At 39.1% G+C, this 287376-nt stretch overlaps 20 protein-coding genes, 3 long non-coding RNA genes and 5 pseudogenes across 40 annotated transcripts in view; 17 read left to right on the forward strand and 11 right to left on the reverse strand.

Annotated features, from left to right (window-relative positions):
* Positions 1 to 3180: 3180 nt before the first annotated feature.
* On the forward strand, positions 3181 to 11435 carry LOC146474887 (uncharacterized). The gene is made up of 4 exons (XM_085116828.1): positions 3181 to 3252; positions 3914 to 3953; positions 5073 to 5135; positions 10594 to 11435. The coding sequence occupies exons 1-4, from the start codon at positions 3181 to 3183 to the stop codon at positions 11433 to 11435; spliced, it is 1017 nt and encodes a 338-aa protein (XP_084972954.1).
* A 536-nt stretch (positions 11436 to 11971) lies between these two features.
* LOC146474888 (uncharacterized) lies at positions 11972 to 13603 on the reverse strand. The gene has a single exon (XM_085116653.1). The coding sequence runs from the start codon at positions 13532 to 13534 to the stop codon at positions 11972 to 11974; it is 1563 nt and encodes a 520-aa protein (XP_084972779.1). The 5' UTR covers positions 13535 to 13603.
* Positions 13604 to 19140: 5537 nt separating this feature from the next.
* On the forward strand, positions 19141 to 21244 carry LOC146474889 (uncharacterized; annotated as a pseudogene).
* A 1135-nt stretch (positions 21245 to 22379) lies between these two features.
* Positions 22380 to 24612, forward strand: LOC146474890 (uncharacterized; annotated as a pseudogene).
* Positions 24613 to 29103: 4491 nt separating this feature from the next.
* On the reverse strand, positions 29104 to 78712 carry LOC146474891 (uncharacterized). 2 transcript variants are annotated; one of them, XR_014866093.1, is made up of 4 exons: positions 78589 to 78712; positions 77103 to 77180; positions 75293 to 75435; positions 29104 to 29202 (listed from the first exon to the last, which is right to left on the reverse strand). It is a non-coding gene; the product is annotated as an uncharacterized LOC146474891 (long non-coding RNA). The 2 variants fall into 2 exon arrangements; XR_014866092.1 differs by lacking the exon at positions 29104 to 29202 and adding an exon at positions 73864 to 73983.
* LOC146474892 (uncharacterized) lies at positions 45442 to 48158 on the forward strand (annotated as a pseudogene).
* LOC146474893 (uncharacterized) lies at positions 61992 to 63404 on the forward strand (annotated as a pseudogene).
* Positions 65023 to 65743, forward strand: LOC146474894 (uncharacterized). Its single transcript, XM_085116280.1, has one exon. The coding sequence runs from the start codon at positions 65150 to 65152 to the stop codon at positions 65741 to 65743; it is 594 nt and encodes a 197-aa protein (XP_084972406.1). The 5' UTR covers positions 65023 to 65149.
* A 1001-nt stretch (positions 78713 to 79713) lies between the features above and the next one.
* Positions 79714 to 82827, reverse strand: LOC146474895 (histamine H2 receptor-like). Its single transcript, XM_085116644.1, has 2 exons — positions 81821 to 82827; positions 79714 to 81484 (listed from the first exon to the last, which is right to left on the reverse strand). The coding sequence occupies exon 1, from the start codon at positions 82820 to 82822 to the stop codon at positions 81821 to 81823; it is 1002 nt and encodes a 333-aa protein (XP_084972770.1). The 5' UTR covers positions 82823 to 82827; the 3' UTR covers positions 79714 to 81484.
* Positions 82828 to 82920: 93 nt separating this feature from the next.
* Positions 82921 to 95174, reverse strand: LOC146474896 (histamine H2 receptor-like). Of its 5 annotated transcripts, none has more exons than XM_085116643.1 (3): positions 94818 to 95174; positions 90248 to 91367; positions 82921 to 83031 (listed from the first exon to the last, which is right to left on the reverse strand). In XM_085116643.1, the coding sequence occupies exon 2, from the start codon at positions 91324 to 91326 to the stop codon at positions 90274 to 90276; it is 1053 nt and encodes a 350-aa protein (XP_084972769.1). In that variant the 5' UTR covers positions 91327 to 91367; positions 94818 to 95174; the 3' UTR covers positions 82921 to 83031; positions 90248 to 90273. The 5 variants fall into 5 exon arrangements, 4 of the variants coding, with proteins under 4 accessions (XP_084972769.1, XP_084972767.1, XP_084972766.1 ...); XR_014866086.1 differs by lacking the exon at positions 82921 to 83031 and adding an exon at positions 87069 to 89629 and having other exon boundaries at positions 89699 to 91367; XM_085116641.1 differs by lacking the exon at positions 82921 to 83031 and having other exon boundaries at positions 87069 to 91364.
* A 1221-nt stretch (positions 95175 to 96395) lies between these two features.
* LOC146474897 (adenosine receptor A3-like) lies at positions 96396 to 101159 on the forward strand. Of its 3 annotated transcripts, none has more exons than XM_085116282.1 (2): positions 96396 to 96704; positions 99805 to 101159. In XM_085116282.1, the coding sequence occupies exon 2, from the start codon at positions 100040 to 100042 to the stop codon at positions 101096 to 101098; it is 1059 nt and encodes a 352-aa protein (XP_084972408.1). In that variant the 5' UTR covers positions 96396 to 96704; positions 99805 to 100039; the 3' UTR covers positions 101099 to 101159. The 3 variants fall into 3 exon arrangements, with proteins under 3 accessions (XP_084972408.1, XP_084972407.1, XP_084972409.1); XM_085116281.1 differs by having other exon boundaries at positions 96396 to 96669; XM_085116283.1 differs by lacking the exon at positions 96396 to 96704 and adding an exon at positions 97278 to 97501.
* Positions 101160 to 112133: 10974 nt separating this feature from the next.
* On the reverse strand, positions 112134 to 115840 carry LOC146474898 (transcription factor Sox-7-like; annotated as a pseudogene).
* Positions 115841 to 122380: 6540 nt separating this feature from the next.
* LOC146474899 (protein AMN1 homolog) lies at positions 122381 to 128932 on the reverse strand. Its single transcript, XM_085116284.1, has 5 exons — positions 128737 to 128932; positions 126774 to 126918; positions 125411 to 125628; positions 124753 to 124809; positions 122381 to 123992 (listed from the first exon to the last, which is right to left on the reverse strand). The coding sequence occupies exons 1-5, from the start codon at positions 128905 to 128907 to the stop codon at positions 123816 to 123818; spliced, it is 768 nt and encodes a 255-aa protein (XP_084972410.1). The 5' UTR covers positions 128908 to 128932; the 3' UTR covers positions 122381 to 123815.
* A 1007-nt stretch (positions 128933 to 129939) lies between these two features.
* LOC146474900 (cystinosin homolog) lies at positions 129940 to 137136 on the reverse strand. 2 transcript variants are annotated; one of them, XM_085116672.1, is made up of 3 exons: positions 137043 to 137136; positions 132824 to 133345; positions 129940 to 131697 (listed from the first exon to the last, which is right to left on the reverse strand). In XM_085116672.1, the coding sequence occupies exons 2-3, from the start codon at positions 133334 to 133336 to the stop codon at positions 131410 to 131412; spliced, it is 801 nt and encodes a 266-aa protein (XP_084972798.1). In that variant the 5' UTR covers positions 133337 to 133345; positions 137043 to 137136; the 3' UTR covers positions 129940 to 131409. The 2 variants fall into 2 exon arrangements, with proteins under 2 accessions (XP_084972798.1, XP_084972799.1); XM_085116673.1 differs by lacking the exon at positions 137043 to 137136 and adding an exon at positions 134623 to 134678.
* A 36-nt stretch (positions 137137 to 137172) lies between these two features.
* LOC146474901 (cystinosin homolog) lies at positions 137173 to 174438 on the reverse strand. Of its 2 annotated transcripts, XM_085116671.1 has the most exons (4): positions 174298 to 174438; positions 139585 to 139647; positions 139126 to 139311; positions 137173 to 138226 (listed from the first exon to the last, which is right to left on the reverse strand). In XM_085116671.1, exons 2-4 carry the CDS (start codon positions 139636 to 139638, stop codon positions 137939 to 137941), a joined length of 528 nt encoding a protein of 175 aa, XP_084972797.1. In that variant the 5' UTR covers positions 139639 to 139647; positions 174298 to 174438; the 3' UTR covers positions 137173 to 137938. The 2 variants fall into 2 exon arrangements, with proteins under 2 accessions (XP_084972797.1, XP_084972796.1); XM_085116670.1 differs by having other exon boundaries at positions 139126 to 139647; positions 174298 to 174423.
* On the forward strand, positions 150018 to 155808 carry LOC146474902 (myosin heavy chain kinase B-like). Its single transcript, XM_085116669.1, has 4 exons — positions 150018 to 150512; positions 154120 to 154276; positions 154838 to 155033; positions 155304 to 155808. The coding sequence occupies exons 1-4, from the start codon at positions 150112 to 150114 to the stop codon at positions 155411 to 155413; spliced, it is 864 nt and encodes a 287-aa protein (XP_084972795.1). The 5' UTR covers positions 150018 to 150111; the 3' UTR covers positions 155414 to 155808.
* LOC146474903 (uncharacterized) lies at positions 157908 to 169786 on the reverse strand. Of its 4 annotated transcripts, none has more exons than XM_085116678.1 (4): positions 169648 to 169786; positions 163493 to 163774; positions 161766 to 161845; positions 157908 to 159493 (listed from the first exon to the last, which is right to left on the reverse strand). In XM_085116678.1, exons 1-4 carry the CDS (start codon positions 169673 to 169675, stop codon positions 159326 to 159328), a joined length of 558 nt encoding a protein of 185 aa, XP_084972804.1. In that variant the 5' UTR covers positions 169676 to 169786; the 3' UTR covers positions 157908 to 159325. The 4 variants fall into 4 exon arrangements, with proteins under 4 accessions (XP_084972804.1, XP_084972803.1, XP_084972805.1 ...); XM_085116677.1 differs by lacking the exon at positions 169648 to 169786 and adding an exon at positions 167146 to 167228; XM_085116679.1 differs by lacking the exon at positions 169648 to 169786 and adding an exon at positions 166028 to 166540.
* Positions 174387 to 182600, forward strand: LOC146474904 (deoxyribose-phosphate aldolase-like). The gene is made up of 5 exons (XM_085116665.1): positions 174387 to 174820; positions 177267 to 177452; positions 180339 to 180493; positions 181232 to 181419; positions 181913 to 182600. The coding sequence occupies exons 1-5, from the start codon at positions 174418 to 174420 to the stop codon at positions 181944 to 181946; spliced, it is 966 nt and encodes a 321-aa protein (XP_084972791.1). The 5' UTR covers positions 174387 to 174417; the 3' UTR covers positions 181947 to 182600.
* A 5512-nt stretch (positions 182601 to 188112) lies between these two features.
* Positions 188113 to 189699, reverse strand: LOC146474905 (uncharacterized). The gene is made up of 3 exons (XR_014866014.1): positions 189569 to 189699; positions 189068 to 189229; positions 188113 to 188152 (listed from the first exon to the last, which is right to left on the reverse strand). It is a non-coding gene; the product is annotated as an uncharacterized LOC146474905 (long non-coding RNA).
* LOC146474906 (uncharacterized) lies at positions 189104 to 192032 on the forward strand. The gene is made up of 3 exons (XR_014866015.1): positions 189104 to 189222; positions 189561 to 190699; positions 191977 to 192032. It is a non-coding gene; the product is annotated as an uncharacterized LOC146474906 (long non-coding RNA).
* Positions 192033 to 197517: 5485 nt separating this feature from the next.
* On the forward strand, positions 197518 to 204086 carry LOC146474907 (cystinosin homolog). The gene is made up of 2 exons (XM_085116645.1): positions 197518 to 198282; positions 199695 to 204086. Exons 1-2 carry the CDS (start codon positions 197803 to 197805, stop codon positions 200121 to 200123), a joined length of 909 nt encoding a protein of 302 aa, XP_084972771.1. The 5' UTR covers positions 197518 to 197802; the 3' UTR covers positions 200124 to 204086.
* An 8785-nt stretch (positions 204087 to 212871) lies between these two features.
* Positions 212872 to 216396, forward strand: LOC146474908 (uncharacterized). The gene is made up of 2 exons (XM_085116285.1): positions 212872 to 213005; positions 214968 to 216396. The coding sequence occupies exons 1-2, from the start codon at positions 212920 to 212922 to the stop codon at positions 215860 to 215862; spliced, it is 981 nt and encodes a 326-aa protein (XP_084972411.1). The 5' UTR covers positions 212872 to 212919; the 3' UTR covers positions 215863 to 216396.
* Positions 216397 to 233309: 16913 nt separating this feature from the next.
* LOC146474909 (D(5)-like dopamine receptor) lies at positions 233310 to 246046 on the forward strand. 4 transcript variants are annotated; one of them, XM_085116286.1, is made up of 3 exons: positions 233310 to 233469; positions 241729 to 241805; positions 244272 to 246046. In XM_085116286.1, the coding sequence occupies exon 3, from the start codon at positions 244557 to 244559 to the stop codon at positions 245565 to 245567; it is 1011 nt and encodes a 336-aa protein (XP_084972412.1). In that variant the 5' UTR covers positions 233310 to 233469; positions 241729 to 241805; positions 244272 to 244556; the 3' UTR covers positions 245568 to 246046. The 4 variants fall into 4 exon arrangements, with proteins under 4 accessions (XP_084972412.1, XP_084972415.1, XP_084972413.1 ...); XM_085116287.1 differs by lacking the exon at positions 233310 to 233469 and adding an exon at positions 238186 to 238312; XM_085116288.1 differs by lacking the exon at positions 233310 to 233469 and adding an exon at positions 239970 to 240063.
* Positions 246047 to 251586: 5540 nt separating this feature from the next.
* LOC146474910 (uncharacterized) lies at positions 251587 to 272478 on the reverse strand. 3 transcript variants are annotated; one of them, XM_085116674.1, is made up of 5 exons: positions 272031 to 272478; positions 254639 to 254825; positions 254210 to 254366; positions 253050 to 253085; positions 251587 to 251919 (listed from the first exon to the last, which is right to left on the reverse strand). In XM_085116674.1, coding segments are annotated over exons 1-5 (636 nt in total). In that variant the 5' UTR covers positions 272033 to 272478; the 3' UTR covers positions 251587 to 251665. The 3 variants fall into 3 exon arrangements, with proteins under 3 accessions (XP_084972800.1, XP_084972802.1, XP_084972801.1); XM_085116676.1 differs by lacking the exon at positions 272031 to 272478 and adding an exon at positions 260079 to 260205; XM_085116675.1 differs by lacking the exon at positions 272031 to 272478 and adding an exon at positions 260079 to 260205 and having other exon boundaries at positions 251587 to 251917; positions 253042 to 253085.
* On the forward strand, positions 268340 to 271830 carry LOC146474911 (D(5)-like dopamine receptor). The gene has a single exon (XM_085116666.1). The coding sequence runs from the start codon at positions 270257 to 270259 to the stop codon at positions 271199 to 271201; it is 945 nt and encodes a 314-aa protein (XP_084972792.1). The 5' UTR covers positions 268340 to 270256; the 3' UTR covers positions 271202 to 271830.
* A 2617-nt stretch (positions 272479 to 275095) lies between the features above and the next one.
* Positions 275096 to 276638, forward strand: LOC146474912 (octopamine receptor beta-2R-like). The gene has a single exon (XM_085116290.1). The coding sequence runs from the start codon at positions 275295 to 275297 to the stop codon at positions 276291 to 276293; it is 999 nt and encodes a 332-aa protein (XP_084972416.1). The 5' UTR covers positions 275096 to 275294; the 3' UTR covers positions 276294 to 276638.
* Positions 276639 to 282446: 5808 nt separating this feature from the next.
* On the forward strand, positions 282447 to 285210 carry LOC146474913 (histamine H2 receptor-like). Its single transcript, XM_085116648.1, has one exon. It carries the CDS (start codon positions 283075 to 283077, stop codon positions 283987 to 283989), a length of 915 nt encoding a protein of 304 aa, XP_084972774.1. The 5' UTR covers positions 282447 to 283074; the 3' UTR covers positions 283990 to 285210.
* A 123-nt stretch (positions 285211 to 285333) lies between these two features.
* The window catches only part of LOC146474914 (neuropeptide FF receptor 2-like), a 3469-nt gene continuing 1426 nt past the window's right edge, over positions 285334 to 287376 (forward strand). The window contains exon 1 of the mRNA XM_085116646.1: positions 285334 to 287376. This exon is cut by the window's right edge and continues 1426 nt beyond it. The gene's annotated coding sequence lies outside the window, so the exon portion shown is untranslated.

The raw sequence follows: 287376 nt of genomic DNA on the forward strand, positions 1-287376 counted from the left end.
CATGCTTCGTAAAAGCCATCTCCTTGTTAAATCTCCTGGGTCCCTGGACTCCTCCCAGCAGCTTTTACGGTCAGATTTTCACACCTATTCCTGGGGCTCCCTGGTTACTATTCGCTGGAGCAAAACTATCCAGTTTCGTGAGCGGGTGGTACAACTTCCCCTTCCTGCTATCCCTGGGTCTCCCCTCTGCCCAGTGCTGGCCATTAAACGTGCATGGTATTTTACAGGCAATGCACCTCCCAACTCCCACGCTTTTGCATATTTAAATTCACCTGACCTGCAATTAAAGTTTTTTCCTACCCTTTGTTCCTCCGCAAACTACGTGCAATTCTTCAGTCCTTGAATCTCCCAGCCAAAGATTATGCCTGCCATTCATTCCGCAGGGGTGGGCTTCCTTTGCTTTTCAAGCGGGTGTGCCTATAGAGCTCATCAAGATGCTGGGTGACTGGCATTCGGATGCCGTGCTCCTATATCTTACTGTGCCACTCACCATTAGATTGCAATCAGTTAATGTTATTGCCAAGGCTATAATCAACAATAATTCCTCCACTCTACCACCTCCACAGTTTGGGTTTGGAGTGTAATTTAGTCAAGTTTAGATTTTATATGGAATGTTAATTATTAACTTAGTATCAATAAAGGCTGTCTTAGTCCCAAACTTGCGTGTTTTCATGGCTTGTGTTTTAGGGGTAGCATCAGCTCAGTTGATGCCCGTCTAAATCTCAAACATGGGGTATGGGACTCAGACAGTCTTAGTGCCACGCTATTACAGGTTTCATTGTTCCTTGTATTTTTACTGTCTCTAGCAAGTCACGTGAGATAGTAGGTACTAGACAAGTACAGCGTGCTAGTTAAAGTACTATTGCCTAATAATCTAGATTAGGAGCTGTGTTAGCTTTTTCCAGGTCACTTGCTTATTGCTATCGCTAGCGTGCATGCAGTACAACTTAGTAGTTGATTAGAAGTAGTTTTCCCTCCCCGCCCTCCCGGATATCTTGATTTTCCATATACTATTGTAGCTTATCTACCTGTTCTCCCGTATTATACATAGACAGCCGGGTGCATCGTGTTTTATTGTTAATTGTCTTTATTGATTTTATATTGTCTTAATTTGTTTTGCTGGAGTGTAATTTAGTCAAGTTTAGATTTTATATGGAATGTTAATTATTAACTTAGTATCAATAAAGGCTGTCTTAGTCCCAAACTTGCGTGTTTTCATGGCTTGTGGTTTAGGGCCATTCAAAGTAACATCGCCCCTTGACGTTTAAAGCAAACACGAATCTGTGCCCAGTTATTTGTTAGGTTCTAAGGAAAAGGAAATGAACTGGCCTTTAATTGAAGTGGCCAGTGCAAATGAACTAATTGTCGTTTTTTTCCCCGTACGCTATAGACCCTGATTTCTTTCACCGTGCGGCCTAAGCTCGTTTTCTTTGAACGCGGAATTGTTGACACAACGAATTGGTAAGTCAAATCTCTGAATCTGTCTTTGTTTAACCGGCCTTTAATTGATTTGACATAAATGCACTAATTGGTTTTGTTTTTTACCTTAATAGAGTATTTTCGACAGGCCTGGTTTTCGCTTGAATTTGATATGACAGTCTCTCTCCACTAAAGGAATTTTGGTACATCAAACCTTAAAATTAAAATTGAGGGTTGAATACAACCCCTATTGGGCAAACTAAATTTTAGAGTTACGGCCTATTATTGATTTGACATGTGCAAATTACCCATGCCAGCACAGATACACTAATTGTTTTCGATTTTTTAACCTTTCCAATAGAGAATTTTCGACAAGCCTGGTTTCCGTTTGAAGTTGATATGAACTTGACAGCGCCTCTCCACTGAAAGGAATTTTTGGTGAGTCAAATCTTAAAAAAATTTCCATATTGAAACGCATAAAGTCAGGGGGTTGTACCTCGCTGAACCGCGCTCGAGGGTTCAGTCTTTTAAACAAACTAAATGTCAGGGGTTGATTTTACGTAAACCTTAAGTTTAAAATTGAGGGTTGAACAATTAGAGTTAAGGTCAGGGTTATGCAACCCTGGGGTTCAGCCTATAAGCAAATTAAATTACTAGGATTTGCGGTCAAGGTTCAGGATTTAGGTCTAGAGGGTTAGAGTTAGGGTTAGGGTTAGGTTTAGGGTTAGGGATGTGCTCTTCCCGCACAACTACTCAATCCCCCCCCCCCCCCCGAGGCAAAAGCTGACAGGATATGTTCCAGCCAAAGCATCTTTTACCCCCAAGGAGACCTGGACGCACGACTTCTGTGTCTTGGCCAGACAAGATGAAAATGTTACCCCCTCAAGGGCCAGGCTTAATAAACTTTTAGATGCTGGTCTTGGAAAGGCACGACTTGCAGTTCAAGAGAATGCAAGCCACAAAGAACTAAGTACAGCTCTGGAAAATCATTTTCCAAAGCTAAATGAAGCCGGCGGGTTCAAATTTCTCGGTGCTGATGGAGGAGGAGGTGGACAGAGAGAATTGTCTCTAGTCTATCCTAGTGCCTTTGGGTATACAGTGCCACATTTGCGGGAGCGCTTTGGTCAGGCTGTGGCCTACATCCGCACGGATTTAGATGAGAGTCCATTGAAACAAGAAGTAATTAACACTCATGCAGTCCAGGCAAATGCTTAATATTTAGCTATTATTCTTAGTAGCACCACAGAAAAATGTGTTCTTGTTTCACCTTTTACTACGGGACCAGTGTAATTAACTTTTTTTTTTCTTGTTTGACCATAAAATGTACACAAAATGAAAATAAAATGAAACATCTATTTGTAGGTTGGACTTACCCCAAAGGTAGATTGTGTAAATTGTGGACTCTCTATTCTCATGGCAATGGTTAGAGACCACCAACAGCAATGCAGACGTGGATCCTCAAGGTAAACTAAACTCATATTGCATCCTGGGTATATTAATGTTAGTGTCAGATAATGACCAGAATGTGTGGATACACCTATACCTTGAACATATAATGTTATACATTTCTTTTATATGCTGTGGTGTTTATCACAGTGTTATTTTTTATTAACAGTTTGCTTTGAGTTATGTTGGTAAACATTTTTTCCCAAGTAGTTTAACATTTGACAGTTGGTGGTTAGCACATTACATGGTTTTTGCAATCAAGATTGAAAATAACAGTTACACAATGTTGTTGTAAGTTACATGTAACAAAACAAAATGAACAGAGTTCAAAAGTCAAAAGAGTTTTTGTTTTTCAGAGGTGTGGTTGACAGAGATGATGGACCACAAGTAAGTGCTTTTGCCAACTTTTTTGGGGTAATCTCTGAGACCTTTACAGTGAACCAAGCATTTTGAATGATTTATTAATATATTATTTTAATGCAGTTTATAGCCAAGAGGTTATCAAAATGCAATTGTAATTATTATGTTTTAAATTTCTAATAAATCAATTGTACTTGTAGGTTGAAGATTTTCAGGAATGCGAAGCCAAAGTGCAACAAGATGCACAAGGGTAAATGCTGTTAAGAAAACATAATTTGTGTAAGGTTCCCTTTCAGAATGGTTCTATAAAATTGCAGAAAAAAAACATCCTCTTCATTAATTGCAAACAAAAAATATTCATGTAAGTAAATTTGTCAAACTGCAAACCACTTGGTCCAGTGAATGTGTAGTGTCAATTGTCAAAACGAAAATCTCCAATGCAAGTGCATCGCCGCAAACCCAAATTCACCTTTATTTGATTTTCAAACAGCACTTAATTTTAATTTACAATGCCTACCAGGAGAAATGTGTAAAATATAAACATATAGCTGTTCTGCTTTGATAGGCAGCACTGACAATTTTTATTAGACACAAAATAAGAACTGCTTGCAGCAGTGCATAATAGCACTTGGGTACTCAAGATGTTTGTTTGACTACACTTTACATAGCATGTAACTTTTATTTTCAGCAAAGTCACTTCAACGGGTACATGTACCACCTCAAGAAAGGTAAGTCTGATTGTCATCACCGATAAACAACTATACCCCAAAATAGCCATAACACATTGTAACCATCATCATTATCATCATAACAATAATGAACAATAAATTTCAAGAACACATCCTGTTGATAGTCTGGGCACCCTTATTCAATCACCCTTTAGGCTTTCACTAAGTACTTTCTCTGGGTATGTCTTTTTCTGAACAGGCTTGCCAATAACAAATATTAATTTGTTGCCATGAAGCAAGCACATCATCTATTTCCTTCATGGATTTGGATTAATCTCTGTATTTATGTAGGAGCCATGGATGCTATTGAATGAAGTGTTTCCGGTACATGACTTAGTGCAGTGCAAACAAGCCTGGGAGTCCTCTGGAGGGGATGTGAGCAGGGCAGTGGCAAAGTTGGGTGGCTGGCTTGATGAAGCTATTAATAGCAATAAGCCCCAAGATTTCTTTCAAATTACGTGTAGATCTGCTAATAATTAACAAATTCTCAGAAAGTAAATTGATGAACATTAGGTAGACTCATCTGAATCAGTGTCTACAACATTCACAACTGAAACAGTTGTATACCTTGATAGTTTCAACCTTGAAACTCCAAACTTTGTGCTTTTTCATATGGCTTAACTTAAGAGGCTTTAGCTAGTTAATTACCAATGGGAATGAAACTCAGTATTGTGGTTGACTTGTAACACACTATAGGTTTTTTTACCTACTAGATAGGGACTAGACAGTGACTCAGACAGCTAGAAATAGTGTTTTTTGCCAAACTCTTTAGGGGAAAATGAAATTATGGGAAAGCTTTAAGCTGCCATTACACGTTGAAACTTTTAGCTGAAACTTGTGTGCAACCCCGCTGCGAAACAAGTTTCACAAAGTAGTGTTACACAGTGAAATTCTTGTTTTTTCACCACTACAACCGTTGCGAGCCATTGCGGAAGGAGAAAGCGGTTCTACTTTTCATGAAACTTGTCTCGCCAAAAAAAACCAAACTATGTTACACGGTGCAACGCCTGCTGAAACTTTATTGGCAGCGCTGTTGCACACAATTTTCAGCTAACAGTTTCAACGTGTAACAGCAGCTTTAGGAGTATTTCTCATATTTTCTCCTCTTTTCACTTTCAGATAGCCTAGAAGGTGACAAAGAGCTTCCAATCTTTACAGAGATTTTGGAGGAGAAGCAAAATGGTGATTATCAAATGTTTACTTTGATTTTTTTCCCAGTCTCTGACTCTAGAAATACATGTAGCAATGCCCTTTTCCGGTAGGGTCAAAAGAGATTCTCAGGGGAGGGATAACCAGGCACTTTTGATAGAAATTTTTTTTTGGGGGGGGGAGGGGGGATTGGTACCAAAAGAAACTCCATGGGTAGATCTTTTCTGCAACAACTCAATGGTTAAAAAACCATACGCCTTATTCCAAAATGGCGACCGCCCGAGACGATCTGGGGAGAGTAGCATGATAACGAGGCATCAAGGGCCGGTTCTCTGTTTACAAATGCTAATCACGCACACGTGAGAAATTCGGAGAAAATGCCTCAAAATTGCTGTGTTCCTGAATGCAAAAAGAAAGTTTATGTAAAAGATGGAGAAAAGATTTCTTACTTTAAGAGTGCCTGACTGTAACTTTCGAGAATCGCTGGCCAAGCTTGGAAAATCGAAACTCTTGATAATTTGTCTGAAGTTTACTTTTGGGGAACTATCTTCGAAAATATTATTTGAATGTTCTGGAAATTTCTAGTTTTCGAGAATTTTGAAGAAAACGAAATAACGGGTTTTGCCTCATTAGTTATGCACAAATGTCACTCAAAATTAGCCAAGTTCAATACGCTTGTGTTGAAACAGTACGCAACGCTAGAAAGCAAGATCGGTTTTGAATAAGAGCATAACTCACCTACTTTCTATCAATGGGACCTATGTAAACTTTTGTTCAACTTTGAAGGGTTTTATGGCTCTTTGAAAAATTGACATTTCGGGGACTTCGCGATGAGGCGAAAATTGAGTAAGTTTGAAGGTTTAAAATGCATCTTGGTATGTCAGGTATCGACTCGAGAGGAACATTGTGATGAAGCTTAGGTCTTCGTCTTTAATAATACGAAATAAAAAATCTGGGCAATCGATGCACGCGCTGACGAAAACCAGAGTTAGCGAGGCTTCGTTAACAAATTTGCATAATTCGCAACTTATGAGAAAATGCTATGTTGCGGCGACTAAGTGAAAACATTGACCCAGGCTATCTTCAAATGGTCATTTTACCTCATATTGCATTTGTCTGTTTCTCTTTCTTGTTTAATAACGTGGTAGAAAAGGTCTGGACAAAAAAGTGCGTAATCGGAAAAGAAAATATTTGCCAAATTCTGGTGGGAAATTTGCATTAATAAATCTTTCTGCACAGGAATCTGATTGGGAAGGTTTCGTTAAGAGACTATTTGACCGAAACACTCCATATTAAAGGAGTCAAAACAACGTTTAATAATTTGATTTCAACCAATTATTGTCGAATCTTAACCTTTAAAGTAATAGTGCCACACTGATACTTGCTGTTGCGTTACCTGCGTCACATCAGTAGCTGTCGATATGTCTTACAATATAATGCCCACAAACCAACTTGTGCTGCAAAATTGCCATTTACAACAACTAGAAAAAAGACTTTTATTTACTGGCATATGAGTGGTTTTGATAAAAATAAAACGTTCACATGACGCTTGAATCACGTTTAAAAGATACATGCTTGTCAAATGAGATGCGAAAGTTGAACATAGGGTCGGTCAAAGTGAATATTTTTAATTAAATCAAGTTTGATACTGGAATGCTTTTTCAAATAGCTAGTCCAACCTTCTTCAGTGGCCTTCCAAATAATGATCACCCAGAAGTGGGTCAGTCAAAGAAACTCTCTGTTCGTGTTGTTTGATACTGTACCTTCGCAAGCGACTGAAAAACAATGTCAGCCGGCACGCCATATTTTAACGTAATTTATACTGGTATGAAATATCGCACATACACGGATACATGCTTCAAAACCTGTACACCAATTTTCGTTTAACAAAATAATAACTTAGTTTCTACCTACAGTCCACATTGGCTGTAGGGTATGCATTTATCTTTGTCGAATGTCAACAACAGAAACACGTATCTCAGTGACACTGTAGACACGCAATGTCTACTCCATACATTACAGGTAGCCGAAGCTCTATGATCTTTGTTTCCCCGTTATTTTTTCATGTCACGATGAGTGTTACGCAATGGCGTAAATTGTAAGGGTTTGTATGGGAATTTACGAACGTGTTTTGGAGTCGAAAGTAAAGGGCATGAATTGAACAAAAATTGCTTACCTTGTCTCCTTGATATCTTGCCAGGGTTTGTGTGCCATATTTTGGCCATAATTCAGTACGATTCCAGTGGGTTTTCGGTTCGCTGAAAATTTTCCTCTCTCTATACGGTATCCTACTATAGCTATATATCCCCAAAATCGTGGTCACTTCGGTAGCAATAGTATTCTTTGAAATAAATTGCAACGTTAACAACGCGGTCATTATAAAACACAAGTCGCAGAGGAAGAACTGTGGACCACGGAAGAGGCATAAAGTTAGTACTGGGATGGGAGGACTATGGACTACGGACTATGGACTGACTGCACGCCCACAGTTTACATTAGCTGTAGGGCATGTATTTATCTTTGTCGAATATCAACAACAGAAACATGGTTATCTCAGTGATACGCAATGTCTACTGCATGCGTGTCTATGTATGACATCTACATGATTGTGCACGTGGGCTCATTGGCTGATCACGATCAATGATCATCAAACATCCTTTTGCGCATTTAATCACGCCAGTTTTCGCCATATCGAACCCTGAGGTGAATGCTAAAAACTAAAATGACGGCTCTCTTCAGCGCGTATTAAAAATCCAGCTGTTTCACTGAGATAAAGCAAGATTTTATGTTTGCACTGTCGATCCTCGCTATTTTATTCCCAGTCCTTGTCTGTTTCTAAAAAAAAAAAAAAAACAATAAAGAGCCAAAAACAACTACCGAAACTTGATTTGATACATCTTAAACTTACTGAGAATAAATACAAGAAAGATATGATTTTCAGACTTCAGTTCTCCTTTAAACCCAGTCTGTAGTCCGTAGTCCTCCACTTACCTTAGTTTCTCTTTTATACCCAGTCCGTGGTCCGCAGTCCTTTGTCTGCGACTCAGATTTTATAATGACCGCATTGTTGACGTTGCTACTGAAGTGATCAACCTTTTGGGGACATATATAGCAGGATATAGAGCAAGGAAAATGTTCAGCAAACCTTTAAAACCCCACTGGAATCGTACTGAAATGGCCAAAATGGCGCACAAACACTGGCAAGAGATCAAGGAGACAAGGTAAGCTATTTTTGTTCAATTTATGCCCTTTATTTTCGACTCCAAAACACATTCGTAAATTCCCATACAAACCCTAATAATTTACGCCATTGCGTAACACTCATCGTGACATGACAATACAAAGGTCAAACAAAGGTCATAGAGCTTCGGTTACCCATGATGTATGCAGTAGACAGGGTCACTGAGATACATACCCGTGTTTCTGTTGTTGACATTCGACAAAGATAAATGCATGCCCTACAGCATATGTGGACTGTAGATAGGTTATTATTTTGTTAAACAGATATTGGCACACAGGTTTTGAAGCGTGTATCCGTGTATGTGTGAAATTTCATACCAGTATTACGTTAAAATATGGCGTGCCGGCTTACATTGTTTTTCAGTCACTTGCGAAGGTACAGTATCAAACAACACGAACAGAGAGGGGTTTTGTTTAATGACCCGCTTCTGGGTGATCATTATTTGGAAGGCCACTGAAAAAGGTTGGACTAGCTATTTGAAAAAGCATTTCAGTAAACAAACTTTATTTAATTAATAATATTCACTTTGATGACCCTGATCTATGTCTAACTTTCCCACTTAATGACAAGCGTGTATTCCAGTGTCATGTGAACGTTTTATTTTTATCAAAACCGCTCAAATGCCAGTAGAGAAAGGTCTTTTTTCTAGTTGTTGTAAATGGCGATTTCCCAGCACAAGTTGGTTTGTGGGCATCTTTTAAAACATATCGACAGCTAATGACGTGACGTAGGTAACGCAATAGCGAGTATCAGTTTGACAATATAATTTAAAGGTTATAAAGATTCGACAATTATTTGTTGAAATGTTGAAATCAGATTCTTAAACGTTGTTTTGACGCCTTTTATATGGAGTGTTTCGGTCAAATAGTATCTTAACGAAACCTTCCCAATCAGATTCCTTTGGCTGCAGAAAGATTTATTGGGAGATTTGCATTATGCAAATTTCCCACCAGAATTTGGCAAATATTTTCTTTTCCGATTACGCACTTTTTTTGTCCAGACCTTTTCTACCACGTTATTAAACAAGAAAGAGAAACAGACAAATGCAATATGAGGTAAAATGACCATTTGAAGATAGCCTGGGTCAATGTTTTCACCGAGTCGCCACAACATAGCATTTTCTCATAAGTTGCGAATTATGCAAATTTGTTAACGAAGCCTCGCTAACTCTGGTTTTCGTCAGCGCGTGCATCGATTGCCCAGATTTTTTATTTCGTATTATTAAAGACGAAGACCTAAGCTTCATCACAATGTTCCTCTCGAGTCGATACCTGACATACCAAGATGCATTTTAAACCTTCAAACTTACTCAATTTTCGCCTCATCGCGAAGTCCTCAAAATGTCAATTTTTCAAAGAGCCATAAAACCCTTCAAAGTTGAACAAAAGTTTACATAGGTCCCATTGATAGAAAGTAGGTGAGTTATGCTCTTATTCAAAACCGATCTCGCTTTCTAGTGTTGCGTACTGTTTCAACACAAGCGTATTGAACTTGGCTAATTTTGAGTGACATTTGTGCATAACTAATGAGGCAAAACCCGTTATTTCGTTTTCTTCAAAATTCTCGAAAACTAAAAATTTCCAGAACATTCAAATAATATTTTCAAAGATAGTTCCCCAAAAGTAAACTTCAGGCAAATTATCAGGAGTTTCAATTTTTCAAGCTTGGCCAGCGATTCTCGAAAGTTACAGTCAGGCACTCTTAAGTTTCCTGACCAAGTTAAGGAAAGAGATATGTTCATGAAATGGATAGCCGCCATACGAAGAGATGTCGGCGAACATTTTAAAGTGACCGAGCACACGAAAGTTTGCTCGAGGCATTTTAAGCCAGGAGATATTGTCAAAGCAATTGCAGGTCGTAAGCGTACTTTACTAGCTACTGCAGTGCCGTCTCGATTTCCTTGGAAAAAGGGATCCACGGTAAAACATAAGGCACCGACGAGAAGAAGCCCAATTAAGAGAAAAAGCGCAGCAAAAACCACAACCACGAACGCTGAAGATGTTTCCACGTGCGATGTCAGCATTACAGCACAGAAATCTGAATGTCAGGTTCTTACATCAACCAGCACATATTCCAAGCCTTGTATAGACGACTAAGAATTACAAGATATAAGCCGCGACCTTAAAGTGGAAAACGAACGGCTGGTTCAAGAACTCTGTAAAGTAAAGGTTCGACAAGAAAATTTAGAATCAGAAGTTGAAGAATTGACACGCCGGAACAGTGTTTTATAGGCAAGGGTATTTCATGTAGACCTGTTTGATTCTGTTAAAGATGTGGCTTTCTATACAGGATTTCCAAACAGAAGTGTATATGAAAGTGTTTTTGCATTCCTGGACCCTGGAAGGAATGGGGAGAACATAATTTACTGGCATTCACAATCCGATGAGTCAGACACAGTGAATAACAGGTATGATGAGGATGCCCCCAAACAGGGCAGACCTAGACATTTAACTCCGAAGGATGAATATTTTTTAACCCTTTGCAGACTGAGGCAAGGATTTAAAGAAGATCATTTGGCCCATTTGTATGGAATTTCACAGACAACTGTCAGTAGAGTAACAATTTCATGGATAAATTTTATGTATTTAAAATTTAGCACAATTCCAGTGTGGCCATCAAGGGTTCAAATTGACAAACACATGCCAGCTGATTTTAAAGAGAGATATCCATCAACCAGAGTAATTATTGACTGCACTGAGATCCGCTGTCAGATGCCCAAGAGCATGCGCCTGAACAGTGAACTTTTTAGTTCATATAAAAACCACACAACACTTAAGAGTTTGGTTGGCATATCACCTGGAGGTGCTCTAACTTTTGTTAGCCAGCTCTACACTGGCCACCTCTCTGATAGAGAGATAGTAACAAGATCTGGATTTTTAAAGCTACCATTCAACCGAAGAGATGCTGTCATGGCAGATAAGGGATTTACAGTAGAGGATCTGTTGCCCCTTGGAGTTTCCCTGAATATACCACCCTTTCTAGGAAGTAAGGGGCAAATGAGCCCTGAGGAAGTGGTAGAGACACAATCAATTGCTGCCCTTCGCATTCATGTGGAAAGGGCAATAAACAAAATTAAAAATTTTCACATATAAGACAGTGTGGTTCCATTCACCAACTTTACGGTTGTAAATCAAATGTGGGCAGTGTGTGCTATGCTCTGTAATTTCCAAAACAGTATTATTAGTGAATAGTTTTTGTTATCCTTTAAAACCGAAAAAAACTGATTTGGAAATAGACTTCTGTCTCCAGTAAAACCTTAGTTTTATACTCCTCTTGCCAATTGTTGTTTTCATTGATTTACACTTTCAGAATATTTCAGGGTTATTATGTGCTAATTATTCTGTGATAGCCTCTCCCCTCACCCTTCTCTCACAAAGACACAACTGTAGTCAAGGCATCTCCATGAAGTAGCTAAACAGACAAAACAATTAAATTATATTCTCCTGCTACATGTACTTCATGCCTGTTGCTATAATGACATATGTATTATTGAAAACTAGTACAGAAATTCTGTGGAATCTAAATTAAAGTGTTGTCCATATAGTGATTGTAATAATAGTAAATGAGAATGCAACACCACAAACTCAGCCTTGAAAAACTCTTTCGCCTTGTAAAATGTTCTAGTTTTCTACAGAGCAGCTACAGGAAGGAAATATTCAAAGTAGTAATGACAGTGTTTCTCGCAGAGGGTATCCCAGTGATCTTCATCAAACTTGATCCTCTCCACACTAAGTCCTTTACTTGTATAAACAATAAAATCGCACCACTGGGCACCAGTTAGTCCCATAAGTCCTTGTACTTGGTCGTAATAGACATGTCCTTTTTTCAATGTGGGTTTTCCATCTTTCTTCTCCATGAAGAAGCCAGGGTCGTCACAAGCATCAAGGGGTGTAACATTAAATTTAGAAGAAGGACATTTCACTTTCCCAATTCCAAAGCTGTCTTTGCAGCTCAAGTCAATGACTTTAGCATCAGGTGAACAACCTAAAATTGGAACTTTAGGTGACACAAACAGACCACTTTTGAGTACCTTAACAGGCTTTCCCACTTTACGCAGATATTTCTCGTATTCTTTTAAGGCCACTGGTTCATATATTTTGCCATGTTCCAATGCCGCAGCAGAAATCGGTTTTTGCGCCAAAAGCTCTTCAACAAACTTCTTATAGTTCCTTTGCCTCCTTGAAATTTTCCCAAAGTTAGATGCGGTAAATCTGTTTTTGCGTTCTTGCATCCATTCCACACACTCCGCCTGCTCTCTTGTCTTTTCTTCTATTTTGTTGGCCTTGATAACATTTACATTAAGACTCCTTAGCAGTTCCTGCTCTTTCTCAGTTAGATTGTCTGGTGGAACTAAAGAGCCATTACATTCATCCAAAAGAAAAGAGGGGTAAGCGGGGAATTCAGTTGCTGTGCAGTGTGCAACCTCTTGAGATCCATCAAACGAGCTTATGTAAGAGAAATTAGACTCTGTGAAGGATAGCTGGTATGATCCATATGAACCAACTGGACATTTTCCAAAGCGAGTGTCCACAGTAGGCAAAGTATCAAGACTAGCAGTGTCGACAACTTGTGTAATACCAATTTTTAAGCTATGCTGCTCAAGAGATTCAATTAAATTTTTAAGTTTTCCATTAGTGTCACTTTCTCCTCTCCTTTCTTCGGTTAGTAGGCAAGTCACCCCAGTCTTCTTGTTTTTATCAGCACTGTTAACTGGATTGGAAATCACTACTTCCATAACAGGCTGGGCATGGATCCCGTCAAGTCTTGATCGGTGCCAGCTCTGCAAGGCAGAAGTACATGCTGTACTCGGGTTTTCATCTTCTTCATCTCTCAGGTCCCGAACATCCTTACAGTTAAACAATGAGTATTTACATACTTTCATCATGAAAGCCAGGACATGGTTGCAGAATCCTGACTTTCCAGCTGCACAACTCGGCCCACAATATGCATGCTCGACTTCTCCAGAAACAATACAAAGTGCAAGTTTCAAATTATGTGGCTCTTCACGAGTTTTGAAACTGTGAAAACACCTGGCGCGATAATAGAAATACCTTTCATCGTGATAGGTTTGTATCTCATGAAGGTATTCATCAGCAAGAAAACCCTTCGCTTTCCGCATTCCTGTGGGCAACGTGTGATTATCTGCGCTGTTATTGTGCTTTTTCCCTGATTTGGAAATATGACGATCCATTTCTGCACGGGTAAACAGTGGACTTTTTTCCAGAGACGTTCCCCATCCATTTGCAGGAAAAGCTACCTTCTTTGTGTTGTGAGGTGGCTCGTCGACCGGAGGTAAGATTGGATTAGTAGAATTATCCTGACCACCGAGAAGTCGTCTTTTACGCCTGGTATAAATAAATGACATTTTCGTCTGGATCAACAAGGAGGTGGGTAATGTTTGCCTCCAAGTACTCGTTTACCCTGTAAAGTAATGGAAATATTTGAGACTCTAGGCCATAGCAATGACGCTAAGCTTATTGTTTGGTCTCGAGGGAGAGCATGCGTGGATCCGACCTGGTCGGACACACATTTTGAGGCGGAGCAAAAATCCTCCCTTCAAAACAACATCGCTAATATTATGAACTGTTTTTCGTCCTCTACTGGTATGTATCCGTAGTTTTCCAAGCTGATGACTAGAAACGGTCGCAAAAATAAACGTGGTGCTCGAGGATCACTCGAAGACGAAGGCGTCTTGAACGAGGCGAGGCGAGTCAACATGGCGGCAAACAATGAAACAAAAACACCAAACAACGCAATTCCCGAGCCTAGTCTGGCTGAGTTAAAGGACATATTGGCCGATATACAAGTTAAAGTAACTGGAATACAGCACGAGAACCTAAACCTGAAGGAAGAAATCGCCCAATTTAAGGCGGCTTTTCAATCGCAGAAACGGGATTTGGAGAAGATGAAATCTACACTTGAAGCTTCCATGAATGCAAATCTAGCACTTAAAAAAGAACTTGATGCCACAAAGAAAAAGCTGAAAGATGAAATCGAAGAGTCGAAACGATTAAGCGAAGAACTGGATGACCTAGAACAATATACAAGAAAAAACTCGCTTGAAATTCATGGAGTTCCTGCGAATGCTTATACCAGCACCGAAGAGGTATTTTTAAAGCTAGGAGAAGTCTTACATGTCCCGATTAAAGCGGAGGACATCAAGATTTCACACAAGCTAAAGGCTCATAACTCTCCAATAATCACTAAATTTGTCAGCCACAAGGTGAAATCTAATTTATACAAAGAGCGTGTTAAGTTAAAGAATCTGAAAGTATCTGATCTCTTTCCAACAACGAGTTACGCCTCCTCAATCGGCGGAGAGAATAGTCTTTTTCTAAATGAAAATCTTACAGCATATCGTCGAAGTATTGTGAAGAGAGCTAATGATATGAGAAAGGAGGGACTATTACTTAGTGTGTGGACTATGGACAGAAAGGTATTTGTAAAAACGTCACCCTCAGGAGCACCGGTAAGAATTTACAGTGTAGAGGACTTAGATAATCTTTGAGTTTCATGGAGGGAAGATCTTGCTATAAGGACGCAGAGGGGCACTCCTAATTAGAATTGAGTATCTTTTTTTTTTTTTTTTTTCTATTTGTTTGTTTTCCTAAGGTCAGTGGTCGTAAATCGAAATTTTTTTTTTTTATTCATTGCTGCAGCTTTGGTATTTATGAATCCGATTGAGCACGAAAAAATGCAAATGTTTGTCGCTCAATGTTCGTGGTCTTAGGGACCCAACAAAGAGAAGGAGCATATTCTCTTATTTAAAAGAACAGGGAGCCTCTTTCAATTTTTTACAAGAAACCTATTCAGAGGTTAACAATGAATCTGTTTGGAAAAATGAATGGGGAGGGCAAATTGTTTTTTCTCATGGGAGCCGTCATAGCAAAGGAGTGTGCATTTTGATTAACCCATCAGTGAATACAAAAATAGAGTTTTCTTTTTCTGCCACCCATGGTAGAATAACCTTAATTACAGTGAGCTTCACATGTTTTAGGCTGTCATTGTGTAACATTTATGCCCCAAACAATCCAAACGAGCAATTGCAATTTATACAAGAGCTTAATAATTGTTTGATCGACAAATCAGAACTTACAACGCTAATTATAGGGTGAGACTGGAACTGTACCTTGACAAAAAAAGACAAAAAAGGTGGATTGGCATGGAAAGCTACGAACTTTAGAAATGCAATTTTAATAACAATGGATATGTTTGATCTCATTGATATTCAAAGGGAACAATACCCCAACACAAACAAATTTTCTTACACATCAAAAGCTTTGAATGTAAAATCAAGGATTGATTTCTTTTTAGTATCGAAAGAGCTGAAAAAGTATGTTAAAACAGAAGATATCCAGGCTTCAATCGCTCCAGATAACAAAACAGTCCACATGTCACTAGATCTGCCAAAAAACACCTCGAGGGGGCCGGGGTTTTGGAAATTTAATAACACACTGCTGGACGACAAGGAATATGTTGAAAACATACGGAAGATATACCCGAAGTTACGAGAGAAACTTAAAAACGTGGAAGACAAACGGTTATTCTGGGAACTGTTAAAAATGGAGATCAGATCGGTCACCATTGCGTTCACAAAAGGAAAGTGTAAATTAATAAATAAGCGAGAATCTGAAGTAACGAAACTATTAGAACGTCCGACTTCTTATTTCTTCAATCTGGAGAAAACAAATTAAAACAAGAAGGCAATCTCCGAGCTTGAATTGGAAAACGGAGAATTTATATACAACGACAAAGAGATTTTGTCCGCAATAGAAGGTTTCTACAGAGACCTTTACACATCAAAGATATCGGGAGCGCAGTCTGAGTCCGATCAGTTCACTCAAAATTTAACGACACCTCAATTACTGAATGATGAACAAGATGAACTGGAAGGAATCCTAACATTTGAAGAATGTAAAGATACATTAAAGTCCTTTAGCAACGGAAAATCGCCTGGTGAAGATGGATTTACAGTCGAATTTTACAGATGCTTTTTTGATATCCTAGGAAACGATCTGGTGGATTCTTTGAACACTGCTCATGAGAAAGGTAAATTATCCATTTCCCAGCGTAGAGGTGTGATAACCTTAATTTCAAAAGAGGAGGAATCCTTGGCAGATCTTAAAAATTGGAGACCAATCACCCTCTTAAATGTGGATTATAAAGTAGCAGCAAAGGCTATAGCTAAGAGAATTGAACCTTTATTACCTAAGTTGATACACTCGGACCAAACTGGGTTTGTTAAAGGTCGATACATCGGAGAGAATATAAGACTTATTAGTGATTTAATGGAACAAACAAAAAGGGATCAAACTACAGGGATTCTCCTTTCATTAGACTTTCGCAAAGCCTTTGATACTTTAGAATGGTCACTGATACAACATGCTCTCAGGATTTATAACTTTGGGACGAACTTAAGCAGGTGGGTAGAGGTCTTCTACAAAGACACTGGAAGCGCAATCCTAAACAATGGTTTCGCTACTAACTGGATTAAACCCTCTGTGGGTGTGAGGCAAGGCTGCCCTTTATCTCCTTTTCTCTTTATTCTGACGGCAGAACTAATGTCCAACAAAATTAGGCAGTCTGACAATGTGAAAGGCATCAACCTCTGTAATCACGAAGTTAAATTGAGCCAGTTTGCAGACGACACTAATCTTTTTTGTGCAGACGTGGGTTCGGTTGAGGAGGCATTGATTATTTTAGGAGAATTTGGGAAAATATCTGGCTTACGTTTAAACATTGAAAAAACAAAGGCTATGTGGTTAGGCAAGTGGGCTAATAATCGTAATAAACCATTAAGTCTTAAGTGGGTTCATTGCCCGACCAGATTCCTTGGAATATATTTATCGTATGATTCTAAAGGTAATGATGAACTAAATTTTAAAATTAAAATCCAAAAACTCCAAACGAATCTTGATATTTGGAGATCCAGAGACTTATCACTGTTTGGAAGGGTTCTAATAATTAAAGCACTAGGGATCTCGTCTCATGTTTACTCTATATCCAATATAGACGTTCCAAACGATGTCATAGATAATGTTAAAAGACGCCTTTTCTGGTTCTTATGGAAAAATAAGCGTGACAAAATTAGAAGAGCTGGACTTTACCAGGAATATGTCAAAGGTGGACTACGTATGGTTGATGTTGAGACAATGATAAAATCGTTACGTTTAGCTTGGATTCCTAGGCTTTTAAACTGTCAAAATCAGAATTGGAAGACGTTACCAGACTATTGTTTTAGAAAGAGAGGAGGTCTGAGATTCCTTCTTAACTGCAATTACAATGTCAAGTATTTACTCGATCTACCAAGGTTCTACAGAGAAATGCTCGAGTTTTTTAGGGAGCTAAGAACTCTTTATTCTACCAGGGACTTTCATGACACAATTTTGTTCAACAACAAGGATATCCTAATTGGTGGTGAACCCTTTTTTATCAAAGAGTGGTTCTTGAAAGGAGTACAAGAAATCAATGACCTACTGAGAAGCGATAGTAGTTTCTTATCTTTCAAAGACTTTCGAAGGAAATATGGCTTAACTAACACTTACTTTCTCCAATTCTATCAGGTCGTTAACGCTATACCAAAACACCTGGTCTCAAAATCAATATCAATGCAATATTCCGCCTTGGCTCATATCAATGATGTAACTTCTTTTCATCTTGGAGATGAGGTACGAATCAACCTTATGGAAGCGAAGGCAAAAGATTTCTATTGGCTCATAATTAATAAAACGTATAACGACAAGCATTCTGGTCCCCAACGTTGGGACACTACTCTCAATTTAGATGAAGAGTGACATTTTCAATTCCATTCGGGATATCAGCAAGGAAAATAAAATGAAAGAATTTCACTTCAAGTTTATACACAGAATTATCGTTACAAAGAAAGAACTTCACAAATTCGGAATTAAAACAGATAATGAATGTATTTACTGCGGGGATCAGGACTCTATTGACCGTACTTTCCTTGAAGGCCACTTCACTCAGCGCTTTACTAGAACTTGTTTGTCTTGGTTTAATGATAACAATAACACAAACTTTACTCCAAACAAAGAAGAACTCTTATTTGGAATCTTTAATAACTCCATACCATTATTAAAGAAATTTACACACTCTTATTCATCAAGCGACATATATACGCCAGGAAACTTAACGAAGAAGCATTGCTTCTCTCCGACTTTATAAAAAAAATTAAATTTAAATTTTCAGCTGTCGAAAAACGATATGCTCCTTCTTTTACCTACATTAGCTTCAGCTAATTTCTTAAGTAATAGCTGCCACGCTAACGCAACGGCTTATGCAGTTTGGTTTTGTGTGTACGTGTGTTTAGTATCTGCGTTTCAAATAAACTTCTGTCATATAGAATTGTATAGCCTGCGAGCAAGCCCCCCACCCCCAAGCTAGAGAGCTTGCTCGCAAGCTAAGAATTGTAATACGGTAATATATTATAACAACTTTGTAATAATAGTAGCATTGTAGTTGTTGTTGCTGTTGTTGTATTATTTTTTTTCTTTTCTTTAACTATTTGAAAAGTGTAATAAGTATTTATGTAGTGAAATAAAGTTCTTCTTCATTAAAAAAAAAAAAAAACTGTTTGGTCTCGAGACTTACCGCTTACAAAGTTGAGCTTTGGTTGACAATCCTTTACACGAATCGCCACGACACTTCAACCAAAACTTTAATTCGGAATTTTTCAATCGATTCGGATTTCTTCCATCCAATGAACTGCCAGGAATATCATCCTCAGTGAAAAACGAAGGACCGTAAACAATGTTGTTCTGAAAGGACGCCATAGTTGTTATGAGCTTGGCGGCCCTTGATGCCTCGTTATCATGCTACTCTCCCCAGATCGTCTCGGGCAGTCGCCATTTTGGAATAAGGCGTATAGAGTCGAACCAAGAGCTGCCCTTAACAGAATTTATGAGAAACTGTGAACAGGGCAGCCAATGGTTAAAACATCTTATTATATGGCAAGGTAGTCTTGAGGTAAATCTGCGCGTTCTGATTGGTTCTTTCTTGGTCAGGATTTTACCATACGGACCGTTTCCGTGGAAACGGTCCTAAGCAGTGTATTTTTGTTTAGGACAATTGCAAGCGGCAAATTTGAAACTTTGCAGCTAAAACTGCGAAAAGAAAATCTGAAAATACTTTCATTCTTTACAAAGAAACTACCCAAAAGACTGATTCCAACATGGACCAAAAAGAATATCATTTACAAAGCAAATTTTACTATCCCAAAGATCTAGAAACCTCTGAAACAGGCATCAGCGAAGGCCACGAAGCCATTGACGATTTCATAAACAAAGAGAGAAGTGAAAACACAAAAGGAAGACGTCTACTAATATGATCACGCTACTCCGTTTTATTGAAGCTAACGGCTTAAATAGTCAAACAATTGAAAGCCTACCTGCGTCCGAGCTTGACCACCTTTCGTCAATTGTTTTTATAAACGTACGCAGGAAAATGTGAATACGAGCCAGCAACATTTTCCAGTTTTCAGCGCAATATACAGCGATACTTATCTGAGAAGAAATATCCATTCAACATACTCAAGGACAATGAGTTTGAAAAATCGAGAAGAGTTCTAGCTGCAAATCACAAGTCACTAGTTCACAACTAAACACGACAGAAGAAACAAGCTGCAAGCAGCTCAGGCGATTGACGAAAACGAAGAAGATGCTCTCAGTTTTTGAGGCAGGGAAATTCGGCGACTCCAATACAGTTGCACTTCAAAGGACTGTGTGGTGGTTTTTATCCCTACACCTGGGTTTCCAAACCAGAGATGAGAGCGATGAGGACGATTGACTTAATGCTGCTTCTTTTAAAGTTGAATGTGATTTTCACAGCAACCTTTTCTTGATCCGTACTTTGTGATGGGCTAGTAAAGTTTCGACGAAACCAGTTTTGTGAGTTTCAAAAACAAACCGCAGCTGTTAAGATTTTCGTCAAATTCCGCTACAAATCGTTCTTGAAGTCTTTTCTATAATCAACATGATTACATGTAAACGTTTAGTAAATTTGCTTTTAAACTCGTGGTACCGAAGCTTGCTCTTTCTGGGTTGCTCGCGTCATCAAAAACACGTCACGCGGGAAACCCTTTGAATTCAAGTGACCGGAAGTGCGTTTTTATAAATAAACAAGTTTGCTCCGAGTGCCATATAATAAACTACTTACTAACCTAGCTTGCTCGAGCCGTACTGGGGAATATTGGCCCTCAGTCGTTTTTGTAAGGACCTCGCTGCACTCGGTCCGTACTGCCACGACCTCGGGCCAATATTCCCCAGTACGGCCCTCGCGCTCGGTTAGTAAGAGGTTAATATTTTTTATTGCTTGTTGAACAGGATGTGAACAGGAAACCATATGCAGCAAAGATTTGAGTGCAGCTGAGATCTTCAATTCTTATCGTAATGAAGTGGTTGCCCACCAATGTGGCACTCAGTTTATTTCAGTAAACAGGATGCAAATATCACTGGTTATGCAACTGATGTGCATTTATAAAGATCCAAGACTAGATCTGACTAAACCACTTAATGTGAACTTTGTTGGTGAACATGGAGCTGATGTTGGTGGACCAACAAAAGAGTATTTCCATGAGGCCATATCAATCTTAAGGTGGACACTCTTTACAATATTCAGCTGTTTGGTGGGCAAGAAGGCCATTTACTTCCCTTGTATGGGGTTGATACCATCTCTTCAGGTTGCTTCGAAATGGCTGGCAAGCTTATTGCCCATAATGTACTTCATGGAGGGCCTGGGATGGCAGGGTTGAGCCCAGTTGTGATAAAATACTTAGCCACAGGATCAATCGATGAGGCTAAGGAATATATAGACCATAATTATGACATTGTCAAGAGAATTTGCTGTGTGCCTTGCACATGTTATGTCTGTGTGTGCATGTGAATGTAAAAACTAAAAGAAATTGTACAGTTATATATGGTTGAAATTAAACAAAAAAGGAATTAAGACGTCTACTCAAAAAGGGCCATCAGTCAGAAATGGAAGAGCCCAATACATATATCTACTTTGATGGGGGGGGGGGGGGGGGTACTGCATTTTTGAAAGTGGCCTACAAGAGACTCAATGAAAGATCCACTTGCATGTAGTGCACGACATAAGCATTACCTTTAGGGTCAACTCTCCTCATTGCCTCCCTGATCCTTTCCTCTTGAACTTTATGACCCTTGCACAGAAGATGGCCCCGCATTGATTTGTAGCCACAGTTTGGGAAATTGTGGAGTATATCCAGAATGATAATGTCTAACTCCACTTCACTTATATCTGAGTAGCTCGCGCGAACCGGTAATTCAAATTCTTGTAGTCTCTTATAAACTGTTTTATTGCTGACACTGAGCATCCTCACTATGTCACTGCCCTTAAAACCTTTCTCTAGGAAATACTCAAGCTGATTTCGACTGATATATATATTTGGCCTCCCTTTATTGCCAGTTACTATCATCGGTCTGTTGTTGTGGACGTGTGCAGATTCCTCATTGCATCTAATCATAAGTGAAATGACATTATGGGCTTGACGTAACTTTGGAAGGAGAGCTGCTTCAAATGTTCCCCCAAGCCTCAAAACCAGCGAGCATAACCACTCCACCTTATACAAGCCATAATCAAGATCTGCATTGCAAGCCAGTTGATTCATAACATCAAGAAGTACCGTTTTTATGTTACTTTCTATAAGTTTTTGTGACGTTCGATGTTGACCCTGCAGGTGAGCCGCCATATTTGCTGTTATGTATCTGGAAAAGCACTCTAGGAAACAAACTTTTTTCAATAAGCCGCTGGCCCGATGGAATGACGTTTCTGATCCAATGACATGAAGTTCGATCTGGTGGCATGATGTATATAGTTCGAGTGAATGGTCTACGATCCAATAACAGGAATGTGGTTTTCTGGCAGAATGATGCATTGCAATGACATAAAGCCCCACATAAATATAAGATACGGTAGAATGACGTATGATCCAATAAAATGAAGTCCGATCCAATGACATGAAGCATATTGTCGGATAGAATGATGTATGATTCGGTGGCATGGCGTTAATGGTCCAATGGCATGAAACTCGATTCAATTACATTTTCGTCCCAATTCCCCCTCCACATGTTTGGAACATAATTTGTTTGTCCAATGAAACACACTTTTTAAGGACTGAAGTCAGTAGACAATCTACCTTTAGCTGCAGTCAAAGCAATTGAATAGACTGAGTTTGAAAAAAGAACGCAACTGGATATTGTATTGGATTGTGATCAGTCAGTGATCGGTATTGCCTATACTACCGGTTAGGCAACAGTATACTGAAAGGCATAAAAAAATTATGAAACTCTAGTCAAAATCTCTGCGTTTCTGAAACTATTGTTTTTGGTATTTTAAAAACCACAAAGCCACCAAAACTGTATAACATGATTAGCATTTTTCTAAAATTATGCAGAGTTTAACCAATGGTCTGTGTAGCAGGCTGAAAAAAGCCCTTATCCTTGTCTGAGATCGATTGTATTTTGATTGGCAATTTGCTTATGTTGATTCTTTGGCAAATTCCTTTCGTTTTGATTTTGCAAACAACCTGTAATTAGAATGACGTATTATTCTAGAAAGTGACACAGACATACTCGGGAAAAAATCCGAGGAACCCTATCAGGAGTCGAACCCAAGACAACTCCTGATAGGGGCACTCTAGAATAATACATCATTCTCATTCACTCACCAGGCTGAAAAAATACTATCACCTTTGTTTCGTAAACCTGTAACATGCTGTGATAGTTGCTGGCTAATACGGGGACATTTCAGTCAAAATTGCATTAAAAATTACATCACAGGTGCCCTTCTATATTATGGGCATTTGTCTATGAGAGGTGCACACAGAATTTGTAATGAAGATTTATGGAAAGGCACTGCTTAGTCAGCTGAGGGACATCTCAGCAGGGAGCTTTGGGCTCTGGCAAAGGAAGAAGGCTTAAAAGCTGCAATAAATTGGCAGGATGCTGATTCATCTTCTGCTAAAGGTCTTAGATACTCTTTTCCAAATGAACAGGAGTCAAAGATTAGGTTGTGTGGGGGCCATATAGGGAGGGCACATGAAATAAGGGGTAAATCCTCATTCACACCAGCATTTATTGCCCTGCACAAATCAGAATTTCGGTGAAATGCTGTTGTGCTGGCAAAAAACATACATTTGTTGCTACAAGAAACAAGCCTGCTTGTGGTTGCATTAGTCCTGCATTCATTCAAAATGCCAAGAGGAATCATTACTGTGCTTTGATTGAAGCTGACACCAGCCCTGAGAAGTACAAAGATACCACACTGACTCTAGGCAAATACCACAGCAGGGACATTCATGAGTGGGAGGGGGGCTCCTGTTCATTTCACCCACTAGTAAAATGTATGTGTAAGGAGTGTGTTGCGGATAACAATATGTTTTATCCAGACATGAAGTGCCAAGGACAGCCATATCGCTCTGCTCACCCGCTGAAATGTGAATTTCATGCGCTGACTTATGAGATAGAGTGTGCTAAAAGGGCAAACAAAGCAGGCCAAGTAATTAACCAGGATTTGGGGAAGGGGCATTCGAACTTACCAGAGGCCACCTTTAGTGTGTTGCCCAAATTTAGGGCCAAGGATACAAATCTGCACCAAAAGCACTATCAAGCCTCAACAAATTTGGGCTTGCTTCAAGCCAGCATGACCTGGTGCTACAGGCAAAAGGGACCGCAGTACCATTGGATTGTAGAATTGTATTCACAGATTGGACTGCCAGTTCTCAGTGGAGTTCAGGAAATGGTATGTATCAGAAATCTTTAGTTTGAACTAAAAGTATTCAGACAGGTTACAGGAAATGAAAATAGACCATTGAAGAGACAATACCGACTAAATCCAACCGTTTTTAAAACTTTTGATGAATAAAGTTTTATGGTTTACAGTTCTATTTCAGAATACTTTCATAGATTACACACTTTTCTATCCCGGAGTAATGCAATGTAATGTGTAGCACTACACTTTCTCTATAGTCATATTTGGCATAACAGTAATTGAATATTTCTATGTCGTTGTCATTCAAAAGACAAGAAAATATTCAATGCTAGTAATCCTTGAGCATATGGAGACAGGATCAGATAATGGAAATGTCCATAAGTTGGCGCAAATGTTATGTTTAATTATTTTTGCTAGTGCCAACAGGACAACGAAGACAGAATGAAGCAGTTAGAGCGCTACAAAACAGATGCTGAAAAAAAAAGGTGCAAAAAAAAAATCGTGCAGAGGAGCAAGAATTAAGGTAAATAAGGGTATTGGTGACTTTTGACTGTTTTTTTTTTCAGCTACAGTACGAACTCATGATGGGATGGAGACCCTTGGTCTAAGAACCGTCGGAATGAAAGCAAAATTCGTAGAAGAAACACAAAAACTTGCAGGTACATTGCAGCTTCTAGTTTATGCTGTCAGTTTTTCTACTTTGAAACGGAAAAATCGGGTCACTTATTTTGAAGGCTACTGAAATATCTTAGAAACTGTAGTAGGAAAATTGTCTTTGTAGTCCCAGCCACTCTTGTGTGAATATGTTTCAACATCAGTCCATATGGTTCCTTGCCCTTTGACATTATTTAGAACGAAGTAAGAACAGAAAAGTGATTCATGAGTTAAATGCAACTTTACAAATTCAACAACTATTTCAAATGTCAATTTAACTTGTAATTCGAGTTGATCCAAAGAGTAATAATTAGATTTGGCACATGTAAAATGCAATGTTTATCGTGGGCCCAATTGTAGTCTTTGCAATAGACAGAATACTGTGGAATAACTCCATTGTTAACTTAAATTACCCTCTATATTCCAGAAGGATGTGCTGACAGAAAGAAGGACAAACTTGGAGATGTATAACCCAGAAAATTTACAATGGTGGATCGAATCTTAAATAATGCTGAAAAAAACCTGTTGAAAAGCATGGATCGGTCTATCTATGATACAAAGTAAGTTGAGCCAATTTTAATTGAAGACATGGGCAGCTCATGACCACATGTACCTTAAAGAATCTGTCCAAGGGGGAATTTCATTACTGTTATTAATCATTTCATTTTCAGTAAATAACTCAAAATCATGTTATTCTACATGTAGATTTCTTGTGTTGTTATTGTGTCTCTGTGTAACTACCGGTAATCCTGTGCAAGTACCAAAGTCTAAAGCAGCAGTCATGATCCGAGCAATCTCCAGCACCCTTCTAGAAAGAGAGTTAGTCCAGGTAACCACTCCATTACACAATATCTCGAGAGAAAGTGTTGTGGTGAAGGTCTAAATTCTTGCTATTGTTTGGTGTATCTTGAGCTCAAGAAATGTAATGCTGATAGTGAAGGACTAATACCAGTGTTCTTGCTTAATTATCAATACTATTAGTCTACCTAGAAAACACAGTTAGTAAAGGTCACCGCTCCGTTAAACAGTATCTCAAGAAAAAGTGTTGTGGTGAAGGTCTAAATAAGTTCTTGCTATTATTTGATGTCTCTTGAGCTCAAGAAAAATGTTGATATTATTGATCGTGAAGGACTAAAGGTGCATTTCCCCTCCGTTAAACACTATCTCGAGAAAATGTGTTGTAGTGAAGGTCTGAATAAGTTCTTGCTATTATTTGATATCTCTTGAGCTCAAGAAATATGTTGATATTGCTGATAGTGAAGGACTAAAGATGCATTTACGCAACAGCAACAGTGTCTCGAGAAAAAGTGTTGTAGTGAAGGTCTGCATAAGTTCTTGCTACTATTTGATGTCTCTTTAGCTCAAGAAATATAATGTTCATATTGTTGATAGTGAAGGACTAAAAATGCATTTTCGCAACAGCAACAGTATCTCGAGAAAAAGTGTTGTGGTGAAGGTCTAAATAAGTTCTTGCTATTGTTTGGTTATCTTGAGCTCAAGAAATAAATTATAATGTTCATATTGTTGATAGTGAAGGTCTAAATATCAGTGTCCTCGCTGTTAGTTGCTGTGTTTTCATCTCAAGTAAAATATGTTGAAGCAATGTACCTTAAAGAAAACAAATGGCAATAAATTGATGTTCAAGTTGTTTGTTCAAAGTGTATTTTTCAAAGTATTTGCATTGGCCTAGATGTAAAACTCGAATCCCTGCTCTGTTTATGTAAAAATCAAGGTCTGATTTATCAGAATCATTCCTGTAAAACTTGAATCCGTAAACTGGATATATAACAATCCAGGTCTGGTTTGTTGGAATCCATTCTTGTAAAACTCAAATCCCTAGCCGGTTTATATAACAACCCAGGTCTGGTTTCTTGGAATCCATTCTATAAAAACGTGAATTCCCAGCCTGTTTATGTAACAATTCAGGTCTGGTTTGTTAGAATCCATTCTTGTAAAACGCAAACCCCAAGCTTGTGATCTTGCACAATTTAGGGCATTAAAGTTTGGATCACGCAAAATCCAAGTGAATGAGGAAAGTTCCTATTCCTGGATAACTCAATTTCCCAGTCTGGATTTTTCCAGTTTTCCATTTTTTTGGTATCTGCCAAATCCAGACAGAGAACCAAAATTGGATAAATTGCACTTTTTCCAAGTTTGGATTAGTAACGAAATCCAAGTAAAAACCAAGTTAAATCCAACTTGGAAATTTGAGAATTTTTTCCAGTGGACTGTACCTTAATTTTTCTTGTGATTTTCCTCTTTTTTTTAGCCATGACTGTGACAGGTACACATGATGCGTTTCGAGGTTTTATCGAAGGGCTGAAAATGGCACAAGTTGGGTATAATTGAAGGCACTGTGGCCCCAGTAGTTATAGAGTCGGCGGTACCAGCTCAGTTTTGAAAATTCTGAAATCTCAACTCTGAAATCCAACATAATTATTAGTCCTATAAATTGGAGAGGGGCTACCAGCTCAGTTTTCAAAATTCTGAAAATCCAAAACTGAGATCCAATTTCTGAAATCCAAAATCGAAATCCAAAATCTGAAATCCAAATCCAAAACTAGATCAAGATATTATTAAGTAAGAAATCAATCCAATCCAATCTCGAAATTCTTTCCATGAATACCACTGCTTACAATAAAATGTAATAAAAAATTAGTATCTGAACTAATCCAGAGTCAACACAATTATTCCATTGCATGACATTCTCGGTAAACAGGAAGTTGATGATCTCATTCTCTGGGACTTTCCCGCTTTCGTCTAAATTCAGTCTATTGTTTTCAAGGTCACGAGACAGTCATATGATTTTTTAACCCAAGGACGAATTGTCCGATGCATCAGACAGATTCTTTGTTGAAATCAATGAAGTTGAAGGGAAGGAGTATTTCAGTAAAAACATGAACAAGAAACGTTTCACGGAATTTGCAAGCTACCTTGAAGGTTTTACACAAAGGATTGTCATTCACTTTCCAAATACCAAGGATTTTGTCTACAACGAGAAGAAAAAAATGTTGGAGAAATTTCCAGAGCTTGCAACATCTTCTAATCCCTCATCAGGACAAAGCAAGTTTGATGTTGTGAAATATAAATTAGATTCTTCAGTGAACAATGAAAGACGCATGTGTTACCGCAATGTTGAGATCAAAACGAGCTCACCCGAAGAGTGTGTAGAAACTGTCAACACATTAGCAAGAGCTGTCGAAAATGCACACAGAGATATTTTATATTATTCTTCCATCCAAGGTCAAATACTTTCAAATTTGAAAGATTGTTGCGGTCAATCATTCACTGTGATTTTACGAAATAATATCAACATTTCAAAGTCACACGCTTACTTTTTCATGAAATTTCACAAACTTGCGTTGGAATACCCAAGACTTTTGAAATGTGAACTACCGCTTAGCTATTTTCAAAAAAACTTTGCAAACATTAAGTTGATTTGTGAAAATGAGAAAATAGTATGGAAGGCTTGAAGTAGTATATGTTCAGCAAAATTAACCCTTGTTAGTGACTTCCCTTGGAATTTCCTTCCTTCCCGCATACTAATTTTTGACTTCCTTCATACTAATTAAGTGCCTAGTCAGTGCCTTCCCGCATACTAATTTTTTTACTTCCTCCATACTAATAAGTGCCGAGGTTTACTTATGAGCGTCACTCTTGCAAAAAGGAAACAATTGACGTGCCCAGGCTTGTCCGCTCTATACCCACCCTGATTGGATATTGCAGAATCTATTATGTTTTCCAAATAAAAGTGCGCTTTTGTTGATCGCATCATTTCACCATTCGATCTCAAGCTATATTTGCTTCGTTCTTGTTCCGTTCATTTCAAACGTTCTCTCCAGATGGCTTACTCTGACCTGAATGCTATCAAAAATGCTATGGTTACTTCTTCATGGAACTGCCTTAAAAAAAGTGTCCTACGATGTAGAAAGCGTGTCTCAAGAAATTCCTACCTTGATTCTTTCTCCTGAACGTAATCTGGAAGCTGTTACTGAAGGTTTAAAGCGATGGAAGAAACACGCTGGACTTTTAAGCTGGAATCTAACCGTTCATTCATTATTACTGCACAACGATGCACACAGTAGCCGCATGTTGACCGCAGCTGTGTCTTGCGGGATGGCGGTCCAACTTCTGGTCGTTCAATTGGAGAAATTGTTATTTAATCAGAAAGAGAAAAGTGCGGAAGATGCACTGTGGTTGCAAATTCAAGGTTTGGTGAAGAAATTTGGAGTCCTTCTGCTTAATAGATTCACAAGAGAGCAATGTGGCGTAGATGATTTCTCGCTTGAGAGGCCTGGTATCGTCGATCCAAGCAAGACAGTGGGAAAGTCCACAAAAAGTCGCCAGTGCTCTAAAAGGCAAACCCCTTTCAAATACGCTCTCAGCAAATTCTTTGCCAAATGAAGAAACCCTCCAAAACTAGCCATCGAGATTCCCAAGGCAAGTTCACGACCAAAACTGCAAAGACAAAACAGGGTTATCGAGCAGTGATGAGGAAAACAGATGCGTTTTACTTGATTTGTGATACTCGTGCTGACAGTTTTCTTGAAAAACAATTTGATTGTATATCAGTGTTAAGTTCATTTTCTGAGTCCTAATAAACCGTTGATGTATAAACCTATCTGTCTTCTAATCTTTAAATTTCATTAAAGCACAATACTGCAGCTATGTTAACGAATTTTACTCTATCTCGTATTAAGCCAAGAAAGCGTATGTGCACTGAAGTGAATTATGTTAACTCAGTTGATCAAATTTGCATGAGAAATTAGAACCTTTTTGTTTAACTAAGTACCTTTATATTTGGGCTGCATGTAAAAGAAATGTTGAGACACATAACCGCTGTTAGTCAACACGGATTTGTTTTGGTTAGAACTTTATTATGTTTTTAACATAAAAGCGCCAACGTTCAAGCCTAGCCACAAGTCCTTGCATTTTTGCTGGAGTTAATAAACGTTTATCGTTCAATTTTCCGTTTTTTTCTCCAATTTCCATCATTTAAACTACCGAGTACTACTTAGAAGTTATTATTTCAATTTACCGCTTGAAAAAGGTTTTTTTTTTTCTGAAAACGGCACATCAGAGTCTTAACTTCATACATGTGGCCGCCATTGAATGAAAACAACCTTTCAAATGATGATTTGCTTTGACGTCACACAGGAAGGGATGAGTGGGTCCCCTCCCTTAAGATATACGCGCCGATAATGGATTTTGATTGGACGTTTTTCTCTCAGGGACCAACACGTGGTTTTAAAACTGACAGACAAACCTATTTCTTAACTGACTAAATCACCAACTGATTGACTAACCAACTCCTTGACTGACTAAATCACCAACTGACAGCCAGACCAATTTCTTAACTGACTAGATCACCTCTGCTGACTGACTAACCTTTTGACTGACTAGACTTATTTAAAATTGGTTTTCATAGTTCAACTGACTAATTAGGGCCAGCTAATCGAGCTAACTAATTTAGCTAATTAAGTTATGGAAACGGAATTGTATTTGCGGCAGAAATCAACGAGTGTGAGAGCAGCCGCTGTCTCAATAATGGAACGTGTGAGGATGAAATAAATGGCTTCAACTGCAGCTGTCCACCACGTTTTGTCAGAAACAGATGCGATAGGTGCGAGGCAATTTTGCATAATCGCACAAAACTGCAAATATCAAAGAATGTGAGGGTAACCCGTGTTTAAATAATGGCATTTGTGTTGCTGCAAGTAACAGCTTTAACTTCAACTTTACGCGTAGAAACCTGCAGTAGCTTAGTGTGGGTTATTTACAATAAAATCATGCAACGGAATTTTGCATGGTTTTTCACTGATCCGGTGCCAGGTCCTCAGCATTTAACGAAATGGCGAACATTAGCTTCAGGGGCAAGAATCACAAAATTCTACTTGGTTAAGATGCATCCTTATTGTTGTTGTTGTTGTTAAATCAGAAAAATACTCGTCTGGCCGCATACAATTTATCCAGGGAAAGTTCTGTAAGGTGATACAGAACAATCATGAATATGAAAAACAAAATGACTGAACACAGTGCTTATTTATTTACAATAAATTCATGACTTTTTTCAACAGAAATCAACTAGTGTGAGAGCAGCCCCTGTCTAAACAATGGAACCTGTAAGGATGAAATAAATGGCTTTAACTTCAGCTGTCCACCTGGCTTTGTCAGAAACAGATGTGAGACAGGTAAGAGAATTTTGTGCACTAAGTATTCTGTGTTTAAATAATGTAACCAGTGTCGCTATAAGAAACAGCTCTAGCATCAGCTTTTTATACAAGAAAAAAGCTAAAGTGTGTGTTATTTACAATTAAATTGTTGAAAGGAACCTTTTTTTTAACTTGATCCAGTGTAACGGCCCCAGCCTTAAAGTGCCCCTAACTCCTAAATTTGTTTTTGCATTATGACAAATGTAAATGACTTGGAGATGATTAAAACAAAAATTAAGAAAATTAATAAAATCCTCACATTGCTATGGATGTTTAAAGTCGCAATGTTCTTGTTCACTACTGCACTGTGAGAGGTCTGGGTCCTAAAAGATTGATGATGTCAGCCGGGGAACTGGGTTTTTCCTTTGTTGATGATCATTTTCCCACGGAAAACTCCACGTTTCTCTTTTTTAAAACTTATTATGAGTGAGAAATGTCACGAAGTAGTTCAAATTCTGAGTGTTCAATCGATTCAGAGGCCTTAGGTTATATTCCTGACTACGACATTGAGACCAAAGATAATTGCAAGTCGAGTTGCTTGAGAGATGTGTGAACGGCACTGAATGAGTGGATTCTTCTGGGTAGTTTGCACTCGTGTCAGACATCAAGCTCATATCAAGCTCATATCTTGAGCTTACATAATGATGGCTGAGTTCCTTTTCAATGGATCCCCTGATAAAAAGCATATTTCTTTAGTACGTGTATATCAGTTACAATTCATGACGTTCATTGGATGTCCACTCCTGTCTGTTAGCTAACGGATGAAGGGCTGTAGTGATTGAGCTATTTTGTATTTCTTATCTGTTTCTTTCCTTAAATTCTACTTGTATAGATCTCAGACAAGGCTTGCCAAGATGAATAGATCACTCCTTTTAAAGCTTCCTAAATATCAAGTACCTTACTTGTCGCTAATTTGTTTACATATCAAGTCTTGTGCTCGGGCTACTTGCGTCGATGCAGTAGAGCTACAATCAACTACTTTACGCAAAGTGCAATAGATGAGTCCTTTTAGGTATACAAGCAGAAGGCTTGCAGCTGTAAAATTAGTTATAATCTCAATCTCTGCTGCTCAACAAAGTTCCAGTTGGCTAGATCCCGCAAACCTAGGAGTTTTGACGAGCTCTGTCCTGCTAGTGATCTAGTTGCTCTGGAGTTAATTTCCCCCATCACAGTTGTTAAGCTGCCGAAAGTCTGTGAAGCCTAATTTGCACCCGTTGTGCACTCGCGTAAGAAAAATGGAACGTTACAGTAGGTGGAGAAGAGTAGGGCTGACTGGATTGTCAAGAACCAATACAAGACAACAAAGTGAAAATGTCAAGTACCAACCTGGAAGGTTCACAAGAGAAGTAACCCCTTGCACACTGAAAGGATTGTAAATGCTGTTCAAGTACCATGAGTAATAAAAATACCTTGTTAGCTGATGAAGTTAGTCTGGAAAGTTTTAGGAAAGACTCTGGATAGATTTAACTTGAGAAGTAATCCGATAGCTAATTTCTGTGCTACCACAAGTATGCCTAAAGTTCAAGTAAACAGCTCCATTCAAGTCGATTTAGCTCAAGAAGAGGACAATTGTAAACTCATTGTTTGCCGAGTTACCTTTTTGTACATCTCCTAGGGATGACGTGCCACAAGACAACACGACCAAGTGAATTGAACTTTAGAAATGTATCAAAACCCCAAACTTGTTCGGCACTCTCCACACTTGACCATGCAGACCTTACTACAAAAGAACCCACAGATATTAGGCTTGATCCAAGTAGTGATTCCTTTGTTTACCCAAGTTTACAAAAAGAAGTGAGCCCCTTGAATCTGCTCAATTCACCTGAAAGTGGTCAATTTCCCCCGCCATAGTTGTCAAGTCGCCGAAAATCCATGAAGCCTTATTTGTACCTGGGGTGAGCTTGAGAAGGAAAAAACCTGTCGTTCAATGAAGGAGTATATTATTAAGCTTATGGATGGTCTTATTCCTTTAACAGGGTCTTTTTGTTCTCTTGTATTGTTCAGGCCCTTTCTTGATTATTTTAGAAAATTAACCGATTTGCTTGCCATTTTGAAGACATTGAACAGCTTCTTGAAAGCAAAGTACAGACGGGGGCCAGCTGAAAACGGCCAGCTGACAGGTAACTTTGATTGAACTTTGAATATTGTTTGGTTTATCGAGCCACTAATACGACTTTCAATTTTGTACGATGATTCTGATATCCCTCTTAATAAAAAGTCAAGACAGGCATGTGAGACTTGTGGAAAAGTCAAAAACACCATCAGAAGAATCATTCAAAAGAGAAAAAACACCACTGTCCCAAATGTGAAAAACCTTTCATCACAAACCGGATTTACAACGCCATGAGAAAAAAGTTCAGGAAAAACGATTGGCTCAGCAAGTGCTCTACCTGCAGGGAAGTCTTTCACAACATGACCCCATTCCAAGCACACCACAAAACAGCTCACTACATACCATCTACAGCCACAAAACGATCATGCAAAGACTTAGGTAGGAAGTAGTAAGATAAACTTTTCAGTTTCCTTACAGTAAAATCACATTTGACAAAAGGATTATTTCGTACCTTTAATCCCTCTTTTGGACACAATCAATATTCTCTGTGTCTATTTCAGCGTGTATTTTGCAAACCATTAGCAATTCCACTCTTTTGTTTCTATTCTCAGGCCATCGTTGAACAATCATAATTGTCTTTGTTACATGGTTGTTTTCTTGTAATTCATTTATTTTGCTACTTAATTCTTTTTCTCTTTGTTTAATGATTCTATTTTGTGTTGTTAATTTTCTTTTCCTTTTGAGCATGTAAACAACTATCAATGTTACCCACCTCGAATAGCCCTTGCTAATTGTGGGTAACTAATATTGTAAAAAGTGTCTTCTCTTACAATAAATTGTTGTTGATGTGGTTTATTACTCTTTTGGATGTCTTCCTCTTTTTCCACATTCATTGTTTTAGGTCATTCTTTTATTCGTAGGTTCCACAATGGGCTTTTGCCATCAGGAGAATCATTCACAAGAGAAAAAACACCACTGTTCCAAATGTGAAAAGACTTTTCATCACAAAACGGATTAACAACACCATGAGAAACAAGTTATCGAAAAACAGCCACAAAACGATCATGCAAAGACTTAGGTAGGAAGCAGTAAGATAAACTTTTCAGTTTTCTTACAGTAAAATTACATTTGATGAAAGGATTATTTCGTGCCTTTAATCCCTCTTTCAAACACAATCAATTTCTCTGTGTCTATTTAAGGGTGTATTTTGTAAACCGTTAGCAATTCCACCGGGGTTTGTTTTTTCTATTCTTAGGCCATTGTTGCACAATCACTGTTGTCTTTGTTACATCCAGTTGTTTTATTGTGGTTTATTACTCTTTTGGATGTCTTACTCTTCTTCCACAGTCATTGTTTTAGGTCATTCTTTTATTCAAAGGCACCACAATGACCTTTCGCCAAAGTTCTATTCACAGGCTGATGAGACTTTTTGCCTCTTCATGATGCCATCATTCATTTACATGGCACTAGCGGTCTAACTGTTGCCAGATTGCATTGCTGCCTCCACATTGTTTCTTCATTCTCTCCCGAGGTCATACTTCAAATAGGAACAAATGACCTACTTTGCCTTCGTCGGCAGTTAACTGAATTCGAAATAGAGGAGTTGGTGTGCTCACTTTTGGAAACCTCTTGTCTGAGTCATTGGTGTGTGCAAGGTGATACCTTGTGTCAAAGCGCCATTCTTCAATGCTGCTGCATCAGTGCTAAACCATTACCATTGTGGAGTGTCAGATCCCATCCCTAATGTTCTTGTTGGCAGCATCAAGGTTTTAGCAAACCCTCTGTCCACCCATGTTTGTCTGATGGACTTCATGTGAACCCTTTAGGGCAATATTGTTTGTACTGCAGCTATCGGGCACCATTTTGAAAGCTATTCACATGCTTTTGCCTATTTCACCTCCCAAGTAAATTATTCGTTTGTTTTTGCTGTTTTTTTTTTTTTTTATCAGACCCTGTTCCACTTAGCTTCTTTAGTTTATTTTCTGTAAGATGTAATGTTTATGTTGCTTCTTTAATTTAGCATATTTGCTGTTTTGATTTCATGTTCTCATTTATTTACTGTGTAAGGTTATGTTCTTCTGTTGTTTTACTGTTTAGAGTAGGTCACTTTCTTCGCTTTACCTTTTTTTTAGGGCAGTTATGAGGCTCGTTGCTATGACAAAAAGTTAGCCAGGCTTGTCCTGGACCATCCATTGTATATAAGACCATGTTCCTCAGTTCATCCTTAATTTCAACCAATGAGAAATACCTACCGAATGAAGCAGGCAACATATAATACATAAATTAGCTTCAAGAGAGATAAAGTGGAAGTGTTTGATGTAGCATGCCCTCGAATTATTGAGAAGTTAAACATTGAAAATCTCAAAGCTGTACAATGGGAATCTTTGAAAACTTTAGTTACCAAGCAAGATGTATTTGTTATTTAACCAACTGGATCAGGAAAGTCTCTAATTTTCCAAGCTATGCCAATGGTTTTCAGTAGACACTAGAGAAATCCTTGATTATCGTGTTGTTTCCAAATCGTGTCAGAAATGTGCAATAAAGAGAGGGAAATGCGAAAATGATGAGGAATTTGAAGAGTGGTTATTAGAGCATGAATGTGACATAAACTTCACCAGGAGTTCACCTGCTATGGAATCGGAAAGATTTGTTGTGTTGTGGGAAAGGTCAGAGGAATGTCACAATCATGCATACAATCAGTGATAGGGACAGCAAGGCCTTCAATTCTGTTGAGAACATTTTATGGAGAGATCAAAGTAGAGAACTTAGACTGCGTTGGACATGTTCAGAAAAGAATGGGCAAGCACCTGTTAAACCAGAAAGCCAAAACAAAAGGAAAACTAGCAGATGGTTAGCCAATTGGTGGTCATGGCAATCTAAGTGAAACTAAAATCAAGTAATTTCAAAAGTATTATGGGCTAGCAATTAGGCAAAACTCCGTTAAAAAGTCAAATCCAACAACGAGAGATATAGATGTTGCAGTTTAAGCAATGAAGAAAAATCTCGTTGCAATTCTTAATCATAGTGTGACGTCTAAAGACTCTAGCAAGCAGCATCGCTTCTGTCCCCCAGGAGAGTCCTCTTGGTGTAATTGGCAACAAGACAAAGCAACAGGAACTTCACAAGAATGATGACTGTTTACCTGAGGTCTTTCTAGAAGTTCTCAAACCTACATTCGTGACTGTCAGTGATAACCAGCTTCTTGAGAGTTGTCTTCTTGGAACCACACAAAACCGCAATGAGTGTGTGAAATCCATGGTGTGGGTGTAGTGTCACAAGCACAAACGTCATGGTGGTAAAATTGTTTGCTGTGCGGTTGCATCAGCAGTGTGTCACCACCACAGTGGAGCTGCAAGTAGATTGAAAGTAATGGAGACTATCCAAACCAGGTAGAACATCCACAAGGAAGGCAACACGAGCAAAAGATGCAAAAAGGATCAAAAGGTCAGACTTGCAAAATTGATATAAATTTTCAAAGGGTTTTTATTAAAAATTGTTAGTTATTTTACTGCTATGCAGTAATGTTGCCGTTATTTTAAGCTTACCGAAGAGCCTTGAAAATAATGAATCAAGGAGCAAAACTTTTAATTAGCTCCATGTGCAGCTATTATCCTGGTAAACAAGACATTAGGGGACACTTAACTCTTATGGAAATTTTTCCCATTTTACTTTGCTTGAACAACATCAACGTCTTTGCTGCCAGTCGCTCATTAACATAATCCCTCCCTCCCTCCCTGTCTGTTCCATGTTGAGGGACGTTGGGAAGGAGTAAAATCATGTCTACATATCGGCCCAAGCAAGGCCTCTGTTCCAAACAATTTGGGAAGGATTGCATAATGACAATATGTCTGTATTGTGGGACATTTGAATCAGATTCTTGGCTGTTAATGACTTGATTTTAAGTACATGTACATGCAGTTGAAATAACTTCACATGAAATTATTTCCTAATTTCACTCGTCACCATTTGATTAATTACATATACAAATTCGCCTAGGATTATGGATTATTCAGACCTCCCCTAGTACAGCCTCTGTAATGCAGTTTGTAGCAAGAAAATTGTATAGATTTATTATGTGGCATTTTAAAGGGCCAGAAAGAATTCTGAGACCTCATTGATCTCATTTCTGTAAAAAAAAAAAAATCAGTCTTAAATTAACGTAGTTCAACTACCGGTCAGAAATATTAACTTTCATTGAAGTGTATTTACTGGTTTATAATCTTGTGTAAACACTGTGTATATTACTGAGCACTGACATTGGCCGTAAGTCAACACTAGTCTAGGAAGAGGTCATCTCAGCACTCAAGAGAGTTTGAAAAAACTGTAAAGTGTTTGCTAGAAAGCAAAAGCAAGAAGCAAAAGATGTGGCTGAGGAAAGAAAGAACAAAATACGGCAGCAAACACGGGAAAGGGTAAGAAAAAAGAAGGGAAAAAATGCACCGAGATTCAGATGAGGATACCGCCAGACCTTCAACTCCCACTTTCACAAACAGGATGGCTGAGACTCAAGCACTGAAGAAAACAGTTGACGCCCTGCCCAAAACGTCAGAGAAAAAGGCAGAACTTTTAGAAGCAATTTCATCTAGTCCACAGACCAGAAAAATTCTAGAAAACCAAGGAGATAAAAAAACTCTTGAGGAAATGAAGGAAACCGTGGCACTTTGAGCTACCACGGCAGATATTTCGGAAGGTGTTGGTCATGTCAAGGGTGGCTCAAATAACAGCAGAGCTGCATGTTCTGCATTTAAAATGCTAGCCTTTGGCCAAAATCTTGCTTTTTAAACTAGTAAATGTCAGACGTAAGGGCGTGCAAAAGGCGGTCAAAGAGAGGCAGAAAATACTATCGGGAGAGAAAAAGAGTTCAATTTATCTAGAGCGAAAAACAAGAGGTGATGCAGTCAGCCAGGAGGCTACGCAGCTTTCTTTTTTTTAATTTCTGGACGCACGAAGCCAGCAGACCAACCGGAGATAAAACGGACGTTATCAGATAAAGGGTAGGGAAAAAGCAACACATTGATCACGTCAAGCACGCCCTTGAAAAAACGCAAACAGAAGCGTTTCTGGAATTCCAGGCTGTTCACCCGGATGTGAAAATCAAGCATCGGAAATTTGAATCTTTGAAATCGTTTTTCATCCGTGCTGCAAAAGAAAAGGAGAGAAGGTCATGTCTCTGCAGGAAGCACATTGAAACATAGATTGTTTTTAAGGACTGTATGAGATTTCGCAAATCTGTGTGCAAGAAATGGAAGAAATGATGTACCAGTTCTCTCCACTTGAACAGAAGCAGTTAATCTAACTTTGTGTGAAAAATCAGATGAACAAAGCTATCACAATTTGAAATGCTTAAAAAGGGAATGTGACGAATGTGGGGTGGATAAATTTGTACTTCTTCCAGAAAAACTCTCTGAAGACACTTAGGAACAACTTATTTGAAAACGTTATGCTTATGTATTAACCGGGAAATTTTTGTCAAATGGGTAAGAAAAGAAAAAGATTGCCTTGACCACAAAGCAAACCTCGCCATAGGAATTATTACATATTTTCAGGGCCTTTTGAAAGAATATTCATACCACTCCTTTATGGCAAAATGGCAAAGAGACCAAATAGACAACCTCATTGAGTACCTTCCATTCAAAAAGGAGCTTTGTGTTCATGGTTACTCAGAGGGTTACAGCTGTAGGCAACAAGAGGAGCTGTAATCTGAGTACTTTGATGTGGCTCAAGTCTCCCTCCAAACCACCATCCTCTATCGTCATGTAGTGGAATCCATAGATGGCAAGACAAGTATAGTAAACGACTCCACAGATAATCAAGGAGCACCTGTTTGTGATCTCAGATGATGAAGTCCAGGACTATCACTCAGTACACAAGGAACAGCAACTGGTAAAAGGCTGCCTGGAAGAACAGCTTAAAATAAAGATCAACAAGCTGTATGAGTTCACAGATGGGTGTGCTGCCCAATACAAGTCAAGGCACTGTATCAGAGATCTTTCTTGCTCTCTTGCCGACTATGCATTCAATGTGCAGAGAAGCTACTTTGAGACTTCCCATGCCAAAGGAGAGCAGGACGCTGCAGGAGCCAATGTCAAACAGAACGTGAGCCAGGCCGTGCTGAGAAAAACAGCAGTGATCAGAAATGCCAAGAACATGAAAGATTTCCTAGCTGAAAACTTCACCACTCCAGCAGCCTCATCGTTTGTTTCCCGTAACCAAGCAATTGGGCTATCTTGCAGGGTTTTCTTATATGTCCCAACAGAAGGCGAAGAGGCTGTGGTGAGATGCAGACCAGGCAGAACCTTAACGACAAATCGTCAAATTTTAGGTATCACAGCACCTTTTTCATTGATGACCATAGGAAATCAATTTCCAGAGGAAAAAAATGATTGTGGTCATACAAGTAAAATAATTCGTGTGGGCATAGTCACTGCATTTAAACAGTGACTACGTTCACTGATGTTTACTTTTCTTTTCTTAGAGCTTGTAATGTATAATTCGATATCATCTGTGATGAAGAAAACTTACGAAAATATACAAGTTAATAGCATGAAGAGTGTAGGTTTTAATATTAAGGGTGTATTCTTTTGGTTATTCTGGTTATTCTTACTGCGGTTCACGAATAACAGAATAGACAGAATTTTATTTCTGCAAAGAATGCAATTATGCCTATTCCTGTCTATTGTGTGTATTCCTATTACAGATTAGTCCCAAAAGAATACTCCTGGAGTCATCTTGACACCAAGTGTAATCCAGTTATTATTCTTATGAGAATGCTGAGATGACAATTTCGATTTAGTTAGAGCCTTTCTATCTTAATGCTGCCCTTTTTTATAAAAATTGTCAGTTATTTTACTGCTATGCAGTAACGTTGTTGTTATTTTAAGCTCACCGAAGAGCCTTGAAAATAATGAATCAAGGAGCAGAACTTTTAATAAGCGGCTAATGTTTTCTTACCTGTTATATGGCAAAGGATGCTGGAATTTCTCATTTTTTTATGCAATTTTTTTTAAAGTTATCTCCTGATAATTAATGATTATATTTCTGGCAAACTATTTTCATGGCAACTGATAAATTGTTTTCCTTTCTAACTAAAGTAATTTCAAGTATTGTCAACATTATAATTGATTCTATTCTGCTTACAATTATTATGAGAATTGAGAAAGTATCCCACGACAAGAATGACAGCTTCATGTGCAACTATTATCCTGGTAAACAAGACATTAGGGGAAACCTGACTCTTTTGGAAATTTTCCCATTTTACTTTGCTTGAACAACATCAACATCTTTGCTGCCAGTCGCTCATTAACATAATCCCTCCCTCCTTCCCTGTTCAGTGTTGAGGATTTCTACTTGTTGATTCATCTTTGTTCATCGCTATTGTAACGGAGGGATGTTGGGGAGGAGTAAAATCATGTCTACATATGCGCCCAAGCGAGGCCCATGTTCCAAACAATTTGGCCAGGATTGCATAATGAAAATATGACTGCATTGTGGGACATTTGAATCAGATCTTTGGCTGTTAATGACTTAATTATTTAAAATTTTGAAAAATTGCACATAAAATTATTTCATAATTTCACTCGTCACCATTTGATTAATTACATGTACAAAATTGCCAAGGATTATGGATTATTCAGACCTCCTCTAGTATGGCCTCTGTGATGCAGTTTGTAGCAAGAAAGGTTAGATGTGTTTTAAATGTGGCATTTTTAAGGGCTGGAAAGAATTGCGAGACCTCATTGATCTCATTTCTGTTAAAACAGAAATCAGTCTTATAATTAATGTAGTTCAACTACCAGTCAGAAATATTAAATTTCATTGAAGTGTATTTACTGGTTTATAATCTTGTGTAATCACTGTGTATATTACTGAACACTGATATTGGCCTTAAAGTCAACACTAGTCAAGGAAGAGGTCATGTCAACACTCAAGAGAGTTTGGAAAAACTGTAGTGTTTGTTTGAATTGACATAAACATTCAAGTTCTCCCAAACCTACTGTGGTTAGATCGTGTAATTTAACAACTCACACAAAGTTGTTAATTGAAGAGTTTTCATTATTACAATAAAGTTTTACTGGAATATTTGTTTTGAAGTATTACAGGGTACGTTATTTTGCATAAAAATTCGCATTTTATTTCCCGGTTTTATATTCACATAAATTCGAGCTTTATTTTCCAGATTGAAATATTTTCTTTACTGCCAACTTCATAGACAAGAAATGACGCTTTTGTACAGTGTACATAGCATCAAGATCAAATATAACAAACAGAACACCTTCAACCTAGGTGTGATGAAAATGACAGAATTTAAAAAAAAAAGTGAACAAAGCCAGCGGGAGATAAGTCTCCTCCTTAGTAAGCTCAAGCTCATCCAAAGGGTGAAGGATGCTAAGCGGTTCAGCATCCTTGTGGATGAAGTGACGGACTGTGCTACTATCGAGCAACTTCCGATTTACCTCAGTTATGTAGATGAGGAAGGAAAGCCACACTGTCGATCTAACAAGTTCTAGAGACATCGGATGCATCTGATTGTACAACCATCACATGAATCATGAATGAATTTCTGCAGAGCTCAAAATCCTTTGGTTCAAATCTTTTTTTGGTTTTTGGTTTTGGCTCTGATGGTGCCAGTGTCATGACTTGTAATCCAGTTATTAATCTTTTGAGAATGCTAAGATGACAATTTTATTTTAGTTAGAACCTTTTATCTTAATGCTGCCTGTGTAGTAGGGCTTCAGCAAAATTAACCTTGTTAGTGTATAGGTATAGGTATAGGTATAGGTATAGGTATAGGTATAGGTATAGGTTAATCATGGATATGTATAGGGGTCGAGTCCATGACGTCACCCATTGTCATAACCTAGGAAAAGAATACGTTCCTCCATACTAATTAAGTGCCTAGTCAGTGTCTTCCTGCATTCTAATTTTTTGACTTCCGCCATACTAAGTGCACAGGTTTACTAATGAGCGTCGCTCTAGTACAATGGAAACAATAAACTTGCCTAGGCTTGCCTGCTAATAGTAAACACGGATTGGCTCATAAAAAATCTTTTATGTTTTCAAAATAAAAGCCCGCTCTCCGTTTAGCATTTTATTCTTGTCACAAACTCGAGTAAATTATATTTTTATTACAAGATAGCTCCAGACATGCAAGTCGAATCAAGTGCGACACCTCTGTTGCCGGTAGACGAAGTGGAACAAGTCCATCGACAAAGGGCAGTCAGTCTTATCGGCCATGTTTTTCAGCTAACGTATGCCGCCATACTAAACGCAAGGATTCAAGAAGAAAAAGTAACTCGCTGCCACGGTTGTGCTATTCAACATCCCAGTCAAAGACAGCACTCCTGCCTGATGATGGATAGTGAAGATGCTTGGTTCTATTTCCAAAATGATGCGGTAGAGAAAATGAAGCCTAATGATGTCCTAAAGATCGCTGCTCAAGTACCCTGGCGGCACGTACAATGTACCGAAGACTGTCTTTGAAGAACTTGAGGAAGAAGGAATTATCGTACCAGAAGAAGAGCGCTATTTTCCTTACCGCACCACATTCGATTTTGAGTGCTACTTCGATAAAAAAAAGCGAAAGACTTGAAGAAATCTGACAAGTTAACCTGGCAATCAGCGCATGTTCCCCTCGGTGTAAGTGTCTGCAGTAACGTAACCGGTTATGAAGACCCCAAGTGTTTTGTCTCTAACGGTGATCAAGGCCAGTTTATTTCAGAGTTTATCCAGTACCTTGTTTCTCTGAGTACGAAAAGTGCTCCTATTCTCCGCGAACAGTTTGCACCTGTGTTTGAAGCACTGCAGCAAGTACCTAACCACGATGAGTCAAAAGAAGATCAACTCACGCAAATACTCATTGATATCCAGCAGGGCAGTGACAATAACAATGAAGTTGAAAGTGAACAAGAGGAAAATAAAAAAGAAGAGAGCGAAGATGACAGCAGAGGGATTGATTTAATGGCCAGTGATGACGATGACGACAAGGAAGAAATCAAACATGAAAACAATGAAGATCGCGCGTTTCTCAATGATTAGACAGAAGAACAGGAAGATGCATCTTTTTACCGAAGATTAAACGTTGAGTTGGATACTGAAAGGAGACAAGAGAGAAGAAAACAGCAAGAAGAACTAGCAGAGCACAAAGCTAGCTGAAAAACTGAACGCATACTTACAAGAACTACTAGTCCTTGGCTTCAATTCTGGCAAGTACGATCTCGATGCTGTGAAAGAATTTCTCTTTCCCTACCTCGTTGAGACTCAACCCATCAAGTTCACCATCAAAACCGAATTCCCCAAGCTCCTGGATATTTCTAACTATCTCGCTCCTGGATTTAGCTATGACCAGTTCCTTAAAGCTTACGAGTGTGACTAGAACAAAGGTTTCTTCCACTATGAATGGATTGACAGGCTGGACAAATTAGAAGAAACATCGCTGCCTCCACATGAAACCTTCTACTCAAGTCCGAAGAATCAAAACATTACAGAAGAAGAGTACCAATACTGTCAGCAAGTCTGGGAGGAAAACGAAATGGTCACCTTTAAAGGTTTTCTGGTCTGGTACAATAATCTGGATGTGGTTCCTTTCCTCTTAATGGAGGGACAATGGAGAGGAGTAAAATCATGTCTACATATCGGCCCAAACGAGGCCTGCATTCCAAACAATTTGGCCAGGATTGCATAATGAATATATGACTGCATTGTGGGACAACTGAATCAGATCCTTGGCTGTTCATGAGTTGATGAAAGGGACAGCAAGGCCTTCAATTCTGTTGAGAACATTTTATGGAGAGATCAAAGTAGAGAACTTAGACTGCGTTGGACATGTTCAGAAAAGAATGGGCAAGCACCTGTTAAACCAGAAAGCCAAAACAAAAGGAAAACTAGCAGATGGTTAGCCAATTGGTGGTCGTGGCAATCTAAGTGAAACTAAAATCAAGTAATTTCAAAAGCATTATGGGCTAGCAATTAGGCAAAACTCCGTTAAAAAGTCACATCCAACAACGAGAGATATAGATGTTGCAGTTTAAGCAATGAAGAAAAATCTCGTTGCAATTCTTAATCATAGTGTGACGTCTAAAGACTCTAGCAAGCAGCATCGCTTCTGTCCCCCAGGAGAGTCCTCTTAGTGTAATTAGCAACAAGACAAAGCAACAGGAACTTCACTTACAAGAATGATGACTTGTTTACCTGAGGTCTTTCAAGAAGTTCTCAAACCTACATTCGTGACTCTCAGTGATAACCAGCTTCTTGAGAGGTGTCTTCTTGGAACCACACAAAACCGCAATGAGTGTGTGAAATCCATGGTCTGGGTGTAGTGTCACAAGCACAAACGTCATGGTGGTAAAATTGTTTGCTGTGCGGTTGCATCAGCAGTGTGTCACCACCACAGTGGAGCTGCAAGTAGATTGAAAGTAATGGAGACTATCCAAACCAGGTGGAACATCCACAAGGCAGGCAACACGAGCAAAAGATGCAAAAAGGATCAGAAGGTCAGACTTGCAAAATTGATATAAATGTTCAAATGGCTTTTATTAAAAATTGTTCGTTATTTTACTGCTATGCAGTAATGTCGCCGTTATTTTAAGCTTACCGAAGAGCCTTGAAAGTAATGAATCAAGGAGCAGAACTTTTAATTAGCTCCATGTGCAGCTATTATCCTGGTAAACAAGACATTAGGGGACACTTAACTCTTATGGAAATTTTTCCCATCTTACTTTGATTGCACAACATCAACGTCTTTGCTGCCAGTCGCTCATTAACATAATCCCTCCCTCCCTGTCTGTTCCATGTTGAGGGACGTTGGGAAGGAGTAAAATCATGTCTACATATCGGCCCAAGCAAGGCCTCTGTTCCAAACAATTTGGGAAGGATTGCATAATGACAATATGTCTGTATTGTGGGACATTTGAATCAGATTCTTGGCTGTTAATGACTTGATTTTAAGTACATGTACATGCAGTTAAAATAAAATTTAAACTATTAGAATTTTCACAATTTTCACATGAAATTATTTCCTAATTTCACTCGTCACCATTTGATTAATTACATATACAAATTCGCCTAGGATTATGGATTATTCAGACCTCCCCTAGTACAGCCTCTGTAATGCAGTTTGTAGCAAGAAAATTATAAAGATTTATTATGTGGCATTTTTAAGGGCCAGAAAGAATTGTGAGACCTCATTGATCTCATTTCTGTAAAAAAAGAAAAAAATCAGTCTTAAATTAATGTAGTTCAACTACCGGTCAGAAATATTAACTTTCATTGAAGTGTATTTACTGGTTTATAATCTTGTGTAATCACTGTGTATATTACTGAGCACTGACATTGGCCTTAAGACAACACTAGTCTAGGAAGAGGTCATGTCAACACTCAAGAGAGTTTGAGAAAACTGTAAAGTGTTTGCTAGAAAGCAAAAGCAAGAGGCAAAAGATGCGGCTGAGGAAAGAAAGAACAAAATACCGCAGCAAACACGGGAAAGGGTAAGAAAAAAGAAGGGAAGAAATGCGCCGAGATTCAGATGAGGATACCGCCAGACCTTCAACTCCCGCTTTCACAAACAGGATGGCTGAGACTCGAGCACTGAAGAAAACAGTTGACGCCCTGCCCAAAACGTCAGAGAAAAAGGCAGAACTTTGAGAAGCAATTTCATCTAGTCCACAGACCAGAAAAATTCTAGAAAACCAAGGAGATAAAAAAACTCCTGAGGAAATGAAGGAAACCGTGGCACTTTGAGCTACCAGGGCAGATATTTGGGAAGGTGTTGGTCATGTCAAGGGTGGCTCAAACGACAGCAGAGCTGCATGTTCTGCATTTAAAAAGCTAGCCTTTGGCCAAAATGTTGCTTTCTAAACTAGTAAATGTCAGACGTAAGGGCGTGCAAAAGGCGGTCAAAGAGAGGCAGAAAATACTATCGGGAGAGAAAAAGAGTTCAATTTATCTAGAGCCCTGCCCAAAACGTCAGAGAAAAAGGCAGAACTTTTAGAAGCAATTTCATCTAGTCCACAGACCAGAAAAATTCTAGAAAACCAAGGAGATAAAAAAACTCCCGAGGAAATGAAGGAAACCGTGGCACTTTGAGCTACCACGGCAGATATTTCGGCAGGTGTTGGTCATGTCAAGGGTGGCTCAAACGACAGCAGAGCTGCATGTTCTGCATTTAAAAAGCTAGCCTTTGGCCAAAATGTTGCTTTCTAAACTAGTAAATGTCAGACATAAGGGCGTGCAAAAGGCGGTCAAAGAGAGGCCGAAAATACTATCGAGAGAGAAAAAGAGTTCAATTTATCTAGAGCGAAAAACAAGAGGTGATGCAGTCAGCCAGGAGGTAAAGCAGCTTTTTTTTTTTTTGATTTCTGGACGCACGAAGCCAGCAGACCAACCGGAGATAAAACGGATGTTATCAGATAAAGGGTAAGGAAAAAGCAACACATTGATCACGTCAAGCACGCCCTTGAAAAAAATGCAAACAGAAGTGTTTCTGGAATTCCAGGCTGTTCACCCGGATGTGAAAATCAAGCATCGGAAATTTGAATCTTTGAAATCGTTTTTCATATGCCTGCAAAAGAAAAGGACAGAAGGTCATGTCTCTGCAGGAAGCACATTGAAGCATAGATTGTTTTTAAGGACTGTATGAGATTTCGCAAATCTGTGCAAAAGAAATGGAAGAAATGATGTACCAGTTCTCTCCACTTTAACAGAAGCAGTTAATCTAACTTTGTGTGAAAAATCAGATGAACAAAGCTATCACAATTTGAAATCCTTAAAAGGGGAATGTGACGAACGTGGGGTGGATAAATTTGTACTTCTTCCAGAAAAACTCTCTGAAGACACTTAGGAACAATTTATTTGAAAACGTTATGCTTATGTATTAACCGGGAAATTTTTGTCAAATGGGTAAGAAAAGAAAAAGATTGCTTTGATCACAAAGCAAACCCCGCCATAGGAATTATTTACATATTTTCAGGGCCTTTTGAAAGAATATTCATACCACTCCTTTATGGCAAAATGGCTAAGAGACCAAATGGACAACCTCATTGAGTACCTTCCATTCAAAAAGGTGCTTTGTGTTCATGGTTACTCAGAGGGTTACAGCTGTAGGCAACAAGAGGAGCTGTAATCTAAGTTCTTTGATGTGGCTGAAGTCTCCCTCCAAACCACCATCCTCCATCGTCATGTAGTGGAATCCATAGATGGCAAGACAAGCATAGTAAACGACTCCACAGATAATCAAGGAGCACCTGTTTGTGATCTCAGATGATGAAGTCCAGGACTATCACTCAGTACACAAGGAACAGCAACTGGTAAAAGGCTGCCTTGAAGAACAGCTTAAAATAAAGATCAGCAAGCTGCATGAGTTCACAGATGAGTGTGCTGCCCAATACAAGTCAAGGCACTGTATCAGAGATCTTTCTTGCTCTCTTGCCGACTATGCATTCAATGTGCAGAGAAGCTACTTTGAGACTTCCCATGCCAAAGGAGAGCAGGACGCTGCAGGAGCCAATGTCAAACAGAACGTGAGCCAGGCCGTGCTGAGAAAAACAGCAGTGATGAGAAATGCCAAGAACATGAAAGATTTCCTTGCTAAAAACTTCACCACTCCAGCAGCCTCCTCATTTGTTTCCCGTAACCAAGCAGTTGGGCTATCTTGCAGGGTTTTCTTTTATGTCCCAACAGAAGGCGAAGAGGCTGTGGTGAGATGCAGACCAGGCAGAACCTTAAAGGCAAATCGTCAAATTTTAGGTATCACAGCACCTTTTTCATTGATGACCATAGGAAATCAATTTCCAGAGGAAAAAATGATTGTGGTCATACAAGTAAAATAATTCGTGTGGGCATAGTCACTGCATTTAAACAGTGACTACGTTCACTGATGTTTACTTTTCTTTTCTTAGAGCTTGTAATGTATAATTCGATATCATCTGTGATGAAGAAAACTTACGAAAATATACAAGTTAATAGCATGAAGAGTGTAGGTTTGAATATTGAGGGTGTATTCTTTTGGTTATTCTGGTTATTCTTACTGCGGTTCACGAATAACAGAATAGACAGAATTTTATTTCTGCAAAGAATGCAATTATGCCTATTCCTGTCTATTGTGTGTATTCCTATTACAGATTAGTCCCAAAAGAATACTCCTGGAGTCATCTTGACACCAAGTGCAATCCAGTTATTATTCTTATGAGAATGCTGAGATGACAATTTCGATTTAGTTAGAGCCTTTCTATCTTAATGCTGCCCTTTTTTATAAAAATTGTCAGTTATTTTACTGCTATGCAGTAATGTTGCTGTTATTTTAAGCTCACCGAAGAGCCTTGAAAATAATGAATCAAGGAGCAGTACTTTTAATAAGCGGCTAATGTTTTCTTACCTGTTATATGGCAAAGGATGCTGGAATTTCTCATTTTTTTATGCAATTTTTTTTAAAGTTATCTCCTGATAATTAATGATTATATTTTTGGCAAACTATTTTCATGGCAACTGATAAATTGTTTTCCTCTCTAACTAAAGTAATTTCAAGTATTGTCAACATTATAATTGATTCTCATCTGCTTACAATTATTATGAGAATTGAGAAAGTATCCCACGACAAGAATGACAGCTTCATGTGCAACTATTATCCTGGTAAACAAGACATTAGGGGACACCTGACTCTTTTGGAAATTTTTCCCATTTTACTTTGCTTGAACAACATCAACATCTTTGCTGCCAGTCGCTCATTAACATAATCCCTCCCTCCTTCCCTGTTCAATGTTGAGGATTTCTACTTGTTGATTCATCTTTGTTCAACACTATTGTAACGGAGGGACGTTGGGGAGGAGTAAAATCATGTCTACATATCGGCCCAAGCGAGGCCCATGTTCTAAACAATTTGGCCAGGATTGCATAATGAAAATATGACTGCATTGTGGGACATTTGAATCAGATCTTTGGCTGTTAATGACTTCATTATTTGGAATTTTGAAAAATTGCACATGAAATTATTTCATAATTCCACTCGTCAACATTTGATTAATTACATGTACAAAATTGCCTAGGATTATGGATTATTCAGACCTTCCCTAGTATGGCCTCTTTAATGCAGTTTGTAGCAAGAAAAGTTAGATGTGTGTTAAATGTGGCATTTTTAAGGGCTTGAAAGAATTGTGAGACCTCATTGATCCCATATCTGTTAAAACAGAAATCAGTCTCAAATTAATGTAGTTCAACTACCAGTCAGAAATATTAAACTTTATTGAAGTGTATTTACTGGTTTATAATCTTGTGTAATCACTGTGTATATTACTGAACACTGATATTGGCCTTTAAGTCAACACTAGTCCAGGAAGAGGTCATGTCAACACTCAAGAGAGTTTGGAAAAACTGTAGTGTTTGTTTGAATTGACATAAACATTCAAGTTCTCCCAAACCTACTGTGGTTAGATCGTGTAATTTAACAACTCACACAAGTTTGTTAATTGAAGAGTTTTCGTTATTACAATAAAAGTTTTACTGGAATATTTGTTTTGAGGTCTTACAGGGTACGTTATTTTGCATAAAAATTCGCATTTTATTTCCCGGTTTTATATTCACATAAATTCGAGCTTTATTTTCCAGATTGAAATATTTTCTTTACTGCCAACCTCATAGACAAGAAATGACACTTTTGTACAGTGAACATAACATCCAGATCAAATATAACAAACAGAACACCTTCAACCTAGGTGTGATGAAAATGAGAAAATTTTAAAATACAAGTGAACAAAGCCAGCGGGAGATAAGTCTCCTCCTTAGTAAGCTCAAGCTCATCCAAAGGGTGAAGGATGCTAAGTGGTTCAGCTTCGTTGTGGATGAAGTAACGGACTGTGCTACTATCGAGCAGCTTCCGATTTACCTCAGTTATGTAGACGAGGAAGAGAAGCCACACTGTCGGTCTAACAAGTTCTAGAGACATCCGATGCATCTGATTCTACAACCATCACATGAATCACTCTGCAGAGCTCAAATCCTTTGGTTCAAATCTTTCTTTGGTTTTTGGTTTTGGCTCTGATGGTGCCAGTGTCATGACTTCCAAGAACAATTGTGTTGGTGCAAGGCTTCAAAGAGTTTGTGGTATCATAGTGCATAGTCACTCAACTTGAAATTTCAGAACAGATCAGATCAAGTCACAAAATGAAACAGTGACATTAACAGAGTTCGAAACGTCCATGCAGTTAACAAAGTAGAAAGATTTCTTGGATGCTTCAACTGTCAAAAAAAAAGATTCAATGAACTTCAGGTCACATCATGCACTGCAGACACACAATGATATATTAGTATATCACATAATTATAACACAGTCTAACCTGTGGACTGTTAGTCCCACGACAAATCATAGCCAAATGGATTTACCTTGTGAAGTCATTGTTGCTGACATGACTGTGGACTGCCTAAAATGGGAGGTCCAAAGAGAGTCCATGACGTCACCTATTGTTATAACCTAGGGAAAGAATGCGTTCCTCCATACTAATTAAGTGCCTAGTCTTGCTGCATTCTAATTTTTTGACTTCCGCCATACCAAGTGCGCAGGTTTACTAATGAGCATCGCTCTAGTACAATGGAAACAATAAGCCTAGGCTTGCCTGCTAATAGTAAACACGGATTGGCTCACAAAAAATCTATTATGTTTTCAAAATAAAAGCACGCTCTCTGTTTAGCATTTTATTCTTGTCACAAACTCGAGTAAATTATATTTTTATTACAAGATAGCTCCAGACATGCAAGTCGAATCAAGTACTACACCTCTGTTGATGGTAGACGAAGTGGAACAAGTCCATCGACAAAGGGCAGTCAGTCTTATCAGCCATGTTTTTCAGCTAACGTATGCCACCATACTAGACGCAAGGATTCAAGAAGAAAAAGTAACTCGCTGCCACAGTTGTGCTATTCAACATCCCAGTCAAAGACAGCACTCCTGCCTGATGATGGATAGTGAAGATGCTTGGTTTTATTTCCGAAATGATGCAGTAGAGAAAATGAACCGTAATGATGTTCTAAAGATCGCTGGTAGTGTGTGTAATACTCTTGGATTTAAGTTAGGCAAATCCTGGGAAGCCTACGTGAGCGATCTCGCAAAGATGCCTTGGACCAGTCTATATCTCACATCTCTGGAACTTGAAGGATTCTGTGAAGGTACTGAAGCGAAGCAGCTACAAGATTGAATTTTGCATGATGTTTATGATGGTCCCAATGGCCTCAAGTGGAAAAATTTCAGTGAAAGAGTCAATTTAGAGAACAATGACCTCAATGAAGTTGAATGTCCTGAAACTATTGTCAAAAAAGGCTGAGAACCAATGGACCTCGCCCTTGTAATGAAGGAAATTCAAAATAAGCTATTTCTGTAAAAGTAATAAAGCATGTACACGATTTGATCTTGATCCAGTGTGTGTTTATCTGTCTACACCTGAACATGGGTTTTACTGTTTCAGTTCTTAGGGTATGATTTTACTTTTATTGCCTTATGCGCAACCTGCGGAGAAACATTCCATAACTGCACCACTTACAACACACATGTCCGCACCTCTGATCAACAACAACAAACAACCGTAAATGCAGCGCTGCGACTTCAAATGATGCACCAGCTGCGAAAAAATCCAAGGGGACAGACCAAACAGCTGTGAGTACAGCGTCTGAACCATCAGCCACGCCTCATTCCGCTCCTCCAGCATCTGCAGCAACTGCAGGTTCCAGTTGGTAAGTGGATCCCATTCTTATCACTTCAAACCTTCTTTCAAGCTCTGACAAAAATATTGCTCAGACGTACCGACAACACTGGTCCCAGATCTGTACCCGATTTAGCTGCCACAACAGACTTCAAGACTGATACAATTTCCGCCAATTTCCGTCAACCCCCACAGCCTCCGCGAGCAACTAAGCCAGATCGTCGCTGATCAACCCACCGTCTTCAAAATCTACTTGTCGTTTGGTTTCATTCTGCGAAACACAGAGACTGGCGTCCTCCAGTACCACCACCTGTCTGCCAACAATAATTTGGTCTTAGAACAGTCTTTCCTGGTCTCGAATCACAAAGACTTAGAGCGCGCAATACAAGAAATCAGCAACATTGACTTTCTCGACTGGGTTCACCGGCAAAGGCTCAGCAGTAAATGGGTAGTGGATTTGATTACGAACCTCACCTGGTTTGTTTGGAAAATCCGCAATCATTGAATAGGCCGAGGCAAATACCTACCCAGGTATGTTGCCGAAAACCAAGGAATCAACGCGCTGGAAAGCAATGCACAGACAGGCAAACCCTATGAAGACAATCTCTGTTTTTTCGGCTCCCTGGCTCTCCATAATGGTTGCCATAAGAAGAACCTAGAGAGAGACACACAGTCCTATTACCAACAATACCAAGAAGCTGGGTTAGGAAAAAAGAAGTTCTATGGAGTCAAGTTGTCCGAACTAGACGAACTGGAAAAACTATATGCAGTCAACATACAAGTATACAGTCTCACGCCAGCACGAACCCACAGTGAAGACCAAGGCGATCAAGAAAATACTTCCAACATTGCCACGCTCTCACCACCATTACGCTGGCACTCTTTACTTGAACTTGTACGAAAATCATTTTTCATATATTAAAGATCTCGCCTGGTACTCAAAGTCCTTTTGTTGTTCCTGCTGCGGCAAGTACTGGAAATGCGCAAGTAATTCAAGGCAACATGAAGCAACTTGTGACGGGAAAGTCCACCTCAAGTAGCCTGTCGGCACGTACCATGTACTGAAGACTGTCTTTGAAGAACTTGAGGAAGGAATTATCGTACCAGAAGAAGCACGCTATTTTCCTCAATGCACCATGTTCGATTTTGAGTGCTTCTTCAATAAAGAAAAAGCGAAAGACTTGAAGAAAACTGACAAGTTAACCTGGCAATTGGCGCATGTTCCCCTCAGTGTAAGTGTCTGCAGTAACGTAACCAGTTATGAAGACCCCAAATGTTTTGTCTCTAATGGTGATCCAGGCCAGTTTATTTCAGAGTTTATCCAGTACCTTGTTTCTCTGAGTACGAAAAGTGCTTCTATTCTCCGCAAACAGTTTGCAACTGTGTTTGAAGTACTGCAGCAAGTACCTAACCACGATGAGTCAAAAGAAGATCAACTCACGCAAATACTCCTTGATATCCAGGAGGGCAGTGACAATAACAATGAAGTTGAAAGTGAACAAGAGGAAAATAATGAAGAAGAGAGCGAGGATGACAGCTGAGGGATCGATTTGATGGCCAGTGATGACGATGACGACGAGGAAGAAATGGAACCACAAAACAATGAAGATTGCGCGTTTCTCCATGATGAGACAGAAGAACAGGAAGATGCATCCTTTTACCGAAGATTAAACGTTGAGTTGGATACTGAAAGGAGACAAGAGAGAAAAAAACGGCGAGAAGAACTAGTAGAGCGCAAAGATGTGTTATTCAGAGAAATGAAAACCTCGAACAACAAAGTCTTAACAAAGCTAACTGAAAAACTGAACGCAAACTTACAAGACCTACTAGTCCTTGGCTTCAATTCTGGCAAGTACGACCTCAATGCTGTGAAAGAATTTCTCTTTCCCTACCTCGTTGAGACTCAACTCATCAAGTTCACCATCCAGACCGAATTCCCCAAGCTCCTGGATATTTCTAACTATCTCGCTCCTGGATTTCGCTATAACCAGTTCCTTAAAGCTTACGAGTGTGACCAGAACAAAGGTTTCTTCCCCTACAAATGGATTGATAGGCTGGACAAATTAGAAGAAACATCGCTGCCCCCACATGAAACCTTCTACTCAAGTCCAAAGAATCAAAACATTACAGAAGAAGAGTACAAATACTGTCAGCAAGTCTGGGAGGAAAACGAAATGGTCATCTTTAAAGGTTTTCTGGTCTGGTACAATAATCTGGATGCGGTTCCTTTCCTCTTAATGGAGGGACAATGGAGAGGAGTAAAATCATGTCTACATATCAGCCCAAGCGAGGCCTGCATTCCAAACAATTTGGCCAGGATTTTATAATAAAAATATGACTGCATTGTGGGACAACTGAATCAGATCCTTGGCTGTTAATGAGTTGATTTTATGTACATGTAAATGCAGTCAATATAAAATTAAAATTATTAGAATTTTGACAAACTGCACATGAAATTATTTCCTAATTTCACTCGTCACCATTTGATTAATTACATGTACAAATTTGCCTAGGATTATGGATTATTCAGACCTCCCCTAGTAGGGCCTCTGTAATGCAGTTTGTAGCAAGAAAATTATTTACAGTTGTATTAAATGTGGCATTTTTAAGAGCTGGAAAGAATTGTGAGACCTCATTGATCTCATTTCTGTTAAAACAGAAATCAGTCTTAACTTAATGTAGTTCAACTACTAGTCAGAAATATTAAATTTCATTGAAGTGTATTGTTATCCATGCAATATACATGTAGGAGAGAATGAATACTTATTCCATTGATGTAGTTTTATTGTAGAGTAACATCAAAATTAAATGTTCATTTAATTGTTGCTGCTGTCCCTTCAGGCTCACGGGATTTTGAGCCTAGTTTTAACTTTCAGTTTTCATGATTTTTCTGGTCCCCTCCGTGACAGCTTAAATAAAGGACCAAACCTTCCCACGAGTTGCAGGAATAATTTTGAAAAGAAGGATGTTAAAATGTACTGGTCCACCAAATTCTCATCCCTTTCACTGCCATATTTTCCATCAGTCATATCAAGAAACCTTTACCAGCTGATTTCAAAGTTCTTGCACTGTAATGACAATACAAGCGAAGAAGTGTGTCATGATTCTCCGAGGTACAGGTACAACCCATTGCACAAATATAGGTTGCTTTTGTATTTGCTAAATAGTTCTTGTAAACGCTATTACCTTTCAGAATGCCTACTTTCAATTGATGAAAACCTAATTGGATTGAAAAAATCGCACTGAACTGATTCAGTACATAGCCGACAAGCATCACCATTAGTGGGGTGTCAGGTTGTATACTGCTACCAAATCACAGATCACATACCCATTGCATACACAGTTTACTGTGGAAAAAAGCGTGCTCCTACAGCCTCTGAATTTGGCCATTCTTATGATGTGGTGTTTGATCTTCTTACCCAAGCAGGATTATTGAACAAGGGTTACCACTTATTTGTGCACAATTTTTACACCAGCCCAACCATAGAAGACCACCTGTTTTCCAAGGACACCCTTCTCACAGGAACTCTTTTCTCCAACAGGAAGGGTGTTCCAGCAGTCCTCAAGGCAGCATAGCCGAAGAAGAACGAGTATGTTTACTTTAGGAAAGGATTGATTCTTGCCTCTCCTGGCGGGAGAAGAAAACACAGAAAAACCCCTTCCTTCTCCTTAGCACAGGCATCCCAGCTGGTATGGTGCAGCACAGGAAACGCGATAGAACAGTCAAGGAACTACCTTATCCTGTGTCTACACACAACAAGCACATAGGTGGGGCAGATCTCCTTGACCAAATGGTTGACCGTGTCGCTGCAGAAGGACCTATCATAAATTTTGGAAGTGTTTTTTTGCAATCATAGATCGAATGGCATTTTGTGCATATCTCTTTTATGAGAAGAACACAGCAGCCGAGCAAAAGCTTTCACGGTTTGATTTTATGTGTACTCTGATGGAGGAACTGTGTGGTAAGAGTTTAAATGAAGAAGGAGAAACCCATCCAGTTCAGCCAAAAGGGCACAGGATTAAAAGAATTCCAGACGGCAAGGCAAGGGATTGTGCAGTACGTTCCGACAGGAGTGTTCCGGGTGGCCGCAAAAGGGCTAAGACCCAGTGTGTTGGTTGCCAGGTGGGAGTCCATTTGGACTGTTCTGGGTCTTTGGACCACAGGAACAAGAAGAGGAAGCTATGAACATTATATTTGAACGGAGACTGGAGTGTATATAACTTTCATTTTTTTTTTTTGTTCTACTGCGTCGCCTTAGAAAAAGGAGCTCTCAAAAAGAACTTTTATACTTGTTATTATAAGAGTGTTATGCTTGTAGAAGAAAATTGTGTTTGTTTTTGGTTCCTTTCTTGCATCATTTCTTTAAAAAAGGTAAAATCCAAACATTGCAAATTCTTTATAAAAGGTGGTTGTTTTGTTGCAGAAATGCTTAGCAGGAAAATATGTTTAAAAGAATCAATGAAAATTTTAGAAATCTGATACCAGAGGTGCCATGGAAACCAGAAATGAATGAAATATGAAAGCACATTTTATGAGGAATAAATTAGAGGTTGTTTCATTGAAATTTGACCTTTGCTTCCATAGTTAGAGCCATTTTTGTCAGCCCAGTCATTTTGCCCATTTTGGCTCTGGCACTGGGGCTGTCTGGAGACACCCCACAGCATTGGGGTAGACTCCAGAAGGACGTAGGGCGAGAGGGAGACCAAAGACCACTTGGAGAAGGACTGTTGAGAGGGGGAGAAACAAGGCAGGGTAAAGAGTTGGAATGTAGCCAAGGCGGTGGCACAAAACATACAGTGTTGGTCAGAGAATGTGTCTGCCTTATGCACCTATTGGCGTGCGGAGATTTGATGAGGATGACTGGGGTCGTCACCCACCCAGAATTGTGGCACTTTTAGGGTTTTAAATTAACATACTAATAAATGACCAAATGCGCATCACAATAAAACTATAACTACCAATACTAACTAAATATATATGAATATAATGAATAATACATACATGTATTTGTTTTTGTTTTGCAGAAAAAATAGGTAAACAACTGACTATTGAATACAGAGACATTGACACATTCAAATAATTGTGTGAGGAAGGGGATTAAAGATGAAAGTTGGAAGTTCTTAAAGAACCAGGGCTCTCTTCAGCATTTTTTGTGGTAACATTTCCTGGTAACATTACGAAAGGACTGCCTCAAGCCATTAAAACAAGGCTCTCATTTGAAACATCATTCAACCTTCCCTGTTATCAGGAGCCAGTTGTTGCAGCCTTACTGGCTAAAGCTGTTGCCTTCCGTGGCATTCCTCTTATCTCCATTAAAGACCTTAAAGCACTCTCAGCTGAGGAAGCATCTTATTCAGAGGACATGTGATACCAAACTTTATTATAGGTGCGTACCTGAATCTGCTGTCAGCTACTTTTAAAAATGTAACTGCTATAAAATGGGAGAGGTTTGAGAAAAGCAGTGATAAGAAACTTGGTGGTTTGTTGCTGAAGAAATGAAAGGTGTCTGACTACAATCTCATACTTGTCCCCTGCAACGAAGTTGGAAGCAACCACTGGTTTCTTCTCTGTGTTTACCCAAAGGTGCAGCATGTTGTGGTACTTGATAGTGCAGCTGGAGAATTCATTAAGCCTACACATCAAAGAGCTATCACGAAGATGTGGAGAGCATTGGTTATAGCGAGTGGTGAACCAAGCCCCTGTGACTGGTCTTGTTATGTGAACAGTGATGATGATGTGCTGCAACAAGAAACGGATTTTGATTGTGGTGTTTTGTTTGCGTGTTTTCAAGAGCACTTGCTCTTGCAGATCCCCTCATCCTTAATGCAGACATCATGGATGTTAGAAAATCCATCATTCATGATCTGTATTTTCAAAGCCTCAGCCCAATGCCATCTGTAAGGGTTCAGGTAGGGATGAACTATGCAGTTGACTATGTGACCACTTTCTATTTTGGAAGAGTTACATCTGTAGAAGGCAGCTTTGTTGGACTTAAATTCTTGCACAGCAAAACCTCCACCACCTACGACTGGCCAAGAATGGATGATGTTGACAGAGTACACTGCAGTTGCACTTTTTATGGTCCTGTGTTGCTGGACGGCAATCGCCCTTCTACTATTTCAACTCAACATGAAGTTGAGAACGTGCACTTTTTCATTAAAAAGCCGCACAAACTGTAAGCAGTACACCTAAAAAACTCTAAATACAGATAACATCAAACTGTCTGAAAAATGTGCTGGACGTAGATGTAATAATTATTATTACATATTAAGCATTTGCTAATAACTGTACTTGAAATACAACAGTCATTACATTTATGACCAACATCAATTGAATTTCTGCAGAGGTCCAATTTTACATTTAGATTGTAGTTGGTATAAGCTTAGTAAAGTGTTGGCTGAAAGTTGTTTTTAAGGAGCATTGTACATAATACACGACTGTATAATTCATAAGTTGTTCTTGCCTCTTTTCATACATGGCATTTCTGTTCAATGAGCAATGTACATTTAGAAAACATTTTAATTGTAGTTATGTGGATGCATGCATAAATGAAGTTAATAGTCCTATAAAAAAGCCTTTTTCTATAGTACTCGACAATTCTGTGTTCAGTCAGTTGAAAGAGAAAAATTGACCATTAAATATCTGAGTTGTTTGGGTTCTCAGATAACCCTACAAGACTTAGAAGTTAAAGTTTTGAAAAGGTCATGCATTTGATAGGACAAGGTCTTAATGAGCCTTTTAGAGTGTTGCCTTTTTCTCATGTCTAGCATTTTACATGAACCAAACTTAATTTTTCTCCATAAAATTAAAAAAAATTTAAACTGAAAGTGATGCTGTTTGAGAAAGAATGCCATATTAAACTATGAATGTGCAACAACTTTACTGGCATACAGTGTAATACTCATCAGGAAGGTTTTAGTTTATAGCCCTGTATCATTTTACTTTAAACACTTGGCTACCCAAGGGACAAAAGGTACCCTCCATGACACTCCCCTCTGTGACAATAGCCACATCACTCATTGTTATCCATGCAGTATATGAGAGAATGAATACCTATTCCATTGATGTAGTTTTATTGCAGAGTAACACCAAAATTAAATGTGCATTTAATTGTTGCTGCTGTCCCTTTAGGCTCACAGGATTTTGAGCCTAAGTTTTAACTTTCAGTTTTCATGATTTTTCTGGTCCCCTCCGCGACAGCTTAAATAAAGGACCAAATCTTCCCACAAGTTGCAGGAATAATTTTGAAAAATATTGATAAGAAAGAGTCATAAGTAGTTTATCCTTTGAAAGTCCAGGGTGTGCAAAACTAAATTAGGTAAGGGAGTTATCTATGGCATTGTCTTTTAAGCTGTCCCCTCCACAACATGCTAAAAAACATGGAATTACCCTATAATAATACTAATAATATGGTGCCACAGGTCACTGTGAAGTGCCAGGGCCACTCTGAATGACCCTTAGAAATAACAACAATTATGATTGGGTAGAATTTGAAAATAATCTCTCTTGGTCCTACTATACAACAGATAACCAATGCCTAAATTGGAGAAGTTTGGATGTTATTTGGAAGACACGACGAGTAAATCCGAAAGTACGTGTCCTCATGATCTTAGGGCATGAACAAAATGGGGTCAAATGTTCACTCAGATCTTGAGGATAATTCCTGCAAAAAATTTTGACGCAGTTAGCAGTGATATTTATTCAGAAGAAGAAGAATCAAGTCCAGAGGAAGGTGAAGAAGATTTCAGCAGAAAAGAAGATGTCAGCAATTCTGAACAACCAGAAAACAGAAGTCTTTGGATTTGTGTTTATCTGCTGGAGGATTCGCATCCTGAAGATGATGTTACTTTTTCTGTTCAAAACCCTGGAGTTCGAAACATGCCGCCTTCCACTTCAACCTCTCTGATATATTTTCTCTTATTTCTCACACAAGAAATTCTGGCCAAGATTGTGCGAGAAACCAAATGCTATGCCAAAACCTTTTTCCACACGAACAGGGACAATTTGTCACCTTAAAGCTGTGCGAGACGACGGGCAAGAGCCACTTTTGATGTTGCAAAACAAAAGAAATATCTTGGACTGACTTTATTGATGGGGCTTATAAAGAAGAAGGATGCTAAAATGTACTGGTCCACCAAATTCTCATGCCTTTCAATGCCATATTTTCCCTCAGTCATGTCAAGAAACCTTTACCAGCTGATTTCAAAGTTCTCGCACTGTAATAACAATACAAGCAAAGAAGTGCGGCGTGATTCTCTGAGGTATGACCCATTGCACAGTTTAGGTTGCTTTTGTATTTGCTAAATAGTTCTTGTAAATGCTATTACGTTCCAGAACGCCTACTTTCAATTGACAAAAGCCTAATTGGATTGAAAAATCGGACTGAACTGATTCAGTACATACACAACAAGCATCACCACAAGTGGGGTGTCAAGTTGTATGCTGTTACCAAATCACAGACCGGATACCAATTGCATACCACTGTTTACTGTGGAAAAAGGCATGCACCTGCAGCCTCTGAATTTGGCCATTCTAATGATGTGGTGTTTGATCTTCTTACCCAAGCAGGATTATTGAACAAGGGTTACTGCTTATTTGTGCACAATTTAAACACCAGCCCAACCATAGCAGACCATCTGCTTTCCAAGGAACTCTTTGCTCCAACAGGAAGGGTGTTCCAGCAGTCTTCACGGCAGCATAGCCAAAGAAGAAAGAGTGTTTTTACTTTAGGAAAGGATTGATTCTTGCCTCTCCTGGAGGGAGAAGAAAACACAGAAAAACCCCTGCCTTCTCCTTAGTACAGGCATCCCAGCTGGAATGGTGCAGCACAGGAAACGGTGTAGAACAGTCAAGGAACTACCTCATCCGGTGTCTACACACAACAAGCACATGTCACTGCAGAAAGGGCCTATCATAAATTTTGGAAGAAGTGTTTTTTTGCAATCATCAACCGAATGGCTTTCTGTGCATATCTCCTTTACGAGAAGAACACAGCGTGCGCACCCAGAATTGTGGCACTTTTAGGGTTTTAAATAAACATACTAATAAATGATCAAGTGCACATCAAAATAAAACTATAACTACCAATACTAACTAAACACACAACGAGCCGCAAGCCCTAAAATTTCTGTCCCGAAGTTAATTGAATTATACTTTTACCATTGACAGGTCGGTCAGAGGATTAAAGCGTCCGCTGGGGTGATCATTTACACCTTCAGAATGAAAGAATGTCAAAAAGAAATTGACACCTCAAAGGATAATTGATAATTGCTTACGATAACAATGACACTTTACATGGTACGCATCTGGTGTCAAAGGGATACATGACGTTTTCATTCTTGCTGTATGCATTTATAAATTCAGTGTATGATGACTTTTCAACCAGGCTCGAACATTTCTTTTTGTTTTTAACAAGCCTGCGAGGGAAGCGTTTTAACAATTTTGAAACCTTCTACAATAAAATATATTCAACTCTATTCTTCGCGTGCCGGTGCGACACAATTCAGGACCATTCACACAGGAAGCAGAGGAGTCCTATTTGACCGACTGGCTGAAGATTTGCTTGTATATGTGTGGAACTACGCATTTAAACAGGACAGATTTTCCAGACGATTTGAAACCAAACAGACCAGCAGTGAAAGCACTTTGTCATGGGGATCAATTTTTAGGCAGAAAGGGAACATTGTGACAATTGTCTGGAAAGACAAGAAGGCTGCATCTTTCATTAGCACGCAGTGTGATGTTAGAGGCGATGAAACAGTTCGCGAAAGCAGAAGGATGGAACGTACATCGAAGTTCCAACGATCCCTGCCGTTACCCTTTACAACAAGTACATGGGGGAGTCGATCACAGGGACCAAATGTGCCAGTATTACGAGACCTCAAGGCAAGCAAAGAAGTGGTGGCGCTAACTGTTTTGCTTCTGCTTATAGGTGAATACTGTCAATGCCAATATTCTCATGCAGATCACCCAAAATCATCCAAATTTGACATAACTACAGTTCCGTATCGAACTGGTCAATGGGCTGACTGGAGAGTTCTCTTCGCGTCGACATACCATTCAACACGCGACTGTTCAGTCGGGGCACTGGCCAGTGAAAATAACAAAAAGGGCAGACGCAAACAGTGCCTTAATGTTATCTGTGGAATTGTGCAAGATCCAGAAATGGGGCAGAAAATTGCATTTAATATGTGGCTAAATGTAATTTAGGCAAAGTTAAAATCGAGACAACTGCTGGTCAGCGGTGCCCGCATGGCTGGGACATGCAGGGCGGCCACCCTACTTTGCAGGGGCCCCTAGGTTCTTACAGCTCACACGTTTGTGCCAATTCATTTCGCATCTGTTCACTTGCCGGAGCTTGTGCTGTTTAAGTTTGTTGCTTCTTTTTCGTCCAGTTTTTCTCGTTTTACGTCTTTGTTATGTCCCGAAACACTCACAATAGTTTACAGGCTCGGCTTTTCGCTGGCGACACGTCATCTACGGCGGATGGTTCGTCGAGTATTCAATGTGAAAGTTCGCCTGCTGTTGAGACGTCTCTGCCTTCCACGTCAGCTAGTTTGACTTTGGCGGCTTCAGCGGCGCCCACTTTACCGCCCGAGATGATTTCACTGATTACGCAAACGGTTCGAGCGGCCATGGCGGCCGAAAAACCTCCTGCATCCGAACAAGTGCAAGCGGTTCCGAGTGCTGTACCGCCCGCGAGTGCTGGGGGCGTTCCTGCCTCAAATTCCTTAGATGCTTCGGCTGCGAGTTTCATGGCATCGGGCAGTGCAATTCCTCTTGGACAGCTGTTACAAGGTAGGCCATCTTCTTGTGTTGTTGTCCCTTCATTTGTGCAAACGTTCGCTGCGCCCGTCATGTCGCTTACACCTTCGTTTACTCCGCCAAGCAATGTAATTCAACAGGCTCCAGCGCTCACCACTCAACCCGCTTCGCTCCTGGATCAATCGTTCGTGGTCGGGCCGGGTTTTTCTCCCGTTCCAGCGAAGCTAGTGGCTCAGATCGTGGGCGGCAAATACGTGGATTTAAGTGATCTCCTGGCCCCCAACCTGCAACAGTGAGAGCCCGAACCGCAACTTATGTTTGATGGCCGACTCGTTTTGACCTCGCAACCAAAACGGCAGCGCCGTCGCATCGAGGACATTGCCAGCTGGATGGAAGCGTTTTCCATCTTTTCACTCGTACTATCTTCCCACTTTCCCCACCGTTGGAAAGATTTAACTCAATACCAGCTCCTCATTTTGCGCACACATCGCCATTTTAGCGGTAAGGTGTGGCTGAACTATGACCGAGCGTTCCGTGAACATGCGGCCGCGACAAAGTTGACCGATTGGTCTTGCATAAATGTGCAGCTGTTTAACTTCCACGCAGCTGGCTCTTCGTCCCGCGGATCGTCATATGCCCAACCAGCTGAGGCTTCTGAGCCATCCGGTTCCGCCTTTTCAAGTACGCTGTGCAAGTCATGGAACAGGGGGCGGTGCACGGCTCCAGTCAACCCCTGTCGCTACGCGCATCGCTGCAGTCTGTGCTCAGGTTCTCACCGGGCTAACACGTGCCATGATAGCGCCGAGAAAGCTGATCGAGGGGATGCCAAGCGTCGCGGCAGCTCGCCCACCCCTAGCCATGCCTCAAGCAAGGCCTGGCGTGCCTAATGTACTGTTGTAGCTTTGCAATTTTTTCTTGCCCCAGTTTTTTTTTTTCACGCCGCTCTGCTTTATTAATTTCATCTCTCCAGTGGCAGGGGCCTTTTTGTTTGCCACCATGGCAGTTCACTTCGATTTTAGGTTACTTGCTTCGTATTGCTTGATTTTTCACCATCTCGTTAGCTACATGTGTCTCCTAATTGTATTTCGATAAAGCCAACATTCGCAACTGTGCATTTGGCCTTTAGGGCCTTTGTTGGGCATCTCTACTTCATTGTATAGGGTGATTGCCAATAAAAGTTTTTTATTTTTGGCTATTTTATCTGTATATACATATATTTTTCTCGTTGGGGCTACGTCTCCTAAGCATGTGCATTTTTTCCTTCCAGTGCCTTTGTGCTTCCCGCCTATCACGGTTATAAGTCCTTTGAATGCCTCAGAGTTTGCTCGGGAGTTGACAGCTCACCCCCAGCCACAGCAGGTGTCTAATGTCCTCAATGGCCTCCGGAACGGCTTTAGACTCCGGTTCCAGCCCCTTCGGAAGCTGTCCTCTGCCCGAAAGAACAAACTTTCAGCGTTCCAGCACCCAAAAATTATAGATGACTACTTGGCCAATGAGGTTGCCTTTCATAGGGTAGCGGGCCCCTTTTCACATCCCCCCTTCCCTAATTTGCATATAAGCAGTTTTGGAGTTATCCCCAAGAAGGGCCAACCTGGGAAATGGCGCTTAATTGTGGACCTATCGTCTCCGAGCGGCAGTAGTGTTAACGATGGCACTGACCCGGAGGAATTTGCTATGCATCACGTTAAAGTGGATCAAATAATTCAAATGGCGGCTAAGTATGGCCCGGGAGCCACGATGGCGAAATTTGACGTCGAGGCCGCTTATCGCAACATTGCTATCCACCCGGCTGATCGTTATTCCATCTAGATCTCCTTTGGTGGCACGAATTCCTTTCTGCTTGGCATGGAGTCAGCTTTTGGCTTTTCCCTGGGCTTTCAGCCGCTACGGACGTGGAAGTCACCTCGGACGCTGCTGGATCCCTCGGTTATGGGGCTTACCTTGGGGATGAGTGGTTCAGTGGCGCTTGGGGCCCATCCCAGGTCCCAGAGCCCATTGCGTACAAAGAGCTGTTTCCTGTAGTTGTCTCATCGTGCGTCTGGGGCCACCAATGGTTCAGGAAACACGTTCTGTTTCGGTCCGACAATGAGGCAGTGGTTTTCATCCTCCAGTCCAGGACCTCTAAGATCCCCGCGCTAATGCGGCTTTTGCGTAAGCTGCTGTCATCAGCGGCCCGTTTCAATTTTACCTTTACCTCGCAACATGTTCCCGGCATTCATAACCACATTGCTGACGCCCTTTCTCGCTATCGTTGGCAGGAGTTCAGACGATTAGCTCCACAGGCCTCGCCGTCTCCAGTTCCAATTCCGCAAAGCCTACTGGACGAATTGACCCTTCCAGCCTAGAAGACCAGTGCCGTGAGTTCCTGATTAAGGGCCTGGCTTCATCTACCCGAAACTCCTACGCTTCAGGACAGAGAAAGTTTTACGACTTCTGCCATCAGTTGGGCAAGATTCACTCATCTGGCTCTCCATGCCCAGCTGATGAGTGGACCCTGTGCTTGTTTGCCACGTTCCTGGCCAGGTCAGTACAGCACACCACCATTAAGGTTTACCTATCTGCAGTGCGGTCCTTGCACATCCAACAAGGCTTTGCAGATCGTCTCCTCAACTGCCTGCGACTCCAACGGGTTTTGCGGGGAATCAAACGATCCCAAGGTGGCCCCTCCACTTCTCGGTTACCGATCACAGATCACATCATGCTGGTCATCTTTAAGTCGTTGGACCTGAGCATTTCAGACCACTGCATGTTTTGGGCCGCTTGCAATTTGGCCTGTTTTGGCTTTCTCCATTCTGCAGAGTTCACAGTTCCGAACCTTTCCAGTTTTTCTCTCGACACCCATCTGGGGGTGCCCGATATCGCGTTTGACTCGGTGGTTGCTCCCACCTGCCTGAGGGTTAGGATAAAAGCGTCCAAGACCGACCCATTCCGCAAGGGGTGCTTTCTACACATTGGTCGAGGCTCCTATCCTTTGCGTGCCATCCAAGCATTGGTGGCGTACCTAGCTATCCGGGGAAGTGCACAGGGCCCCCTATTTTTACTTTGCGATGGTCGTCCCTTGTCATGGGTCCTTTTGACCGACTGGCCTTGCCGCATATTGTCATCCTCGGGAGTCCGAGGCAACTTTTCCAGCCACAGTTTCCGCATCGGTGCAGCCACGGTCGCAGCACGAAATGGGGTCCCGGATCATCTCGTTCAGGCTCTGGGCCGCTGGTCAAGCAATGCCTATCAATTGTACATCAGAACTCCAACAGAGTCGTTAGCTACGCTATCTAAACAGCTCGCAAGTTAAGCGTCACCTGTGTTGTTCCCCTGGCCATCGGGTCATGTTCTTTACGCCCCACGCCCCCACCCCCCTTCTGCCAGCAAGGGCGTGTGGTGGGGGTTTGACGGGCCCGCTTGCGCTTACCCTTCGTTCCTTGTAGCTGCCGTCTCTGCACTCAGGAGCCCTCCTTTGGGGGGTCCGTGGCTCAGTGCTGCCATCAACTGGACCTGCGGCACATGGCCTATTGGCGACAGGTTGTCGTTTTCTGAAAATCCCTTTCCTCTACTGTTTGGTGCTTGTCATGGTTGTCCTGGCGGGTTCTGTCAGTAGTCAACAGTTGCGTTTCCGTTTTCCTGGAGTGGTATGTATGGCTTATTGTCTCTGCCTGTTACGCTTGTATGGCTTGGGGGGTCAGGTGCTTGGAAGAATTGGTGGGTTCAGGTCCCCCCTCTCCCTGTTCACGGGTCCTTCGCCCTCCAAGCGAGAGTGCAAGGTCTGGGTGGTTGCTGCTCACAGGGTTGCCATGGTTTCGCACCTCGCTTAGCTCACTTCACCTGTGGCACCACCGGTCTTTCAGGCACCAACCCCCAAGCTCATCCACTAACGATGAGTTTAAATGTGGCTAAATGTAATTTAGGCAAAGTTAAAATCGAGGCAAGTGCTGGTCAGCGGTGCCCGCATGGCTGGGACATGCGGGGCGGCCACCCTACTTTGCAGGGGTCCCTAGGTTCTTACAGCTCACACGTTTGTGCCAATTCATTTCGCATCTGTTCACTTGCCGGAGCTTGTGCTGTTTAAGTTTGTTGCTCCCAGTCCCTCCCACCCTTTGGTAAGTATGGTTTGTGGTGGGTGTGGTAAGTATTTTTATTTGTATACTTTCTGTTTTATCTCCACTGATCTTTCAGTGTGACAGTGCCGGGTGGTTGCCGCTCACAGGGTTGCCATGGTTTCGCACCTCGCTTAGCTCACTTCACCTGTGGCACCACCGGTCTTTCAGGCACCAACCCCCAAACTCATCCACTAACGATGAGTTTAATTTTAAGTTGCTTCATGCCACCGGGCCCTGAAAGGCAGTTTCTGGTTCAGGTCAAAATCTTTTGACCTTTCCATTTGGGTTTTCGCTGTGGTGCAGTTATCACGATCCTTACCTCTACTCCACTAGAGTGAGGAAAATTTACTCTCCTGTGACTGGTCCCCGGGGGATAATTATCATCTAGAACATACGGTACTAGAACCTTTGAGCCTGTGAAAACATTGGCAAACCATTCCCTGTCACTGGTCAAGGTTTGTTGTTGGGAAGACAAATAACCTGTACTGTGAACTGTACGAAAATATGGCAATTCAACCCCCCAAGGCATTCTTATTTTAATTGCGAGCATTGAGTGCCTCCACCTCCTCCCCCCTTTCACTCTCCTCAAAGTCTTAGAGTACCGGTGCCGAATTGTTGCATCAACTACTCTTTGGATTACCCCAGACAGGTTTTTTTTTCTTTTTTTTTACACACCGAAGTCCTAAATGCAAGTTTTGTTGTTGTTGTTGGTTTCGGAAAACAGAAATGTTGAAAAAAGTCAAATGGGTTTAGAAAATAATAATAAAATATTGATAATCAAATGATCCTAACACTTGTTGACCCGGACAAGTAGCAGTTAATATCGTTAGCTATAAACCGATATTAACCAAAAGTTGACAATTGCGCCAGTTTTGAAATTTGCGCTGCATTTCGATCCAGTCTTATTGTAGTCATGATTGAAATGCTGTAACAAGTATACAGCACGCGTCTAAATCCTGGGAAAGGCTGGTACGTCCTGAATGAGGATATTTGCAGGCCAGCTTTTCATAAATACCGCAAAAATTCTTTCTTCTGACTATTTCCAGACGAAGCACAGAAGGTGCCATACTGCAAACTTCGCAATGAGAGTGGAAATGCTCTCGAGCTCTTCAACTTTAGGCCTTTGTGGGGCACTTATTCGCCAACGCGAATTAAACGACCAGAGCTACTTAACAAGTGACTCATTTAAAAGAATTGCAGTAGCCATTAACAATCATTGTGCCATCACTGGCCTCCCACGAAATGGCGCAAGTTCTACACTGCATTACAACCCTTCAAAAGGAACTTGAGGAAGCCAAGGAAAAGGTCAAGGATCTTCAAAGTATTCTTGCTGACAAGTATCCAGCATCCAACCTTACCGACGAAAAATTGACTACATCGCCAAAACAAAAGAAGACAAGGCTTAGCAAAAAGGCGTGGGAAATTCTTCGTTCCCTGGAAGATATCTGTGGAAGGTACATTTGTGCACTCACGACCCCGCAAATCAGCCAAGTGAAGCTCGAGACATAATTTCTGAGATAGTCACCTCAGTCACCAAGAAAAAAAGGAGTGAAGTGAGGACTCCAAACCCTTGTCCCAGATGTTTCGCAACAATACGTGCATCAATTCCACGTCCCTGTCTAAGCTCTTCTTTACTTCAAACTTGAAGCCAAAATTCCCGATGAAGGATGGCAAACGATGATAAATCTGACGAAGCTGGGAAGAACAGGGGTAAGTTAAAGTGAATTGTTCATTTTGCTACTAAATCGATTATTTAATATTTAACGCAGAGGGGGGGGGGGGTTAGCTCAATATGCTAGGAATAAAAAGACATTATGGGGCTGTGTGCTAAAAATTCTCAAAAGGCTTCCAGTGAAAGAGTACAGAATTAGACAATTTCATAGGGGTGGGGGTGGGGTTTTGTCAAATAGGAGGGGTAAACATGATTGGTTGTGCCTTATCATATTATAATTTTATTAGTCCTAACAAAGGTAATATCACTTACTTTTATTTCATGGCTTTCAGTGAAAATTAACAATATTAAACTCGTTTATATTCTACTCTTCTCCCCCACCCCACCTCCCTAACTACTGCCTCTTGTCTTTTAAGAAACAGAAATTCTGCCTTTTTAAGGTTAGATTATAAGATAATGAAAAACAGTTTTACGTCAAATAACTAAATGTTATTCCTTTTATTAACAGAGAGATAGTGAAAAAAAAGATAGCAGAAAAACTAAAAGGGGACAACCTTGATTAAGGAAAGCAACTTTTTCACATCAAAGATTTGCTGCAAAAAAATTGCTCCAGTTGCCTGCATTCGCATCAATATATTGTCAACTTTTATATCCTCTGCAAATAGGTTATATCCCAATTTCTCGAAAAATATTCCAGCTTGTTTTGATCATAGTAAAAAGTTCATTTTTATGGAAAAATATAAATCGAAAATTCTACAACCTGAACATACATGGTAACGTTAACTTGCTACTTGTCGACAAACCGGAGATTTTAAAATTTGTGATGTACCTTTGTTTCCACCGGCTGGGCCTGTGAAAGGGGGCTTGAACAGTGAGAGTGTGAGATACTGTAATTATAAACGTTCATTTACTAGCGGTCCCTTTAATTTGAGCTCCATGCATTACTGATGTCATGAAAGTTCCCAAGTAAAAGATAGCATCCCCATTACTCAGACGCAGATCCAGTACCAAGAGCTGCAATGGAATCCAAGAAAGAACTAAAGTGAGGACGTCGTGAACAAGAGTCAGAGGCTGGCGAAGATGGAGAACAGGCGAAGAAAAGGCATAATACTTACCACAAAAACTTAAGAAAAGCTCAAAAGAAAAGGCGAAAGGAAAGAAAGAAGATTGAGGCTGCTGGAAATAAGGGAAGGAAAGAAGATAAAACCGTCGTAGTCGGACAAAACTGAAGCACACAAACCGCATAACGACAGTAGTGTTGACAACAGAGCGGAGTGTAGGGATGCCAGGCAACAAGATTTCTCAAGAGGAAAACAAATGGTTTCTGCTGCACTCATAAGAAAGACAGAAGAAGGAAGAGACAATAAGCGACTCAAAACAACAACGCAGGCAACTAAAGTATCAGGAAAGGGATACACAGCTCAGTCGAGTACCAGTGCCCTCAAAGACATCGACCCCGCTAATTTAAGGTGAGAGTTGGGAGCAAAGTTATCTTCGACACGTGCTTCCTTGCAAAGTACCAGGAAATTAAAGTGGTAGTTAAAGAGTACAAGAGTGCGGACAGTTCCACCAAAGGCAACAGCTTTGAAAGGCGTAGGAAAGAGGCTGCCCACGAGGCTCAGGTGATTCTGGAGCTGGGTGATCATCCAGGAATACCCCTTTTATTTGGGGCGAAATCTCAGCAACAGCCAGTCAGCATCATGCTGAAATTTCATGGGAACGGAAGCAAAAGCCTTACCCTCCTTAACGCAGCAAAGAAAAGAAAAATAGCAAAAGAGGATTGGAAGAAGATTTTTTGTGATGTTGCGGATGCCATGCAGCATATTCACCATTGTGGGTACATACAAAATGACCTGAAAAGCAATAATGTCGTCTTTGAGACAACTGAAAGTAGCCACCCGAAATCTGTAATCATCTACTTCAGAAAAAGTGTTTTGGCAGCAAAAGCGAAGAAGCCTAATGCAAAACCACTCTGTATGGGAGTGCAATACAAGAACAGCTACATTGCGCCAGAGTTAATCAACGGTACATGCAAACCATCTGTAACTGATATTTTTTCCCTTTGTTTCTTGATCAAGTCAGTGTATGGGCTTTTGAAGTTTAATCTCCTACCAATTGTGTGGAATGCGCAAACTCAGCCTTCAGAAAGTCGACCCTCAATTGAAGTGACAACGGACAATGGGAGACAATAAGCTGGAAACCAACTATTTTGAGCTGTGCCACGGATTTACAGAAAATTCCATCCAGAAAGTTTATCTTATGCCATTTGCAGTCACAAATGAAGTAAAAATAATAATGTTCCAGTATAAAGTTATTCATAACATGCTTCCAACCTGTGCTACACTTTATCGAGACGACATTTTAGAAAGCTCCATATGTAACTTATGCAACCCAGAAGAACAAATGTTGCACCACCTGCCAATAAATTGTACACTAACAATCGATTTCTGGATGCTGTTTCAAGACTGGTGGTACCAGAAAACAAATGAAACAATAGCATTATCCACAAGCCATATACTCTACACCTGGCATGATAGCGCAAAGCATTGGCAAGTCCTAAGTTATTGTTTACTAATAGCCAAATATTGCATTTTTTGCACAAGCCTTCGCGGAGGTGTTTTAGATTTTCAAACCTTTCTTTTGTCCATTTCCAGAAAACTTGAAATTCTTAAAGGTTTGAGGTTTTAAGGTTTAAGGTTTTTAGTTGCTAAAAAAGCACTCCCGAATTTTCATCGCACGTGGAATCTTTTACTTTAATTTTATATGCTGCTGATGTTTATGATCAGATCATCTGTAATAAATTTTGCAAATGCTACTAATCAACCCTAAGTCAAGTAGTGATTGTATTGTAATGTATGTATTCTTACTAGTGCATGTATAAATTGTTTATGTATATTAAGTAGTGTAAGTTACAATTTCCGCAAGCATCAATGTAAGTGTAATATATGTATTACTACTGTGTGTAGTGTAATGTAAAAGTTGTACCCTGTAAATAAAATTGCATTAAATAAAAACTATTTTGAGCTGACACAGAGTCAGAAAATTAATTCAGCCAATTACTAAGTTGTGCCGTCTGGTATTTGTTGGATGATGGACATTCTAACAGTTATAGTTACAGTTTTATCTAAACGAAGCAAAGAAGAACATAAATTTGTCATTATGCTATAGTTTTGTATTTCTTTCCAATTTTATTCAGGGTGATAGGCTCCTCACGTGGCTTTGTTATATGAAACCGATGTACGTCGGCATAAGATTCTGAAAATTGTGAGTTTCAGATGTATAAAGCCATCGGTATACAGTACCGTGTAACTGTAAGTTGACAGTCTCGACTCGAAACTCGATCCTCGATCCTCGAAGCTATCGAGAATTGAGTATCGAGGTTCGAGGCTCGAGTTTCGAGTATCGAGTATCGAGACGCTCGAAGAATTTTTCGAGGATCTCGATGGCAGCTTTCAAGGAAACGATTAATTTCTCGAACCTTAAACAATAAGAGAGAACAAAAGCGATTTTCCCATGGCTCTTGTATGTGGTCTTTTTTTTTTAGTTTGGTCGAAAGTTGAAGTAATTTAAATCAGCGGCAGTGAGTGTTCGATAAATCTGTTTCGGCGCGTTTCTTCCTTCCGCGTATTATTTAATTTAAAACACATCTGTTCGTCGTTGTTGTGAAATTAAAACATGCTTAAATTTTTTCATATGCTACACCAATTCTTTTTAATCAAACTTCAAACTCGACGAAGCGAGCTTAAAACTACAAGATTGCGGCTTTTTCGCGGAATGTAACACGATCGCTTCTGAAATATCTTCGCTGCGCAAGGATTATACTTGATTGTATTTGAATCCTTCGAGTGAAAGCTTCGAAAAAAGCATTTCCTTATGTAAAAACGCACAATATTTACGGTAGATTCGGCAAGGAATCGGGGAAACTTCAACGTGGCCGTTCGCTTGCCTTTGAGCAGACTTCGAAAGCCGCCGCGAATGTTTACATTTGCGGCGTAGCGTTACAAATTTGCATAAATATTATCGAGATCATCTCGAAAGGCAATGTCACGTTTTCTTCATTTTCTATCAACTGTTGATTGCTGGCGAGCGTTAGCGAGACAGCTCACTATTCTTGTCAATAGGGGAAAAAATTCAAAAATTTGTCGGATGTAAGACTCGAAGCTTGCGCAGTGGAGCATTATCCGGGATGGTTGAGACGACAATCATGCGCAAATCACATGGCTGACATATAATCCGGGATACACACCTCACGTTGCGAGAATCACACGCTGTCAGACGCTTTCGGTTACGAGGTGCAGTTGACGTTAGCTTTTGTAATCATTCATCAAGGTCACGAACGGAAAGATATCACTTTCCACGGGATTCATCATTGATCCGTTTCTTGACCTTGATGAATATTCACAAGCAAATGAAGACATCTAGCAAATAAAAAATTTTGAAATACTAACCTATTTGTTTTATGGCAAAGTCAACTGCGCCTCGAAACTGTCTGTGCCTAAGATCGTGGTAAAATTTTCCCATGGAAAGTGATCTCAATTCTCAAGCGGTGGATCTATTAAAGCAGCCAAACACAAATTGATCTCTTTCCGTTCGTGACCTTGATGAATGATTACAGAAGCAAATAAAGAGAGCAAATAGAAAAAATACCGTGGAGGCTAATAATGATTTAAGAATAAATACTATTCACAGCATGTATTACTAACCAAATGGTTCCAGTTCCTGTATAAAGTGGAATTAATTTACCCCCTTTGGGCAAGTAAGTGCTCAAAGGAATTCACTGCGCAACTTGCACCATCTATGTCATTCAGTTCACGTCAGTACACGATTATTGCTTGTGCAGGAGTTTTGGAATTGAAAGTAAGGTGAGAATAAAAAGTTATCACGGAAAACTGAACAGCGTACTGGAAAATGAATGATACAAATACATGTCCAAACAAATGTCACTCTCTCGCTGTACACGAGTCATTTCTGAAATGTTTACAAGGCGTCACTTAATTGACAAGTGCCACAAGTTCCACAAAAAACCTCAGTTGGAGATGTCCACAGTTTGCATAAGCAAAGACTTGACGCCACCACTGCACATGTGGCTGGAATTCGCCCGTATGGGGCCATTCTCCCTCTTCGCATTTCAAAGCACATCTTGGTGTAGGTTTTACGGATGATCCTTCCCCTCCCCAACAAGTGCCAGCACGTTTCCAGGCTAAGGCCATCTTATCCCTCACAGAAAGGTCACCAGCTGTAATTGGGGGATGTACCTCCTCATTGTTTCAAAAACACACTGTCCATTTTAGCGGCACTGGTGTTGTTGCAAAACATTGGTGAAGATAAAGACATCAAAAACCTTTTAAACAAGGATAATCGAAAATTCATGTTTTAAGGGTGGTGGATGGCGCGCTTCTCTTACCAAAAATGGCTTGGTTAGTCCCAAATCAAACAGTAGGTGCTGAAAATTTGCAATGAGTACCATGATGAGATCGATTCTGACCGATTTGCTCTTTACATTTGGCTTTACGCAGAAACTGATAAGCTCTGCAAGGCCATTTAAAAACTGTTTGTAGGCGCCTTCATAGGACTGTCGCACTTTTCCGGCAACAGGCAAACGCACAGGCTCGGTTTCGCCCTGTTTAAAAAATTCAACGTCTCTCTCCTGGAAATCATGTCCTGTCTTTTGAGCATGTTTCCTCAATGATCTTTGCGTTGTGAATTTCCGAAAACAGGTAGAGCACTTTGTTTTTAAAGATGGCATGTTTGCACAACAGGCTTGCCCTTAAAAATGGAAGATGTGGAATGACAATTCACGTTTGTTGAGAAGCAGCGCTGAGTTAAAAATTAAATTTTGTGTAAATTTCCCTGTCAAGAAAGCATCTTAGCGAGCGACCATTTGGCTTTTGAAGAGGGGGGGGGGGTGGGGGCAGGGGCAGGAGCGTGGATGATTTCAGAAAAAAATATCCTGCAAACAGGCTTGGAACAAATCGTCGATTGAGGGTGTGTAATGCCTAAGTGTTCACACAGTGATTAAAATCAGTCTCTTGTGTGGCACGAGACGATGCCAAAAACCTTTGAAAAGCTAAGTTTCAAAAAAAGAAACACAGCTCTGAGTCATATCTCTAGCTAACTTGTTAAAATGCGGATCTCAGTTATCTACATGTATATTTTCACTCAAAAGTGATTTCAGAAATAGGGATTTTCTTCTAATAAGTCTACGGACCGCGATTCTCCGGCTTTAAGCTTTCAAAGGCACTTTATATTGCTGACGTAGGCAACAGACTGAAAATGTAGTCAACCCAAAATCTGACACCTTCCCATTTATTTTATGTTGTGCTGTATCTTTTTAATTTAGCTTTGCCGTGTGGTACCTTTTCTCAAAACTGTGTGAGGAAGGGGATTAAAGATGAAAGTTGGAAGTTCTTAAAGAAAGAATGCTCTCTTCATCATTTTTTGTCCTGCCAACTAACACTGTAGAATTTAAGCTGGACTGTCATGTACATGTATTTTACACTCAGGTCAGGCCTTTTATTTCATGCCCAGCAAAGAACTTTCAAGAACACAATTATTGTCATTGAAGCTTCAAGGGCTTTTCAAAGTTGCTGGACATTATGTAACAGAAAATAGTTAAAATACAAAATAAGAAATAATAATTTAGGTTCATGTTTATGCTCCATATTCCATCCTTATAAAATTCTTTTGACCTGATATGCGCAGAAAATACAGCTCTTGCAAATACCAATATTGCTTACAAAAATTTTGATGTACATGTAAATAATACTTTTTTTTATTTTGGTCTCTGTTTCTTCTCCTCTCTAACTTTTTAAGAAGCAGTGTCCTTATTGAGTTACCTCCTTTCTGTTCATGTTGTCTGGTTTCTTAATAGAAGACATTGAATTGAAAGGTGCTGCCACCATTTCTCTGCATAATTTCATTGCAGTGCATCATTACTATTAGTATTGCTACTTTGTATCAAGTGTATTGTCTGTAGCATCTAGGATTGATACACCATCTTTTGTGTCTTTTTAATGCAATTAATCCCTAAGTTCCTCTTAACCTTTCAAAGCTCATTGTGTTTTGTGTACAGTACCTCTTTTTTGCCCTCTCTCAGTAGCTCATCTCTTCTATGCAGTGTTCTGCTCAGATGACATCTGCTGTCCTGACTGTCCCACTTTCTTGCCTTTTGTGGTAAAATCACTACTGCTACATCTGCATCAATGTGTTTTTTAACTCCTGAAAAAGGACCAACAAAGCCACTTAGTTATAGCTACATGTACTTCAAATGCTGTGTTTTCTTGGGAAGTGCTGATGCAAGTAAACAGTGTAGAATTGAATGCCTTTGAAGTGAATTGAAATGGCGTAAAGGCGCTGTTACACTAGGCAATTTTTCCTTGCAACTTGTCTCACAATTTCATTGCGCCGTTGCAACACAAGTTGCCCGAATCGTTGCCTAGTGTAACATGCCCTGAAATGAACATGGCTCGCAATGTTTTTGGTGCAGTTACCATTGCAAAAAGTAGAACCAACTTCTTCTTCTTGCAAAAATTGCGGCAAGTTCATTTCAGAGCATGTTACACTTGGCAACAATTTGTGCAACTTGTGTCGGAACAAAATTGCGAGACAAGTTGAAAGAAAAATTGCCTTGTGTAACATCGGCTTAAGTCAATAGATAATGTTTTCAATCTTGCTGGTATAACTGATACTGCTGTATTGCATGGTAAAACAGAACTCTGCATTTACACTGTACCCTGCCCTTGGGAAGAGAGGCTTATGATTATTACATACATACTGTACATGTAGATACTTAGTTCAAGATACACAAATAAAAATAAAATTTATAAAAGCATCTTGAAGTTTCAGTTTATCCCAAAGGAAAAAACTTACAATTAACAATTTAAAAATTAGAAGAGGGGGCATCTTTCAAAATCACAACAGCACTAATGGGTCATACATTACAAATACAATGCTATTTTTGCCTTAGCGAAAAAAAAAATCTGTATATTGAAGTCCTCCTAATACAAACGGACTGATTTCTTAACCATAGACCACCTGAGTACCGTTTTCTAACATGGGAAGGGGGCATTAATAGAGAGGGGGGGGGGGGGGGTATAAAGAAGTCTGACCTCCAAATGGGGCACTGATAATGTATTACAAAAGGGGATTAGAAGGGGGAAGAGGGTATCTTGTCAACACCTGACTCTGCATTGAATTAACACTGCATGTATGTAGAGACAACAGAGATCATTCGCCAGTTGAGGGATCTATCTGTCTATCCAGTATTTTACATGTATGTACTTCTTACAGGGTGTGTAGGGGGTAAAAAAAAAATTCCAGCCCTTTGGGCTTTGTATTCTGTGAACAAAAAGAGAGCCCTCTGTTAGATCTAGCAATGATAAATACGTGTAACTACATGTACTATTCAAAACTGACGTTCAATGGGTATAATTACATGATTGTATATTGTGGTTCACAATATTTGATTTTGGTTTGAAACTTTCAAACCGCCCTATTTTTGTTTTCCTTTTCAAGACTCAGATTCAAATTGTAATAACTTGAAGCAAAAGAAAATAAACATTGAACTGCATTGCAACAAACAAATTTATGCCAGAGAAAATACAGTTAGCTACATGTAAATGTAAGTCCTGGCCAGCCAAAGTAATTCAACATTAACTTTTAGTCAAGAGTAATAACATTCATCATCACAGGATTGGTAAAGATACCTTCATTTCCCTCAGCCCCCCCCCCCCCTCCCCCCATACAATGTCATTCAACAGAGTTGAATGTATGGTTATACATGTACAGGATTTTCAGATTTTCAAGTAATTCATTTGGTTGCTTCTTTACTTTACGAAAAAATAATATAATTATAGGTTTACAATTGACCAAAAGGTTTCATGTACCCTTGATCCACATTGTTCTTTCTGTTCTTGCTGGAGTGATGATGTACATCCAATATCAAAATAAATATCTGCAAAGCCCTGAAAAAGAAGCAGATTAATGTAGTTGCTACGTGTATTTGTAAGAAGAAGTATAATACACTGTAAATGAAGCCAAGGTTGTAGCCCTATTTTATTTGGGGGATAGGATAGTTGTTTAGACTGAAACCTTCCTTTGCTATGAAAATGCTGCACCCTCCAAAAATTCAGTTAGGAGACTGTACAATACAGGTGTAGTTGCTTGGAAAAAAATAGGAAGCTGCATGTAGAGGGGAGTGCATATAATTACGTTGTGTAAAATCATAACTTGAGAGTGGGGGAGAGGGGCAGTTGAATGTAAAGTGAATTCATAACAGTTGTGAAATATATAATAAGTACACGATGAAAGTTCTCGGGAAAAAAAATTCCAAGCCTTTAGTAGGAATCGAACCCACGACCTTTCAGTTACTAGTTTAGATGCTCTAGCCACTGTGCTATAGGTGACTCTTGTGGTGAGTATGTTGTAGGTTAAAATGAATCCAGGTTAAAATGATTTCAACCTGGGTTGATTTGTACTTTCCTTTGTTAAGGTTGGGTAATTTACATCTAAAACAAACGAAAATACAAATCAACCTAGGTTGAAATCATTTTAACCTGGGATTCATTTTAACCTTCAACAAGTATGTCACAGGCTTGGGGTCATAAGTCTCAGAACTTTGCATCTCATGAGTACATGAGTACACTGGACGCTAATCATACATGCACATGTAAAAGCACCACACTAATTAATTAACCACATCTCGCAAGCACTGAGACTTATAATCCCAAGCCTGTGACCTGTTGGTAACTTGTCAGTAATCTGTTGGTAACCTGTTGGTAACCTGTCAGTAATCTGTTGGCCAACAGTCGACTGACAGTCAGTGGACGTGAGCTGTTCTTCACAATTACCGAAACATGTATCATTTCCATATTTCATGTGGACGCCTCAAAGGAATGTACGTGAATGCATCAAAGAAGTTGGATTTATAGCTAAAACGTTGCTATTCATTCATTCATTTTCGACTGCATGAAGAGACTAATACTTCATTTAAATAATGTACGCTTTTCAGATAGCTAAGGTACAGTGATGTATTTATTTCAGATGCATTTTCGCACGTGTCGTGAACATGATAACCTTGATTTACTGCGTGGCAATACGGGACCACCCCTTGAAAACCTCTGGCGCTTACACATACGACACAGGTGAAATCTTGGCAAAAATGTCAATAAGCTTATACATTGGTGGATTCCGGGTACATTTATCCAGATTTATCTTGATTTGCATTTTCTTTATGAACGGAAAAATGCACGGAAACGTTTCAACGACTGACAACAACTCAACAAGCACGTGAGATATGCTTGCAGATCGAACAGACTTCGCTTATCACTTTTATATGCGAGTTTTAAAGACAAAAACGAGTAAAATACATACCTGTATATTGGTCACACTATAAAGCCACAGAGCCAGGTTGTTTAGGCCCCTTCTCAGCTGTTTTATGTTGAACCAGAGTTGAACGATGCAACGCTCCACAATGCGACGCCCGTGTGTGCATCGGTGTGAATCGCTGTTTATCGGGTCGTCTATCGGGGTTACAAAAAACTGGTCAGCGGTCGCCTAGATCGTCATGTAGCGGCCTTCCTTCAGTCCCAAGGAACCCCTGGATCGAGGGCAACGAGTCCAAGAATCTCCCTCCTCAGCTCCGCAGCGCACAGAGGTTCGATGGGGTGTTATGTGTAGCCGAAGAAACCCTTCTCTGGCGAGTTTACTGTTCAACAGTGTTGCCGACCGAAGGCCGGTACTAGAGAAAGGGAGGCACTGTTGAACAGTAAACGCGCCAGAGAAGGGTTTCTACGGCTCGGAATGGCAAAAAAACACCACGCGTGACTCAATCAGCATTTCCTTGAAACTTTATTTCAACATATAGGTGAAAGACGACTTTAAATATCTCTACTTAGTAAAAATTTCAACCGATCGTGTCGCGTGAATATAAAGTCTCAAGTTGCAAACAGTCATTACACCACACAAACAGAGGGTGGTCAGGCTGTGCCTTATCTAGGAAGATCGAAGGGATCTGCTCGCAGAGTATCATTGCTGATCCTGTTCTACACAAAGATTCGGCTTCACTTTGGTACTGTTCAGTACAAGTGGCCCTTGCATTATTGAAGTGAATTCAGTTGTCAGTTAGCTGTTCATGTAAGATACCGTTGAATGCAGCCGTAACCCTACAGGGCCACAAATTGTTGCAAAGCTAGATCGAGAGAGAGGGGGAAGCCCCCCTCCCTCCCCCTCCCCTCTCCCCGTATTTCCCACGGATAACGCTACTTGAGATTTTTGTGAGAACAACAGAGGTTCATCTCTTACCCATATCTAAGTTATGAACCCAGTATGTTTAATGAAGTTGGCTTTTTCGTGTTTTCCGTTGTTATTATGGTTTTTCGAGCGAGGCGAAGATCATGGAGATCTCTCCTTTGTTAGTAATGATGGATTTTGAAATGTAGTGGAGAAACAGTGCAGCAACCCATTTTTTTCTTTTTTTTTTTTTATGTCACTCTTTTTTACAATTACAAACACTACAGTTACAAACACTACAAATACTACAGATACTCTGCCTACACAACTGAAAATACAAATCTCACGCTACATTGTACTCAGCAACCCATAGTTGTCGTGGCAAGGTTTCATAGCAAGTACCTCAATTAGCTATGCAGATACCTTCAGGGTACCTTGTTCTCAAGCTGAAAGTTTGATGAAACGGCTTCTCTCCCTTGTCCTTCACAGCGATCATCGTTGTCGTAATACCGTTTAAACGACAACCACAAACTTCCCAAAAATTGAACGCGGTAAAAAAGACACGCATACAAAAGTCGTAACGATGCTTTATTTATGCTTTAAGTTTGGGGATGAGGCTTGAGGGGCTTGCTCTTATTTTTTTTATTTTTTATTTATTTTTTCATTTTTTTGCAATTTCAGCCTGAAAACGTTCTTAAGATCTTCCTAAGTTATCTGTTTCAGTACTTCCATAAGTCAACGCACATGAGACCAGAAACCTGTCAAAAAACGTTATTTGCTATTTAACAATTATTCCACGGGAGCTGGTTGGATATGAGATGATAGATAGCTAACGAGGCGCGATACGCCGAGTTGGCTATAATCATCTCATATCCAACAAGCGTGAGTTGAATAATTGTTTTATCAAAACAACCAAGAAATATTGCTAGATCTTGCTGATTTCGCTTTCCAAGAATAACCAGAAAACAATTTAATGGTCGCTATATCTTGAGCATGGTATATAATGACTCAAACAGCTGTTGCAATAACGTTGTCGGACCAAAGTATAAAACTACAAGGCAAGACCACAAGGTTATGTGAGATTTTTTATGAATAAATTCATCAAAATCAGTTATGCCTCGCCCGTTCAGTGAAGATCTACGATGGCGAGCCATTTGGATCAAAGAAATGTTAGAATATCTTGAAAGTGGATGAGTTGGCAGCTGCTTTGAGAAAGTCTTTAAGCTTGAAGCTTTGATCCCACAACGTTTATTGAAATAGCTGTATACTAAAGCCAATCAAATCCCTGGAATTGCGTTTTACAATGATCCATACAGTTTTTAATAAAATGTTGTATCAAGCTACCTGTGACATGCTTGCGCGACCTATTCTTGTGCTGCGTACAAGATATCGTACCAGTCAACTCTCAGCAGTTTTGGTTAATTGTACTGATCAGACTAAAGTTTCTTTTACCCGTATTCATAATGCTAATTTTAATAAGCGAAAGGTCAAAATAAAAACGTTCTTAACCGACTGACTTTCAGCCTGGGGTATGTTCTTAGTATGTTCCCTTGTTTTGGTTAATCTCAGCATCAACGTTCTTATAAAGATTCTTATATTAAAAAACACAGAAACAAAGAGTGCATGCAGGATGAATGTTACATGTGAAACTTAGCAGATGACGTCCAGCCCTGTCATGTGACACTCGTTACCATATCTCAAACTGACTTTTGTCTTTCTCTTAAAATTACATGAAGTAAACCTTATTTGAACTTAAGCGTAAAAGAAGGGGGGAAATCAGAAAAGTGTACGACCTGAGCGTGAGTCTTTTTTTTCTTTTCTTTTCCTCTTTTTTCTGCTATCAACGAGGACAAGCTGCTATGGATTTTAATTTGCACACGCTAATAATACATATATAATGAGGAATAAATAATTTAAAATGCTCATGTAAACGTAAGCGACAATAAAAAGTATTGCGGAAACACAGGTTCCCCAAGCCCACAAAATAAGAGGTCAATGGAATGATGAGCAATGAGGCAATGTTGCATGCGTGGGTGACCTGTGGAGGTAAAAGATGTAATATAACATCCAATGTCTTCTCGCGTTTTCACTGGACATCTTCGACTTTGCTAAATCTAACTTTTGTTACTGGTTGTGAGAGACAATTACTTAAATAGGTTAGACTTTTTATGGATTTAACATTTTGCTAAAACTTAAGGTGTATGAAAGACGCATAATTGTATGAATTTCAAGAAGACCCGAAATAAATGAGACAAAGAGAAAGTCAATAGTCAAATTGGTAGAATTTGCAGCTTCACCAAGCAAAACTTCCTGGATTATTCAAGTTCAACAATAACAACACTTATCAGAAGAGGAGTAACTCTTTTAGTTTTACCTATTCTCTATGTAAGGCGCAGTTTTCAAGCCCCACATTCGTCCCGCATTTGTCCATATCACTGAGTGCAGTGCTAACTGAAGGCACAATCGACACAGTGGACCTCCTCTTCCTTCCTTCCCAGCCCACGAACAATGGGTGAATCCTACCAAACGCTCTGCGGAAGCTACTCATGCGCCATGCGTACAAGAACTGATTACATGAGGAGTTGATGAGTACCAGCAAGTACTGAAGGTCCCTAAACCAGTGTATAACGTCACAACTGCACGTGCTGCACAAGTTTATGACGTAAATCATGACGCAAGATGGGAAACTGCATACAAAGAAGAAAATTAAAATCCGAAAGAAGCACTTTGTGGCCTTCCTTTCCACGCGAAGACCTCTTCGTTGGCTGTCCTGACCAAGAACAGCTTTCATGCGTTTTTCATGAGCGTTTAGACTACGAACAATTCTAACGAAATAGAAAGCTAACAAGATAAGGGTTAGAATTATTGCTGTATTGGCGTAAATGAAGGCGAAGCTGTAAAATCCAAATGCGAAATAAAGAAAAGGCAGACCTACGGAAATAAGCCAGATTGCGATAGAGGCGGCAATAGCTCTCGTGGAAGACAGCTTTCTTATAGTTGTTGAAGTCAAAGCTAAGTAGCGGTCCGTAGCCAGAGCGGCTATGCTTAGCACCGAAGCTGTAGAAGTCATAAAATATGACATATAAACCAACCAACGTAGTCCCAAGACTTCTTCGTGCATTGCCTCCGAAGTGTGGTACCACACGAACACTGGTTCAGTGACAATTCCAATGAAGGAATCAGCGATAGCCAGATTCAGAATCAAGTAGTTAAACGAAGATGTCAGTTCTCTGTTTGGATCTTTAATGATTGCCCAACAGATAAGCAAATTGCCGGGAACGGTGATAGTACACAAAATGGCCGAAACACAGGCTGTTGTCACAGATGTGGCGAACGGGGCCCAGACATCGTCGCATAGATTGGCCCCGAACTTCATCTCCTTTTTTGAAATACGAACTGAGTAGCAATATTCCGGCAATCTAATCCCGACTAGTTCGTAACGTCTGTCACCTGTTCTCGAGAATGTCACTTGCCGGAAACTTTTGATATCTCTCTTGCTGAATCTTATTTCCTTTATTTGTCGCTTTACACTCAAACTTTCTATTGCGTCATGGTGACGGCGCGCAATTATATCTTCCAGTCACCCTGAAAATGATGAAAGAATTGTTAGCCTGCAAAAGATGGCAATAATAAACTTGGATTTAAAACGAGAAGAATGAAGAGCGGCGAATGTTTGTTTTTGTTGCCGAAGAAACCAATTTCCTTTTTTGCTTTTGTTGACCATAGTAGATAAGATAAACAGGCTCAATGTAGGACCCACCGTTAAAATGATGTCTTCTTTCTAAATTTTACTTGAGGGTTTTTCTTTTAGGATTAGAGCCATTATTTAACGTGCGAAAACTCCAACTGCCTTGTCCAAATATCCAAAGACGGCTGTTCTTCTTCTGCAGTTGTAATATTATTCTTTAAGTGTTTTACAACCACAGAGTGACAAGTTAATTTCCTGTCGAGTTTAGATGAATTTTCGGAGAATCGGAGTTTGCATATATACTGATTAGCAATTATGATTACAGTGCAAAATTTCATATTTTTCTTAGGACTTAGGTTAAGCAAAAATTCATCCGTTAATGGCGTAAATAGGGATTATAAAAGATTCACACGTTACAACTCGTTCAACAAAATGAAATTAAGGAGTAAACGGGATCGAATAAAAATGCACGTCTTCTCTTTTGAACTCAAAAATGACCTCCGAGCTATTATTTTGCTTAAAAAAAATCTCGGAGAGTTTGAAAACGTTACAGAATGTTTATCAAAGAAACTGTTTATTTGAATGCAGCTTGATGCGGTAAACAATTCGAGAGCTTTCAATCATTTAGGTGTCGTAAACAACACTAGGTCTACAAGAAATGTCTAATCATGATTATCTTTTAAAAAGTAAAGGGTGATAGGATACTTTTTGTCGCTTTACAGGAAGTGAGCCGTACCTTCATCAGTTTACTACCACATTGAAATAAACACTGACAAAATTGGTTGCTGCTTATTTGTTATCTCCACTTTCACGTCTCTTGGCAGGTGTCATGAATGTAAAAAGTAATTTGTCGCTAAAAACATTTCAACTGAATTATAGGCTTTGAAATAAAGCAAAAGCCTCAGCCGAAATCAGATATAAATTAACAGTCCATGATCTTAAAACGCCAAACACCCTCTTTCGTTTTGTATGCAGGGTAAGTTTTCTTCGGTTTAGCTAGGGATGAAGCTGATACTTTGTTAGCATTAGCTGTTTACCAGTGCAGCTTCCTATAATTCATAAATGCAAATTTAAGAAAAACATATATAAACAAAAATCAAACTTTGTTTCAATCGCTACACATAATTTAAATGACAGAAAATCAATGAACTATCACAACGCAACTTTAGGAGTTGCGAAAAGAAAGTTTGGAAAAAAATTCAGGCTTGAACGGGATTCGAAGCCAAGACTTCCCGTTAAACCGATGTAAGTTCTACAACCTGAGTTATCAAGTAATTAGGGAGGATGTCAAGGGGAGGGGAGAGGGAACGTTCCTTCTCCCCTTCCCCCAATTCTCCCTTTCTTCCTTCTTCCCTCTCGCTCCCCTCCCTGATTACGCCTGCTTCACAGGAAAAACTGCAATAGCTAGTTCGTATTAACCGAGCGGGCGGTTTGTATCGGAGAATCTTGACCGAGCTCGCCAGTACAGATCTTGAATTTGATCGTTTCCAGTCCTTTTGAGACACGGCCCGTGGCCATATAATAAACTTTTTTAATAAATGCCTGCCTCATTCTAGAGTAAAAATTCTATTGAATTGAGGCAAGTAGGGCTAATAATGATAAAAATAAAAGAATAGTCTACCGGCCATCTTTCATTAGAAAGGTCTTTGCTAGAAACACGTGACTCGCAAAACCTCGCGAGGCCAGGACTAGGTGGATAGTTGATTTCTATCTTGGTTGTACTGCCTGTGAATATTCCAATCTGCGGTTCCTTATTATCAAAAAAATTAAAAAATACTTTATCGGCCACCTTTCATTAGAAAAGTCTTTATTAAAAACAGGTTCATTTGACAGCGCAGCTCCAGAGTTTTTTTTATTAGTTTAGCGGCCATGGTATATGAGCCATTAGTATAATTGCTCAGGTGATTATAGAGATCCTATTGATCTCATTGGTCGAAGAGTGCGCCATATCCTGCTATAATCACCTGGCGCGAGGTTAATATAGCAGGAGCACTAATTGTCAAAATGGCCGTTTAGCGAGTTGATGTTTCTGAGGGAGAAATAAATAAGATGAAAGAAAATGCTATTCCGAAAGGCACTAAAAATGCACTCAGGTCCGGGGTGGCACTTTTCGAAGGCAAGATATGAATGTTTTGCTAATTGTAATAAAAATCTTGTAAACTGCAGTGGGAATGTTGTCGATGTCGATACCAATATAAAATGAAAACAAAAAAAAAAATTAAATTCGCGCAAAATTTTCTTCTGATTTAACAGAATAGTTTCACCAACAAAACGAATTTTAGACAGAATTCGAAAGCATGGACGTAAAAGAGATGAAAAAAGGTCTCTCCAAGTTTACGTTTCAGTGAGGAGAAAAGATCAGTGGTAGTTTTTGAAAACTAGTTTGTTGTCGTTTCGAGCGGCTCTCAACCACCATCTAAAGTCACCGCCTCACAACAAAAAAATTTCATCTGGGATAAACGTGGACTTGTTTAGTGAATCCAATAAAGGACTTAATTCCTACCTGAAGCAGCTTATCTCCGAGGACAATTTAGAAAAGTCCAACCGGCGAAGCCATCATCAAGAAATTGTGCTTCAAAGTGCTAACACGAGTCATCCTCGAGTTGTACACCAAACAGCCTATCTATTTTGGTAAACGGGTCGGAGAAAGCTAACATTCATTTACTGAAGAAGTCAATGCTCTTTCTTATTGTAGCGGCAGACAATTAAGGACCTGCCTGAGGCATGTGCAGTTTATCGATTGACCAGGTGATTTCGATTGAGCATGTGATCGCCAGGCTGCGCGTCTCTGTTTATTAACGCATGACAATTGTTCCATTGCACATAAGCCACACATTGACTTTCAAGTCCTATGCAAGATGTTTGCCTCATGAACCTAGTTTAATGGCCTAAGCTTCCACAAGTCTCCTGTAGCTCAGTGGTAGAGCATCCGAACTAGTAAGGCGGAAGGTCTCAGGTTCGACTCCTGATAGGAGCACTCGTATTTCCTTTTTCCGCGTATGCCAGTGTCACGCACTGAATAATACATCATTCTCAAAATTGACATTTTTCGGGCGGTTCTTGTCTTTCTCTGGTAATCACCTGAGTAATTATACTAAAACAAGTATTTGCCGCAGGCTCAGTAAATATTGATTAAGGTGGCCGAACACAGGTGTCTAGTATACACGTGTTTGTGAACGTTATTTGCAAACTAAGTACTTCTGGGTGCCCGAGATCATGTAAGCCCTGGTCAAACGGCTCATGATAGTCGATGATAATTGATGAAAGTTTTGACTATAATCAGCCATTACAAACCATCAAGCGGGTGGTCAAACGACTCGGAGAAACTTGTGATAAGTGACAATAGATTACCTTGAGCCTCTAGTGTCAGGCATCTGCCGAGTATCAACATTGCAAACAAAACTTCGCAGAGAGGAATTTTTCGCAACGAAAGAAAGCAGCTGCCTTCTTCTTTTTCCTTCAGTTGTTGGAAGAACTAACTGAAACTTAATCTTGGGATCGCTGGTGGAGAAAACAGCTGACCGAAGAACTATCATCAACTATCATGCGCGTGGTCAAACGGGAAAAACTATCATCAACTATCATGAAGAATTAGAACACGCTCAAAGTGAATGATAGTTGATGATAGTCGATGATAGTGCATGATAGCTGGTGGTCAAACGAGCGCGCGGCCTTAACTGGTCTTAACTATCATCGACTATCATCAACTTGATATCATAGACTATCATGCGCCGTTTGACCAGGGCTTTAGCATGATGCAAGAGTAACTAAGAAGGAATGTATTTTTATCGTTACTGTTGAGCTAGGTATCGTTGCCATGGCAACTCAGGGAGCTATTAATCGTCCCCAAATAAAAGGTTTCTTTTATTTTTGGAAAATGCACTTGTTAGATTTGTTTCCGTTTTTTGGCTCCAGAAAAATGAAACTCACAAAATACTGACATAGTGACGCTGCTTTCATGCAATTTTGACAGAGAGATCTCCTATTAATATTGGTTTTGCACTTCAATGTTTTGTGAAGATACCCTCTGTCAGATTTGGATTTGTAAGGCGCGCGCAAACTGTCTTCAGACACCTTAACAAGTAGCCAACGCGCACTTGTGGAATAATTGTTAAATAGCTCAAAAAATGATCAGCTCGCAGTTGGCTTGATAGCTTATCTGTCGCCTTCCCTACGCTTCACAAGACGTAAGTGGAAATCTCTTCAAATCAGAAAATAGTGTAAACGACTCCCATGACACAAAAGTGAATCAGCGAATCAACTCTTCAGTGAACGTTCAAGGACTGAGGAGAATCCATGAATTCCCAACTGCGCGTTTGCTCTGGGATGGAAATGGAAAACCACAAGACTCACTTGTCAATTTAGTTGTCATGCTGTTACCGACGGCTTCAGCTATTACCCGCTCCAAGCGGGTGTTGATTGTTGATTGATTGACTGCAGCATGGATTCCTGCCAAACCGCTCTTGTATAACCCAACTCTTGTCAGTCTTACACACAATCGGACAGTCCTTAGATAAGACCATTCAGATATGATTTATCTGGACTTTGCTAAGGCCTTCGACACTGTCGATCACAGAGTTCTTCTAGCAAAGCTGAGGCTATACGGTGTAAAAGGTCAACTGTTCTGTTGGCTAAAGGACTACCTAACTGAGCGTACACAAAGGGTGGCTCTTGAGGGTGCGATCTCAATTCTTAGGCCCCCCCTGTTGTTCACTCTGTTTATAATGACCTGCCGGAAGAAGTTGCTGACGGCGTGAAGGCTGCACTCTACGCCGACAACACCAAGCTATATTGAAATGTCTCGTCTACACAACACTGTTACCTCATACAAGACACTCTCAAATATGCACGACTGGTCGCAGCGCAAGTATATTAGATTCAACACGTCTAAATGTAAAGCACTAACTGTGACTAGGAAAAAGACCCCGATTGGTTTTGACTACACCCTCTATGGCACAACCGTGACAGGCGTCTCAGAAGAAAAAGATCTTGGTGTCATTTTAACTGGTACGCTCTCTTGGGACTCACACATCCACACTATCACTGCGAAAGCAAACAAGCTTCTTGGTTTGCTCAAACGGACACGTCCCCTGCTCACTGACGTCTCTGTTAGGCGCTCCCTTTCTTTGGTCAAGTCACGGCTGTGTTACGCCACCCAAGTCTGGTCGCCCGCTTACGTTACTCTGAATGCTAAGGTGGAACAGGTGCAGAGACGTGCAGGCAGGTGGATTCTTCCCACGCGCAGAGGCGAAATGTCATACAAGGAGCGGCTGACTATGCTAAAAAAAGCTTATAAGGCGCAAATATCTATATAAATATATTCAAATGCTACACTTACTTCCACTCTCTCTAGATCGCGAACTCAAAAACTTGGCCTTTTTTATAAATGCCTTATTGTCAGTAGTACTGATTTAGATGTTCTGAACTACGTATCTTTTGTTTCCCACGGCGGTACAAGACAAAGTAACTCCTTAATCTATGTAATTCTCTTTGTAAAACATCTACTTTTCAGGCCTCGTACTTTAACAGAACAGTTAAACTTTGGAACAATGTTTGTAAGCTAGCACCCCCAACCAGTTTTTGCTCTCCTAATCCTTTTCAACTTTTTGTCCGCAAATTAATGAGCACTCATCTGTCAGGGGTATATAAACTCAATTACCACTGCACGCGGACGCTAGTCCAAACGTGCCCATGCCACTCTTATTTTTTTTTCTTAACGAATGCTTGAGTATTCATTTTGTTTTAATTCAGTTAGGTCTTAATCCAGGGGCGATGCCTCGCATGGGACGTTCGTCCCGTTGCACCTGCCCCTTTTGAGTCTTGCTTCTTTCTTTTTAATTTATATTATACAGTCATTTCAACTAACGTTGTCGGTTCAAAGCATGAAGCTAAAAGACAAGACCGAAAGTTTACGTGGGATTTTTATGAATAAATTCATCAAAATCAGTCCTGCCGGAAGAAAACAATAGGTTATAATTAGCAGTACAATGACCTGCACGTGCAGGGATGATTTTGATGAAATTATTCATAAAAAATAATCCCACAAAACATTGCGGTCTTGTCTTTTACCTTGATTTTAATCCGACGACGTTAATTGAAATAGCTGTATATTGTAAGAGGAGCAGCCAATAAAGCTGTTAAATTGAATATTAAATTACATTAAATTAAATTAAAGAGAAAGTAAGAAAAGAAAAATGCAATTTGGGGTTGTTGCTGCTGTTGTTGTTGTTGTTGTTGTTTGGAACGCGGGCTTTCTGAATAAGGCTGTCAAGGGTAAGCGTGTATTACGTCGTCGACTTGCATGGGAAGCAATAGGACATTTTCACCATGGCGTCATTTTACTACAACTACCAGAATCCTTCTGGTTTTCCTTTTCTCATGCTAATTAGAGCTATTGTTCTTTGCTGTCCACTGGGATTACAAAATTTACATTTGAAAAGGAAAACGAAATGAATTCTGGTAGTTGTAGTAAAATGACGCCATCATGAAAATGGCCTATTAGTCTCCTTCACAGCCGTCGTTTGGGCTCGTCATGCAATACGCTCCCTCCCCCACCAAGGGAACGCGTTGCGTGACGAGCCAAACGACGGCAGCGAATGACACTAGGGAAGCAATCGGATTGCTGGAAAGTGCATAAAGCACTAATATTCTCACGACGAGGCAAGGCAATCGGCTAGCCCCTCAAGTCCCTCCTAAAAGTTCCTCCTAAGTAACAAAAATAGCATTTAAATTACGCAAAATACTAAAATGAAATTCTGCTTAAATAACCGTTAAGCGGCCAGTCTAACTATTACAGTTATTTTGTAATCCTATCCCCAGGATCTTCTCACTATTCTTACCATTAATATTGAAAATGCCGGCGAAAGCAAACCCTGCAAAATAGCAGGTCAGATGTATCTTCGTTATATCGGAGATGTTCTCCGTCATTTAAAAGTTGATAACAGCCTGGGGACGACATTGGGTAATCTTGTACCCAGATCCCAGGAAGGTTTGGGTACGAGATTGATTTAACTCTACTGAATTTAGGTTACTTGAAGGAAGGGTTAACTTTAAGAGTGAAAGAAATAATAATTAATTTGCTAAATTGCTTCAATTTCAATGAAAATGTCAAACTTTTCTCCGTTGAGGTTATTCAGTCTTCAATAACTAAAAATTTTTCTAGCGTCTTCATTTACCTCGCCTAACCCGTCTGTGACCTTTGTAAGAAGTTTACCAGGATCCAAAGGGATCAGCTCCAATTCATCTGAACGCGTAGCGCTGATAGAAACAATTCCATTAGGACTAAGAGTTGGCACGTTAACTTGAACTTCATACGAAACTGTTTTGCAGAGCACCGCAGAAATTGCTCTCCGAAAGTTGCGACTCTTCCAGGCGTATAAAAACTGGTTTAACGAGCAGTTAACCAGAGGCAGTAAAAACTGCAGGTCTCTCAGCCAGTGAATAAACTTACATTGACACGTGTCACAGAAACTGATGACGTATATCATTACCAGCGATGGGAGCAGACAAAGCACGAAGATTGCTAAAATGGTGTAAAAAGCTCGGTTGAGTTTCCTTTCCATCGACATAGCGTCTAGCTTTACTTGAGTCTGATGAAGCCAGTTCCAGCGAGATATTTGAGCTTTGAGTCTTTGATGAACACGGAGATAAGAGAAGGTTAATATGCTGATGATCACGATGAGCGCAGCGTTTGTAAACACAAACGCGAACAAATAAAAGCCAGTCATGAAGTAAAAACATGGTAGTGTTATAGATATCACCCATATCAGTACTGATATCAGAATCACTGTGTTGTTAGATAAGATTCTCTTGTAGTACGACATCACCGTGAGATATCTGTCCAACATTAAAGCTGCGAGACTTAATATCGATGCTGTGTAAGGTATAAAGAACGACAGGTGGATAATCCAAATATAGTGTATTACCGGGTACCCCATAGCCTCTCTGATGTGGAACATGATGAACAACGGCTCTGTCAACGCACCAACTAGAAGGTCACTTAGAGCCAACTGGAGCACGAAGCAGTTGAACGAATTTTTCAGTTCCTTGTAAGGATCCTTAAGTATCGCAATGCAGAGTAACAAGTTTCCAGGCAGAGTGATCAAACACAGTACTACAGACATAAGCACTGTAAAAACGGAAAGAGAAAATGGCGGCCAAGTTTCATCGCATAAATTCTTGGTAAATGGCATCCTGGCGTGCGGTTCAGTCCATAAGCAACTTCACTGATCTGCTGAAAAAGAGGTTTAGCCAGATGTTCAAAAATATAGTTTCTGGTGCCAAGTTGCTGGTATATATTCTCGTATTATAGCCTGCGTCGCAGGCGCGTGAAAAATATATAGGGCGCTAAAAAAATCGTGGAGCGCGAGGGAGGGAGACACACGAGGGTGAAACTCGCGTGTCTGTCTCTCTCCCGCGCGTGGCTCGTGCGCCCTACATTTTCCATGTGTCTGCTACGCAGGCTAATTGTCATATGAAACAAAGACAGGAGGGAATACAGTGAACACCTCTCTATTACGGATAGTTCACTTGGTCCCTAAAAGACCGAAACCCATATAAAGCCTACTTCTCTAAAACGGACACCTTTATAACATGAACACTTATTCCTGTCCCCTTGGTGTCCGTAATAAAGAGGTACGTTATAGCTTGCTTTTACACGTTAACTCATATTGTCTTACCTCGAGTAACACAATAGTTCCGTTTTCCATATGCGCTTTTATGGAGAGCACATCGCTAAATGCTGATCAAAAGAGGAGAATCGTTGACAATAACGTACCTGCTCTACCCTTTTTTCTAGAAATAGGCAGAAAAGGCGAGGCACACGGTATGGTATTGGGAGAAACATTGCGTCCTCAAAAATTTCTGTCAACTGCTTTTGCCAGAATTAAAACCTTAAGCGAGGACTCGAAAAAGGTAGTAGTAGTAGTAGTAGTAGTAACAGTAGCAACAGCAGCAGCAGCAACAGCAGCAGCGGCAGTAGTAGCAGCAGCAGTAGCAGTAGTGGCAGTAGTAGTAGTCGCAGTAGTAGTAGCAGCAGCAGCAGTAGTAGTAGTAGTAGCAGCAGCAGTAGTAGTAGTAGTAGTAAGTAGTAGTAGTAGTAGTAGCAGCAGCAGCAGTAGTAGAAGTAGTAGCAGTAGTAGCAGTAGTAGTAGCAGTAGCAGCAGCAGCAGCAGTAGTAGTAGCCGCAGCAGTAGTAGTAGCAGTAGTAGCAGCAGTAGTAGTAGCAGTAGTAGCAGCAACAGCAGCAGCAGGAGTAGTAGTAGTAGTAGTAGTAGTAGTAGTAGTAGTAGTAGTAGTAGTAGTAGTAGTAGTAGCAGTATTTAGATAAAAGGTAAATATGATAAAACGGGAGATTGAAAAAAGTTTCTATACAAGAAAGAAAATCAATTAAAGCAAACTGATGACACACTCGGACACCAAGTTATAAAATTTTGACGGCATTTAGTTCGCCGACTTAAAACCATAGCCCCGGTAGAATGGCGGCCTTGGCTTGACCGTTTAGATGCAAAAAAGATAGCCTTACAGACAGGGTGGTCTGGTTGGTTGGGGTTTTGTAAAGAAATGTACGAAACGTTGGTTTTCCCAGGGTAGAGGTATTTGGGTCGCCCGTCCTTACATAATTTCATGTTGGCAGTCAAAGCTTTTATTTATTAACTTGAACCTCAGTTCGAGATAAGTAAAATTCTAGAATGCATGGGAAAAACGGCATATTGAAAAAGTAAAAAAAGACCAACTAAAATGATGAACGCGACGCTCAGCCTGGATTAAGCTAAACCCGAGAATATGTGACGGTATTTTCATTAATTTCTAACTAGCAAAACCTCTGACATTTTCATACATGCAATGCAATGCAATCCGTCACAGAATATAACTTTACTCGTAAGCTCAAAAGGATTTTTCCGAAATTCCGTTTGTTTTCCTTTTACGTTATCTTTACTTAGGAGATATCTTTTTTTCCAAAACTAAGGTTTTTTAAAGCCACATAAATAAATTTAAAAAAAAGAACGAAACCAGGGGCAAACGTTATGTATACGGGTAGAACTTGTTCATAGAGGCAAATTTGACCCTAACTGAATGTCTTCTAACGCACCTCAACCCCAGAGTCAAATCGCGTGTGTTTGGATGAAATTGCGAACGCCGTGTGACTATGTGAAAGAATTTAAGCTTCTGATCTGTAGTTTCCTCTGGTACTGTTTTGCTTGCACTATTTTGTCTTGCGAAACGTGTTTTTTAACCAGTTTAATTTGGACAAACTTGGAAGTGAGCGGGCCGGGAAGCACGTCCCCAGTGTCTGGCTATCAACACGACGTCTGTTTTGAAAACTAGGAGCTTTTTATAGACACCGTTACGCAATATTTATATGATAAAACCATGTTTGCATTAAAAAATAACCAAAACCAAACGGTCATTCGGTCGTTGCGTGAAGCCATGAGTACTGTTTTGCTTACCACTGTTTTCAGACTGTCTAAAGTTGAGTTTACCACGTTTAAATTTTAAACAAACTTAAAAGTGAAAGGGGAGGCACGTACCCCAACCAGCCCAATTCACAAAATGCTTTAATATTAAAATGCTGCCTAGTCCTGTGTTCCCAGCTCGTTTAGTGATCTGTTTGCATGCTTTAGCGGAAAATTTAACTTGCAGAAAGTTTTTAGAATACGGAATCTTATTCCCCGAAAAATTTATTTACAAATTGTTGTTGGTTTTACGCATTTTTAACGACATATTTGCTCCTTCGAAAACGAAAAGAATTCAGTAGTTTTCGGCCAGTGTTAGGAAATTTTGAACAGACATTTTGACGAAGAAAACTTCAGTTTCTCCTTAAAACTACTGTAGCTATAAAATCCATCTTTTCTTAGGCGATAAAGGCTTCCCGAACAGATATCCAAACGGCAAAGAACCGTTGGGTGGCCCCTGGAGAGCTTTTTATAGACGACGTTGTGCAATGTTTCATGTGATATACTAATACCATGTTTGTCTGAAAATAACCCAAAACAAACAAAGCACTCATTCGGTCGTTGCGTGAATCATATTGAATCTGCCATCGAAAAACCGGCTGCCCTAAGTCGCTCTCTTTCCTTGCCATTATACCTAACTCACAGTTTTAATCACCGGCAAAAGCCAAAATAAAGAGGCAGATGTCTGGCGTGAGCTGAAATTTCGGAAAATCAAACCCTTGAAAGGCTAAAGGATCCCGGGGAGCATAGGATGGGTGATGAAATTCGCTGAATGATAGATTGCTAAATCACTGCACACAGTAGCAAAAACGTTATTTTGTCTAAACATTTGAAACACTAATTTCAACATCATTTACTGCGAAGCAATAACAAGGGTTTTTATGATCTATTCAATCAAATAAGATTTTGTTCCCCGGGATCATTAGAGAGATTAACTAAACGAGAAGAACTCAGTCGTAAGTTTCAAATTTGCTTATTCCTCGCCAACTTCACGCTATTCAATTCGCTCGTATGCCTGGTCTCTTGTTTTGCCGCTGTAAACCAAAACTATATAATACGCGCTCTGTGTATTTACATACACAGAAAGTAAGATTTGTCATTTCGGCCTCCATAGTAATGAGATTCGTACTGTTTTATCGTAGGAAATTCACGTAATTCGGCTATGACCTTGTAATTATAAACCGACATAAGCTTACATTTTGTTAATTGTTTGTGATCATAAGGCTTACCTGCAGATACACGGCTACTTGATGATATGCTCCAGTTTGTTCGTATCATGACAAATTCCCATCTTTCTTGCCGTTCAAGAGTCGATTTCTCACGGTCTCAAGATGTCGATTTAAATCCGGCAACAGTCAGTGGGATATAGTGTGTCGCAAACAATCTGGAATATGTTGAACTAATATTGACACGTCCAGGTTAAGTGTGTCCTGAAGCTAAGTACGCGCATTGGCGCGTTTTTATATCATGCTCGGAAACGTATAAACGAACCTTATTTAAGACAGGAGCTAGATATGGTACCAACTAAGAACGTAAACGAAAGGGATAGTACAAACATTTAGAAAGTAAACGTACGCGTAAAATGTGCTGAATATTCCCGGGTGAATAATATAATCTAAATCACAGACGGCTGCTGTCGTCACGAAAACATTCTTCCCTAATCCCCCCTCCCCCCCCCCCCCTCTAGCCCGAAATTGTGTCAACAGGACGTGGTCGCTAAGCCAGAAGTGTGGCTGCTTTACCTAATTACGCGGGATGCCCTGAGGGGGCATACCGTGTCTAAAAACGGGACGATTTCTTTTTCTTCGTCGTAGCTACAATTCGGTACATTAATTTATTCATTAAACTCACCCCTCCCCTACTCGGGATGTATTGTTCTGATTGTCTTCAACAGAAGCAGGCCAATCAAAATCCATTCTTGTCGCTTACATCGCGAGGGAGGGGACCCACTCACCCCTACCTGTGTGACGTCAACGCATCATTTGATCTATTTATTATAAAGAGATTAAATTTGGCACCATATTGTTAACATGTTCTGGACTCAAGTGTGCCGTTTTCAAACGGAAATTTCACCATTTTGAAGCGGTGAATCGAAAGAAACAACTTCTAAGAAGCACTCGACACCTAAAACGGTGGAAATTGGAGAGTTCCTGGCGAAGGAATCGTGCTTTCTTTGACAGTCTTAGACCACAACGCGAGACTGAGAAGAGGTCATTGAGAAGCTTACGTTATCGCAATGGAATTCCCGCAATTTCCCTTGAAACTTAGTAGCGTTACACAAGGGAAACAACGTAACGCGATCGTCGTGACTCAAACTATTCCATTAGCAAGGAAAGATTTATCAATCGGCGAAGCATACAGTTGGAATAAATGAATCAGCCCCAGCATCACGCGTAATGCCAGTGTAGCAGGCACCTTGTTTTATTTTCATTATTTTAACCTGAAGATTTGAACCGTTGCGGTTCAATTATCGATCAGGCTACGAGAAATTCGAAAATGTTTCATGTTCTTGATGAAAAGTTTCTCCCCAATTTCTTAACGATTGGCAACAACCTCCTTTGCAAATGGAATGACTCCAAACAGGAGCCCATTTCCAAATAATTAATAATTTGAACTTCCATACTTCCATAACAAACTCTAATATATATATTTTTCACAGTATGATGATACATGCATAGCATGGAACCGGCTAATGAGCTGTATGGGTTAACCTATTCAGTATTGAGTATAGCAGGCCATAACTAAACTTGAGCAGTGATCTCATCGTGCGCTTGGGTAACCTGTGCTGAAAACAAGCTCAGTAGTCCTGTGGGAGAAAGACATAACAGACATACTCAATTCAACGTGACACAACAATCTCCGCTCGTCTCTGCTCTGTACTTGGTAACGGTTGAAAGACTGTTAAGCCGACGGAATGTACTAGAGCCCGACTGAAAAATTATTCCGACAAACGTACACAGAACTGATGAATACCCTAAAGGGGATCCTGGTTGAGAGCAACATTGTTTACTGTCTGGTGAGATTTGAAACGTGACTTCAAGGAATCCTAGCTAGCTGATTACCAGTTTCTACGATTTGCAGGTAAACCATGTCTGACAGGGTAGATAAATAATTCAGTAAGTATTGTAATTCGATTTCTCGTAATTGTTTATGTTTAAATTCTCGATGGTTATCGGATAAAGTTTGTGGTGAGAAATTCTCAAGAAGAGACTGAAACCTTTCAAACTTTATGTAATAAATTTTGGTGCACAAGTTTCTAATCTGCACTGGTTACCGAATACGTGAATGCCCTCTTCTTGTTTATAGTAATCTTAAGCGAGCTTAGCGCCAAGCCGTTCGAACTCGCATGCTTGACACTATACGAAATTTCCAGCCTCAATCGAAAAACTAATAGGCTAATAGCATCGAAGAAAATAACTGCGCAATAGCTTATTCTTCGTGGTTTATTAGGATTTCATTGATCCGAAGAAAGATCAAAATTAAAAAAAAAGCAGGGCACAAAACGTACTGAATTGAAATTTCACTCAGGAATGGAACGAACCTTTTCGTCTGTTGGTTTCGAACTTCACGTGTGTTTGGCACCTGTCCAGGTGTACATCAACTTTTCTTTATTCAGTACCACAGATGAAAAGCGACTGCGAGAAACGGAACTGTCAGTTGGTGGTTCTTTTTATGCATATTTAGTCGTTCAGTGAAGCATGATATAATCTCAAGAGTAATTATCAGTACATTGTCTGCTAGGATGCAATATCGCCCATAAAATTAAACGATTGTTTTAGAAATGATCCGTTCATCAACATGTTGACGCAAAGACGTTTTGGACTGATAGTGCTACAAGTTGAGCCATGCTGGTTTGGGCGCTTGTAACTCTCAAAAAGCCTGGAAACGAAAGAACCAATTTATAGAGGAATCAGTAAGTAGAGACTTGTCGATTGTAACGTTATCAAGAAAGGCATAATCAGCAGAGACAAGTACAACAAATGACCGAAAACGTTAAATTATTTTGATCGGTGGAGATCAGTAGAACTACTTCGGTTAAGCGGAAGTTGAGGATTGCGACCATGTTAAGCTGAATTAATAGAAAATCAAGGAATACTTTCCTGCGATGTCGAAATATTCTTGGCTCATGGAATTTACCATTTTTTTTTTCTAATTTCGAAATCGGAGCTCAAAAAGGGTTTAAAATAGGCGACATGTCAAGTGGGTACCATAGATATGCACACCTTATTGAGAGCACGTTTTTGCAACTGCTGTCTTCGACTTTGATTTATTTGACTTTGCTGCTGTGTTTTTGTTGTGGATGTTGATGATCGTAATCATGCTGGTTTACCATTCTCACCGCCAAAACAACCACTCACTATCTTAGCGGATCGATCGACTTTTTAAGCCACGGGAGGCAAAATTTAGCCTAGGCAGGAAGTCGTAAGACAGTAAGGAAAACAAAGTAAAACGTCGCCGAAGGGGGGGAGGGTGGGTAAAAATATACTGCTAGCCGAGCCAGAGGGCGTAACTTGGCAAAAGACGCAAAAAGAACCAGAATAATTTACTTAAATAGGCAACCGGGATCCCTAGAGGGTCGCACGGTAATGAACTATTCACAGAGGGTGTTTTAAACAGGTAAAAAATACCGCACGGCTGATTTAGTGATTATTTTTACAGTGAGAATAGGCCTTATCACGGTTTTCGACGAATAGGGAACTTAAGCACCAGACGTTTTCTACGGGGCGACGGCAACCGGAACTCAAATTTACTTCCGATTCACGTTTCCCGCCGACATGGTCAGCCGTCGCGACTCGGCGCCGACTTTGTTTTGCTTATTTTGACGTCGCTTGTAAAACGTGAGTTTCGCCTTTATGATTTTCGTTCCTTTATATCATTTTGCCCTCAATTTTTTGTACTTATCGATGCTTAAAATATTATTCTATCGTTTTGGCGCTTGTACGGGCGCTTATCAAGTATTTGCAGTCATTTTTTGAACTTTTAAGCCTCTAGCGTGGAGATGGCTATCAAAAAACAACCTGTAATGGAATCATATGACCACGACATTCTCCTGTTGCGTGAAATGATTGCTAGCGAATTGTTTCAGTTCAAGAAAGGCAGTCCAGACCGTGACAAATTCTGGGAGTCAACCCAGAGAAGATTGAACAGGCTCGATAAGACTCTGAACTCTGCCAAAAATTCGGTTTCGTTGATGTCTTCAAGATCAAATCTTGCGTGCGAACTGTGCGGAAAATCTGGGTTCTTAGAACGGCAGCTCTTCCACAAGACCAAGAATTCTTCATCAGAAATTATTTTACCATCATATGCTAGTAACAGCATCTCTCTTGGTTCACGAAAAGACATTTTTCACAGAGGTTTTCGCAAGCTTTCAAGGCAGTTTTCGAAAGGGTTGCCGTCGCAAAAACACCTCTTTGCTTAAGGTTGAATTTTGGCGGGAACGACGGCGCCCTCTTACCCAGACTGGCTCGTTTGTAGACGTCGCCGTCGCCGTCGCCCCGAAAACGTCCGGTGCTTAAGTTCCCTTTTGACGAGTAGGCAAACACGCTTGAAATAACAGTGTTTGTATGGAAATCCGATATCAAATAATTTTCATAAAACATCGCTTCTTTAAAAAATTCATGAATTGGAAACTTTTGGCACTAGGAAAAGGATTTTAAGAAAAAAATTGGAGGGATGTAGCTGTGCCAGAAAGCGTCCAGTCGTGTTTTGAACTTTCCATACATTTGTCTGTATTTTTTTCCCGCGAACTATTTTTAGTAGCAGTTCACGGCTGGTTCGCTTACAGACAAATGTATGGAAAGTTCAAAACTCGACTGGACGCTTTCTGGCACAGCTACATCCCTCTAATTTTTTTTCTTAAAATCCTTTTCCTAGTGCCAAAACTTTCCAATTCATGAATTTTTCAGAAGCGCTGTTTTTTGAAAATTATTTGACATCGGATTTCCATACAAACACTGTTATTTCAAGCGTGTTTGCCTACTCGTCAAAATGGCGTCGAAAATCGTGATAAGGCCTATACTGCTGCTGTTGTCGTTATTGTTCAGTAAATGCATATTATGAGGACATTATCAGGCGTCGGTTCTACTTTGGTTCTCTTGGGTACTTTTCAGAAATGATCATTCGGTAATGTTTGTAAAACACAAATGTGTCCATCCATGTGTTAATTGCTATTTAATTTGTTAGAAAAAAAACTAACATAAGTTATTCTGCTTATAGACACCGATGAAAACTCTGTAGAATTCAAAGATTTACCAAGCCAACAACAACGAATTAGGTAAAAGAAACGATCTTCCAAGAACCATTAAACGTTAACACGACTCAAGGGAGGTCTCTTGTACGACTCTATAAATCTGAAAAGATATATTTCAGTGGATCGTTTGTGAGCTATACACGCTTGCTATATCTCTAAAAGGCGCACAATATCAAGTTACGGGATGATACCACTAAGAAGATGATTTTCGTGAAAGATTTATGCGAAGGTGTGCATGCGCCATTTTCCGTCTCAGTGACAACGTCAGTTGTTTCCATGGTGTTGTGCCTCGTTACTGTGCCTGGTAACATTCTGATCTGCATTGCCATCATAAAGGATCCTTTCCACGAGTTATCAACTTCATTCAACTACTTCATTCTCCAACTGGCTTTGAGCGACGCTATCGTTGGAATCTTAACCGAACCTGCCTTTGTCGTTTGGCACATCCGCGAGGCTCTCGACTATGGCGTCATGGAAACAATATGGGTTGTTCATCTGTCATATTTTATCTCGTGTACAGCCTCGCTTCTCAGTCTTTCAGCTCTAACTCTGGACAGATATCTCACTGTAGTATCCATCAGAAGAAAGCTTTCCCCTCGATCCGTGGTTTATATCTCCGGGGTGATATGGCTTTTATCGCTGTCACTACCATGCATCTACTTTATCACTGGATTTTACCTACTGGCGTTCATATTTGCCAACACTGCTGTTATCGCCACGTTCGTGATAGTGACATTTTCGTATTGTCGCATCTATCACAAACTCAGAGCGCAAATCTCCCGATGGAGTTCATTTCAGCAAGGTCACTTCGCTACAAAAGCAATTAACATGGAAAAGAAACTTACAAAGGCTTTTCAGTTAATCATAACGTTTTTCGTTTTATGTTTAATACCATCGTGCGTTATGATTTATATTGTGAATTTCTGCAGCAAAGAGTGCAACTGCACCCTTGTCCACTGGTTACGTGATCTTCAGTTTCTGCTGACTTTGGTGAACTGCGCAGTGAACCAGTTTTTGTATGCTTGGAGAATGCCCACCTTCCGTAAAGCGATAGTTGCCATCTTCTCTAAATCGTCAGCTGTAGAACGCTGTGAAATGCAGCGATCACCTAACAGATTAACTGTATCTGGAAATCACAGGAGAAGGGTAGAAAGAGTCAACTTTTCAACCATAAGAACGTATAGATGTACTTCTGATTGTGGTGCTGGTATGAGTAGGTTTGAAGATCAATTGCCACAAAGCTATATAACGAGTGTCTAGCCTCATTTTCCTTGGGCATACTTACTGCTTACTTACTTAACTCATCGCTTCTAGGGAAGAAGACAGCCACTTTCCTTTTTCATGCTTAGACTGATTAGCTGAATGTCAATCAATCAATCAATCAATCAATCAATCAATCAATCAATCAACCTTTATAGAAGATAAGAAGCTTAAAGTCTGTGGAATCGTCGAAGATTGAAGAACAAGGTAAAGCATACTAGGTAGATTGTATCTACAACGGGAATATAAAATATTTGCCATGGCAACAAAGGGTAAGTGTAACTCGGCTTTCGAGTCGTTGAGGTGCCCGATGGCTATACCATGCTGATGAGGCATAATATGGCCGAAACAGTTGTCCATGGCTGCCACTGCCTGGATGATATGGCTGTGCGCATGCGTGTGGTACTGGTGACACTATAGAGCTCCGCGGTATGATCATTCCTTTTAGATGCTTTAGTAATAAAAACAAGTTGTCTTCTTTCTTCTTTAACTAGTGCTTTCAGTTCTTTTTGGGATCGCGCAGGAAACCCTTCCTCATGATTACCAACAGTGTGGCGTCTGCGTATGTGACTAAAAACGAGTGTTTCGTGTTATAAGAAAGTTGACAAAACAGAAAGTCGACATGATCTTTTGTAGAAATTTATCGTAAACTTCAAACACTGAAACATTTTCTGACCTGGCCTTTTCGAATCAATACCCAATCCCTGACCAACTCAGAACTGGTATCCGCTGGAACACGTAATACATAAAACACTTTATCCGAGACTAGAAACTGCTTACCTGCACAGGAAAGGAACGAAATTGTTGCAAATTTTGAAAACATTTGAAAAGCGCACCGGAGGGTTGCTTAACCCTTCCATTTATTAGTAAGTGCCAGATAGTGCTCAAATTGCCATGGTAGTCCGTCCGGGTAAAGGGGAAAAGCTAACTTTGGTTATATCTTAAAGGAATTTCAATTTGTAGAGTTCGTGTGACAACGGGGCTATCATTTATATGAGAAGTGCATCGATTGTGCAAAAGTGCAGTGTGGTTCAAGAATGTACCGTCGTTTGTCCTGCGGGCTAATTTTTCTTAAATTCATTCTTTGAGAGTCATGCGTGGAGCTCGTGTGGAGCGGACGTGAATTTTGAGTAGCGTCTTCCCTCCTCTCTTTCGGTGAAAAATCTTTGGTAAATGGGCATATGACTCGCAAGAAAAACAAACGTGGAGACCGCGGTTCGACAGAGGAAGAGACGAACGTCGCTAAACGGCCAAATAACAAACCAAACGCTCACGAAGAAGATATCAATAACATGGCGGACCGTAAAGAATTTGATCATGCAGCTTCGGAGGAAGAACCAACGCTTTATGAAATACGTGACATGTTAGCGGACCTTCAAAAGTCTGTCACAAGCATCTTAAAAGAAAACTCTACTTTGAGAGAGGACCAAAAACAGTTAAAATTGTCCCTTCAGTCAAAAGAAAGAAAAGTCAGCGTCTTAAAAACATCTTTGGAAAAGATTTTAAAAAACTAATGAAACTCTGAAGACCGAACTTCAACAAGCTAAAGATAAACTCCAGAAGCAAGTGGAAGAGACGGACAATCTGTACACGGCGCTCGATGATTTGGAGCAGTATACCAGGAAAAATAGCCTAGAAATTCATGGGAACCAGAAGATTGCTATTCAACGACGGAAGAGGTAGTATTAAAATTGGCAACCTCGTTGAATGTTAATGTTAATCCGAGTGACATTGAGATAACACACAAACTCAAACGACGTGGCAATAATTCGAGTCCAGTTATTGTCAAATTTATTAGCCACAAGGTTAAAACGAGTTTATATAAGGAAAGAGTTAAGTTAAGGAATGTTCAAGTGTCGGATGTGTTTCCCGGTTATTCCATCGAGTGAGGGGGGAAAAACCTCGAATCTTTCTCGACGAAAACCTGACGAATTATAGACGAGGACTTGTATCGAGGGCAAGCAAAATGAAAAAAGATGGGCTTTTGACGAGTTTTTGGACAATCGATGGAAAATCTTTGTTAAAACATCACCGAGTGGCGATCCTGTTCGAATCTTCAGTTACTATGATTTAGACCACCTGTGAGCGAACTTGTTGTTTTACTCGACAAAACAATGTTTGAATTGACGGAGGAAAATTTACCGTTACTGTAATCCTAACAAATAATCTTATTAGCTTGTTGATTAACTCAGAGAGGAGGGAAATATGGGTGGGAACATTTACGAAGGTTCGGACTTTTAAGTGTTCTGTGTTCTAAATTTTCGGTATATTAATGTTAAAAAAAATTGTCGGAAAAGCATAATTTCTTGGTGATGTTTCTTGTACGGATTTGTTTGTTAATGTTTCCTCAAAAGCCTAAATTTTTCAATCGGGTCACAGGCTCACGGCAGTGATGTTTTTCTACCACTTCTTACCGTTTGAATAAGCTATTACCTTGCACCGGAAGTTTTCCTATAAAATACTGACGGAAGACTGATCCCAACGGCGGAGGTGACAAGCTTGATAGAATAAACAGCAAAGGCTAGAATAACTGAAATATATTTGTTTGAAAAAAAACAAATCAAACTCATCGGTTTGTCGCTGTGGAATTGCAGATTTTATTGTATTTTTCCTATAAATCCAATGATCAATTCTGAACCATTCCGACAAGATCATGACTTTTTGGATGCATACAGATTCGACGAAATTCACCACAGCATTCACTATCCTTTGGATAAACTTATCTCTCCCGCTAATTCAAACACGGTTTATTCTATGCTTGTGCCCATCTCGCAAGTGCTAACAAGGTTTTTTCCGAAAATGCTTCAGTAAGCTTGCATAGCACGTGGGTCTGCAGGGTGGGGAGGGGGAGGGGGCTGGATTCTCAGCTATCAGTTAATAACTGCATGAATTCCTGACCTTAGTTAACTTTTACCTCTCACATGTTTTTTTCAGTCTGTATCAGTATCATTAGCCGAACAGTGTCGAGTATCATCCGAAGATTTCCGAAGAACTTCGGCGAGTGATTCCAGTCTCTTTCGAGGCTTTACGGCGGACACTTCTTTCATCGACTGACGACCTTGCTACTACTTTTGATGAGCCCCAAGCCATCTTCATTAGCAACTTATTCTCCATTCAAAAAAATCTGAAATCTGAACTCTGAAATCTGAAATCTTAACAAGTTATTTGCAAGTAAAATTTGCACTATACTCAGCCAAAGTTTAGCCATCTCAACTAACAGACTTCTCAACGTTTCTCAGCTATCAGTTATAAAAACTGCCTTTTTTCTGCTGACAGTTTAAAATTTTGGCCAACTCTCAGCTATCAGTTAACGCCATGCAGACCCTTTCGTACGTGTACGCCAGAGTCTTACCGGGCCGGGGCAATTTAATGTTCTCTCCTTAATTCTTATCGTTTAAAGATAGGAAATTGTTATAAATCTTTCGAGAGACGAATCAACTAAACGGCGCCTTTGATGCCAACCAGGCAAACGTTTCACCATTTCAACCCATACTTGAGGTGGCTGTATGTACGAGACGCTCTGAAACGCAAATTTCCTAGGCGTTGTCGAACATGGTTCACGTGACCCAATTTGTCCAATCGCACGTCACGTCACGTCACGTCACGTACATCATGATTCGATAATCGTAGGAATCTCAGGAGTGCTTCTGTCCTGTGAAGTGTGACCATCGATCTGATGAAAACTCTTCAGCAGTAATTTATTGTGGTGCTGTTTATTATACTTTGTTGTAAAAATTGTTGTATTATAATAGCCCCTTTTAGTATAAATCTACTAGTGTTCTATCACGAATGCCGTTCTCTGATTGGCTACGCTACTCGCTATCTATTCTGTGATAGATAGCGAGTAGCGATTTTCAACAAAATGGCGCCCGCTTCTTCGCGTTTTCGAAGTGTCTGCGATGAGGAAATAGATTATTTACTTGTTTAGTTTTGAACGACTAGTAGATTTATACTAAAACAATTAGATTATTCGCTCTCGATTTCTATGCGTGATAGTTGATTCGGGCTTCGCCCTCATCAACTATCACGCGATAGAAATCTCGAGCTCATAATCTAATTGTTAATTATAGTTGTGTGCTTAGTGGCTGGGGAGTGACCCAGCCTCGCTTCCAATCCAAGGCCAGGTCACTAAGTACACAACTGTAAAATGGCCTATTCAAATACTCAAGCTCTTAAGCATTTCTTCCATGTGGTCTTGCTTTTTTCAGTTCAATTATTTTGCAAAATGAGAAAACAAGGTACTTCGTTAATTTTTTTATGGAAATTAACGCTTGTACAATTAAGGTATTTGAAATTAAGACCACCTCAATCAACGCGAATTTACTGAGAAATTTGGTTTGAGACAAAGGCAATAAACTCAACGAAAAGGCTTAATTTCCAAAGGAAGGAAATTAATGCAAACGCGGAGGTATTGTATTCCACTTTATGGTAAGAATGTTTACGTTGATGATTCCAAAGCGACCATTTCCGCTGCATTTCGTCCCATATCTAGGAAGATCGAAGGGCTCGCAGGGTATTCGTCCCATGACACTAAAAAGAACCATTATCGGCTGAAAAAGACAATTCTAATAAGTAGAGTAAGGATTAAGTATCCTAAACGATGCGTTCAGTCGTTAACATACGCTAAACGAAGAACACTGCTATTTAAATTTTAAGTTTTTCTTACAAAAGAATTCATGGTATAAATATTAGAAATAACCGGAAATGAACGTTTAAAAGAAAATAACTCGACCGCTTTGAAATTCCTGTTAATTTCCAATACACGTATCTAGGTATTTTGGGCATTTGGGGGATAAAGAACATTGGCAAAAAACAAAGGGGTAAAGAGTGCGACCCGGGCAAACTTAGCCGGATGTTTGTAATTAAAAAATGCTTAAGTTGCAAAATTTATCTTGGGTGGGAAATTGCCAACAGCGAACAACGATCTAGAAGAAAGTTATCATGTTACTAATGAACTCACTTTATCAAGCTTGCCGAAGGTTGAGTCATTGGAAATACATGTAAGGACGTGGAAACAATTTACCGTAATGGTGTAGTGATCAGCATCAAACGTCTCCTAACAACATGACTACTAGATCAAACATACAAGAAATGATCAGCAAGACAAAACGTCTTGATGTTTACACAAATTCTCCCAACCCAAACGAAATATATCGAGAGCAGTGGAGGAATATGCAAGTCGATACTGGTTCCAGGCTCGATTTTCTCGGGAGTGAGAGCGGGTTCATTTCCCGATCAGCGGTTGGTAATCGAGCCTTCTCTGACTAGTGCCGGGAACTGATTGGCTGGCTGCCGGTTAAAGAAAACTAGTTATAACAAGACAGTGTTTGAAGAGGACCTACCTTTCGAGAGATGAATCAACTAAACGGCGCCTTTGATGTCAACCAGGCAAACGTTTCACCATTTCAACCCATACTTGAGGTGGCTGTATGTACGAGACGCTCTGAAACGCAAATTTCCCAGGCGTTGTCGAACATGGTTCACGTGACCCAATTCGTCCAATTGCACGTCACGTCACGTACATCATGATTCGATAATCGTAGGAATCTCAGGAGTGCTTCTGTTCTGTGAAGTGTGACCATCGATCTGATGAAAACTCTTCAGCAGTAATTTATTGTGGTGCTGTTTATTATACTATGCTGTAAAAATTGTTGTATTATAATAGCCCATTTTATAGTTGTGTGCTAAGTGGCTGGGGAGTGACCCAGCCTCGCTTCCAATCCAAGGCCAGGTCACTAAGTACACAACTGTAAAATGGCCTATTCAAATACTCAAGCTCCTAAGCATTTCTTCCATGTGGTCTTGCTTTTTTCAGTTCAATTATTTTGCAAAATGAGAAAACAAGGTACCTCGTTAATTTTTTTATGGAAATTAACGCTTGTACAATTAAGGTATTTGAAATTAAGACCACCTCAATCAACGCGAATTTACTGAGAAATTTGGTTTGAGACAAAGGCAATAAACTCAACGAAAAGGCTTAATTTCCAAAGGAAGGAAATTAATGCAAACGCGGAGGTATTGTATTCCACTTTATGGTAAGAATGTTTACGTTGATGATTCCAAAGGGACCATTTCCGCTGCATTTCGTCCCATATCTAGGAAGATCGAAGGGCTCGCAGGGTATTCGTCCCATGACACTAAAAAGAACCATTATCGGCTGAAAAAGGCAATTCTAATAAGTAGAGTAAGAATTAAGTATCATAAACGATGCATTCAGTCGTTAACATACGCTAAACGAAGAACACTGCTATTTAAATTTTAAGTTTCTCTTACAAAAGAATTCATGGTATAAATATTAGAAATAACCGGAAATGAACGTTTAAAAGAAAATAACTCGACCGCTTTGAAATTCCTGTTAATTTCCAATACACGTATCTAGGTATTTTGGGCATTTGGGGGATAAAGAACATTGGCGAAAAACAAAGGGGTAAAGAGTACGACCCGGGCAAACTTAGCCGGATGTTTGTAATTAAAAAAATGCTTAAGTTGCAAAATTAATCTTGGGTGGGAAATTGCCAACAGCGAACAACGATCTAGAAGAAAGTTATCATGTTACTAATGAACTCACTTTATCAAGCTTGCCGAAGGTTGAGTCATTGGAAATACATGTAAGGACGTGGAAACAATTTACCGTAATGGTGTAGTGATCAACATCAAACGTCTCCCAACAACAAGACTACTAGATCAAACATACAAAAAATGATCAGCAAGACAAAACGTCTTGATGTTTACACAAATTCTCCCAACCCAAACGAAATATATCGAGAGCAGTGGAGGAATATGCAAGTCGATACTGGTTCCAGGCTCGATTTTCTCGGGAGTGAGAGCGGGTTCATTTCCCGATCAGCAGCTGGTAATCGAGCCTTCACTGAACAGTGCAACTGATTGGCTGGCTGCCGGTTAAGGGAAACTGGTTATAACAAGACAGTGTTTGAAGAGGACCTACCTTGTCTGGGGTAAGGGGGTTATCGAAGACACCACCTGTCTCATGAACATTACCGACATTTTATTAGTTTTAAAATTTGAGTTGACAGAGAAATATTAACTGAGCAAGAGTCAGTCAGTTGCTAGATAAACAAGAAAAAAAGTGAAGTTTGAATCTCATTGCCGCATCTTACTGCCGGATAGAAGGGTGGCTATGCGATAAAGACACCAGCTTTTGAGGTTGAGAAAGGGGGGTGGGGGTAAGGGTGTAGGCAGAAACCACCATCTGTTTTGTGGTTTGGTGGGCCCTGTTCCAGTATGAGTAGGTATAGTAGTTTTGACCACTTCCCTAGTAGTTTCGCGATATTCATCGGTACCCTTACAATAACAGGGACAAGAACTAAATGTCCAGTACAAAAGCTATTCATTCATTGCCAAACATTTCCCAGATATGACCAAAAAAAGATTATTTTTGAGGAAATGCGATGTACATAGGTTACCACCCTACAATATTGTAGAGGATACAATAGTGACCTCAATCTTCTTCTGTGCAGTTTCTGTGGGTTATTCAGGGTTTTTTTCGCGATTCATTTACAGTGAGCGAAAATAGGAAAATTTAGTGAAACTTCAGAAAAAACAAAACAAAATGCCATTCCATATTGGCCTTCCTCATTTTTTCTCCGGCGTCATTTTGGCTGGAAATTGATATCAGTCCGTCGCATGGAGAGCTTAATTTATTTGTTTATCTTGTTGCGGTGCAAGCAACTTACGAAGACGCGTATTAATAACCAGGAAAAATCTAGAACGAGCTGAAAAGGTCTAAATGAATAGTCCAAAGGCAAATTTAAGACTTTAATTTGGGTGTCGTTCACCCAAAATGTTTTGTTATGATCACTTCCACATGTAGGTGCGTAAAAAAACTGAAAAATATATGTAGTTAATCTTCAGAGAGCAAAGACTGAATCAAACAAAGCAGAAACAAAGTACACCGTGTTTCAGCATGGTGTTAATTGGAGAGCTATGATCAAAGACAAAGGAGCGCTGTTTTAATATTACTTTCCAAATACTTGTACAAATGGTTTTATCATTTAAAATATATCGCCTTTGGTCAAGAACTCGGGTGATGGTTTAATCCAGACTGACATTTCCTGTGGTAAAAAGTGAAATATTTGCTCCCGGAATTTTGCCTGGGGGAGGATGGATAAATCAGTCAATACTGACTCAATACTGAAGTGAAATCAAACGGATATACACATTACACTTCAAGAAAAATGAATGAAGTGGTACTGTACTTAACACCGGGACACTTAATATAGTGGAGAGTGATAAAGGTCTTGAAATTGATCGCTTATAATCGTAAATAATCCCTCTATTTAGCGGACATGACGCACCACAAAACAGGTATTTTCTACTCATTACAAGCAACGTGGGGTAAAAGGACTAAAAGTGGCTCATTGGACCCCGAAGCATCGTTTAACCAACAGCATTTTTACGAAAGGTTGACATCAGGGGATTCCACGAAAGAGATGTCTTTTTGAGTTACACCTTTCACGGAAATCCGAGACTGCGAGATTGTGAACTGAGCCCTTGTTTTAAAATCCGAGACCAGGACTTCATTGTTTCCATAATTTTCGTGCTCTAGACTTCACCTAAAATAAATGCGAGCCCAAGAAGACTCTAAGAGCTTCTGAGTGCTGGATAATTTTCAAGTCGATAGCACCAAGAAAGAAGGTGGTCATTTTTCATGCATGCGTTCGTTGTTCATCACTGCTGACAAAAATAGACTAGAACCTTTCTTTTCTTGCTCGACAGTTTGCAAGATTTCGAGACTCAAATATTCAAAATTCGAGACTTCAGTATGGTTCAAACTCTAGTCGTGCTATTAACAGATGCTAACTTTAAAATGCGAGAATTCGAGACTCGATTAATTTTTTTCGAACCTCGTCCGAGCTTCGATGGACCATTCGTATACCCCTACCTTTCAAGGTTTACATAAAAAAAATCAAAGCAAGAAACAAGTCAGTGTACATAGCTATGACTGGGAAGAACTCGATGAATCTTGGATGAAGTGTGAAAAACACACAAATGTTTGAGTTTGATACCTTCTCTTGAACAGGTAAAAAAAAAATTCTAACTTAGCAACTTAATGTACCATCTCCGACATCTCACTCAGTTTTAGAGGCAACAGTAGAATATCAAGAGCCATTCGGGCCCTTTCAAGAGAGCACAAATGGCAAAATGCCCATCAGAACTGGTATTTTGTAAGAAATTTATACTAAATGGGCTCCTTGACCATGTTACTGGCAATTTTCCGAAACCGTTCAATTCTGCCCTCCAAACATTCGAGCAGTGCTCGTAATTCGTAAGCCTTAAGTGTATTGAGAAATACTAAGAAGTTTTGAAAAAAGAGGGAATTAGAATAAAAAACAGGAGAGCAAATCCACAAAATGTTGTGTCAATACAATCTTTTTTTTTCGAGCTGTTTTTCTGTGTAGCAAAAATTCAGATTCGAGTAAACATCTGAAATAAGGTTCGTATGTGTGTTTGTGCGATAATGAACAATTGGCTACACAACAAATGATAAGATTTGTGTGCCTTTTAAAGCACAACTTGACTCAAACTTTCTGCTTCTGTCGAGTCGACACGAGAGTAACACAAACAAATTTTTGTATTCTCTAGTTTTCTGACAACCCAAGCTAACCCATCTAGCATTTTTCATCCTTTTCGGTCATTTCAAAGGACAATTTAATTATAAAGATCATTCCATTTCAAGACCAGTTTTCGTTTGACATAATCGCCTAAAATAGTATGACTTCTAGCATCTGCACGAATTTTCCCCGGACTTTTCCCTGCAAGTCTCATTGTTATCTGAACTAGTAACATGTGATCACGAGGATATAAAGAAAATTTTATGATACTGGATGAAACAAAGAAATTTATCACCGTCAACTGATTTTCAGGTTCTGTGCAGTCGCATAAATTGCTCTCATAACTGCGAAGATAATTTTCTTATTTTCCGGTCAAAATATCCGCGGTAATTTGGCGTATTTACCTCAAAAACATTTCGTCACGGCCTCCTACGCAGTAATTTGATTGGATTCCCACAAATATTTCTTGGCGGGTGACCCCGCTTTTTGCTCGAAAGAAATAAGAAAATTGATACGAGGCAAACAAAGAACAAAATGGGCCATTTACCTCGGTCATGAATGATCCAAACGCTGGTGACTGAATTTAGTAACGGTTGAAAAAAAATCCATGGCCTTTATTGCGGGTCAGTCAGCGTGTTGAATAAATTCTGACTGATGGGAATATTCATGAGCCAATGCATCGAGTCCAGAGCAAGCTGTCAGGTTTAATATCATTTACACTATAAGTACTTTACAAAACAATCAGAAGATGCAATTAAAAAACACTGTGCACGAAAACGATGTGTTTTGCCTTTGTTTTTGTTGCTTCATTATAACCATTTACACAATACACCCTTGCTATAAGAAAGCTATTAGCTGCAAGAGATAAACAAAAGCTTTTTTCGACGCCTTATTATTAAACTTCAACACAAAACCGATTCGTGCACTTTTCGTCACATCATAAACGACATTTTTAATATGCAAAGAAATTTACGGATAATAACCCTTCATCGACGGTCTGCGATAGCGTTGTTCACAAATTTTCAAGCTGCTCCGCGCGTGATCATAATAGCATTCTATGCACCCTACTAATATTTTGTCTTCAACAAAAAGTGTTTCAGAGGGGCATGACGAAAACTCATTTTAAACTCGTTAACCGACCTGGCTTTCTACCAAAAAATTTAATCCGGCCATAAAACAGAGTGAAACTAATACTCTCCCTATTTTACAAGCTTAAAATTTTGTATCGTTTCCTAGCATCTAACAAGTTCGATCCCGGTAATACTGAATATCGTTTAGACAACTGACCTTCTCTGTGCTAGATTCAATCTTGGTTCCGTCATTTTATGTGGTCTTTAAACTTACAAGGGTCACGATGAAACCCAAATGTCTCACTATGATTTACTATTTAAGCTTACATAACTTCGAGAAAGAGCTATTGGAACACTGTATTGGAAAATATAATGCAAAATTCATGGTTGTTGAATTTTAAATAAGGGAATTCTTAGACGATTCAATATGCCTAAGCGAGGTACATACTCAGTTCGTCCAAATCATCGCATAGCAGTTCGGTGAAGTTTTCAAACATGTTCCCTGAACTTCCCCTTATTCGTTCAGAACAATCTTCGCTTTCTACGCCGTCATTTTCTGCAGCTTGCGGCTGTGCAAATCTACAAGAGCTCAGTCTAGTTCTGCTGACAATCTTGCGCGGATGTCGTTCGTCGTTCAAGGCAGATTCATCATTTCCTGTGGGATGAACACTCTTGACAATTGACGACCGAGGTACATTACGATAATAATCAGCTTCAGATGATTTCCCTTGTCCGTATTGATAAGAGCAAGGTGAAAGAACCACATCTTTTCGTCCATTTTCTGGCAAAAACACATGCTCTGTGCTGGGGCCAGATCTGCTATCTATGTGATCCGTAAGACTATTGTTCCGATCTGATGGAAAGCATTGGCCACCTTTGAATTGTAAACTATCGGGCACAGCTGGTCCAACAAAGTGAGATCTGCTGTACTCCTTTTCCAGTCTTGTCGGAGGGTAAGTGTTATAATCGTGTTGATTGCTAAACGTTTCTCTAAACCTGTTGAAGTTCCAGTTCTCATTTCCTGTAGAATAACATTGCCCACCGTGATCCATGTACTGGGATGGGGAGAATTGTCTCTCCTTAGGGCTACTCGGATCTGGGGTAGCAGGCAATCCAAATACCTGACTACTCATCACAACATTGGAAATGCTGCTGATGAACGTCGGGTTGATGTAAGTTGAGTTGGTTCGCTGCCCGGGTCGTCTCTCCTGTGAGCGTCTCTTAGGTGTGTAACGATAATTCGGATGTTCTTTCATGTGGCGAATCCGTAGCCTTTCAGCTTTCTCGACGAACGGACGTTTCTCCTTAGTCGTGAGTTCATTCCAAGCCTTGCCCAAGAGCTTGCTTATTTCCGCATTGTGAAGTTTCGGGTTCTCCTCAGCAAACTTTCTTCTCATAATCTTCGCCCATATCATAAACGAATTCATCGGCCTTTTGACGTGTGAGTCATCATCGTCTTCGATGTAGCTTTCATGAAGTATCTGTGGCTGAACCATTCCAGGCCAATTTGGTGCAAAGTCGCTGTTCCACATTTTTACTCCTCAACTGAAACCGCGATGAACTTTCAACGTGTCTCTGCAGCTGCGAACATAGAGCTTGCTCTAAATTCGACTAGTATGCTCGGTGTAAGAAGACCGTCCATATATATAGGGTAGGGTACGGTTTCGTGGCGCGGCGTTTAGTAGGGGGTAAGACAGGCACGAGATGTTGAAGAGGTCTTACTGTTACTTTGACATTTTACCATTATCTCCCATAGCGGGAATTTAGGGTTTTTGTTCTGAGGCGATGTTCAACGTGTTTGGCAAAATTGGACAATTAGTCAATTGCCCCTCCAAAGCATGCCCAATCGCTCAACCTATTGAAAATCAATAAACGCAAACAACTGAGGGATTTTGATTATTTATAATTATCGCGCACTTCGATCCACCATGTGTTTCTTATTGCCGAATTTTTTTTCGCGTGACCCTTAAATAGGAAACCGAGGATTACATCTTTTTCCTGTCTACCACTGTCAACAGGAAATGTAATTTCAACATTGCCTTCTCCTTGTCGCACGGAAGTTGTTTGGGTAAATTTTCGAGTGCTAAATCCCTTCTTTCGTTTGACTTAAAATCTTGACCCTTTTAAAAGCCAAAGTGGGTGTAAAGTGGATTTTAGTGTAACTCTTGAAAAACGTTCAGCAGAACTTTCTGACGAGTTCGGCTAAGCGGCTGCAGTCAGCTGGAATGCCAGCCTGGTTCGGGTTAGTTGGGCTAGACACGCAATCGTTATCTAAGGGAATATATGTAGCCAACTTCTTGTCTGCTGGACAAACAAACTCTCCAATCTTAACATCAGCTTTAAACGTGATGAAACATCACTGGATTGCCCTTTTTTGCCCATTTTTTGGACAGCAGTGTGACTGAAAGAAAGTGTCCTCTTAGATATCATGGCGATATATTTCGATATCCACTTGACCGATGTGACCCTGACTGGTGCAAGGTATCTGTTGGTTTTGTCTCGCTGCATTGGCCGTCCTTTCTGATAGTCACATCTAATAAATTATGTGGGAAACCCGATAAAATAACTCATGGAGCAACGGCAATGGCTTGTCTTAAAGCGTTCTTTTGAACGTCTTTTTTCAAGGATTTCTCAGAGAGACAATTTCGGGCCAAAGGTTTCGTAGTTGGTACCATAACAACATTTACGATGATAAAATCTTATTTTTTCCATTTTGGTTATCTGTTTGTCGAGAAAATCTGCTGCACTTGGGTTATCAGTGATTTGATACAAAATACTTTGCGACAACAGGGGCACATATCAGTGAGGATTCTATAATCTTGAAAAACAAGAAGTCTATCAAAGGGACGAAATAAACGTATGAAGCCCAAGGGTACACACGACCCCTCAAGCATGCAATGCTTTTATTCTCATTGTGGTTAAATAAAGGATCTTGCTTACTTACTTACCAGTGCCAGTTTATAAGCTCCTAAACAGAAGAGTAATCTGCCATCAAAGAATTAACCGCTTTCAACACAGCTGACAGATTTGTAGGAGTGAACGCAAAGTGAATATCACCTTCTCATCGAAAACGAATTCAATGCCTCTTGAAAGTGCGTTGTCGCCCTTTACGAAGTGGATCAAAATTGGTGTAAAGAAAGCGAAAAGACTACTAAATGTAAACGATTATCGATAAACGGGCGAACTGGATAAGAGATTAAGGAAAAGAGATCCTTGCACGGTGAAGCCTGTCAACACTTCACCATCTGCCGGCGATCCAGTCTATCACTAGTTATTGCAAGGCATAAAACTTTTTTTAATGTTATCGGTGACCGACACGACCACAAGGTATCTTCTTAACTCGCTTCGCTCGGACACCTTATCTGTTAGAAGATGCAGGTTCCCCCAAATTCATCTCCGTAATATGGTTACTTCAAGAATTACTTCTTGTGTTCCTCGCGACGCTACGCAAAAATTGGTTCTACCAAAGCCAAGAACAGACTACTCAAACCGTAGCTTTTGTTATAACGGAGAAATTCACTTAGGAATAATCTGCCCAACGCACTTGGAACGGTGAATTCCTTGGGCCTTCTTCATCACAACGCTCTAACAGCCTTATGAGCACCAGACAGGTGCAATGTCCATCTCAAATGAGTTGAGGGTGACTCCTGAACGTATGTGCAGCTACACAGAATATTGTTGTTTTTATTCTGTTTTGGTCTACAGTTAAGGCTCGATCAGATTTTGGTAGAGTGTGCTGTGTTTACTAAACAATTTTTGCCGTTTTTTAGTTTAGCCTTAAAAGCGGAAACAGCAAGGGGACAGGGCGCCGCTTCTCAAAAGTCCCTGTAACTTAATTATTGGAACCGAAAACTATGCCGAAATGTTCCTCGATCAACGGAGATTTAACCTTTATATAGACGGCTAACTGTAAAAGTATTTATAATCTTATAGAGCGCATTAGATAAGTATGCAGAAAACGTAACCATCAAGAAGAGAAAATGCTTTCTATCAATCAAAATGGAAATGGACAAAAAAATGGAAACCTTTAGTTCATATCCGGGACTTTCGAGAATCGACCCCTAGTCTGAAATACGTTATGAAAAATCATACCCTTTTTGTTTGTTTTTTTAAGCTTTTAGTTTTCTTAGGTTTACAGACAGACTGATTTCCTTTTGGAAAGTTTTTTGTTCAGTCAGGATAAACGGAAGCTCGTTTGTTTTCTGAAAGGTTTTTCGGTTAACTCAGATTATAAAGAATTACATTCTTTTAGGAGAAGGTTTAGTTTACTCGAAAAAGAATTACTTTCATTTGGAAATTGCCAAAAATTGGGAGTGCTATTGCTCAAGTGGAACAACAATGGCCAGGCTAGCCTGAAGAGAATGCACCTTTCAATTTGATATAGGATCCGAGTGGGTTTAATAACTAAGGAAACTAAATGAAGAGGGTTAGTCCTATGTAAACAAGGAAACTGCCTAATTCCTCCTATTTAGCTCCTGTCTTGTGTGGCTTTAATTACTGGCGTCGGTATTCATTTTTTAATCGTCACTCCAGTCACTAGCGGGTGGTACATGAGTTCCCGGGATCCTTATTTACTGCTATAATATTGTAGCTGATTCATCTCAATGCCATGAGAGCTCTTCAATCTTCGTTATTAATTGTTAGGCGCGTTGTGGGACTGCTCGGAATTTTGGGTGGCCGATGTACGGCCCAAAACTCGAAACCCAAACTTTATTTTAGAAAACAGAAAACGATAAATAAACAATCTGTGGTTTCCCAATAAACAGTATTCTATTCATTCCGTTTTTTTTTTTGTTATCGGAAGTTAATGAACCATAATTAATAAAGGAGAGACCATGTTTTTCACATATTTCACTTACGTAATACACCATAATAATATTAATTAAGCTGGCTCGGAAAATTGAACATTCGGTCATAAATGCTTGTGACCAGGAGCGTACACCTCATTCGCTCTTTATGTGGTCCAAAAACGGCGTTTGTTCAGTCAAGAGCCTCAACATATTGAAACAAATTTTAGGTGTTGCCGGTGAAATTATCCGGCTTACAGACACAGGCTCAGACAGTACATGTGTCCTATTAGCGATAAACACAGTTTTTATGCTCCTGGGTCGGTAACACTGCAGCAACTTAAGCATCACATTTCTGTCCCGTCGATTCCAACTTAGAATTTCTAATCGAATGTGTACCCTGTTACTGGGGGGAGGGGAGGGGGCAGGTCTCCTCGGACTTTTTGTAGGGTTGTGCCGGTGGGCCTTCCAAACCCTGACCCTATTGCAGACCAAAAGATGTAATTTTTTCAATACTCGTTTTCAGAGTGAGTTGCTAAAGTCCGTGCCCCTTCTCAGACCTAGCCCCGGTCGTTCAAAGAACTGATAACTCAGTCCCAACTCAATCCAGTGGATAAAATGTATTATTAAAAACTGAATCATGATATAATGCAATTCGAGGGATTTGATTTGCTTAGCGGCCATGGTATATGAGTCATTATACCATGGCCGAGAAATGGCGACCATTAAATTGTTTGCTGGTTGTTCTATCACAGCGAAATCAGTAAGATCTGGCAATATTTCTTGATTGTTTTTAATAAAATAGTTATTCCACTTGCGCTTGTTGGATATGAGATGATTCGTTGGCTATGTATCATCTCATATCCAACGCGCGCTCGTGGAATAATTGTTAAACTCCACTGAACCAATACATTTTATCCACTGGATAAATTTATCCACTCTTTGAACACCTGGCCCCAGTTATTCAAAGAGCGGATAATTTTATCCACTGGATAGTTTGCTATCCGGCAGATAAAATGTGTGCAAGATTTCCCGACAGTCCTATAATTTGTGAATAGAGTAGAAGCATATGTCAAATTTAAGAATGGGATTGTGTGGAAAACTTGCCAAAAGCATTGATTGGAGTACATTTGCTTCGCTGGATAGAGACTTATCGCGTGAAAAAAGTTATCCGCTTATGAACAACTGGGGGCCTGGGGCCCGTTTCTCGAAAGTCCCGGTAACTTACCGGGCCGGTAAGTGTCTTTGGTGATAAATGTTTCTTACAGAAGTCAATTTTTGTTAGCTTTGAATACTGGATTTTTAAATCTAATAATTCTATAAAACCATTGGCCAAGAACCATGTCTGTAATCACTGTGTAATCGGCAAAAAAAAAACCATTAAAATATGCTTATCGGGCCCGGTAAGTTACCGGGACTTTCGAGAAACGGGCCCCAGGTCTGTAAAATCAATACCGGTTTTCGGACCAAAATGTATAGTTCAAATCTTATCCCATTTTCAAACCAAAACGGCTCAAAATTCATCGTCCCCGCTTATGACGGCACATATAACTTATATAAGGATGCCTCCCCCTCCCCGAACACCGTCGGATTTTTAGGCGAGCTACCACTGAAAGTAAAGTGTATTGATTGTTGTCTCTGTAGTTATCTGTAGATTTTACTGCAATCTTTGCCAGTTTTTCCAAGGCTTCAATTACATTCCAAGTGACTAAAATGTGTGAAGAAATTGAGTCTTGCGGTTAGGGTTACTGCCAAGAATACCCTCACACCCTTAAATTAAAAATGTACCATCTTTAGCTATCAATGCAAGCAGTGTTTGAGTTATTTTTATAATCATTTACTTAACCAATAAACAATTTTGCCTCCGGCCAACTAAAAACTCGACGGACTGTAAAAATTGCAATCATGACAATTCATCAAGTCATCACAAAAAATGACTGAGATCAGAAGTATTTCTGCCTGACAGAAAAATAACCAAGTGAGTGTACGCCTGAGGGAATTAGCTACGGAAGAACGTACTGTTTATTTCGCAAAAATTTTAAAGATTAACAATACATTTCTTGAATCGAGAAAGCATTAACCTTTTTCCTCCAGTGGTCAAAGGTCTGTACGTGAATGGAATCCTTCCGTTTATACACTCTAAACTCTTTCTCATTCCTTCCTTTCTTGAGCAATCCGCTTCCTTAAACTATTGCATGTAGATTCTTTTAGTTGTGAGTTCTAAAAGAACCATTGATGTAATAGATCAAACACGGGTGCGAGTGTTTCATCAATGTTTCATCAGGGGTTTGAAACACTGAGAACAGATGAAAGAACGACGCCGAAGGCGGAGCCCTTTCCTTGTTTCGAGGTGTTTGGAACCCTTGATGAAACACAAGTTTTTGATATGGCTTCACAAACTTGAATGCAATGTGATTATCTTTTGTTGTATTTCGTGGTATTACAAAGAGTGGAAATTTGGTAGAACTATTTAATAACAAGAGTGCGTCAAAAGGCGTGGATAATGTGAGATCGTTTGTCTGTTATTTGGTAATTAGTTAATGAAATGAGTAATTCATATGTTGGTGAGTTTTAAGGGTAGAATGCTTTAGAAAAATTACGTAACGCCACGCATGATAGAACTCGTGTCCAGATTAGCACGATTTTGCGTTCCCAAATCCTCTTCCCAATAAAACGATTTGGTGAATGAGGCCGTTCTAGCTTCGACTTAATATAAAAATAAGTGGGCTGTGATGTGAGCATTTTTGCCGAATGGCAGAAATTAAGAGAGGTTAAATTCCGGTTTTAGATTGCGGTGGCCTTTTCAAGGACTACGAGTTGTACAAGGCTGAAGATGTGAGAGCAGATATTATTGAGATGTATGCTCTGTCGCTGGACTATTGGTTGTCTAAATTCGTGATGTTGGTAGCTAAAAAGTCCGGGGAAAGATATCCTCCCAAGACTGTTTATGGCATCATATTACTGAATCGTATGTTGCTGTCTTAAACGAGTTAGGCGGGAATTGGTATGTTGTTCATTTGCAATAACGTTGACTAAAATTTAAGGCCCGGTTGTTCGAAAGCCGATTTTGTAAAACAAGATTAAAAGTTCATCTGGGTTTTCATCTCGCTCATTTAAAATGGTTTAGAAGGCTAATTTCAAGCTAAAGGTTTAGGAAAGTCTACGTCAAAACTGAGGGACAAAAATCTTTTGGAAAAACCTTTATTGATTAGTAATTAAATTAAAATCAAAGTTCACATTAATTCAGGATTAGCTTAATCGGGCTTTGAACAACTGGGCCCAAGTGTCTTGATCAGTTTTTAAACTAATCGGACGCGCCTTGATCAGTAGTTCATTGGGTAGCAAGATACGTGCACCTGACCAAATTGAATAATTAATGACTCTGAGAATTAGCAAAATTTAACGTGTACAAGGCTCTGTACGAGATGGTGCTAATTTAAAGTCTGTGTATCCGATTTTAACATTCTAATTGCCACGTTTTCAACGCCCATAAATCATCCTGCTCTAAAAGTCTAAAGCAAGACTAACAAAAGAGTGCCTTCATACTTCAACGTTCAGGCCACTGGGTTGGTATTTTTGTTCACTAAAAATGAAAGCTGGATTGTGTGCTGCGCTGTAGTGATTTGCAATTCAATGATTTTGGATGAAACAATGCTCTGAAGTTGTGAGCTAAGAGAAAAGACACGCATCATACCCACTTAAGAATTCTGCGAATTTACGGTGCATGAGTAGGCTCGTGTTGGTACAGAAGGGTAGCACTAATCTGCGGAACTGCAGACCGCGGAACCGCGGAACCTGCGAACCTGTGGAACCTAGAGAAATAACTAGTTTTTTTTCTCTTGCAACTTACATACTAGGTATAAGGTTACAGCTGATTTCATTGCTGTGTATAAACCCGGATTTTATTTATTTTTTAAGATGATTCGGCCAAGAAAAAATGAGATTTTCTCCTGATTTGACGGTCATGATTCGATCGAGAGGTTACCAATCTCATCGATGAACTCGCAAAATCACGAAGGTTCTGCACGAGGACTTGAGGTGGCGGGTGATTTATCACCAATATTTGTCCGGGGGCTCGATAAAGGAAACAGCGAATGTTCTTTTTACGAGTACGTACGAGTACCGCATTTGTTTCAAAAATCCGTAGATTGTATCGGCAACGTGGTGAGGTGAACCGAAAGAGAAGAAAAGGAGGGCAAAGAATCTTGTCTTGTAAGCTCGTGTTTGTTTTGTTTATGTTTGGTTTCTTGAACAATATCTTGAATAATATATGCTAGCATAAACGTTTCTTTGCCTGGTATTGGAGCAGATAGAGAAAACAAAGTTTTAGAGGCGATGATAAGGAGCAAGCCGGAACTCTATATAGATGAATTCCAAGACTGGTTTCACGCCGTTACAGGGACCCGGCTTAGCATTGCAACAATGTGTCGATCGATTCTGCGCCTTGGTTTTACGTACAAAACTCATTATTTTTCCTTTGTTTGAAGTCGAACAAAGTTTGCAGTTACACAAGAGTATACATAAATTATCCCTCAAAATTCCATCTCTTCTAGTATATGCTGGTATATGAAATGGCTGGTTGCCAAACGTCCCAAGCTTATTGTTTTGCTTTTCTGAACTTCAGCTGAGGGTGATTGCCAAACAGAGAAATGAATTCTTGAGGGCAACATACTGTCGTTTTATGGCTGATATACCACGCAAGTGTTATTGCCGTCCTTTTCTTCTCTTTCGGTTCACCTCGCCACGTTGCCAATACAATGTATGGATTTTTGAAACAAATGCGGTACTCGTAAAAAGGACATTCATTTGGCTGTTTTATTTATCGAACTCCCGTACAAATATTGGTGATAAATCACCCACCACCTCAAGTCTTCGCGAATTGCGAGTTCATCGATAAGCTTGGTAACCTCTCTATCGAATCATGACCGTCGAATCAGGAGAAAATCTCATTTTCTCTTGGTCGAATCATGTTAAAAAACAAATAAAATCCGGGTTTATACACAGCAATGAAATCAGCTGTAACCTTATACCTGGCATGAAAGTTGAAAAAGAAAAAAAACTAGTTATTTCTCTAGGTTCCGCAGGTTCCGCGGTCTGCAGTTCCGCAGATTAGTGCTACCCGGTACAGAACAGCCTTAGCTTAAAACATTTCACGCCTAACAATCTTCAGTTTTATTTTGCCAAATATTGGAAAACAGACAACGAACTGTTTTAGTGAGAACACTTCCGAATGATAACCACGGGCAAAATAGTTTCGACCAGTATTCACATGGCCAGACAAGTCCTACATGACCGAACGTAAACATGCATGTACCGGCAAGTGAAAGGCTTTGGTAACGGTGACCACCGGGCTACACAAGTTTAGTCTTATTGACCTGCCTTTTCCAACAAGGCATGACTGGGATTTTATTTGGACGAAAAAGAAGTGGTGGGGTTTTCATTTAAAAGTTCAAGTGCAAATTTGAGTGCTTAAGTGAGCAGTATTGTCCATTACTGCAACGTGAATACCCAAATTCCCACGTTCCACACGACAGTGATCTGATCATAGCCCGGGGGTATTTCAAAGGTAGTACTGCTCACTTTAGCACTCTAACGTATACGTACCTTATTTCCTCTATTAAGCCCCCCGGCCCCTTTGGGAACCTTGAATAAATAAGCCCCTGGGGAGGCGACGCAGGAAATGGGGGGGGGGGGGGTGTGGCTTATTAGAGGAAATACCTAGATGTAAATATTTTACCTGGGTATTTGAATGCAAAGACATTTAGGCCGAAACCAAAACCCGGTCCTTCAGAACACAACTATTCTGGAAAAATAACGCACCCTGAAATAAAGATGGTAAATTTGAGTCGTGTAAATGCTACATGAGAATTATAGGCTTTTTTTTTTTTGGCATATTCAAGACAGCACAAGAGAGCCAGTGACTGCTCATGTAAGTTTGAAATTTACACGTTACAAAAGGAAGGCAAAGCTGGCGAGTTCGTGAGCAACTTCTTAGAAAAAAGGCAAAACAAAAACGCTACATCAGCGCACACTACTTTTAAGTAACTGTGAACGCACGGAACTTTACAATAAATGACATTAAATGAACCTTTAAAACTAGCAAACGTAACACTCAAAAGTCAAAAGTAAAGACAACAATCGAATGAAACTTCGAATAACTTAAATCATCTTAGATTCCAGTACACTGGAGTTTAAAGAGAAAAAGTACGTATGCATGCATCCTCACTATTTACAGTTGTTTTATCAACTATTTATTTCGGAGCAATATAAAAATGAACTCGTTTCAAATGTTGGAATAGGCATTCTAGAAAAGTCCTCAATAAAATACCATTGCACTTCATGAAAGATTTCGAAGTTACATTTTACGATGGTATTCAGCCGGCTGTCGAAAGTTATCACGTGTTGCAGGTACACAGACGACAGCACGTTTTGCCGCGCTTTGGTACCTGTTGCATTACGCTTCAAGCTCTGATTGGTTCGTTACGCGATTTGTGTATGCTGTGATTGACCAGTCCTGATAAGGCTGTTTTGTATCACAGTCAGTAAAAAGCCATTTCATTTTGTCGAGCTCAAGTGACCGCGTTAGGAACAAGAATGAAGGGAATAGCCTCAATATTTTTCATTTTAGGTAAATTTGGGAAATCTGCAAACTTTTGTTCACACATGCTGTTCAAGAAAAAATTTGTATTCCGGTATCTGCCAAGCACGTCTTGTGAGCTCAGTTGATAACGTAATTTGGCCACCGCAACGAGTGATGTTTCGAGCGTTAGACCTTTGTCATGCAGAGCGAAAAGTGATTCATGATTCGTTCTGACGAAGGGCTACCGCTCGAAACGTCAGCTCTGGAATCTCTTTACGGCTTCCATATCACCTTATCAACTCAGTTGATAGAAACAAACATTTCGTTTCCCCTCCTCCACCGACGTAGCACCACAGTTTCTTTAGAAACTAAACCCTCATCTATACGTCTTATGACGGATTTTAGTAATCATTTTATATACTCTTATTTCCGAATACGACCAATCAAAGGTACCTTTACCCTTTAAGCCCTCACAGTGATCAATCAGAATCAAATTTCTCCTTGTAACATCAACGCTAATTCAATCCCTGAGGTCATGAGAATTGAGGATATGATCACCCAAGGTGAATTTTCTTGATATTTTAATTATTTCACCCTGGTACTTTTATAAGAAAAGTATGGGGAAAAGATAAGAGAATTTGTTCTTTGATATTAGGGGTTAAAGGGTTAAAGTGCTTGGAGACTATCCTATTCAGTGACTACTAACAGTCAATACACTGTCCAGGATAACTGTTTTAAATGTCCAGCTTCTTCAATAGCTTGACGGGATCTGTCTGTGACAAGTGGACAGCCATCAAAGATAAGAATGTTTATTCTTGGGCAGCGAGCAAGCAGGGCCTCAATACTGGCATCTGTTATGTGAACACAGTGTGAAACTTGAACTTCCTGAAAAGCAAAAATGAATCAAGTGTTTCTTTATAAATATAGTTATAAATTTATGTAGAACTGGAGCATTTGTTCAGCTATGAAAAGTGGGTTTGAGGGTGCTATTCAAACACAACCTGCTGGACTTATTTTAAGGTTTTGGACTTGACTAAAGGCTTGACAATATGAGATCATCTGAATTTGACATCACGCCTACGCGTGTTTAAATGGTTGGGATAATTTCAGCTTTCAGAGCCTAATTCTCAGACAATCTGTGGGTATGTGCTAGGTACATATAGGAGAGAAACAGGACAAGTATGGACCGATTGAGACTCAAGGTATTTTAAGGACGGTGCCTACTTTTGTTACTGCACATTCGTTCTGCGCATCTTGAGATACTTGGGTTTCCTATGGGTGGTGCCTACTAATACAGGGATATTTTTGCGCGGTTAAAACTATGCAGAGAAAGCAGAACTTAGCGAGTGCTATTGGTATCCTAAAAGAAAATTTGGGTAACCATGTATTTTTCAGAGATAAAAAAGCTTCAATTTGGAAAAAAAAACTCCATACATTGCTTTGTATTTTACTGTTTTTTAGAATAACTGCTGCTTCATTATCTCTAAAAAAAGCATGGTTACCCCCAAATTTCTTTTTCGTTTCAATAGCCCTTGCTAAGATCTGCTTTCTCCGCATAGTCATAAACCACACAAGAATACTTCTTTATTAGTAGGCACCATCCTTAAACTGGGTTTACAGAGATTAAATTCAAGACAGAACTTACTTTTATAGAGTGCTGACATTTTCCCGAGGTTAGGTGCATTATGCCATCATCAGATACCTGGACAAGATACAAGGGAATCAATAATGATGATAATGATGATGATAATGATGACAATAATGATTTATAACCTCCGACGTTTCCTTTATGTTTTTTTACGTAATGAAATCTTGTCGTTATTGTTGATTGCAAATGTAAAAGGTCTGCCGGTGGGGATGGGCGCTGTAGGATTAAAAAAAGTAGACTTAGGATGCTGCAGAAATCTGCACTCCTCCGAAAAGCTACAACTTTGTGAAATAATAACGATGATGATGATGATGGTGGGGGTGGTTTACTTGAAAGATCACACACTGCAGTTAAATCTTTGGGGACGTTTGCATTTCAAGAAGTAACCTTTTTACTGTGTAAATTCATTTTATCTGGATGAATTTCCTGAACCACTGTTGGATAAGGGTTGAGTCCTGATAGGCAAAACATTTTTGACAGCCTACAGCTGTACATTATAGCCTACAAATTTTGAACACTGCAATTACATTGGCTGTAAGAAACTAGGGGCATTTTTCATGAGATTCCACCCTAAAAAGTCCTACTTCAGCTCACACAACTTTCTGGATAACACCTTGTTTATCAAACTCCAGCACAACTGTACCATTCAAATGACCTTTGTCTTGGAGATGTTAAGACTTTGAAGAAATCTACAGTTGCGAGCAATCAGCTGAAGTGATGCATCTGTGATATTAATGCATCCACACAGATTGAGATGTTGCAGACAACTGCAGTGTTGAGTCAAAGCAGCAATGGCATCATCTGTTACATTAATACAGCGACGCAGATACACTGTTTGAAGGTGGCAACAGGAAGAAAATACTTTGATGACACCTGTGTGATAAATCAAATAGAAATAGCATTTGGGTTTTTGTTTTTCTGGGGTTAGGCAGGTGTGTGTGTGTGTGTGTGTGGGGGGGGGGGGGGAGGGGGATGAATTTATCTACTATGAGTTTTTCAATCTTAAGAATGTTAAATATAATTTGTGCGGGATTGGCACAAGGTTAGAACTTCCCCCATTCAATTTGGAGTGTATGCATTGATCTTTAACCTTTTTGGTCAGTAAACTGTGGAATGCACTGCCTCCAATCATAGTTAATTGAGGGACTGGTTATGAAACTTTGCCATGAAAACAATGGTCCTGCAGTTTAAGTTGGAAGGGCAGCGACCGTGCACAATCCTTTGTTTTAATGTTCACACCACAGTTGAATATCTTAACAGGAACGTTTCAATTGGTCAGCTGCTCCAGCACATTTCAAAATCTATTGTAGTTTGTGCACGGTCAAGGCCAAAAATTCTAACAAAAACATATAACAAAAAAGTTTGTCAGGCTTCATGACCATCGCCTTTTATTAACTATGCTCCAATGGTTAGAGAAACTAAACGCATTGGATCTTTTAAGCGGGCTATTAAAGTTCATATGACTTGAAGTGTGGAGAATTGGAAATTTTTGAAATTTGTAAATTTTGTATATAGATTAATAATAGTAATTATAACTAGTTAGTATTTCGGTAGTGTTTATTAATTAACTGATTAACTTTATTATTTTACTTTTGTACACAGGTACACGTTTTAACAAGCACTTAGGAGCTCCTTAGTGTCACGTGTATAAATAAAGTATTATTATTATTATCATTATTATTATTATTATTATTATGAAAGCAACAGTCCATTTGGATGAAAGCAACAGCATTACAACAAATGGAAATAACATGGTAAATCAAATGAGTCAAAGCAAATTAATACACAGTATGTAAGTGGTGTAACACATAGGAAAATGTCAAGTCATGATTGGTTTTATTTCTCATTGGTTGAGAAAATGTAGTGAATTTTGCCATCCAAACACTGAGCATAGTAAAGCAATACCATAAAGCAAATGCAAATTTGATACTCAATTGAAAATTACTCTAAATTAAATAAATGCATAAGTCATACCATACAAGTCACATACATGTACATGGGCCATACAATGTACATACCTTCTGAAGTGATGTTATCCCTTAAATTCTTCGAAGCATTCAAGTCCAGTTTCCTCAAATTTTTACAAATACACACAAAGGCAAGTCCATCATCTGATATCATGCACTCACACAGCTCTAGTTCCCTTAAGGCAGGATGCAATACCTACAGTATGAAGACAGCATACATGTAAGAACTGTTTAGAGTATACCTAGACGATGTAGTTAGCATTATTCCCTACTAGGAACTCACATACAAAAGCGACAGGTACATTGCTTGCTAGAAGTTTTTAAAGGGGCCCCAATTAAGTTTTGTTTTTTACTGGGCATCGAGCCTATAGGGCTGGGTATTTAAACAGCTCATCTTAGATTTGTTTACGGTAAACTGAACTTTGTTTTGATAACTGCCCCTTATGTGTCAACCCAAGTGAATGAGAGAAATTAAAACAACTTTCCACTACTCTAATAGAAAACTCTTAGTAATGTCAAAAACCATAAAATGCCAAATTGCAGTGGTCACTTTGCAATTGTCAAGGTTCACTGCAAGCAGCTCACATTTAAGGCATCTATAATCACACACTTTAATGATATAGTCAACTCTCTCCTAAGCAACCACCCTTGGGTCACGACAAAGTGGTCGCTCATGAGAAAGATCAACAAGATAACCTTAATACTGGATTGATTAATTAATCACATAAAAATATTACTTTATCAGCTAAAATTACGCAAATAAAAACTAATTCATTTGATTTTTTTCAGATGCAACACGTTTGGAGAAAAGTACAGTACAGTGTACAGTAGTTGTCAATGTGTCTTATGTTATACTTGAACTCAGCAGTCTGGGGTAGTGTCATTAAAAATTGAACTTTTGTCACTTCTGAGTAATGATTTACTAATGATCAGACGTGATTATGTTGGGTGGTCGCTTACCGGAAAAAGAATATGTCAAATTTCTGGCCTAAAAAGTGGTCAAGGTCCCTTGAGAATATTGAGTGATGGTCGCTTACGAAAGAGCTCTTCAAACAGTATTTAACTGAGAAACAATACGCTTGTTTACTAAGTGGTCGCTTACGGGAGGTGGTCGCTTACGAGAAGTGGTCCCTAAGAGAGAGTTGACTGTATATTTCAATCCACGTTCAGTAAACTTAGATTTAGCTTTTATTAATATTCAAGCTTGCTGCAAAATTTTCTTCACTATTTAAAGAGCCTATGAACTAATCAATACAGCAACCAAAGAACTTCCACAAAATCATATCGTGATTGGCCCATTAACATGATTTTTGAAATTATTTTTTTAAATGTTCAAATTTGCAGTCAAATTTTCAAATTTGGCTCACCATTTTTCTTCTCAAAACATGTGACTTCTGACTACAAGTAAACAAGTTGGGTCTTTGAAAGATTTCTTTGAGTTCAGTAATTGTCTGGCAAAATAGACTCCATTTCCGCCGCTCCCTGGGGTCTAGCTTTCCTAGTGCAGGCTAATTTCCCAAACAGTGTCTGTTAATCGAGCCTACTGGCAAAAATGCTCTATTCTAATCTTCAAACATCATGGCAACGCGAGTTCCAGAGTCTAATCACGTTTTTTATTGGGTAACCACAAATATAAAGATTTTAAAAAAATTGTAAAAAAAAAAAAAAAAAAATTGGTTTCTGCAAATTACAAATTTCTTCCTTAGACGTACTTTGGGTGATGTTTAGATTCAAGTAAGGAGGTAAAAAAGAAAAAAAGAGGTCATGGGGTCACAATAATTATTGACCAGCCTTATCACTAGACACTAGTCAAGAGTAATATAATAATAAGCTTACTCCTTTAAAAGTGGCCCAGCATTCAGTACTAAGTTACAAGGAATCGACTACTTAATGATCAAACGTTTCCGAATACCTTAAGACTTAATGCGTACTGCGAACGAATTTTCTTGATTTTAAAATGATTGTTATATCTATAAAGCTCAAGCTTATGTGACAGTCCTCTCCATATACTCACTTTTGCAAGATTTGAGTCTGACAGAAGACCTCGCTTGGATAACAAATTAACCAACTTTGTCTTTATCTCCACTGGGAGAAGATCCAATGAAGTTTCGTGGTCTGGCAGCTGACATGCCACCGCTCTCAAACAGTGGCTTTGCAAGCTACTTACAACAGAAAAAACCGCCATTTTCTTTCCATCATTTTCGTCCACAAGTCAGCAGCCGCTGTACCCAAGCTACTGTACGCTGGCTCATCAGCGGATCCAATCCGGGAACGAGGTTGGAGCGGGTTCGCGCCAAAAATTGAGTGAGTGGCTCAATTTTGGGAACGACAGGTTAAAAGATAACCGTTCATCTCGGTATATCCCTTTTAAATCCCGGCTAATTAAACGATCAAAACATTTCCGTCTAACGTTTAGATGGTTGCAAAACGTGTTTTACACGGTCTGGCGCGCGATGCGAAAGAGCTGTTCGATTTTCAGGTTCAGAAAAAGGACGCGCTGAATTTGTGCGTCGCACATCCAGTCGCCAATCGCCATTTTGATATACCCTTCCTCCAGTCTTCCTGTAAGTGGAACGAATAACTTTTAGCAAGCCGATGTGGGTAACTGGAAGGAAACTAAATTCAGAGGTTTCAAGGTTTGGCTTTTATTTTTGCAGGGACACAAAATTCCTGGAATCAGACTAAATAGGCCTTATGATCAGTCACGGTTTTCGACGCCATTTTGACGAGTAGGCCAACTCGTCAAAATGGCGTCGAAAACCGTGATATAAAGGCCTATTGGCTGTAAAATGTCTGCGTGTAAAGTTTTTGTATTAATAAGTCTCATATATTTCATGATTTACATAATGAAAATTATAAAAGCACAAAGCCTTAAGTCTATTAAACGAAACTAAAGCAGTGAGTTAACAGGGTTCGTACTCTTTTGAGCTTTTGAAATTCCATGACTTTCCATGACCTTTTCCGTGACTTCTCCAAGTTTTCCATGACCTAAATTTTACCATTTTTCTTTCATTTTGGGTATGTTTTTACTATTTTCTTGGCAAAAAAAAAAAATTTATTTTGTACTTTTTAATAAAACATCATTTTCCATGACTTTCCATGACCCACACCTAAATTCCATGAGTTTTCAGGCCTGGAAAATGAACTTCTAAACTTCCATGACTTTCCGGGATTTCCATGACCTGTACGAATCCTGGTTAATAGGAGGAAGAAAGATAGGAGGAAAGAAGGAAGGGAGGGAGGAAAAAAGGAAGGAAGGGAAGAGGAAGGGAGGGAGGCAGGGCAAGGAGGAAGGTAGTTTGACTTGGAGGTAAGTCTAAGCAACTTTCTAAATAAAAATAAAATAAAAGACTGTTTATTAACCACATTGCGGTCAGCTATAACTGAATTAGAAGCATGATTACATACATGTTTCTAAGATTACCTTATGATAGCTACAATTATGTAAATATAATGCAAAATAAATAATTCTCCTAGACAACGACCTAATATACATTAAATTTCTAATATTTAAAATACTTAATCACATTTACAAAATTAGGATTCTAGGTAGTGGCGAAGAGCTTTTCCAATGGTGGTCGCTTGTGTGTAAATTTTATATATGTGTGTGCTTGGTTTAAAAGCTAACAAAAAAGAATGAGACCAATAATTATATCTTTTGCCTAAACAGTTCAAGCAAACTACTTGAATAATAAGTGTGAACACTACAATGATGAAAATTGATTACAGCATCCATTTTTATATTCTTTTTAGAAACGTTTTTTGCTAAAATTGTAGGGAATAAGATATCCAGAAAGATTCAAACTCATCCAAAACAACTTCTTGAATGACATTTCTTTGAAAACACGACCAAGTGAAATCCATTCATGAATGGTCTAGCTGCTGTCTATGGCAAAATTTGGACCACTGTGGGGACCAATCAGAATACTTCTTTTCGTCGTGGACTTGTTATGTCCACGTATGATATTAATGGTAACACCCTTTATAGCGTCAAGCTCAATAATTTTATTACAGATGTGCACCCTTCCTTTGTTTAATGTAAAATATATAGAGGATATTACACAGCAACAAAAAGATATGAATTTTATTTTCATGTGGTAAAAACCATATTTTACGAGCGAGCGCAGCAAGTTAAATGTTCTTTTAAACACAAGAAAATAAAAGCCACCGTGTAGTCAAGCCACCATGAATTTTTTTTTAATTAAATAGACAAATCTGTTGTTCGCCATTTTTCATCAACTGTTTGCATAAACAACGGTGAAAAAAGCAGGAAATGACGTGAGATGTCATCAATATCTTCACTAGTGAGGATATGGAAAATATGCCACTCGGGTCCTGTATTTTCCAGTAAAACACTTGTGTCTATTATAAAGACCCCTCTCTTTGTTATTCCCACCATGTAGCAACATATCTAACAGGTTTATAAATTATATAATATTAAACCGATGCACATGTACACCTGTATAAGAAATACATGTAGAAATAATTTACAAATAAAATTCAAGAGGCTCCATCAGAGCCTATTTAAAAATGCATGGTCTTCAGTTTCCATAAAATATCATCAAGCTATGTAAATTCAGTTTACATAACTTGTACCAGTCAGTGACCAGTTAAATCTAGACAAATTTTAATGTTCACATTTTTTATTTGTACAGTCAACTATCTTCCTTTTAAAATATCATCTACCTTAAGTTTGTTCGTTGACTAAGCACTCTTGCTCAACTTCCACAGAACGCCTTGAAGCAAAACAGATATAATGTTGGAAAATGAAAATGACATCAAATGTCAATGATAGTATAGACAGGAGCAACTTAGGAACATTGCCAGTCAGTTGTGCATTATCTTTGTCAATCACACAATACAGCACCATCTGGAGAATACTGAAAATGCCACCAGCAAAATCCAACCATACTCCATTTATACTGTAACCAACTGTTGACCTTCTGCTTGCATTGAGATAAACTTGAGGAACACTCTAAAACAAAGGAAATCATTTGTATTATTTTTTTAGTAAGTGTTAAGCAATGATGGTGAAAATAAACCATTTTAAAATTGGCTGTTCTCAAGTGTACAAGTTCAATGACCTCCTAGAAATTTGATCTAAATGTACTTTCCTCACCCATTCCCCCACCTAAATTTAACATACGTTCCCACCCAATACCTTCACTAGACTCAATGTACAGTCCCCACAACATCCCACCCAGAAATCCAATGTACAGTACCTCCCCATCCCCCAAAAAAATCAGCGCAACCCCAGTCCCATGCAAATATCCAATTGTTCCTTCCTCAAACATTTGTTGTTTTTTTTTTGTCTAATTTCCAACAACAACATTCACTCTCTTGAATCTAACTCAGCAACCAGAAGATGGATTCCACCCCAATATAATTTGCTCTTGCTCCATTTCTCTTTGTTTAGTATCTATACTGGTCCTACAGTATATTTACTCATTTTATTCTTGAAGTCCCTGTGCAAGTTTTGTTAAAAAAAAAAAAAAATCAGGCAATTTCATGGGTAAATACATGAGATATCCAACATTTTTGCTTCTTTCTTTTAAATTACTGCTGTGAGGATCATTCTCACCGCCTGTATTTGTGATAGTTAGCGCCCAGATCCCAAGCGGGTGTAAATCCCCTATAGGCCCTTGTGGTCAGAGAATAAAATGAGAATGCACATGGTCAACATGTTTTGTGTGTTGAGAGGTATATTTTGCTGTTTCTTGGAACAAAACCAGTCCTCCAAGACTCTGTCGAGGACGAGAGTTACATATTTAATTCTCAATTATATAAACTGATTGAGGTCTGCAAAGATCTGGTCCCTCCCAGGATAATTTTAGTCTTTAATTCTTCCTTTTCACCCAAATATCAAATGTATACCTCCCTGACAGTTTCCTCTTCTGCCCAGAAATCAAATATACTTACCAATCAGTAACTTCCATTCTCTCCGCACTCCACTCCAACAAAACAATCTAATATAGCAACTGTCAGTTCCCACCCCACCCCACCCCAAAAAATTAAATATGGTTTTTCCACAGGAAACTACTCAGACCCAGTGTTCCATTAATAGGCATGGAATTTAAAAAATACCAATTTTGAGGACTTACATTTATACCCGAGAGAAAACTTTTGGCATAACCAGCATATATCAACGCTAAGGCCAACCTTGAAAGTGAGTGGCTTTTATCTGCTGCGGCAATGATAACGAGAACAACAAACACTAAACTTGCCAGGCCACATAGACCTGCCGTTATTTTCGACAACCTCTGAGTTCCTCTTTCATAACAAAATATTTGTAGAACAGTGATACAAGCCATAACAAATCCATGTGAAGCAAAAACAACATCTGTTAACTTGACTGTGTTGTCTTGATCGTTGAAGTGTTGGTGTTCAAATGAATGGAAGTATTTCTGTAAAGCTGCATCACAGTAAAGTGTAATGGTATATAAGAAGTATTCCAAGGATCCAACAAACTCCATGCAAGTCATGTCAAATGAGAGACCCACAACACTCTTTCTCCTGAAGTTCAAATAAATCTGAGGGTAATATCCAATAGTCCAACACACAAAATATATCCATCCAACAATTTGGGCAGCATATTTGAGTTCCAGATCCTGCATTCTAGCTAGCTGTAAATAAAAATGGGGAAACAAGAAGCGTTTTAATGTGGCATGTAACCCTGTGACCCCTTGTGTGCTCGCATTCTCCGCAAAACCTAAAATTTGGTCATTTCAGGTTGTTGTTTTGCTGATGACAGCAAAGAAATGTACAAAAACATATAACGCATGTGCAGAGTGATCGTTTTTGCTCATTAAACCTATTGTTTTGTGGTGTTCTCATTGCCCTTGCCATCGCCGTTGCTTAAGTTCCCTAATCACCGTTCTACTGCTGCTTAACCACAAAGCAACCAGCAGAAAAAATCCCACTGCACACAGGCTAGCCTCCTAGGTCCTCCCACCTAGCTGTTTTTAAGGGTCAGTCCCAGGGTGTCATAGTACTCCCCTAAAGATGACTCTGTGGGAGGTGCTGTACATATGCAGAGACTATATCCAAGTACATTAGGGGTTAAATCCAAGACTCGCTGAGATGCCTAGACCCTCATTTAAAATCCAAGATTGAGACTTAATTATTTTATCAAATCTGAGCCCGAGATGCTGCAAATCAAAGAATATCTGAGCATGAGACGCCATGAAATCAGCCTTGCTCTTTTGTAGGCATAATATGGCAATTTATGAGTAGTATTTATCCAAGCCTACATGTTTCACAGCCCGCGCGATTGCGATGTTGAGCTGTTTTTCACTACCATTCTTTGTTTTATTGTTATATGACGGTTCATTTAGAATAAACAACCAATTGGCTTGCAAGACTCTGAGATTCAAATTTCAAAATACAAGATTTCGATTCCTGTTTTATTTTTTATGAGCTTGAGATTCCGGGACTCTAGTTTGAGACACCAAGATTTTGAGACTCACTGAAAATTTGCTGAGACCGATCATTATTTTTTCGAGGACCATTCTATACCCCTTACACTGTGACGACCAACATTGAAGCAAAAGAACATAAACAAAGTTAATGGGCAAACCAAAATCACAATTCTGAGGGTGAAGAAAATCTGGAACATGAGGGATTACAGTACTCTTTCACCCTGAAGCTATGAGATTAGAGGTCAATTAAGAGGCGATCCCGAGTCTGTGACGGGTCTGACAGAACAATTGTTGGTTGCGTGATATATTTTGCAAAATATTTTCCGCATACAATAAATAAGCCTGGTGAATAAATGAATGGAATGGACTATTGTCGGTGTACCGATACGGTATTTTTGAACGTTATAACGTCATGCTGGAGAGCCAATTAGTGAATACAAAGAAGACAGTAGAGCTCGTAGTTCGGCGTAAATGAGACTTACCTTGAATCAACCCTTACAATCTGTACAAAGTTATGCGAAATGTTTTGAAAATTTTATGCAAATCTCCTCTGACCGTCAGAGACATTAAAGGGGCTGGGCCCCATCCTAATACCCATTCTTCTCTCATCCCGAACGGAAACTGCATAAAATCCTCGGACGTTGGTAAAACCTCGTAGTATAGGCCTTATCACGGTTTTCGACGCCATTTTGACGTGTAGGCAAACAGGCTTGAAATAACAGTTTTGTATGGAAATCCGATGTCAAATAATTTTCGTAAAACATCGCTTCTGGAAAATTCATGGAAACTTTTGGCACTAGCAAGAGGATTTTAAGAAAATAAATTGGAAGGATGTAGCTGTGCCAGAAAGCTTCCAGTCGTGTTTTGAACTTTCCATACCTTTCCCTGTATTTTTTTTCCCGCGAACTATTTTTAATAGCAGTTCATGGCTGGTTCGCTATACAGACAAATCTATTGAAAGTTCAAGCCTGTTTGCCTACTCGTCAAAATGGCGTCGAAAACCGTGATAAGGCCTATTTAAGAGTGGGGAAGGAGCGGGTGGGGGTGATGCTGTAGCAAACGATAAAAAAAAAAAAAGCGCATTGTCCTCAAATAAAATTTGGTTTTCTTCTTTCCTCTCGACATTTCTCTTTTGCAAATTATTATCAAGAGATGACATGCAACGCCCGAATTCAATCAGGACTTGGAGAAAAATCTCTCTCCGAAATGAGCGATTTACTGCGATTGTAATACTCCAGCACCCCTTAGTGTGAATATGCTTTGTTGCTTCAACTCATAAAACAATGTTATTATTTAAGCGGCAGTTGGTCTTTAGAGTAACTGCAAGTAGAATATTTTTCTGGGAAAAGACTTCGCTCAGCATGCTACTGTAAACAGCACTTACAATCCTTTCTTTCTACAATGACCGGCTTCCTTCGCTTTCATCTCTGACCGCCTGAAACCGAGTTCTCAGTATATCAAGGAATAAAAACTTGAAGAGGACTTTAACCTTGCAAAAAAATCTATCACAAGACTGAAAGAGACAAGAAAAAATGATGCAAGCTAAAAAAGTCCCAAACCGCCAATGACTGTTCTTATGCAGTGCCTGAATTAAGGGCGCAGTTGTTATTGATTATCATTAAAAGCTGGATCATCATGCAATTCACAGAGATTTGATTGGCTTAGCGGCCATGGTATACGAGCCGTTATACTATGCCCGAGAAATAGCGACCTTTAAATTGTAGTCTGGTTTTTCTTGCAAGGCGAAATTAGCAAGATCTAGCAATATTTATAGATTGTTTTTAACGAAACAATAATTATTCCACTCGCACTTGTTGGATATTTAACAATTATTCCACGAGCGCGCGTTGGATATGAGATGATAGATAGCCAACGAGGCGCGTAGCGCCGAGTTGGCTATCTATCATCTCATATCCAGCAAGCGGGAGTGGAATAATTGTTTTATTAAAAACAATCGAGAAATGTTGCTAGATGTTACTGATTTCGCTGTGCAAGAACGACCAGGAGGCAATTTAATGGTCGCCATTTCTCGGCTATAGTATAATGGCTCATATACCATGGCCGCTAAGCCAATCAAATCCCTCGAATTGCATTATACAATGATGCAGTCTTTAATAAAAGATGATTATAGCCAACGAGGCGCGTATCTATCATCTCATTCCACCGCGCGCTCGTGGAATAATTGTTCAGTAGCACTAATTATTCAACACATTGTAAACACTGCTCAAATATGGACATGGTGCAGTGAATATTCGTCGTCCGTAGTCAAGAGATATCCTGCGATATACGTAATTTCATGTGTCGAAGAGAAAAATGGCAAAAGCCAGCATTTCTGCCAAAAAACTGTGCATTGTTATGTGTTGAATAATAGAACAATTATCCCGCTCAATCTTGCGAAACATCCCTGATTAAGCCAACTCAGTCGGCAGTCAAATATTCCGTAAAGGTGGTGATTTTAGCACTATAACATTACACGAAATAAGATCGATTGAAACGAGCAGAAAATGGTCTACCATAGCCGAATGTGTCGAATGCACTCCTATAATCTTTGTTTGCTGCTAGTGATTAAACGAAATAAGTCGGCCACTGAAACGAACTAGAAAGGGTCCATCATAGCTGAATTTCTACAATATAAGGTGTCGGACGCACTCATATGATAACTGATTGCATTCAGTTAATAATTGTTATTCTCGTTATCATTGCTAAGTATGCCTCTTTAGAGAATGTAGTGTGAAACATAGTCGTACTATGTTGGTGTATCCATCAAAATGAAATGTGCGTCATAAGCCCCTGAAAAAGGCTGGAACCTCAGTTGTACAGCAAAACACAGAGATATAAACCTTGTGGAATAGTACTGTATACGTTCATGACGAAGCCAACATTAGTTGTTTTTTACACTAACCTGTAAAGACGAATTTTCTTATCGTAACGTTAAATTACTGGATCAATACTGTATCCTCAGCATAATGTTATGTTCTATGTTTTAGCCAGGTACAAATTAAATATGTTAAAATTAATAGAATGGGAAGCTTTCTAAAGAGATGACAAATATTTAAATCAAGTTGTGTAATTAAATCATGCCTTTTGCTACTGTCAATCTCCTAGGAATTCTCAAGTTTAGGAAAAGGGAACAAGTTTATAAGGAAAATTTTTTAGTTCCATTTGATCTTATTCTTATAATTACGTGTAGTCAATTGACATGTTCAGAAATGTAACATCTATCTTCTAATGTATCGATCGTTGGTCCAAACCAATATACCTTGGCTGCTAATTAAAATTTATTGAAGTTGTTTTAGATGCACTCATATATAAATGTATCAGTTCTTATTGTGAATACGAATTGGTCGCTTTGACAAGCGGAAAAGGAAAAAGTGTGGCTCAATATCCATGCTTCGCTTTTTTCTTATCGACTATTAGGTAAGTCTTCTTTGATGTGACCTCTTATCTTTGAAATGGCGATTTTCCGCAAACTGGATTCCATTAGTTGGATTCCCGATTCCTAGTTCGGGTTTTCGGATTCCAAAGTGCCGGATTCCGGATTCAGAGGCAAAACGTTTCTGGATTCGCAAATGAGGTGTATTTTGGTCAAAATGATGTTGAAGAGTGTCTCTGTGCATTAATTAGCATCCCTCGCGGATGAATTGAAAATGAAAGGCAAAAAGTGTAAGCGCTATAGGGTGGTTAAGAAATTGGGACGGAGTTGGAAAATCGCCATCGAAAATTAATACAAAGCATAAATGCAGATGAAAAGAAAATACTTTCTTCTTAAAATATAACAATTTAATTATCAACCACCAGTTAACTTTCTTGGTTGATTAAACACTCTCGCTCAACTCTCACGTGACTTCTTGATGCATAACAGATATAATGTTGGAAAATAAAAATGACATCATACATTAATGATATTATAGAAAGAAGCAATTTAGGAACATTGCCAGTCAGTTGTGCATTGTCTTTGTCAATCACACAATACAGCAACATCTGCACCATACTGAAAATGCCGCCACCAAAATCCAACCACACTCCAGGGATACTGAAACCAACTGTTGACCTTCTGCTTGCATTGAGATAAACTTGAGGAACATTCTAAAACGAAGAAAATTCATTTGTACTTTCAATAAGTATCACAGGTATTGATGGTGAAAATAAACCATTAAAATTTGGTTGCGCCCATACGTACCAGTTCAATGGCCAAACCACGGAGATGCGTCGTGTGACCATTGTATTGAAAATGTTTTATGTAATGTTTAAAAACGGGCAAGAATATTTTATATGGTTTAAAACCATGAGGCGCAGCCGAGTGGTTTTAGACCCGATAAAACACATGCTGCGAGTTTTATGAACGGCTTCAAAAACATTCCTGGAAAAGCGTGTGTCAATAGAGTTCATAACAATTTTGCTTTTGTGAACGTTGGAAATTAGCATACGAGGAAAACACCGCATACCAATGAGGAGTGTTTTATCAGCTGATTAAACCCCGCATACTAATAAGGAGGAGGTTTATCCTTATAAAGTTACCAGACGTATGTATTATCAACCATTTGATAGGTCAATGGGCTTATCAATTATTAATGAGTTTTTAAGGCAGCTATCAATGTTATGCGGGGCAGTGGGGGAGGCCATGCAAAGGCAGGGCATTTGAACCTAGCTCAGATTTTCTGTTTAAATGTAAAACTGCAGAGCGTTTGAGAATGGTCAGAAGGGTCACTTAATGTTTCTAAAAATTCGGTGGAAAGTTCAAAGTTAAAAACAATGGAAGGAAACCATTATGGGCAGATCACCTGCCAATGCTCCTCCCCTGAAGAAGCATTAACTTTGATAGGTGCATAAAATGTTTTACTTGTTGATCGCTAACTTTTACGACGATTCTTGGAGCCAATCCATAGACGAAAATCAAACACAGGCTTTTCTTCAGTAAAATGATTGGACCCAGTCTTCCATAAAGTCATGCAAATAAACAAAATTAACAGTTTTTGAGTACTCACTCTTATAAATGAAATACCACTTTTGACATAACCAGCGTACATCAAGGCTAAGGCCAAACTTGAAAGTGAGTGGCTTTTTTCTGTGGCAGCAATGATAACGAGAACAACAAACACTAAACTTGTAAGGCTGCATAGGCCTGCTGTTATTTTCGACAACCGCTGAGTTCCTTTTTCATAACAAATTATCTGTAAAACAACGATACAAGCCATAACAAATCCATGTGAAGCAAAAACAACATCTGTTAACTTGACTGTGTTGTCTTGATCGTTGAAGTGTTGGTGTTCAAATGAATGGAAGTATTTCTGTAAAGCTGCATCACAGTAAAGCGTAATGGTATATAAAACGTATGCCAAGCATCCAAGGAAATCCATGCAAGTCATGTCAAATGACAGACCCACGACACTCTTTCTCCTGCAGTTCAAATAAATCTGAGGGTAATAGCCAACAGTCCAACACACCAAATATATCCATCCAACAATTTGGGCAGCATATTTGAGTTCCAGATCCTGCATTACGGTCACCTGCAAATAAAGAATGGAAAACAAGAAGCATTTAAAAGTTACACATGACTCAGCAAGTCCAAGGGGAAATCATTAAGAACATTTGAGTAATGGAAGAAATTCTTGAGAACTTCAGGTTGGGGAGTGTTTTTGCTGTTGCAACGGAAAAGGACATCATACTAATAGTTCCGATCAAAAATTTCGGGTATATTGTAAATTGAAGTTGGAAAAAAGAATAGACGATATCGATGAATAAATTTTACGAACTCTTTTAAAAGCTAGTTCTGGGTAGTAGAATGGCAACCGCAGCCCGGAACAGTAAACTACTGACATAGTGTTAGAAGATAAATTTACTAGCAATAAAAAAGTGTTTATGTAAATGTTTTAGAAACTGTTGTTTTGGTGTTGGGAATCATTAAAAAGTGTACCGCAATATTATAACATGTATCGGGATACTTGGAAAATAAGTGACCTCCCAGTTTCTGTTCAGACCTCCCCTAATTAAGATTATAGTTTGCTTCCTATTAGTTGTACCTTAACTGTTTTTAGCTATGATTAACGAATACCTTCTTCTGTCATCAATTCGAGTGAAAACAGGTGCATTATTTCCGCGGTAACTCGTCTTCACAATAAAGCGTGTATCCGTAAATAACAATGGTTGTTTGGCTTTAACAGGCTTCAGTTGTTCAAAGGCCGGATAACTTTATCCTATGGATAAGTCACTATCCGACAGTTTCAATCTGTGCAAAGATTTCAGTATTTCCTCTTGTACAAGTGAATATGCACACTTTAACCACAGTTAAGTTTGGAAGTGTACGAAAACCTTGGACAACGTATAACGTGAAGTATATTTTGGAGCATGAATAGTGCCCTATCCAGCGGATAAAGTTATCCGGCCTTTGAACAACTGGGGCGAAAAATAAACGAAACGCTAGAAGGTGTGTTGTCTGCTAAATCCTTCCATTTACCGAAACAATAAAGGGGCAATTTTCCTTTTAGGACGGATGTTTTTCAAAAGTTGGACTTCGATAGGCAGAACAGTCAACTGCTCGTTTCAGCAAATATATAATGCGAACTGAACATGCATGAAAACCTTTGAAGGAGCTTATCCTAAAATACCGAGGAAATGCCGTGTGAAAGAACAGGAAATTCCACATTGCGATAAATTTCATTCGGTTTCAAACGTAATCGATAAGACCCGGGATAAGATCAGGACGCAAACACTAATGTTAATACAGACAGCCGAACACAACACTTCACGCATTTCTATCTCGACTATCTCCGAGCGCAAAATGTAAACGTTCGATTAACGTTAAAGATCCAAGGCAATTCCGTGGGTGAAAGGCTAAGGGTAAAATAGAAAACTAAAACTTCGCAATAAATTTCATTCGGGGTCCAGTGTGAGCGATAAGATCGATTGATCGGAACAAACGTAAACACTGAAAATTTGCTTACGCACCGCAACGCTTGACGTATTTCTACATTTACGTTACGTTTACTTGGATAAAACCACAATAGCAACTTTAGCAACATTGAAAGCGCCTTCCGATGTTATAAAACGCTGGCAGGAGCCGTCGTTTGAACGTAGAAAGGAATTGCCATGCTGAAAATAAGGGCAAGATTTCGGTCACCTTCTAGGCAACCAAAATCATTCACATGTATCAAGTTTTAGTCGGCAACAACACGATGCGAGGAACAAAATTTACGGAGGTTATTGGAAGGAAAGGACTCTTTCGAGTTGTTGTCGATTGGCAACCACGTAAAACCACCAAAAGAATGTACACTTCCACCTTTGGGTTGCTTCGCGTATCAAAACTGAAAAGGAATCAGAGTACGTGTGTCTGATAACAATACACAATATTTTTAGTGACCTTCTGTAATGTGATACAACCAACCGGGAACGACAAATACCTTGTGTTAGTCTAATGCTGTGTTTACACTTGGGCATGTACCGAGGTAATCATTTACTGACTAAATCCTGGTACATTTGTACAGTGTATGACCGAGGTAAACCTGTCACCAATCACGATCACGATCAAATTCTTTTGCCGTGACTCGTAGGTAGATAAAAAACAAACGTGAAAATGAAGTTGCGAAAATGCAGACCTGCCAACCCCTGGTAAAGGAAAATCTGGAGACCCATGAAAAAAAATCTGGAGATTCTACACAAAATAGTGAGTGAGATTCTATTTTTTTCCCCGATCAAACCCCTGGCAACTAGACCAACCTCATTCCCAGGGCCTACTCCCCTTTCAAAATGGCGGACAAGCAAAAATCACAGCTCGGTACAAAAAATAGTAAGTACAGTGTTTCTCTTTATTAGTTTACCACTTTACGGCATTAGCATTCCTCGTAAATATTCCATTTTTATTCCACAACTTAATTTATCTCATTTCAGAAAGATTTTCCCAAAAAACCCGTGAGATTGGCCTTGTCGTGAGACCGTGAGAAATGACAAAAAATCGTGAGACTCACGGCAGAACCTACTAGCCTCCCACGCAGTCGTTATTAGGGAGGTAATTCGAGTCCCCTTAAAACGACTGCATGGGAGGCTGGGCAGAACCGTGAGAGTTGGCAGGTCTGAAAACGTGATCGAATGAGACTGACGCAATCTGGACACCACGGAATGTGAAATACTATGCGACCGCAAGCGGATATATCTGCCATCTCGACCTTGGTTTTAATGTTAGAGTACTAGTATACACGACATTCATGAAAAACAGGTTTTAGTTAGATTAGTTGCAGTCAGGTATTGAATTTTGTTTAGGATAGTTAGGTTATTTCTAATTTTAATACTCCTGGTGGATTTTACCGTGTTTAAATAAAGATTTATTGATTGATTATTGATTATCGGTTACCGACCTTAACCATGCCTGATCACAGGGCCAGAGCTAATCGAACTTTTACCTTGGTTAACTTTCTGTTGTCTCGGGCGGCGTTTACCATGGTATCAGTTGGCGTTTACATGCGCAGAATATTTACCTAGGTAAGTAAACTCCAATACCTCGGTATTAAAAACGCTCATGTGTAAATTAGAAACATTCTTTACTTTTCCAACTCATTTCTTCGCGTCCATGCACGATAAAACGCTCCAATTAACATTGTTCAGTTGATGTTAATGCGTTATTTCCGGTGCTATCGATGTTTGTTTTCTTTTTAATGATAACTTTTTTTATTTTGGTAGCCGAAATGCAAAATTGGAGCTATAAACACATCTATATCTGTCGATTTTATGCGTCGATCGCGGCGAATTTGATCGCCAGCGAAAATCGCTTGATGTGCTTAATAAAACTTGAAACTTGAAAAAAAAAAAAAAAAACCCTTGGCGATTTTTTCGCCAATCGCGGCGATGTGGCAGTTTTAACAAGTTATGTGATAAAATTGCCCAACCTGATGAATTGGCTTTACTGGCGATTCGTAGCATTACGTAGAAAATCGCGGGAACGGGCACACTTGGCGAATGCCAGGTATCGGCGATTTTATACTATCGGCGAAAATCGCAATCGCTGCACCGGACACACCTGGCGATTTTCCCCGATTGCCGCGATCGGCGTACAAAATTAGAAACTACGCGCGAGATGGTACGTGATGAGGGGAATTATCGGCGAAACGGTTTTTTCGAATATTATATCTCGTTATGCTGGAAGGAGAAGAAATTACGATGGAAACAGAGGTTCACAAATAAATATCGTATTTTGGGGAAAAACAGGGGTAAATAAACAAGATGCCTGCTATACTGGCATTACGCGTGATGCTGGGGCTGATTCATTTATTCCAACTGTATGCTTCGCCGATTGATAAAACTATCCTTGCTAATGGAATAGTTTGAGTCACGACGATCGCGTTACGTTGTTTTCCGTGTGTTACGCGACTCAGACTATCAGCGGAAATTTGTCAAATTCCATTACGATACCGTAAGCTTCTCAATGACCTCTTTTCTGTCTCGCGTCGTGGCCTAAGACTGTCAAACAAAGCACGATTCCTTTACTAAGAACTCACCAATTTCAACCGTTTTTCGTGTCGGGTGCTTCTTACAAGTTATTCTTTCGATTTATCGCTTCAAAATGGTGAAATTTCCCTTTGAAAACGGCACACTTGAGTCCAGAACATGTTAAAACAATATGGCGCGACTTAATCCGTCTTTAATAAATATATCAAATGATGCATTGACGTCACACAGGTAGGGGTGAGTGGGTCCCCTCCCTCGCGATATAAGCGACAAGAATGGATTTTGATTGGCCTGCTGTTGTTGAAGACAATCAGAACAATACATCCCGAGTAGGAGAGGGGAGAGTTTAATGAACAAGATGCCAGCTTTACTGGCATTACGCGTGATGCTGGGGCTGATTCATTTTTTCCAACTGTATGCTTCGCCGATTGATAAAACTATCCTTGCTAATGGAATAGTTTGAGTCACGACGATCGCGTTAGGTTGTTTTCCTTGTGTTACGCGACTCAGACTTTCACCGGAAATGTGTGGAATTCCATTACGATAACGTAAGCTTCTCAATGACCTCTTTTTAGTCTCGCGTCGTGGTCAAGGACTGTCAAACAAAGCACGATTCCTTCGCCATGAACTCACCAATTTCTACCGTTTTAAATGTCGAGTGCTTCTTAGAAGTTATTCTTTCGATTTGCCGCTTCAAAATGGTGAAATTTCCGTTTGAAAACGGCACACTTGAGTCCAGAACATGTTATAAACAATATCGCCCCAAATTTAATCCGTTTTTAATAAATAGATCAAATGATGCGTTGACGTCACACAGGTAGGGGTGAGTGGGTCCCCTCCCTCGCGATGTAAGCGACAAGAATGGATTTTGATTGGCCTGCTTTTGTTGAAGACAATCAGAACAATACACCCCGAGTAGGAGAGGGGTGAGTTTAATGAATATGCTATACTGGCATTACACGTGATGCCCGGACTGATTCATTTATTCCAACTGTATGCTTCGCCGATTGATAAAACTATCCTTGCTAATGGAATAGTTTGAGTCACGACGATCGCGTTACGTTGTTCCCCTTGTGTTACGTTACTCAGGTTTTCAAGGGAAATTGCGGGAATTCCATTGCGATAACGTAAGCTTCTCAATGACCTCTTCTCTGTCTGCAGTCGTGGACTAAGACTGTCAAAGAAAGCACGATTCCTTCGCCAGGAACTCTCCAATTTCCACCGTTTTAGATGTCGAGTGCTTCTTAGAAGTTATTCTTTCGATTTACTGCTTCAAAATGGTGAAATTTCCGTTTGAAAACGGCACACTTGAGTCCAGAACATGTTAACAATATGGCTCCACAATTTAATGCAGTTTTAATGAAGAAATCAAATGATGCGTTGACGTCACACAGGTAAGGGTGAGTGGGTCCCCTCCCTAGCGATAAGAATGGATTTTGATTGGCCTGCCTTTGTTAAAGACAATCAGAACAATACATCCCGAGTAGGAAATTCCAACTGTATGCTTCGCCGATTGATAAAACTATCCTTGCTAATGGAATAGTTTGAGTCACGACGATCGCGTTACGTTGTTTTCCGTGTGTTACGCGACTCAGACTATCAGCGGAAATTTGTCAAATTCCATTACGATAACGTAAGCTTCTCAATGACCTCTTTTCAGTCTCGCGTCGTGGTCTAAGACTGTCAAACAAAGCACGATTCCTTCACTAAGAACTCACCAATTTCCACCGTTTTACGTGTCGGGTGCTTCTTAGAAGTTATTCTTTCGATTTATCGCTTCAAAATGGTGAAATTTCCCTTTGAAAACGGCACACTTGAGTCCAGAACATGTTAAAACAATATGGCGCGAGTTAATCCGTCTTTAATAAATAGATCAAATGATGCATTGACGTCACACAGGTAAGGGTGAGTGGGTCTCCTCCCTCGCGATATAAGCGACAAGAATGGATTTTGATTGGCCTGCTTCTGTTGAAGACAATCAGAACAATACATCCCGAGTAGGAGAGGGGTGAGTTTAATGAATAAATTAATGTACCGATTTGTAGCTACGAGGAAGAAAAAAAAAAAAAAAGAAAAAAAAAAAACAAGACGCTTTTCAGAGCGTTAACGTGGGATGCGTTGACTATGTTTAGCACTAGTGGCCTCATTTATTGTACGCCTCACCGATTTTTTAACCTTCCCTCCCTTCGCGATTGAACTAACTGAACAGTTTTAGTCAGAAAGAATGCGTGATATTGAGTTGCGCTACTTGAAATTTTGCCGCCTTAAAATAGTTCCCGCCAGAAAATGTCTTCAGCTGAAAGGAGCACTCTTTTTATCTGAAAAGTTCACTGCTAATCAAAACTTTTTGCATACATGAAAACTTGACAACTTTCAGCATATTTTTGCTTCTCATACAAAAGTCTTTCGTTGTACCGGAGATTCTATTACAATAACTTGGCGTGACTCACGTTTTCTACTCTGGTTATGTAAATAAAAGTGTAAGATTACAATGTAAGATTACAAATTGTTTTCGTTTCATCAAAAAAACAGAAAGAAAACAGGCAAAAAGCTTTCCTAAATGAAAACTTTTAGTAAAAATTGACAATCAAACCTTTAATCTTTTTTTGAAGTGGATTTCCAGTTGCGTTTAAGCATCAAATCGACAAAGTCATGCGATGTGTGTTTTAGCGTATCAATGATCTTTCCCCCACGTATTCTGGATGGTTCTACAACTGTCAAACAGAAGCATGATTCCTTCGCTTTGAACTCTCCAATTTCCACCGTTTTCACTGTCGAGTGCTTCTTAGAAGTTATTCTTTCGATTTACTGCTTCAAAAGGGTTAGTTTTCTTTTTGAAAACGGCACATTGGAATCTAAAACATTAAAACAATATGGCCACGCCACTAAAGTCAAGCCTTTTCAGTTCCACCGAGAGATCACTAGGACCTGAATAATCACAATAGTAATTAACTCCCGTCCGATCCCTCCTGACATACACTAAAATATTGCATTCTGATTGGACCGTTTTTGTTAAAGACAATAAGGACAATACGAGACAAAAAGATCCCCTCTAGGAGAAAACTGAATTTGATACATCTAAAACGAGTTAATAATTGAAAGATGCGCATTTGTGGATACAAACGGCCCCCATTTTATAACGTGGGCTGCACAGGCATCCCACGTAAAAAAAGAAATCGACCCGTTTTTAGACACGGTATGCCCCTTCAGGGCATCCCGCGTAATAAATTAATGTACCGATTTGTGACTACGAGGAAGAAAAAAAAGAAATCGACCCGTTTTTAGACACGGTATGCCCCTTCAGGGCATCCCGCGTAAAAAAGACTTTTTAAGAATTTTTTAATTCATCGTTTTTTTTATTATCGTATTTTTTTCTTTCTCTCTATATTATCATCCAAATGTAAATAGTTTTCATTATTGTTATTATTATTTTTATTTTCATGTATGACAGAAAAACCCCCCAAGGGGAGCTATACAATAAAGTATGTATGTAATATACTATATGATGTCATGTATCCAAAAATAACTTCAAAAACCTGTCAAACCGGTAATACCGACAAACCGGTAATACCGACCATGACTGCCATAAGTTAAAAATAGAGCATGACATCATTGATCAATCTGTCAAACCAGTTCATAACCTGTTGGTAAGACTAAACTTAAATATGACGTCATCCTATAATGAGTGAGCAAGACAATAGGCGGTGACGTCATCGTCGTTAATTTATGCCACCGCGTATTAATGAGAAACCACCGCGAAAAAGAGGACTAACTGGTCCCCCCCTCACTACTAGAGATCTCACCACATTTTGATCAAAAAGGAAAAACCTCTTGGCCAGTGACCAGCGGAAGTTGTGTTTAGCCTGTCACCTTTTTAAAATAAACGTTTTTGTGGAGTTTTATTGTTGCTTTGGAACTGTTTATAGCATATTTATGTAAATTTCATTCCACTTTTTTATCTAAGAATTTTGCCCAACCTTCCCTTTTCCGTCAATTTTTTTCTGGGCAGCCCCCCTCAAAAGTCATATTTTTTTGCGTGGCCCACCCCCAAATGCCACCAGTCCCCTCTATCCCATAAAAAAAATGAACGGTCCCTTATTGGATTGCATGTACATGAGATTCCTGGAACTAGCGCCTGATTCGACCGTTTAGAACAAATTATATATATACAAAAAAAAAAGAAAAACTGATGCGAGCCTTTGAGCATAAAGTTTTATTAGTCCCAGACTGAGAATAAGTGTTAGTCTTAAGAAATCATGTCCACTGAAAAATAAACGGCAAAGTCCATTGAAATCATTATAGTACAAAATAACAGGTCATGGGCATTGTTTACGCTTATTTGAGGGGTCAAAAGCAAAGTGGGTTATTCGAAAACTAAAACCTTGAGAAAATGATAACTTTACTTAAAAAATTCAATAAAAATTTACCCCTTACCAAAAAAAATGGAAAATAATTTGTATTTCTTTAAATGTTCGTGTTGTTCAATGTTCTGAAGCACGCTGTCTTGAAAGCATTTGCTCGTTTGCCATGTGTAATTCACAGTGTTTTGGGTTGCCTCTCAAGCCTTCAGTTATTACGGCACATCACATTCCAAGACAAGTCTTTTCTCGTTTCACGTTAAACAAACATGGTCTTTCACAAGTAGCGATCATATCCTTTCAAACTCAGACTCCCAAAACTTTGTGGGCTTCGACGGTTTCAAGTGCATTGCCAGTCACAGCAAGATCTTGAGGAAAATGCTTAATATGGCGGCAAAAATGGACAGTCAGCTCCTTACATTTCTTAGGATTGAGTTTCGAGTTGTTTTTAACAGCCCAGGATTGAGTGCGTCAAGCTCAGATTGAAGCGTTGAGGTCGCGCACGCGTACAACTTCTGAGACAGTCAAGTCATTGACGTACTTCCAGTACGAACAGCGTGGAGATGCCAATTTTAGATCGTTTATCATGATGACGAACAAAATGGGGCCAATTTCAGTCCCTTGAGGGACCCCAGCGTTAACAGGGAGCCATTGAGAGGAACACTGACCGAGCTTGACGCATTGCCTCCGCTCTGTTAGAAAACTACATATCCATTGAATTATAGAGCGACGTACGCCCAACTCTATAAGCTTTGTGATCACTATAGTATGGTTAATCCTGTCAAAGGCCTTGCAGAAATCCAAGAAACAAGCCCTTAGATAGCAGCCAGGTTTCTCTAGCTCAGGGAGCCAATTGTGAATTAGGTCAAGTAGGCAATAGGTGGTGGAAGATCCTTTAAGGATACCGAATTGGCGAGCATCAATATACTCACCAACATCCTCGATCATCCAGGTAACCGCAAAGTCTTCCAGGACTTTGGATAGAATAGGTGTTAGGGAAATAGGTCGGATATCCCCTTCATTTTGAGGCTGCTTTTCCTTCGGGATGGGCGTTATGTTAGATTCCTTCCAAATATTCGGGACGACTCGAGCAGAGAGAGATGAATTAAAAATAGTTGTAACTGGTTCGGCTAATTCATTAGCGAACTCTTTATTAATTCGACGTGCTATGTTGTCAGGACCCATGGCCTTATTGGGCTGTACGCTCAGAAGCTTTTTTTCTCCCCGATATAAGCTGTCATGGACATTTGGAACATGTTAAACAGTAAACCACATTGTCCGTGATCCAGGAATAGTGTCCTGTGACATTAATCTGCCCTTTGGGTGCTGTCATTGTGAGAGATAGATTGACGTGGGGGCATGTACGGCAAACGATCCCGTTACAAGGGAAGGTTCCTGGTTGTGTTTATGTTTCCATGGTCGTTTATTGAAAATATTGGCGGTCGCACTGTCTTCATGAAGGATCCGGAAGTTCTTTGAAATGATTTTAACGACTACTAGGTTTCTTGGATGGAGAGTGGTGCCAAATGGAACTCTATCAATAGCGGTGTTGTTTGCGACAACACTCTTCAAAATTTCAATCCTCGATTTAGTCGATGCTCGTTCTCTTCCCTTTCTAATGACGTCATCCGGATAGCCGCGTGATGCAAAAGAAGTCTACATTCTTGCTGCCTCAATGTCAAAGTCAGCGTCATCACTACAAATCTTACGCAGTCTGAGAAATGAGACTATAATGTATGGATGACTTGCAACTGTAAGGATGGGATGAACTGAAGTTGAGGTAAGAGTGGCTATCCGTGACTTTGTAATGTATAGAAGCTATGCGATCAGCTCGAGGCTGTTCTTCACCCGACATATCATAATCGAATTGATCTGAACTTTTACTTCAGTCTTAATTATTACTTGTATTATTTGAAACGATAATAAATTCCTTGTACAGGTTGTGGAAAATTTATTTGCAAACGCATATTTTTTTCTGGAAGCATCGATGATTACCCATTAGCCTCGCTTTCATACAACTTTCTATAGCTAATATAGGCGTCCAATCAGGAGCCTGTAATTACGAAGGTTCCTCGAATAGCATTTTCTGGGAATAGCGGCCTACTTTCAAAGTCAAGTTTTTCAGTACTTCTTCAGATACAACGAAGTTAACGCTGAAAATTTCCTACAAATTGTAGAATGGGAGGTGTCAGTTCACACGAAACGTTTATGTCTTCAAACACTCACAAAGATGGCCATTGTTACTGGGCAAAGTTCGAGACAGAGCCTTTTGACGAAGGAGTCTCTCGCTATGCTTTCCGAGGTAAATATCAAGGAGCCGGCCCAATGAATAACATGGATTGTGTCACCAAGGTCTTCAAAAAGAATTATGCCAAGAATTTTGACATGTGGGTCCCTGACTTGGCTGCAAGCAAGAAAGCTCAGATGTTCGCACAGAAATTCAATACGAAAGAACTTTACAAGCTTAGCGTTGATCCTAAGAGGCAGCTAGATTTTGTCATCCCTCTCATTGCCAAAACAGATAAATTATCAAGTTTCCAATTACTTTGGTTTATTCCAGTCGGGTCAGAAGATAAAAGGTAAGAAGAAGAGCACTTTGCTGTATACCTGATGTAATAATAAATATAAATAACCGTTTTGATCGCGTTTATAGAGGACCCCAAACGGAAACTTTTCTCCTAATGTCTGGTTGCTACTTCCGCCTTTCGATTTTGTAACACGAGGAGAATATGCAAGAAACTTGTTTCTGTTTGTAAATACATAGGAGGCCATCACATGATACCGCTTCCGCTAAAGTTTCCACATATTTTTTTATTTGACCGACCTTTCCGTACCGCTTGATTAGCGTATTAGGTATCAAGCAACATAGCTAACCTTTCAGTTCATAATAAGCCCCTTGCAATCAAGACCGCTGTTGGTGAGAAGACTAGTTAGAGCGAATTACTCAAATCAGGACCCGCGAACGTTGATAAGCAACGATCTTTACGTTGAACTTAAGACATAATTTTACATAAGTTTTCGCGATTCTACAAGTGATTTAGTCTAAGTAGGGTTTTGATCGTTTTTAAGGCCTTTCTTTTACACGAGCACTGAGGCCTCAAGAATAGGAGTAAAGATTGAATCATATGCTATCGGCTTGGTGTTCAGTTGAGTTCGAGTGTGCGTAAAGCAACACGATTTGAGAGTTTCGATTCTAACTAAAATACAATCATTATATCACAGTCGACACAGAATGATAACAAAACAATAAAACAAAAAAGAAATAAAATATCAAAACGAAATAAAAGAACAAAAAAGTAACGACAGTTTAGTGATAACGCAGATAACGGCGTTCGCGGCTTTCATTTCTGGTTTGCCATTTTATACCAAGAAAATCAACAATATCATGCATTAGTGCTATGGAAGATTTTACCTTTTCCGTCTCGAAAAGTTAATTAAATTCATGAATCTGTCAAATTTAAGATATTTGTTTCGACAAAAATGAATCTAGCGGCTTCCGAGCTTTTCTCGTTGAAAATTATTTTCTACGCTAAGTTTGTGGCCAAGAAATCAACCGGCAAAACAAATTACAAAATATCTTGAAACGCTTGTTTGCTTTCGCTTTCAAGGCTTAAAAGTTATGGATCGTAGAAATAAAAAAAAGTAGTAACGAGTTTAGCTACTACCGTTCCAGGGGTAGTCAATCGATAAAAATCGGTTTCGATATATTAATCGATATAAAATCGATAAAATTCCGTAAACCTGATTTGATTAATATCGATTGTATCGATCAATCGGTAGAAATCGATGACACGCTCGTTTTGCTTATCGATTTCTCTTTTTTTTTTGACAATATCTATATTACCCTTACAATACGTACAATACGTACAATACGTACTTACAATACGTACTGACAATACACTAGGATACAACGAAAAAAAAAATACAATTACATTCACTACTATGGCTTGCTTATTTCCGTTATATCTTAAAAAGTACAAAGAAAAGTAATATACATCTCTAGGTTACAAACGTTTTGTCAATTAAAGGATTTATCTTGATTTTTACCGATTTCATCGATTTTCATCGGAAGATTTTAATATCGATTTTTCCTTTATTCCATTGGACAAAAATTCATCAAGTCAGAAAGTAAGTTAATGGCCAAATTTATACTAGAAACGAATTATCCGTCTAGACGGATAATTCGTCTCTAGTATAAATTCGGCCACCAAGAGCTACTACACTGTTTTTTTTTATAAGAACGTCCGTCTAATTTGCGATTTGAGGCTGAAAACGTTCTTTTAAAAGATGTACTTAAAAGTAAAATTACATGGTATACACTACATGTATTTCAGTAAATCAACGCGGACGCCTATCAAAGTGCATGCTTGCTGAGATATGGCATCAAGAACTGCTGATTATGACAAACCGAGATGTGTGTCACCAAACATGCCAACATTGGTTAATTTACATTAGTTACCTTGATTTTATATACAGATTAGCAAAATTAAAACGTCTTTAATCGACTCTCAGCCTGAGGAATGTTCTTAATACGTTCTTAAAATTCTGGTTAATCTCAGCCTCGACGTTCTTTATATAAAAAAATTCTTATGAAATAACAGAGTGTATCTCTAAGAACCTCATATTCAATTTTTATCTAAAAATAGATTTCGTTGATAACTCTTCCATCAACTTCTCTTGGCAAGCAGGTAACAAATGTAAAATACGAACGGAGAAATCTAACTTTCTTAAAATTTTGTGATTCAAACTCTTTGCACCCTTGGCCAAGTTAAAAGGAAAAAATTGCAAAAGTGACTCGTGCTCACAGGTTTTTCTACATATCAGTGGAAAGTTCTATCCATCGTCTATGAAAATCTGTTAAGAGATTTGGCCGCAAACCAGTTTCTGTTCCACAAGTGAGAGGTGAAAGTTGTGAGATTCGACTAACACGCCATATTTCCATCGACATGTCATCAACAAATGTTAGCAACAAACCAAGAAATGAGGTAACTACCACTTTGAAATTTCTCCACGGAGGAAAATTAAACATTTCTTACCAATTTGAAGCGAATTTGCTGTTCATCATTCTGTTTTTATTTTTTGAGCCAATAAACAAACTGGTCAGGACTTATCTCGTTACATGACAGCTTTGATGAAACTCTTCCAGCGTTTTTATTACAATCAGACTGACAATGTCAATCGATTCAACACACCAGATTAATTTATTGATTTTCACTGATTTCTCGTTATCAATCGGTAGATATCACTTGATGGATACCGAATTTTATCGATTGGCTACGCCCGGTAACGTTTTGGGGGATAACAAGTACGTTTGCTTTCTCACCAAATCATAAACTCCAAGGTCGAGCTACACTTTAGAACTTAGAAGCCGTATTGAACGCAGCGCCATGTGCATTGAACTCCTTGTCGTGAATGTCTACGATGGTTCAAGTGATAATCCATGCAAAGAAAGACACTTATTTATATCAGACCAGATATTCTATCGGAACAGAACCAAAAGAGATGAATAACGGCTTCAGTAAACTTTTGGCGGAAGAAACCGAGAGTTTTGGTAGGAAATATCCTCCTTTTGCAATAAAAACGTAACACGACGTTTCGACGACTTCACGTCATCATTGTCTTGTGCGGAGAAATTAACTGATACGTGGCATTCATATATACAGAAATGGAGTGAGAAAATGTTCATGTAAATTAAATTGAAAATTAAATAAAGAGTTTCGCGCGGATTGAGTCCGCTTGAATGTTGAGTGTCGGTTGTTACTCACCCATTTCTGTACCTTCATCCTCTCTTGATAAGCTTTGACAGATATAAATATCACTTATGTAAATTTCTCCGCACTTGAAAATGATGACAACAAGTCATCAAAACGTCGTGTTATGTTTTTATCAATAACTTTCCTTGTGAAAAGCTTTTCGAAATCGATCCTTATTAGAATATTTTTCTCACTTTGATTAAATGCCTTATCCCAAAGGCATTATATTAAAAACGTTCACGTTTTGTACCAACCACAGAGAGGGGTATAAAAGGTCTTGTTATCGATTCTTTTCACACGTCTTCTTTCACGTGAAATTCTTCCCTTGTCAGATTCTCTTTAAACCAACTGAACCTGAATTGTAATCATCCTTCAAGGGGAAGTGTTCAAGAAGGGCTTGACTTAATTTTTAATTTTTATTCCACTGTTCTAGGTACGTTTTGCCACAGGAGTATGTGGCTATAGAACCCTACATTTCTGGGCAATATGTCAAGTTTAACTCAAACGGTGGGAAAGAGTATCAGAACCTTAGTGCGCTACTACCGGCCTTCAGCCACTGGACTTGGGAAATAAGTGGACATAGATATATGGTAAGCAACCAAACTATCATGGGTGTGCAAATGTACCTTTTAGTTGTTGGGAGTTTGACTTGAACAGGACCTTTTATGGGGATTGACAATGTACAGGTAAAACAAGACACCTGAAGGCGTTCGAACGGGATGTTTTGGTCGATGCAAGCATTAACTTTAAATACATACCTACAAATAAATAAAAATGCAAATGTTAAACATTCAGTACAGTTTTAAACGGCGTTAGTTCAGAAGTGTCTCCATTTCCAGTTGTTACATCGCTGTCATGTATTTTCTAAACTAGTTATGGCTATGGCTAAGTGCCAACGAGAAAGGCCAAAAATATTTATTTGAATATAAATTCAAAAACTTCAGGCTTAAACAACATGACCAGCTCCCAGTTAGCTTGATGGCTCAGTTGGTAGAGTACTGCACCGGTGTCGCAGAGGTCATGGGTTCGAATCCCGTTCAAGCCTGAATTTTCTTCAGGCTTTCAATAGGTTGCGTAGTAACTGTGAATATGTTTGTTAAACATTTTTGCGACAGATATACGACTTGTAGAAATCAATGTTCACTCACCAGGTTTGTGACTTGCAAGGAGTGCAGTGCCATTCTGAATATAAGTTAACAGATCCTGTGGTACACTCAGTGGAAAGGTTGTTTGGCTCAACTGATTTGGGCGTGGTTGGCATGGAAATGGTCCTTGCTAATCACGAATGTAACTGGATTTGTCGACAGCTGAGGCTACAGAATCCACTGCGGCATGTCTTCATACCAGGTATCATCCCGGAGCAGATTCAACTAAATTAGCCATTTGGCAACTAACAGTTAACGTTCTAGATAGTTTACCTTATTCCCCAAAACCGTTGATCAATAGAAAAATAAACATTCTTTTAAATAGACATAAACATTTTAATTGACCTGGCACTTTCGTTTGGCACAATTTATGATATTTTAGCCTTTCAAACGTTTAACACCGGCCAAAATTAGTCTAAAATTGTCTTAAATTGAATTAAAACTAACTTCAAAGTGTCTTCATTTTTTTCAGCTAGACCAAGAAGCACCACTTATTCCTTCCAGTTAACGGAGGAGCAAAAGCTCAGGAATCAGAGAGGTGTAAGCCCCTACTTTCAAGCCTTGCCCGCCATTATGGAATAAGTCATTGCAGACCTGATCCATGTGTATGGCAAAAGTAGCTACATATTTTACTGGAGTTAGGTGTCACTCTCAGTGCACTAGAGTAGACTCAGCTTTATTTAAAGTGCAACTTAGTGATGGAGCAATTTAACAAATAACAGTGAAAATAGCGCAGCTGAGTAGCGGAATTTTTTTTTTTTTTGTTTGCTCACTGAAGAATTTCTCAAAATCCAACTCGTAAGCCTTTTACTAACAGTGAGTACCTCAGCCCATTTTAAATTAATTTTTCTTCTAAGTATTACTGCCCTGTTTCTCTAGTCCTTTTCTGTTATTTCGCGGAGCCAATTTTATTTATGCGACCTAAAAATGTAGCAAATGTTGATTAATAAAGTTGTTGTCCTGTAGTCTACATAGAAGTAGATCTTTTCAAAATTTATATAAAATTCATTCCGGCAATATTGATAACTCTGCCTGTTCCTTAGCCTCCTTCTGACCACCTTAAACTTTAGTCTATTTTTGCGATTTTTAGCAAACACTTAAAATACGAGGCTGAAAAAGATGCCCCTTTAGGACGGAGTCTCGCCATAAGCCCCCTTGAAATCAGCACTCAATTACTCCCAAGGGATTCTGATGAAAGAATTTGAAAACTTTATATTCAAGCCAAAGCTACTGTGGACATTTTCCTGATAGGAAACTCACACGAAATGTCCTATAACCTTCACCGTCTTTATCGTTTATGCACGGAAAGGTAATTGAAAAGTTCTATTGTGCATTCCGGCAATATTTATAATTCTGCCCGTTGCGGTTTCGTAAAAAAAAAAAAAAGAAGAAGAAAAAAGCAATTTAAAAAACCTTTTGCAAGTCCAGGAAATAATACGTATTGAAGAATTTATATATTTTATTTCTATTTTTATTCATTTGCCACTTGAGGCTTATCATCGACGTCTGAGTCTCTATCGTTTCACATGCTTTTTCGACGAACCGTCTGGATAATGTTGGCTTTTTTGACAAACTCAAATGCTTTTAAAGACTATTTCAAAATCCAACTAGAACAATTCGAGGTGAGTTCCTTCAACTTGAGTTCTCGCTTGCTAAAATATTTCAGTAGATCTATAGATTGAATCGAGCCAAGAACAAAGAAAGGCTCTGAAGAGATCGTGTCAGGTCTTTGAAGTTTCCGTCGTTTAAACTTTCGGCCCAGCCACTCCGGTTTTTTGTTGTCAAACTGGTTTTTATAGCGTACTCATAAATTTTTCAATTTAAGGCTGAGACTGTGTACACTGTAGCAAGGCAAAATCGATTCGAGAGATTGTTTACTGAAACAGACGTATCTGTGGAGTATTGTGCTTGACGATACTCGGTAAACACCTTTGTACGATTATCGAAAGCACTAAGGAATACTCAAAATCGGGTGAGAGGAAAATGCTGCAGGCTCCCCAGAAAATGTTCGAACTCTTCTCAGCATATAATTGATGGCAAACTGTTTTACTGAAATATTTTTTTAATTGACCGATTCGTTGTATTTGTAACAACTTTCACGACTGAAAGTTTTGGAAAAAGTATTGTATCCGGTTCTATTAATGCCCTTCCAAATGACTCGCACAGTAAGCGAAATGGCTTGCCTGTAGCTCTCCTTGAAACAAAAATTGAACCGTTCGGTTTTGAGACATAATCAAGGGCTTAATATCTGAACAATTAATTATTTTATTTAGAGAAAGCTGACCTTCGTTATTGTTGTTGTTGTTGTTGGTGTTGTTGTGGGAAAACTCTAATTTGAGGCTAAGCGACTCGCCCTGGGATGTAACTGTATGCAATAGCTTACGCATGCTCAATTGAAAAGTTGAGTATTGCTTTTCTCTTGGAAAGAAAGGCTCTGCTTGCAGGGTGGAATCCAGCCAACGAGCAGCTTAGCCAGCAGAATAGACGTTATATATATATTTTTTTTTTCTTTGCCTTTTTCAGGCGAGCGGATTCAAGCGCGAGGCGAGCGACTCACGCGCCACGGGAGGAACGCGTCATTTTTTTTCGCGGCCCTCCCGTCGCGCGTGATTCGCGCTCCGCGCTTGCCTCCGCTCGCCTGAAAAACGCAAAAATAACGCCTGTTCTGCAGGCTACAAGCAGCTGGGCACCAGATGAGCATATTGCAAAAGTAATCTGACGCCACAGGCAAATGGTGGTGTGTATTAGTCAATCAGAGAGCGTGCCTTATTGACTCTTAATCCCGTACTCAGATCTTCTTACGTTATAGAGAAATTTACATTTTAAAGAACATTTTGTATCGCTCGGATTGCTGTGTATATGTTTAACATGTGACCAAACCTTTTCGGTTCTGTACTGGAAAAGAAAAGGCTGTAACTTTCTCTAGATTGGAGATTTGGTGAAATTTGGTATTAGCATTCGTGAATGGCAGATCTTTTCTGATTGGTTTATTTTACCCGAACTTCATACCTCGATTTACCCACGAATGGCATCAACACCACGTTAGATAACAACCATTAGTAACAACTACAACAACTCCAATTTCCATCCCCTTTTAATGTTATCTACTTTATTGATTTTACAATACATTGTCCAGGTGGATAATAATTACAAAATGTTTTAAATTACGGTATTCAGGGGCGTAGCCAGCAGTTTCTTCCATTAAAGCCCAAGTTGTACAGCGTAAGTCATATATATCAAACTTTGCCAACGTTGAACGTAGGAACAGGTGGCCGTACTAGTTAACAATTTAATGCTTTAATTAATACAGATGTACAGCTGATTCCTTTTTCTTGTAGGATTTCGTTATATTAAAAGGAAAATTTAAAATTGATAAAGACTGCCTGGCATAATCATGTGCATGACTATTACGGACTAACCATCACTCAAATGCAAGCCTCCTTGGTTTGCTCGCACAGAAGTCGCTGATGATTCTCTCGGGGGTCAATTGGCATCTCTCTGTATGCGTGCATAAGAGCTAGCCGGATGATAGTCGCTCTGTCAGCATAGTGGGCCGCACGTATGTTTTCACTCTTCTCATGGTGCTAAATGCTCTCTCTGGTGTAGCAGTGGACACTGGCATGGTGTGGAGAATGGTAAGCCCAGGATGGTAAGCAAGGTGGCAACACTCGAATAGAGATCTTCACTTGTGCAGCTTAGTGTATCCTCCAGGTTGTTTGGTTTCTCCCCCTCGGCAAGCACCCATCTCGCAATAACTAATAATTGCTTGGACACCTCTGTGAATCCTAACCATGTTTGCCGCCCCATCATAGCCCTGTGCGCGCATCCGGTCAATATCCCTGCTGGCCGGGTCTGCTAAACCTCTCGGCTAGTGCTGTCCTGTGGTGCTCTCAGCTTGTACAAACCCAAGGAACTCCTCCCATACCTGCACCTTCTTGTTGTTCTCTCGAGTGCGCACAAAACGAACGCGAATAGGGATTTCCTCTAGGTATATGCGAAATAACACGCTTTACTTAGTTCTCCTGCTGATTCATCAATTGAAGTCATTGACAAGCATTTTGAGTGATCAGTTTATGTCCGTTGTACTTTCTTCCTAAAAATTACAGGCGCACAGCTGTCAAGGTCGCTGTAAGGCAGAAATCAATAGTCAACTAAATTTTCGTGCGCAAAACTATTTCAAAGTTCTATAGTAGCATTTCTATCCTTTGTTAACCTTTCAGCATTTTTTTAATATATAATATTAAATTATAAAAGCCATTATTTTATTTTTCAAAATAAAACGTTGATATAGGGAGTATTCGCTATTGAATAGTAAGCAAAAGAAAATACGGCCTTTCGGCTGTTAAAAAACTAATTACGAAAATTCTTATTAAGCCTGTTCTTAATGGCTTAAAGGCTAGCTACGCCCTTGGTATTTTCACAATCCATAAGAGAAAAAAGTTTCTTTTAGCATTAAATCATGTTTTTAAATTTGTTTTCGGCGCTTAATCAAACTTAAGTAAAAAACAAACAACGGAAAAGCATGTAAACTATATTTTGCCCGAAAGCTCGAGGTCCCAGGTCACGGGGATGCTCCTCGGCCTCACTGGCTCCCGACTCCTGGACCGGAGGTCGTGATGTTTCGACTTGTTCCCTGCGCTGTAAAGGCGGAGTGCAGGAATTCTGTTTTGAGTAGAAAAATAAAAAGGCAACATATAGTTGACAGATAAAACTGGATTCTTCACATATCCCTTATTTATGGACAGCTTTGGGCCATCAAGGAAGCCTAGGTTAGGTATCGTGAATTCCACAAGTGGCGAGCCCCGAAAGTTTTTATCTTCCTGAAGGGAACGACGACCGTAATGTACCGATAATAAAAGGCACTAATTCGCATTCTCGTCCTCAGATCCTCCTGTCTCTCCCAGCCGGCTGGGCCTTCGGACGAGTCCTCGTGCCCAGCCTCCGGCGGCTAACAGGGCCTTGCGGCTCTGGGGACGAGAATGACTAATTTTGAGAGTAACAAGGGTCTTTACTCGTAGTACTTTCATATCTTCGTGGTTTATGATCAGGGGAGTATTTTCAAAAATATTACTATTGGTATGACGCATCATATAGGAAACCGACACTTGTGCTAATTTAGAATCTCTTCCTCCCTCGAGAGAGGACTCTGGATACGGCTGGTCACGTGGCACCCAAAATCTGGGTGCTTGAAAAAAATCTGCCGTTAGGGAGGGGTAGTAAAGTATGCAGTTGTCCGTTTCTTAGAAAGGCCCAAAAAACCGGCTGCGAAGTTTGTGAAAAAACATGTGATTTTATAACCAAGCATTTCCACACCAACTCACACCTCAACGCAAGTTCGACCTGGAAAAGGTTCACGTTTATTCCACTCGGGTAACGCTGTTGCTAATCCATAAGAATTATGTTGAAAACTAGCTTAAACTGTCATTTCTCACAGGAAATCAGTGATTAAATCAGTATTGTGCTTCGCGAATTAAATAAACAGCTTATATTGACAAGAATATATTTGTGTTTTCGTGTGAGCGATGAATTAAAAGATCCTATAAAGCTGTTACTCCAAGAATTATGGATGAACTTAGGCCGATAAAATTTCATTCTATAGAGCAAACGAAATGCTTTATATTACAGCTAAACTTGAATAAGTGACACCTACAGTTATATTGTAGATAAATTACACCAATTCAAGTTTCCCGGGAAGCTGTAGAGTCAATTATCAACCTCTGCTTCTTTGACCGGTTGAAATTCACTAGGTTCTACTTAATATACGATTTCTGTAGGACGCGTGAAACTACACCAAATTCTCATTTCTCTTGCTTTCGTGCCTTCCTTGAAAATCTCTGTTCGGCTTTTGCGAACAAAATAACAGAGCGAGTGTACCCCGACTGGGGAGATGTTTGTTTTCATGCCGTCACGTGACCAGTCGTTATTAGTGTCTTTTTTCGAGGGAGGAAGAGAGAGGAGCCTTGGAACGAGGTTGCCCGGTCAGTTCAATTGGGTGACGGGTGAAGTCACATTAGATTGCGTGCCAAGGTCGACTGGGGAGGAGGCTGTGGAAACACATAATTACCTTCGATAGGCGGGAAAAACTGCATGGTATATGTAATCATTTTACTTTATCGGCGATTCAGTTCTTCCTGAAAAGTGCTGAAACTAATTATGTACCTGTGGTGACTATCTGACTGACACACTGGGAATTACAAGTGTACTGTCTTACCCATCAATCTTCCCATCTTGATCCATATTGCATACTGACTGGTGAAGGTAAAATGCTTCGGCTTGTTCGCGAAAACGGGAACAAGCCGAAACATTTACCCGCATCGTCAACCTTCCAAGACATCACAGGGCAAGTTATAAAATTTCACTGGCTGTCTCATTGAACCTCAAGCTAATCTTTACGGTCTAATCAATAAGATTGCAGGGGTTTTAATCTCAAGGTTAAAACTAGATATCAAGGAGAAAATACATCTCAACCAAAAATAATAATCTGAAAGCCTGCCGTATAAAATTAAAAGAAAGAATTCTTCCCTTTAAGATTATGGTTAAATTTTTTGTGAGCAAAAGTGTATTTTAAAATCACCTGAAAGGTTAGTTAAAATTGTTATTCAATTTTTCATTTTTAATTAATTAATAATTAATTTTAAAATTAATTATTGTAATTTTGAAATATATCTGTAAACCTTAATGGTATTCTATTCTTTCAAGAAAGGATGAGCCTCTCCTGATTTTATTAATCAACGGTGTTTTGTAAACAGATGGCAACATCAATTGTGAAGCTTTTTTCGCTACTCTCTTCTTTATTCTGTATAATGTTAATGTAAGATTTGTAATTGTAACTTAGTTTTGTCTTTTTAATAAAATAACAAGTGTTAAAAAGAGGGCGAAACTTGTAAATGTCAAGTAAACAAAGTATCATTTATAACTAAGGCATTAAGTGTACCTCTTCCGGCTGGCGAATAATGCATCGAGGAGGAGGCCGCCCGCCAAAGTCTCGTATGTCGACCCCATTCTTCTTTGCTCCTGGATAAATGTTTGAGAAAGAACAAGAATGTGAGCTACACGTTGTCGTGCATTTTAATAGAAGAGGATAAAGCTGATGGATACTTATTTTGTTCGCCAACACTGAGAGTAACAACAGGGGATTCATCCTTTTTCAATGTAGATAACAGAGACGCAGACAGCAAAAGCATCAGGCAGTGGAAATACAAGGAGATCGAGACTGTACAGATTTACCTGTTTACAGCGTCTCTTAATAATTCCTTTTATTTTTATTATTTCCTTGAAGAAGTCTGTGCACACAAGATATTCGCAAACAATGATCTGTGTCCAGAATATCCATGCCAAGAAGGTGACCTATTTGAAATTTCTTCTTCAAATAAAATAACTTTAAGTGTTAAACGCAAAAGACGTTGAAACATTCATTTAGCGCAAGTTAAAAGCTGAATAAATTATGAATTCAACTACAATTACCATGCCATTATTACCCAAGCTATAAACAACAATTTTCGGAAGTTTCACCGCAAATTGTCGTCATAATTCTCAAAAAGTAGTTTTGGACATAAAATTGAGGGTTTCGTTTGCAACATGCGAAACAAAATTCCTCGCTTTTTTTGCAAAAAGCGAGGAATTTTGTTTCGCATAAAAAGGTCTTTCAATAAAAAGCTGAATTTATTAAAAATAGGTTCAACAAAGAGTCGACCTAATTCCAGCGTGGTAGCAAACTTCGAACCTGCATCGATCATAATTCACAAGTTGCACTTCGTTAAAACACGGGAATAAGCATGTTTCCCTGTGATATTCACTCGATGCGCGGCTAGTTACTGCTAGGACTTGCTAACGAAATGCCGAAATACAGTGCTCGTCGGGCCTTTCTTCGGCATTTTAAATTGTGAAAAATAGAAAGAGAAGACTCAAAGACTGAGCATTTATTGCAAATAGGCAATTCGCATCTGAAGCATTTATATTTAGTGTTCATGAAACACGAAAAACACACTTCTATCACGCTGTGCGATGTCAGAAATGACTTTCGATAGCTCGCCGAACCACTGTCGCATTGTCCGACTTGGCAAGTGGAACTTATGCTGGAGTCGAACCATATAAAAAAATAACAAATCAATTTGAGTCTAACTTAATTGCGGCAAACGTCGCACCATTCATGCGCCTATTTCAAAATTAATAAGTTCGACTAAGATTCGATGTTTACCCCAGGCCTATTAAAGTCTGAAAAAAGTCAGGCTTGAATGGGATTCGAGCCCATGACCTGTGCGATTTCATTGCAGTGCTCTAGCAATTGAGCTATCAAGCCAACTGGGAGCTGTGAATTCGTAATATACCCAAGAGGTGATGAGATGATTACAGCTGCTTCGACAAAGTTTGTCCAAAAATGCCGAAAGTCAGTCTGGGAAATACCCAATAAATTTCAATAAAAGCTCAGAATACATTATGCCTCAACCTTACAATGAAAACTTGAGATGGGAGGCAATATGGATTCTGAGCTTTTATTGAAATTCATTGGTTATTTCCCAGACTACCTTTCAGCATTGTCGCGGGTGCTTTTACGCATTTTTGGACAACCTTTTGTCGAAACAGCTGCATTCACTTCATCCCATCACCTCTACGGGTCAGTAAATTACGAATTCACACAATGACCAGCTCCCAGTTGGTTACCTTTCTCGATGATAGAAAGTGCCTTTTTATTTCCAATTTCTTCCAAGGCGTACACAAGGTCTTGTAGAGTTACTTGTTGCGCCATAAGATAATATAGAAAAGCCCTCGCAGGGCGTTCTTCTTTTGCTGCAAAATCATTTGCATCATGTTCAGAAAAGGGCCTATCAAAGCCTCCTGTCATTAGCCCTCGCCAGCCCACGAGCGAAGGAGGCTTCTCCAGTTGGCTGCATAGATCGTCAATGGTTTCGATTGGCAGTTCGTCAATCAACATTTCCTCCATACCTAAAATAAAGGGTATTAACAAAATTATTGATCGCGCTGTTTTAATGTTTCACTGTTCATGGCTTGCGAGGAAGAAAAACAACTACAAAGATTAAACAAATGTGTCAGTTTTTCAGTCTTGTGGTAGAACCTGTTGGAAATGTCAGTTGACGTGAAATTGATTGGCGCTGTTCTTTCGTTTAGGACGTATGAAGCTAAAAAACGAAGTTGTAAGATGAAATATTCTTTGTTATTGATTATACTATACAATTGCACTAATATCAAAGGCTTCTGCGAGCCAACTCGTGAATGCAGATGACACATCAGTAATTGAAATTAAGACGGCTATGGACACTTCCTTGAGAGCTAAAAGAAATTATATCTTTGCCCGATTATGTAACGAGAAATAACCATTCTTGTAGTATAAAAATGATTGTTAACTTATTCCCTACTCATTGAATAGGGTTATTCTGATGCGCCGATTAAAAAAATTCCACTTTTTTTTTAGCTCAAAGTTCATTTAAGACACCGCACTTTGTGGAAAAACCAAAAAATATTACTTTGCTCGAGCTGATCTCACGAAGGGAAATCTGTTGAACAAAGCGTTGCATTACTTTTCATGCCCGGCATGAATGCGTGAAATTTTTCCTTTGGAGTTCAGTCCACGCAATCTTCAAGTAAAAATAATTTGAAATATGACCAACTCTTGCTAAATAAGAATTATTTCAATGAAAGCTAGTTGTCTGTATTTTGCTTCATTATTCAATGAACATACCAAAAAGGTTTTGATCCTGTACACATGCATTTCAATAAATTCAACACGGTATGTATCAAACAGTTGATGAAAATTCATCAACCGTGTCCTTTTGCTTTCCGATAAATAGGCCTTATCGATATCACAGTTTTCGACGCCATTTTGACAAGTAGGCAAACAGGCTTGAAATAACAGTGTTTTTATGGAAATCAGATGCCAAATTACTTTCATAAAACATCGCTTCTGAAAAATTCATGAATTGGAAACTTTTAGCACTAGGAAAAGGATTTTAGGAAAAAAATTTGGAGGGATGAAGCTGTGCCAGAAAGCATCCAGTCGTGTTTTGAACTTTCCATACATTTGTCTGGTCTGTATAGCGAACCAGCCGTGAACTGCTACTAAAAATAGTTTGTGGGGAAAAAATACAGGGAAATGTATGGAAAGTTCAAAACACGACTGGACACTTTCTCGCACAGCTAAACATCCCTCCAATTTTTTTCTTAAAATCCTTTTCCTAATGCCAAAAGTTTCCAATTCATGAATTTTTCAGAAGCGATGTTTTATGAAAATTATTTGACATCGGATTTCCATACAAACACTGTTATTTTAAGCCTGTTTGCCTACTCGTCAAAATGGCGTCGAAAACCGTGATAAGGCCTATTACCAGATGTAAAATGCGAAAATGGAACATTTTTTCCCTTTGAAACCTATGCATGAATGCTGAAGAGATCTAAAATTGTTCTTTTCACCTAGAAATTTGCATAATTTTGTTTACGACGTCACTGATGCGTGACATGGCACTTTCCGCTTTCGTGTGAAAACTGACAGCCAAACTAATGTTTTTTAGCAAACTAATCTACTTGATGTAATACTTTTGTATGAGAAGCAAAAATATGATGAAAGATGTCGAGTTTTCATGTAATGCAAAAAGTTATGATTAGCAGTGAACTTATCAGTTAGGAGTGCTTCTTTCAGCCAAAGACATTTTCTGGCGGGAAATATTTTTTGGCGGCAAACTTTCAAGTAGCGCAACGCAATATCACGCAATATTTCTGAGTAAAACTATTCAGTTAGTTCAATCGCTAAGGGAGGATAGGTTAAAAAATCGGTGAGGCCTACAACAAATAAGGCCACTAGTGCTAAACATACACTAACGCATGCCACTAAGTGCTCCATAAAAGAGCATCTTGTTTATTCAAAGATCTTGCCAACACTTCACTAATTGAATTTTTAAAATTAAATTATTTTTAAATTTAATTATTGTTAAATTAAATTTTTTTTAATGCTTAAAAGACACCGCACTTTGTGGAAAAAACGAAACAACCCATTACTTTGCTCAGATTCAACGAAAAATCTCCATTCTTAAACTAAAATGATTGTCAAATTATTCTCTACAGATTGAGTAAGACTATCCTGATGTGCCATGAACAGAAAATTTCACGTGTTTGTTTCCACTAATTGAATTTAAAACTCATTCACTGCGCATGCCCGAGAGTTAACGACAGAACCAACCAACCAACCAAGTGAAAAAGTCCACCATCGCTATAACTCGTTCATTGCGCATTGAGAAGGACATGCCCTCAAAGCGACAAGCGTTGGTAATGGTTGTGCTGAAAAGCATAATAAAAAGCCAAATAATGCTTTCACAGTGTAATCGTCGATGGTTTAAAATTCTGATTTAGTGGCAACCAAAGTTGCCAACTCCTTTAAGGGAATAAAGATGCAATAAATGTTTAAAACAAATATCAAAACAACTTGCATGTTTGTGAAATTTCAGTGTTGGAAGAGAAACTTGTTGCAGATGTGGTGATAAAGCAAGATTTAATTTTAATTCTTAAAATACAGGAGCACCCAACGGGAACATTTAAGTAAAATACTTTAAAAAATGTCGTCTCCCGTGTCCCAGCTCTGTGCCCCAGCTAGAACAGTTTGATCTGTCCCGGGACGCTCAACTGATACTGACGTTGCAAAAAGGGTTAAGGAAACAGAAACATATACCCAAATTTCCTATTATTGGTTTAACGAAAATACCACATGTAGGTTACATTTTTCGTATTTTAACGCCATATTTGCTTCTCCAAAGATGAAATATGAAAGAAATTTTAAACTGACTTGTAACTGAATTTCCCCACAATAAATCCGAATTTCTGAATTTCTGGGGCGGGTGATGCCTTCCGAACTCATATCCAATGAAATGACTAAACTGTTGAGCCCCTGAAAATGTTTGTAAGGTGAGCTAAATTTCAATTTTATCTTTCTCAAATTCAAATTTTAACCTGGAAACAGGTGAAGAACACACGCTACACTGTTAACGATTGTCAACTGTCTAAGTCATTCAGTGCACTAGATATAAATGCAAATGACAAGTTTGAATTGTTTTCTTTTCCAAAACAATTTGCCAAACAAATCATCGCCACGTTTATGAAAGCGCCAGCATGATATGTCAGTAGTTATCCTAAGAAGTGCAGGACGTGTTGAAGGAAATTTTTTACCCCTGACTACGACTACGACCAGGGTAGGGAGCGTGCTTAGTCTTCTTCACCCGCAATAACTGAATGCAAATGTTCATAATCAGGATATTCAAATGCGCAGGCTTCTGTTGAGTAGAAACTATGCTAATGATATCGATTTTATTTACTTACCCTCTTTATCCTCAGCTCTTGAATCAACAATAAATTCACAAACCGAAAAACAAAGAGTAAACAACAATTGCCATTGCCTTTAACAACAGGAAAGTATGCGCGCATGTGTGAGGGCTTAAACTCTTGGCAAAGCCACCCAACAATAATATGAGAAAAACATCAAATGTCCCTTTCTGTTTTCTTCCAAGCCTTTGACATTAATGTCTGTGTGCAAAATTTGATCTGCTGGGATTCAAAGCTGAATTTTTAACTTGCAGAGGAAGATCCCTGATATCCCCATCCCCGGCGGAATAGCTGCTGTTGGTTTTCCGTAAATCTCTTATTTCGCTTTATTGACGTTATTTTTCGTCCCTAATTAATAAAGTGGGATGTTAAGTGAAAACAAAACAAAGAAAGCATAATTTTTTCTTCACAGCAAAACCGAATTTCCGGCTGTAGCAATTGAAGATCTATCTAACGAAATGAACCGTTGGGGGTGTCTGTAAAAATAGTCGTTCAATTATGTATAAGTTAACATCGTTCATGCCTTGCACGTGAATGATACATGGAGGGACTTCCCCAAGCTGATAAATAGATAATAGGTGTCATGCATGTACAGGCGGTGTGCGTCACGAAATTCGACCAATCAGAATGCGTTATTTTATCAGTAGTCTTCGCGCCCAAGAACATCAGTCTGGAGAGGTCAGCATGTCGAAAATCTCGTCACGAACGAAGTCTGTGACATTTTTTCCCGGTTGAAATTCGTTTCAAGGCTAGAGGAACAAATTGGCTTGATGCTGGTTAGGTTACTTTTTAAGCTGAAGCATTTGCTCGCGCTTGTAGCCATTTCAAAGGTGACGACCTCGCGCCTGCCGCCATGTTGTTTTGTTCGTTGATTTACTGCATTTCTTGAGGCTAAAGCTACTTACTCTTGCTGGATTTGGCCAATACTTTTGCACATTAAGCTAGCTTAGCCTTTGTATTTTAGAATTTTCGGGGTCTACCCGGGTCTACCCCTTATGGTTTTTCCGTTGGAAGCCGTTGAACCAATAGAGAATCTACGAAGAGATCGTGTAAACAAAGTAGCTCAACTGCCGGGAAACCGACCGGAAAAAGCCAACGGGCGAATGCTTTTTCTCTTCAACATATCCAGGAAGGAAATGTAGATCTCTATCACCCTGAGATAAAAAAGTAAACTACAATTGAGCGAAAAAAATGAAAAATAAACTGCGAGCAGTCGTACTTTTTCCTTAGATAACGCGCGCAAAGTGACAGTAAAATTATGCAAATTACAAAAATGAACTCGCGGCATGCGGCCTCACCGCTCGCTAGATCCATTGCGTGCCGCAGAACTTAGGAGAAAGAGATCACTCGACCGCTTGCGGTCTAAATATATATATAATAAAGCGTCTATAAGCAGACGTGACGGCACAAAATACTAGTATAAGAATAAACATGAAAAAATTCTCGCCTTTGATTGTCTCCGAAACGGGAATAACTCAACGAAATCGCCTTGTATATCCAACAAAAAGCATCTACGGCTGCCACTAGACCGTTAAAATTTGCCAAATTGCTGTCTTTAGTGATAGATTTTGGAAAAAGAAGCAAAGTGTGAATGCCCAGTTTCAGTGCGACTGTAAATCGACATAAGTCTTACGTTGGAGAGATGTTTACTCGATCGTGACCAGAGGCAAATGAGCCATTTCCATGCTTTTACCCAGCACCCTTTGTGGGTCGTGACGCACACCGCCTGATGCATGTATGTATGAGTTAGAGCACATGATATTTGCATAAGAAACTTCCGCCGGGTTTTTTCCCACGCGGCTTTTCCCGAATTGATAACCAGATAAACAGGTTCTGCTGATATCGGCCGGAGTGAATTCTCGTAATCTATACAAATTTCATCGGCAGTAACAAAATGTAATCTGGAAACGTAAAGACGACAGCAACAAAGCAAAGGATATAGTAGCTTTTCACGAATATGTATAACAGATGAGCAAAAGCCGATTTGGGGATTGTCCTGTACAGTTTTGAAAATATGCTCGATCATCACATTTTTCTTTGTCTGATCTCGGTACGTACGAGGAACGCACAAATTTAGAGTTTACTATCCTTAAACTGCTAAGAAACCCACAGCCAAATTGATTTTAGAAATAAATCATACAGATGGAATGTAAATCGTCAGCGGACGTGGTAAATCATTCTGCCCTGTCGAAGGGATTCAAAACAAAAGAGGTAAATGAAATAAAGAATAAAGAGACTAAAACAGCTCCAAAGATAACGTGATGTAGTCCTTTATAGTCTCGCCTGAAATTCCACTTCTTTTCGCTTTAATGAAATAATCGATCGCCGGTTCGGGTTTTCGCCGTTTTTGTAGAAGTTGAGCGAGTTGAACTAAGCTTAATCGCGAAGTAGCACAAATGAAATAAAGTTATATTTTCAGGTGACGTTTTCGAACACATATAGAAATATCTTAGTATGACTCAAATAACAATTTTCAAGAAAATGTAGAAACTTACCTTCGGTGGCTATGTTTTTCTGTATCATCGCTCGTTGTCTCCAGCCTCCTTCTGTTTCGATTTACGTCTGCGGCAAATTTTTATGCCAGACTTCAAAAGGGTTTTCCCCTGTCATTACGTCAGGCGGTGCGCATGGTACCTATTTTTAGCGGTGAATGTGCAAACGTAATTAGAAAATCAGTAGACAATCAGTCAGTAGAAAGCCTGCTAGAATTTGAACAAACACACTGGCATTACGCGTGATGCTGGGGCTGATTCATTTATTCCAACTGTATGCTTCGCCGATTGATAAATCTATCCTTGCTAATGGAATAGTTTGAGTCAAGACGATCGCGTTACGTTGTTACCCTTGTGTTACGCAACTCAGCTTTTACCGGAAATTTTTGAAATTCCATTACGATAACATAAGCTTCTCAATGACCTCATTTCAGTCTCGCGTTGTGGTCTAAGACTGTCAAACAAAGCACGATTCCTTCGCCATGAACTAACCAATTTCCACCGTTTTAATAGTCGAGTGCTTCTTAGAAGTTATTCTTTCGATTCACCGCTTCAAAATGGTGAAATTTCCGTTTGAAAACGGCGCACTTGAGTCCAGAACATGTTATAAACAATATATGTTATGTTACGTTGTTTCCTTTGTGTTACGCGACTCAGAGTATCACCGGAAATTTTAGCCTCCCACGCAGACGTTCTTAGGGCAGGAACGCGTGACGAACCCCCAAGAACGTCTGCGTGGGAGGCTACGGAAAATTTGTGAAATTCCATTACGATAACGTAAGCTTCTCAATGACCTCTTTTCAGTCTCGCGTCGTGGTCTAAGACTGTCAAACAAAGAACGATTCCTTCGCCAGGAACTCACCAATTTCCACCGTTTTACGTGTCGGGTGCTTCTTAGAAGTTATTCTTTCGATTTACCGCTTCAAAATGGTGAAATTTCCGTTTGAAAACGGCACACTTGAGTCCAGAACATGTTTAAACAATATGGCGCGACTATTTAATCTGTCATTAATAAATATATCAAATGATCCATTGACGTCACACAGGTAGGGGTGAGTGGGTCCCCTCCGTCACGATATAAGCGACAAGAATGGATTTTGATTGGCCTGCCTTTGTTGAAGACAATCAGAACAATACATCCCGGTTATGCTTCGCCGATTGATAAAACTATCCTTGCTAATGGAATAGTTTGAGTCACGACGATCGCGTTACGTTGTTTTCCTTGTGTTACGCGACTCAGACTTTCACCGGAAATGTGTGGAATTCCATTACGATAACGTAAGCTTCTCAATGACCTCTTTTTAGTCTCGCGTCGTGGTCAAGGACTGTCAAACAAAGCACGATTCCTTCGCCATGAACTCACCAATTTCTACCGTTTTAAATGTCGAGTGCTTCTTAGAAGTTATTCTTTCGATTTGCCGCTTCAAAATGGTGAAATTTCCGTTTGAAAACGGCACACTTGAGTCCAGAACATGTTATAAACAATATGGCCCCAAATTTAATCCGTTTTTAATAAATAGATCAAATGATGCGTTGACGTCACACAGGTAGGGGTGAGTGGGTCCCCTCCCTCGCGATGTAAGCGACAAGAATGGATTTTGATTGGCCTGCTTCTGTTGAAGACAATCAGAACAATACACCCCGAGTAGGAGAGGGGTGAGTTTAATGAATAAATTAATGTACCGATTTGAAGCTACGACGAAGAAAAAGAAATCGTCCCGTTTTTAGACACGGTATGCCCCCTCAGGGCATCCCGCGTAATTAATGTACCGATTTGTAGCTACTACGAAGACAAGATGCCTACTACACTGGCATTACGCGTGATGCTGGGGCTGATTCATTTATTCCAACTGTATGCTTTGCCGATCCTTGCTAGTGGAATAGTTTAAGTCACGACGATCGCGTTACGTTGTTTCCTTTGTGTTACGCGACTCAGAGTATCACCGGAAATTTTAGCCTCCCACGCAGACGTTCTTAGGGCAGGAACGCGTGACGAACCCCCAAGAACGTCTGCGTGGGAGGCTACGGAAAATTTGTGAAATTCCATTACGATAACGTAAGCTTCTCAATGACCTCTTTTCAGTCTCGCGTCGTGGTCTAAGACTGTCAAACAAAGCACGATTCCTTCGCCAGGAACTCACCAATTTCCACCGTTTTACGTGTCGGGTGCTTCTTAGAAGTTATTCTTTCGATTTACCGCTTCAAAATGGTGAAATTTCCGTTTGAAAACGGCACACTTGAGTCCAGAACATGTTAAAACAATATGGCGCGACTTAATCCGTCTTTAATAAATATATCAAATGATGCATTGACGTCACACAGGTAGGGGTGAGTGGGTCCCCTCCCTCGCAATATAAGCGACAAGAATGGATTTTGATTGGCCTGCTTTTGTTGAAGACAATCAAAACAATACATCCCGAGTAGGAGAGGGGAGAGTTTAATGAATAAATTAATGTACCGATTTGTGTATACGACGAAGAAAAAACAAGATGCCTGCTATACTGGCATTACGCGAGATGCTGGGGCTGATTCATTTATTCCAACTGTATGCTTCGCCGATTGATAAAACTATCCTTGCTAATGGAATAGTTTGAGTCACGACGATCGCGTTACGTTGTTTTCCGTGTGTTACGCGACTCAGACTATCAGCGGAAATTTGTGGAATTCCATTACGATAACGTAAGCTTCTCAATGACCTCTTTTCAGTCTCGCGTCGTGGTCTAAGACTGTCAAACAAAGCACGATTCCTTCACTAAGAACTCACCAATTTCCACCGTTTTACGTGTCGGGTGCTTCTTAGAAGTTAATCTTTCGATTTACGGCTTCAAAATGGTGAAATTTCCCTTTGAAAACGGCACACTTGAGTCCAGAACATGTTAAAACAATATGGCGCGACTTAATCCGTCTTTAATAAATATATCAAATGATGCATTGACGTCACACAGGTAGGGGTGAGTGGGTCCCCTCCCTCGCAATATAAGCGACAAGAATGGATTTTGATTGGCCTGCTTTTGTTGAAGACAATCAAAACAATACATCCCGAGTAGGAGAGGGGAGAGTTTAATGAATAAACAAGATGCCTGCTATACTGGCATTACGCGAGATGCTGGGGCTGATTCATTTATTCCAACTGTATGCTTCGCCGATTGATAAAACTATCCTTGCTAATGGAATAGTTTGAGTCACGACGATCGCGTTACGTTGTTTTCCGTGTGTTACGCGACTCAGACTATCAGCGGAAATTTGTCAAATTCCATTACGATAACGTAAGCTTCTCAATGACCTCTTTTCAGTCTCGCGTCGTGGTCTAAGACTGTCAAACAAAGCACGATTCCTTCACTAAGAACTCACCAATTTCCACCGTTTTACGTGTCGGGTGCTTCTTAGAAGTTATTCTTTCGATTTGTCGCTTCAAAATGGTGAAATTTCCCTTTGAAAACGGCACACTTGAGTCCAGAACATGTTAAAACAATATGGCGCGACTTAATCCGTCTTTAATAAATATATCAAATGATGCATTGACGTCACACAGGTAGGGGTGAGTGGGTCCCCTCCCTCGCAATATAAGCGACAAGAATGGATTTTGATTGGCCTGCTTTTGTTGAAGACAATCAAAACAATACATCCCGAGTAGGAGAGGGGAGAGTTTAATGAATAAATTAATGTACCGATTTGTGTATACGACGAAGAAAAAACAAGATGCCTGCTATACTGGCATTACGCGAGATGCTGGGGCTGATTCATTTATTCCAACTGTATGCTTCGCCGATTGATAAAACTATCCTTGCTAATGGAATAGTTTGAGTCACGACGATCGCGTTACGTTGTTTTCCGTGTGTTACGCGACTCAGACTATCAGCGGAAGTTTGTGGAATTCCATTACGATAACGTAAGCTTCTCAATGACCTCTTTTCAGTCTCGCGTCGTGGTCTAAGACTGTCAAACAAAGCACGATTCCTTCACTAAGAACTCACCAATTTCCACCGTTTTACGTGTCGGGTGCTTCTTAGAAGTTAATCTTTCGATTTACGGCTTCAAAATGGTGAAATTTCCCTTTGAAAACGGCACACTTGAGTCCAGAACATGTTAAAACAATATGGCGCGACTTAATCCGTCTTTAATAAATATATCAAATGATGCATTGACGTCACACAGGTAGGGGTGAGTGGGTCCCCTCCCTCGCAATATAAGCGACAAGAATGGATTTTGATTGGCCTGCTTTTGTTGAAGACAATCAAAACAATACATCCCGAGTAGGAGAGGGGAGAGTTTAATGAATAAATTAATGTACCGATTTGTGTATACGACGAAGAAAAAAAAAAAGAAATCGACCCGTTTTAAGACACGGTATGCCCCCTCAGGGCATCCCGCGTAAAAAAAGAAATCGACCCGTTTTAAGACACGGTATGCCCCCTCAGGGCATCCCGCGTAATTAATGTACCGATTTGTGTATACGACGAAGAAAAAAAAAAGAAATCGACCCGTTTTAAGACACGGTATGCCCCCTCAGGGCATCCCGCGTAAAAAAAGAAATCGACCCGTTTTAAGACACGGTATGCCCCCTCAGGGCATCCCGCGTAAAAAAAAAAAAGAAATCGACCCGTTTTAAGACACGGTATGCCCCCTCAGGGCATCCCGCGTAATAACATTTACCTTCAGCGGCTTTTACCAATGTTGCCTCTGTGACCTTCATCCGCCAAGTTACGAAAGGGGCTGGACCCCGTCCTTATACCCATTCCCCTCTCGTCCTTTGCACGCGTTGTCTGATCCAAGATGTCTTCCCATGTACTTCGCAATCCAGGTATCCCGCTTGATTTAGAGTGGGTAAGCAGGTCGCGAGTTAATCTTCCTGCCGTCAAACGACGCGCAGACACGCTGAAGACGCGGCGATCGATAAAGAAGCAATGGCAAGCAGCTTGGCTTCTCCGTGCAGTGACCTGCATTGATCTTACAACTTTATCCGGAGACGACACGGCTACTAATGTGGCTCGCCTGTGCTTCAAAGCGCAAAATCCTGTACGTCAAGACTTGCTGGAGAGTATGGGAATGGCGGATAAGGGTGTAACTACAGGTGCTGTCTGTGTATACGCGTCCCGTGTTCCGGATGCGGTAAAAACTCTCAAAGATATCGACTCCAAAGTCCCAGTTGCTTCAGTAGCCGCAGGATTTCCAGCAGGTAAGATCTTGGATCTGTTGAGATTATTAGATTTATTCCGAAACTTAATGACTGATTCATTGGACATGAAAATGCATCCAGCTTTTTCTGATTCATTAGTGGTCAATTGCAAGGTACTTCCCATTCCAGCATACCCGCCCCCTCCCCTCCTCAGGAACACCCCCGTTTCACTCAACAACACACTCTAGTGTGGTATTAGCAGGTGGAGCTGGCATTGTGGCAAAATCACTTACCTGCCACCAGGACCATTTCTACATATATATTTTTATGTGGCTAAATGTAAAATTATGTTAGACTTCAGCCAATGCTGGTCTTCGGCGTTTGGGGCAGTTATGCGTGTTTGGGGTCTCGCACAGGGTCTCATACAGCTGTGTGAGGATGTGCAGTTGCTTTGACAATACAGCGCTCTCAGGGATCTGTTCTGGGCCCTCTTCTCTATCTCCTATACACATCGCCCATTGCCAATATCATTAAGCTCCACAAGTTACGGTATCATTTCTACGCTGATGACACCCAGCTATATATATATCTTTTAAAACTGACTGTAGCTATGATCTTTCACTGGCCAAGCATCGTGTTGAATGCTGTTTCAATGATCTTGACTGCTGGATGGTGAATAATGGACTTGAACTTAATCAGGAGAAAACTGAACTTGTCCTTATAACCTCACACTTTCTCGTTCCAGGCCCGCCCTAGAGTTCATTCAAGTGGGTGATGAGAAGATTCAACCCAAATCTTCTGCCCAGACTCTGGGGGTTACTTTTGATCATTGTCTTAACTTAACAGAACATGTTAAAAAAATCTGTGTGTCCTGCCACTACCACTCAAGGTGGCTCCATACAATTTTCACTTATAATATGGCGCACGCTATGTTACACATTGAAAGCCAGTTTTCTCCAGTTTTGTTTCTGCCAATTCATTGAAATCACTCAAAATGTAATTATCGAGAACAAAACTGTGTCCTCGAACCCTCGCTGGTAACAATTTAATTTCTTTGAGTCTGGAGTTAAAACTACTCCAACACAGGCATTTGTCAGCATGTATTAGGCTTTGATTTTAATTTTTTTTTAATTTCCTTTGGTGAAATCTTCTAAAACTCTCACAGGGGATAAATCCTGACCAGGAAAATCTTTTAAGAGCAAAAAAGGCAGGGGTTACAAAAGCAGATTCTTTGCTTTTTGCAAATTTGTGGTTTTTGCCACTGCGTAAAAACTTGTCTTATAAATTTTTGTACAAACTGAGCCCTAATTAGAGCAAATTATTTGAAATCTCTGTGTCAGTTTTTAGGAAATTTCACCAAAGGAAACGCGAGAAAATCCAGATGGAAGTTTACATTTTCACGGACCATAATGATGTCTTAGAAATTATAGGAATTCACCAAGATCGCTATTTGGGTATGCGTGAACTTTACATCAATGGGCCTGTTTTCCTGAGCGAATGGATGGAATTTGCAACCTCGGTTATCTCCGAAGGCACGAACAACAATACTTCGGTCTATAAAACTATGATAGAGAACATTTTCTTTGAAATGCTTTTGTTTTTCTACCCCAGGACTTTAATTTGAGCTGTACACTTAACTTGTTCACTGTTTTTCACAAAACCTTTTATTATCAGAAATTAAGTGAAGTTACCTCTGAAATAATAGTACATGTGTTCATTAGCTCTAAACTGGATAATTGTAACTCCTTGTTATATGGACTTCCTAAACATCTGTTAAATAAGCTAAGATTAATGTAAGATACTGCTGCATGCATTGTTACGTTAACTAAGCGGTTTGACCATATTACTTTTTTTTATCATGATTAAACTTCACTGGCTACTGCTAAACTACCGCATACATTTTTAAATATAGCTTTTACTCTACAAGTGCCGTAATGGCTTGGCACTAACTTACCTATCTGAACTTTTACACCACCATAATAGTCCATGTTTGCTTTGTTCTGGTTCTCAGAATCTTTTAGCTGTGCTTAAATGTAGGTTAAAGATGTATGGTGATAGTAAGAGCTTTTTCTGTAGTTGCTCCTAGGCTATGGAATCAATTGCCTCTTGACCTCAGAAGTGTTACCTCTGTTGACCAGTTCAAGACGCAGTTGAAGACATACATGTACTTTTGAATAATTTATTTGCTTATGAGGTCTAGTTATTTTTGTAGTTAAGTTAATTTCATCATAATAGCTATTAGTTTGTATTTTATAGTTTAACCATTGTTGTACAGCACTTTGAGCAATTAGTGGACACTTGGTTGCTTGTATCTTGCCTGGCGCCACCTTCTCTTGGGTACCTTTCCCAAGATCGTCAATTGGTGATTGGTTTAAGGATATTATTCAATTTTTTCTTTTGTTTTTCTTTTCCTGTCCGAAGGATCAATCTTCCCATCTACATTATTTTAAATTAACTACTGACCAGTAATCTTTGGTGATGTGTTTGTATTGGGAATCAAATTTAGGCCAGACACCAATCAAACAGAGGTTGGAGGAGATAGAGAGTGCTGTAGAATCAGGTGCTACAGAAATAGACATTGTGATCAGCAGAGCATATGTACTGGAGGCAAACTGGGAAGCACTTTACAATGAAGTAAAGGCAATGAGAAAGGCATGTGGAGATGCTCATCTGAAAACTATTATTGCAACAGGTACTATTTTGCACATAATGTTATTGCAAACTACATTTTTTAGATTGATAATGCATAAATATAAAAATGTTGAGGTGAAATTTATACAGTGTTACAGGCTGCAACCCTTTTGGTCGCCATGGTGAGTACAAAAAGTAATAGAAACTAAAATTGTTGGGAATGTCACCAAATTGGCCAATGTTCTGACAGCAAAGTGGTATAGTGCTAAGCGGTTTCTTTTTAAATTTTAGATTGAGGCAATTGAGAAAGTTTGAAATCTGCTGCAATTCCTGTAGATCACTTCTTGCTCCAATTTTATAATGATGAAACAACAGTTATTGTGGAGTTGCAGCCGAGGAGTGGGAATCTAGAAGGCAAATTTGCAAAAAAAAGCTATTAGAACCCTGGAATAGCTTACAGTGGTGTCTATTAATAGACCCCTTGCACTAAGAAATCATGTGACTCACACCCACTAAAATAACAAGTTGAAATATGGATGATACTAGAAACACAAAGAGAACATCAAGGTTGTTTTAGATCTAATAATTGAAAGCCAAATCATTAAAGGGGGAGATTTTGTGGCAATTTGAGTTTTCAACAAATTAAAAGCATTTAAAAGCATATTTATTTAAAATGCTCTACTTTAAATGGATGGCATTATATGCAAAGGTTGACATGTAGTAAAAGACTTGTTTTCAATGATTGGCTTGATCATTAAAAAATGTTTTGCAACCGTACAGTGTCAATAGTGATTATAATGGTAGCGTGACACATGGCATCTTGGTGATCAATTAAGTGATTGAATACATGTCAAATGCAGTCATTTGGATACATGTAGCCTGTTTTCCATATGATCTACACTGATAATCACTCAGAATTTTGTAATGGCATTGATCTTTGTATAGCCATCATTTCCCTACTAGCCAAAACTTCTTTTCTGACACATCTTGTTTGGCTCCTTTTCTTTGTACATCAAACCACAAATTATGGCAAGCCACATTGTAGTTGTACATGTAACTTGGTACATGCAGCTGAAGTGGCTAGTAGAAAATAGATATAATTTCAAATACACCCAATTTCTGCTCAGTGCATTCTACTTTGGACTTAAGCCATTAGCCTAAAAAGACACACCTTTTTTGTGAGATGGTGAGATGGTGCATGTAAAACAATTGTAAACAGTACCATAAGAAATATAATGGAAACCACTTGGAAGAATTGGCATGTTGATATTGGTGCTTGGGGGAGTTACAACTGAACGCCATTTTTCCGCCACTTGACATGGCTTTAATGGAAATATCTCGTTCACGTTTCAAACAATCCAAAAACCCTATCATCATATCGTGAATCTGTGTTGGGGGGTATTTTGTGAATTTTTGGGTATATTTTAGCCTCCCACGCAGTCGTTTTTAGGGGACTCGAATTACCTCCTCCCCACAAACGCCTGCTTACCCAAGGGCCACATTCCTTTCCGCCGCTAAGCCAATCACAGCGAACCTTCTAAAATCTGGAAGGTTGACCTTGACCCCAGAATGCCTCTCGCGGTCTCGAACAGTAAAAACATCACGGCAGAGACAGAACTTTACCGAGCTTACGTGAGCTTTGAGTATTGTGTGCCCTACGTTTAAACTTTCTAGTTTAAATGTCTATCAACGGACTGCAATCAAAGAATTAGAATTCGTGACGGGAAATAGCGATATTTTCGTCAATTTGCCGAATGGTTACGCAAAGTCGCTTTAATATTGAATATTAAAGCGATTTTATTGCTTTGCCTTCAATCTTGTCGACCTTGTCGGTGTGGAGGAAACCGAAATATTACCCGATATGTCAGTAAACGTTTAAGATTTTGCAGTTGAAACTTGCTTTATTATTGCAATTTGTTCGGGGGCATGTACTACATTAGCTGACATTTTCCACAAGGACCACAAGTTGATCGGCTCTTTGTCGTTTAACTTTCCGTTTAATAGTCTTAAATGGACTGATAAATAATGCAGATCTTCCCTTGAATCGAGTTAGTCTCTCGAAGCACTTCGTCCAAACGAACAAATCTGTTCCAGAGTAACGTAGAGTAGTGCAAGAGGTGATATCTTCATCGACTGTCAACTCGATCAGGCGGGGAAGATCGACTACACTTTCCCGAAGATTTTGACTCTCCCAGCAGTTAACGGTGTCAAAACGTCGCACAAGAAGCCCTTTTATTCACACTCGATATTTGTTTTGGCGTTTCAGCCATAACCAGCCATTCCAGAAGTGAAAAAATATGTGTACATTCTAACTTAACTCCCGCATCTCTCAAGACTGTACCAGAGACTGTACAAACCTCGCGGGAAACGGAAGCGGCCGTTGTAACCAGGAATTTGATTTGATATCATTGGACAATGCCTCGATGGTGATTGGCTAGGGTGCTTGGGTAAAACAATGGGAAAGGAATGTGGCGCTTGGGTAAGCAGGCGTTTGTGGGGAGGAGGTAATACGAGTCCCCTAAAAACGACTGCATGGGAGGCTAGGTATATTTGGGAGGGGTAGTTTTTCGAGAAAGATTGGTAAAATTAAGAGAAATAAGAAATATTGAAGATTTAGTGAAGTTTTAAAATTGGAATTTGTAGTTAATAATTAACAGACTGATACCAAGTTAGTCCACTAGCAACCTGGGGTGCTCTTGCGTGGGTATTAACACATTACTGTCTGTTAGTGTCCTAAAAATAATTTTCTTTCCTCTATCCCTTCTTAAAGCCTCTTCAAATTTCATTCAAATTTAGGTGTATTCTCCCCTTAAAGGGTTACTAATGATAGATGTATGTACACTATGAGTGCATCCATTCAAATAAAGTCCTCACTTCATTACTATAATGATATTATAGTATAGCTAATTTACAGTCTTCAGTTTATTGTCTTCACTGTTTCTTTCAGGTGAGCTTGGTTCACTAACCAATGTATACAAAGCCAGTCTGGTTTGCATGATGGCTGGATCAGATTTCATTAAAACATCAACTGGTAAAGAGTCAGTAAATGCAACTTTCCCTGTGGCATTAGTGATGGTGCGAGCAGTTAGGGATTTCTATCAGGTAATGCTGGGTTTTTTTCCGGTCTCTTTATTTACTGCACTATTTTGCAACGATAGCATATCAGTCATCCTAATAAGGGATCAGGGATGGCAGTGGGTTTAGTTACTCAACAGTCACCCTGTTGATGATGATGATGATGATGATAATTATAATAATAGCTTTGTTTCTATAGCACTTATATCCTGAGCTCATGGTGCTTTATGATTAAATAAATAAATAAATAAATAAATAAATAAATAAATAAATAAATAAAAAAAAATGATTTACATATCTCAAGCATGAAATAAAATATATCAAAATTTATTTACAATTCACAAAGAAAAGGAAAAGAAAACAAAAATTCACATGTTACGTCACATGTTACATCTCATGTTAAGCCATTACCTACAAGAAAACACAGCCCTCTCAAAAGAGTTCATGCATTACATGTTGGAGGCAACAGCAGGAGTAGTGGGTGGAAAAAGCTACGTCCAAATTAAAGGGGTCTTAAAGAAAATTGTTGTAAGCTAAGCAGAAGACCATTGTCGGTATGAAGCAAATTTGCCAGCTGCTGGTATATTTTGTAAGGGCTGAAACCAATTTCATCATTCTCAAGAATGTTTCAGCAACTATTTAAAATGAACATAAATTTGTAAATTTGTGTAGCACATAATTCCATGACAAGATGAGGTAGGTACAGGATGGGGACACTCCATATGTATAAATTTCAATTGATTAATTTTTTTCCTCTCCTTTCAGCGAACAGGTCATAAAGTAGGCTTCAAGCCAGCCGGTGGGATTCGTAGTGCGAAAGATGCTTTAACATGGCTATCCCTGATGAAGGAAGAACTTGGTGATGAGTGGACACGCCCTGACTTGTTTAGGATTGGTGCAAGTTCTCTGCTTGGTGACATAGAGAGGCAACTCTTCCACTTTGTGACAGGAAGGTGAGTGAGACCATGTTGGATCAAGAGCATGATCCTAGTTCATTGGAGTGCATGTATGATGATAAATGGGAATGTGAAAGTTATTTGAGTGCCTCTTAGTTATTATTTTTTTTAAGACATTACTTGATTCATGATTTCAAAATGGACAATGTTCGTCTGTTGATCTGTAAACGATTGTATGTTGCAAAACTGTCAACCTGCTGCAAATGCAATAAAGTTAACATACATATGTTATCTCTTATTCTGTGATTTGAAACGGGACCAGATTTGGTTTGAGGCAAGTTCTTTCACTTCTGTGCCTTGCATTGGCAGGAACCTTCGATCTGTAAATCTATGTCACAAGACTGTGAACCTGCTGCAAATGCAACAGTTTTTAATGGGTAAATTCACCTCGCAAACAAAGATTAAAAACTAAAACTCAAAAGTTATTCATTTAGTCAGTGTAAGTATTCACCTCAAAACTAAAAGCTTTTTTTTTTGTTTTGTGTACTAGGTATGCTGCACAACATGAAATGGCCATGGCATGATTACAGAACTCTCAATGCGATCCCAAGACTGCACTGCATATGACTTTAAGAATAAGCCCAGCATGAGGGCTTGTTTCTTTAGGTCAACTGAAGAGGGTTTATTGATTGTTTTCATGAAAGACCCATTACTGGGGGGATTGTTTTACTCAAGAAGGTTTTAAGCTTGCATAATTTTGGGAAGGAGGCTAAAAAGTATTTAATATACCTGTCATACACCAAGGTAAATTGTATCTGAAAAATTAATAGTGTTTTAAAACGAAATCAACGTTTTCATGCAGTCATCAAAAGGAATCTAAAATTCTTCAAACACACTCTAACATAATGAAGACATAATGTAATTGTAAAGATAAAAGTCTTTAGATAGAGGAATAATTTCAAATGTGCTGAGCAGGGTTTGTTGGAGTTATTTTTGTAATATGGGAACAGGGGAGAGTTCATGTTTTGAAAATGTATGATATGGAAATGTGAGGTCTAGACTACTCAAGTGGGAGGAAAATGTGTAATCAATCATTCGAAACTTAGGTGTCAATTGTTTTAAAATACATTGTATTATCTTACTGCATTCAGCGAAAAAGTTCACTGTTACCAGAATGTTGGTAAATACATGTAAGCACATCCTTGGAATAATAAAGCCTAAAAGGCATTTTTGCAGGATGCTTAATGTGGCCTCATTCATTCCCATTGTATGCTTCGCAGATTTTTAAAACCATTCTAGCTAGTGGAATAGTTTGAGTCACAAAGATAGCGCAATGTTGTTTCCGTATTCCCTTTTGTTACGCTACTTATCGTTTCCGGGGGGGGGGGGGGTACTCCCTTATCTGGGCTATATAGGTATGTGCGGTCCCAAAGGGTATGGTTTTTCAGCCGTTTTGGTCATAGATAGCTATCGATTTTAGCCTTTTTGCCCCCATTTTGGTAATAAATAATTCAATTAATTCAATTCAATTTTTATTTTTCACACGTACAACAAGATTCAGTACAATATATAAAAAACAAACATTAGGGTATCGATTTTTGGCACATTATGCAACCCGCGTTTTTGTGTGGAATTCTGAGCTCGAAAAGTCTTTGCACATGCAGTCTGGTAACCTACCTTGCCTTTAACATTGGTCTGAACTAGGGAAATAATTATAAGGCAGGTCTGAAACAGGGTATTGATTCAAGGGTCAGGTCATAAATAGGGTATCAAATTTTTGGTCATAAATAGGGTAAGGGTTTTGGGAAGCGGTTCGCACACCCCTACCCAATTTTTTTGGGAGTACCCCCCCCCCCCGGGTTATCATTATACCGTGTGTGTGACCACACTCATGGCCTGACTCACGTTTTCTGAAGTGGATTTCCAGTAGTAAAAACGCTACTGGAAATATGTGTGTTTTAGCTTATCAATGACCTTTCCTTCTCGCATTGTGGCTCTACAACTGTCAAACAAAACATGATTCCTTCGCCAGGAACTCGGCAATTTCCACCGTTTAAACTGTCGAGTGCTTCTTAGAAGTTATTCTTTCGATTTACCGCTTTAAAATGGTTAATTTTCTTTTTGAAAACGGCAAAGGTGAGTCTAAAAAAAAAAAGCGATGTGGACGCCACAATAGTGGACAAAAACATCCCTTCTAGGAGAGAGCAGAATTTAATCCAGGTTTAATGAATAAATCAAATAATGATTTGACGTCACACAGGTAGGGGTTGGGGGGTCCTCTCCCTCGTGATATACACGCGATAATAGATTTTAATTTGACCATCAGAACAATAGATCCCTTATAGGAGTACAGAGTTTAGTGAACAAATAAATATGCAGATTTGAAGCTACCATGAAGAAAATAAAAAGAACAACAAGACGCCTATGGGCGTTTACGCGGAATGACTTGGTGTATGTTTAGCACTAAGTACAGGTGGAAACGTATCCTCCCGTTACGGTTGATCTAATTGAATAGTTTGAGTCACAAAGATAGCGTGATGTTGTTTCGCTAAACTTTCGTGACGCTTCACGTCGACTCACACCGGAAATTGATCATGATAACATAATGACCGGGCCACTCACATACAGGTCTGACTCACGTTTACTTTTGAATAGTTTGAATGATTCCTTTATATCGCCAAACCATTCGGGGCTCATAGCGCAGTGTACAATGTTTTCACCACATATTCCAAATCAGTGCACGAGGTTAAAACACTTCCTCATGTAAGTATTTAAGTAAGTATTAAGTACGAAACAGAAAACTACATTTGCACCCAGAAAAAGACTTTAAAAAAGTTAGTGGACAAGTGGACTTTGTAATGCATTTTTTCCCTTTTATTTACTTGAAAAGCACTGTTGTACTCCTGTATTTGTCAATTAATATAAGCATATCATTGGAACAAACTACTGTATCAATTGTATAATTATTTGTTTGTTTGAGTTAAACTTGGTTCGTTGGAACACTGTATTTGGCGTTGAGACTTTGTCCACATTTACTTTTTCTGCAGCTCTGAAAAAAGAGAAATAAGAGGCGAAATAAGCGTTTTAATGATTGCAGAGGTTTCTGATGGTATGAGACTCCGGATGCAAAGCAAGCGTCGTTTTCAATTTTATTTTTGTGAGATTTGTAACGAATAAACTCTTACACCAATGGAAACCTAAACATAATTGTCATTTTTTTGGTTTGTTCAAAAGTTATCATACCTGTGTACTAAAACGTACATTTTTAAAAGTGTCTTGAGTCATGGATGGCGGTGAGATTGCAATTTTTATGAAAGGCCAAATTTTTTGGTCCTAACCCTGGTTTTTGAGAATTTCATAAAAAGCGTGTAATGATTTGTTCTCCCTTTGAGACATTCTCTTGATATGTTTCCATTTGTGTTCTACAAGCAATTCGCAAATGAGAAGAGGTATTTACTTTCCGCTGAAAAACACTTGAAAATCCCCGGCGACATAACCCGTTTAAGAAAGCCGGCTCAGGAGATTGTTCGAATGGGAGTGTGTTAGAATTTGGTGTTGGACGTCCACTAAGTTATAATTGACTTAAAGGCAAAGCTTGGACGAGGGCTTAGATCAAACACAACCTCTCTTCATTTCTGCTCTCGTTGCATCCAATCTTTACAATTTGTCCCTTATCAGAATTGAACATCTCTAGCTTCGAATGTCATTATTTTTAAAGATGTTAAATAGTAGAACAACATAAGTCGAGGGTGGCGTAACCTGCGTTACAGTCATTTCAAAGAGCAAAGGAAAGCGACCAGAAGCCAGGGCGTATGGACTATTTAAGATCAAAACTAGCATAAGAAGAATCCTAATGTTATTGCCCACTAAATTGCCACAGGAAAATACGTTCCACTGGCAAGCTATAGTATAGCCTGCAGAAAAGGCGTTATTTTATTTGAATGTTTTTTGTTTTGCGGCTTAAAAAACACAGAACTGAAGTAAATAAATAAAAATAAAAAAATAACACCTGTTCTGCAGGCTAGTGTTGCTAAATAGCTGACTGATCGCATGTGTGCTCCCGGAAATGACTGCTACTCAAGTTACAGTGGTCGAAAACATTTTTATTAATTTTAAAATCATTCTCATCAAATATGTTGGACATCTACCTTACACCGAATAATATCACGAAAGTTAACAAGTGCATTATCCTATTTCAGTTGTATAGCTCTACGTACATATATTTTCTTGTGAGTAACAACAACCGAAACTCTTTGAACTCTAAAAAAAGTCAAAAAAATCTTTTAAAGAATCCCTAAAAGGAAAGTTATTTGATACACTTGAAACTGTAGACTCCTATATTGAAATGGAAACGATAATTGACCAAATGAAAAACTGATCATCCATGTCCTTCTCTTTGCCAGTATAATCTGATTCTCCTTTTTCCCTTTTCATCTCTTTTCTATTGTAATATTAATGATAATAAAAAATTACATATAATTTACTTTAATTTTGATGTATAGCCTTATCTAAATCTGTGTTATTGTGTAAAGTTAAGTTTTCCGTTTTTCCAGAATGTTTGTTATTTGCTGTAATTTTTTTTGTCTTGTCCCGCCTCGACTAGCTTTGTGGCTATTTGCAGGACAAGCCCTTTATATAATCTAAATCTGTAAATAAATTGTTGTTGTTGTTGTTGTTGTTTGAAGTGTCACCATAAAAATCAACGAGTTCAAAGGCTGACTGATTTCTTCGGAGATAGGCCAGCGCAGTACATCTTTTTAACTGATGCTACGGTGGCCCATATAGGACATCAACATAAATTTTTTCAAGTGAAATCTACAACTCGGATTTCACTACAAAAATCCGAGTTGTAAAACTCGTGCCATTTTCAACTTGGATTTTTACTAAAAAAATCCGAGTTGTATAATTTCAAATTTTACAACTCCGATTTTGACTATACATGCAAAAATCCGAGTTGTATTTCGCACGAGGTTTACAACTCGGATTTTTGTAGTGAGATCCAAGTTGTAAATCGCACGAGGTTTACAAGTTACAACTTTTACAATTCGGATTTTTGTGGTGAAAATCCGAGTTGTACAATTTAAAATTATAAAGCTCGGAGTTTTGTAGTAAAAAATTTGAGTTGTAGATTTGAATAGGCTCGATTTCAGCCGTCTCCCGGGAGTGCGGGCTCATTTTCCCGAACAGCGGATGGTAATCGAGCCTAAGATTTGAATTGAAAAAAGTATATTGGTGTCCTATAGGGCCACTGTATGATGCAGTATTTAACAAGTTAGCAAAATCAGCAAGTCACAGGACAACTAAATTTTACAGGAATCCACATTAATAAACTTTAAGAGCCATTATGCTTAGGTGTGCCGAACTCGGCAGAATAAATGGGCATTTTAATTTTAAAATTAGAATTAAAAAATTAATTTTAAATTATTATTTTTATTTTAATTTTCATTTTTAGTTTTAGTTTTAATGTTTATTTCATTTGAATTCCTTTAAGATTTAGTGTTAAAACTTACATAATGAGGATTCCTGTAAATATTTTCTTGCTCCTCATTTTTTTGTTTTGAATCATCTCAGTCAAAAAATTGGTAGCCTAAGACGAACGAAATCTAGTGGTGTAAACGCTAATTGATACAAGAGATCATTGTAAAACATGGGTTAACGTTAAATCCTACATTGGTTCAGTGAGATATAGGAAAATAGGATCCAGGAAATTACGCTAACTCAGCCTAATAAAAGGGCCTTCCTTTTTACATTCATGAAATGTTTACGCGAATTCAGGGTCCCAACGAATGATGGAGGCACAAACTGTTGTCATGCCACAGACGCGGCATTAACTACAACCAAAAGTTTGGCCTACAGATCAACTTTACAGTAAAGTAACTAAAGTTGTTTCATTTTCAAAGAGGAAAAAAAGTCCCTTTATCGTTGTTTGCTCACTGTCGCTGTAGCCAAACGCCTCACGGCCAAAGTAATCGCAGGCTAGCAGTCGTTATCACCACTCGGTGGTCTTCACGGAATGTTATTTCGTATAGTGATGGGAATCTGATTACGAAATATCAATGTTCAGGCTACGCCATTTTCGTCTTCAGATTTAAAAAGACATTCGGTGTTCATTCTTAACCAATGATGTAGAGTGAAGGCTGGCTGAAGAATCTTGCTGTTCCGTTTTCACTTAGATAAACTCTAGCTTTACAGCGGTTACCAATAACACGCGACCTACGGGATTCAAAAGAGTCGGATAAAAGTTGCGTTTTGGTGGACGTCAATCAAAGAAAAGCCGTTGAAATCATTTTGAATTCTGACAAGATTCCAAGGTAACCTGGCAAGAAACTAAGAATTTTACCTCGCTAAGAGAAGGTAAACTTTATTTAAATTGATTCTCGAGCCAGATCAAGCCCAAATAAGAGGTATTTTTGAATTAAAAATTTCAATTTTCACTGCACGTGATAATTCACTGCTCACTTGCACGCATCGCTGATTTAATTATCAGGTGTAGCGATTTCAAATGTTTCATAAAAAAAATACGGCTTCGTCTAAACAATGCCCATTTTTTTAGATAACCGGGCTTGGAAATCAACTTTCATTAAGTTTATCATCCGTCAGCGGATAAAACTGTCAATTTCTTGGTTCTGTTGCCTTGAAATGTTCTCAGAATTCAAAATAATTTCAACGGCTTTTCTATGACTGACGTCCACCAAAACGCAACTTTATCGGAGTCTTTTGAAGGCGATAGGTCGCGTGTTATTGGTAACCGCTGTAAAAACTTCGTGAGACTTCAACCACAGAAAACACCCTAAAAGGAAAGAAGAAAAAACGGATTTCAGCTGTAGGTCTGATTATTGTTAATTGATAATTAATGCATTGATACATTGATGCATTGATACATCCATTAAGGTTTAACTTTATTGCTACAGCTTAGGAGCAATGCTTAAGACGATCAAGATTGCTAGTTTTGTTAGAGATAGTATGCCTGTGTAACTGACTGAAAAATTAACATATCATTTATTCACCAGGCTTAAAACATAACATCTCATTTCTTACAAACATGTTCTACCAAACCATGAAACTATTTCAGACCATTTTCAGACGAAAAGCGGCACAAATCTCTACCCTACTACAACACTAGCTCATTGGAAAATAAACCTCTTTTAAAACTAAAATTACCTCCGTATTTTCTCGATTTAACGCCGGCCTCGTATAAACGTCGGGTCAAAATTTCTAATTTTTAAATAAACGCCGGGAGTGTTTGATCGAGGTCCCGGCGTTTATTTGCGGTCCAGTATATTCTCTTGAATAGCACTGCTGCGACATACACGCATAGACGCGCCGTATGTAACTTTAGGTAATAATCCTCCTCGGAGAACAAGGGGCAGTTTGTCAAGGCGGTGGGAAGAGAAAAATCACCCCGCCTCATAACAAACTGCCCCTGGATTTCCGAGGATGGGTAATAAGAAATTGGCCTGAAAAAAAATGTCAGAAGACTGCACTTTATCAATAAAAGCCGGACTCCGATTAAACGCCGGTTTTCAAAGGCGGAACCAAAACCTCTGATTTTTTAATAAACACCGGGGACGTTTAATCGAGAAAATACGTTATCTAAACTTGCTATAATACTCTTCTCAAAATCCAATGAAAAAAGAGTCACACTCTTTTAAGCTGCGCTTACCTTATAGTTAAATAAGTGAGGAAGTACACTACCCCAACTAACCTTCAGGAAAGAGCCGATGGCGATAACCGCTTACTAACTCCTTCATGATAGTTCACATCAGAAGAAAACACTCATCCATCCTTCGTCAGCTTTCCCTCGTGTTTCTATGATAGTAACGCCGCGGATAGTTGAGGTGCTCATACCCATCTGGAGTAGTCTTTCCTGAAAAGGAGGAGAATAGTCTATTTTTTTCCCAATAAATTTCCCATTTTAATAGGCCGGTTATGGAAGAATTAAGTGGGGATATACCGTTAACTTATGTACCCGTAAGATAATTTTATACTTTTTCTAAAATTTCCATGAAACTGATAGGCTTATATTCATTGATCGCACTACACAATAGCAACTACCAACTCAAGAACTACAAGAAACTATTTGGTCGAAAAATAAGTCCAACAAGCTTACGAAAATGTGCCGCTCAGAAAACGAAAGTCCAGGGCACCTAGCGCCGATCTTTGGTCGACTCGAGAGTAAGATGACATCAAGCCGATAGCAACATACCTTCGAAATCTTGTTTGTTATCTATAGGTCTACCAATGATGGATAGAGGCATCTCACTCAGTGTTCATGTATAGGAAATTAACGTGATACACTACAAACTTAAAAAAAACCCAAAAAAACAATCAGATTTGTGTCAGTAAATTACGAACGAGTGCAGACTTGATCGTTATCAGTTAACAGACTTTCATTCCTATAGCAGCAAATGAATGACGTGCAGAAGAAAAACAACAGCAGGAAACGTGCGATCATTAAGATTATAGTATACGATCACATTTACTCACATTTAGCTCTGTAGTAGAACATCCGAACTACTTATCGCAAAGTCTTAGGTTCCACTCCCCATAAGGAGGACTCGGATATCCTGTTTCCGAGTATAGCTCAGTGTCATTTACTGAATAATACATCATTCTCATGCATTGACCAGGATTACAGCATACACATCACACTTAATCGCGTGTAGCTCTGTGGTAGAGTATCCAAACTTGTAATCGGAAGGGCTAAGGTTCGCCTCCGCAGAGAAGGCCTCGGATATCCTGATTTCGAGTACAGCTGTACTTCATTCTCATTCACCGAATAATAATACACCATTCTCATCCAATCATAAGGACTATAGTATACCATCAGATTTAACAAATGTAGAACTGTGGTAAAGCATCCGAACTAGTACATAATCGGAAGCGCTGGTTCGACTCCATATAGGAGGACTCCGATAACCTGTATCGGAGTATAGCTGAGTGTCATTTCAATGAATCCGTACATTCACCAGGATTATAGCATCCCATCAGATTTAAACACAAGTAGCTCAGTGGTAGAGCATCCGAACAAGTTATCGAAAGGGCTTCGGTTCCACTCCTCATAGGAGGACTTTTATATGCGGTTTCCAGGTATAGCTCAGTGTCATTCATTGAATAATACATCATTCTCATTCATTCAGCAGGAATCTAGTATACAATCAGGTTTAATCATACGTATCTCTGTGGTAGAACTTCCGAACAAGAAATCGGAGGGGCTTAAGTTCAACTCTTCATAGGAGCACTCGGATATCCTATTTCCGAGTGTAGCTCACTGTCAGTAATCGGAAGGGCTTCAGTTAAACTTCTTATAGGAGGACACGAATATCCTTTTTTCCGAGTGTAGGACAGTGTTAGTATATCGGAAGGGCTGCAGTTCAACTCCTTATAGGAGGGTTAGGATATCCTGTTTCCGAGTGTTGCTCAGTTTTAGTAATCGGAAGGGCTTCAGTTCAACTCCTTATAGGAGGACACGGATATCCTGTTACCGAGTGTAGGACAGTGTCAGTAATCGGAAGGGCTTTAGTTCAACTCCTTATAGGAGTACTCGGATATCCTTTTTCCAAGCGTAGGTCAGTGCTAGTAATCGGAAGGGCTTTAGTTCAACTCGTTATAGGAGTACTCGGATATCCTGTTTTCGAGTGTAGGTCAGTGTTAATAATGGGAAGGGCTTCAGTTCAACTCCTTATAGGAGTACTCGGATATCCTTTTTCCAAGCGTAGGTCAGTGCTAGTAATCGGAAGGGCTTTAGTTCAACTCGTTATAGGAGTACTCGGATATCCTTTTTCCGAGCGTAGGTCAGTGTCAGTAATCGGAAGGGCTTCAGTTCAACTCGTTATAGGAGTACTCGGATATCCTTTTTCCGAGTGTAGGACAGTGCTAGTAATCGCAAGGGCTTCAGTTAAACTCGTAATAGGAGTACTCGGATATCCTTTTTCCGAGTGTAGGACAGTGTTAGTAATCGGAAGGGCTGCAGTTAAACTCGTTATAGGAGTACTCGGATATCCTTTTTCCGAGTGTAGGACAGTGTTAGTAATCGGAAGGGCTTCAGTTAAACTCGTAATAGGAGTACTCGGATATTCTTTTTCGGAGTGTAGGACAGTGCTAGTAATCGGAAGGGCTTCAGTGTAAGTCGTTATAGAAGTAATCGGATATCCTTTTTCCGAGTGTAGGACAGTGTTAGTAATCGGAAGGGCTTCAGTTAAACTCGTAATAGGAGTACTCGGATATTCTTTTTCGGAGTGTAGGACAGTGCTAGTAATCGGAAGGGCTTCAGTGTAAGTCGTTATAGAAGTAATCGGATATCCTTTTTCCGAGTGTAGGACAGTGCTAGTAATCGGAAGGGCTTTAGTTCAACTCGTTATAGGAGTACTCGGATATCCTTTTTCCGAGCGTAGGTCAGTGTCAGTAATCGGAAGGGCTTCAGTTCAACTCGTTATAGGAGTACTCGGATATCCTTTTTCCGAGTGTAGGACAGTGCTAGTAATCGCAAGGGCTTCAGTTAAACTCGTAATAGGAGTACTCGGATATCCTTTTTCCGAGTGTAGGACAGTGTTAGTAATCGGAAGGGCTGCAGTTAAACTCGTTATAGAAGTACTCGGATATCCTTTTTCGGAGTGTAGGACAGTGTTAGTAATCGGAAGGGCTTCAGTTAAACTCGTTATAGAAGTACTCGGATATCCTTTTTCCGAGTGTAGGACAGTGCTAGTAATCGGAAGGGCTTCAGTGTAAGTCGTTATAGAAGTACAGTCAAACCTGTATATAACGGTCACCCTTGGGAAATGGCCAGATGACCGTTATATGCAGGGTGACCGCTGTACACAGGTTTCCTTTAAACTCCCCCAGAAGTCAATAAATAGCATTTTTATATGCAAATAATCACTTAATTTACGTTTAATTGACAATAACGAGTAACAGCAACGCAATAATCACGATAAAAAAGGCCGATAAAATGTCCGTGGTGTACTTTTAGGGAGGTGCAGTAAACGTCTACTGGAAGCTAATGAACAACGTTTTTAAGTGGATCACTCAATTTACATTTATTGACAACAATTTTCAACAGAAAAAAAAAATACGACAAAAATGGCCATAAAATGTCCGTGGTGTACTTTAAGGAAGGTGCAGTATACTTTCAGTGAAAAACCGCGGCTGTCAACTTGATAAGTACAGTACACGGTTATAATCAGGGAACTATGACGAAAGTGAAAACAGTGTGGTACGGTTGTGTTGTTACAGTTACAGTAACTATTGTTATAGCACTTTAATGTTATCTGCGGCAAGCATGTGTCGAACGTAGGCGATGACATGTATTAGTAGTTGTGTTCAGTACTAATATTTGTATTTTTGTGAGGCCCTTGCCTTGGTGGCTTGATGAATAAAGCATGTCATTATTCGTTAATCATAACCCAATTACGTGACCGTTATATACAGGTAGAAGATAATGAAATTGTGCATTCAGGAAGCCTAAAGGGTGACCGCGTCCGTTATATACAGGTGACCGCTATATGCAGGTTAACTTAACAGGACATATAAGGGACGATTTTTGGGAAGTTGTTCAGTGACCGTTATACACAGGGTGACCGCTATATACAGGGCCGTTATATACAGGTTTAACTGTAATCGGATATCCTTTTTCGGAGTGTAGGTCAGTGTCAGTAATCGGAAGGGTTTCAGTTTAACTACTTATAAGGGGACTTGGATATCCTGTTTCTGAATGTAGGACAGTGTTAGTAATCGGAAGGGCTTCAGTTCAACTCCTTATAGGAGTACTCGGATATCCTTTTTCCGAGCGTAGGTCAGTGTCAGTAATCGGAAGGGCTTCAGTTCAACTCCTTATAGAAGGACACGGATCAGGCTGTTTTCGAGTGTAGGTCAGTGTTCGTAATCGAAAGGGCTTCAGTTTAACTTGTTATAGGAGTACTCGGATATCTTTTTTCCGAGCGAAGGTCAGTGTCAGTAATCGGAAGGGCTTCAGTTCAACTCCTTATAGGAGTACTCAGATATCTTTTTTCCGAGCGAAGGTCAGTGTCAGTAATCGGAAGGGCTTCAGTTCAACTCGTTATAGGAGTACTCGGATATCTTTTTTCCGAGCGAAGGTCAGTGTTAGTAATCGGAAGGGCTTCAGTTCAACTCGTTATAGGAGTACTCAGATATCTTTTTTCCGAGCGAAGGTCAGTGTTAGTAATCGGAAGGGCTTCAGTTAAACTTGTTATAGGAGTACTCGGATATCTTTTTTTCCGAGCGAAGGTCAGTGTTAGTAATCGGAAGGGCTTCAGTTCAACTGTTTAAAGGAGTACTTGGATATCCTGTTTTCGAGTGTAGGACAGTGTTCGTAATCGGAAGGGCTTCAGTTGAACTCCGTATAGGAGGACTGGGCTAACCAGTTTCCCAGTGTTGCTCAGTTTCAGTAATCGGAAGGGGCTTCAGTTTAACTCCTTATAAGGGGACTCGGATATCCTTTTTTGCGTTCGACGAAGGAGAACGCAAGCCTAATTTCGTTTTTGCGTCCTGTGTCTTTTGAGTTGGTGTGCCTGTGTACGGCTTTGCAGAACTTTTCGAGATTGCTGTAAGGACACCCAAATAGCCCCCCCGCTTGAGTTTTGCAGGGGCATGTGTCGGCCGGGAAACTGGTGCGAACTTATGATGACTCTAACCTCGTTTTCGCGCTAGAGCCATCTTTTTAGTCTCGTTTTCGTATAAGAGTCGCCCCCTCGCTTTCGCGCTAGAGCCATCTTTTAATGTTGCTAGCGGGTCGAGTTTCACGATTTGCGTGCTTGTTGGTGTGCTTGACCTTTTCTTGGCGTTTGGTGTGCTTGACCCTTTCTTGGCGTTTGGTGTGCTTGCTTGTCGAATTCTGGACTGTGCTTCCTTGTTGTGTGGAGTGTTATCAGATAAGTTGTGTTGTTTACGCTTGAAGTTAGACTTAGAGTTACTGGCATTTGCAATCTTGCGAAATTATTGCGAAAGCTTATCGATGTTCACTTCCTTCGTTTCAACTGCAATGTTCATCAATATTCACTGGACGTGACTGGATGGAAATATCTCTGCAGAATCTTTTCCCTTTCTTCCAGAAATCTTTTTTGTGAAAGATTGCATTGAAGAACTAACACGTTTTGTGGCCGCGGTAAAATAATTTTCCGTGGGAAATAAATTCATCGAACAGCGCATCGGACAGCGCTGCACGCCCGTTGTACATTTCGTCGTGTCAGAAATAGATTTCAACCGCAAACTAGCCTGTGGAACTACGAAAAGACCCGGGCGAAAAGACTATTGTCATCAAAATCGTTGCTATGTTCAGAAACCTTTTACAATACGAGTAAAGACGGACTTTTCACCAGCAGATAATTCGCTATCCAGCGGAGAACATTTTATCCACTGGATAGAGTTATCCGCTCTCTGGATAACCTTGGCCCTGAGATTTCTTTCAAAACTGTATGCAAATTAGCTCGCTTCAGTTTGACATTTTTACGACTTTATAGTCGCGTAAGTTTCGCGGCATTTTGGTAAAATACCTTTTGAATAGAAGACCAAAATAGTACGCTGGCCTGTACGTTTCGTTTTTCTCAAAGATTGAAAGCGTCTTACCGAAAATGATGTGCATTATTTTAAAGTTCGACCGGCGGTGTCACGCAACAGACGGACCGAAAATACTTTCTATTATTTTTAAGTTCAACAACGTAGCCGCTGAAATTTAAAATTCAGCTTCGTTTATTGCAAATATTTCACCTTGGTAGTTACACAATACGTACAGATATAAAAGGACGAAAGGGCTACCTAAAAAAAAGTCACGCAGCAGGCCGTACAATCGGACAACTTAAGGCTGTCGAACGCACTCTATAATCGTTGATTACTACTAGTTTTAAGTGTTGCTCAGTGTCAGTAATCGGAAGGGCTTCAGTTAAACTCTTTTTAAAGGGGCTCGGATATCCCGTTTCCGAGTGTTGATCTGTTTTAGTAATTGGAAGTGCCACAGTTCAACTTCTTATGGAAGGTCTCGGATATCGTGTGTTCGAGTGTTTCTCAGTGTGAGTAATCGGCAGGGCTTCAGTTCAATTCCTTAAAGGAGTACTTGGATATCCTTTTTTCGAGTGTTGCACAGTTTCAGTAATCGGAAGGGCTTCAGTTCGACCTCTTATAGGAGTTCTGAGCTCTGGCCGACATCGGTGAATGGTGCGCAACTGATATCTTTTAGGGAAACGGTGAGGAGGAAAGCAAATTCCGTGGCTTTATCCGAGCATGATAGAAAAACGAGTTTTGGACAAGAGCAAACTTTGCAATCCAACTGTTAATTGACATCCCTTAACATCTTACTTCTATATTGGATTAATCAACCAAATCGAAGCCTTTTTCCCTGCCACATTGCCACGATCTATTCCCATATTCCGCTCAGGCGGGTTTCAACTGTACAACCCTTGGACTTGCACCAACACGCGGCTTTCACCATCACTTCATGCCTCAAACCTTCAGGTAAATCTTTAAAAACTGTCCGCTTAAGTTCCGGGCAAAGTCTGGTAAGCTCTTGGGAGATTTGTGCATGAGCTAACTTTTCAGAGACCAACTTTCGTTCCAGATTTAAGTTCTTTCGGTTCGTAAAGCAGCAAACGAAATGTCCGTTAAGAATTCAAAAACCCATTTGAGCTGAGGTGCGCATGGGTACGTGAATAAATTTTTGGTACGGTTCATCTATCACGAAAATCATGAATAACCATTGTGTAAGTAAATATCTTTACATTGGAGCGTGTTTCAGTTCAGTATCGATTAGCATAATCTAAAATGCTGAGATTTTTCCCACTTGCGAAACAATAAAGCTCAATAGGCGCAAAGGCGGCCAGATTTTTCTTTGCGTTTCGAATCGACATTGCGTGTTTGAATCAGCGCCAATTAAATGAATAGTAGAAACTCGGACTTGGTCGCACTCGCAGGTGCTGAAAACTTCGAGGGTGAACAGGTGAACATGGACAACTTAAAATACGTGCCTTCCACCTAAACGGATGTCCATATTTTTAACGTAAATACCAAATATACCAATACTTTCCCATAAATCCCTTGATACCATTTCCAGACCAAGAAAACCATTTTCATTGGGAATGTTTGATTTATCAACAGGGATGAGGGGGTCCCCTCCCTCGTGGTATACGCGCCATTAATAGATTTTGATTGGGCCATTTTTGTTGAAGACAATCAGAACAATACATCCCTTCTAGGAGAGAGCAGAGTTTAATGAATAAATGAATGTGCAGATTTGAAGCTACCATGAAGAAAAAAAAAAGGATACCCAGCCCAATTTTAGACACAGGCTGCCCTAAGGGCATCCCGCGTAAAAAGCTTTAGTATTGCCAGTTGCTGAGATACTTACATGTACACAGACAGGTCTAAGAGTAAACCGCTCACCCTTAAGTGATCCAGAAAATGTGTTTGTTGGATCAGTAACCCATGTGAAGTTTTACTATGGTGTGGTTCTTATGTTTCGATGTCATGAGTCATCAATGAACTTCCTTCCCACCCGGTTAGGGGTATTCCCTTAGTAGTGTAGAGCAATAATTATTGGCTGTATTTGCAGGCCAAGAACTTCTATTAAACAATGTTCACTCTCTGTGGGAGGGCCTTTTGTTGTTGACAGGCATTGGTGGAAGCGGTTGGCAGGAGTGGAAAACCCCCTTCATGTATCCTTACCAAGAGAGGATGAAGGTTCTTCCTCTCTTGATCCTTACCCTATATATTAGTTGGGCTGAAAAGGCTCCCGGTTGCAGATAATCGCGTAGCCATTGAAATGTGTGCTTCCTCACTCTCATGCTTACAAGAGAAGGGCTGTATGATACAACAAATATCTCAAAAAATGGTCTCAACATGGTCCGAGAATTCTTGAAAAAAAAAGAAGAAGAAGGAATACGCCCTCTCCCCCCTCCTCCCGTTAGAAAGGCCTGATATCTTCAAAGACATCTTCAGAAGTTCAGAATATCTCTTTTTTTGTTTGAAATTGAATGGTAAAAATTTAATTGAAATTCTGCGGTGAATCGAAGTTACTCCCGCTATTAAAGCTGCCTTTAAATTCAAAAGCTCAATAAAAATTTTAACCGTATGCCGACATGACCTCAAATAATCAGACATGGGCACGTGGGACACTAGTTAGTAACACAACGATCTTTGCGTGACGCCCAAAGCATAGTAGTGTACAACTTGTACGAGTAAACAACAGTCCAGGAGGGTGGCCATGCTTGGTGATATACGGTACGGCCGAGAGTAAGATCTCCTGAAACTCGAAGCAAAGTTCGCGGAACTGAATAAGAACAGAAAGAGATACCGACCAAAGTCAAATACCGCCATTGATTGAATCATTACGTCACATTCTTGCCGACAAACACGCGGTAGAAAATCCGCACTGGCAGAGGACGTTGTTGCTCATTTTGCGTTCGCCGGTATTTGCCGCAACTCGTGCAAGCAAACATGGTGAACACAACTGTTCTCAATATTTTGGCCGATGTGGTCGGTTGGGGATATTTCCTCTGTTGGACCGTGTCTTTTTTCCCACAAATCTACGAAAACTGGCGAAGGAAATGCGTGGTTGGTTTTTCGTTCGACATGCTGGGGTATTTTCTTCTGAGCTATATAACGTACATGATTTACAATGTCACCGTCTTCTTCAAACCTGGGCTGATCTTCGAAAATGCCGACGAGGGTAATGCAGTGAAGCTTACGGATGTGGTGTTCGCTATCGTGGCGTTTCTTTGTACAAGTTTTCAGGGACTGCAATGCTTGATGTACGATCGTGGTTCACAGAAGATTCATTACAGCACAGTGGTTGTTTGTGTAGGCTGTTTGGTCGCCTTGGTTGGCCTGGTCGTTCTGAAGTATTTTGGCGTGGGCTCGTGGTTTTTAGTCCTTCAGTACTGTGGATATGTGAAGCTTGTTGTTTCATTCGGGACGGTAGGTTTATCTATTCAATACTATTTTATTCCAGCTTACTTAGTATAGGACATGGTTAAATAAATTATAATTTAATTGATCACAGGCGTTTTTGGACACTTAAATTGATTGATCATATAAGCCCGAAAGTTACCAAAACTTGGGCACTGAAAGGGTTTATATGCTCCTCACCCGTATATTCAAATTTTAATTTACTATTTGTCCTGTTTGAAAAGTACGATATACCATCATTTTTGTACTAAAATATTGTAATTGGCCGACTTTTAGCCTTGTGACTGTACAGAGGGTCCCCAATACTGAATAGGGTTCTTCAATCCGACCATCCGGATCAAAAATTTCCCCCAATCCCGTTATCAAGTCTGCTTTTATGGGCTAATCCCGATCTCGGTCATGATTCTTTAAAAGTCCTTTACTTTAGCCACACTCTCTCGCTTTAAAAGACCGAAACACAGAAAGTTCAAAATGAATTGATGGAGAGTTAGGATGAGCAGATCTGCTTTTCTAATGGTGTCTGGGGGCATGCTCCCTTCGAAAATTTTGAAAAATTGGAAGGACCACCGTGACAAGATTAAAATACCGGATCCTGTAGCAAAGGATCTAATCAGCAACAAATTGTAGAACAAATAACTGAGACTGATTTCACAGTTAGGGAAAATTATATATTTTTCCAATGTTGTGAAAGGCACGGCCTTTCTTCTTTAAGGTGTCTCAAAAATACCCTGAAGAAGAAAGGTAGTGTCTTTTGAAATATTGGAAATACATATTTCCCTAACTGTGAAGTCAGCCTCGCTATTTTTTTTTAGCATTTATTTGAAAAATTGAAGACTCTCAGATGTGTTTCCCTCTATTCTGAGTGGCAATATGACCCTTTTAAAATAGCTATTGAGATCCTCCTTTAACTTTCTCAAGCGTCCGAAGTGAATCCCGGTTCTAAAAGTAACACTTAACGAATCCCTTTTTCGTAAAATTGCCATACCTGGTGTCCCATTCATAACTACAATCCCGAATCTCGCTCCCCTTATCCTCCAAAATCCCGAATCCCGATCTTGAAAAGAGCCACATCCCAGATCCCAAAAAACCTATGGGGGACCCTCTGTGCATGTGTAGTGATGATAAGGCATCAACTCAAAAGTCACCAGCAAACTCTGTTTATAATGCTGATGCAATTTTTACTGTCTCTGTTGCAGTTGGTTAAATTATGAGCTGCATGGTTTTACATTTTAACTTTAATTAATATATTCAAATAAATGCCATTGATAATGTAGAGCTCAAGTAGTTCAGGTATAAGTGCTGTATTGTTGCTCAAGGGTGGCTCTTTACTGGGAGAGGATATTATGTTAATTATATTTAAGTTGGTTGTATAGCCATAACAAAAACTGACCTGAGTTTTCCTTTCTTGAAATGTGTTTCAGTATTCTCCTCAAGTGTGGCTGAATTTCAAGCGTAAGTCCACTGCAGGGTTTCATATTGGTGGCGTGCTGTTAGATTTCGGAGGTGGAATTCTCAGCGTTCTACAAATGGATATCTACTGCTTCATTGAACACAGCAATAAGCAACTGACAGGAAACATTCCCAAGATGGCACTGGGTTTGGTTACGCTCCTGTTCAACATTATCCTTGTGTGGCAACATTACGTTTTCTACCTTGGAAACGAACATGGTTCTGATGAAGAAGAACCATTGCTGAGGGGCCCAAAGAAGACAAAGTTCTATTCAGTGGATGTGAATGCTGAGGATGGGGATCTTATGGTGACCAGTTTGTCCGTTTCGATGGATCATGACAGCATCAGAAGGGATGGACAAAGTGTGAGGGCAGCTCATTCAGAGGATTCTTTGGTTTAAAAAGTTAAGTGTTAAATCGGACAGTTCCAGAAAAAATCCATATACACCCCAAGGAAGGTCATCAGAAATTCCTAAGGGGCGTAGGAGGGGGTCTAAAAATTCGAAATTTTAGGAACAAAGTATGAAGTTAAACTGCAATTTCCTGGGGAGGAGGAGGGAAAGGGTTGCCAAACCAAAAACCTTAAGGGGGGAAGTATGGGTATTTTCTGGAACTGCACATTGCAGTATTAGCCTGTGGATTAAAATTATTAACAGCCATGAACTAAGTTACTGTTAAAACTAAATCCAGGGGCACCCAACGAGAACACTCAAGCAAATACTTAAAGTGTTGTCTCCTGTGTTCCCAGGTCGTTTTGTGTCCTCTCTAATCCATATCTGTGAAACATTACACAGTTTGATCTGCTTGGATTCTTTAGCTGAAAATTTAAGTTGCAGAAAGCTTTAGGAAATGTAATCTTGTTCCCTGAATTTATGAGCTGTTGTTGGCTTTATGGAAATGCTAGCTGACACAATTTCGCATTTTTAGTAACATATCTGCTTTTACAAATTCAAATTTGTAAATTTGGAATTATTTTCCAGTGTAATGAAATTTGAGCTGACATTTTGTAGAAGAGAACTTTAGATTTTTCACTCAAGATTTTCAAATTAATCTGACTTTCTGAGGCGATTTAATAAGGACTTCCAAACAGACCTCCACCAAAATGAACTGTTGGGTACTCTTGAGTAATTGATTAATCTTTTGCAACTCTAAGTTGCAAAAGGCCATTAAAGTGCTGTATTAGCACTAAATCAATCACTACTACAATGATCTGGAGATATTTTTGTAAATAGTTTTAATATATTAAATATTTTTCTTGGAACCAGGAATGAAGAGAACGAGTGGTGCATGGGGTTAATGCCAATAATTTATTATTTGATAGAGTATAAATTAAATTTAGTGTTGTAAACCAAAACCTGGCCAATGAGACCAGACATGAACGGCGCAATGGACCAAGGAAAACCCGAAACAAACACATGTAACTGGCATCAAGTGCGAGAAAACATGTGCATGCAAGTACTATTGGCTTGGCCTTTGCTTCTCATTGGTTGAGAAAGTGGGATGAGTTTTTGCAACCAATCACAGAGTGTACTTTTAAAAAGAAATACTATTTAGCAAATGCGCAATACTTCTAACACTTTATTGGAAATTGTAAATGGTTTGAACCCAGGAGTCATGTCATAAGTAAGTAAATTATGATCATCCGGGTGAGTGTAGTCCTGAGAAGGACTGTTTGAGGTGACTAAAGTTGACTTAATTGGAAACTTTGTCAATAATTACATTTACACTGCCTACTTGTTACTTATTTTTTCAACTTAACTTGTGGGAATTTAATTATTTATAATTAATAATTATTTAAATAATTTAAGAAATGTCCTTAAAACTGCAAGATGATAAAGTGAGAACCACCTGAGTATCAAACTTAAGATTATTTAAATAAATCACATCATCAGTAAGGTTGGACAAGCAAAACTATTTTCAAAATTATACAAAGTATTTCACAAACCTAGTATGTGCTTTCCAAAAGCAGTCTTTACACTAGGGTAATGTTCTACTGATATTCCAATTAAAATTAAATTTTATAATATTATTCCCTTTCTGGAAAGGTTTTTTGGAAGAAATTTTAAATGTGTTTCTTGATAAAAGACAAGATTCTTATTTAAAATAAACATTCCGAGTTTGTAAATGCTGTACAGAAAATGAAAACAGTTTTCATATGATTCTGGACATCATGATAGTCATGATAGCTAAAAAAATCAAGCATTAACAGCAAAAAAATGGGAGTTTGATTCTTTGAATAAATGGCACTCTGTCTTTAAACATTGTCCTGAAAATTGAATGTGCATTATCATACACATACATGAGGTGTAATTGTCTGCCCCACATGCTGCTGCATTGATCTTTTCAGGCATGCTCTTCTAATCTTATGTGTAGTTTTTGCTCTCAATTTGTCCTCAATCAATCAATCAATCAATCAATAATCTTTATTTATACACGATAGGTATTAAAGCGACGCTTCGCTTGTGGGGTCGTGTCTAAATAATTAAATAAGATAACTAATGAATTACACATACATGAGGTGTATAATGTCCTGTATCTACATTGTGGGTTGGGCGTGGTTTATCAGGGCTCTAGACTAATGGTAGCCAACTAGCCACAGACTACTAAGTTCTGCTCTTTCACTAGCCGGTTTGGATTAAGTAAAAGTTGTAAATAGACTGCAAAACAGTCGTTTTTTCTCTTACAAAGGCGCGAAGCGCCGTAAGCATGGATTCGCGCGCGCGCGAGCCTCGGTCTCTCCCCAGTCCCACTCTCCGTTTTCACACTCGGTCCAGACCTTTCGATCGAAGACCGCGCGTACTCCTACGACAAACCAACGCAAAAATACGACTGTTTTGCAGTCTAAGTTGTAAAGCAACAAGACTACACTGCTTCAATTAAAACAGCAAGTTGAAATGTTCAGCTAAAACGAAACAAGCAATTCACTGTTCCAAGTTTTCCTGTTACGAAAGCAACAAATGGCAGAATCTGTTTCCTGCCACACGTGAACAAAAAGTTTGTTTTAGCTAAAAAAAATCAGACCTGTTACGACTTAAAGCCACTGGGCTAGTGAGCTAAAAAGTTAGTCTTGAGCCCTACTGATATTCTTACCACCACTGGCGAATTCATTTTGTAAAATAATTTATAAATAAATAAGTTTCAGCTGTTTGGTTCCCAAATAACGTAACAGCTCAGTCTGTGTGTATTGTTAAGAACAGAAGGGATGTAGAGAATTGAGAAAATTTGTTACAGGAGAATTTTTTGATGCAACGCTTGTCAAAACTAATATTCAATTCCTTCGAGTCTCACTTTTATATTTGTTTGGTAAGAACAAAGGGGATGAATAGAATTATTTGAGAATATTTACTGCATGGGTATTTGGTGATGCAACCAATGTCAAGACTACAACTAAAGGAAAAGTATATATAAATGGCACTGAGAATAAAAAGGGGAATTTATATTTTGGGCTTATGGTGAATAACTGATGGAGGTACCTTGCCTAAATAAGTTTATACTGTATTTTACTCAAATTATAAATGACCTGGCCCCATTTGCTCAAAGCCCCATTTGCAAATCCTAGGCTAGTGGAACTTTGATTCGAGTTTAATTACTAATCAATATCAATTTTTTTTTCCAAAAGATTTTTGTCCCTCAGTTTTTTTTCTTTTTTTCACCGTTAGCTTAAAATTAGCTCTTAAAACCATGTTTAACAACCTTGCTGAAAACCTCGGGTAACTTTTAATCATGGATTAGCGTTAATTGGCTTTCGAACATCTGGACCCTGGGCTTTATTACAATCTGAACAGCTTGTAGCTGGATCTTCTTAGCGATTGTTTTTCACTTCCCCCCAAAACCAAAGGGTATTGTTATATACCAAGACTTTCACTCAACTAAACGAGCACTGTCATTGGTTGATTCTTGCTCACATGCCCCTGATTAAATACAAATGTATCCCGACCGGGATACAATTCCGCAGTTGTTGCCCTCTCAGTTATTTGTTTGTTTGTTTGTTTTGCTGTGATTGTTGAAGGGAAAGTCTAAATATATAACAGAGTACTTAATGTATGGTCCCTCGGGAACCTAGTCAGTTTTGTTTTCCCTCGAGTCCTGATGTTACCCTCGACGAAACATCAGGACTCTCGGGAAAACAAAGCTAACTGTTTCCCTCGGTACCATACATTAAGTGTATAGTATTTTCTGGATTTTTAATTTAAGGGGAGCATGGTACGTTTGTAAATATGGAATTTGCGTGTATTCAACACTATAGTGAAGTGTCCTCAAAGGGTCAGTTGAGAGTATTTTTACCTGTATTTATATAATCAATGTACCAATATAATAAGACATTCACTTTTCGTTGTTTTGTGGGTGTTAAAATAAAAGTTGACTGAACGAATTATTGATGTTTTCTTTGTTGTTGTTTTCACTGAGCTTTGAATATTCATATTGGACTCCACCTAGCCTTAGTTTGAGACCTTAATTTGTTTACAAATACTGGTTCAACGGGCCCTAATGAAAGCAAGTTTTTTTTTTGCACCATTGTGGTGGAGCTGTACTCATGAAGGGCTTGATGTAAGACATCAAACATGAGCTTTTTGTCGGGAAAAAAAGAAAGCAGCATTCAGGTTCGCTCTCATTCAAGTTCAGAATTTTTATTTCGCTTGTGCGCTCGACGATCATGAGAAAAAACACCGAGAAAGTCGGTGAACATGCTAAGGGCCTGTTTATATCGAGAGGTTGGTCCGGTTACGCAAGACAAAGTGTTTATGTGAGAAAAGTCGCTCAGCTGGCCACGTTAGCCCTCCCCGACCTAGCTCGGAAGGCGGGTGGCCTGGCTAGCAGGGACAACTGAGTTTCTCATGTTAACAGCTCGCAGCTTTTTTGTAAAGAAATATAAGAAAAGTTGGCTCGGGTAGGCGGATGAACCTTCTACCCCAGACAACTTTACCTCATATAGCCAGACCTGCAGCAAGTAGACAACCTTGTAAATTAACTATCATCGTTGCAGAGGTGTCCAGTAACGGGGCAATAAGTAAGATGTTTATCTGGGAGCACGTCTTCAAGATCTCTGCTCACGCGAGAGGAGCTTGTGAACGCCGGGCAGTGTCACCTATTGTAGTGACCAAAAAGGATAATTGTAAGTAAGGGAAATCCTTTATTTAAACACGAAAATAAAAGCGTTACATGCTTAAGGAGTCGCGTGTAACTAACTATTACCCAATTAACCTACAAAAAGAAATGCATAAAATACATCGAATGGATAATCAGACTTAAAGGTAAAAGTATGACAATGCAAAATGTATTGGGGTGATGGGAGCGTTAAAACAACAGTGTAATTTCTTAACTATAACCCTACTAGTAAACAGAAACCCAGTGTTAATTATCTTTGGCTGCGGATGGGTAGGATTGAAATGGGTTTGGTTTGCAGCTTTTAAAAATAGGCCAATTAGCTCTTGTTATATCAGAGAAGCTAAAAAATTAATTATATCTTTGTTCTTCCCAGGCAAAATCACGCAATATTTTCTCGGTTCTATGGAAACATTTTGATGTTAGAAAAAATTGAGCAGTTTTGACCAAAACACAGAGAAATCTCCGTGACAGCCAGTGTGCCCCTTTACGGAGCAGCTAGCCCAGGACACAAATTAAATTGAACCAAAGGAAACGTGATGCTAACCAAGCTGTTTTCGTTTGCTCAGTTGTACTTTCTTCCAAAATATATCAGAAAACACGTGTGCTACAAAAGCCGCAAGTTACAAACTCTACGAAGCCTTCGTAGCGGCCCAGGGGCCCGTTTCTCGAAAGTCCCGTCCCGGTAACTTATCGGGCCATCACTTCTTACTTTCATCTACATCTGCAGTTCATATATGAATCATTTCATATACTTTACATCATTTCACTCCTCTCACAGGAAAATGGGGTGGCTTCATAGCTCAGTTGGTAGAGCATCGCACCGGTAACGCGGAGGTCACGGGTTCGAATCCCGTTGAAGCCTGAATTTTTTTCAGGCTTCTAATTTCCATTTGCATAAATTGGAAAATTCACTGCGATGATCACTTCTCACTTTCATCTACATCCGCAGTTCATATATGAATCATTTCATATACTTTACATCTTATCGGGCCCGGTAAGTATATTTTGAAATGTTTTTTCGCCGATTACACAGTGATTAGAGACATGATACTTGGCCAATGTTTTCATAGAATTATAAGGTTTTAAAATTTAGTATTCAAAGCTAACAAAAATGGACTTCTGCTAAGAAACACTTATCACCAAAGACACTTATCGGGCCCGACGAGTTACCGGGACTTTCGAGAAACGGGCCCCAGGTCTGTTTTGGCAATAAATGGACTGTTCAGGAACCAATCAGAATGCACCTTTTCTTTAGGGATCAGGGCTGGCATATGACAATTATCCCTTTTTCTAAAAATATCTTTTTTGTGCCTTGAACAGTTTTTCTCAGGAACGAACGCATAAGAGTTTGATCCTACCAAGATAGAGCTCGAAAAAAGAATACAGTGTACTTTACTGAGACGCCGAACGCGATGGAATACAATCACCGTGCCGGTTTGGCAGGCCCTAATTAAAAGCATTTTAACACTTAGACCACATTCTTGGCAAGAACCTGAATTTAATAGACTCTAGAAAAGAAAACAAAACAAGTCTTAATAAGTATGTTCTAGCCATATAGTAGTTGTGACAGTAGTTTTCAAACAAGTTAATTGAAAGACTGATTTCGGATCTGTCAGTAGGCGTCCATGGAATGCTTTGGAATATTCCAACTGGTATCAGTTTGATTTGCTGTTTTCTTCATATCACAACGTCCCTTTGTTCCTTCAGTCTGAAAACTAATTAATTTGTTTGTTGGTTCCAATCAGCTTGCCTCGACTGATTAAGTGTTTAGTTTAGGCTTGTTGTCAAGTTTACTTGTGACCATGCAAGTGTGTTCGTTTCTGTACTGTGACATTCACAAATCCTTGTTTAGAAACCAGAACTATAGAATTATACGAAATCGACATTGTCACAAAATGCCAGCCTATTTTGAGTTGCATTTAACCTTTACAATTACCTCGCTGTGGGTTCCTAGAGATATTAATAAACACATCCCTTGAGATTCTTTCCTCATAGAAACTGAACAATACTCGCGCTAGTTTGGTTATTAGTAAATCACATTGTTATCACTTTGTGTATCAGTATGCTTTTATGATAAGCCTATTGACGTATAGGACCTTTGTGTTTTGGAAATACCGCAATTTATTACTCCTGGTGCTTTTAGGAATGGTCATAAACATTTTCGCACATTTCGCCTTCGATCGGGACATCTGACAAAGCCCCTGGTTGGTATGATCGGAAGATTTATTACTGCTGAACGACCAGAGAAATCAAAACCGAACTTTGTCGTTGCTGTTGTAAATAGTGCTCGTCCAATGGATGATTTACCAAGTTGTTTGATATTGCGAAATGTCGACTCGAAAAAGGACGAAAAACAGAAGAAAATTGAGGACACATCACAAGAATGTCGACCCGTCAGGAACGCACTTCGAGAGGAAAATGTTTCACCTGGGGCTGTTCCCAGACATTTGAGTAGAAAGAAGAAAGACTTTAGACCAGAGATCCACATCGAGGGAACTTCTTTAAATTACCAAAACCTTCTACCGGGGCCGGACGATAAAGATGTCAGAGCACTTTATGTGCAGCACAGCCAAGACGAACGGACCACCAGCTCAAGCAAAGATGAAAGTCATGCTGATGTTGTCGCCCCAAATACTGAGGAAAGAAACTCGGTGAATACCCCTGACAGTATAAGTACTTCAGGCGATTGTGCTGGTCAAGATGTTGAAGAGAATATCTTGGGATCGGATAGAATTCAGAGGAGCCTTAACCCCAGTCCGTGGAAGGAAATTTGGTCCGTTTTGCAGGACAAAAGTTTGGCAAACTGTCCGCTTTCAACCAAGAGCGTGGAGTTTGGAAGAGCGGAAATTTCCGAGTCTCCATTTTCAATCAGGACGAATCCTTACACCAAGCCAAGAAGAGAAAAGCCTCAAAGGATACCGCCGCTTTACAACACAAGGAAAAAAGTTTCGACGACCCATGGGAAGGCAACTATTCCTTCATTTGATACCGCGGTCACATTTAACACCTTTTTCAAAGGGGGTCAAGATACTGGAGTCTCTTTGGACATTGCCAAATGCAAAGAATGCGTTAAATTAGCGGATTTGAAAGACGACGGTTTACAAAGAGAGGGTGGTTGTGTTCACACTTACGGAAAACAAGAGATTAAAGACAAAACCGAGAGGGCAACTGGTTTACCAAACATAACATGTCCACCGACTGATCGCTACAAGAGCAAGTTTCGCGTCAGGCTACTACCTCTTGTCACAAAAAGCGATTCACTGCCTAATCTGACGTCAAAAACATCTTCGGTGCCTTCGGAACTAATCGTGTCGGCAGCAATGAACGTTGTCACGACATCAAGCGAGAATATTTACCTTGGTTGTCCGAAGGGTGAAGACATGAAAAGTGACTTAGTAAAGGAGTCAGAATTGATGAAAAAATGCAGACAGAATCGCTCGGTATCGCTAGATTCTGTCTTTTCTTTACAGTCTTTCGCGTCATACCAAGCGGAAAAAAGTGCCAGCAGAAAAATCAACGTGCAAGGATTTAAAGTTTTGCCGGACATAAAGCACGCTGAAGAAAAGAAAAGCGAGAAACCTTTGCAGGGACAAAGTGATAAGGAGGTCTCGGGGATTCCTCGACAAAAAACAGTAATAACACTTCCTTGGAAGTGCACCTAACAAAAAAAGCAAAAACACTTCCTTGGAAGTGCAACTAAAATTATATCAAATTAACTTGATTTGTATATTTACTGTGAATTTATAGCCTCACCAGTTAGAAAGATATTAGAAATACACGTATGAAAACATTCCTGCTAATATAATGTAGAAAAATATCCAAAGTAAATAAGCTTTCTCTCATTGGCTACAATTATCACTATTTATTTTATATATTCTCGCAGTTTAAACCTAAAATAAAAATGTTATTAAGTAAATCCTTTTCATTTAAGTAGAATATCAGTTATTATTAAAAACTGGATCATTATATAATGCAATTTCAGAGTTTTGATTGACTTAGCGGCCTATGGTATATGAGCCACTACACCATGCCCCGCTCCTCCTTGGCTATCTTTCATCTTATATCCAAAGCGCGCTCGTGGAATAATGGTCAATTATTACGCGGGCTTCCAGAAACAGAAAAGTTCTGCAAGGGCAAATATCTGAATATAATTTAAGGTGGAAGGTATAATGTTTATTGTCTTTCAGTTTTTTACTGAAACTGACGTGAGACGGCCAATAACCAGGCCCTCCCCGTCCCCCCCCCCCCCCCCCTACCGGGTATAACAGTGAAACGAAAATGGTGCCTGATCGCAGATCGGGTGACGTTTTAGTGTAAGGTACCCGGCCTTATTCACGATTATACCGATGTCCTCGTCTGTGACCACAGTAAAAAGTTCTTGACCATTTCGAAGGATTTAAATAATGTATTTCACCGCGTTAAAACGGGTCAAGTTTTGGAAACGAAAGGATATCATTTTGCGAATATCACTTTAGTTGAGGCATATTGCGTCACGTGAATCATTTTGACCAATGACAGGCAAGCAATGAATCTTGAGAGATTATAATTTATGATAGGTGTTGTATTCCTTCATTTACTGATCTATCTTAGAAATTTATTAAAGCGATTTTGTTGTTAATAGCGATAGGTTTTTCCTTTTTTTTTTTCTTTTTGTATTCTTACATTTGCCGTAAGTTATTTTGAGTCAACAGTTAGTACAAACGATCTTCTAGAGATGATTATATTTCTAAACAATATCACGGACGTAAATATACTGTACTGTTTTTGCATAAATTACAAGCATATTGTACAGAATTCATCAGTGCAACGAAGAATCTGCTCTACTTCACACGACCAAAAAAGATGCCAACGAAAAGCTGAAATTGCCAAGTACTACGAAAAAATAAAAACTTGATAAACGACGTTCCTTTTTGACACATTTTGTTTGAATATTAATCTTGTTTTCCGCGAAATGCTTACATTTAGTACTGTTAATCTCCACTAAAGGCTTCCGTCCTTCCGTGCTTTTCCTTTTCAATTTTACTCTAACTTCAGACACTTACTTTAAATTGTGTTTTTCTCAAGACTCCTAAGTCTTAGCTTGGAGGCTCAAAGCACAATTAAAAGTAATATTTCAGGCCAAAAACTATTGAGATCTACAACGAATCGGTCTTTTCTTTGTTTGTGCAAGAAAATAGACGTTCAAATCTTCAAGGCAGGTGTTTTTAAATCTACTCAAAAATGAATAAATTATAGACAACCAAATGACGACGAAAATTTCTATTTCAGTAATAATTTAGGCTGATTCCTCTATGAACGCCGTTGAATCTGAGAGAAAATCAGTATTCCGTTGGCGAGGTTGAAAATTGAACTAAACCATGGCCGAAAGACTAAATGGCGCTGACTGTGTCCCACGAAGACGTATTTCGCTGCCTTACTCCAAGATTGAAAGTAAACAAATCCAAGATGGATTTTTGCCATCATCTAACGACGTGAAAAGTGTCCGGGATCTGTTCATCTTTAGTGAAAAACACTGCGAAGCAAAATCATTCGGTAAAATGGAAGCCTGGATTAATGAAGAAAACTCAAAAGCAAGGAACGTTAAAAGGGATTTTCGTCATTCTGAAAACTTCCTTAGGAGTTTACGAGCCGAGGCCTCAAGCGACGCCGCTTATAAATTTGTCCCTTCACCCGAATTCAAGCCTGGTAGTTATTTTTTGCTGCCGCAAAATGTTTGTGGTTCTGACTACAATGCGGCGCGAATTGATCGATGTGTACCTTCGTATACTTACATCAAACCAAGCAACCAACTATGCAGGGACAATGTTATGCGAAGAGAGTTTTGTGAGGTGATTGGAAAGGAGCTGTGTATAGATTGTAATGGTGGCAAGCTGAGAGAAAGATTCAATCATAAAATGAATTCTTTATATCCATGCCTTGAATATGATAAGGATAAAAGACCTTATGGGTATTGTCCGAGAGCAGTTCGTCTAACAGAACCTCTACCATCGAGGGTTGAGAGGCGTCCAAAGAGCCTGACTTTATCTGGAAGAGACCGCGCTTCTTTGATGGTTTCCCGCGGGAAACGATCGGGACGGGACGAGTCTTTCAGTGATAGCCCGATACGAGTTTTTATAAAGCCACGACCGTACACAAGCTAAAAGAAAGAGGCACACAAAAGAACTTTGGCCAGAAAATGCATACTATACTTTCAAATTACCACCCCTTGTCTTATCAATGTGCGAGAAACGAAAGACACCGGAAACGAGAAACGTCCGGCGCAAAGTGTATTTTCTGCCTTGATCGCTTTGCTTGCTATTGGTTTCGTTTCCGCTTTTCTTCCTTTAGTTTGTTTGTCTTTTGCTTTATATTGTAAAGCCAACATTTCCAACTCGAACAGATTTATTAAATAAACTCAAGCTACAGTAAATAAAAATTTCAATATAGCACAACACTGATGAATTTTTCTCTGAAGAGGTGTACATTGCAAAGGACCAAAATATTTCCTCGACTATTTTGATTAGGGAATGCATAAGGGGATAATGCCTGTACCGACTTGCTTGCCATATAGAGCACGTGTTTTGGGACATATTCCAGGTACAGTACCTCGAAAAATTAAACATATTATTTTTCTAAAACATCAATAAGAATTTGGTTTTTACTTTGTCCATTTGGATACTTTTCATTACCGGGCAACACAGATACAGCATAGATTTTTTTAGTGCAATCCTTTTTAAGAATACACAGAATAGGTCCCCAAAAAAAAACCTCGCTTAGTTTCACCAAAGAAACTTAATTACATTTTTGTATGGCCGGGGATGTTTTTTTAAGAGTGCAAAACTACCAATTAAGACTCGTCGTTGATAACTAAACCTTACTTGTTTCCTCGTAGGCTCTTGTTTGTTCAAAACTAGTTAATTCTGAATCCTGTTGTAAATGTCTTTGATAGTTGAAAGGACTCTACTTCGAAAAGTTTTAAACGTTTCCGTAAATCTTAATCGCCCAAGCAAAATTATCTCTGATCGTAACGCTTCGAGGTTGGCGAAGGGAGTTGCTTAACTGAAAGAGAGAGAATGCACTAAATCTATCTTTCATGATATTGGGTTTCACTCCCTTTAGCTTGAAGCTTTGTCCAACCGAGTCATCATTGAAAGCGGACAGACCGTGAAGCATTCGTCCAGTTTTCCTAGATAAAAATTCTGAAAATTTCACTACCTTAATTCCTGCGTTTGTGGTGTAATCTACGAAAACAGTCCTACCTTTTAGTTCGCTCTACTCGGTATCAATTGTGCATTGTTGTTGGACTTAATCTGTGGGACTATAACATAAGTGGAAGCTTCACTCATTCTGAAAACTGACCCACAAGGTGTAATTATAATATTTTAATAGTGCGTGGTTCGAGGCTAATTCTCGCTCTAATTTGTACAAATCCTAAAGGACATTTTTGCATACGAAAGATCACGTGAGCCATCATTATCCTAACAACTATATTTACTTTTGCTTTGAAAGAGGACAGTATAAGTAAACAACTCGGAGGGGACTGAAACGGTCAATGCACTGTTAGGTAAATCGAAGAGAAAAAAATTCTGTGTTAGGTGCTGAAAAGTGAAATGGAATTGAGATCAGTAAAAGCGATTTAATAGCATTTCGTTCTAAAAGGCAAAGCTACATGGTTTAGTTTTAAGCTGCTTTATTATAGAGCTCACTTATTAACATCCAGTGTGCTAATCTTTTAAGTGTTGTGCAATCAAAAGAAATTTGAATTTAATATTTCCCTACACTAATAAACCGAACCCCTAGCATGAAATGCTGCCCAGTTGAACCAACAAAAACATGTCAGCCGTCATTTTTTCAAGAATCTTTGTTTAAGTGTTTTATCACAAATTACCCTGAATTGCTATTAAGAAAGCACTTACGACTTTTCGAGCCAATGATAGAAATGCAAATATTTTAATAACGGGAACTTAATTGTATTCCATCGAACAATTGACAGGTTATTTGTTTCCTGGAGTCGACTCTCTGACTTACATTGTTACCCCAGCAACAACAGCTTGAAGGCAAAAGTCGACTGACATCGGTCACAGCGAAATCGCGCAATCTTTTCCCGATGTTATGGCGTACAAAGCAAGCCGTTTCTACACACTGCAAGATGTACAAGACATCTGGAGACCATGTTCCTCTCAAGTAGATTTGCACAAGTAAGAACTCGGTGTTATGTTAGTTTATTCAGTTCTTGTGTAAAAAGCGTGTCAATGAATTTCTGATCGAACATTTGACTGTCGATCGATGCTCCACATTCGTGCATTCGACCCATTCTAGACCATTTTAAGTTACTTATGTTTGTGTTGGATCGTAAATCAAAGGAATCTGGCTCATATGAAGAATTCAAACTGTTTACATGTAGTTCCATGTTTGCCGTCAAAGATTTATTTAGTGTTCATTCGCCGCTGAACAAATAAGTTGTCAAGAAGGCTAGCTATGGCTTCAAGTAGCGAAAACGTCATCACTACTTAGCTTGTAGACTTCACTATGTTGTTTTGTTTACCACTTGCAAAGAGTACCTCACAACCTAGATATTTGTTTACAAAATTTTAACAACTATTTTTGTATCGTAAAATGAATAGTCAGTTAAACAGATCAAGCTTTTGTTTGATAAAAGGAAATCAAGTTTCGGGTCAATGAACTGCTTGCTTCATTGAGCTGCACGGTATTGTGCATTTTCAATACCGGCAAATGTTTAAGAGCGTACGTGAGATGTTGCATCTGATTTAAAAATCATAACTCCTTCAAGTTTTCCGGTGGCTTTATTCAGCTGTTTGACAGATGTTTGATAGTTTTCATATACGCAGCATTATCTTGACAGTACAATAGTGTGGGGAGAAGTCATTGTCATGTATTTATTTTCAAACAGTGGTAAGCACGGCCAGTATAACTTGAAAGCTCAGTTTTACCAAAAACTTTCTAGACCAATCAAGAGTCCAAAAATTTGGCACCCGATTTCTGCACCAATATTAGTTCAGTGTAACTTTATTACTTGATAAGATTAGGTACGCCGTTGTAGCATTTAGCAAATAAACTTGTGGGTTCCCTCTCACAGGTGACGACAATGAAAATATAGGAGTTTAAAGGGAGAGGTCAAATTTAAAGCAGAAGAGGAAAGTAATTTTTGGAACTTCGCGAACAGACCGTGTAACAGAGGTCGACAATTAGCATTGTGGTTATAAATCATATCATTGCTTTGAATAGAATCTGCTCAATTGTTAACTAGCACAGACAGACCTGTTTACTCCATCATAAAAATAACAGAGGAATAAACAATTGACCAATACTGTTATATCTTTAAGAGTAACCTCTCTCTAAGCGGAGATCTCTCTTCAGCGAGATTCTAAAACCATAAGCAGTCTCAGTTGATCCCTTTGCATGCATAAAAACTATTGTTGTTAACAACCACCAATCCGTAAGCTGCCCACAAAAGCTCCTCCTCTGAGCAAAGTGTTTTTCTTGCATAACTTTGATCCTTACAGTAGCCTCTTACGAAAGACTTTAAGTACGCTGCATTGTCCTTCCTGTTTGTTTGTTTGTTTGTTTCAGTCATAGGCTTAATCACTTTTCTTTTCAGTTACCAAATACTAAAAGACTTGTGTGGTTCAGTTGTTGATGACATTGAGAAACAGCTTTCTAAATGAGAAAATGGCTCGTTTACCAACGAGTATTAGTATTCTGTCTGTACGTGATCTTCCCATTTGGGGTTGTCTGGCTACCTCACTAAAAATTTAGATAAATTCAGGCATGATTTTATGAGCAACTAAAGGACGAACTTTTGACCAAGACGACTTCAGCCGGTACTATCACATTCGTCAGTCGGCGTCACTAACAAACCACAGACTGCCCCATGCAGCTGGCTACTCTCAACGTGATCATTATTTCAAGGCCGGAATAGCTTTTTTTTCGCGAAGTGGTTTTCAGCGAAAATACAAAGTACCTTGTGCACTTAGTTCGGCCGGTCTGATTGCGAGGCTGGTATACTTGGCGCATGCGTCTCTTTAACAAGAGATCTGACAGCAAAAAGCATCAGTATATATAGTTTATTTTAGCGTTGTGTGGTCCTTTGCATTCACACGTTTTGTATCCTAACTTCGTTGTACTTTGCTACTCCGCAGGATCAACTTAAACACCGTTACGGTTGCCTTTGATAGCAACAGAATTTACGAAATGCCGCACAGTTCAGCCAAGTGTACACCGCTGGATTGCCCTGGGATTAGAGAAATGGAGGGGGCTAAAACTGAGCATGCGCCAATAACCACTCCAAGTGACACTCGACCAAGCGTCAGCGCTTACCGTGATTACGTCACATCATCAAGCACATGCGCAGTGGAAGACACCCGCTCCGTCCATTCGAATTCAGAGGGCTCTCCTGACAGGATGCCTACAACGAACATTTTATCGCGCATGGCGAAAACTAAAGCATCTTGGGTAGAAAATCAGAAGCTTCCAGAACAATTCCCTCAGAGAAGGAGCCCAATACTATGCAAGGGAAGGCCTCTTGGGAGCACCTGGCAGACGCCTTATATGGAAAACAAGCTATGCATGGATAGGGGAACGAAAGGAGTTCGGGACGGAAAGAAGTTTGATTTATTACCGATTTCAAAATACCTGTCGCATTACCGAGACGAGAGGAAACTTCGAAAAGAGAAACGTTTACCACTTGTTCGCATCAGCTCTTATCACACCGTCTGCGGTTGCGTAGACGGCTTGGGATTCTGGGATTGTACAGTGGAGGAATCCAATGAAATCAAACAGACGGCTACTTTCTTCACAACTAAAGACGTTTTCAAGCCTTTTCACGCGCGATCATTACCCACGCGAGGCGAGGCTTTGTACGTTGATTCCACGCAGGACAAGCTGAACCCTTACACAGTAAATGACATTAAATTGCCTAGGCTTTACAGCAACGAAAGCGAGACTTTTGTCACTGAGACGAGCCCACGATTCAAAACACGGCACGGCAGGCTTGAAAAGAAAAGAAATTTCGGTTTCCCTGTCATCGTCAGCTGAAGTTGATTGTATCTTTTAAAATTGGTATCATTGCTGGAGACTATTCCGGAGCCCTCCTTCAGTTGGAGACCGTATTAACCCCGTAAGATCGCCGTGAAAGTTAATAAGACAGGTGGAAATATCCTGGAAAATCTTTCCGTATCATGTCAGTAGCAGGGCTTCATGACTTCCCGCCTCTGATTGGCTAGGAAATTTATATTACGCCATTGTATTTTTCTGGCTAATCGATGATGTGCTTCCATCACACCACTTTTGTGACACGGGATTGCTTTCGAAAAGACTCCGAGGGCTCTGGAACTTGTCTGATACAAGTACGCTCCCGGAGACTTTTCCACCAATCTTGAAAGTTTTCCCTCAGTCCTGACCATCCCTTGGTTCTCCGAGGAAGTTTCGGAAGAAGAACTTTGGAAGTGCTCACAAACTGAGGAACAATCTCACATTGTGCTATAAATGAACGGAATATGATTTTCTTGGAATTATTAAAGATAACATTCTTTTGAGAAGCTTTGGAAGAAAGCTTGAGTCTCATTTTGATCATTTGGTGTCCGCGGGCTATTTCCGTATATCTACGTTTTAGTCACCTTGAAAAAATTAAAAAACAGTGATTATGTTCCGTTCTTATTTTGCGAACAACACCAGTAACACGTTATTTATTTCGCAACAAGCTTTTACATTTAATTGTCTCGGTCATCTGGTAGCAAAGGGTAATCGAGGCGGATAACTAATACTTAGAACAATGCACAGAACTCAAACAATAATAAATAAAAACAAATCACTTGATAGTTTCCTCCTGTTGTTCTAAGATCACCGAGGGTACTTTAATTTGTCACTGATATTTTGTGCAGTTTGGCCGATCAAAACACTGCAAAATCCCCATGATATTGCTTATTATTTGACGTACTCCTGCCCACCTCTGAGAATGGATTTCGTGTATTTATAGAAAATAATCCAGAAAAACTAAGCAAAAATTTCTTGTAGTTCCGGAAGGATTTAATGATCTTCTTGATACTGACGGTAGATCATGCTATCCTCTTTGACAAACTTGAACACTACGGCATACGTGGCTGGACGGGATTGTAAATTACCATGAAACAGATTGCAATATGTACGTAGAATTGAACTGATAGTCATCTCTCAGGCTTCTATCCTTGGCCCTCTTTTACTACATTAACTACATAAACAACGCCTCTACGTTATTGAATTTAAGATTGTTTGCCGATGATACTAATGAATTTTGTCGCACTAAAGATCCGGCCTACCTTGTTAAAAAATGAGCATGCAAGCTATTAATTGGAGAAACGGTTTCTGATCTTCTGTAAATGTTTAAGATAAGCGGCCATATCTTAGCATCTTTTGTTTGATACATATTACTAGTTGCAGGTCAAGATGCAAATTATACTCATTAAAAGTTAAACCAGCGGTTTCTTTTATATGGTAAACCTTGAGAAAAAAAAAAAAGCAAGCGAGTGCAGATTGTTGATATTCTACCGTAAATTTAGAAATAGGTGAAAATTTTGTCAATTGTATTAATCTTTGGTGGATCCTCGATCCCTGTTTAAACTCCATTCCAAAATTATCTGGGGATCATTTTCGGGTCAGCGTGAAGAAAATTGGGGATCATTTCGGGGGCTGTAGAGATTAACCTCAACTTCGAAGAAAACGCTTGGTTACCAAGACATTGTAAATGTTCGCATGCGGACTTTCGTAAAAAGACTGTTTGTTTATGAAATGCAGGGATAGACACGGCGAAAAGAGACAAGACTTCTCTACTGTGAGTTTAATATGACTTTATTTGAGAAAAATCAAGCTTCATTTAGTACGAACTGAATTTTTCCTATAGTCCATGGATACATAACGGGTGCACCTGTAATTATAGCTCAGTAATTTGCGTCCATCTATAGATACAATCCACAAATGTAAAAACTTGTGTTTTTCCTTGTAACTGAATTCGTGACAAAAGAACGTGTTTGCATTAGCTTATTTACAATGCCTTTACAAAAATTTGAAAGCTTTTGAGACAAAACAATGCTCTAAAAAAAGAGCGGCTTACCAAAGCTTCTGCGATTAATTGTTTTGCTATATTTTATTAATGTGAGTTGCAGCGTCGCGAAACAAGTTCCAGGAAGCATGTTGCATAACGTACCGCTTGGAAAACTTGTTGCAGCGTAGGTGCAATTTTTTGTGAAGAGTAGAAGTCTTTTCAATAATTCGAAACGGTTTTGCTTCAACAACGCAACGTATTTTTGAGCGTTGCAAGGGGTAGTACAGTAACGCGCCTCCTACAACTGGTCTCGCAACGGCAGCCGCAACGCACTGTTGCTAGCCGTTGCGATACAAATTGCTCGAAACCATTTCTTTAACAATATAATTCTTCGCTTCACTTTAAAATCTTGGCAATAAATACCGTATTTATTGCCAATATTGTAAACTGAAGTTTTAGTAATCTGTCCTTATGTCGGTGAATTCGCCCATAGCTCGAGTTTTCACACCGACTGTATAATTGACAATTGTTTTCTACCGTCATTTATTAAGTTTAAAATCTCCAATGGTTTGCCAATGTTTTCATCGACAACAGGGAAGCTAGCATTTTTTGTGTTGGGTTTTAGTTGAAATTATGTCGCCGTTTCAGAAGAACAAAATATCCGTTGAAAGGGTTGTCTGTAGCCAGACACTGGCTTCACCTGTGGTCAGATCATATATCTACATGCCTTTGTTTGCTTAATCTCTCTTTTCAGTTCTTAAACTATTCTTTTCTATGTCTGATTGGGCCGAAAAACCATTTGAATTTTTAATAACCTAAATGTTTGTAATTTGAATGTGTTTGCAACACAAAAGACGAACTCTGTCAATGTGTAATGAACCTAAAACCCGTCAAATGGTAAACTATACCCTGTGTGTTAGTGGTAGTTCTTAAATGATGAGTATAAAACTGCGGACAAATCGTGAAATTCTGAGACCAGCCGGGTGTTCTTGGAAAGTACCGCTGCGTGGATTCTGTAAGGTACGCTCAGTTAAGGGGGGCTAAACAAATGAATTTTGGCCACAAGGTGTTTCCATTAAGACCATCATCTATCACTTTCACACCGACAACGCAAGGAAGTTTTCCGCTAATTATGGGACGGATTCGACACTAACAAGTGAAGTCATTTAGCTAATTTGTCGGGCAATGGACCATTATGCGCAAACACAGACCGAAGAATTCGAAGGAGAATAATTTTTAAGGATTGTGGAAGCCGTGTGAATGTGCACCTTCCAAGAACTGAATCGACATGTAGCTTTGACAAGATACAAGAACACGATCTACAACCGTGGGAAGACGACCAAGTTTGGAAAGCGACAGAAGACGTTTCTGCAGCGAAAGAATACAACTTTCCTCGCAATAAACGTTTTCCTGAAGTGACAACGTTGCCATTGACTTCGCAAACCAAAGAATTAAAGTCAGTCTTTGATGTTTCCAGCCAGCCAGGCGCCAGCGAGAGTATAGAAGCGGTTTTACAAGGCAATTTAGAAGATGTGGACAATGAAATAACCGAGTCAGATTTTATTGCTTTTTCTTCGAATATGGGAACAGTTTCAACTGGATGTGAAAAACAGATTCCCCGTTTCAAAAGAGTAGAAACTAGTGGAAGCTTGGACGGATTGCAGTCCGGAACTTTGCTGGATGATAAACAACGCGTACATCATTCAAAGGTTTATAACTTGACGGCTAGAACAAGAAATGCTAATCGAACGTCCAGGTCTTTACCATTTCTGCAGAAACATCGTCAAGAAAAGCAGAGTAAAAATGAAAACAAGCAAGCATGCCAAGGGAAAAAACAAGAATCTAAAAGTTTTGGCAATGGCATAGGCATCGTAAATGGTAGAAATCTTGCAAATTCCATGGCTCCTGAATTTCAAAATTTGAGACATTTTCTTCCATTGCTTACGTTGTGTCAGTGTCCTGATTATGATTCAGCTGTTATCGAAGCTGTTCGAGACTATAACGACCCGTGTCGTGGCGTAGCCTCGGAAATGCATCCATCTTATTAAACTAATTCTTTTCTCGAATGAAGTTCGCGCGAACCGATTCTCGCTTTGACGTTCTGACGACAAATTGGTTGGAATGCAAATATAGCAAAAAGTGTAGTAACTGTAGGGACATTTATACAAGGGGGCCAGTTGTATCCACCTTATCAAATTGATTATTTTCTCGAACAAAAAGCATACAAGCCGATTCGCGCTTTGACCTTCTAAAATTGGTTGGCATGCAAATACGGGAAAAAGTGCGGTAACTATAGAGACCTTTCTACAACGACGGTAATCGATGACAGTCGCTTGGCAAACCACCTGTTAGTAAAATACATCTATTTATCAGAAATTTAGACTGACTGCAAACTGAAGATCTGGGGGGTTTTCTTGGCGTTGGTCCATTATTGGATGAGCCTTTGTCTCTACAATTTCAAGTCAATTTTCGCAGAAAATGTAATATGCAAATTTAAATAAAATTATAAATTAAAGAATTTACATCAAAGAACAATCATTTTTCCTTGGGAGCCTTGGATCAGTGTATCCACTAGCTTATGGCAATAAGAAACACAGCTTAGGAATAAGGCGTACGTACTCTTTCCATAAAGACACCTACATTATTATTAAACGCGTTCTACAAGGAGGTGGTTTTTTCAATGAAAACTGATTAAGATCTCTGTTTTTCACCTGTCAGGCTGACAAGCATCATACCAAAGTCATTCCAGATCGAGCTTCTTGCATAATATAGGAACTAACTGCTAATGTCAATGAGCTTTGCTGAGTTCAGACATCTTGTGTTCGTGGGAATTATGAATAGATTTAGCATTACATTAACGAACAGGCAGAAATAACCACTTGATCACGACTGCCCATCAGTTTCCGCATTATTTTGCAGGATTTCATGTGGGCTTTCCACCCAAGGAGAACTTGCATTTAATTTAAAGTCAGTGTAGAATTAATGTTTGTGGAAGCTTACAAAGCGCATTTATGCATTACACGGCAGACCGCAAACGGCAAGTTGACGTTTGCCTAGACCGCAAAACAGTAATTTTTTTCTCTTGCCTCTTTCGCGGAGGGGAAAAAATTGACTATTTTGTGGCCTGTTAAAGGTTGAGTTGCCGTTTGATGTTCATCATAGAGCGCAGTGGTAAATCTCTCCATTATTTATCTACCCGCTCCCGCGGTGAGAATTTAGGTAAGTCTCAAGGAAAACTCCTACCACAAGATATTGCTACAGAAAGACATTAACGTCAAAAAATAGACCCAAAACCCCGCAATTTCAAGGCCCATCTAACTTACAGTGAAAACAAAAGAAATAAATTGATATAACTCTTTCAATCAAAATTCTTACGTTTTTCGAAGCCGTTTCACTGAAGACTCGTGAGTCAGTACATGGAAGGCGGTTTTAATTCAGTTTTGAGTCCATAACGGTGTTATAAAATCCTTAGTTTTCACCATTCAAATGATTCTATGTATGATACAGTTCACTTGTTCATACTAGTTGCAATATTATGTGGGCGGCGGCATTCTTTTTTAACGAACTCTTTTGTTTTTTGGAACATTTTTTGTGTGTCACGCTTGCATGTCGTTCTCATTATTATTCTGTTAGTTTTTTCTGCACAACTTCGTCTATTGTTCCTTAGTTCATTAGTATAAATTCGCGTCTTTGCTTTTTTGTTCATTCTCGTTTTACGTTTTTGCCTTTTTTCTACATCGCTTCGTTTGTCCGTTTAAAGGCCATATAACGTTTGTAAGTATTATTTTAGCTCGTCATTTCTGCTTATTTTGTTATTTCTATGTTCTTGTCTTTTGGTTTGCCCTATTGCTGTAGTAACTTGTATTTTCCTTGTTTATTTTTCTAGCAACCGCATCGATTATCGCATATAGCAACGTTTTACCGCTTCGTTTCTCTTTATGTAATTAACGAACATTTGACATTAAAGAACAAGATATAGCGCGTTGGAGCAATGGTTTTTTTGGCCCCTTCATTATGACTGTTTTGAAGTTGGATGAAATGGATAGGGTCTGAAACAGTAGGCTCTGACCGCCACTGTTTTTACCTGCCTCGGGAAGGAACGGGAAGCGCGAGCGAGAATTTACAACAATAGGCTTTATTTGCATGACCATATATTTATTTAAGTTGTCACAGTATTGCAAAAGCGACAAAAGTGTCCTAAAGTTCTGCTAACCAATGGAAGTGCTACACACAAGAAGGCGGTGAGCTACTGGAGATCAACCCCGTTCTAGAACTTTTACCTTGTAAACAACTCCAAGCCTCAATGTAACGTCTGTTGTTTTATTACTCTAAAGCCTCGTAGCCAAAACGAATTTTAACATATCGAATAAGGCCATTTCCGAGTTCATTTGAACTTCATTATGAAACTATGGTTTCGTGCATAATTTTTATTATAAAAAATAGTTTTCATTCATATGCAAACGAAACGAATTTGCACGTGAAAAGCTTTGCACTTAGCCTCGCTTTCGCAACGAAGTTCAAAGAAACTCGGAAATTGGCTTATTGGAGGACCGGCTCCCAATTTAGGGGAAAGTGCTGGAGACGAGGCAGTGTTTTCACGTACTGTAAACACTTTGATATGTCAATTTTTCCGATCTAAAATGATCTCTTACTTACCTAAAGAAATTTTGACAAATAGACATTCACCTTCCATTTTCCCGTTTCAAGCTTTTGTAAACGTGGTTCTCAGTTTTCGCATTTGCAAAGTAAACCCGGCTAATAAATTATTACTATTTTTATATTTGTTTTTTGTTTAAAGTTTATGCTAATAAGAATTTGAATTTTACGATAAAATTTGATTCTCCGTCCGTTGAGTTAGATGAATTAAAATCGAAAGAATTGTATATGGAGAAGGCGGATAGTTTGGATTGGTTTCTAAAACCTCGTTCGTTTTCGCATTAACGCATTACATTTAATGAACTAAACCTTGTCAATACATATGTATATATATCTCGTTTGCAGCCCAGCAGAGTATAAGCATATTTACTTTGTTTTTGCAGATGTTTTCTGTTCCTTCCAGGACGAAAATCCAGCTAATGGATTGACTTAAAGTAATTGTAACTTAGTCACTTTTGATTTGAGCCGTGTAACAGATGGTGAAAGAGGTTTAACTGTAGCTTACATACGAAGAAGCAAATCAGTATAGGAAGAGACAATGGATAAAATTCAACTCCCTTTAAGCTCAGTCTGCGCGAAAGTGTTTTCGTTCATAGTTCAATTGATGACATAAGGTTTCGATTTTTGTTATATCAGATCAGCGTTTATGGTTCCATGTCCTGAAGGCATCCTGCAAAGCGGTTGAAGTGATTTGAAAACAAAAAGCCTCCTTCTTTGTTTATGCTTTTTTCAGAGGCCTGAGGGTGAAGGAAAGTAGTATAATTAAAGAAATTAGGACGCACTAATTTGGATGAATCTAGGAAATAAAAAACAGCTATCAAAGTAACCCAAGCGGACAAAACTATTATTTATATTATTGTTATAATTAGGGAACGACGACGGCGACGGCAACGACATCACCGCAAAACAATAGGTTTAATGAGCAAAAACAATCGCTCTGCACATGCGTTTTAAATTTTGGTATATTTCTTTGCCACCCTCTGCAAAACAGCAACGTGAAATGACCAAATTCAAGGTTTTATGGAGAACGCGAGCACACGACGGTGAATTTTTCATTCTCTCTCTTTCAACTCGAAAGCCACGCCTACCAATTTGCTTCCTGGGTAATTCGCTGTTATTGTACAAGTTGGATGAGTGGAAAAAAATGGCGAAGTAGCACAAATAAAATGAAGTTATATGTTCAAGTGAACTTTACGTTGCTATTGCCGTCGCCGTTGTTGTTGCTTAAGTTCTCTATATTTATGACTAGTTTTTGTTATCGAAGTCAAAGTTTACTATTTCCCTGAATGAACAAAGGGACGATGTCCTGAAGGCAATTATACCTCCTTCTGCGCTGTGTTGATTTCAGTTTTGAAAGTCGTATAATAAGAAAACAACTGCCACGCCAATGTGATGGTTCACTGTGAAAATAAACCGTGGTATAAATTACACATGCAGTAAAAAAATTGAAGGAAAATACTAGGAGGGTAAAATTAGACAAAACAGAAACGGAGCAATATTTTTTTCCAGTGTTCGTGTTGCCCTATCCATTCTTGAGAACTCCTAAGTGCTTCACTTGGTTTAATTTTTTTAATCAGAGTTTGTTATATTTCAATAGAGCGGACAAAACAGTCCACTGCCCTTAAGGCATCGATCTGAAAACCTCGCAGGTGTCTTTTTTTATTTAAATAGCGTATTTTCTACTGTGTTTATAATTACTTTTAGCGCCTAAAAGACGCTGCAGTGAAGAAGTTTAACTCAGAGAGGAAATAGTTTACGCTGATTTTAGGTTGTTCTGGTTATTAAACTGGTCTTCCGGCAAACGGCGCAAAACATTATCATGAAAATCAGAAGTATATGCATGGCACAAACTTGAAGAACATAGACACGGAGTTTGGCCAGCAGCATTTAAATCACTTCTTTGGTTTGTTTGTTTTGAACTTTAAATGAGTGTTTCATTTACATTTTTCATTTTTTAACGTTTTTGCTCGTAATTATTAATTAATTTAAACTCTGGCAGAATTTAATTGTGAAAGCTTGCAAGCGTAACCAAAACTCCGCCGGTCGACATTTCGGAAGCGAATATTGAACGAGGTCAAGTGTCACAGAGCTGACAGTTACAAACCTCTCCTGAAAACTAACTGGGTGAGTAGAACTAATCATTTAACAGAATTTATCGTGCTTTACATACACAAATCAAACAAATCCGAAAATCTTGTTTTCTTATATTGAAAATTAAGTCAGGCTCCACAAATTGCGGTAATTTTGCCGATTTCTAATCTATCATTGCAGACTCGATTTTTTAGGATAACTGAATAGCATGGCAATTTATTACAAAATGGTTTTTAGTAGTAAAATGAAAAGGTACGCGTAAAATAACGTTGTGACGCTGCCGCCTTCTGGGTATCAAACTTTACCCTATCCATGAAAGGCGTTAGTCATCGTGGTTTGAAATAACAGGATAGGGGGATAGATTCGAAAGCAGCTGTGGTGCTGCGTCCGTGGGGAGTAGAAACGAATCCAATTCGCTCTGACGAAGGGCCAACGCTCGAAAAGTCAACTCGAATCTCTTTACGGTGGCCAATTTACCTTTATTTATCAACTCTGTTGATAAACCAAACACTCGTTTGAAATAATAGTAAGTCAATCATTTGTACAGTAAAACATGATAAAAACATATGTTCAGTTACAAAACAGATTTAAAAAGTGAAACTGATTTACATGTTTGCCGTGTGGGAGTACGAGGAGGACATTAACAAATTTATCTCGTATTTAAACTTCTTAAAAGATGTAGTTGCTCTGACGTTAGCTGGAAGGCTATTCCACAGACAAGCTCCACCGTATAGGGAAAGGCCGGAAAGCTGCGGGACTTAGGCAAAGCGAATTTGTTTTCTTTGTCTCTAACTTCATGATCAGTGCTGAATGGTATGAACAGGTCTTGTAATATTCCGGAGTTGCTTTTTTCTAAGTCTTAAACATTTACTTCGCTTTTTGCTTAACTCTCCTGCGATAAAGTTTATCCAACCCAAGTCTAGGTTGTCTGCGCACTGTCTATTGAATCGCGTGCTAAGTGTAGACATTGTACTCTGTTCAAATAATGACAGATTTCTACGGGTTAATACGATTTTATTTCCAAAAAATAGCAAAATAGCGTCACATGTTTGATCAGTCTGCCTTTCTTCCGGTGTTTGACCCTTATACTGCGGTCCTTTTTAAAATAAAGTTTTCTGCCTACTATGCCTACAGAAAAGTTTGACCTCCTTGGCCTTTGGCTGCAGTAATTGCTTGTAGCCCTCTTCCCGGCTTTTTGCCGACGTCCTATGCTTGCCGCTATCAGCATCAGCCTCCACTTAGAGGCTGATGCAGATAGGACTTCGATTCCGTTGTCGTGTTTCCAGAACAATAAAGTAGTTTTAGTCCGAGACTATGAAAAATCAGCGTCACGTTTCTTTAGTTTGAACTTGTTTCGTCTTACTGCCGAAAAAATGTCTACTGTAGTCTTTAAAATGTGTTCGTGACGTTTTTTCTAAGAACCCTACAGACACCCGGGTAACTGACGGACACTTTGGCTTGTCCCCTTGATGTCCGTATTAACCGGGTTTCACCGTATGAAGTTCGTTTTTTATTGTTATGTTGAAACGTAGTGAAACACAGAAGGATACGTTGAGTTCGAGTTGTTGAACTTTTTCTGGTTATCAAGAGGGGATTACCGGGTAAAGACATCTGCCGCAACGGCGATTAACAAAGCAGGTCTTGTAACCCACTAGTAAATTTTCTCTGAGTCTAATTGGTCTAACTGGTTGCTTTCATTGTTTTTTTCCGGCTTGTTTGTTTATTTCTCGTAATCCTTTTGCCTAAAATGTCAAATTGGTAAACTCGGTGATTTTTCCGGAGAAAATTTTGTTGAGCTCATCTAACGTCTGAGAACGAAAACGACAAAACGTTAAGTTTTTTTTTTATTAGGACGCTTTTCGGATACTTCAGTGACCAGTGAAAGGATGTCACACAAATGGGAAGCTACAATCTTGGACAAATCAAATGAAAAATTAAGACCACCCCTCCCCCCATTTCAATGAAAGAAAAATGGCGCGTTTTGGTTTGCGCCTGAATTCATCATTGATTTTGGTTGGAGGGAGGTTTGATTTCTACACTAGGTGGTGGAAATCGCTTAAAGCAAGCATGAGTTTGGCTACTACCGGTTTCTATTGGAACTAGTTTAGTGTATAAGCCCTCAAGGTCTCACTTCTCGGGCTAACATGATTGTTTTGAGAGCATTAATTTTCCGCGGGCGACGCCGATATTACCTCGACAGAAACATTAATCATCAGCGTCATATTACAGGTGAATTTAGTGAACCGGTCGCCTTTGCCGATTGACCATATATGACGTGCGATTTAAAGCAAGTTAAGCAGCCATTACGGAAAGTAGTTCTCCTTTAAAACACACTGCCAAAAAAAAATGAAAATATGAAATTTATCTCTCGCATGAACTATATCTCGTCAGCCCTGCTGAGTCAAAGCCATTAAACATTGCAACAAGATGAGGCGTTGCATCTAAACTATGAATCAAAATTTCTATTCGCACCCTCTTTTATTGAGAAATGAACATGTATTTACCTCGTTAGTTTTTATTATTTTGCGCTTCTTGCGGTCGCTGAAATAACTATTAAAAAGCCGCTTGTTTAGTTCGCGGCCACAGGCAATGGGGTTCTGACGACCACAATAAGCTTAAAGTGATAAAGCTGACTATTTTTTAAAATAACACGAGAAAGCTATTAATATTTTAAACAGTGCCAATTAGTCCATCGCAGATGGCTCCTGATATTCCTTTTAAATCACTTTGGAGGGGAGGGAAAAGGCAGGTTTTCCCTAACGAATTGCCGTTCCAAAGGTTTATGCTTTAGCTGTTGTAGTTAGTAAAAGGGTACGTGTACTCCTTTGAAATTCTGTTTAAACGGTGTTAGATTGGAAGGGGAACTGATGTCTAAAGTATAATTTCGAGATTTATAACGAGCTCTGGACTCTACCCATTATACCGAATTCCAAGAGATTCTCCCCTTGACTTTTTAATGAGGCGAATAACACTTATGAGTAAAAAAACAATGATTGGCAGCACAACACATTACCCAAACCAAAATATAATGGCATTCGCAAGCCTAACAGGGTGAGCTTCGAAGTTATTATTTGCGAAAAAGGTCTGTGGAATCAAGTTCGCTTAATTTGTTTCCTAACACAACGCCTCTAAGCGGGTCGCTTTTCTAGATAAGCTTCCAAGGGGGCACAAGTACAGCTGGCTTGCAAAAGAGAGTTGAAATAACTGATTTTGATGTTTGTTTCGTAATTTGCAAGGCGGGCCAAAAGTGAGGTAAACAACAGCGTTTTTTTGTACATATATTATAGTATAAAAAAACCGTTTGCAGAGGAGCAAATTCACCGTGTAACGGTTTGCATTTTACATACGTTTTACATTCTCGTAAAACCAAGTTACATTTTTGAGTGTACGAATAAAGATTTAACATGTTTTTCCCTGGCAAGCCTGCTAGTTCAAAAACTGGTGTGTCGGTTATTGAACATATCATGGGAAAATTTGTTCACACTTTACAACTTGAACAAATAAAAACTGCCCAGAAACTTAATTGTCAAGAAAAACGTGCTAGAGATTGAGGAACGTGAAAGTGGTAGATCAACCAATTACCAAAAGATGTATTCATGAGAAACTACAATGTCAGATAAAAATTCACGAAAGACGCTTTTAACTGAGCTGTAACTGTCAAATTGAAGGTGAATATTTTGATTCGTAGCATTTGCAGCCACTATTTATACAATGACTGCCGTTGTCCATGCTACGTCTTCCCAGATCTTTATTGTGTTTTTCTTGTTTATTTGTTTGAGCTTTTTTTTTTACACGATAAACGCTTTTCTTTCAGTTAGATGAGTTATCTATAGAACGGCTGGAATCGACGATAGGGCAGTTTCTGAATTGGTAAAGAAGCCCAGAGCAAAACTGAGGGAAACAGTTGCATGACTAATGCAGAAATCAGTAAATTATTGGTGGGCTAAACCTCTGCAAAATTATGCTTGTAATTGGTTTATTACACAATACGATATTGCCGACTTTTTTGTTTCAATTTGCGATCATAGGCTCCTGCTATAATCAGTGATCTCGCTAGTAATTTATCGAGTAAATCCTAACAACTTAAATATCAATACCGTAACGGGTGAGATGAATAACTGTCATTAACGGAATGAAACTGAAAGGCTTGATAAGTCAAGAAATTCTCACAGCCTTCATGCATGAATCATCCGTAGTCAGTAAGGAGAATTTGTGATATCATAATTTAAACAGGTAAACTCTATGGGCCAATTATTTAAACAGAGACTAACTTAGGCCCCGTCCAAAGACAATCAGTGGGCCTCCAAATCTGTTTTATAAGTGGTTTGTTTTAAGTAGATAAATAGTTTTCTAGTCTGGGATGCAAGCCTTCTTGTTACCGTCGGCAGTAGAAAATGTTTAGGCATGACCCGGCGGGAGGCATGACTGTCGGCAAAATTGAAAATTGCTTAGAACGTTGTTTTGTTAAACAAAATAGCTGACACTTATGGACTGGGCCCGAGGGAAACAGTGATTAATCCAGCTGCTTTCACATTCAGTTTTGGTGCAAAGCTTGAATTGATCTGAACTTTACCGGTACAGTGTGGATCCGTGACAAAATGTGGACGGTTAGGTAATGTATTTACTGTAATGATTGAGCAAGGCTTTCACACAGCCTAGTGCAGATTTGAGACCGATACGGAAAAAACTGTGCCGCCTTGCATAAATAGACAGTGTTGAATAGCAAGTGATATCTCTCTTGCTTGTATTATGCAATGCTTCCACAGAGTTGCAATTATTTTTGGTCGACCAAAAGGTTTACCTGCCTGGAATGAAAATCTCGCTTATATATCGCCGGGATAGGCGTTTTTGTGCCCGCGAGAGCATCTATCTTTCCTGTCTACTATTGTGGTCTTCGAAGATTCTGATCGAAGTAACCTGGGTAAAAGTAAGTTGCCTCATTTCACCTATAACCGTTGCAGCGCTTAAATTTATTCTGAATTTTCGTATTGTGTTATTAAACTTGGGAATGTTTAAGATTAATTTTTTGGGACCTTGACCTCGAACACAATTTATCTCCCTTTTTCCTTAGCATGATGGTTTGACCTAATGAAAGCTTTTCTTTTCGCTAATTTGTAATAAAAATCCCAGCTGGAAACTTTGTTCACGAATCTAATGTCATCACAGCATTCACCGTGTCTGTTGGAAAGACTCGAAGTTCTACGATCGGAGGAATGAACGGAAGTTGAACGGAAAAACCAAGGAAGGTTTGTGTTTCGAACCGAAATATCGGGCTAATTTGTTCGAACATATTTTCAGTTGTTCTAGCCATTTGGTTATTTTTCGCAACCTCCTTGCCGTTAGGACCAGTCTGCCGTCTATGTTTTGCGTAAGTTAAAATAACTTGGTACATAAGGACGCGCTATTTCCACTTTTTCAATCTATGTACGAGTTAATTTTATTGATAATTTGGCTCAGTAATTTTCGCCGGATTCGATAAAGGGCAAACGGAAAATTGAGCATGAACAATTTTATTACATTAGCGCATAATATATATACCTCATATGATTCTTCATTCAAATGAAATGGGGTGGATCAGTTATTCTAGTCTTTTTCTTCCCACATGCATTTTGATCTTTCTTTTGACGTTATTGTGCGTGAGTGTTGAAAAATAAGACAAACGGCGTTGCTGAGCTAAAATACCCACAAGAAGAAAGGCCATGCCTTTCGAATATTGGAAAAATATATTTCCCTGACCGTGAAATCAGCCTTTGTTTTTTTTTTTCCTTTCTTTTCTTTTTTTTTTTTTTGTTTTTGTTTCGCAGAGACAAAACATCCCGAGAAACTTTTTTTTATTTTACAGCTTACTCAGTTTGCCACGTTGCCTTCATTCATTCCTGCATAAGAAAGCTTTTATATATCTATGCTTTGAAAGTTAAATCACTGTAGTGAACGAAATCATAGCGAATAACTTACATCCTGTTCCGCGAGTGGGCAAGATGAATCAAATCCTACGCTGTGATTGGCTATCCGAGCGGGCAAGATTACCCGTGGCTTGTTCACTCGGCATCGCAAGTTTAGTCCACGAGCAATGGAAGCTTTTCTTCTTGTTTGCACGCTAACGCACACTAAACGTTCAGAAATTTTAAACGTTGCCTAAAGAAAAAGAAAGGGACATGAAATCATTTTGGTGCAGTGTAAAGTTTGTTTTTGTTCCACTGAATGTGCCGTTGAATCCGTGTGTTGATCTGCAAAATTAATTTTCAGTTGATTAAATGTGATTTTACTCTCACAGAGATATATTTTGTGAAGCTTTCTAGCCTTGTACTGTTAATGTGTGTCTCAATTCCAGTACTAAATTAATCGGTTCTCTTGCTTGTTTTGCCTTCAGGCCTATTTTAAATTCCGGTGACCGTGTTGTGACGTAAAGTGAGTACAGTGCAATTCAAAAAAGTATTTCTCAATTGGTCGTCTTGTTTATTGTAAACACACAACACCTTCTCAAAGTTTCACCTAGTTTTGTAATTTACCCGCTCTATTTTTCGACCTGTGTTTTCAAAATATATTGTTTTATTAAAGAATGATTGATTGGAGGCCGAAGACTTTGTGAAAAAAAATGTTAAATTTAGTATTTACGCCACTGCGCGATCGGCTAAAACTGGAGAGTTTACCGGTTTCTGAATCTTCCCGAATTTGATTTGCAAAAATCCAAATTTCGCTTATTCAAGAATTTTTTTACTTTCTTTAAGCCGTTGCAAAACTAGCTCCATAACTTTAATTTGCGATGTCCAGTTACAAATTACATGCTAATCTAAATCCACTGAAAATAAGTCTTCAACGGAGAGAATTTCTGTGAAAGCAGAACAGTAGCATGTTTCTTTTAGTTGCACTTTTAACTTGACAGTAAAGCCAGCCATACAATAAAGCCTTTATTGGCCAAGGTTGTTCGGTCGAGATGGCTGGACATTGGCCTGGTTCCGTTCTTGTGTTGTTATTTTGGCCAATATCCAGCCATCGTGACCTCACGCTTGCCGTCAAAATGAACCCAAATATACAAGAATGTGTCCCGTTAGATTCAAATCCCCATGATGCGGCTAACTCGATCCTATCCACAATTTCAATATAACAAAAACCTTTGCATTAAGCTATCACTCAACACATATACATATAGCTCTCTTAAAGACTCTTAAAGTATTAAAGGTTCACTAAAATTTCATCACTAATTGGCCATATGTCATTCACATTAGAAAACAAAAAAAGAAAAAGAAGTGATAAAACAATTGACTCATCTGAGTATCTTTCACTGTTAGCTGTTTTGCAGGCCAAAACTTCTAAAAATCTTCACTCTGTTTTGAAATGTGAGGCTAAGGTGGAAATCCTCCATGCAATTCTATGCCGTATTTCAGCCTCTCTCCACCTTTCCTGCATCTCTTTGGGCGGCATAGATTTTATATCGTGCAAGGGAGTCCGCCCGCGGTAGGCGTCGTCGTCGCCGTCTTCTTCTTCTTCTTCTTCTTCTTCTTCTTCTTCTTCTTCTTCTTCTTCTTCTTCTTCTTCTTCTTCTTCTTCTTCTTCTTCTTCTTCTTCTTCTTCTTCTTCTTCTTCTTCTTCTTCTTCTTCATAAAAGACATACTAGCTGATTGGGAAAAGTAGAAGAATGTGGATTGTGAAAACTGCACGGACAGTTGGCAAACGATGTGTGGAGATCTAAGTCAGATTATGAAAGAAATCAAAACACTAATATAAGCAATTAAATCAAAACTATGAAACTAAGAAACTAATCCTCTTTGTCTGTTGCTTTGATAAAATTAAATCATTGAATGAATTTCTCGTTAAAATTTCGTTTAAAAGAATGAAGACCCATCAATTAAAGTCAACAGGAATTCAAATGGTGCCCAAAATAGTCTGACCTGTGCATTTTAACCCCTCTTGGATTCATTAATTGTGTGTATTACAGTCTTATCAGAGGGTCAGTTCCTTACCACTTAAGCCGTAACCTTTTAACTGCTGCCAAAAGCGTGCAAAAACTAAATCGACTGAAACACTGTTATTTAGGTGGAAAGATGACCAGAGAAAACAAAGAATGAGGCGAAGAAGAATCTACCGTCTGAATACTCAGAATTGACGACAAAAGAAAAAGGCAGGTATCATTGTCAGAGAGAAGGGACATTCCGTGTTGAGGGCGGCGATTAAAGTTGTTTACTATCATCAGTGCTTATTTCAAAGTTCTATATTTCCTTCGTAGCTTTTTGTTTTCTTCTTCTTCTTTTTTTAGCTAAGTTTGCTGAGGCCGGCTTCATGATAGACTCGAACCAAATCCAAACTGATACTCTGCAATCACTTTTAAAGGCACCCCCCCCCCCCCCCCCTCACTCCGATCCCCCACCAACTGAAAGTAATCTTATGTCAGGAGCCCATAACCCTGCTAATGTAAAGGGGCACATTTATGAACGGCAAAACAAAGAAAAATATTGCTGCTATTCGTAACAATAGATAAGGAAAATAACTACATAATCCTCTGTTGTCGGGGTCATGTCAGATGTATTATTGTGAAAATAGATGGAGACATAACACGAGCAATATTAATAACTGAGAAAACAGAATTAATTGTCGGCTGGAGTTCTTATTTGTCTGAATTAAACATTCCCGCAGGTTGTCCATCTAATTAGCATCAATCAATATCGGTTTTGTCAAAACGAATCACTGTCGGTAATAATACTTAATTAATTACACGAGGCGAAATCACGCAAGCTCAACAGCTCTTGTGGGTGAGCTTGTAAATTCTGTAAACGGTACGTAAGGAGTTGCATCTTCTTGAAATCATTACGTTCATCGCAGAGAAAATACTGGATTTATTAACCGCAAACAGGAAACCGTGTTATCGATTGTCTGTTAATCAGGTAAGATCTATAATGGTTTTCATATTCTCTAAACCGCTTCGCCTTTGAACCGAAGTGTTGATACCGGTTCCACAACGTTTATAAATGCCCCTTTTCGTGATTAGAATTTTGATAAAAGAACATTAGCAGTTTGAGAGTAGTTAGACTGATCAATCGACAGAATTAGATTGTCTTGAAAGAAGAAATAACCACAAGGATGACGTGTTGAATATAAAAAGACAACACGGTTTATTTTTATACCCCAAAGCTGTCATTTGGACAGTACGCAATCTAATTTAATACGAACGGACAGTTTATAATTAAGGCCGGTTTAAAAAACGCTTTATATATTAATAACGTGAATTGAGGAGCTTGGCCTCATGTAAACGTCCTTTTTGTTGTTCAATTCGGCACTAAATTGAAGAATTATCCATGGTTTACAAACAGGATCTGGTAATCAAAATCTTGGCTATAATCTTTGTTGTCGTGTAAACACGTAAAACATGTTTCGAGACATGAATACCATCAAACGCCGGTTCTTTTAAGTGATGCATTGTGCAATATACGTTCATAATTTACCTAATGATTTGAATATTCTGCTTGTGTGTTTATCTTAGGTAAAAATGTGTATTTTAGTTGAAGTGGTTTCACACGCAACCAATTCATTTTATACATTTATAGGTTATCTTTCATTATTAAACGATAGACCGCAATTTATACATAAAAATGCCCTCGTGTAATGTTCTTAGATAGTTCTCTCCCACGGTCAGTTTTAAGACCTTTTAATTTCAACACAGGATGTCTTGATGGTGTAAGATCATTTAAATCAGTTTACAAGTCTTTTTCCATTTAGCTTTTAAGTTATCGGAAATGTTAATGTAAACGGCCCCGCCGACATGCTGACATTAACTTCAGAGCGTGCGCGTTGTCACGAACGTCAAGACAATAGAACACGTTAGCTAGTCACGCTAGTTATAAGACCTCGAACTTTGAAACATTTATGTTTCAAGTGAGTTCAGCTCTATTTGCTTGTCCCGCTAACGTCTTTCGAATTCAATAAAAGTAAGCATTCTTCGAGTTAAGTTAGCCTGCAATTTTTTTAGGGCCTAACATGCGGTTTGCACGTGCGCGCGCCGCAACCGTGATTGAGGAGTAAAATGGCGGCATGCCTCACACCAAGACCTATGAAATACTCGTGGCGACGTTATATATATACAAGAACTGAATAACAATGCTTTTAGGCCGATTGCAGAAATAGTGACAAAAAAGTCATGCTTTGACAATCGTCTGCTTCTTGCTGTGTTCTTTTTTTGTTAAATTGTTCCTTATCTCGATCATTTTAAATTGTTTATAAGGTCATACAAGGTAAAAGTGGGCATGCAGTTGTGCACGATTCAGGGTAGAACAAATATTGTAACTGATTTAGAGGTTTTAAACGTGACGCAAAGCTTTTTACCAATACAATAAAAGTCAATGCAATACAATTTCCAATCAGCTTTGCACGTCTACCAGCTAATTTATTCCAAATTAAAGGAAAACTTTGATGAAAGAAATGAACGTGAGTTTATGTCAGTTACTAGTTTGACACTTTTTGAACCTCGATAGAATTAGAATTGTCCAGACACTGAGTAGCTCGACACTATTGTCTTTCTTTAGTTAAAAGATAATTCTTTTCAAATTAAACTTTTAATCGGACCTTTATTTAAAAAACAACAATTCTTAATTAACGCATTGTCCTTCCTTTATCCTCAGTGGACTTGACAAAAAAGTTAAAGATTAACATGGAGTCTTTTTACCGCAGATGTGCTATATATATAATACGTAAAGAATAAAAATTGATTTTCAATACAATATTCAAATCACTTGTAGTTGTGCAGGACTTCAAGAAGAATATTTTGTTATGGATTAATCAGTGTTGGTTATACACCGTAAGAATCAAACTCTTTTCTTCCATTCTTCTAAAGAAGACCCCCAATAATTAAACGATATAAATTAGGTTGCGTTCGATTGATCGTATTCCGGAATAAGAATGAGCGGAATAGCTGTTAGATTTCTCTTTTCAAACGTTCGCTGACTGACTTGATAATTTAAGAGCGATCTTGTATTCCAGTAACTCCAAGAATCCGAACCTGTGAGCGATTTCTTCAATTGTTAATGTAATCATTGTATGTAATCCTCATTCCGGAATGCTGATCAATCGAAAACACCCTTAAAGTGTTAAACGAGAAAAACAAAATCATTTGTTACAGAAAATTGAAAAAAAAAAGGATTCCCTTCTTTAAGCCAACTGAGACGGTGAAAGAAAGAGGGCATGATTCATTTCTTTACTGACTAGATAGATAGATAGCAGTTTATTGTGAAAATACGCTTAGCTTTTGTGAGACCAGCAAGCTAGGCTCACCAGCTAGTTTACAGGTATTTCACACTAAAAGATTAAAATAACCAACACAAATAACCATGAAACAAACCGCAACGAACATTTTTTTAGGGCCTAACATGCGGTTTGCACGTGCGCGCGCCGCAACCGTGATTGAGGAGTAAAATGGCGGCATGCCTCACACCAAGACCTATGAAATACTCGTGGCGACGTTATATATATACAAGAACTGAATAACAATGCTTTTAGGCCGATTGCAGAAATAGTGACAAAAAAGTCATGCTTTGACAATCGTCTGCTTCTTGCTGTGTTCTTTTTTTGTTAAATTGTTCCTTATCTCGATCATTTTAAATTGTTTATAAGGTCATACAAGGTAAAAGTGGGCATGCAGTTGTGCACGATTCAGGGTAGAACAAATATTGTAACTGATTTAGAGGTTTTAAACGTGACGCAAAGCTTTTTACCAATACAATAAAAGTCAATGCAATACAATTTCCAATCAGCTTTGCACGTCTACCAGCTAATTTATTCCAAATTAAAGGAAAACTTTGATGGAAGAAATGAACGTGAGTTTATGTCAGTTACTAGTTTGACACTTTTTGAACCTCGATAGAATTAGAATTGTCCAGACACTGAGTAGCTCGACACTATTGTCTTTCTTTAGTTAAAAGATAATTCTTTTCAAATTAAACTTTTAATCGGACCTTTATTTAAAAAACAACAATTCTTAATTAACGCATTGTCCTTCCTTTATCCTCAGTGGACTTGACAAAAAAGTTAAAGATTAACATGGAGTCTTTTTACCGCAGATGTGCTATATATATATAATACGTAAAGAATAAAAATTGATTTTCAATACAATATTCAAATCACTTGTAGTTGTGCACGACTTCAAGAAGAATATTTTGTTAATGGATTAATCAGTGTTGGTTATACACCGTATGAACCAAACTCTTTTCTTCCATTCTTCTAAAGAAGACCCCAATTAAACGATTTAAATTAGGTTGCGTTCGATTGATCGTATTCCGGAATAAGAATGAGCGGAATAGCTGTTAGATTTCTCTTTCCAAGCGTTCGCTGACTGACTTGATAATTTAAGAGCGATCTTGTTTTCCAGTAACTCCAAGAATCCGAACCTGTGAGGGATTTCTTCAGTTGTAATCATTGTATGTATTCCTCATTCCGGAATACTGATCAATCGAACGCCGGCACCCTTAAAGTGTTCAACGAGAAAAACAAAATCATTTGTTACAGAAAATTGAAAAAAAAAAAAAAAAAAACACGAGGATTTCCTTCTTTAAGTCAACTGAGACGGTGAAAGAAAGAGGGCATGATTCATTTCTGTACTGACTAACCATGAAACAGACCGCAACGAACATTCGTACCAAGTTAATCGCCATATTTTCACGTAGGATCACTGTAATGATCTTTTTTAATGAAGGAACAAAGAAAGTAAACGTGTAAAACTGGCAAGATGTAACGTACTATGTGATAATATGGTTCTTTACATGTTTGCTTTCTGTGCTAATCTTGGTCTTAAAGAGGACAGTAAACAGCTGTCCCTACGAAGAGTTCCCCCTGGAATATGAACAGTCATGTCGGTCATGTCAATAGTCCTTGGTACGCCACATCTACGAGAAAAAAATACTTAATCCATGTTTACCCGAGGTCATGTTATATATTTTATATGTTATACTTTGGAGTGAACCGGGTAGCCGCATCCTCAATCTACCATCCTTTGCGTGAGAAAATTTACGTAATTATGCAAAACTCCCCCCAAACCTGACAACCGCCTCGAAATTCAATGTCTAGAATGTCAAGTTTTTTTGTGTCATAGAGCCACTGAAAAGAGATATATGTGAATGCTTACTATGCTATCCTGTTTATCCAGTAGTTTTAAACCAAGTTTTTTATTAAAAGCATGAGAAAAATGTTAGTAATAATCAGCACTAACCCTTAAACCTATTACAATCTGCGGTAGGCGGGGAATTTCGCTGCCGGTGTGTTGAACAAAAAAGTGACACTTCAATGTCACGAGTTAAAAACATTCTGGCTTAATGGTCTCATAGGCGGAGAAAATTCTTGTGTTCCTCTTATTTTGTAAACGTATATTCAGAAATCCTACTTCTTTCTTATATTTCTTTAAAAACTTAATTAAAATTTGGGGAAAGTTTAATTATTTCTAATTATTTCGACGAGTCCCTACTTCAAGAGCTGACTGATTGTTTGACTATGAACTGTGGTTGATAAGTATACGTTGTCTTGTTAAGCGAGAAGTGTCACTGATTTGACATATAAAAACAAATAAGGAAGCAAATCAAAAATAAAATTATTCTAAGTCTGTGTGGTGATGGCATAAGTTTTTTTTCTTTTTCAATTTGGGTTACAAGACTATCAGGCCGCATCAAGGTCGAAGCCTCCGGCTGTGGCCAGTTTATGCGTTTTCCGAGACAAATACGTGGAAATGTTCCTTTTGCTGGGTTAGCGGTAAATATACGTATATTGAAGTTTTTGTTCGTCGATAAATATAACTCTGCACTGTTTACTTTAGGTTTTTACGTGAGGTGAATGAAATTAATGTTTCTTTTGTTAGAAGAAACAGTAACTTAATATTTGTAATACCTGAAAAAAGATAGAAAGGTTATTCGTTTTGTTTCTTGTATTTTTTACGGCAAGTTCATAGTTATTGGTGACGAGGAAACCTCACTAGAACCGAGAGATGCTATTAATCGCAGAACAGTGAAGAGCTGAAGTTAGCTTGTTATTTATTTAAACATGTATTGTTATAAAGTCTCACAATAATATCAGAAATGAAATTGCTGGGGTTATGTTCAAGCGCGACAGGAAATTAACATTCTTAAGAAATCGTTATCTGATTAATTTCTGTTGCTCAGGCTGAATGGAAATGTTTAACACGGATAAGCGTCAAGTGCGAATGTAAAAATAGGAAACCTTAGGGAAGAGAAGAGTCACTTGCATTTGCTGAGTTAGTTCCCAGTCTTCGCTGGTGTACTCTGCCTAAACGATATAAACCTGTTATGGCCTCGTTGTTAAATCCTCTCTTACATTTAGAACCCGCTGACGAGATATCGAATGGGATTCATAAAGATCGCTTGAGGTGATCAATTGGTCTTCTTGCTTGGTTTAGAAGAAGTTTAAGTTCCAAGTAATTTAGTAGTAGGATAAGTCAAATGAATCTGTACTGGAAGAAGCTGTCAAACTAAATACGAGGCCCAAAAATTACTCTTGAAGAAGTTGTTGACGAAATAATTTTTGAAAAGTTAGAGAAATTCGTATGTGTCTTCATGTTGTTGTAAGCTTCTACTGTCAGTAGCTGTGGTTGCAGCAAGTTCTTTTCTCCCGGTAAACTAGACTTCCAAAGTAAAATCTCTACCCTCCATAAATTATTCGGCCAAGGTTCCGTTTACCGTAAAGTTGAGTACACGTTGAATTCGCTGAGGGTCAAATTTGACTGCTGTCAAAGTATTCTAAGTTTCTTGCCTGTTTTAGAGACACAAGAACGCATTTTGCCTTCTTCTTGCTCAGAGCTCCTAACGAATGAAAAGTGTCTATTTTTGCGTGGATTTACGAACCCAAAAATTAATTTTCCGAAAGTTCAATGGGCACGAGGCAGACCAGCTGGGTTTTTTCAAGCAATACCCGGAAGTTTAATTCGGGTCTACCGTGATACAACCTAGCTAGCTGAACGAGACATCAACCATCTAGCTCAGGATTTCATTTCCGTCTCCCACTCGGTCCTCATGCCACCTGTAAAAAAACTCGCAACCAGGAGCTCGACTGTTTATGCTGTAGACAATTCTGTTCTCTGTTACGGACAGGTATCAGAACACAGATTTGTTCAAACTAGGTTCTTTTTTTGCGTTTTTATGGACCTCGACTTTGTCTCGGTCCTTAAAAACGCAAAAAAAAAAAAAAGAATTAGACCAATATCCAGCCATCTTGAACTCACGCTTGGTCAATAACGCATATTTATTTATTTAACCCAAAGAAACAGTCGCCATTGCACCTCGTTTTTCAGCTCTGTCGTACGATGGATATCAGTTTTAACTCGAACTCAGTCTCCGCACAACTAAGCAGCGGTCACACCTTCAATTGTGTTTCAATTTTATTTCAATAGGAAGTAGCCTAAATCAGGCACAGTTCTTAAGAACTCCATGAATTCCAATTCATTTTTAACAGAAAGAGCGGACATATTGTCTTCATGCTACTAATAATCGGTATGTATTTATGAAGCTTGCCAACCACTGCGACGAACGCGTATGATATCAATTCTATCGGCAGCAATCTTGTTATGTTAATCAAGATAACGACTAGCGGTAGAAAGAACGCTGATACTTCAAGTGTTTGGAGTCTGAGGTCAGTTAGTTTAAAACAGGCAACTCTACTATTTATCACGCACGAATCGACTATTTGATTCGCGAAGTTTCTCCCGAGATAAAAAACGAAGCGAAACTGGAATCGTCATTGATATTGTTGGTGTGTTTTCTCTATATTTTTTCTTTGCATTACATTTGTCAGGAACCTGTATAATTGTATACCAAAACTAAATTAAGACAATCTTGTTGTGATAAATAATTCAGTTACTTAAAACCTAGAGTGAACTTAACCCTTTTAAAGTATTGTTCATGTTAAGTTTCTTTTAGTTTCTTTTAACTTCGGTATCAGGCTGTCCACTGTATTTATTTTGTTAGCAAGAATTGATATTTCGGGTTAAAAAGCACCTTATCATACAGGCTGCCCTATGCTTAGGCTCAGTGTTTATTAACTGGTCATTCAAACATAAGCGTTTTGTAAACAGAAATTGCGGGTTTATGGTTACAAAGTTGCGATAAATTTTTGTCGTGGACCAGAATTTTTGCTATGCTATGGGACTGCAAGGTACCATTAGCAAAATGCTTTTAAATGACTTGCGCTATTTTCTAAACGTTGAATTTTTTTCATTTCGCTTGTTTGATTATTTCTTCATTTTCTTAACGGTAACAAATAAATATGACAGGAAGAAGCAAAATGCAGAGAGAATAATTTATCTTTCATATTGATTCATATCATCGCATCACGTGATACGACATCAGTAAAAAAAAAACTAACGTATAGTTGTATATCAATGTGTATTAAATAACGTATTTCATTTTCCCAAATAGATTGTGAAGGAAAAGTTATAAAAAGACGCATAACTTTCAAAATAAGTACGTGCCATCTTAGAAAGTGAAGTTATACAAAATTAATGAAGACTTTGTTTACCAATAATGGGATGAAGCCAACAAAGACCCGATCCCAATTTGATTAGTGCCCGTGAAAACTGACTGGCTGAAAAAAACTTCACCGTCTACCTTTTCCTCCTTACTAGCTGAGTTTGTTATCTATAATGCTCTTGAAGCCGGCTTTTATTATGAATGAGGCGAACTGAAGTCGTCTCATTTCGTAGTATTCTCATATTATCGACTACCTTTTCATTAGAATTGAATAAAAATATATTCTTAATTCAAATGCAGATTAGTGATAATAGGCAGCTGAGTTACAATGATTTTCAGTTCAGGAAGATAATGTAATATTCAGAAGTTCTGCTGAGTTGTTAGCCGAGCTAATCGCGCGTATTTTACGGAACCAATTAACAAATAACCGTATCGGGTAATACAAGTCATAACTCGTTTATATCATGCCTTTTCCCAGTTTCATTGCGGTTTCTAGCTTTTCTTTCACGATTTTTCAGTTTTACAACCATGTAAACATTTCGGGACGATTTTGTTTTGTCCATATTAAAAAAAAAAGGTATTCAGGTATTGAACGTAAAGGTCACTTAAAATTATAACACGTAGATGAGAATTCGATAAATAGACGGGATTCGTTAGTCCATTTTCTGATAAATTCAATTTCTCTCACAGATTTCTAGAGTCATGTAACAAGGGATTCGAAGGAGCAATACACGAGAAGAAATCTGGTTTACAATGAACACACTCAGGTAAATAATTTGGTTTGAGTTTTAGTCTATCTTCAAACGCAAACAAACCCCAAACAAAATTACATGTACATTGTTTGAAGTTATTGAATTATATGACACACGACCCCGGGTTATTACAATCTGTCAGTTTTTACTTGATTACTATTTATTGAGTGGAAGTCCTGTTTTAGTTCCTTTGCCAAACTGTTTTTATTGTTATTTTTTGTGCCAAGTATTACTCGAGAAGAGTTGCGCGATGAACTGGTGAATTGGTATTTTAATTTTGAAGGAGGTGTGGGACCAACCCCTTTCATGTTTCGGTTGCGCAAATGGATGAACGTTGGAACTTGTGCGTATCTTTGAACTGATGGGTATTGAAACGCAAGAGTATCAAATGAACTGTTGTGAAACGCGAGTTAACGCCGAGCTCGTACCGCCGGTATGTATGGCCGGTGAACTGAGTTATCTTTGATTAAACCGAAAAAATTAGACATTTTGAAAGTAAATATTTATGTGTGTGTATATACGTAGTTGGTTTGGATGTTGGTAATTATTTCACGAGGAAATAACTTTGGCTTCAGTTCTACGTTGGTCAGTTTGAGGAGTTGATAGTATACTGAAGTGCCTGACAGGCATATTATGTACATGAGCGTAATACCCTACTGTCAGCTTATCATCGTTGCGCGTTTGTTCATAACTTTATTACGATTTCCAGTGATATTTTTAGGCCGCAATAAACTCCTGTCATTGTTTCTTCAAAAGTTTTAAGCTTTCGCGTCACTACAGCCGCACGAAGATTAATGCGAGAGCCGAGACTTGTGCTTGGAAAGAAATTTAACCAATAGATGGTTCAACCTGTGCAATTGAACGTTCGTATATGTCTTGCTCTAAGCTTCACCTCACGTATGGAATTTCTGCGAAGGTTAAATCTTTCGTGTTTCTGTATTTGTCCGCCTTTTTGCAGTGCTGCATCATTGTTCAATATTTCGATTACAAGCCGAGATTAATCACAAGGGTACCGTACCTACTGCTACGGAATAATGAAGAAATATATTCAATTAGTTTAACATCCTTTATGCTCCCACCTAGCAAAAAAAATTTATTTAGCCCAGGGTTTGGAAACTTCAAACAGAAAGACAAATCCGAGAAAATGCAAGAACAAAACTCGAATAGAATTGAGACGCTTTCGCAAGAAATTCTGCGTGAACAATTTTAATTACAATGCGTTTTCTTCCGCTTACTTTACATATTAAGAACATTTTTATTTAAATGAAGACTTTTAGTCAAACAACAGGAGGTGAACGTCCTAAATTTTAAGGCTAAACAGAGAAAACTGGCTGAAAAACGCCGACAGTTATGCCCGTGCGAATTTAATGACGATAAACGCATCAAAATTTAACGTGGTTATTAATATTTTGAAACCGTATAATGATGCGGGCGAGGGTTGGCCAAACAAAACATACAAAATATATATCATAAGTTCATGGATTGTTGCGATGTAGCATTCTAATTTACCACTTCGTGCTTTTTGAAAGTGCTCATTTAAAATTGAATTATAAGACACGCCAGACGTCCTTGAAAGAAAAAAACACTCATATAATCAATTGTATTTTAAGTAACTTTGGTCGCTTCTTGCTGTACAAAATGATTCATTTTCTTTAGATTCATGACATAAGTGATTTTTCGCCGTTGACAGCTGCGTACTAAAATTGACTAATTTAGATCGGCGCGCAGTCGAAAAGTGTTAAAACCGCATCCTGCGCCTATCCATTCTCTTGTAATGTATTCTGTCTCCCTGGGTATCACTTGATTAAAAAGCCCTAATACTTTTTAAAAAAACCATTTCAATTCATTCCGGTTCAATTGATATCGAAGTGGCGAAAAATACAAGGATTTGATAACACCATTAAGAAGGACTTTTCCAAGAGGCGAAATTATTTCGCAAGGTAAGCCTATCACTACTGGTTACAGAAAGAACGCGAAATTTCTTTTTTTGTCGCAAGGAAATCCTGTATTTGTTGGTGATGGGTAGCGCTTGGCACCGGTTGTAAAACAGCGCTATCACGTCATGCCGTGCAAGGTAATTTTTTTTTTTCACTGAAAAAGCAGCGGAAATTTCTAGGAAGTATCGAGAAGGTCGCACGAAACATTAAACTGAACGTCGACACCTTGAACATAGTCGGTGAGTTGGATGATTTCGTGAAGAAATTAAATTAATTTTATCGGCCGCAAAAACATATCGATTTGACAAATACTGTCCGATCTCGTCAAAATACACTATTATTACCTAAGAAAATTTATTCAGATAATTGTTTATATCGATGATAAAAAAATCAAAGTCAAAGCAAACTTCGATTTGCAAATCCTGGCAGGAATCATTGATTATTCACGTAGGCAGTAATTTACTGACAACCAGGAATATTCAAGTCTTTTATTTTTGTTGTTAATATTTGTTAAGTACAACAGTGTTTTCTTCTGCACTTTTAGAGTTTAAAGGAGAAGGATCGACTGCGATCAGCAAGGAACTTACAGATCAAGTAAACACCTGACTGATACTCAAAGGAATCGACGATTTGGAATTGGTTAAACCATGAAAAATATCTTCATGGGAAAATGAAAAACCTTTATTGACCGCAAGTGGAAATAAAACACCAAGATAAGCAAGATTTATTTTATTAAACAGCTTGACGGAATATAATTGTGAGAACCACAGCACAACAAAAACGCACCGGGGAGGATAACAACACTCGAGTCCTGCTTGAAAACTCTACAATGGCCGAACAAGTTTCTCTAGAGGTTATAATTCTTTTGAGTATTTTCTCTGCGTGCGCTGTTTTGACGAACACACTAGTTTGCATGCTGGTGTATAAGGTCAAATCGATGAGGAGTTACACCAATGGTTTTGTAGTATCTTTAGCGATCTCTGACATCCTGACAGGTGCTGCGTTCCTCCTGCAGTACAACATTAAACTTCACACTTGGTCTCGAGCAACACTCAACGTCCTGTATGCTATTGTGCTTTTCGTTGGAGCGTCAAACCTTTGTGCCGTCACATACGATAGGTATCTGGCGATATTGCGCCCGTTTTCCTATGCAGAAACGATCAAGAAAGCTTTCAGAATCCTTATACCAGGGATTTGGATTATGTCAATAGTAATCGCATGCGTACCACTTACGTGGCAAGGAGATACGAAACTTCTCAACACAAGGATCTACATCTGCGTTGCACTTGTGATTTGCATAGCCTTACCTTACGTTTTAATAGTCTATGCAAATTTCAAGATTTTTCGTTTGGTCAGGCAATGTGTACGACGCGAACGGGAACTGAGTATTTCTCAGTCGCACGGAAAAAAGGCAGATGTAAACCACAATGGTGTGCGCAAGGTATCATCGGAAGCAAAAGTGGCCAGGGTCTTCGCCATTGCGTCTTTGATGTTCGTGTTGAGCTACTTTCCGACACTATTTTACACCGTAGCAGCCACGTTTGGCCACATAGACGTTGTTCCAAAGTTTTTGCTGGATTTGTCGCCTTTCTGTGTGGTGTTTGGGTCTCTTGTGAATCCAATCTTGTATTCGTTTATGAAACCCGATTTTCGTCGAGCAGTGAATAAAATTTTGAGAGGAAAACGAGCTTATCTAAACGCAAGAAGATCTCAGAGATCTTCAGTGCCGAGTATTGGTGACACGTACAGTACGCCTTTTATGCCAAAGAACAAGAAACCTTCCCGCTTGGAAAACAGCGTGTTTCGGGAAGATGGAAATCCTTTCGAGAGTAGAGTCTGATTATGATAACCTTGAAAGTAAAAAGCGATAAACAAAAAGGTAAATGAAATGTAGAAAAAACAGCAGGAAAGTGGAAACTGGATGCTAAAAGGAGCGACCTGCACCGTTTGTAACGTCTTACATGATTGGTCGAGAGGACAAAAGAACGAACAACAGAACAATGCTCCCAACCCTAAAAAACAATGCTACATGTTAAAGCTACATGTTAAAAGGGTCCAGTGAAAATAGAGCTTTAGAAAGGTGCAGGTCTGCTGGCTGAAAGAGCACTTTCCATTATTATCCATAATGTATAACTTTCATTTACACTAAAGGGCCGTTTACACGACAGGGATAAAATGGTACGGACCCATTAAAAAGTGGTACGGGACCCATAATTTTTGTAAAGAAATACCTGTTCTGTTTTGGCTATGGACACAAAACAGCTCGGGCATTTAAAAAATTGACGCGTTTTAACGTGTCTGTACCATTTTTCTACCTGTCGTGTACAATACCAAAGGTATGACTCTTCCGAATGAACATTACAAAGCTAACCAGAATACCTCCAACAACATTCTCGAATATCGATATTAATTGTTGTAGTGTGCAACAACTTTTACACTGACTAGTAGGTATGTTTGGAATATATATTATATATTATATATTATATATTATATATTATATATTATATATTACGTATTATACATTATATATTATGTATTATATATTTGGAATACATGTTGGCCACAAAAACTAGCTCCCAAAATGAGGCCTTGTTTGTCTCGCCATACGTTAAAGGGAAACATGGTGTGTCTGAATCCATGTCAACTAGGATTTGCTTTCAGCAATATCCAGAGCCTCAGGGTGCTAACTTACATGTACCGATTATTGGGGCCGATTTGCGCTGCTTTGACAAAAGAACGTGAGTGAGCGGAAGAAAATTGGCTCGTTTTATAAAAATGTGTGACAATGCTACAGAAATTTTTAGTCAGGCCGAATTTCACCCATGCTACACCAACAGAAAAGGAAATCGGCCGACAAAGTGTAAAATACAAATAAAATTGGCCCATGCTATTGAATCAACTAATCCGGACCAACAGATCGGTACGTATAAAATAAGCCTTTAATCCTTTCAATGCCAAGTACGTCTATACTAACCCACAAAACAAGAATCCCCAAATTCTGCAAAATGCCGAACTAGTAAGCAACACCACATGGAGTACGGCTAAAGTTTCGAAAGTTATGTCCATTTAACAAATGTAAACTTTAAGTGTCATATTACGATACCCATGGAACAACACTTTTTAATCCTAAAAGTTTTTTTTAATTCTTATCAAGCATGATAAAAAGAGATGTATATATGAAGAAAACAGAAAAAAATTTACATGACGGGAGAGGTAATAGGGGAGAAACTTAAATCCCGTTGTATGAGTAGCCTCCATTCATTATATTATGGTATTATTTAAAAAGGTCAAGGTCTAGGTTAAAATGAACTTTAAAAATATCCACAGTATGCGCCAGAATCTAAAAGCGACGCTTTACAAACAAGATATTTTTCTTTGTAAGGCTTGAAAACACCCACTGGGCCGACATTCCAGTAGCTTAACGTAATTGGATTAAAAAAATTATCCTCATTTGTAGTTATTCAGACAATTTTTTTTAAAAGAAATGGATAATAGAATCAAAGCTTGTTAGCTGGACATCTTCATTTAATGGAACCTCAAAGAAGTAATTTGTGACTGCAACGATGGAAATGAATTTTCCAAAATCAAGATATTCAAGTCCTTGCGGACAATATATTACATACATTTATCTACAATATTATATACATGTATCTACTGATCGTGCAATACATATAATGAATCATGACACATGCCCTTTCAACTTGAAACATTTCATTCCACTCGGAGCGCTCAAATCAGTCTAAACCGCAAGGAACAGAAATTTAGATGACAAATATGAAGAATTGCTCCGGTAGTTTATAATTGAATATAGCCTCATTTTAGGCTTTCATTCATAGACTCACAATATTTAGAGCCATACTGGACAGCATAATCAAAAAGCACATACCCCAGGAGACTACTTCTTATAAGCTTTCCCGCGTTCACCATTAGGAGACTTAAGCAATGCCAACGGCGACGGAAACGAACACGTCACTTGAAAATATAACTTCATTTTATTTGTGCTACTTCGTTGTTCATTCCCGTCGCAGTCGTTGTTACTTAAATACATATTTTAGTGTTTCATCCACAAAATCACGAAAATGACTTTGACTGGCTCTGAGTGGAAAATTTTTCCTTTGTTTTGTTTTTGTTTTTGATTTTTTAAAAGGAACCATTCATGTAGAACTGTAAAATTGGTTTGGTATAAATCGTTTTGAGACGCGATTTACGTGTTAGGTATTACTGATTCAGAGCACAAATGAATCCGTGACATAAATATTAATCTTTTAATACTTTTAAATATACTTATATTGTTGAAAGCCATGAAAATCAGTCTTGTGCTCTGAAATGCAATATAAACTTGTACTAAATATAATTTTATAACTAATTTATAGAGGCAAAAAATGTATTACATACGAAACGTACTTAACACATTTAACTTATTCATACAAAACTGCCTTTATAAGTGTAACGCCAACGATGTAAATATATAAACTATATAAACTAGTCTATCTTGATGCTTGAAACTTTTCAATAAAAGTTTCTTTGAAGTGAGTCGTCACTTTTTGTTTGATTATTTAGTTTTCTGTTATGTCTTCAAGGATGTTTTTAAGGGGCACTGGCTATAGATAGATAGATAGATAGATAGATAGATAGATAGATAGATAGACAGACAGACAGACAGACAGACAGACAGACAGACAGATAGATAGATAGATAGATAGATAGATAGATAGACAGACAGACAGACAGACAGACAGACAGACAGACAGACAGATAGATAGATAGATAGATAGATAGATAGATAGATAGATAGATAGATAGATAGATAGATAGATAGATAGATAGATAGATAGATAGATAGATAGAGAGATACCTTTATTTAAAGAGGATTACGGTTATAACTATACATCCATGATTAAAAAAATGCCTTTTTTGTACATTCCAATTTTACAGACGGCAGCCTGAGGTGGTCACTTTGCCTTGTCCTTCGACTTAAAATATCAGTATTATATTTAAAATAATCGGAACCCCGTCTACAACGTGAAATCGCTCTTCGAGAAAACCTACGAAAATATGAAATGAGTTCTTCGAGGAAGGATAAACTATAATCAGTTTTCAGCGATTTCTCTAAAACTCACAGGATAACTTGAAAAAAATTGGCCAATTGTTTTTGAAATAGCAATTCATTTCCATCCCAGCCATCTGCAGACATAAATGATACTAGTTTCTCTGCACTAGCAAGATTATTTTTAACAAAATCGCACCATTATTTCACTCAGAAACGTTTCCATCGATACAAGTGCTTTTTGGCTATTCAAAGTGACACTGTCCCTTTAAGGCGGCATGTTGCTAGCTCCGAAGGCTTCTTGTTAGTTGTTTTAATTATGGAGGCCTAAAACAAATATTTTCATGCACTATTTCCTTACAGGCAGCTAGCTAGAACATGATGTTCTCAAAGCAGCAATAACTTTAATTATCCTTTGTGTTTCTCCTCTTGGTATGCCAGTTGTCTTAGTGAGAAGTACAGTTGCAATTCTTGTTGGAAACCATGCAAACATCGGTCATTTCCTTTTAAGTTTTTAAATGTTTTGGCCTGACCGATCTTTCAACCAGCACGAAAGAGAGAAAGAGCGATGAGTAGTTGGGGGAAAGCGAAGAAACACAAGCTTTAGTCTTAGAACTCTTAGAACTCAAATTAAATCATTAAATCAGCACTTGCCACTAGCAATATATATATATATATCGATTTACTGAAGATTTAAATTCGCTTTTCTATCTTTTCGTTTTATCTCCTCAAAGCGGTAAAGAAATAACAGATTTAAGTGGAATTTACTAAATATTCAAAAACAACAACAACAAACAATACCAAGTATTCCATCCACAAACTCAAAAAGTAAGAGATCATAGAATGTAAAACTATATATATTATTTCTATTCGCGAGTTGAAAGGAGGAAGTTTCAGTGAACAGCTGATATCCATTGGTGTGTAGGTGGCGTCAGACAAAATTTGAATAGACGGCATCAGAATTCCTCCAGGCAATTTTTGCTTTCAGACTGAGTATCAATCATTGTCTAAGGAGAAATAGTAAAGTAACTTTATAGCAAAATAAGTAATTAATAAAGTGACATTTACGTAGTCGGAAACTCACTCAAAACGTCAGTTAGGAAGTCAATATAAACTCACTTAAGGTCTTTTATTAACTCTTTCAATACGTCTACTGCCATGCTCAACAGCCTTAACGTGAAGAGTGTTTCCTTCCAGTTTAGTGGTATGCTTTTCCGGATCCGATGGTACCATACACGTGTACATTTTTTTCAGTGTGATACTGTAATTGAAGACAAGTAACTGTGTTTGCACGAACCATTGTATCATCCTGTAGTAAGGATCTAATCACAATAAATTGACGAACCAATGTTGTAAAAAAGGAAGGCCGGTTTTCCGGCAGGAACCTACATTATAAATCCAAAATTTCGAAACGCACAGCACAGAAAATAACTGTAAAGCCAAAAGAATTCACCATAATAACATAAGCTTAAGCAATACAGCTAAAGTTACAACGTTGAAAACGAAAAGAAAAAGGTTACAATTTGAAAATATGACATATTGTTTCTAATCATGCAACCGAAAAATCAGCCCTGCTTTTCTGTATCATATTGATGTTGAAGTTGCCTCCAGAGCGGAAGGAAAGACACGAGTATACTTATGATAATGGTGAAAGCAAATGATATTTACACAAGCACATCAGAATGGTTGATTTGAAAATAGCACTTACCTTTTTGATGGGCTTCGCGATTGATGATACCGACATTTCACAGTTTGTCATATTTATTCAAATTAGTGTTCTTTTTTCTTTCTTTTTCCTTGTTTTTTAAACAGCACCAGCTAGTACAATAGTATTTTTTTCACAGTTTATGGCTTGCAGGAAAAGCCGAAGGGGTCTTGGAATCCCAAATAAAATTGGCGCTAACTTAACTACGCATTTTTCAGAAATAATCATTAACAGTTTTTTTCTTGACAAATGCCATATATTATTATATATATTAAAGCTGTTTAGAATTACCGCTTTTTAGTTATTTCTTAGTGCTTGGCTACCCCCAGTTTTCTACTCAGTTTGGACTCCAATAGCCCTTGTTAAGATCTACTTTTCCCGTATAGCCATAAACCTTGCAAAAGTACCTTTGTATTAGGAACCACCGCCCATAAGGCTTGGTAATAGTAGCAGTTGGCATCGTCTCAAGGCAGACAATGGAACCACCAAATCTTGTCCTTCATAAAACTTTTGGCTTTCATCCTTTTTCCTTTCATGGCATACTAATCTTTCGTGATAGTTCCTAAGACTAGTGCACATAGAGGATCAAATAGTTAACCCTGAAGTTAAGCGCTAAAGAGAACCCATGAATTTCCCTGCTGGGCGTTAGCCCAAGTAAAGAAATGGGAGATCTACGAAGCAAAGAAAAAAATCTCCAACCTCGGCGGGAATCGAACCCACGACCGAAAAAAGCCTATTTTACAGTTGTGTGCCTAGTGACCTGGCATCTAAATGAACGCTGTAGTTGTCTTTGTTTTGATAAAACCTTCACTGCTTTTTATACGAAAACGATGTTGTTCTGTCGCTAAATAGTCAGCATTTACATATGAAAAGCAATGAAGTTTGTATCCTGAAACAAAGTGAACTCCAGCCTCGTTTCCACCCAAAGACCAGGTCACGAAGAAGAGGCAACGAAAAAGAGAAAAGATGCATTACTTCTGAGTAGAGGATATTTCTCTTGGTTTGAATTAATCCTTCGCTAACCAATTAGCGTCGGGATATTTCCCTTATTGCAACGTGAATATTACAAAAAACTAAACAAAAAGAACAAGTGATGATCCAAAAACATATATTCAGCTTTGGCATTTATTCCTTGTACACTGAAATAAATCTTATAACTGCCACTTTTGTGTTTAAGGCAAATCTTTTACAATTCTTCTTTACAAGAATCAGCACCCAAGGCGACATTGAAAAGTTGCCTTGCAACCCTATTCACAAATTTTTCATACTGTTTGAGGATCGGTGAGTCGCAGTTCTGCTCTGTTGCGGTCTTGCTGTAGCAGTTGAACCATTCGACCGCATCGTCACAAATGCGTCTGTTTTTCATCAGCAAACCCAGAAATCGTTTGTTGCATATCTCGTGAACTTTGGCGGCGCAAGGATTGGGAGCGTCTCTGTTCTCTACAAAAATAAATGAATAAAATATTAAAATAAACTCCCGCAGCAAACTAACTGAAAGACATCTTCGATAAGCCATTGAATATATATTTCAAGATAATTTTAAAAATCCAATAAAGGGAACAAAAATAAAGCCCAAAGTACAAAGTGCCAACAACAACAACAACAACAACAACAACAACAAAACTAAAAGCCTTTCAACGCGTTATGCAACAAAATTGGCAAACACGATAATAAGTTCAAATAGCGCCAAAGACGGTTCGGGGTTAAAGGCACAAGAATTATTTGTGTGATCAAGCACCACTCATACCCCCTCCAGAGGAGCAGAAGAAGGTAACTGTGTACGTATTCGGTCTCTTCATTGCACATTAAGGGTGTTGCACGGGGCATTATTTCAAGAAACTTGATTCGCACTTAGTCAGACTGCGGAGGTACTGGGGCGGAATGACGCGTGAGCCTGTAGTCGCCATAACAGAGATATTGGCAGACAAGTTTCACGATGGGACGTTAAACTGTTCACTTAAAAGCAAATAAGAATTCCACTTTATTTTCTGCAACTATTACAGCAGATTTGCGTTGAATACTGACCCAATACTAGTTACATTATACAATGTATGGCCTGGCTGGAAATTACGGATTGAAATAGGAGACAGGAGGCAGCCCACATCCTCTGACCGATAAACGTTTGGCGCCTGCAACGAAGGCTGTTCAATGTATAGTACACCTTTTGTTCGATTTAGGTCGCCTTTACTATAAGTTAATTCACACTTTATGTCATAGGAAGGTGCACTTTACTATTTTATAACTCATCAAACATTTCCCTTGTCTGCTATTGCGTCACGTAATGCAATATGCCCAATCTAAAATTGGGAAATATATAAACACAGGAATTCATGTTCATAGCCTCCTGATAAACAATAACCTTCATTTGGCGCGAAAATGTGGACGGGCATTTGTCTCTTTTTCTTGTTTACAGGCATTAGCTGTCCCAAAAAGTAAAAAGTGCTCCGAAAGCGAAGCTCAAGAAACTTCACGTCCCAGGAAAAAAAAATCCATGGATATTCTTAATGCCAAAGTTTAAGGTACTGTGGTTGTTAACCTTAGTGGTCATAGTGCTGTAAATACTGTCTTACCGACGTCGTCGAACAGTTCCTCTCTCTTGGCCACCTCTGCGAGAAATAAATGATTTAAGTTGATAACTAGTTTTATTTCTTTAGTGCGATTGTTATTTTTAATTGTAAAGAACAATTTCGTTGATAGCTATTCGCGTTTGCTTTTGTATCACCTTAACAACAGAGGCGGTGTGGCCTTGTGGTTAGGGCTCTTGGATTGTTTTCACAGTAGCCCCGTTTTTTAATCCAAAAAAAGCTTTGTAAATAGCCAACTAGTTTGTCTCCCACCAGTTGGGATTCTTAACAAAAGTTATGTTCAATTTGTATATTTATTTGACTGATTTATAGAGACTGTCCCCGATTAGCGCTGCAGTGCTAAATACTTCGACACTTAAATAGTTATTTTACTTTTGATTCAGTTAGTTTGCGTCACTTCCTGAACCAATTAGAAGAACAACCAAATCCGATAGCATTTTACAGCTACTTGCATTTACTTTGCTTTCTGGCGGGTTCATTGCAATGTTTGCGTTTGTTATCATTGACCAGAGAAAAGATAAGTAAAAGAAGGATAAAAAAGCAACCTTGTCCCCAGGCGTTCTCCTCCTCTCTAAGGCTAGGGCAAAATACGCTTAAGGGTATGGGGAAGTGTTTTACACGTCGTCCGCATGTGCCGCAATCTGTAGGGAACTGTTGAGCAAAGCCGATGGCACAAAACACCAACAAAAATAATTGTTGAAACTATTCTGAAATTCTCATTATTTGAACGATTTCGCGATTGTTCCAACTCGCACAACTTGTACTTGAACTCTTAACTAAATTCGTAGGAACTGCGTTCGAGTTAAGTGAGCAAGGGATTGAACAATTCACCACTCACCAGAGTGTGTACTCAAGTTCGCCTCTGGTAAAACTTTGAATTTTGCTATTTTACGTTGTCTTGCAGAGGAAGTCAAAGAAATGTGCCAAAATATACGGTATAACGCACGTTCAGAGCGATTGCTTTTGGTCCTGAAACCTAGGCCTTTTGCTTTGTGACATTCTCGTTGCCTTCGGCGCGGTCGCTCCTTGATGTACCTGATTCAGTGATTTCACGAATACACGGCAAAACTTAAGTGAATAGGTAGAGTCAAAGCAATAAAGTTATAGTCCAATTAAAGAGAAGAGCCGAGTTGATCATCTTTTACCTGTATCGCCCAAGGCTTCTCTAAGTTTTTTCAAGTTCACTCGCGGGCAGATGTTCAGTTGGAATTCTAACTTTGCTTCTCTCAGAATCCAGAGACGATAAAGGTTTATTGCTTCCCCTTTGCACCTTTTACTTTCTGCAAAGCAGGACACAACCACCTGTGGTGAAAAGGTACACAAAGGTTAGGGTTGACAAAAACTGGCGACAAAGAGTATAACAGAGCGCATTTAAGTTCTACGCAATAGTTGTAATTTGCATGGCGACACGGTCCTACCTTTAGGAGAGAGAGGGAGGGAGAGAGAGGGGGTGGGGGTAGGGAGTAGAAATGGTTACTCCGCGACTGTATTTTCAGACTGTCAGTCACACTTTAATTTCAAGAAAGTCTGCAAAATCAATGGAAAGAATGCACATCTTTAACTTGTTTTTTCACCTGCACTCGTGAGCAGTGGTCCTCGTAAGATGGTTTTTGTCTGAGATATCTTCGGTAAAGACCAAAGCACTTCCGAACCAATCCTTTTTCACAGCTCGCCGCTGCGTCAGCTGATACCGACAAAGAAGAGGTAACAGCCAGTATCCAAAAACACGTTGAAAACGACAAATTCATGATAACTCTGCACCTGTGTGAGCAACAGAAAGTGGACATGTAAATGTGGGATCGTAAACGGGTATTAATTTAGAACGCTTATTGTTCTCTTGTGTCCAGAAATGCACCTACCTAGCACTGAATGACAGAATTAATTGTGTTTTAGTAAGAAGTAAGGTTAGGGAACACCTGCGATGTCTATCATACAGTTCATGTATCCAATTAACATGCGTTTCTGGACATATCTCTCGTTGTTTATTCAATGTTTCGCGTCAGTGTGCAGCAAAGACTTTTTGTGTAAAAAATTACCTTTTATTGAGGTTCGAGTTGACAATTCTTCAAGAATGCTTGATTGAAAAAGGTCTCAAGTAAGAAAACCTTTGTAATTCCACAATAAGCCACCCCGGGCAACATCAAGAGAGGATCGGTTCGCATATTCTAGTGGGCGTTCAAAGTAGACTTTACTCAACTAGAAGACGTGAAGTTCACAATGATGTATGTACTTGCTTGTTTCATATGTAAGTCAATTAAAATTATTTAAAATAGACCTAGCGTTACCTTATAACGAAACTATAATGTGTTACTGTGGAGTATTTTTATACGGGTGGTATTTATTGTTATTTGCTAACAAGAACATACGTAACTTCCAATTCTTTTTTTTAATATTCCATCTAGGAGGTCGCCTTTACAAAAGATAAATCTATTCATTTGCAAGCAACCCAAAGATCAATTCAAACGTACAGTGTTGATGAAATGTTTAGAAGCGCGATTGGTAAAAGTACAGGTGCAAATGTTAAGTCTTTAATAACGACGGTGCCTCCTTTTGACATTGCGCATATGTTCTGCGCATCTCGGGATAGTCCCGCTGAAATGCTCCTTCTGACACAGCGCTTTTAAAGTTTTTAATAGCATTTTCAAGCTTTTTAAAGCTATTTTTGTTAAGCTTTTTTTAAAATACCTGTGACGTCAGTAAGTTCACGGGTATAAGTTAGCAAAAATTGTCCAATATTTACTACGAAATGGACAGGTTTATAACATAAACTTTCCTTTGTTACAAGTAACACACTCTCTGGTTTGCACGTAGGATATCAGCTCCAGGGGGGGCTGGCAGCTGCCTTTGATCTTGCCGCTTTTCGGAAAGTGATGATCGCCCCAGTAAAGAAATCTGTCAATCAATCGAAAACCGTAACGAGCATGCGCGAAATGCGAAGGATTCATGCTATTTTGTCTGTGGCGACTCGACGGAGGAAAACGCATTCGCATTAAGTCATTGTTACTTTACTGTTAGCATGTTATTTTGCGGTAGTACGAAGTTTGAACACTGCGATTAATCAAGACCGCTGGAATGAGGTGCCAGCTTTGTTTTAGGTTAGTAGAGTCGTCAGCAATGAAATTGCGAGCGACATGTTTTCAGCGAGTGTATGTGGTGAAGAATATGATTTGTAGTGTAGCGAACGATTATGGTTTTCGTCGTCTCAGGAAGATATTGTACGTCGACAAAATAGTAGAGTTCAATTTCGATTGTTGTTCAGTTCTGAAGAAACTAGAAGCCACGCAGTGTTTCACGACTGTCATCGCGAAAGCCCAGAATGTAAGCTTATTTCTCAAGATCGGCTTGGAACTTTAATGTAAGCGTATTAAAAGTATTTGCGCCACATTTTATGCGTATCAACTGTTGAAAGCGTCGTTACGAATGAAACAGCATGTTTATTTTACGGAATTCTCCCTCTGTTTAAATGTTGCGTGACGACAGTTATTCCTGTAAGTTTAATTTTAATGCACAAATTGTTTAAATGCATACACAAGGAAAACGGCTTGAGTCCTTAAGAAATGTTTGGATAAGAAAATTTTGCAACTGGAAAGGATAGCTGATAAAGATCTCAGAAGAAGATTGCTCAACATTATTGTGAATAGAGCTACCAGGTTTGTATGAGTGGTTGCAAGGGTGTTTGTCTCTTGTCTGTATGGGGAGATTAACTTACGTGAAAAGACATTCAGGTCCTTATTCTCTCGTGCAAAAAATTGGGAAGTTGAGTTCAGTAGCACCGGGTGAACAATGTACTGGTACAATGAGATCTTGCAGAAACCACATGCATGTGCAGAAACCTTGGAAGGTACATGTAAATATTATTGTATTACCTGTCGCCCTTTACAATACAGATGTCCATGAACACCTGTATCGGTATGGTGGTTTTCCCCCATTGGTGGATGCCAAAATGGGGCTACTGGGAATACACCCTAACAACCAACTGCAAGGGAGATACAGTACCAAATAGATTCCGGGATGGTAAATCAACCATGGTTTCTCTATGTATTGAACCGCCATTTCAAAGAAGACAATCTAAAAGTAAATTATCACCCCTTGATAACTGAAGTGTTTCTAGCAACTCGAGGATTAACCCTGCTGACCACATTACTCTTCAGTATAATTATGTCATCAAAACATGACAATATACATCAGAACTGTAACATATTGCAATACTGTTTAATTGGTACATATTGTGTAACATAGTCAAGTGTAATTAGCATATTGTAAATTATGCAATTACTGCACGTTTTCACACACTTGCACAGTGTAATGACTGGCTGGAGTATTGCTGCGCCCTGCCTCTTTTATGTTCCAGTTCTCACCCCAGAGGTATGACAGACAAAATCTAAATTAATGAAAGATAACTTCATCTCTTTAAAATGATGAGATTTATTACCAAGCATACATAATGAATTCAAAAGTCAATATTTGTGGCTCACTCGGCAAAGTTGAAGAGCAAAATGCTGCTAACATCACCTCTCAACTGCTCACCATTTAGAAGAGATTAGAGAAGAAAAATCTGTTGTTGAGAGTATGGGCATGACAGTAACATTTTAACTTAAGCAAAACAGAGAATTAGATCATCAGAGCATCCACAGTTTGTTGACTCCCAGTGGGTAGTTGCTGTAAAAGGAGAGATTCTACAGTGTACTTAAATGAAAAAATCTATAGGGAAGGTAACGATAAAGTGAAATGGAAGAAGTCTCACTGGTCTAGCCCTGTGAACTATGTGGGTCGTTGGTTACAGTATTTTCGTTTTTCGCTGCAGAATTTGCATCCGTGATCCCTCTTGATGACCAAACTTCAGGTAAAAGAGAGACCGAAACTTTCCTGTGATGTTTGGACGTCGAATAGCCAAATTATTTGCGAATCCGCACAGACGCGCCTTCACATAAAATCGCCGCCATGTTTGTTTATCAAAAAATCGGTACTTAGTCTCGCTCGGTCAAATTTCTTAACTGGGGCGATCATCAATACTCGGTTCCAGGCCTCGCTGCTAGCCCCCCCTGATCAGCTCTTTTATAATACATAAAATATTTTTCGCTTGTCCCCGATTGGTAAAAATGCCACACTTGACAGAATAGCCGCTTTCCACTTTTAATAGCTAAATATTCGGTCAGAAATTTCGGAAATTTTCCAATGAAGTAAGAAAGATTTTTTTTCCATCTGGCAAAGAACCTCGTTTTAAGTTCCAAGCGTGCAATCTCATTGGTAGATCTTATGATATGTGATTACGCAAGAAGACAACAAAATAGAGATGGAAATTTTGAGTAAATGGAACGGGAATTTCTTTTCCAACCGGTTGGAACGCAAAAGAGGAGTACCTCTGAAGGTATAGACCCTTTGCATAAATGGCGCCCAAATTTGAATAACAATACTTTATACATCCTAAGCCTCATATTCATGTGAAAAATCCTTTGTCTGGAAACATAAACACGAGGCTTAGGATGTATCAAGTATTGTTATTTAAATTTGGGTGCCATTTATGCAAAGGGTCTATTCCATTTGTTCCGGAAAATTTCCATTTGATCGGCATGTACCATTAAAGGACGGTGCCTACTAATACCAAACTAATTTTGCGCGGTTTATGATTATGCGAGAAAAGCAGATCTCAGCAAGGGCTATTGCAATCCTAAAAAAATTGGGGGAACAACAACACGAGAGATTGTAAGTCAGTTGGTAGAGCGTTGCACTAGCACGATTTATTTTCTATTTACGTATTTATTTTTTCAGGCTTTCTTTTCGCATTTGTTTAATTGTTTGTTCTATTTAATCAGTTTTGTTTTGAGATACAAAAAAGATGTGAATTGTTTTAATATGTATCTAACCAGTAGATAGCTACAATCTTGGACGTAATCAACGCTGAATTTGCGCGCAAACCAAAACGCGCCAATTTTCCCATCATAGAAGCTTGGGGGATTTGGTGGTCTTAATTTTTCATTTCAGTTGTCCAAGATTGTATTCCAACCAGTCTGGCACGTGAAATCCTCGACAATGCTGAATCTGAATAGCAGGCACTTTCCAACGAGTTTTAGTGCTCAATAAGAGAGCGCAAAACATATTATCTACTGGTTTAGTTTATGCTTAACTAAAAATATATACCCCTAACAACGAAAACAGCGTGGGAGTCGTACAGACCTGTCAATTCACTTCTACATTGAATTTAAATTGTCAAACTTCTAACGGTGCATGAATAAGCTATTCAGTGACAAATGCTCACGGTTACTTTTTAAGAACCTTAGGAGTGTTCGTTTTGGCTTTGAAAATTACTAAGCTGAAATACCAGCTAGGTGCTCCATTATCACGTATCGAGTCTGCAATAAATGTCTCGGACGATTGTTCGAGTCGGTAAATAAAGTAGAGCTTATCGCTGTGTTAATACCTAATATTTTGCGGTATCCCTCGACAACTCTAGAAACAATTTTTTTTAAATAAGCAGAACCTGTGGATTTGAATATTTTACGTGGATGCCAAATTAAAGGACACTCGAAGTTTTAAGGTGAAACTTTAGCTGGTTAGGTAAGACGTTCATTCTGATCCGATACTGTTTACTTAGTTTAAATCTAGTGAATACGTTTTTATATCGACGGGATTCTTTTTCTATAGCGAAAGACATGAAGCTGAAGGCGAAACAAACAGTCATACCGGGCTTACATGGTAATGCATTTAAAATAGCAATTGTAATCGGATTCAGCTACCGTGATGAACTCGCACCAGCAATGACTCATGTTAACAAATAAAGAATCACAAGAAGGGACCGCAATCAACACGCACTGGTTTGAAAGTGGTACCACTAAATCACGTTAACACCCTTTACAGTAGTCGTTTTAGCAGGGGAAATCCTGCAAGTGGGTGGTGGAGTAAGAAAAGGCGCTACCTCTCTATAAGACCCCCTTCGATGGTTTTGGTTTTGCTGTCTGTACGAAATGCAAAATTTAGAAACAAAATAAAGTGATCTATATGATTCTCGTGTTGTACCTGTGTTCGCAAGATAGGGTTTGGAAATTCCTGCTTTGTGCACTGAAATCTCGCAGACTCTTCTAAAATTTTGTGACTTGAGGTGATTGGACTTTTAGGGTATATATGAAGCCCACTAATACGTAAATTATTTTTCAGTCGTTATTTTAATATATTTTTTTTCTGTTTATATAAGCATTATAATTTTCTGACAAAGCCAAATAAAGCTGGGTGGCAGTAGCTCAGTTGTTCCGTTAATAAAATTTTAATTTGCTAAGATTTTTAAAAACATAACACTGTCTATGGTTACTTTTTCTAACATGTAAGTCTTGATTTGAAATACGTCGGGAGAAAAATTGAGAAGTAGGTTTTTGTGATGCAAAGCACACGATTTTAAAGCTTTATTAACCTGTGTAGGCCGCCTTTGATACATTTCTGACACAATCAATACTTGAATGTCAAAAATGTCTTTATTGCTCTGTTTTGAAGAAATTACATATTATCATAGCTTTGATTTATCGCTTAGTAAAATATGAATTAGACATTTGTTTAAATTTTGGACTTTAAAAAAATTCTGAAATACAAAAACAAAAAAGTTTAAAATTTGCCTGGTAATTGTAAGTTCATTAGTCAGTACACAGCCTTACAATTGCCCTTATGATCGCGGATCGCAGATCGCAGATCGCAATAAGGTCTGCGATCGTCTGCGGTCATCAGGAAACCAGCCTTTAGATAGAACATGGTTCTATCTTCTGCGATCGTCTGTGATCGCGATCGCAGGATCGCAGACGATCGCAGAAGTAGTTTCCATATGATCGCAGACGATCGCAGACCTTATTGCGATCTGCAAACATATAGAAAAAAAAAGGCTTAACTCAACGTGAAACGACATATAGAATGCTCAAAGGGTACAATGCCGAGAAACTTAAGTTTGAAAGTTGATTGAAATGGGTTGGTTACACTAATGTGTTTATGAATTTTAAAATTTCCTTTATCTTGACCGCTTTTTTAATTATCATGGATAAGGGTTAGTTTCTAAAGAAATTGTGGTGCTGCGTCGGTGGGGAGAAGAAACGAATGTTTGGTTTATCAACAGAGTTAATAACTAAAGCCGTGAATTGGCCACCGTAAAGATATTCGAGTGCTCACGTTTCGAGCGAACTTTATTCGGACCTTAGGCCTGGGGCAAACGTGGAATCTTAGTCGAACTTAATTCGTCGAACCTATTAATTTTGAAATAGGCGCATGAATGGTGCGACGTTTGCCGCAATTAAGTTCGACTCAAATTAATTGGTTCGACTCCAGCATAAGTTCGACTTGCCAAGTCGGATAATGCGACAGTGGTTCGGCGTTACAGCAAACGCCGTTCTAAACACGCGCTGAACTCAATTCATAAATCATGCAAATTACAAAATAATTGATTCAAATGTGATGGACTGCGCAAAAGTCACAAAAATACCGACTCCCCCATCTGCCAAACGCTATTTCCCCCCCTGACGAGCATGCGCTGTACAAAGACAATTTCGCGACCAGAAATGGCGAGTTATCGAAAGTCATTGCTGACATCGCACAGCGTGATGGAAATGTGTTTTTCGTGTTTCATGAACACTAAATATAAATGATTGAAATGCGAATTGCCTATTTGCAATAAATGCTCAGTGTTTGGGTGTTTTTTTTTTTCTATTTTTCGCAATTAATTGCCAAAGAAAAGCCCGATGAGCACTGTATTTCGGCATTTCGCTAGCAAGTCCTAGCAATAACTAGCCGCACATCGAGTGAATAGGGACCTTACGAGTGCAAGACGGTGACGCCAACGCAAACGTCATTTGAAAGTATAACTTTATTTCATTTGTGCTACTTCGCGATTATTTTAACTCATTCAACTTGTATACACAAACGACAAACTAGCCAGGAACCAAATTGGTAAGAGAACCTTGAATTTGGTCATTTCACGTTGTTGTTTTGCAGAGGACGACAAAGAAATGTACCAAAATTTAAAACGCACGTGCAGAGCGATTGTTTTTGCTCATTAAGCTTTTTGTGTTGTTGTCGTCGCCGTTGCGCCGTGGTGTTTTCGTAAGGTCCCTAATAGCACGGGGACACGTGCTTATTCCCGTGTTTCACGAAGTGCAACTTGAGAATTAGGGTCTACGCAGGTTCGACGTTTGCTACCACACTGGAATTAAGTCGACTCTTTGTCGAACTTATTTTTAATAAATTCGACGCGACTTAGATTCGACGTTTGCCCTAGGCCTTAGTCGAACTTAATTCGTCGAACCTATTAATTTTGAAATAGGCGCATGAATGGTGCGACGTTTGCCGCAATTAAGTTCGACTCAAATTAATTGGTTCGACTCCAGCATAAATTCGACTTGCCAAGTCGGATAGTGCGACAGTGGTTCCGCGTTTCAGCAAACGGCGTTCTAAACACGCGCTGAACTCAATTCATAAATCATGCAAATTACCAAATAATTGATTCAAATGTGATGGACTGCGCAAACGTCACAAAAAATACCGACTTCCCCATCTGCCGAACGCTATTTCCTCCCTCCCCCCCCCCCCCCCCCCCTGACGAGCATGCGATGTACAAAGACAATTTCGCGACTGGGAATGGCGAGCTATCGAAAGTCATTGCTGACATGATGGAAACGAGTTTTTCATGTTTCATGAACACTAAATATAAATGCTTGAGATGCGAATTGCCTATTTGCATTAAATGCTCAGTGTTTGAAGAAAACGAGGACGTTGATTCTTCACTTTTTCGCAATTAATTACCAAAGAAAGGGCCGACGAGTACTGTATTTCGGCATTTCGCTGGCAAGTCCTAGCACTGACTACACGCGCATCTAGTGACTAGCACGGGGACACGTGCTTATTCCCGTGTTTTAATGAAGTGCACCCAGTGAATTAAGATCGATGCAGGTTCGACGTCTGCTACCGCGCTGGAATTAAGTCTATTCTTTGTCGAACCTATTTTTAATAAATTCGAGGCGACTTAGATTCGACGTTTGCTCCAGGCCTTAGAGTGAATCTTTTCAAATCAAAATTTCGTAAAGAAGGCATGCCTCGTTTTCGCTCATACTTCATAACATTTTCAATCTGTGAGCAAATTTAATTTTTTTAATTTTTGGTTGGTTTCTAAGCGACAGCTGTTACCATAACAACAGTAACGCAAATCCTTTCATTTACATAACGTCAATTATCTTGAAATCTAGTCACAAAAATTCCAGGATTTGAAGTGCTATACCTGGACAACTTGTCGGGAAATTTAGGAAAACATCTGTGCGAGAATTTTCAACTAAATAAAGAATCAATTTTTACGGGCTGATTTTAATTGTTCCCGGATGGGATGACCATGAATGTCCTACAAAAGCTCTATCGCGCTTGGCCCCAATTCCAAGCAGCTGTTGATTGACGACCATGAAAAAATGTTCTTCCGCCAACACAGGTATTTTGTGAACAAGCACAGGCTCGGCCCAGTCTTCGACCAGCCCGCCAGACTAATAATAACAAGAAGCTGTTCCCAGCTTATACTCGGGCCATATTTGACTGTGTGGTGCGGGGGGGGGGCGGGGGTACTCCCTTATATGGGCTATATAGGTATGTGCGGCGCCAAAGGGTATGGTTTTTCAGCCGCTCTGGTCATAAATAGGGTATCGATTTTAGCCATTTTGCCGCCATTTTGGTAATAAATAGGGTATCGATTTTTTGCACTCTAGTCTTGTATTCATTCGTTTTTTGTTTTTTCAGAAGAAACTACTTCTTCATTATGATGTTTACGGCAACGGCAACGGGTTGTGACGCGCTCCGGTCACGTGCTGGGCTCCAGGGGAGTTTTGAACTGAAGTTGACCAGACACTATCAGGCCATAAATAGGGTATCAAATTTTTGGTCAGGTCATAAATAGGGTAGGGAAAATCGCAGATTTTGGTCATAAATAGGGTAAGGGTTTTGGGAAGCGGGTCGCACACCCAATTTTTTTGGAAGTACCCCCCCCCCCCCCCGGGGGTAAAGCCTACAATCTTTTAACAGTGATAACCTCCAGCATCGCTAATTCCCCGATAGGGTATGGTTTTCAGGGTGTTTTGTCTTGAACGGGGTATCTATTTCATCACTTTCTGTCTTAAACAGGGTATCCCTACATGACCTAATGGCTTAAACAGATTGTGATTGCCAATGCATTAAAATACAGTAAGAAACTAGTGTATTCTTATTTATCATTCATGGTGTGATTTTGGGTTAAATGTCTTAGAAAGGGCCTGAAAATTTTGAATTGTGTCTTAAGCGGGATAGGGAAATCGGAGAATTGTGTCTTAAACAGGGTCAGGGTTTGAACGCCCGGGCTGCACCTCCCTACCCAAGCATCTGTTGAGTACCCCCCTTCCCCCCGGGGATCTAGAGTAACGTTACGCATAACGCGTACGTTTATATCCTTGTACGTTTTTCAATGTTTCGCTGTTTTTATTTTTAAATGAAATTCAGGTAAAAGCATTTGTTATTCACCTTTCATTTGAAGACAGAAACCGTTTCTACATTGATTGTTTTTCTATAGTAAACGTGAGACATCTTTATCTATCTCGGCCCGCGAGGTCATAGACTGATTTAGTTGCCAAATTTTCGGTTAAACAAAACTAGCCTTGAGGCACTTAGGTTACCTTTAAAAACACTCCGGTTAGCCTAAATAGCACTTAAGTTAGCTTAAATAGCTCCCCGGTTAGCGGTTTAACAAAAAACGAGACTGAGAACAATAACTCGTGGCCCGAAGTCTTATCTCTCGGCCCATCGCGACCCCAAAAAGAAAAAAGAATTTGATAATCCTACCGAAACCTTAACTCGGTCCGCCTTACGGCCCGAGTAAAAACTCTGACTGCTTGCCCGTCAGCTGGCCATCTCCCAAAAACAGTAAGATGACTGACAACTTGTAGTTGCTCGAGAATAAAAATATTTAGCTCATGTGAACTTGTACGTGCGCGTCCTCAGATCCAGCTGTGCAAATTACGGCCTCAGGTTATCATAAATAGCTTACATTTCTCCCACTTCAAGGTTGTTTGATAATAGGATTTACGGTCTGTTTATCGCTAACAGTACAAGAGAGTGTAGAAGCAGTAAGATACTGGTTTGAGGACCATAAATTATTCTAAATGGAAATTATGCACCTTAACCTTTTCAGCCATTCCTTCCAAACCTCAACTTGAAGTGACAAAAATCTTGTTTTGAAAGTGAAATCCGGACGTTGAATTTACGGTGAATTCTTTTAAAAGTTCTAGTTAGATTAAACGTCATTTTCTTGATAACCTTCTGACGCCAAAAAAGCGGGCTGTATGGATGTAGATAAAGTCGAAGGGTTTTGTTCTTAATTAAGTGTTTTTTACTTACGTAGACTTAATTTAACTCCAGACAAATATCCCTTACATTCCTCATCTACAGTTGCGTATTCAACTACCTACCGGTACTCACTAAGAATGGAATCATTGAGGGAGAATAAGTGTCTCAGTAAACACCTTTGGCAAATAAATAATTATAGAATGGTGAAGTCTGTACTCGCAAGGCCACTTTGAAGATGCTTGTGCCTTAAGCTGAGCTAAGTGATTTAAGGTGACTTTAGTCACTTCGGTCAACTTAAGGAAACCTCAGGTCCCACAGTAAGCCTCAAGATGTTTAGTAGCTTAAAAGAAGATCGACGCAGTTCTACTTTTAGCTGTTAGTCTTAGCTACTTACAACAATCTTAACGCTGGTGGCATGAAAAGCCCAACTCCCAAAGACTTTCTCAGTCACCTACGAAATTATTTACTTAATGTAATATTTACTTATTAAGCTTAGATTATGAAACAAGGCGCGTAACAGCTTAAAAGAAGGCACAGACAATGATCTGAATCTCATTTCTAACTTCTCCTACTTCTAAAGATGTGAAGTTTAAGGTGGCCGAATACAGTTTTCTAGTGTACAGGTGTTAGTAGACGTTATTTGGAAACTATGTACTTCCGAACGCCCAAAATTGGCATGGTGTAAGACTAACTAAGAAGGAATGTATTTTGGTACGTCTTGTTGAGCTAAGTACCGTTTCCATGGCAACGCAGCTAACTATTGAACGTCCATAAATAGTAGGTTTTCTTTATTTTTAGAAAATGCACTCATTAGATTTTTTTCCATTTTTTGTTTCAGAAAAACTCACAAAACACTGACACAGTTGCACTACTTTCATGTAATTTTAACAGAGAGATCTCCTGTAAATATTGATTTTGCATTTTAATTTTTTGTGAAGATACCCTCTGTTAGATTTACGTTTCTCTTTGTAGGCGAGTTAAGGTTTTAGGGAACTATTTTCATGCCAAATGTCACGAAATTCTAATGAGCGGTTCCTTAGAAAACAGTTCATTTCCACGAAAACAACCAGTCACAAATTTTTGGTCAAATGCGCATGCGTAGCTTTAATTGGGTTTCACGGCAAAGATGAAAAGCATGAAAAAAGTCTTCGTGAATGACTTTTTTTACTCGGAAAGAAAAGAAAAAGAGTTCAGAAACGAGAAACTTAGTTATTTAAGAACAATATTTACCTTCATTATCCATTTCATGTGAAATTGAGGGATCGCTTTATCGACCGCCGTATTGCCTACCACAACCCTAGCGCGCGCTTAATAGTGCCACTAACTGAAACCGGCGAAAACTGTGTTCAGACACCTTTATCTGGTCGAACTGCATTTGCCTTGAAAACTTGGGGCCAGTTTCCTAGCCAGCGGTTTTTGTGAAGGTCATTTTTGCTTTAAAAAGTTTGCTTGAAAGCCAAGCTTGTAGATTGCAATTCAGTTATATCCAGCTATCAGTTAAAAGTGCACTGACGAGATTTGGGTGAGATATTACACATTCAGGGGCGTAGCGACCTTATACGCTCGTACCCACGTGCGTACCTTCGAAAATCTAAAAAGAAATATTGGCGAAAAGCGTCTTTTATAATTAAAACGTCGCTTTGAAGTGGCATGATCCCATGGAGATCACAAAGGACCAGTTCAATGCCGAGTTCAAAAGATGGAAGCAGAAATGGAATGGCAACTGTGAGAATGAAAGCCTCAGACTTCGGTCAAGAACCTCGATTTCACAAGCCCCTAATTCTAGGCATGTATGTGGCCTTGCTCACTCCGGCTGCGTATCTGTGCTGAACGCGGTTTTACCGGCATGAAGAGATTAAAACCCCTCTTGGCAGCACTTTGGGTGCGGAGAGGTTGTCCTCCCTGGTAATTCAGTCCCCACATTCATATAACCATAAGGATGTCGACATTGACAATGTGGTTTTAGAATTTGCCCGTCTGAAGGGGAGACGTCTTGCCCGTTGCTTGTGAACACTGGGAAAAACACTCGGTTAATTATCTATAAACCTACTGGTAATTGCCCCAAAAGTTGACATTTAAAAACATAAGGTACTAAATACCAAACATTTCATATTTTGATTTATGAAACTGTCCCCAGGAAATCGTGAGAAATGACATTTCCGAGCCCCTAAAAATAAAAATTTTCTGGGGGTGCATGCCCCCAAATCCCCCTAGCGGCTCGCGCCTTCGGCGCTCGCATAAATTTCTCCTTCCTGCGTACTCCACGAAAAATGCACGCTACGCCCCTGACATTTAAAGATTGTTAACGGTGCAAGGAGTATTGCGATAAAATAATCTAAGGCGCGAGGGAAGTGTTATCATTATTAGCCTTCCTTTTCCGTTGATAAAATTTTTATTACATACAGACAGCCCCTGAATATCAGCAAGCACCCGCTCCGATTGGTTGCTTAAGAATAAACACCTCTTTTCACAGAAGTGGCTCTTCTGGTAAGCGAATAATCATATCTCATAATCCAACGGTTGTCAGTAGATAATATAGCATGTATTCCATTCCATGTAGTTGTACTTGAGTGTAAACAACGTTCCTGACTCTGCGCTGCGAGTGTCACCGACTTCGTCTGGTGGGAATACTGAGCGACCTCATTTATCTTAGGAATCACAAAAACCCCAATTTTTTCTGGAAATATATGGGACATGGTGTCTAATTAGAAAATTGTTTAGCTTCAACTATATGAGCTTAAAAATGTAATCGTTAATACTATACTTCTGGAACTAACTAGATTTTGTTGCGATGAAAAATTATCCCAAGCACGTTGACTGGAGTGTGTCAGCTGTATGCTGTCACTGAGTAAATGCGAGTAAGATAGTGAAAACTGAAAAAAGGTGAAATAAAGAAGCTAACACCTTCCTAGTATTCACGTTATATTCAGTCCGATGGCCTTCGTTGTTCATTGACTTTATTTAATATCTCACGACTTAGGATAACCAGAATGCCTGGTCAACACTAGACGTGTCTTCTCTGTCATCCAGCGACTAAGTATTATTCAGACGGCATTTAGACGAGGAAAGTTCGTTAAAACTATTGTTTGTGCAAGTCTCAATGTCTCAGTTCTGACCTTGATTCATCTTTGGCATCAATAAGACAAGAACTGAAGGCCACAAATATGTTATTTATCTCGGAATATCTAGTGTTTGCCTTAATTAATCCGCAGAACGTGATTTCGTAGGAGTCACATTAATCGCCTTTCGTGATTCTACCTGTTTCTCGGCAATAACGATTCAGTCTCGTTTTTAACAATTCAAGTTCCAGATTTCAGCCTGGCCAAAATTTGAAAGTTTAACAATCAAAGTTTAAAACGTTTTGAGTTCTGGCACATGATTTATTCTATGCGTGCAATAGAACAGGAATGTTTAATATAATCCGATCATAAATGATTTCATTGATTAATGCCGATTGTCTTTCCTCTGTGCTATTGGTGTTTTCTCAACGTTGTAGGATTTGATATAAGCTTATTAGCTCTTAAAACACAATGAATTACTTCGTAGTCATGCGACGTCTGTTTATACGTTTTTCAACTTTAAATTTTAACCCTCAGCGTTAAGAATGAATCTGGCACTCAATTTAGAAGGGGAATAGATACTGATTCATCACATCGCCACTTAACAATTACTTTCCAAGATAGTTCTGTCTAACCATCATCAACAAAGCATCTGCAGTTTTCTGTTCCAAAGAGTATCTGCAGTTTTTGGCAGTAAAATTTTGGGCGAAGATACTATATGTAGTCGTTTTAGGCAGTACAAAATGTCAATTTTTTAGCCAGAATGCAGATCAGATAGGGAGTGTTTTCTTGACACTCGGCAGGTTTCGCAATAAGAGTCAAATAACCACTTGAGGAGTTTATAATAAAAACAAAACATGTTCGTCATACAAAAAGAATTGGTCATACGTGGTTACTGTCAAAGTATTTGTCTGTAAGCAGCCAGCATAAGACGCTCTTCATATGTCATATACCTCCTCACAGGCTTTTTCAAAGGAAACAGGATGTTTTTTCATCCTTAGTTTTAACGCCAGCTGGAGACAATGCCTCCCGGAGATGAACAAGTTCACATCTGTGACAGTTTGTAACTGTTTTTGATGTAGTACATTACACCGCCATTGCACAATCATCAGCGGAATGCAAATGACTCATAAAAGCTTCAGCTTACACTAACAGATTCAGTTGACCTCTCAATTGGAAAAACCCATTAGTCGTACAGTTTGGCAAATACAAAACACTCTTTCTTTATACGATAAACAGTGGTGTGTTTATTCATTTTGTTACATCCATGTGAATATGTGTTCAAAGGGTCTTGATACTGCAGTAAAAACTGGGGCTTTAACGGGGACTTTAGAACTTTCAGTACACTTCAACTGTCTGAGTTAGTTGCGTTGGGGCACAGGGCCTAAATGGACAAATGATTGCTTGGGAAATAGAAGCGGATTTGACAATTCGTGATAAATGTGATACGAATCACTCCAGAGTGACAAATCTTTCCGGATCAGTCAACACATTCTCATAGTTAGCCACATTACGTTTTATTGGGTTGCCGTCTTATCATCTGTCAGGTTAATTTATCACGCGAACTCACGGAATGATGAACGCTTGGATGATTTCCCAAACCTATAAAAACATCACTTAATTTCTTGGAAGGAGAGCCTCATCGCGGAGAGATACCCACCAGCAATGGTTACCTCTTAACTCGACACATATGCAGTTTGTCGACAATATCGAATAATTGAACAAGGTCACTTATAGCATATCAATCAACTAAACAGCCAGACAGCGCCCGAAGTACACAAGCTATTGTAGACATAGCACTGCACTGAAGGACTGATGCAACCAACCTATTACGTGATCCCTTTGGGCTGCATGTTTGTTCTAATCGTTGTAACAAATAGCTGTGTGTGTCTGCTTGTTTACTCCTACACGAGCCTACGGACATACACCAATGGAATTGTCGTGTCTCTTGCTGTGTCAGATATCCTTACAGGTGCGCTTGTGCTTCCGTTGTACATCGCCGCACCAACGTTCGATGGGACAGGTTACTTTGTGTCTGCAATTATGCTCACAGGAGTCGCAAATGTATGCGCCGTCACTCTAGACAGATATCTGGCGATTAAAAAACCATTTGTTTATCACACTGTTATGGAGAGACACTTTTGGAAACTTATAGCATCCTCGTGGACTCTTCCGATAGCCATCTCAATCATCCCTCTTAGTTTCAACTCTGAGAATGTGTTTCTAGCGAACAGCATTTACCTCTTTTTGCTACAAGGCTTAGGTGTTATTGTACCGTACATTTTTGTCTTCGTTGCTTACTACCAGATCTTTCAACAAGCAAGGACCATTGTCAAGAGAATACGAAGAGAAAGCAGTCTCAGTTGGCGTGCCGTGGATAAGAGAACAGAGAGGAAACGCGATGTGGATTCAGAGGCAAAAGTTGCCAAAATGTTTTCAGTTATCGCAATTTCCTTCATCTTAAGTTGGATGCCAGTCATATACCTTACTAGCGTTGGAGCTGCTGTTGAAGACCAAGGATTATTGAAGCTACTCTCACCTGAGTGGCTGACAGTCCCATCACTGTTCACCATCGCACTAGGTTCCATGGTCAATCCTGTGATTTATTCATTTTTTAAGCCAGATTTCAGACGCATCTTGAAAAAGTTATTGCGAAAGTGCAAGCCGACACGAAAACAAGCATATCGCCCGTCCTTGAAGATACCGACAATTGTAGAGAGGCTAGAAAGGGGTGAAGATGACCAAGAAACTGACCTCTGAGCAGGCTTAATCTCTTGCTGGGATAATCAGACAAATGTGTTTTAAAAAACTCTTCAAAAATTGGTCACACTAACTGCCTTTAAAAGTTGTTTCCCGATGCCCCTAACGAGATAGGTAATAAAAGCCTTAAGCCAAATCTTATCGTGGAAAAAATTGTACAATTCTGCAGTTTTACAGAAACGCTTTCCGCTATTCAGTTACCATGACACTTTATAATGACTACCAGTAAGACAGTGCACAGATTTTAAACACTGAAAAAAGTGTGTCTAAAGAACATGGTCACAGAAATACACAATTCAGTTTTACACCACGACAGCGGTTGATATTATCGCCAGAATATGATAGTTGTAAATATTAAGGTCGACTGTCTAAAACTGACTAAAAAGATCAACAACTAATGTAAATAAAAAAACAATTCCATAGTGTTGAGAGCTAACCTTTTGCTGAATGTATTATAAATGCTTCATCGTATGATCTGTTCGTGATACTGAAAGTCCAATCGCATGTGATCCCCGCATGACAAATGGAAAACGTACAGGAAACGAATCCAGCCTTTACACATTTTTTAAACAAATGTTGCTCAGACACCAAACAACACCAGCAACAATTATAATATTACTTAGCTCTTAGTCTTGTGTTTGTATTGTTTTGTCTGCTAGGGCACTTATGATTTGAGGTATTCTGCCCCATATGGTTTTCAGTAATGGAAGAGGTGACTGATGGGATGTGTGGTAACGTTCCGACTATTAACCTTTTCTCTCACTAGTCATAAGTACTACTAGTATTAGTATTACTATTCAGATATTACTTACACAACATTGTAGCTTACATTTGTGTAGACACACTTGAGAATTTCCTCCAAAAATGTTTTGGTCAGAACTACTATAAGTCTACTTTAACAAGAACTTGCTCCTGTCGCACCGAGAAAATATTAAGTGATTTTCTTAAGGAAGAACAAAGTATGATTAATTGATTCTCAAAACACGTGGAAAAAGCCTGGCCACGTTTGTCAAGTTGTAATCCATTTCCATCCTAAAAATTCTAGGTTAAGCCATAGAGGTCATCTTTCTTATCTCCTGTGTGTCTCAGTTCTGTTTTTCATGATATGCTGGAAAGGAAATCAATAATACATGTATAAAAACAATTAGAAAATGCTTTCCTGCTTGGCTTATTGCCTCAGGGGTGTGGATCTAAACGACGTTTAAAGAATATCGAGCAAAAATTTATCTTTTGACAGTGTAACACGTTTTAAAAGTCTGTTCAATCGAGTCACAAGACACGCTGCAGCAGGATAGTTATGTCCAGACGACCGGTTTCATGTGGCTGATCACTTAAGTGTCGGGCTTAAGTTCAACCAAGCTCGTGACACAAACATAATCCTGTAAATCTACCTCCCCTATCAGACTCCTCTTCGATCATTCTAGATATCCGCAAAGTAGCCAGACGTCGGTCTCGCATTTTCGCTTCACGGTAAAAAAAGACAATATGACGCTAAAGCTGTCATTCACACCCCATTGTGCTATGCTTCAGTTAGTTCTATGGGATAGTTATGGAAAAGCTTCATTTAAGTTTATTGAAACCTCAAAATTAGAAATACGTCTCCCCCCCTCTCATAGTCCCCTAGTAAAATAAGTCCCCCCACCCCTCCCCACTTGTGGGCTGAAAATAAGTCACCAGGAGGAGTAATAGAGACCAAACTGATTGCAGGGCTAACACTACAGCAAAGGGGTTATTTATTTGGGCCAATATTTCAACTGGTAAAACTAGTCTTCCTCAGGGCCAGTGTAACTCTGGCTCTGAAGAAAGTTGTACTCGTTGAAATATTGGCCCAAATAAATAGCCCCTTTGCCGTAGTGTTAGCCCTGCAATCAGTTTGGTTTATTTACACGTAAAGTGACGTCTGGCACGTGTGTTTCTACTACAAGTGATCCGACAACGAAAAGTATTCAGAACAGTTTATTCTGCGTCGTGTGGTCCCCTGCATCCAAAAGTTTAGTAATAGAGACTCAGTTGTTCTCTCGCGTCATTCCTCTGATTTGCACTCTCTTCCAGCCCCTTATTGTAAGACTGCGAGTGTGTACGTGGGCTCATACTGAATTTTGCACTGAATAACAAAATAGTCAGCCAGATCAGTTGCATTGTAAAACTAGACAGCCAGTATCAACCTATACTACCCCGTTCATACACCTCACACTGCTACAACTGAGTAAGAAGGGAAAATAATGCATTTAAAATGAAGTGAACATTGTAGCGGAGTGACAAATTTTATATCAAACATTTTAAAACATCGGACCAAGATATTAACCACTTTCCTGCCGTTGCTGCGAGCGATTTTTTTTTTGTTTTTGTTTTATTTGTATCCATATAGTCGCGTAAAATGAAAACACAACGTTTGTTTCTGAATATTTTCGTCCTTTAACTAGCCTATGTTGATATTTGTTTTATAAACACAATAACCACCGCGGGAAATTACTACATCCGCGCGCAACAAACACAGAATTATGGAATTAATAATGAAGGTGACATTTCGGTTTTGAAATATATGTATTTCGGACGTTAAGGTTAAGATATATTAAATTTTTTTCCCTTTCAGCAGAAACTAGACACCAATTCTTTATTGTCGCAAAAGACGTTTCACGTTGTTGAAGGCACATTTAAATTGAATTTATAACGTAGTTGAGTTTTTCATTTCGTTCTTGAAGGTGCCAGTACTTAGCCGCCATACATATTAATTTGACTATTTAATTCACAGTTGTCCATGATAATCAAATAAGAATACAGTGGAAAGAAAAATCGTTTGGTGTAAGATCAATTTACGTGAGAGAGCTACCTTCGTTTTTCTTTTTTCTCCAGTAAATACCGGTTTCCTCGCTACTTAATCGAAAGTCGCTTACACCTGAAAGGATCAAAAACGAAAGACCTTCGTCAAAGTATCAAACCATCGTGAAGAAACTTCGCTTTTGCGATGTGATGATTGGGCGACTTTCAAGCCTTTTTCTCATTTCTCTAGGCATGTATTTATTTTGAGGATTTCGAGATTTTTTCCTCAAAAAATACAGCGTCTTCTAATTGCAATTACACCCTTATGGTGCTTCAGCTGCCTTAAGTGTGCGTTTGTTTCAAGCTCGACCAATCATATTTCAGGTCATTGTTGTCAAAAGGCAATGTCAAAAATTGAAGTGAAATCGCTGGAACGATCTAGTGCCGCATGTTGCCATGCGAAACAACTTTTCAAATAAATATCACAAAGATGGACGATAACTTATGTGAAACTGCATCTTCCCGCTGGTTCGATGTCAATTAGTGTACTTGACTTATGCAAAACAGCCGATTGGTTTATTGTCATGAATATAATCTACTTGCTGAAGAAATTTTATTCAAGCTCAAGGCGGCTTTGTATGTCCTTAATGAATCTTAATTACTCTTTAGTGTATTTCAAAGCGTTACACAAGAAAGTAAATATTTTCTGGTGTTTATATGACTGCCTAGCACCACCGAATGGTTGGTTGATTTTCTTTTCGAAAGAGCAATTAAGATTCATTTCCTATCTTAATGTTTATAGTAGATTGAACAATAATTGGTTTTCAAGATCAGGAAATTGCGCGAAAGGTGGCATTAACTATCATAAAAAAAACATCAGAAACGTATTCCAGTTGTAAAAGCATTCACAGTAATAAGTTGTCCGTGTTACACGAAAAAGGATTACTTCTATGGTGACTGATGAGAATATAATCTAAAACGAAGACCACAGGAAATTTCGAGGTAGTCATTTGTTATAACAATAAGCTCTCCAGGGACACAACAACATATTCATAACAGAAGTAAAAAAAAAACAACTGCATTCAAATGAACGCTGCCCCAAGCGAGGGATTAACAAAATAACGTCCACTTTTATTCTTTACAGCACGATTCGACGACAAGCAGCAATCAGTGTACTCTGGATAAAAAGACAGTCATCTATGGTCTCCGCAATGGTTGACCAGCAAACAAATGTCGAACCAAGAAAAGTCAAAAGAAAGTACATCACGGTGAAGAGTTGAATACATTTAGTACTGGGTGAAGAGACAGCTAAAGAAGAGTACATTGAAGAATCATGACCGGGACGGATCAAAACATCTATGTGCAGGTTTCACTTAGCATACTATCATTTTTGATCGTGGTCTCAAACTTTTGTGTTTGCCTTCTGGTTTACTTGAAGAAGGCTTTAAGGACGAATACAAATTGGTTGATGGTTTCGCTGGCCGTGTCGGACATATTAACGGGAGGAGTTTTGCTGCCTGTGTATCTCATTTTACCTAATTCGGTCGTAACGAGCTACTTAGTCTGCATGATACTGCTGTCAGGTGTTGCTAACCTGTGCGCGGTCACGTACGATCGTTACATCGCTATTATGAAACCGTTGGAGTATCCGTATCGAGCACCAAAGATGCTCAAACGAGCCGTGGTACTTTCGTGGCTGATTCCAGCTGTATACTCTTTACTTCCGTTGTTTTGGAACACGAACCCTGACCTCAAGATACACAAAGCATACATGGTGTGCTTGCAGTTTTTTGGCATCGTCGTACCCTACGTATTTATAACTTTTGCCTACGTTCGAATGTTTAAGCAAGTGAGACGGAGTTTGACGATGAAAAGAAATATGGAATCTCTCAGGGTACACAAGAGTGAACGCAAACGAATTTCATCAGATGCTAAAGTAGCCAAAGTTTTTTCCATAGTTGCCTCGGCCTTCATTCTGTGCTGGCTCCCGATCATTTACATAACAACCGCAGACATTATAAATCGTCTTGACATCATCCCTTATTCCCTGTCTATTGTTTCTTTTTTCACCATAGCGACTAGCTCGCTGGTCAATCCACTGATGTATGCTTTCCTAAAACCGGATTTTAAGATGGCCATTCGGACATGTTTTCGGAAGAGCACTCGAACAGACACAGCCTCGACAATTCGCAGCCTGCCACTGGCTTCTTTAACAGGAGGGACAGGACGAAAGTACGAAGAAAAACTAACAGAGCGTCTGGCAAAGTTGGAGGATGACTCTTCGTCCAAAGACAACAACTCAAACAATGCTTCGATGGAAAATTTTTCTTAGCATTCATTGAACTGCATGTGAGATACAATACCCACTCAAAAGTAATCCTCTAAATCAACTGGGTCCCTATTTTGTATAGCTTTTATAGTATGAGTATAATCACATTGTAATAATGAACGTCCGAATTAAAGAAGTTCAGAATAATAGGCAAGCTATTAGCCACTATTGAGCGAAAGCGACGCTATGCCTGTTAGAAGAATCCGGATACTTAGTGTAAAAACATCTAAGTGAACTTTCTATTGTTCGGCGATGCTTTGAATGTGCAATAATAGAAAGCAAAAGACCAACGCATTTCTCTAAATGAGCAATGGTTCAGGCCTGTTGGTATTTCATTACCAATACCACAATGTCTCGAGGTTTTTTTTCTCGCGCTAATTAAAGGAACTGTAGACGAAAAGCCATTCCGTTCGTCTCCTGCCAAGGGAGTTTTAGCAACGCGACGCCAACGAGAACGTCAAAAATCAATAGGTTTTGTAACCAAAACAACAACTCTGCATGTGCATTACACTTTTTGGTACATTTCTTTGCCGTCACTGCACGACTAAGACGTGAAATTACCTGATGGCACGTTTTATGGAGGACGTAAACACACGACGAAGAATTTTTCTTTCTCTTTCTAAACTTGGGTGCGGCCTCCAAGAAATCATGTCCAGAAAATTTCACCTACATTTGACATTTAAGGCAAATTGGAATAATTGCGACGATGTTTGAGAAAACGCGAATTAATTTTAATAGTGACGTTCTCGCTGCCGTCGCCGTCGCCGTCGTCGTTTCTAAAATTCCCTAATGTCACCAAGTTGTTCACGGGTCTTTTGCCACATGAAATCATTACGCTAATGGCACCCACTTATTTTGAAGCGTTTCAACTGAAGTGAATCAGTAAAATAGGCCAATTGTTTTATTACAGAAGAGGTGCGCTAGTATAGTACCCTGTTATCACGTGTTGCTTCACATCCGCCGATCTTCTCTGCCGCCGCATTAATCTTTCTTTCGCCTGAGAATTACCGTCCCGCAAAAGGCAAAATTCAGATTCCCATCAACGTTATAATCATATGAGAACGGTGCAAAATAATTCTCACAAGAAATAACCAAAGAGCAAACGCAGGGGTAAACGCGGGAAAATTCTCAGTGATCTAACAACAAATTTCTGAGTTTAGAAAAAGCTACTTCTACCATAGGAAAGAGGAATTACAGTCTCGTGACCTCCTTTATACTCGAATACCGTAAACGGCTTCTCAACTGTTCATTAAGCCGCGGTCTAGGGCCAATTTTCCATCAAGTTCCACATTCAGAAACTGTGTTTCCACAACGAGTATGGTATAACACGAGTGGATGTTTTCAAGAACAGACCTGATGCTACTAATGGGAAATGTTTCCACGGGTGTTCGCCCAAGCTTTTGCAGCGGCCAAGAAAAGGCTTTTTTGTTTCTGTCATGAACTAAACGATCCCGTGAGTCTAAACCTAACTTTCCATCACTTTTAGCCTCCATGCAATACTAAAATCGGTTTCTTGACTGTTTTCTGCATTTTTTCTTGTACCAATTCAAATCACCCTACAAGCAGACCCTGTCTTGATACCCCAGAAAGGCTCTGTTAGCTCCGAAAACGCCAACATAAATCCTCGTGAAGGGTTCAATAAATGGTGCACCGCGCAGCATCCGTGACACAAATGGTGAAAAACCCTCAGCACTCAGTTAACTTTCACGGCAGAGTTAATTCTCCGACTCACCAAAATTAATCCTTAGCACGGTACCTCAGAATTCCATCTTGAGACACAAAAGGTAGAACAACAAACCTCCGACCAATCAAGGTTTTATTTTTCAATGAAACATGCATATATATACACATGCATGCAACATAGAAGTAGCCTTGAACTTAAAATTTGGAATGTAGATAAAGCAGCAGTTGGATCGAGGTTTTGATTACCAAATGAATCTGTGCCCAGTGGAGATTATACTACTGTCTGTTCTCAAATGGTGTGAGTAAACATTAATTAAGGTTAGGCCATACATTTTTAATTGTGACGCCGTTCACACAGAGTTGTCTTTTGGGCAGAGGCGTGGATGACATTGCAGACATTTTCCTATGACAAAAGCAACTAAAACGAAACAAAAACAATTTGTCTTCTAGGTTACTCATCTGCTACATACATACTTTATCCTTCTCCTACCGTTTTGCTTTGCTGGACGGGCTTTTCTTTAGTTTGTCTCGTTTTGTTTTTTTGTTTGTAATCTTAATTCCCTGCTAGGAGCTGTTTCTTTAGCTCGTGATTGATTTAACGTAAACTGCACTTATTACTTGGGCTTCCCAAAGGGAGACCAAGTTGAAAATTGCCCTTCGTTTTTTTTTTTTTTTTTTTTCCTCATTCAGTCACAAATCGCCGTCTGGGCCTTAAAACGCATGCGCAGGTAATCTTGTTCGCTGCATGGGTTTGCATGGGTCGGCCGTTTTTTAGTCGACGATTTTCGCGTTTTCCGAAGGAAAACACGACTTTTCGAAATGGTACGTCGAAAGAAGAACTACTTGGGAATACTCAACAGTTTCGATAGCGGAAATCCGAGAAATAACGGCGAAGAAACTGTGCTTCGAGTACAAATTGTTGTTTTATCCAGGCGACGAGTTAGCGCGGTTAGCGGAGCGCGGACATCTCAAATCCTTATTCAGGCCACGGACTTTCTACAAAATATTTTAGCACTTCTGGGAATTCAACGGCTGAAAAATTACAGGTTTGATCGTGAATTTGTACTGAAATACTATTCTAATTGACCGATTCTTTATATTCTGAACAGTGTTAGCGAAAATTTGAAAAACGTGCCACGCACGGGTTAATAAATTCGCTTCGAAATGGACTGATAGTTCCTTCAAATCGCTTTCGCGTCTCTCGTCTCGCATTTAGAATTATAAGCGTTTCTTTCTTAGGCGTAAACAAAGACTTTTCTGAATAAAATTTTCCTTTAGGAAAGCATTCTGTCTGTTTTCCCATCTATTTTAATTGCCAAAATGTGACAACTGCGTAATCTTGCGTAAACAAACGCATGCACTGGAGACGGATCAAATTTCGCCTATGTGACGCGAGGACAAATTTCATACAGAAATTTCCACGAAACACCAATTTCAATCAGAATTCCCTTATTTCAAAAAACAAAAACTTTTGCGAGGGGGGGATGAAGCCAACACAAGATATCCCTGCCCACTTTGCTAAATCCTGTTGGCCAGATAGATGCACACATAGGTTGAAAGCTCGGATTTTACTGTCAGAACCAGAGGGTACAATTTAGACCAGGAATATACATTGCTTTCAATATACTTGCTTGTACTATGTTGTAAAACAATCAACAAATGACAACTGAGATTTTATCATGTCAACTTTCTGGCGTTTACAGCTGGGTATGCCAGGAAAGAAGCCCAAGTTCACGCACATATGCGTCTTGTTTGTCAATTATGGTGATTTTAATGTAAAAAGTTACTTCAAATTTTGCTGAATAACTTCATCTGCAGAGGACTTCTCCGATCAAGAGTTCTCTGGACTGTCGAGATGTCCAAGACGAACAGAAGAGGCTGACCACAAAAATTTAAATGACGCTGAAAAACGTACTGTACATTGAGAACATAAACGTCAACAGTATATAACAGTTCTTTCAATTGCCCACGAATGGCAAAAGAGAACGCCTTCTCATTCTCTGCAAATATCGTCTACAAAAATGTCTAAATCGCGCGTATTGTTGCCATCTGAAACAGAACATTTTCTTACCTCACGTAGCGGATAGCTGACCAAGATAGGAGGTAGTGCGGTACCTGAGAACGAGATTAAAATTGTAATACCAACGAATTTCTGGACATACGCATGCGCATACGGTAACTACAAAACGACAGCGGAACAATTCCTAGCAGACATAAAAAGCTGTCCGTTAGAATAAAAAGTCAGCGGTTTCAATGTAACACAGTTATTGTTCTCGGTTGTAAATGAACGATTGTGTTACTCTAAAGAGATTGCTAAAGGTTTGTTCTTCCTTGTCTTGTGTAGAGTTGGTCTAAAAAACCCTGGTCCTTTTAACTGTGTTTTCTCCAAACTGATGTGACCACTACAGTGGCACTTAGCCACTCTATAACTCATCGATCAGTTCCGACAGCAAAATAGCTAAGTAAATAAAAGCCCGACCAGACATTACAATACGAGATGTAACCTCATTTGTACTGACAGGGAGGAACTTGCATTCGCAGAGGCTTTGAAAGAGGCTGGAAGTAGGTTGAAGGAAAAGGAGCTTGAGGTTGATGGACCTCTCTAACAGAATCGCAGAGAGGTCTGGTTGATCAAAGATCATTTGCGTCAGAATGCGCGGGATAGGATTGGCATGGTTACTACTGAGTGAAGGAAGATGGAGAAGGATACTGTAGGTTCTGTGGGGCTGTCTCAGCAGGGTGCGTGGCAGTTGAAGAGATCGATCTGTTATCAGTGGAGCTCGGATGTATGCTACTATGCCTATCATGTGACCTTTGTCAGCATATGCCAACGTGTATAAACGGAAGCCGTGAGTTAGTTAAGGCTGCTGACGAGTACAGATTGTACTTGCCCTTTGTAAATGTTGACTTAACTGAAATCTTTTGGCATACAATCGTAGAATCTTCTCAGTTCGGCATTTCTCTGGCATTGTTTGGTAATCTTTGCATGTCTCCGATTCGTGCTTATAACTGTAGCATGATAGAGTATTGAGTGTCGAAAGTAATTCAAGTTTACTTTGGTTTTCCTTTACTACGGTCTGTGATTGACTAAAAGACTCGCCCCACTACCTCAAACAACTTCAAATTTTCAAATTAAAACCAATGGTGGCTTGAGCTTGCCGTATTTATTTACTGGTTTATTTTCATCGGGATATGATTCAACTTCATCACGTAGTTTGGTTTTCTTGCTTATCGCCTGATAGCCGACTAGAGTTGTATTTAGGAAACTGAATTGCATTAATAAGACTGCTCTGACTATCGTACAATCTTCGTGACTCCTCGAAGATCTATGAATAATAGTGCTTCATATACGTCTTCGGAGAGAAACGTTGACGCTATCTGAAGAATTTCTCTTTCAATCAATATATGCCTGCTTAACGATATGGGATTTTCGTTCCAGTGTTCACGTTGCAATTTGTCTTACACAGTTTCTACAAGATATTTTGAAAGAGTTACATACATGTTACGCATAAAAAGGTCTGAAATAAAGAGCACAGTTACAAATAAATGAGAGAAACTACATAACTTCTTCAGATAAAAAAAAAGAAAACAACAATAAAATGTCTTTCTAAACCTAAAAAAAAGCGTTTCGGTTATTACGTCGAACTGATATTCAATCTTCATTTTAACAAATACAGCGAAAACATACAACGTAAGATCATCGGAACTGATCTGTCAAACTGCTGTATGTGAATTTATTTTAATATGTTAAACTGAGGAGTACAAGCAGTCTGATTACAACACACGTTTTTAGTTTGACAGGTTGCCAAAAACTGTTGACGTGCTAGCTTCCTGCATGAACTATTTAATCCCACGAAACTAATTACAATGTCACTGCTTAATTATTTTTTATATTTCCATGCTAATATGAAACCGTTCTCTACCAATGCGGGCAACGATCAAAATTAACAACTTTTCACAATTCATTTTGTAGAGAAATTGAAAATAACCGGTGGCACAACTGGGGAAGCACTGCTCACAGCTTTTCCTTGAATGGCAACACTTGCCTCCATCGCCAGTCTCAGTGATGACCAAATCACATGTCTGAAGCTGACTCAAGAAAGGATCGGTGGCTTTCGCACTGAACAGTCAATATTCGCTGTAGTAACTTTAAACAATAGCTATTTTGGTTACTCTGAAAAGCACTCATGTTCTATTTGTTATCTAAGTTTAGGTTGAGCTACTCTTGCGATAACAAAAATAGCATAAACATCTCTCTTTGTTAAACTGATACCAAAACCACATACCACAAAACATTTTACACAAAGAAATGTGTAAATTTCGTTTTCATTTCATTTTGATATATCTAAAAATCTCTTACAAATATAATTCGCTGAAAACCAAAAAAAAAATGACCCGAAAAACCACAAAACATTTTACACAAAGAAATGTGTAAATTTCGTTTTCATTTCATTTTGATATATCTAAAAATCTCTTACAAATATAATTCGCTGAAAACCAAAAAAAAATGACCCGAAAAATTTAAACGATTTGTTTTATTTCCTCAGTCCAGCAGGAAAAGGAGATAAGACAAGTGCGTAGTCTTATTGCTTCAAAATCCAGCCATTTATGATTTACAATTGCCACCGATTTACGAAAAACTAATAAAAGATTGATGGAAAAGAGCTTACATGCCGATATAAAACACACATGTGGGAGTATTCCCATTGGCTGATCGAAATTTTGACACCACAATCCAAATATAAGCTAAGTGACATATCGAATAGAACGTCATTTCTTTGTACTATTATCGCAGGCGTAAGGGGCTATTTAAGAACAGTACCTGCTTAAATCAACTTAAATGCCTTCAAATATGAATGAAAATTAACAACGCTCGAGTCAGTGAAACGTGATGGTCACTCAGTTTCTCTGAAATCCTCGGAGACGTCGTTTGCTTAAAGAAGAAAGGATGACCTCTGAGTGACAGTTTCAATTTGAGTGAAATATTTTGTTTGCGTACGTGGTTGTGGATGGCAGATCAGTCGACCCATATTAACAAGAATTCTGAGTTCCTTTCACTGGAAGATAACACCAGGACAGTATTTCATTCATTGCTGAAAAAATGCCTGAAAGCTCCACTGTGAACGCCGTGATAACCGTTTTGTCAGTTTTAGTCGTGCTGGCCAATGTCACCATATGCCTTTTGGTTATCGCCAACAAATCCCTTCGTACCTACACGAATGGCTTCCTCGTTTCCTTAGCTGTATCCGACATTCTACTCGGCGGTGTGCTTTTCCCGGTGATTCTTACCATTCCAGAGTCGATCGCCAGTGGTTATCTCGTCTCAGTGATTCTTCTGTCCGGAGTAGCAAACCATTGCTGCATCACGTTCGATCGATTCATCGCGGTTTGTTATCCATTCTCGTATTCCTTTTTGATCGACAAATACTTCGCGAAAATGCTCTTGAGCGCTTGGCTTGTGGCCACTGGCACCTCCTTGCTACCCCTATTTTGGAACACTGACACAGCTCTTACAATCCATCAAGTTTACCTCTTCATTGAGATAGTGGTTTTCATCTTTGTTCCATATTTGTTGATCTTGATTGCATATTGCTTGGTTTTCAAGAAACTCCGCGAGCATTTCAAACTTTTGCAAGAGACAAACATCTCGATAACAAGACGAGAACAGGCAAGAAGGCTGTCCTCGGAAGCAAAAATTGCCAAAGTGTGCCTCATCCTGATCGCTACGTTTGTGCTCTGTTGGTTTCCAATCATTTACATGACCTCCGCGATGGCGCTCAGGAAACCAGGGATAGTGCCTGACATTTTACCTACGGTTTCTAAATTTACCCTGGCTCTTTCGTCGCTAATAAATCCTCTCTTGTACTCATTTAAGAAGGAAGACTTCAGAAGTGCCGTAAAGAAAGTTTTTACGAGAAATCTCATACACGTACAGGTTCATCCAACCGTTCAGAGGAACGGGGCTTCAACGGTACAAGAAATAAGGCCTTGTAGTGGCACAGGTGTACGCAAATGAAAATATTCATGCAAGAGCCCGAGCTGCGTTCAAAGCTTTGGTTTCTTCTTCTTTCTTCTTTGGTTTTTTCTTCTTATTTAAAAACGGTTTAATTTTTGCTGTTCGAATCAATGCCGAATGTTTCAATTACTTCTGCAACTTGTAACTATGTAAACGAAAAAAAGTGTTCCGTGGTCTTTTAACAGATGCGTACTGAAATTGAACAAAAGGTATCGTGCGTGTCATTTGTCTGTATAGTTAAGAATTCTGCAGTATGATTAAGCTTATACAATTTCCATTGAAACGGAGCATTATTTTCTTGAAAAATTAAAATATTTGCTTAAAAGGAATATTAGCTGGCATTTGATGTACAGTTGAAACAAAGAGATGCTTTCTTTGGACGAATATTTTTAAGTCTTCCCTTATCAAAAACAGCAAGTTTGGGGCCCTTACCGTTTGTAAGAAAAAACAGTGAGAATTTTCCGCCAAATGGAACACTTCAATTCTCAAGCGCTTTCTTTTTGTTTAAAAAAACCCCGGTTTTTTTGGAGGAAAATCAAGTGGAACCGTGCTTTCACTGGTAATTTTGGAAAACAAATTGCGTAATTAGAAAAGGAATATGTGGTACTAGTGTGATGGAGCAAATGCAAATGGGACAGTGATATTCCGATAATTCCGGTAAAAACGAGACAAGAGGAATGCCTCTCAAGGTATTCCTTTTTATTCCAAAGAATTTTTAGTGGAAAGAACTTTTCCGCTCGTGGCTTTTTGTTTGTGTGTAAATCAGTTTTCCATTTTGGATGACCCAAAATCTCGGTTCAATTTTTACAGCGATAAAACGAACTTGACTAGTGAACTCAAAACGTTTAGCGAAAACTAGATTCTTCATAGCATGTTCCGAAAACTGTTATGTACGTGAGAATATCTACTCGGAAGACCTCAATCGCCAAAGAAATTCGGATGTATCTGCATTAGAAATGTTTTCTCAGACTTTGGTAACCGCAGAAGTAAATTAAGTACTTTTGGTTTCGGAGGGTCACAAAAGTGTCGTTTTGATTTTCGGAAAGCGAACTGCAGGTCGTAAAATCGAGGGAGAGGGATGTGCTATCGAAAACGCTTCTGGTACTCGGAAATTCAGCTAAAGAAAACGATCATCAAAAAGAGAAAACAACACTTTGCTCAAAGGTTGTCGTTGAGTACCACTGAATACTTCACTTGCATGGTGTTTCATGGACATAAAAACCGTTCGACTGACAGCAAATGTCGCTGCAACGTCAACGTGTTTGTTCACAGACAACGCAAAAACGATCATCAAAAACAGAAAACGACACTTTACTTATTTGTCATTGGGTACCATTGAATAGCAACCTATACTGAAGTTGCATAGTGTTTGATGGACAACAACACTTTCGGATAAAAGCAAATGTCGCTGCGACGACAACAAGTTTGTTCACCGACAACACGAGAACGGTTACTCAATTAAGTTCACATTGTTTTCAAAGTGGCTTGAGCCAAATAATGTCAGCCAACGGCGTTCTGCGTCAACAATGATCTCTCTTTACTCTAGTCTGTTTCCTTGAAAATTAACGTTGAAAATAGAAGTATTTAAAAATAATAATCGCCCTTAAATGGTCCTTCTCTGAATCATTGATTAAAGTACAGGATTTGAGGATAGCAAAAAGCTACTTGTCTGTAATAAAACCATACAAAATGTTTGCTCCTGATAGGAGCACTCGGATTTCTTTTTTCCGAGTATGCCTGCCTGTGTCACTTTCTAGAATAATACATCATTCTCATTCATTCACCAGGCTGGAAATATACCATCACATTTATTTCATATACCACACGTTCAACATTCAAATCCTAGCAGTATGCAGGATGTTTGTCCCATGAACCTAGTTTAATGGCCTTAGCTCCCACGAGCCTCCTGTAGCTCAGTGGTAGAGCATCCGAACCAGTAATCGGAAGGTCTTAGTTTCGACTCCTGATAGGAGCACTCGTATTTCTTTTTTCCGAGTATGCCTGTGTCATTTTCTTGAATAATACATCATTCTCATTCATTCACCAGGCTGGAAATATAGCATCACATTTATTTTATATAACAGAACTTGTTCTCCCAAAGAAGACGCACAATGTTCAGGTACGTTTTGAGCACTGAAGATATTACAAGTGCTTTCTGAGGCGTTTATCTCGTTTACATTTTGTGGAGGCAATCATTGTTAACTTCAAAACTAAATTGGTATCACAATGTATGAATCCAACAATTTTTAATTCCGAAGAAAATGACTTATTTTCTCGTCAATGCGCAACGTTTTCATTCAGTCATTCAAAGGAAGTTCTTGCGCTAACGTATTTTTTTTTAATGTAAAAGGACGGTGCCTTTGATGTTTGAATGAAGGCAACTAAAAGCCTACCTTTTTAGCAAACTTTCAAGTGGCCGTCACTAAGTACTCGCTTATACGGTTCACACCTGCGATAAACACCTTGTCTAATAACTTTCTCATTTCCCGTGAAGTTCAGTATTCCTTAATATCCACTGATATTACACCTTTTGGCGACAATTCAGTGATGATCCATGGATGTAAGATTGAAGCATTAACTCCTTACACATAAGCAATCACAGTTTAGATGAAAAACTGTAAACAAAATTTTGCTGTAATTTAAAATTGCAGAACCCCTACCACCTTATTGCACGCAAGTTTCAGAACAATTTTAAGTAATTGGGTAATATTCAAATATATCCATGAAAAAAGGGTTATGAAATGTTAATTTCGATGCATCGTTTAATCTCTATAATTTTTCAATTTCCTTCAATTTGAAGAAGATCTGAAATAAAGGCGAAAGTATTTTAACGGTGTGCTAGTTTCCCAAATAAAAATGAAGATGAAACCAATTTCATATTCTCTAAGTATTCATCTTTGACGTAGCCGGTGATATCAGTGCAGTTTAGCTTTAGAATTTACAAAATTGTCAAAAATTAAGTCATACATTATTTATGCTTTAAATGAAGAAGTTATTATTTATATTTTATGTGATCGAAAGCTTAACATTTAAAATAAAAGCCAAAAGATTGAAATATTGTTTTGCGTTTTAGAAGAAGAACGCGGGGGCGCCAGTAGCTTTTTTCCTGCTTCTAGAAAGAGTGAGGAAGGAGTTGGGAAAATCAAATAACAGTGAAGTGAAAAGCTGACGTTGAAAATGACGTTTACTTGTCAGACAGCAGGAAATGAAAAGAGGATGTTCCGAAAGATCAAATAACAAGGCAAAACTATCAGGTCAGCCTCAGTATTTAAAATGTAAATTGGTTTTTGATTTCTATCACTCATTTCCTCACTGCCGTCATTCAGAAAATTAACATTTGTTTAGAATTTGTTTTGAACTTATATTACACGTCGGACATCTGTCATC

This window comes from Pavona decussata, unplaced genomic scaffold, assembly GCF_977016875.1.
Source record: "Pavona decussata unplaced genomic scaffold, jaPavDecu1.1 SCAFFOLD_87, whole genome shotgun sequence".
Taxonomy (NCBI): Eukaryota; Metazoa; Cnidaria; class Anthozoa; order Scleractinia; family Agariciidae; genus Pavona; species Pavona decussata.

Coding starts and splice junctions, on each gene's coding strand:
- LOC146474887 (XM_085116828.1), top strand. CDS start 3,181: ATGAACAGAGTTCAAAAGTCAAAAGAGTTTTTGTTTTTCAGAGGTGTG. Junction 3,253..3,913: donor ACAGAGATGATGGACCACAA/GTAAGTGCTTTT, acceptor TTTTATTTTCAG/CAAAGTCACTTCAACGGGTA. Junction 3,954..5,072: donor CATGTACCACCTCAAGAAAG/GTAAGTCTGATT, acceptor TTTCACTTTCAG/ATAGCCTAGAAGGTGACAAA.
- LOC146474888 (XM_085116653.1), bottom strand. CDS start 13,534: ATGGATCGTCATATTTCCAAATCAGGGAAAAAGCACAATAACAGCGCA.
- LOC146474894 (XM_085116280.1), top strand. CDS start 65,150: ATGCTGGTCATCTTTAAGTCGTTGGACCTGAGCATTTCAGACCACTGC.
- LOC146474895 (XM_085116644.1), bottom strand. CDS start 82,822: ATGAAGTTCGGGGCCAATCTATGCGACGATGTCTGGGCCCCGTTCGCC.
- LOC146474896 (XM_085116643.1), bottom strand. CDS start 91,326: ATGCCATTTACCAAGAATTTATGCGATGAAACTTGGCCGCCATTTTCT.
- LOC146474897 (XM_085116282.1), top strand. CDS start 100,040: ATGATTTTCGTGAAAGATTTATGCGAAGGTGTGCATGCGCCATTTTCC.
- LOC146474899 (XM_085116284.1), bottom strand. CDS start 128,907: ATGGCGGTTTTTTCTGTTGTAAGTAGCTTGCAAAGCCACTGTTTGAGA. Junction 126,919..128,736: donor CAGACTCAAATCTTGCAAAA/GTGAGTATATGG, acceptor TTCATACTGTAG/GTATTGCATCCTGCCTTAAG. Junction 125,629..126,773: donor GGATAACATCACTTCAGAAG/GTATGTACATTG, acceptor TTTATCACACAG/GTGTCATCAAAGTATTTTCT.
- LOC146474900 (XM_085116672.1), bottom strand. CDS start 133,336: ATGCAGGATCTGGAACTCAAATATGCTGCCCAAATTGTTGGATGGATA. Junction 131,698..132,823: donor GTTTTCTCTCGGGTATAAAT/GTAAGTCCTCAA, acceptor CCTTTGTTTTAG/AGTGTTCCTCAAGTTTATCT.
- LOC146474901 (XM_085116670.1), bottom strand. CDS start 139,638: ATGCAGGATCTGGAACTCAAATATGCTGCCCAAATTGTTGGATGGATA. Junction 138,227..139,125: donor GTGGTATTTCATTTATAAGA/GTGAGTACTCAA, acceptor TCTTCGTTTTAG/AATGTTCCTCAAGTTTATCT.
- LOC146474902 (XM_085116669.1), top strand. CDS start 150,112: ATGGGAGGTGTCAGTTCACACGAAACGTTTATGTCTTCAAACACTCAC. Junction 150,513..154,119: donor GTCGGGTCAGAAGATAAAAG/GTAAGAAGAAGA, acceptor CCACTGTTCTAG/GTACGTTTTGCCACAGGAGT. Junction 155,034..155,303: donor GCGGCATGTCTTCATACCAG/GTATCATCCCGG, acceptor CATTTTTTTCAG/CTAGACCAAGAAGCACCACT.
- LOC146474903 (XM_085116678.1), bottom strand. CDS start 169,675: ATGATACAGAAAAACATAGCCACCGAAG. Junction 163,775..169,647: donor GAAAAACATAGCCACCGAAG/GTAAGTTTCTAC, acceptor CCTTTATTTTAG/GTATGGAGGAAATGTTGATT. Junction 159,494..161,765: donor TTATTCGCCAGCCGGAAGAG/GTACACTTAATG, acceptor TACTCAAAACAG/AATTCCTGCACTCCGCCTTT.
- LOC146474904 (XM_085116665.1), top strand. CDS start 174,418: ATGTCTTCCCATGTACTTCGCAATCCAGGTATCCCGCTTGATTTAGAG. Junction 174,821..177,266: donor AGCCGCAGGATTTCCAGCAG/GTAAGATCTTGG, acceptor AATCAAATTTAG/GCCAGACACCAATCAAACAG. Junction 180,494..181,231: donor CAGTTAGGGATTTCTATCAG/GTAATGCTGGGT, acceptor CTCTCCTTTCAG/CGAACAGGTCATAAAGTAGG.
- LOC146474907 (XM_085116645.1), top strand. CDS start 197,803: ATGGTGAACACAACTGTTCTCAATATTTTGGCCGATGTGGTCGGTTGG. Junction 198,283..199,694: donor TTGTTGTTTCATTCGGGACG/GTAGGTTTATCT, acceptor AATGTGTTTCAG/TATTCTCCTCAAGTGTGGCT.
- LOC146474908 (XM_085116285.1), top strand. CDS start 212,920: ATGGCGTACAAAGCAAGCCGTTTCTACACACTGCAAGATGTACAAGAC. Junction 213,006..214,967: donor TCTCAAGTAGATTTGCACAA/GTAAGAACTCGG, acceptor GCTACTCCGCAG/GATCAACTTAAACACCGTTA.
- LOC146474909 (XM_085116286.1), top strand. CDS start 244,557: ATGGCCGAACAAGTTTCTCTAGAGGTTATAATTCTTTTGAGTATTTTC.
- LOC146474911 (XM_085116666.1), top strand. CDS start 270,257: ATGCAACCAACCTATTACGTGATCCCTTTGGGCTGCATGTTTGTTCTA.
- LOC146474910 (XM_085116674.1), bottom strand. Junction 253,086..254,209: donor AGAAGCCTTGGGCGATACAG/GTAAAAGATGAT, acceptor TATTTCTCGCAG/AGGTGGCCAAGAGAGAGGAA. Junction 251,920..253,049: donor GGAACTGTTCGACGACGTCG/GTAAGACAGTAT, acceptor TTATTTTTGTAG/AGAACAGAGACGCTCCCAAT.
- LOC146474912 (XM_085116290.1), top strand. CDS start 275,295: ATGACCGGGACGGATCAAAACATCTATGTGCAGGTTTCACTTAGCATA.
- LOC146474913 (XM_085116648.1), top strand. CDS start 283,075: ATGCCTGAAAGCTCCACTGTGAACGCCGTGATAACCGTTTTGTCAGTT.